Here is a 288,358-nt window from a genome sequence, read left to right on the forward strand (position 1 = left end):
TTGGGTGCTCAAAAATGCAGTTGTTTGAGACGATGTGTGAGAGCTCGCATTGTCCTGGTGAAGAGTGATCCGTCTTTGGCGATTGGTTTTCCTAATTTCTTGGAAGACAACTGGCGAACAAATGGTTGTGTACCACTCAGAATTTACTGTTCTGCGTTGTTCTAGTGGTACGGTTGCGATATGTCCAGTTTTTTCGACAAAACAGGCGACCATTTGCTTGGAAGTGCTTCGTGCGCGAACAAATTTTGTTGGATTTGGCTCATCTTGAAACATTCATACAGTCGACTGCTGTTTACTTTCGGGCTCATACGCGTAAGTCCATCCTGTCGCGGGGTTATAGACGTGTTTCGAAGCCCCGCGACCGTATTTTTTGAGCATTTCCTTCGACCAATCGTCACGAGCCTTTTTTTGAGGGATTGACAAATTGTGTGGGATCCAACGCGAACAAATTTTTTTGACAGTCAAATGTTTATGCAATATTGAATGTATGCTGGTCCCACTAATGCCTAAGATTGTCTCAATCTCACGATAGGTCACATGGCGATCTTGCAATATCAGTTCGCGCACAGCATCAATGGTTTTCGGAACAACAACTGATTTTGGACGACCTTCACGAAATTCATCTTGGAGTGAACTATGACCACTATTGAATTCACCATACCATCGATAAACACTGGTCCTTGATGGATCGCCAAAAAAGGAATTAAGTTCATCCTTGCAATGTCTTAAAAATTCACCTACTATTAGTCCTATATGCCAAGTTTCCTTCCTTTGGTTGAAGTACTAAAATGCCAAATCTAATTGCGCTTACCGTCGACCTAATAGAAATGTCGGCTGGGAAATGTGCTTGACGCAGCGAGCGTCTTCGTACTGTAATTTTGCCTTTCTGTTGCTTCAAGAGCTGCAACGAGTGAGCGAGCGCTCCTGAGTGGAGATGAAAGCAAAAACATTTGTGTGTATTTACAATAGCAATAATAATATCAGGAGTGCCAGCTACAACAATAAAAGTTTTAACTTTAATATCAACAAAAGAACAACAACAATGGCAAAAAGCAATTGTGTTATAACAGCTAACAATATTTCGCAGTTTATAAATTATTTTTTGTGCTGCAGTTTGATCCTCACCCTGACGCTATGTTGAACTCAAGTAGTTCTACAACAAAACAAATACATTTTTTGTTCGTTTTTTGCATTTTGTGTATTTCACCACCCCAATGTTAGCTAGTCACTTTATAAACCTGCTGCATAACATAGTTACTTGCGCATTGCACCTTAGAGGCACTTTTCAACTATCACAAAAAGGCAAGGAGCAGCCGTTAGCACAATATCTTTTAGTATATGTGTATGTGTGTATGTATGCGAAAGAGAAAATAAATATAATGTATGGCTAGAGGAAAGCTGAAAACATATTTGTATGTAAAGGTCGAAATATTCTTTTTTTCTCGTTCTCACCGGTTCAATTTTGCAAAATTAGACAGGAAATTATTTGTCTTCTTCGTAACACTCTGACTGTTGCCTATTTATATTGCTGTCGCATTGTTGTTGCAACCAGCCACTGCCATTCTGCACTACTTCCACTTCCACTTTTGCTTCTGCTTTTCCATCTTCTGCAACTAACTTGGGTTTTTCCTATAGTTGCAGTTTTCCTTTATTTTTATTTCAGTTCTGTTGTTGTTGTTGGCTTTTGGTGGTATATGTTGTGGTGTTGTTTGCCAAGTTGATTTATTGCATGTTGTGTACAACCAAATGAAGTGGAATGCCGCTGGCGATTCGTTTTAGTGTTGCTTAGATGCATTCCGTTTTGCCTCTGGATTTCAGTGCATATATTCTACTATACATACATACAAGTATATACTATATGTATGTATAACCTGTAAACATATGTACCAGTTCTAAACTAGTCACAACTGGTATGAGTCACATAACCAACTAGTCTAGCAACTGTCTTTTTTCCATACAATCACTTGGCATTTTTATATGGCAATATTCTACGAGATGTAATGTACCAGTTTCAGAAATGTACCAGTTTCAAATAACTTTAAAACTGACAGAAAAAATACTAGTCTAGTTACGTCAATTCTCAAATTTCGATCAAAATGTACTGGTCTCAAACTAGTGTAAAATAGACAGATAGAATACTAGTCCAAATCAATTACCAGATTTCGATCAGAAATCTACTAGTCTCGAACTAGTTGATAATAGTCGGAAAAATACTATTCCAATTACTATTGAAGCCAAATAAAATAGGCAAAAATAAGTCGTTTTGTAATGGGTAAAAAAAGAAAAAAGAAACCTCCTCATCTACGTTGGCAAGACCAAGTCGTCGACGACCTGACTGCCCTTTGTGTTTCTAACTGGCGTCAATGCGCGATTGGCGCAAGATTTTGGGGCGGCGAAGACCGATCAACGGTTGTAGGCGCCAGCTAAGGAAATAAGTACGTAATGGGTACAAATCTGGTATTTTTCGGCCCAGTTGAAATTTATTCAGGAAATTCTAGTTGTAAACTATTTGCCTAGTATTTTATTGCAGGGTATATATACCCATGCATACACACAAATATATTGCACATGTATACAAGTACATATAAGTTTGCACAAATGCCTCATAAACGAATTTAAAGAATTGCGTGCAGAATTGCCTCAAGAAACCTGTTAAACGTATTTAAAAAAAGTTGTGCAACTACGAGTAAATATTGAATGAAAATATTTTTACATGTTTGCTTAGTGGAGCCTATACGATGATTTTCCACTAAAGCTTGTTGGGAAATAAATTTTTAGTATATGTTAAAGATCATAAGAAATGACGAAAAATTCTTAGTACACATGAAACATGACTTAGATGTACCATAAGAGTGTACACGCATGTCCCATACATGTTAAGAAATAGAAAAAAGCCTATAAATTAAACGAAAATCCCTGTACCCATATATGAGTCTCACTTCCAACAGCTCAACTCAGCGATGTGGACCAAGAGAGCAATGAATGTCCAACTGTTTTCTACGACGCCACTAAAAATTATTGCAGAGTTTTGTGAGCAAAATAAAAAATAGGTTTGACAAAATATAGAGACAAAATATAATGAGATGTCGAAATGTGCAACAAGAAGCTTTGTGGCCGAAATTAAAGTTATATTTAATAAAATACTGGGAAAAATAAAGTACCAGAGGAATGGGGAGAAAGTACCACAATTCCCTTACATAAATATGGTGGTAAATAAGATCCTAATAACTATAGAGAAATCACTCTTTTGACACAAAGAAATATTGTTTTTTTAGTCACCATTTATTGTATACATCTGCCCATTGACATTAAGTATGTTGTTTAACAATTTCGTCAGGATTTATATATATTATATAGAAAATAAAAGAAATAAATAACACAGGATGCAGTGCCGAACAACAAGAATCTAGTCAAAATTGTTCAACAATGGGCGTCGTATGGATCGTTACATAATAAGCTGAAAACGCGATTGAATATAAGAAGCCATTGGTAAAATTATTTTGTCAGATGTGCTAAATCAACTTAGAAAACGGAATATTGACAGGCGCATAGTTTCAATAGTAGGTGATATTAATAAATATAGTAGTAAATATATATATGTATATCAGAATAACTAATGATACATCTTTAAAAATACCTATATCTATACGGGATTAAGACAAGGTGAAAGTCACGAACCACAAAACTTCTTGCACAACCTAGTATATGGAACTTTCGTTTCCATTTTCACAATTCTTAATTAATCACCTTTTGTTTTTGAAGTGAAACTTCTTAGGTGTCGATGGACGAGCGAGAATGGAGTGTAAAATTTCAAGGCCATGCAATGTTTTGAGCATTTTCGTTCCGCGAGAGAGAAAAAAGATATAACGTAGAGGAAAAGGAGAGAGAGCTATACCTTATATATATCTTAGAAACACTTTAGGCTATTCACGTTTCCCTTTTGAAATTTTTTGTAAATTTTGTCTATTTGTATTCTCTGCAAATGTTGTGAATTTATTTAGATATATATTCTTTCTCTCTCTCTCTCTCTCTCATTCTCTCTCAGGTCTCTCCCTCTTTCTTTGCCTGCCTTGAAAGTTTCACTTCTGTCATGTGCACTACGCTTAACGCACTTTTTTATGCAGCTCGGTTATTTCTGTCCTAACTTTAATTTCTTTTTCATGGCATACAATAATGATTTTCTTTCAACTGGCTATGTGAATCGCCTTGAACGTAATCTAACATAACCCAGTTGATAATAACTTCATCAAATTAAAAAAGGGAAAATTAAATAAATTTCATAATAAAGACTGTTCCATTTTAGTAGCGACATGCAAGTGGACTTTGCACCTGTCATCTTTACATCTCTCTAGTATTCTATTAGGAAGACATGAACCCGTTATAAAATTTCAGTAACAAACTAATATTTGAAGGAGCTGCAAGGCAAAAAAATGAGATAATCAGTGTTACATGGGTTAGGTTAGTTCATGGTGGTTGTTGGTCTGTGCGACCACCTCACTTAGACCTTACTGGTCTGTTGTGATGCCACTGTGCTACACGAGGACCTCATTTTTTTTTTTTTTCGTGGAACCATTTTGTGGCCCTTATGAAGCGCGGGATTGCTCTTATCTCCACGCCAGATAGTTCCGGAAGAGAATTGAAAAAAATATTTACCTGGAAAACTTGCTCTGATTTTTGCTAAGACTGGACAATTGCAAAGGAAGCGCTCAAATTTTTCTTCCTCTTCCCCATCTCTACAACTTCTACAATATTCATAGAAGAAAATTGCTAGTCTGAAGGCCAATGACCGGCTTTGAAAGCGACGACCTTCGAGATATCCTCCCTTGAAAGGCTAAACAGTTCCTTTGTGTTTTCCTTACTTATTTGCGGCCATAGCAGCTTAGCTGCTAGGTATTATATGTGTCTTCATCTTTCCGTGCCCTATTGGTCTCTTGTATAATGTTGGTTTTGATCATTCGTTTGCTCGTGGCCAAAGGTATCCCAGTGATACTTCTATCACTGATCAGTTGAAGAGTAGTACATTTCCTCGCTAGCTTATCGGTTTTACAATTTCCCACAATATCTCTGTGACCCGGAACTCAATTAAGGCTGACCTTGAATACGAAACTAATCTCCTTTAGGGCTGCCTGACATTCCTGTGCAACCTTAGCCGCATTCATTGATTTAATGGTCGCTGGCTAACCGAGAATAGTGAAGGAAAACTTTGCATCGACATTTTTCGAATAGACGAGTTTTTAGCCATTTCACTACAAAACTAGTGAATGTTATTTACACGCACATATATAGATATATTTTAATCCCCGATTTAAGGGCAGAAATGACCTCCAATTCATACGTTGCGTATCTGAGGCTCGGCAGATGTCACATATGTCAAATATGTTTTAACAGACTTCATCCAGATACTCAAAGTTCCCTACTCCGAGTTTTTCGTGCATAGCTTTGGAATGTGTCTATGTATGCATAAGTGCACATGTATGTATTAGGTATATGTCATGCTCGTGCACGTATGTAAATATATTGAACTGCGTTAAACAACACGATAAGTATTAAGTCCTTCAAAAGTGGTCGGTAGCTCAGTCGATGCTCACAGCAGTTGATTCACGCTGTAAATATGTATGAATGTATGCATGAATGTATGTATGCGCCAATATTGACCACATTGCAAATTAGAAAAGCGATTGAGTTGGCTTTGCGATTGGTACAGAGAGTAGATATTTTTGTTGTTTCTAAAACACATACTTGCATAGGTACATTGTATACATACATACAAACATATCTATAGATGCAACATCAGCTTAGTTGTGTGTGCGTTTGCATTGAGTAATCAGCGATGCCGCGCTTTGATGATTGCAACAGAAACGATTTCCACCTCTGTAGCTGCGTTTGGTTTTCCATTTTCACTATACCTTATTTTTGTTTCTATGTTATTTTTTGGAATGTACACTCGTACATTGAGCTGGATTGTCACCGATTTACGTGTAACAACAATAGTGGCAACAGTTGCGGCCAGAGCGTTACTAATTTCATCCAAACACCAAAGAAGCTAGACCAACTCATCAACAAGTGAATGAATACAGTGTGTGTGTGTGTGAGTATATATATGACTGTATATGTGGTTGTGTGTTTACTTACATTCGAACACCCCAACATGCGAGTATATGCACATACAAGTAATCCTAAATAACCAACGGGGCTGTGAATGTTCCGAGTTGCCAATGGCGAACGATAAGCGGTAAGGCGCCACAGGAAACATTTGGCATGCCGGTGTATGTGTGCGTATAGTTTTATGTTTTCGCGTGCTCGTTACGTTCACCACACACACATACCTACGTATTAACACATGTATAACCAAGAGAACGTACGAATGTTTGCATGTTTGTGGTTGCGATAGTTGGGATTGTAATGGCCAAAATGGTAGTCCGCTTTTTCGTGCACTCAGGCGCATTTTACAAGCGTAACGAATTGCAATCAAAGCCTTTGGTACACTTTGAAAATAGCAGTTGAAATGAAAAAGAAAAAAAATTGAAATTAGTTGCATGGGTCTAACAAGAATTTACGTTTTAGTATAAACATTTTTTTTTTATCAATATTTTTGACGAACTAGTTGGGTTAGGTTAGGTGATGTGGGGGTTATGGATGCCTGTGAGCGAGCCCACTAGGACGTGAAATCAAGTTCTTTGCCTGTGATGCCAGTGCAGTGGTAAAAGGTGAGAAGGAAGAGGTTGACTGGGAAGTGAAGAAGGCCTCAGTAGGAGAAGTCGCAACGTCCCAGTGTGTTTGCATGCGCAAGGAATATTTTAGCTTAGCGCTATTTTCTTATTTACTACGGATGTGATGTCGTGAAGCCTAAACCCTCGAAGAGATGTGAAAACTATGAATGCCAATCGCGAGATTTCGATATTTTTTTTTTTGTATTTTTTTTCGCGATCTTAAACGAAACGAGGAGATACGAGAGATGTGCAAAGTCACTGAGGCGGTACAATGGAGCCGCAAGAGAATAAAGCAATGGAACCAGCAAGTAAAGAGAATGGGAGCCAATCGGTTGGCAAAGCTTGTAATGAAAGGTTACCTTAAAATACCTCGACCTGTAGAAAGACCACCAAAGCGTTGGCACGAGTGTTTGACATCCGGAACTCGATCCGAATGATGGAAAAATTATTTTTTATTAAAAAATAAATAACATTGAAATTTTCGTTGAAAACTAGTCCTACAATAAGATGAAGAAGAGGAAGAGTAAAAAGAAGAAATGTTCGCGATTAATTGCCAACAATACCGGGACTTTCGGCATTTGTAATTTTTATGAAGCATGGAATAGAAATTGAAAAATCACTTTTAAAGTATGGCGGCCACCGCAGCCGAATTGTTGGTGCGTGACTACCACGCGAAATTCGGAGGACTTAGGTTCGAGTCTCTGTGAAACACCAAAATGATCAAAAAGATTTTTCTAATAGCGATCGCAAGCCTATGAATGTATATCTGCCATCAAAAGGCTCATTATAAAAAACAATCTGCCGTGCGGAGTCGGTTTGAAACTGTAGATCCCTCCATTTGTGGAACGACATCAATCTACAAATAGGAGGAGGAGCTCGGCCAATTATTTATCTATTTTATTGTTAAAAGAGTAACTTTGAACCTCAACATTTTAGCAAAAATGGAAATGTTTGAAAGTTTCTGGTTTTCTAATATTAAAAAATGGATATAAATCTATGTTAAATTCTACTGCTTTCCATTTCACAACAGGGCCAGTTAACGGGCATCAGGCAATATATATTAAACCGGCGTTCGTTCCACTTTGTTATATGAAGCCAAATGCGAGCCTATAGAAGTCACGCGAAGGAAAACTGCGAACGGACGTATTCGCTGCTATGGACATGTCCAGTGGAAGCCTGAAACAGAGATATGGCAAAAAACGTGTCCAACATCGCCACAGTGCCGAGGAAGCCAAGTCGATCACAGCATACGTGGGCGGAGCAAATAGAAAGTGATATGAAACGTGCGAACTTAAACACCGAGACGAGCAAGGATCGAAGAATATGGAGATTAAATACTAGGAGAGCTGACCCTAAGTGCAATGGGATAAAAGCAAGGAAGAAGAATATGGGAGTAGAGGTTCTCCAACTATATTAATGGAATTTTTTTCGAGTTGAGTTATTTCAAAATAATAAATATCTAAATTTCAGCTTCCCGAAACTGTAATATAGGGATCCTAAAATACCGATTCATAAAAATTGAAAATATTGGCATTGCTAGTACGAATGTTTCAGGATTTCGAGTTTTTAATATCGGCATCCCGAAAGTTTCGAATAGCAAAAATCGAAAATATTGACCTCCCTCGTTTGGACTGACCAGTAAAACTAGCTATGGATTTGTTAGCAAATTCAAATTCTAATCTCAGACAAGCACTCGTTCGTAGTTTCCCTCCGCTAACTTTTTAAGCTGGTAGGGCATCCAAATCCTCGCCTTTTAGTTCACTAAGCTCTATTAGGTTAGGTTAGGTTAAATGGCTGCCCCAGCTTAGGGCACACTTGGACAAATATTCAAATATTCGTCCATTGTGATGCCATACAGGGGAGAGGAGAAAGGAGAAGGGAAGGTAGAAGGAGCCTTGGGATTAGAGACGATGATGACGATGCATTTTACGACGACGCAGATGGTGACTGATTTACGTTCATAAGTAGCCGCAAAAAGCTACTGATGAACTTCACCAAATTTGTGATATTTAGACCCCCTATATCCGCAGGCGTAGCGAAAAAATGAGAGCCCAGATGTCTAAATCTTTGTCAGACGAGAGCAGGGCAGCTAAGAAGAAGGTGCTGGGATGATTTCACTTCGTCTTCAAGACAGCTTCTGCAGAACGGACTTAAGGCAATTCCAAGTCTCACCGCATGAACACCTAACGGACAATGTCCGGTACGGATACCCACGAAATTCGAGAGCTGGGGCTTTGTTAGACCTTAGCCAGAAGGATCTCGCGATCTTGCACGTTTGCGCACTAGCCCTCGCTGAGTTGACTCGAGGTCCATCTTTCCAGGAGTAGACCACAGGTTCTTAAGGAACACCCTCCTCTCTCTTCGCGACGAAACCGTCTCCAAAGTTCCCTGTCTAGCCAGCTCATCATCCCAGCAGTTTCCCGCTGTGACTGGGAACCCAAATGAGCTTGACGTCGAAGTATTCGGATGCAATCGAGAGAGAAGCCAGACATTCCCCGACCAATCTCGAACGCACAAACAACGAGCCCAAGGCCCTAATTGCCGCTTGGCTATCGGAGTAAATATTTATTTCCTTAACGGTAATTACCGAGGTAAGCAATCCACTGCTTCCTGAATTGCGGATAGCTCCGCTTGAAAAACACTACTGTGGTTTGGGCTTCCGGAATTTAAGTTTGATGGGAAGCTCCTTACAGAATATTTCCCCACCAACCCTTCCGTCCAACTTCGAGCCATCCGTGAACATGTTTGCCATTCCTTGTCGCCAAATGTTACACCCCGCCCACTCATCCCTTGAGGGGATATGAGTAGAAAAAGGTCATATCTGAGTTCGCTAGACGAGAGGCCCCATCTTTTGCCGATAACGCCCCTGCAACCATACAAGACGACTGTTGCCTTCTTAATTCTCTCCTCAATGTATGGCTTCCACGACCACACCTCTGTCAAGGATAAGTCTCCGGCACTTCAGAGATCACCAATGGAGCGCCCACTATTGAGGGAAAAACATTCTAGGTACTTTGTATTTCCTCGTACATAAGACGAGCTCCGTCTTCAGAAGATTTATCGAAAGGCCGCAATTTGCGATCCAATTCATAACTAGATTCAGACAACCCTGCGTCAATTCCATCAGAGTATCAAGAAGCTTGCCTCTGACAATAAGTGCCACGTCATCCGCGTAGGCAATCACCTTACAGCCCCTCCCCTCCAGCTGCTCCAGCAGACCGTTAAGTACGGAAATCCAGAGTAGTGGCGAGAGAACACCGCCTTGCGGAGTACCTCTGTTCACTTGCCGGCGAGGCCCCATTCCGCCACGACCGTTCTATCGCTAAGCATTATGTGGATAAGCCTTATAAGTTCGGTTCCGACTCCTAGTTTACCTAGATACCTGGTGATTGCCTCCGGGAGGACATTCCTAAGCTCTATTAAGTATCACATAATTTTATAATTCGCACCAAGCAAGAACCTTGATACGTCTTCAGATTGGTGTGCTACCAAATATCTCGATGCTCTCAATCTCGATTTAAAATTTTTTGTTCTTATTTTGTGCGCTGTAAAAAAATCTTACCGGTATCCATTTGGAAGTAAATCATGCACTTTGTGCTACTTTAATCAGCTGATATATTCAATTTAGCCCTTTAAGTAAATTCAAAAACTAATTAGATTGAATTATGTAATCGGTTAGATGCTTACACATATTTAGGGACGCTACGGAGCTTGAAGCGCTTAAATGGGAAGTTCTCACTCAATCGTTGTTGAGTTCAGACCTGACACCAAGTCAAGTGATTACCACCTTTTGAATCATTAGCGAAGCTGTCTTTATGGTACAAAATGGGTCCTTAGAGAGACTTGCGAAAATAGGTTGGTTAAGAGTTTCAATATTAGGGGCGAGCGTTTTTTTGCTGGTGGATATATGAAATTGCGCTCAAAATGTATAGAACTTTGAACAAAATGGAGGATAATTCATCATTTTATCTAAATGGTATAATCCTTATTGTGCTAATTTTTTCATCGAAATAAAGCGAAAATTTGCTTAGATCTTTTTATTTAATTTAATAAATTTTGTAGCGCAAAAATAAGATACCGAGTTTCTATCACTTGTTTGCGTGCGGAATGTCTCTAGTGTCAAAATTATATGTGACTTAGACCATCTGGCTTGCTTCGATTGCCTTAAGAACAACAGTTCTTAGGGAAAAAGGTTTGCCCGGATAATGAAAATTATCACCACCAACCGAACTAAACCTGACGTTTCCGTTCTGCATCAGCCCTAAAATTTGTGTTTCACCTGAGTGACCATCAAAGGTATACATCAAAAAATGAGATTTCAAAACGCAACCTAAACTGGTCACATTTGATTTGGTAGTTGGTGTTGATTTTAACGGTGCTGATTGAGTAGTAGTGCAGCACAAACTATGCAATCCACACCAGAGAGTTAAAAGAAAAAGAAAAACAAAAATAAAAAGACAAAAATCAAGTATTGACTTACTATCTAACTGCACACATTGACGTAAATAGCAACCCCCTTACTTGACAACATTTTGCCCGAGATTGTGTCGACTCTTGGAATGGGGTTGCCCATGCATTTAGTCGCCGAGAGCATACAGCTGCAGATGTTGCAAACGCATAAAAATGTACGTAAATTCACAGAAGCGCAGATACATATTCATATGCAGAAAACACCGTTGTACGCGCTTTCGTTTTGTCACAGTTTTATTGAGCTGCTGTACGATTTTTTAGTTGCCTCTAAAATTCTTGCTTCGTCGTTTTCATTTTTGTTGACCAGTGTCGATTGATGGCTTTTTGCAATTTTTTCTCCTTTACAAATTTGCTGCACTGCTGCAATTACTCAAATGTTTGATTTGGGCCAGCGTAGTGTGAGTAGATTATATGTTCAGGCAGCTGTTCGTGTTGATGTGTACACTTCTTGCGGCATTTTCTACTTCTTCTTCTTGTTTGGCACATTGCCTGCTGAACTGATTTAACGGAGTTCTACACGCTGTCGTTCATGTGATAACTAAATATTTCAAGCTAAATCAAGTCCTGCTGGAGCAGACCAACATTTTTCGCATGCTTCCGAAGTCTATTAGACTCAATCCGTTACATTCACTTGGCAATGAATTGCGCTCCAGTTGCTCATAGAAGATACTTTGTTGCACATGCGCTTATTTTCTTCTTTTGAGGTGGGAATAATTTTGTTTTTATGAAAACACGATTCATTACATCAAAAAAACCACAACAATACAAGTTTTAATTTTTGAGCAAACATACTGTTTGAGGAGGAGCTGGTTTGCACCACCTGTGTACGCAATAAGCTTCGAAATAAAAAAAGACAAGCGCTAACGAATTCTCCACAACTTTATTACTTGGCGATCGCGTTAGAAGTGACCTTCTAATTTGTCGCAATATAATTTTATGCTATGCTTAGGTATATTGGTACATACTCATGTATATGTACAATATATAAAAAGAAGTAAAAGGAAATACAAAGAATTTTGGTACATTACAGTTGCAGTTATGATCACGCCATTTAGTGATGCAAATAATTAAAAATACCAATTAGTGATGCAAATACCGAAGATGCCAACAAGTGCTGCTGCGAACATCCTTCCCCCGTTGGAAGGTGTAATTTTCCAACCGCTTCAGTTTCAATAGGGAGCACAGCAATTCTTCCCACAGCTCGCTTGACTAATCCATTGGCAGTGTAGATACGAGCCACACCATCGGTTCCGCGAATTAAACTCTCCACGCGTCCTAGTCGCCATTTTAGTGGTGGAAGGTTTTCTTCTTTCAAAATGACCATATTTCCAACTTGAACAATCCCAGTTGATTTTCGCCACTTAACTCGTTCTTGCAGCAGTGAGAGATAAGAACTGCTCCACCTTTTCCAAAATACCTGCTGGATATGACAAACACGCTGTCATCTTAAGCGACTGATATCGAGGCCGGTTACGTCTGGTTCAACGACGGATGTAAATGGCGCACCTATGAGAAAATGAGCAGGTGTGAGCACGTTGAGATCATCTGGATTCTCTGAAATTGGACAAAGTGGACGAGAGTTAACTATTGCTCCGATTTCACATACAAGAGTACGAAGCTCTTCGAATGTCAGGATTGAGAGGCCAACAGTGCGGAGAAAGTGAAATTTCGCTGACTTAACAGCCGCCTCCCATAATCCGCCAAAATGTGGTGAACGAGGCGGAATAAATTTCCAAGAGATGCCTTCCAAGTTGCATTGATTAGTGACTTCAGTGTTATGGGAATTGCTTGAGAACAATTGACTTAACTCTTGCAACTCGTTTTTAGCGCCAACGAAGTTCGTCGCATTGTCCGACCAAATGGTGTGCGGTTTGCCTCTTGTGCAAATAAATCTTTTCAAAGCTGCCAAAAACGATGATGTAGAAAGGTCCTGAGTAAGCTCCAGATGACAAGCCTTCGTGCTGAAGCAGACAAAAACGCATATGTAGCATTTGATGGGTGGCCTGGTGCGAACTTCCGACTTGTAGTAAAATGGTTCACAATAGTCGATGCCAGTGGTGAAAAATGTTCTGTTAGCCTGAACCCCATGATATGCTCATAGATGATTGGTTTCAAACGGAAGCAACGAATGCATTTACTTATAACGCTAGCAACAGTATTGCGTCCGCCAATTGGCCAATATTTCTGCCGAATTGAAGCGAGTACGCTCTGCGGTCCAGCGTGTAGATATTTGCGATGAAAGTGGTCAATTAGTGCGTTTGTGACCGGATGATGTTTTGGCAACAAAGGTGGATGTTTTGCTTCAAACTCCAATAAAGAATTTTGCAGACGTCCTCCAACACGAAGAAGCCCAAATGAGTCGATAAACGGATTTAATGAGTGTAGCTTACTTGACGAATTAAGTTTCTTGTCAAATCTTAGCGCCTTGAGCTCAGCTGCAAAATGAATTTGTTGAATGTTACGGATTAGCAAATGTGTACCCATTTTAATATTCAGCGGAGTCAACGGTTGGCCATCAACGCGAGTACGGTGCGGTTGGCAAAAATAGTAAATGTAGGCAAAGATGCGCTGCAACCTTTCAAAGGAGTTGTGGTACTTGCAATCGAGTGTTATGTCTCGTAGTTGAGAAGCAACTAAGACCTTACGTCGCCGTTCGGGTAAATCAGTTAACAAATCCAGGAGATTAGGCCAATCCGATTGCCTTCTTGATAAAAATTGTGGACCACTCCTCCAAAGTTCAGAGTTTAGTAATTCTTTGGGAGTGCACCCCCTCGAAAGAATGTCTGCCGGATTCAAAAAAGTAGGCACATGATGCCAAGTCATACCTTTGGTTAGTGTTTGTATCTGGCTAACTTGACACAAAAATGTTGAAATTTGATGGTTGTTCGCGAAGCCATGATAGAGTGACCATTGAGTCTGACCAGCAGTGAACGGTGTGAGAATGTGGAAAATCTAGTGAAATGGGTGCCACCAATTCCGCAAGCAGCAAGGCTGCCGACAGTTCTAATTTAGGAATAGTTAAACTCTTGAGAGGCGAGACTCTCGACTTTGCACAAAGTAAGCATGATTTTAAAATACCATCACACTCCGTGTATACATTCGACACATGCACCAAACGCCGCCAAGCTTGCGTCGCAGAATGCGTGAATCTCCCAACTAGAATTAGGCGTCAATACAAAGCGAGGAAATTTAAAGCTGCTTACTAGACCAAGGTGTACACAAATGTCGTTCCAGGTAGTTTGCAACAACTGAGGCAAGCTTTCGTCCCACTGCAGTTTTTCCTTCCAAAGGATTTGCATGAAAATTTTTGCTTTCGTAATGACTGGCGAAACCAAGCCAAGCGGATCATAAATTTTAGCAATATATGAAAGTATCGTGCGTTTTGTCGTGCGTGCGTTATTACCAATAGGCGAAAATGAGAATAAGAAGTTATCAGTTTTAGGGTCCCAGATGAGGCCAAGAGTCTTTGCAACATCACTTCCATCGTGGAATTTAAGAAGATTCTCGCAATCTGAGTCAAGAACACCTTGCAGCGCGCCATCCTCGTTTGAGCACCACTTACGAATGTTGAATCCTCCACGCTGAAGTAAACCTTTAACCTCACGTCTGATCTCAACCACTTCTTTTATAGTATCTCCGCCTGAAATGAGATCGTCAACATAAAAGTCTCTCCTCACGATTTTTGCACCTATTGGAAATGACCCTTCTTCATCGTACGAAAGTTGATGCATAGCTCGTATTGCAAGAAAGGCGGCAGATTTTGTTCCGTATGTTACAGTATCTAACTTGTATACCTTTACCTCATCGAGTGGGTTCTCGCGCCATAAAATGCATTGCAGATATTTGTCTGGAGATGTCATACGTACGCATCGGTACATCTTGCATATATCTCCGCATAGAGCGAATTTACGAAAACGAAATTGTAAGAGAGTTTTGAACAGCTTTGCTTGAATAGTTGGACCCGCTAGCAAAAGGTTTGCGGAGCCATCGAATACGACGCGAAGTTTTGTCGTTGTACTGTCAAACTTTTGCACGCAATGGTGCGGTAGAAAAAATGTTTTTGTTGTTGGCCCAGGTGTTGCCAGTGACATGTGGTTCAGCGATATGTACTCACTCATAAAATGAATCTATTGAGTTCTTAAGTTATGATTATTTTCCAATTTTCGCTCTAAGCTTTTAAATCTGCGAAGAGCACGATTGTATGAGTCGCCAAGATCGCTAAAACCTGTTTTTGTTGGCAAACGCACTGAATACTCTCCCGAAGTAAGTCGAGAGAAATATTTCTTGAAATGCTGCTCGCACCAGTCATCTTCTTTAGATGGAGGGGGAGTAGAGTCGAAGCAATTCTCTATTTCCCAGAATCGTTTTACGATATCGTTCAATGAGTTATTATGTTGATGTTCAAATACGTTTTTGCTGCAGGCAGCGAGTGAGGATGATTGTTTGTTGGTGTATGAAACGCCACCAGCGACAACCCAGCCCAGTCGAGTTTTTTGCAGTAATGGCAAGTTACTAGCAATGCGTATTTGGCCAACGCACATCAAATCAAAAAACAAACCCGCGCCGATGAGCAAGTCAATGCGCTGGGGTTTAAAGAATAATGGATCTGCTAGATTAATGTTTGACGGTATTATCCATTCCGAAGAAAGGCTGAAGTTAGGTCGATAATCTGTAATACTAGGTGTGACCACAGCAGTGAACGAAGTGTTGTAGCCTTTATCTTGCGACTGTGCGAAAACGTCAATCTCTTTGTCGGCAACAAAGTTTGATTCGCCGATACCGGAAATCAAAATTGCACATTGTTTGAATGGAAGTTGCAGCATATTTGCCAAGCGAGCGGTTACAAAATTTATTTGAGAGGCCGAGTCGAGAATAGCACGACATGGAACGAAGTCACCTGAACGATTTTTGACTGAAAGTATAGCTGTAGCAAGCAACACATTACTATTGGCGCCCGATTTTGGGGCTTGAGCGACTGTACTTGAAGTTAACGATGAAATGAGTGTTTGCTGTGAAGTGGCTGTAGCTTCAATTGTTGGTAGGTTTGAAGACGGGGATATAGACGAGGTATGCGGGTTCATATGGAGAAGCGAATTGTGTTTGCCTGGGCAATGACGACAATGCCCAGACTTACACCGTTGTAAACTATGACCCTTGCGTAGGCAATTTAAGCAGAGTTGCAATCGCTTAGCTTCTTTGTAGCGCAAATTCGGCGACAAATTTAAAAATTTTAAACAGCTATTTATGTAATGTTCTTTCGAATCGCAAAATATGTAAAAGCTAGAGCTACTTGAGGATGCTACCAAAGCGTTTCTCATACCTTTGTTTGCATTCGAATGTTTACCGATCTGGTTGCTAAGTGTTTGCGTAGCACCTTCCAAATTTTCCATAATTCGGCACCGCTTCTCCAGAAATGAGGTCATTGAATTCAAAGTTGGCAGTGTCTGCATGGGCAAGTCCTCCTCCCACTTCTCCTGCGTCTTCTGATCGAACTTTCTAGTAACAAGATGTATGAGCAAACCATCCGATATTTGTTCTGGTGTTGCCATGGTGTTAAGTGCACGAAGATGGAAATTAAAATTGTCGCACAATTCGCGCAAACGATTGGCTGAACCTTTATTAACACTCTTCAAGTCGATAATCGCCCTAATGTGAGCCTGAAAAATAAGTAATTTATTATCAAATCGATTTTTTAATAGGGCAATGGCTTTGTCATAATTCTCCTCAACCGGTTCTAGCGAGCAAATTGTTTCCAAAGCGGCTCCTTGTAGACTAGCGCGTAAATGTTGGAGTTTCTCCACTTTGCTTAACTCGAGGTCCTTGTCAATAACGCTACTGAACATGGCAAAAAAGTTAGGCCAGTCAGTGTACGCTCCACTAAATTTCGGTATTTTCAGCTCAGGAAGGCGAGACCTTCTTTGCGATGAGAATAACGTTGGCGGCGATTCTTCCAATGCGAAATGCCTAGCAGTCGATGAATGCCTTACGTTTGTCTTCCGATGCGAATTGAGCTGACGCGACAGCTTTGCTTTGACTTCTAGGTACACGTCGAAAAATTTTGCTCGGCCTACTCCATCTAGTTCGCGTGGATCAGCTTCTTCGAGAATAGAATGCACGTGGTCAAAGTTGTCGTGAATGCTTTCAACGTACTCCATGTGGACAGAAAGTTCAGCTTCATCAAGTTCATCAAGACGATGCGACGACAGTGTTTTGTTTAACGCAATTAATTGGTGCTTAATCGACGCACTTTTCCTTTTATTAAACGAAATTGAATCGGAGTTGTTGCTCGTTGCATCGGATGATGTGTTGTCGATACCCCTTTTCGATTTGCTGCCTTTGGGCATTTTGGCAATACGATTAAATGTGTGCAGCACGACAGATGCGAAAAAATAGGAGTAGCTGTATTATCAGCAAATACCTCCGTTATGCGGTTATGTACTGGCGAACGAATTAAATTGATTTACAGTTTCAATAACTGCACTCAAATTTTTGCTTGCACGCAAATGAGAAAAATTTTATTTAGTTAAAACTCGAATAGTTATAACGCGAAAAGACTTGCACGCAATGAGCAAAATTTTATTTAGTTAAAACTCGAATAGTTATAACGCGAAAAGACTTCTAACCCGATCACGTCGGGGTCACCAATGTTTGAGGAGGAGCTGGTTTGCACCACCTGTGTACGCAATAAGCTTCGAAATAAAAAAAGACAAGCGCTAACGAATTCTCCACAACTTTATTACTTGGCGATCGCGTTAGAAGTGACCTTCTAATTTGTCGCAATATAATTTTATGCTATGCTTAGGTATGTTGGTACATACTCATGTATATGTACAATATATAAAAAGAAGTAAAAGGAAATACAAAGAATTTTGGTACATTACAGTTGCAGTTATGATCACGCCATTTAGTGATGCAAATAATTAAAAATACCAATTAGTGATGCAAATACCGAAGATGCCAACAAGTGCTGCTGTGAATACCGAAGATGCCATTTAGTGCTGCTGCGAACACATACAAATAAAAAAATTCAACAAATTTTCATAAAAATTTCCTCACTTCTTAATCGGATTTTTTAGAAAAATTGGCCCGTTTAATGTTAATGTTGCGTTGTTTTACAACGTTGTTTTTTTTTTTGCGGGTTTTCGTTCAAAAATTCGCGCTTTTAGCAGGGATAACAACAGAAATTTACATAAAATAATTTTATATATTACAATATTTATTAGTACCCAAACCTTATAAGAAAACTTATTTTAGTTCTTCCTTAAAAAAATTAGTACATAAAAAATCAGGTGACCCAAAGTACAATGAAAAAAAGTAGCTCCACGGTCTCCTTGAAAAGTTGATGGATCTGTAAAAAGTAAGAAAATTCTTGTAAAATAAAGTTATAGTTATAGTCTGTCGAGCCGGATTTTTGAATTTCGAAGAATTTTGCAATTTATAGCTCTTTAAAAAAAAATTATGCGTTTCACATGCAATAATAAATGCCACACTTTAACTATGTTTATAAATTTTTTAATAAAAATACCAAAAAATCCTGCTCTACAGAGAAAACACTTTCTAATATTAAAAAAAAACGCATCAAAAAATATTAAAAACTGTATGCGCAGACCGTGCCCGAAAAAGTAGTTTCGAGAAAAACGATATGCTTCATAATGCTACATAAATGTCCCTATACATACTTTAGAGTAACAAAACAACCGACAGGCTGAAAGGCTCCGAAAATAACGGCCAGCTGCCTCAAACGAAGGACAGCTGCCTGTGCGCATCAAACTCTCGTCGGGTAGTTACATTTTCTACCATAACTTTGTATCTATGGGGTATTTTCACAAGCAACCTCTACAGAAATATGCCTAAAACTATGAAGAATAATAATCTGTAAAAAAAAACAAAAATCGATGTTTTTGAAATTCTGGACGTATGTAGTCCCTTAAACTTACACTTTAAACACTTAAACAGGTTCCAAGCTCAGCGCATAGCTTTTTTTCCTACAAAATATTATTCAATGAAGTCGGCAGTTGTGAGCTGCTGGAAACATTTTTGGCCACTCTCAAGGGAATGATTTTCAAAAAGCATGTCCTCTTGCGTATGCTTCTATACAATTAACCATCCACCTTGTGGCATATTTTGGTGAAAGGAAATTGTGTTCATATACCCCAGATAATTCGCACCCCAATGGCTTATTGATTAACACAAACAGTAAAAAAATTAGTATTTTCACCTGCTGGCCGAATAGTAAATACACAGAATAAAGTAGTTGTGCTCAATAAAGTACAAAGAGCGCATTTTGTCAACTGGGGCGTATACGCAACCTGCGAAAAGTAATGCGAACACTTCTTAGTTAACCGACCAAAAAAAATGTGTGTTTTTACTACCCCGAATATTTAAAGCATACTCACATCACGCACACACTTTCAGTAAATGCATATATCAACATACCAAGTAGCACTTTACGCATTAACACACACACACACACACCCATCAATGCTAGTACTTATTCATTTGCGAATGTACATACACTTTATCCAGTTCAAACAAAACTCACAACCCGAAGCATTCCAAATGGTATTTGCTGATATTTGGCTCCAGGGTGCCCATCGATATATTTTGGCTCTGTTTACATCCAGTTGCCGCACGTTGGCACCACCTTTAATAAATGGTACATATGGTGGTGTTCGAGTGCAAATATAAGCAGTAACGCATTTACGTGTTCTATATTAGTCGTAGTTACCCTATGTGAGTATGGGGCGCAAACGAGGGCTCTTAATGGCTAAGGCTGGTGGAACAAGTTGAGAAGTGATGGACTTTTTCATTGTAAGGTAAAATTTAGGAGAGTATGCTTTGTTAGTGGAAGGGTTTGATACCGAATATCGAAATTAAAAGCCGCTAATTAAAATAACTGCGCGATTTCCCATACCATCATCCACTTAGAATTGTAATAAAAATACGTAACTCTTGTTCGTAAATCATTATTCTCCAAGTTATAGGAGCTTGCGAGCATTTCTGAACAAATCGCTTTCAACTTTTGTTCCTTTGAATAGCTTTCTTGATAGCTATTAAGATCTAATTCTTCTTTGGCCGAGTTTAACAAAGCGCGCCAGTCGTTTCTTTCTCGTGCTAACCGGCGCCAATTGGACACACCAAGTGAAGCCAGGTCCTTCTCCACCTGATCTTTCCAACGCAGAGGAGGCCTTCCTCTTCCTCTGCTACCACCAACTGGTACCGCATCGAATACTTTCAAAGCCGGAGCGTTTATATCCATTCGGAGGACATGACCCAGCCAACGTAGCCATTGGATCTTTATTCGCTGCGCTATGTCTATGTCGTCGTAAAGCTCGTGCAGCTCATCGTTCCATCGTCTGCGATATTCGCGATTAAGTTCTGTGGCTCGTACGATGCTCTCCAACATCAGGTTAAAGAAGTCACACGACAGCGAGTCACCCTGTCTGAAACCTCCTTTGGTATCAAACGGCTCGGAGAGGTCCTTTCCAATTCTGACGGCGCTGCTGGTGTTGAGCAACGTCATCTTGCAAAACCGTATTAGTTTTATGGGGATACTAAATTCAGACATCGCGGCATACAGATAACTCCTCTTCGTACTGTTGAATGCAGCTTTGAAATCGACGAAAAGATGGCGTGTGTCGATTCTCCTTTCGTGGGTATTTTCCAAGATTTGGCGTATTGTAAATATTTGGTCGATGGTAGACTTTCCTGGTCTAAAGCCACACTGATAAGGTCCAATCAGTTGGTTGACGGTGGGCTTCAGCCTTTCACACAATACGCTCGCTAGAACCTTATAGGCGATATTTAGAAGACTAATCTCGCGGCAATTGGCACAGATTGGAGGATTGCCCTTTTTATGGATTGGGCAGAGCACACTTAAATTCCAATCGGCAGGCATGCTTTCATTCGACCATACCAGCTCCTCGCCGCCATGTTTGAATAGCTCAGCCGGCAATCCGTCGGCGCCTGCGGCTTTGTTCTTCTTTAGCCGCGTTATCGCTATTCTCACCTCGTCATGGTCGGGTATCGGAACGTCAATTCCGTCGGCGTCGATTGGGGTATCGGGATCTTCACATTCTCTGTGACATGCGCAGCTATCACTGTTTAAGATCTAATTACATTTCTTGTTTTTTAAGAAGACTTCAAGCTAGACTTCAAAGTGCGCTGAGATCTTTCTGAGACATCAAATGAAGGCCATTCATTTAAAAAATTTTAGTTTTCACTAGCATACGAATTTTACTTTAGGTTGATCAACTTCTTAGCTATAACTCAATCAGTTTTGCCCTGATCGGCCTGAAGTTTCGGCAAAAGCGTTGGGCTTCCAAATATGCAAAAAGCATGAAAATCGGTTGTGAAGCAGCACAGTTGCGAAATTTCAAATGAGGCGGAACACCCGCAAATTCCAAGCTGCCTTGGATATACTTGATTTCAGCTATAACTTTCAGTAAAATTGCTATAACTCGCTCAATTATGCACCGATCGGCCTAAGTTGCAGCAGGTTATTGCAAAAGCGTTGGGCTTCCTAATATGCAAAAATCATTTGTCATGTCGAGTTTAATTTTTTGATCAAAGTATTAAGTTTGGCGGAAAAGAAATCCATTATAAAAACCAGAAAGGATTTTTTTAGCGTGAACTTTAAATTGTTTGTTCGATACTTTATGAGGTATCGATACATTCATCTACCGAGAAAATAATGAATTTCTTATTCCTCAAAATAATATATAAATTATATAATATTACTATTACATTCCTATTACTCGTAAGTTAGATAAAGTATGCTTTATTATTGTTAATTCTAAGAGTGAGTAACGTAAAATTGAAAGCTTGACTTTTAATTTTTCAAACCCTCGTTCAACTTAGCTTGTAAACAGATATCCTTTAAATTCAGTACAGAAAGCTAGGGCAAAAAAAAAAGTGTTTCTTAGCCTATTCCTACACACATGTACATATATACACACATGTTTCTGTAGTTAAATTGTTGCCTGGGTTTCCCTCGTAAGGATGCATTTGCTTGCGGCTAATTGACTATGTTGTCACATTACTTTATCTCCACATGCCTTTACTTCATTCACAGCAAAGGAGTTGTATCACTTTCCAGTAGAAGCTAGGCAACAAATGGCGACATAACTAATTGCCAGTTTAGCCACAGGTTAAAATGCTATATAAATCACTTTTCGCCCATTCCTTTTCGTTTGGTCGTAAAGTAAATGAGGCGACAGGATAGAAATGATTTCTGTTTTTACATCTGCACATCCTCCTGTACACAAAAGTACACACATCCAATTTCTAGGTATGCACTCATGCTTACTCACTCACACAAACGCACACACATACCATCCGTAATTCATTAAGTGAGTGAAAACTCAAGCGAAACGCATTGACCTACCGGCTCTCCTACATACAATCGATCCCCGTAACTGTTTACTATTGGGCTGGAGGGGCAGATAAGATGGTTTGGCAAGAGGAAAATGAGTATTTGGACTAATGAATGTGACGTTCAGAAATACTTTTACTAATACATACAACTGATTGACAAATGAAATAATTTTGTGAACGAATGGTTTTTGAGGGTGCTTTGGTAGATTAACCGATATTTTTTCGGCTGGTTTATGTGTAAATATGTATACATTGCGCATTAGGTGTGCTCAGATTTTTTTTCAATTGTCGAAAATTTTTTACTAGAAACGCGGGCAGCAAAAGTTATACGATTTTTATTAAAATTAGCAGTGGCATCCATCACTATCGTAAAGTGATTTCCAAAATTTCTTTAACTAGTAAATCTTTAAACTGGAGGGTTAGATGGGAAAGTGATGCGAACAAATGGCAACCTCTACCCACTCTCCAAGACTTGTTGGCCTGGACTTGGTACTCCCTGTTGTAGCTAACGACACTCTGTCGACCGGTGACAAGGCGGTATAATTTTGTCACCACTTTAAGCTAAGGTGTCGAGGTACTTATGCCGAGAGCTGCATGGCTGGTAGTGCCTAAATAACAGTCTTTAACGCTCCGCCCCGATGCCCAGGCAAGGTCGGTTGTATTAAGTGCCTTAACACGGTATGCCGGACCACCCCCTTGGTCTACTTGTTGAACCAAATAGCTAATGGATTCTAATACAAAGAAAGGAAAAGAAAAAGTAAAGCATAAAACTGAGAGTGTGCTGGGCACGCTACTGGCCTCCAGCCAGGACACAATTGTCGAGCCATGTATGACGAGCGGTGCACGACACAGCACCCCGCTTCTCAGGCCAAGCCGACTTCAGTCAGCCTCCAAGACGACCTCTGGTGAGGTAAGGTTTCCATGGAGGGCTCTGGTATGACTGCCAAGGCAACCTCTGGCAATAATGCCCTGGTGACACCTGCGAAAGTCACTAACGGAAAAATAAAAAGTCATCCGGTGCCCTGCTCAAGGCGCGTTAGCTGAGGGTGAAATTCATTCCAGCAAAGACTGCCAAGAATGAACAAGCCGGTAAAATGCAAGGAAGAAGGAGCTTTGTTAAGGGTGATTTTTTAAGAGCTGTAGGCAAGTTTTTCAAAAAAACACACGTAAAATTCAGAAAAATGCATGAAATTTTTATTTAAATCGATAGTACAATCCATATAATTTAATGTTTGAAGATTATTTCATGCGAATGTTGACCGCGACTGCGCTTCAAATGGTCCATCCGCTTAGTCCAATTTTGGCATACTCTTTCCAATGTTTCGGCCGGTATCTCACATATAAATGCTTTAATGTTGTCTTCCAATGCGTTAATTGAAGCAGGCTTCTCTGAATAGACATGAGCTTAAACATAGCCCCACAAGAAATAATCTAAAGGCGTTATATCGTACGATCTGGGTGGCCAATTGACAGGTCCCGAACGTGGCTTCTCAACAAGTCCATTGTTACGCGTGCTGTGTGGCATGTGGCACCGTCTTGCTTAAACCACATGTCATGCAAATCAAGCTCTTGCATTTTGGGCAAAAAAAAGTTGGATATCATTTCACGGTAGCGCTCTCCATTCACAGTTACGTTACGATTCGCAGCATCTTTGAGAAGTACGGTCCAATGATACCTCCAGCCCATAAACCGCACCAAACTGTCACCTTTTCTGGATACATTGGTAGCTTTTGCAATTCTTCTGGCTGATCTTCACTCCAAAATCGACAATTCTGCTTCTTTACGTACCCATTGACCCACAAATGAGATTCGTCGCTGAACACAATTTTTCAACTTGAAACTTTCTAAACACACATTTTTATAATAAAATTCAATGATTTGCAAGCGTTGTTCGTTTGTAAGACGATTCATGGTTAAATTATAGACCAGACTAAAGATGTCTGACAGTGAAACAAAACACGAAACGTGCGTCAGCTGTTTAAGCCAACCGTTTAAAAAGATAATAGCTAACAAATCACCCGTTATTAGAGGATGACGACAAACAATGGCTATTTAAATTCCTATTAGCCGCTTCAAGCTACTGATGTATTGCACCAGATATGAAATATTTAAAGCCGCAATATTCGTAGGTGTAACGAAAAAATGAGAGCTTAAATGGCTAAATCTTTGCCCGACAAGAACATGGCAGCTGAGAAGAAGGTGCTGAGAGGATTCCACTTCGTACTCTAGACAGCTTCGGCAGAAATCACTTGAAGTAGTTCCATATCTCACCGTATGGAAACCTATTGGACAATATGTGGTAAGCATACCTATCAAATTCGAGAGCTGCGGCTTTGTTAGTTTTAGAAGTTCTCTCCCAGCAGGATCTCGTGACTTTGCACGGCTGCGCACTAGTCCAACGCTCGCTGATTTGGCGCGAGGACTTCTGTCCAGGAGCAGACCACAGGTTTTCAATGGATCCCCAATTCTCTCATTAGCGACGAAACCATCTACCTTTTCAGCCAGCTTATCAACCCGGCAGCTTCCCTCTATGCTGCTCTGACCGGCAAACTTATCAGGTTAGCGTGAGCAGATAAATTATTTTTATGAGAAGGAAAAATTTACAAATGCCTGATATAGGCACTCCTAAGCCACCCTTTGCTCTTGCAGGCGTTAAAATGTTTTATGCCACTTATAGATCGAAAAAGAAAAATTGTATTTCCTATATTTCCTTACATCTGTTTGTATGCACATGTGTGTATGCATGTATGTATCTTCTCCAAGCTTATTTCCTTCCATTTGCACTTCATTTATTTGATGTGTTGTTTATGTGTGTGTTTACATTAATATTCTTATAGATGAGCTGCTTTTTTTGGTTTTGTAGGCAAAAGAGTGAGTGATTTATCTCTCCGCTTCACATCCGCTGTGTACAGGCATTTAACAGTAATTAATTGCGTAAATTACTACGGAATTATGGTTGACATGGATTCCAGTTTGATTACATTGATTAACAAACCTGCAAACATATAAATAAGTACGCGGATAAAGGTGTGTGCTCGCGTGTGTACGTGGATATTAATGGCATATCAACATCCGCTGATTTTATAGGTCAAAGCTTCCGCTTGCTGATAAATAAAGTGGTATTTTAAATATGTGGAATTCACATATTTATTTTTATTCAATTTGAATGAAAAAAGAGATTTTATGTTTTCATTATCGCATAAAAGAAATCTTAAAATGCCACATTTTAAAAAAATTATAGGAGATTGACGTGGAATATTTTTTTTTCTGAATGCATTTCTCACTCTGCAATGTTACCAGTTAATTCAGCCTTAACCAAGCTTTGTACGCATACCTAGTTTTGACACCAATACATACACACCTATGCCTTTAATATGTATTCGGGTGCTATGAAAAAGTCTATTTTTATATAAAATCTATTTCTTATATTAATTAAAAAATTTTATGTTGAGTAATTGAAATAGTGTGAAAGCTTTCAGTTTTAAAAATCTTCCAAAGCCTGAGATATTTACCATAAGTTTCATGAAAAGTAGCAAAGCAAAAATTAGGTAATGCGAATTTTTTAGGTATTTTAGAGAGTTAATTTTTGGCAATAAATGTTGTGTTAGTTCACTCAGACTCCGTCCATATAATAACACAAAATTTGACCTAACAATTTTCCTAAACTCCATTCAAAATTTCATATCAAAATATGTAGAGAAAATTGTGCAATAGACCGTGAACCTTCGGCCCCTCGAAAAAACTGGTTTGCGGTGTACATCATAACTCGCCACTGAACCATTTGAAACAAAGGTATTCGAATGCATTTGTATGTATATTAATAATCGTTAATAAATTTTTGTCATTAATTCAAATTTTTTTCTTTGAAAAAATTCTATTCTCCAACTATTACAAAAATTTTCACTAAAATTATCTTAGAACGAATATCAGCTTCACTAGATAAGCTTAAACAATCCGATTTTAGACCTGGGCTGTCGTATATCGGCAATATCCATATTGTTACAATTTTAATAGAGCAGTCTGCTGAGTATAATGCACTACTTAATCCGGCATCCATCGACTTCGCAAAAGCATTTGATACCTTGATACCGTGTTCCCGATGAAATAATTAACCTTATAAAAAACATGCACGATGCATAGTTAAGCGAGTCCTTGTCGACAGTATCTGAGATGAAACAGGGTTGCGCACTCTCCCTCCTACTTTTCATAACAGCTTTGGGCATAATTTTTGGAAGCTCAAAAGGTAGGCCATATGCTGATCATGAAAGAAAGAATAATGAGATGGCGCCTATCGTGGTACCGTTACTTTGCTTTCAGCACCAATGTGGCCAAATTACCATTTTCGTAACTTGATTTAGCATTTTTTTGTTTGTTATTTAGTCTCGGAGTTTTAGTTCTTTCTTCATGACATTTTTCTAGCCTATTCTAATTAAAAGGTAATGTTTTTTAAATATTAGTTCAATAATTCACTTAGTTTCATTTTGCTTTACTTTTTATAACATCTGGTCGTATTGCCCGCGATTGCATTTGTTGTTGGTGTTCTTCTGCTTTCAGCAATCAAATCTCTCTCTTGCTACTGCAGTGTTGCCTAGCTTTGGATATAAAAACGTCCTAAAATGCCCATTTACAGAAAATAAAACACCAAATTTGAATTACTTAAAGAACTTTGTATGCGTGACAAATTGTCTTTAGAATGTGCGTTTTTTTTAACAAATGTGTTTGGCTTATGTACGATTTAATTTATGCGTTTTTTGTTAAGAGAATCTCTTTTGTTAAGGGAACGACATTTTTGCTATATTTGAGGTTATGTAACAAGATAAGGAGGTATTTATTTTGTAAAAATGTCATTATGGTTTCATTAGTATTTTCTGTTATTATTTTGCTTATTTTTACTATGAATACACCTTCTAATACCCTATGTCCCACTAGGGATTGATGACCGGAATAAACGAGTACACCTCTATGGTTTTAATTCGCATTCAGTAAATTGAAACGCCTTTTAAAATGTGTAAAAAGGTTTTCAATGTTAAGAAGAGCTGAAAAAAAATTTAATTTACACTTTCAAAATATCCAATTTATAAGAACCAACAAATTCTGATTAACGCTAAAATCTTCTCAGAGTGACCTTTTTTAACATTCATTTGTTTGATAATAAAGTATTTTTTTAACTTACAGTTTCTGTAGCTTTAAATTAAAAACAAAATGAAAAAAACACCAAACTTAACCAATTTCGCATTTTGGGTATAAAAAAGCACTAAATTTATTGTGAAGATCAAATGGTTGGCAACACTGCACAACTTGGGAATCGACATCATAAGCTTGGTTTAAAAGACTAAATCAAAACTAAGCGAATAAAAGTAGACAACAACATACAGTTTGAAATAGTTTGATAAATAGCGGACGGTGTAAGTGAATTTGGCTATCTCGACCCCCCACCGTGGTACAGCGTATGACATTCAGCGAAGGATATCCAAAGCGGCGAATACGTTTGCTGGGCTGCTTCGACGGTGGTCTAAAAAGCGGTTAAAAGAGTAAAAAAAAAGTATTTTTGATGCTTTGATCTATGGTAGCAAATCTTTTGCACTTAAAGCAAGAATCGGCAAGGAAACTGTAGTCATTTGGAAGTAGATGTTTGCGACGTATTATCGGCATTTCGTGGTCACCAAGTATTCCCAATCAGCGTCTGTAGCAACTGACCAAACGAGCACCAATTGAAAAGGAAATTATGCGCAGAATGTACAAATCGATCGGACACACGCTGCAAAAAAATCTAGACGAAATACTCACCCAGCTTTGCAGAGGCATCTAGAAGGCGTTGGAAATGATGAAAGATATCAGCAGATCATTCAATGAACTAAAATATGATTTGTGCAAATATTTTGTAGATAGACTAAGTTTTTAATAAGGAATGTAAAATTGGATGATGTCAATAATAATAGATAATAAAAAAGTTATGTTCGCTCATCTTTTAGTTTACAAAAAAAAGGAACAAAAAAAAAAAGACATAGGTGGCAACACCTGGAGCTTGTTTAAGCACGGATAAACATTCGATATCCATATTTTAGCATTCAAATGAATTATGTGATAAGTTAAATACTATTTTCCGACTTAAAATTATCTGGCAACGCCAGATCTAAATATTTTTTTATTCGAACTTGCTTAAAAACCCTTCATTTGATATCCTTACCTCAATATTGAAATTTGTGTTAAGCTGCTATTTTTGTCGTAAAATTCAGGTGGCAACACTGGAAAAAAAATTCTTCATGATGAAATACTTATGTATATTTTTTCAATAAAGTATAAATGTTTGTAAATATTTCAATAAATTACAATTTTTTTTGTAAATATATTACAAGCAGATGGCAGCACCCTACTAAAATGAGTGTTACAAACAAACACTTTCTAAAGGAGTGAAAAATTTTAAAATCATGATAATAGATTTCGAGTGCTGCTCTTTCGAAGATATTTTCTACGTTTCTATAAACTCGTTGTTGAAAAATTAAAGAAATAGGGTTGCAACTCGTTTCACATTTCTTCCTATTCTCCAGACTTGGCTCCCTCGAAACCCTCGGGTTACTATTCGTCTCACAATTTGAAGAAATGGCTGGGGTGAAAAAATATTTTATTCAAACCTCGAGAAGATTGCAGAAATGAATGGCGATTTTTCAGACTTGAACAAATCTTATTATTTGGAATGAAGTGCGCACACCCTAAAGGACACCGTGTAGAAAAACTAAAAAGGTTTATGCGCAAATACCTCAAGGAGTTATTACAAATTTACTTAGTCAACAAAATTACTTTAGTCAACAAATTCAAGCTTTTACCATTGAATGCATCATTGCTATTAAGGCAATATACCAGTCGAATAATTGAAAATGTCGTAGCAGACTTTGCATTACTTCAGAATGAGCCACGCCATTCGTACCGACGACAGTCAGTTCTATGTGACCAAACTGGTTTTATAATAGGTCACTGACGGCCACTTCAGCAATATTCTCCATTAAATTTTCTGGAATAGTAACATAGAAAGAAACCAAGTACTTGGGACTAAACATAGATAGGAAATTGACATGTAAGTCAAACATCTTAGAAAGAGTTAGGGAAGCGAACCCAGCTTTTTATGCCTGTAAGAGAGCTTTCTGTAAGACCTGGGGAATTAAACCTAAGGTTCCTCATTGGATTTATACTGCTGTCGTCAGACTCACTCTTCTATGTGGAAATGCTATCTGGTGGTGTGCTATGCAGGAAAACACCTATTCTAATTTATTGAATAAAGTGCGGAGATCAGCGGAACAAGCAATATGTGGCGATGTGAAAAACACGCAATCCATGGCTTTGGTTATCATACTACATTTGCCACCCCTAGATCCACCAAATACTCAGCGGCCTGTTCTGCTTGAAGGCTCAGAGCGAGCTCAGAATGGAAGACTGTCACATATGGACATTCAACCATCTTAGACTGCTATACAGATATAGCCAGTTATTGTGATTATCACCCTCCAATTCTCGGCTTCGAAAGCAATTTCTTAATGAAAATCCCTTCTAGACTGGAATGGCTTGAAGAAGATCCATCACCCAACATACCCGTTATGATCTACACGGGCGGATCTAAAATTGATACCGGTGTAGGATCAGGGTTATATTTCGAAGAACTTTTTATTAGTGAACCCTTCAAACTACCGAATCACTGTAGTGTTTTTCGAACGGAAATAAACGCTATTCATGCATGAAGCCTTAAGATGGTTAAAGATAAACTGAATACCATCAACAGATATCTGCATTCTATTAGACAGCCAAGCTGACAAGCCAAGCTACTTCTTAACGAATATAGATAATCTATACACTTTAGGGATCAACAACCTTTTACGTTTTGTCAAAAGCTCAGTTCAGCTGGTTCAATATGGAAAATACAAAATTAGATTTTGAAGGCAAAATGCGATCTTATGCACCTTAGAGGCCTCCACAATTTAAATTGCTCTCTTTGTAACTTAAACGGCTTAGAAAACATAGCATAATTCCACATGAATGAGTTCTATTTTGAAACAAATCAGATATCTTTACTTTGGCCAGTCGCACTTAGACCAAGTTGAGGTTAGTAATAGATTGAATAGAATTGGTTTGCGCATTTTATTTGGAACGAATTTGGTTTTCAATGTAAATTTCTGTTGTTCATGTTATCTTTCATAAATAGTTTTTCAGATATTTATGTACATTCTGTCAAAAAAATATCGGGAATTGTTGATTTAAATGTTTGATGTCTAAATTTTTTTTGCTAGAATGTTGGTTCAACTGTTCTCTATAGTGTCGCATAGTTTGAGCATGAGCTATCAATTATCTTATTTTTGGCATTTAATTATATCAGTCAAACTGTGCTCTGTGAATTTCACTACGGATAAAAATATCGAACAAAGAATTTTGTCTTAAATTTTGTGTTTTGAACGGAGTTTCGTGTGCCGAATCGTTGAAAATCTTGCAGAAAGCCTATAGCGAGTGTGCTTTATCACATACATGGGTCTACGAGTGGTATAAGGCTTTTGCAGAGGGCCGAGAAGTGGTGGAAGATTTGCCCTGATCTGGTAGCCCATCAACGTCTTCAACGAATGAAAGCGTCGACAAAGTCAAGGAAATGCTGCTGAAAAACATCATTTGAGTTTGAGGGAGGTAGCACGTGACCTTAGCGTGTCTCTCGAGTCAATTCGCAACGTTTTAGACCATCAATTGGGTATGAGACGTGTGGCTGCTCGACTCGTTCCACGAGAGTTGAATTTCTTTCAGAAAGTTCATCGGAAGAATGTGGCTGAAGGCATGCTTGAGCAAGTGAATTCGGACCCAACGTTGATCCAGGTGATGAGACGTGGGTATATGAGTTTGACATGCAAACCAGTCAATAGGCGGCTGAATGGTGCTATGCACATGAGCCGAAACCCGAAAAACCACGCCAAAGTCGGTCAAAAGTGAAAGTCATGTTACTCGTTTTCTTTGGTTATCATGGAGTTGTGCACTCGGAGCTCATTCCAAACGGTTCTACAGTAAATAGGGAATATTATTTGGAAATTATGTGACGTTTGATAGAGAATGTGCTCAGGAAATGGCCCAATTTGTGGAAAGAAAACTCATGGATCTTGCACCATGATAACGCACCGTCTCACAAAGCTTATATTTTTTTTGACCAAAAACTCGAAAAATATTGTCGAACAACCACCGTATTCACCGGATTTAGCCTCCTGTGAGTTTTTCCTTTTCTCAAAACTTTCTTTGTCACTCCGCGCACGCCGCTTTGAGTCAATAGAAGCCATTAAGGAGCTGAAGAAGATCTCTTCAAATGCATTTAACCCTCATCCGTTGTTGGTATGCGCGTGCATACCATTTCACTTTTTGAAACTCTGTTTAATATAGTAAATATTCATCGATTGATTTGAATTTTTGTCCAACTAAATATTTTAGCAAGTATTTCTACTACATTGAATGACAGATGGCGTTGCGGGCTGTAAGTGCCCCAACTAAAAAACTTACATATCTGTTGTTGGTATGCGTGCGCATACCAGTGTCAAAGATAATGGGATGACTTTTTGTACCGGTACATATTTGAGTGTTCATTAGCTTTTTTCGCATGTTTTCAGAAAATTTCTCTATCAGTACGTTCTGTTAAGAAAACCTTACTACTGTAGGGAAAAACTTAGTAATTTCCAAATCTTTATACGTCACAGTGCTTTTCCAGTCTTATCAGTAATAAAATTCCGTCCCTTACCTATTTGTTTTCCCAAAATATAGAAGCAAACAAGTATTGTCATGTTTTTCAGGTATATATAGATCTATTTCCTAAGTACAGATCAGTTACGAATCCTCTCTTCTCTTGAGAACACTAGACTTCGTATTGACATTATATATATATTCTATTGTCTTTTGGGTTTATTATAAAATAAACTTAGCCAGTGTTAAATATTGTGTTGAGTTATTAACGGAGAATCAATCATCACTAACAATATCTTTGATATTTTACGAGAATTTTACCATTTTTTGAAGAAAATGAATCGCCGCAGTCTACGAAATCGTATTTTTGATGAAAATAAGTTGGAAAGTGAAAGTTCAGAGCTTGAGACATCGAGTGAATATGAAGAAAATGACGATGAGCGATCTGAAAGATCGAGTGACGATAGCCTTGAAAGTGATTCATCGGATATCGAACCACTGTCACAAGAAATTTTAGAAGGTAGCGCAGTAAATCTCGATATTCGCATGAATTCGAAAAATGGATTGATCGAGTCCTATTACACTCATAATGCTCAAGTTTATCTTGGCCGTGTTGCAAACACTGCTGTGGAAAGAAATGTTGGGCAACGTGTTGTGCTCGATTTGTGCCATGGGCTGACAAGTAGAAACGTTACTTGTGACAATTTTTTTACAACATACGCGCTGGCTAAGGATTTGCACAAGCAAAAAATGACGATAGTGGGAACAATACGACAGAATCGAGCTGAATTACCACCAATACTGCTCGATATGAAGCGTAAGCCAGTTTTTCATACAGAATTTGTTTATGAGCCACAATTGCAAGCCATTTTGTTGTCATATGTTCCAAAAAAAAATCGATTTGTGACATTGTTGAGCACATATCATCGAGGCTTAGAAATTGAACAATCAGCGAAGACGAAGCCAAATTTGATTACTTTTTACAACAAAACTAAAGGTGGAGTAGATACGCTCGACCAAATGGTAGGAACGTTTCGATCAAAGAGAAAAGTTAATCGTTGGCCAATGGCTCTCTTTTGCAATATGCTAGATATAAGTGCATTGAACGCATATATTATTTTCACCCATATTTTCTCTGATTGGAATAGAAAAAAAACAAATATTAACATTCGTCGTAGATTGTTTCTTGAGGAATTGGGTGAAGCACTCACAGTTCCATTTGCTACAAACCGTAGTCATCCACCACGTATGTATGTCACAGCAATTCCATGCTGAATTGCATCCTCAAACATCAATGTCTCATCTTCAACCGAACAACAAAAGAGGCCGATGTTATATTTGTTCCAGTAAAAACAATCGTAATGTTTTCGCTTCCCGATGTGAAAAGTGTGCGAGATTTATCTGTGCTAGTCATAAATATTCAATTTGCCATAATTGTGCCTGTCGAATAGTTTCAAATTGAATTTTTACGTTTCCTAAATATTTATTCTTTTTTCGCATTTTTGTTTTCATTTAACATCGTTTTGAAATTAAAAATCATTGTGTTAATGAGGAATGAATAAACAATAAAAGTCGTGCAAAAAATGTATGGGTCTGCTTTTTCTTTAATTGGATTTTAATCCTGTATTCGTGCGCATACCAAACAACGTATATGTAATACGAATTCTAACAACCGATGAGGGTTAAAAGATGCTTTGATGACTGAACTAATCATTGGAATTTGTGTATTGGTTCGAATGAAGCCTAAAGGCGACAAAATAAGTTTTGATGAGTAAACAGTTATTTTGATTTTGCTTTAACAATTCTCGGTATTGTTTTGACAGAATGTATATTTCCATAATAAATAAAATAATTTCTGCATCTATATTCAAAAATGTTTTTGGATTAACGCTTTCTGGATGTCATAAACTTATACAATTCAATTACATGCTGGTCCTGTTTTATTTTGAAAGAATCTTAAAGAGGTGGTAGCCTTAAAGGTACGTATGGTATTAAACATAGTACCTATCTACTTACAGATAAACTACAAGAGTAAAAAAATAGGTAAGTGTTTCACAAAATTTCATTCAAAATATTGCAGCGCCTGTGTGTATACATATACAAATGCACATACATATTATTCATACAAGGTGAAGTCCAAAATAAACAGGACTGAGCTGAAATAGAAACGACAGGAGCATTGTTCTGATAACTTCGAGTTTATTTATTCAAAATGGTTCCCTCTGACCTCGAGTCACTGTTTTACGCGATCGAAAAGCTTTTCGAAAGAGTGCTTCATTGGCTGGAATGTCCTTCAGAATGTCGGTACAAGTCTTTTGGATGGTCTCTATGGACGCAAAACCTTTTCCTTTCATTACCAAATGCAGTTTTCCTAATAGGCAGAAGCCACAGGGAGCCATATCAGGCGAATCTGGTGACTCATTCATGGTTAAAATGCGGTATCTATTCAGAAAATCTGTCACAAGAGTGGATCGATGAGATAGTGCATTATCATGCAATAAGCGCGAGGTTCCTTCTGCGCGGTATTCAGGGCAAATTCGACGAATGCGATGCAACAAACGCTTGAAAACGCCATGAAATCTTAAAAACGAATGAGCATTCATTAGTTCTCCAAACGCGATATTTTGGGTGGCGGCTCGTCTGGGGCTTTCCATGCAGCACTTTGACGCTTAGTTTCAGGTTCATGTTGGAAACTCCACGTTTCCTCACCAGCTACAATGTTATAAAGGAAGTTCTCGTCTTTTCTCTTACGGCCCTCAGTTAACTTGTGCGGAATGAATCGTGCACGATCTTTCGTAAGCCCAAATGTTCAGTTAAAATACGATAAACCGATGTTTTCGATATAGTCAACTCCGACTTTGTGAATTCCAGCAATCATTTCGGTTAATTTTTGATAAATTTACGAACGAAATCGATGGAGTTTTCGGTTATTACTGATTTTGAGCGGCCCGTATGTTCATTATTATTTATGTCCTCACAACCATCTCTGAAACGTGTGAACCACTCATAATGAACTCTGGCATGAGATAGACAATCATCGCCATACACTTTTTTCATCAATTAAAATGCTTCGGTCAATTTTTTACCGATTTTAAAAGAAAATTTGATATTAGTCGTTAGTTCGAAACTCATTTTTGTATCGATGACACAAACATACTGACACTTTAGACGCAATAACTTCGCTTCCACTGAACCGAATGTCACCAAGCTTTCACTGGAGGTCAGATAGAGATGTAACTTCCAACTCACTAACTCATTAATGATGACACCATCAAAAACATTTTTATGACGCCAGTCCTGTTTATTTTGGACTTTGCCTTGTATATATAAAAATTAGTCGTGTAAAGTAATAAGATTTGTTTGAAACATCCTCAGATTTTATAACGAAAATCAGTGACATTATTTCGCGTTTTTTAGCACAAACAAATGCTATAAGTTTCTCTGCACAAACACGCATACATACATACATCTACGTACATACATTATTTAACCTCATAGTCACACATATCTTTGCACATAGCTCGCAATAGCACTTCCCAACTCAACTCAACGTCATACTCGCATAATAATTCATGCTTCTACATGATTTATGCGCTTATTAATTTCCGCTTTACTTTGTCTTCAACAAGTCGATATGTACAATTGCTTGTATTGCAGCCATACTCGTATGTGTGTATGTATGTACGTAGACACTCTATTTGAATAATGCAAATACATGGAGGAAAATAGGTAATGAGAGAGGAATAATGGCTGAAATAGGGATCTACATATTAACTACATACAAACAAATCTATCTCGTATGGCGGCAGGCGGAGCATTGAGCTTGTACCGGTATAATATCCGCTTACTAATACCATTGCCATGCTGCATTACTACAAATGTGATATTTCGCAGAGAAATGAAGTATGCTTCCCCACGAGAACAGCAATGTGGCGCTAAAATAACAACAAAATATAGAAAATCAACCCTTTTCATATACTCTTGGGGTGCTTCTGATCTGTTAGACATTTGGTTTGTGGCGTGAATTTTGCGATAAATTTATTGCTAAAGCAGCAAAGGAGAAGGAGGAGGGAAGTGCGCTCAGAGTTGGAGAGAAAATTGTTAAAGGAGTGTAAACAATTGCGCAAGTAATCAGTTCATAATTCATTTGAAAATAACGCAAGTAGGGGAGAATGAATGAATAAGCTTTTCTACGTATTAAAATACTTGTAGCATACAATTAGGCGATGTTTGTTCAAAGTTTGCCGCAGATCTAGTTATTTGGAACTTTTGTTTTTTTCTTTTTGGTTTTTGTGTGCTAATGCTTATTCTTTTGACGTACTAATTAGTATAGAAAAATTCCTAATAAATTGACTTTTGACGCACTTCTATGTAGTCATGCAATTCATTTACTACAGCAGCGCACTGCTTGGATTGATGTTCTATGTGCAAAGTGGCACAAAATTAATCATGAATTTTGTTTATGAAAAACTTTTTTACTAAATAAAAAAATAAAACAATATTTTGCGTTATGGAAATCTTTAGTTTGACCTTTAAGGCATCCATGGTTTGTCTGTTTGTAAGCTGGAATTGAATTTTTCATTTTTTTTGTTTATTTATTTAGTAAATCTAGAAATTCAAGGTTTTTTAACGGCTACATAGAACTAACGGTAACAATTATATATACATATTTCGCAACTATATAAGTAATTCATTGAGTGTTAGCTGGAAATTATATTTAGATAGCGATAAATCAAGAGCCAAAATTTTGAAACCTGCTTAAATTTCTTCAATGTTTCAGCCAAAGGTGCTGTCAAGGCATAAACGGTCCTAAGCCGCACTAGGAAATTGAAATTGAAATTTGAAAAGGGCGAGCCAAGGAACACCAGGAGATTTGGTGGCTCCTAAAACACTCAGGCTAAAAAGCTCATTGCATTTAGAGCTCTGGAAAGAGGGTAGATAGTCAATGAGGGAAGGAGAAAAGTATCGGAGAAAGAGATAGGAAAGAATAGAGACAGAGATAGAGATAGTTAGTGCTGTGAGAATTTTCCAGATTCTTTGGCAAATCTGTAAATATCCTCCAGTTTTAGAGAACAAATATTACTCATTCTCACAACATCGGAGCCCAAAACTCGTAGCCGAGCAAAGGCAGGACACTCACATAGAAAGTCTCGGCGCTATCCGCCTCCTCCAAGCACGGCAGGCACATTGGGTCTTCAATGATTCCAATGGCGGTCATATGCTGACCCCATGGGTTGTGCCCTCTAATAATACCGACCATCAACCGAACGTCTTTCCTTCCAAGTTTTAGTAGAAAGTTTGACAGTTTTCTGTTCGGACTTGTCACAAAACACTTTGCATTTCTGCAGCGTTCTAAACCAGATCATCGCTCTTTGTGTAAATTGCATAGCTAATCGCTAATCCAATTCATGATTCCTGCGATTATTGGCTTTGGCTCCACGGTTGGCCAGTTTATCGGCAATTTCGTTTCCTTGAACACCGGAGTATTCTGGAACCCTTATAAGTATAATACAAGCCTGTTTTGTCTTGCGACAGAATTAAGCTTCTTCCTACATTAGTGAACAATCTTTGAGGTTTGCTCCGCATCCTCAGCCTGACTGTCACTGTCCAATCTGTTTCCGCTCCATCTCCTCTCGATTATCTATTCGGCTACTTTCAGGATGGCAAAAACTTCCGTTTGGAAAACAGGTGCCATTTTTCTCATAGCGTAGTGATATTTATTACTGTCGTTTAGGCACCATCCGGTTCCAGATCCTATTTCATTCTTAGACCCATCGGTACAGAAAATATCCATCAAACCTCCCTGAATACATTCTGAGCCGCACTAGGAAGAATAAATCGTTACTCCGAAGATCTTTTTGAGGTATATGAAAATAGATGCAGTCTAAGAGTAAAGGCAAGTTCCATTTATAATGTCGAAAACAATGCAGAGTGAAATCATACTTCTTCAACTTTGTATTGATTTCAAATTCAGATTTCAAAACCTTGCATTGTGAAAAGGAATCGGATCAGTGCATTTCGCAAATCTGAGTGTAAAACGAATAAATTTCGTTTGAATGCGTGCAAGTCTATTAATGTGGCCTCCAAATAAAGCCGGTATACTCCATCTGAGACCATAATAGCAAAATAAATAGTATTTATACTATTACGATTGGCGATTGCAAAATTTAAATGACATAGAAACTGAAAGATGGAAGTAAATGTTACTCCCAAATCATATATTTCCAATAATTTCCTTAAGAGTATTTAGACGTGAGCCCCTTATAAAATATGAGTAAGAGAGTAGATGCTTAAATGCTTAGAAAATGACACATGAAAACATTTCTTAATATTTAGTTGGAGTTGTCAAGTTCTTCAACTAAATATGTTACCGTACTTATTGAGTTTTATTGCTTCGAAAACGATTAGTGATAGGTGAACGAGATTTTATATCCCTTTCGTCAAGATTTTCGGCATTAGATTGCAAGTTTATTGGAAAATGATGGGCATGAGGCCTCGGAGGATCTGAGGATTGCTTATGTAGACTAGATTCTATGCACCAGATTTAGTCCCACAGAAAGTAGTGTGGAGCCATCAGATGGGGCGATGTCGCTGGTTAACCAAAGAAATGGAATGGAAAAGTTTTCCGCAAAATCTACCAAGGCATGTAATGGTTGACGGTTGCCCGGTGGAATTTGTTGAAAGCTTCTGCTACCTTATTTGTGCTATCGTGACAGATGGCGAGCAGATGAAGATGTCAACTGTAGGCTGAATAAGGCAAGGGCGGCGTCCGTGCAGATGCATACAGGATGGACGAGTTCGCAAATCTCCAGGCGCTCTAAACTGCGAATATTGAGCTCGTGTGCGAAGTCAGTATTATTGTAGGAAAGTGAAGCAAGGCAACAAATGCCTCCGCATCATCTGTAGAATATTCTAGCCAAAAACCATCAGCAACGATGCGCTGTAGAGATCAACGAATGAGGAACCCATCCTATGGCAACTCAAGCTCGGAAAGTGGCGATGGATAGGTCACATGCTTAGAAAAACACTAGATAGCATCATGAGAATGGCACTGGACTGGAACCCGCAAGAGAGCAGAGAATAGTTGGAAGGTCGATGTTGCGTGAGCAAGCAGATGCCAACATCACATGGGACGGTTCAAAAACAACAGCCCAGAACCGTATACGATGAAAGAGTTTTGTCGAGGCGCTATGCTTCCGGGCGGGGGGAATAAGGATATAAAAAACCACGGGGTTACGTGCTGTATAGGTCATGAAGTAAAATGCCTCAGCTATTATTGGTGTTTGATTTTTTTTAATATAAAGCGTATTTGTTTTGATCTGAAATGTAGTGAGGAGCTGGTGATAGTCGGTGAATATAGTTTTAGTTGAGTTTCGTTCATGTATTTAAAACATTGAGTACCTTTAAATTTTTTCATGAGCTTGTGAGCGCAGGCGTTGTAGTTTCACACAAAGAGAATATGGAAAATAATGTACCAATGGACAGATTAAATACCTGCCCGTGAGCATTCTCAGTTTATCCGTGGGAAGAACCGTGAGTTTTTGAAACCTCTTTAGGTTGTATCACCCCAGTAAGAATTTCGCCTGGCGTAACCCCATAATTTGGTGCCAGCTAACCTCCCTCAACGAGCAGCAGTGAGGACTTAATCTCACAGGATGACAAAGTCTTGAGTGCCGACATATTGACACTCAGAATAGTAATTCGCTCGTTCCGGGAGTATCTGTCAAAGTTAATCTCTGCACATAGACAGATGGCGTACACCGCCGCTGGAAAGATGCTTGGAAAACTACCAATCGGCACAGAACGCTTCGTTAGGAGTTCATATATTACAGCGCCTATACATTCTGGTGTCATCGAGCTATCTGTGAACAAGTGCAGGGTACATTGCTGGAGCTTTCTTTCAAATTTTGGTGCACTCCAGTTTACCTTGTCATCCATTCAATTCTGAACTTTTTTCCTTTTCATTACGAAGTGGTTGATTCCTGGTGTCATTATGCCTGTGGCTTATGGCAAAGTAGCAAACATTTTAATGACTGACTCAGATTTCTGACCAGCTGTATTCTATTTATAGAATAAAAAAAAATAATTATATTAAATAACTAATTTTAATTTTAATTTAATATTTTTTATCTTAACTGGCCATTGTTAACACAAAAATCTCAAATTATTTTTCCTACATCCTCATAGAATACTTTATCGGTAAAATAACTACGTACATCCATGCCCATGTACAAATATGTGGCTGCAAGTGTGGAACTTTATTTAGATATTGAGAAATTATCGCCTCCTCAAATGCATTCCTACAAATGCGTGTATACACACACACACATAGTCAAATAATGCGGAGTTGGAAATATTAGTTGTGCATAAACCAAATTTTCAATTCAATTGTGTTGCCAGTTTATTTGCTGCAAAATCAGTAGTTGCGTGAACAGTGTTTATTGTTTTCCATTGTTCTCTACTTATATTGACTTATGCATGTGTGTGTATATATGCATGAGTATATGCGCAGGGATGTATGCTTCTTAGTTCATATGAATGGCATTGTTTGGCTGTTGAGCCATTCGTTGAAATGAGTTAATTAATTGGCCGCACTGTTGATGACCATTTGTTTTTGCTATTGCTTTTGTTTTGTTTTTGTTTTTGTTTTTACAATAGTTTATAATCTGTCGCAAAGTTTTTGCTATAATAAGCTAATACTAATGCCAGTTAAAAGCACGCTCATGACTTTTATTAATTAATACTTAGGTATTTGTATGAATTCTATTATGCCCTCCATTACCAGCTGCATTTGCATATATTATATTAAAATAACATTTCCAATTTACGTAGCCGAAACTATGCAGTTTATTTGAATTTATTTTGTTAAGTGCCAGTGGCGTTATGTAGGCACTCGCTTTTAATTAAACATGTTTTTGATAAAAAAAAAAAAATCAAAATCTAGGTATTGAGGTGAAAGCTTCGGAGTGATGAAAGGATATTTAATTAAAATGCGTTAAAAAGGCAAACAACATAGTAAAATTTTAGTATTGTTGAAACTGCCTTTCTTTGTTGGTTAAACCAAGGCATCGTAAAGTCAAGGCGTTGCTCGAATAGTTAACGCTGTTTCTCCTAGAGAAACGCTAACAGGCGCACGGTTTTGTATGGGAACATTTTTTTTTTTGGTATCTGGTATGCATTAGGGATATTAATGCCTTTTTTAAGACCCGTGACTTCCGGGATTACTTCCAAACAGTCCCAGAATTTTCGGGACTTAGAATTTTTTACGTTATCAAATGGCTTTTTGAAGCCCTGATTCCGCGATTATTTAGGCACAATCCCAGAATTTTCGGGATTTAGAATTACTTCGAATTCTATGTATTTTTTTAATCCCGAAAATTTCAGGATACAGTGCACTCGCGATAACTCGAACTAATTAAAACAGGCGCTGTTCGATTTATCGAATTTGTTCGACTTATCAATTGAGTGTGCTATGTTAAAAAAACAGTCATCGATATCGATTTTTCGATCGATTGTTGAAAATGGAAGCCAGTAGAAAATTTCTGTAGTATAGTTTCGTTATACGAATTACATTTTGGTCCATTGGCTGGATCAATGGTGTCGCATTCGGCGGCATAAACATAGTTAAAATTAAACCATCCTCGGACTTTAATTCGATTTCGTTGGGATGTGATTGGGCATTATCAATTAGAAGAAGAGCCTTCTCAGGTAGTCCCCCATCTTTCAAATATTTTCTTACCTAAATATTAAAGTCATTTAACTTGGTTAAAAAAATTGTTTTAATGAATCTGGATTTTACCTGCGGCACGAACGAATTATGAAACCAGTCTTTGAAAATCGCCGAAGTCATCCAGGCTGATTTGGAATTTTTGTACTCCACCGGACAGTTAAAATTTCTGAAAACACGAGGATTTCTTGCTTTGTCAATAACGAGAAGTTTAAGCTTATGGTTGCCGGTAGCGTTAGTGCAAGCCATAAATTGCCTTATCTTTCTTTTTTATAAGACTTATGGTGGACTTGGCTACCCCATATTCCTTCGCTAGAGAAGTAACACTACGTCCACGTTTAATTTTGTTAAGGACTTCAGCCCTCTCTTTTAATGTTAAACACTTCAACCTTTTACGATCCATTACTCACGTGCACTGATACACCACAAATGACAAATTTAAAGCAATTTGGTCAATGCAAGATGTTGTTCCCAGAAAACTAACGGGATATTAACGCCGAAATATTCATATGGACAATACACTAGTATACATATAATTTATATACATATACTATTACATATGTATCTATGTACAAAATGTACATGTTTGAAAAGAATGTGTGTACAAATAAATTTGTTTTTTTGTTCGAGTTATAGCGCTTTTTTATTGTTCGAGTTACAAAGAAGTCAATAGGGGAAAAAATGTGTTCGAGTTAGCACGTCGTTCGACTTAGCGGCTATTCGAGTTACCGCGAGTGCACTGTATTTATATACAATCCCGGAATTCTCGGGATTCATAATTTCTTACGAATCCTATGAATTTTTTAAGTCCCGAACAGCTTCGGATTGTGTATAAATAAATCCCGGAATTTTCGGAATTAGAATTTTTTACGCATCATAAGAAATGGAGACAGAAAAATCACTTTTTATAGCAAACAAAACAACATTGAGCTCAAACTTTTAGCAAATGTGGACATACTGAACGTTCCTTTATTTCTAAGCAAAATTTTTATATTTTTTATATTTGCATTTTAACATAAATGAAACTGAATGTTTTTTTCTTTGGTGAGTGAGGTAGGGTTCAAAATGCCTTTGCACTTATACCGACCGTCGTCGACTGTGGTGCGTCCACTCTTTCTGGGGAGACACCCTTTCCGGGACTACTTTCTGCATTACTTCGGGAGCGCCTAGAACGGCATCCATCCAGGACCAATTCAAACACCCACGTCTGTGTCTACCATATTTATTAGCAAGCTTTCATGCTATAGGCTCGTTTTCTTGTACCTCTGTCTGTGAGGCCTCGCGTCTCGGCACTGTGTAGAGCTCTATCATTTTTTCCGTAATACGTCATTGATGTATCTCTTTACCGCATTTCAGCCGTTCGAGCATTTTGCTGATTATGTTGCTTGGCGCGATGTCGCAATCTGCTTCCTCAGAGCATCTCTTTCCGCGAGCCATCTGCCATACCTAAACAATGTGTGTTTAGCGCTTTAGTTCAGCACTTCACAGTATATGCACATGGGATCGCTTACTTTGGCTAGCTTCCAGTTTAGCCATTAGACTTCTAAAGCGGAGACAAGCTATTTTAGCTTGTTCCGTATCTTCAACGACTGCTGGTGTGCACTGCTCGCAGTATGTGGTCACTTCGCGTCCAAAGCGGTAAAGGTAAGCTTTAAAAGCAGTCAATACCACTCAAGATTTTGGGTGAGTACTTCTAAGATTACTTCTTCGTACTTAATCTGGAGCCAAACTTCAACTTTTTTGTTGATGAGGCGGTAGGTCCGCCTGCCTTTCTTTGCACTGTGCCATCGTGTCAGCCACTGGTCTACGCAGCGCTGGTTTATGGCTTTTCGGTGTGCTCTGAAGCTTTATGCTTGATTGTGTTTTATTGTTCTCACTTCAAACATCTCCTGCGCTATCAGGCATTCTTCTGAAGACACAGCGGACTCTTTGCCCACACAAGCGGTACGTGGAGTTAACAAAAAAAAAAGAGGTTGTCTGTAAAGTCGGCTTACTGACGATAGTTTAACGTGACAACGTCATAAGAAAATACTGATGTAATGGTTGCAATTTTCAAAAAAAAATTTTAATTTTATTTGTTTGATAGATATTTTGTATGGATATAGAGAAGGAGGTAAATGGAATCGCAATGGAATAGGTCAAGTTACATATACACAAACGTGAAAAATACCGAAACATTTATCAAATTCATGAAAGATATGCTCAATTTCGATTGTGCATCAGACGTTAATAAGTCAACAACACGAAGAGGCACCATCATCGATTTTACTTTTTCAAGAAACATTACTCGCGAAACACTCCCTTTCATTTCCTACTTTTCCTCTCATCGTCCTATTCTCAACAGAGAAATGGTTCATTACCATGCACACAGGAAGAAGGCATTTGCAAATACAAGTATGTAAATTTATATACATATGCGAGTGACATATATACTTTATATATGTCGACTACATACATGACTTCACTCCCAAAAGTCTCTCACATTTCGTCTCTCATACTCAGAGATAGGAGCCCGAAGTGTGGGTGATGAAGTTAGAAAAATAGTAATAAGTTATTAATATATTATTGATTAAACAGTAAAAGTAAAATAAAGTCAATATTTAAACCAAAACTTTTGTTTAAATCTTTCTTGCGCATATATATACATATTTATGTATGCTCACTCAAGTAGGAGAGCGCCAGATGTCGAACGTTGCCAAACGCGGGCGCCGATTGTGCTCTTTGTCGTTCGTTCCGCGTTCTCGCTTGCAGTTCAAGCAAGGTAACGACGATTGAGCAAGATAACGACACATTTTTTCGTGCGTGCAGCCGGCTAAATCGAATTATAAGACGTTATCACGTCAAAAAGGGCTTTAGACTCACCATGTCCACTAAGTGCTTAGGTCAGGTAGAAGTCTATCTGTTCATTTTTCGATTTATCCATTAGAATGTATTTGGAATCGATCGATACGTCCATCGTCGGTTCATAGTGTTGTTCCATTCCTCTTGCCATGTATGGATGCTTCGCTCCTGTTCAGTCTGTCGGTTGGTCAGTTGTGCTGGATCCGCTCGGTGTTTTTTTTTTGTTTTTTTAACTCAGCGAATTCGAGAGGTCTAATGCAGCATTCTTCGATACTGTGCGTAATGCGCAGCATTCCCTGGGGGAACATAACCAGTATACCGATTTAATGCCTTTCATGTAGGAGCTGCAGTTTATTGTTTCGACCCAGGCCAGTACAGCATATACCAATAGAGATGCTCCTACACTGCTAAGTGGCTTCCTTAAAGCCTGCTTAGAACCTGTCGTATGCATTATAATCCGGGTTAATGCGTTTACAGCCTTTGCTGATTTATCGCTGGCGTGTGTTAGGTGCCGCTAAAGCTCAACCTGTGGTCAATAATTACTGCAATTGCGCTTCAGCCTAGTGTCTGTGGTTTATTGTGTGCCAAGATTGGACACTCGCAGCGATAGTGGAGCACTGTTTCCTTATTCTGCTCAAAGTTGCAGCTATGACACTTAGTGTTAGACGGTAGACCCACTTCATCCACATTCTCAGCAATCTTTATTTACTCCCCATCAATTTTGTCACAATGAATCAACCTTCTACTGCTTTGCTTTTGCTGATTTTTCTGTCTGATTAACTTTCAACATAACTTTAAAAACACTTAGCCCATATAACTTCCAGTTGAGATCACAAAACTGTTAAAACAACTTCATTCAAGTCACAACAACAACAAAAATAAAAATAAAAAATATAACTATCAGATAGTCACAACTTAAAACGAGAGAGTATGCGAATAATCTAAGTCAACAGCCGAACGGCAGACACTTACATGCGGATGTGGAGCAAAATGCAATACATAGAAGAAGACCACCACATTCGTATAACTTAAAGTAGCGTAATCATTATTTCTGGCTGGTTATGCTCCGTACATTAGTAAGCAACCAGCCTCAGCTCACTTTATGACTTCAAGAAAAGTCGGCACAACTGACAGCAAACTCGCTGGCGTAGAAAGAGGCAGACTTTCTAAAGACATCTCACATACTTGCGCACAAACACATACATATGAATGTATGTACAAGTGTGTATGCTGGTATATAGCACAGTTGGTCGCCTTGGTCGGCCTGATTGCGTGCCTTGACTTAATAATTTCGCATAAATCAAGTCAAAAACAGAACAAGCAACAACATACTCGTATATAAGCAAAAACAAAAAGTAAATCTGATCAAGAAGAGCTCTGCGCCTACCGAACAGCTTGCCAAGCGAACGCACATATGTAATATACATATACATATACATACATATAAATACTTATACATATGCAAGTATGTATGTATTGCCTGTTAAATGCAGCAAATTACTGGAGTGGAGTGAAGCGCAGTGTCGAGAAGCGTAGATGAGCAGGACAGCGCACGCAAAGGAGATACACGTAGCGAGCGCACTATCTATGCGGCAATACATACATAAATACCCGTACATATGTAATCGTGTTAGTGAGACGCGCGAAAAATCTTTCAGAAAGTTCATTAAACTTTATCGAGTTGTGATAACTTTCAGCCTTCTTGTGGAAACTTTCCGTTTTCGCTACTTTAAAATCCGCAGGCTTAAGAAATTTTTGCACGTTTCCCTTGCATATGACAAGATTGGATTAACAAAAGCGCCGTCGCATGACCCAATTCATGAAAATCAACCTACTACTTCTGAGTGCAAATCAACGAAGTTTTAATGGAAAAAAGGTTTATAATGGGGTTTTCATTAAGAGTGCACGAACTTTGAAATTAAATAAAACGAACAGTTTAAGTGATATTGCCACAATTACTATTTTTTTTTCATACGCATTTGATAAAATTTTTGAATATAATTTTGAGTCAATGGTTGGTAGATGACGCATTCAAGGAGACCAATTTTGAATTACATTTTCATACATAGTAAATGGTGGCCAATTTCATGAAAAATGTGACTTATGCTATGATCTTTTATTGGCCTTCCAGGCGGTAAGCGCCAGTGGTTTGCTTGTTTGCATAAACCAAAGATTTCATGCCATACGATCTCAGGACCAGTAAATGTATTCGCCACATCTAGAACTGACTAAAAGTAACACAAATATGGCGCATAATTCTTTCTCTTGATGTTGTCTTACAAATGGTCTTCATCATGCCCACCCGGTACTAGATGACCACCTAGCATTTACATTTCATTATCTGTAGATTTCCCATGAATAAATTTATAGTTTAATTAGGCGATAGTATAGCCTGCAATGTTCGGCCAGAACTCCTGTCAAAATTGGTATGCTTCCTTTTGCATAAACTGAAGAAATTCTTGTGGCGTATGTGGTTGTAAAATCCCAAATAAGCTGTTAGTTGCTCCAAACCTCATAGACTCCCTCAGTATTTGGACTTGTAAGAGGTCTGATGCTACCTTCGTCGACTGTAGAAGCAATCAGTTCCTTCATTACCAAATGGATTGGGCATCCAGAGATTCCAAATTCGATTCGCCTAGCCAAGCGCATTTAACTTACTAAGGCAATTTATCACCAGTCTAGCCGATACCTGGCTGAATTTGAAGGCTTCAATTGCTTGATTGTCTGATAAGATTGTAGTTTTCCTGCTCCGTTGATACTTATTCTTCTTCTTTTCTTCATATATTCTAGCCTGTAAGATGGGCAATGAGCAATTCCATATCAAATGATCCAGGTATTTGGTGATCATACATGTATTTATGTATGCCGAATGGGTTGGTGCGTGACTACCATTCGGAATTCAGGGAGAACGTAGGTTCGAATCTCGGTGAAAGATAAAAATGAAGAAAAAGTTTTTTCTAATAGCGGTCGCCCCTCGGCAGGCAATGGCAAGCCTCCAAGTGTATTTCTGCTATGAAAAAGCTCCTCATAAAAAATATCTATTGTTCGGAGTCAGCTTGAAACTGTAGGTCGCTCTATTTGTGGACTAACATGAAGACGCACGCCACGAATAGGAGGAGGAAATTTATTGAATTTATTGTGAAATTTATTCAAGGTTGATCATTTTGGTATAGGGGTTTTAAAGTTAAATTTAAGCATGAACGAATTTTTTTAATTTCTACAAGACAAAAAGACAAACAAAGTTTAGGAAAGATATTGTATTCTTTTCACAAGTTTTCACGCTTTATGTTGGAAAACCACCTATAACTCAAAAAGTTTTAATGAAGCGTAAATACCGAAATCGCTTGAAAAAACTCTGTAGGTATACCGAAGTTTTCAACAATGAATACATTTCAAAATTATTAGTAAGTAGTAAGTAATTATTTCATTGGTTCGCTGTCTATCTGTACATATATACATACATATATTTGAATATAACTCGAAAGGTTATAGGAATTCTATTATGAAACTTTCAGGTATTAAAATAATTAGATAAATAAAAATCTGAGAGGTGCTTTTCGGAAATTTTCTCAAAAAATAAGAGAAATTTTTCTCACAAAAAAGTTTGAACAAAAAAAATTTTTAACAAAAAGCTTTTTAACAAAAAATTTTTTAACAGTAAAAAGAAAAATTTTTAAAAATTAAAAAATTTAAATTTAAAAATTTCAAAATATTTTTCCGTATAACTTTTTACATTTTTTGAAAAAAAAAATTTTTTTATTATAATATATTTTATCCAAGAAAGATGAACAAAAAAATAAAGTTTTTGATTCGATGCTGACAATTTTGAAACATAGTTTTTTAAAGTAAAATATCTTCGGTTCATTTTAGCATGAACATTTTTTTTAATTTCTTTATGACAAAAACCAAATTTTTACCGAAAACTTTTTAGTAAAAACAGAAACAATTTTTCTAAATTTTTTTTTAAAGTATATTTTATACACACTCTTTGAATAAAAAAACTTTTTACCAAAAAAAAAAAAAGTTTGACAAAAGCTTTTTAACACTAAAAGGAAACATTTTTCAGAAAAAGTTTTTTAAAAAATATATTTTATTCAAAAACTTTGAAAAAACAAAATATATTGTTTTTTTTTGTAGTGAAATATTTTGGTTTATTTTAGCATGAACTTTTTTTTTTAATTTCGAAAGAATCGATTTTTCTAAATAAAGTTTTTTTTAAAAATATGTTATACAAACACTTTGAATAAAAATATTTTTTACCAAAAGAAACATTTTTCCAAAACAGTTTATTTTTTTTAATATATTTCATACAAAAAATTTGACAAAAAAAATATATTCCTTTTTATATTGAAATATTTTTGTTTATTTTAGCATTAGCATTTTTGTAATTTATTTATGACAAAAAAAGAAATTTTTTACCAAAAACTAAATAAATTTTTTTTATTTTTTATGACAAAAAAAGTTTTTGCAAAAACAGAGGTTTTACCGAAAACTTTGTAACAAAAAAAGAGAAAATTTATTTTATCGAAAAACTATGAACAAAAAGAAATAATTTTTCCCAAAGATTATTTCCACAAAACATTTTGTTTTAGAAAGTATATTTCATCCTAAAGAGTAAAAAAAATCTTTATATGCTGAAAAGAACCGAAAATACTTCACTTTAAGGGGTTAGGGGTAGTCAGAGGCCCGAAAAAATGATGATTTTCAATAATTATTTTTTGGTGGTCAATCGCTTTACTTTACAAAAATAAAAACATAGAAATAATACTTTATGTTTCGACTTGACTTTAGCAAAATTTCAAAAAAAAAAAAAAATAATTGTAAAAGTTATCACTGTTTGTGCGGAGCCCGTTTCTCCAGAAGTCCCTAGCGGTGATCATCGCAAGTCCTTGGAGATTCATTTAAAATCAATCGGACAAGAGAAATTAGTTTTCGAAGCCGATTGAAGCTTTTATTCAAAACTAGCAAATATATATAAATAAGAAATATAATTCAGATTTTCGAGAGTAAAACCGACTATTAATTGTTTAAAAAAATCGAAATTTTTGAAAAAAAATCCTTTGAGCAGGCACGAGTTTTTTATGATTTTCAAAAGGAATATAAATTTTATTGAAATCTATTAAACGGTTTTTAAGTTACAGTGTTTGCCAGTCAAAGTTTTGCTATCGATTTATGTAGAGTTATACGAATTATTTAATTACTTACATTACAGGGTTTGATTGAAAAGTAATGAGCCTTCCCGCGCGGAGCGTCTGCCAAGCGAAAATGATCGTTGGACCTTCCCCTTCCACTAGAAACCGGTCCCAGTTCGCTGGCAGTCAACATCGCTCCGCGCATGAAAGCTGCTTTAAAAGTGTGTTAGCATTTTGCAGTGGCGAAAATGCAGCGATCGTTGGAGCAACGTGCTGATCATCTTTTTCGACTCTCGAGGCATCGTCCACAAGGAGTTTGTCCGGGAAGCACTGTAAGCGCGGCATTTTACAAAGAAGTGCTCCTTCGGCTGAAAAACCGCGTCGCCCGGGTTCGGCCCGACCTCGTCAACAATTGGACCCTTCATCACGACAATGCGCCGACGCACACCGCCTTCCTCTGCACCTCTGCATTGGCCAAGATGGGGGTTCCGGTGCTTCTCCACCCTACAGCCCAGACCTGTCCCCTCCGGACTTCTTCTTGTTCCCGCGCCTGAAAAGAAAGCTGAAGGGAGGCGTTTCGACTCCATCGAGGCGATCCAAAAAACTGTGACACCCGAATTAAACGCGATTCCGGCGGATGAGTTTAAAAAATGTTTCCTGCAGTGGAAGGACCGCTACCAGAGGTGCATTGACGCTCAAGGGTCCTATTTTGAAGAATATTAGTTGTATAAGCTAAAAGATGTAATAAAACTGCTTAAAAAAATAAGGCTCATTACTTTTCATTACAGCTTCCAAAATATCGATTTGCTGTTGCCTACGTAGCATTCTATCTTCTTGAGTGTTATCGTTAGCGCGCTTATCTGTCACTTTCATACGTATGAACGCTCCGGAGAGCCCGAGTGCCCTTTGTTAATTCTTGAATAACTCTAAAAGTATTTCTCGGATCCTCTTAAAATTTTCAATACTTTTAAGGTATTATACTTTAAGAAAAAAAAATTGTTATTTTTTCAAAACTTTTGGATAAAATATAATTTTGAAAAACTCAAAATTATAAATTCTTTTCCACAGTTTTTCAGCTTACTTCTTATTTTATTCGAGCATACAAATACACAAATTTTTAGAGGAATTGACGACAACAGCCAAAACACTTAAATCACTTCATATGATTTCTTACAGTTCGGCGTGGCTCAACTTCGGTCTAAACGTTACGGTCTGCTCTTCGAATATGCTTTCCGGAAATGCTTTTCTTTCAAAATTTTTTTTGGCAACCTTCATTTTACGTTGCCGTAAGAGGTTTGATAACTTCATTGAATGCTGGTACGAGTTTTATAAAGAGCTTTTTTTCTATGCTAATTGATTTTCCATGTTATTTTGTAATAATATCGAAATAATTAAATCAAACTGTTAATTTGTAGGAGTTGCTCGAACAAGTGGCGTTTTTACTGCTTCCTAGCCCTTTCAAGTGTACCGACGTCTACATCGATACATTTTGCATTCACATCTGTTTAAGGAATTTCACTTAAATGCCATTAAATAGTGCTTCGCTTCTTAATTTTTACAAAGTTAAGTACGTTGCAAACTTATTTTGAAGTATTTGTAGAAACACTCACTTGCGCATACATAAATTCTGAGAGCCACTTAAGCTCAAATAAAGCGCATTAGTAGCCATTATTGTTTTGATTTCACAGTCTTATTTGAATTATGCATTACTTATCCTTTTTCGTTTTAAAATGGCTTGGCTTTTCGCACAATTGAGGATAACTTAATAGTGAATGCTTATAAATTAACGACGCAACAACAAAAACAAATTACAAGTTACAGAATAGTATAGAATACACTTTGATCAAAGAAGCCGTCATGAAGTAATAGTGCATCGTACATATATATGTACACAGCCAATTACACATTCTGAAAAGCGCTTTTGTGTTTGAGTGTTTGCATTTCGCCTATATTCGTGCATGAATACAAATTTCTTCATTGCGCTGCAAAGAAATGAAAGACCTCACCAAACAAGAAAATATTCAATGATATTTTGGCTAAAGTGAAATGATTCTTATATACATATGTATGCACATTAGGGTGGGTAAATTTTGGTTTCGACATCGTTCCTAGCATATACGGATTCTACGTGAAATTGTAGGAAAAATAGTCCCTTACAGCATAGCGCTGGAGTTATTTTTGAGCCCCCATAATGGTAAATGAAGATATTTTTAATTAATAAGAAATTACTATGGATTTTAATTTTTGCTTATGTACTAAGAAATTTATAATTTTTATTAAATATAATCTTAAATTTTTTTTGTTTATTTAAGAAAATGCAAAATGGCATTAAATGTTAAAAGCAATTTTTTTTGTGATTTTTTGGTAATGATTTTTTGAAGTTTTAGTTCGATTTAAAAAAAAAAAAAAAATAAAAATAAATAATTGTCATGTGCACTTCTGTCAGGTGTTTGGCCGAGCTCTTCTTCCTATTTGTGGTGTGCGTCTTGATGTCTTGCCACAAATGAAGGGATCTACAGTTTCAAACCGACTCTGAACGGCAAATGATTTTTTATGAGGACCTTTTTCATTTTAGCTGCCGAGGGGCGACCGCTTTAGAAAAAACTGTTTCTATTATTTTGCTCTTTTATGTATAGAGATTCAAAATAAGGCACTCCCGAATGGTAGTCATTTACCAACCCATTCGGCTACAACGGCCGACACAATTAGTTCGATTTCCATATACACAAACAAAAAAAAAATACTTGCAGCCACTTTTGCTATTACTGCATCCAAAAATTACACACTACTTGCGATTCTTTAAATAAAAAATAGAAATCAGAGATAATTTTTTTTTGCTTCCGAACATGTAAATACTTTATATGTGTGGAAGAAAATTCTGCGCATGATATGCAAAAAAAAAAAGAATGTCAAAAATCAACACAATTTTTAAGCATCTTTAAGCTGTCGCTTTGTTATAATAAAATTGAATGGCTATACATACAACTGCATACCCAGAAGTTTTAAAAAAATTCTAATAAAAAATTTCAAATTTTGATGAGAATTTTTTGAATTGGTTAATTGGTGAATTTTATGTGCACCTGGCGGACTAACGCAAAAGCTCCCAGTGATGGTCGATGTGCACCAAGGTTTAGCACTCAGCTCGTTGATTTTTAACATTGCTATGCATCATCTGACAGCTAAAATTCAGGACAACCCACCATGGAATATCCTTTACGCGGACGATATATACTTTATTTATGAGGACCTCGCTTGCCTGGAGAGGGAACTGAACACTTGGAATGAAATATTGACAAACAACGGAATGCGCATAAATGTGAAGAAAAGCGAATATCTGCACCTACCGTTTGACGGAGAAGAAATAGACTAACGAGAGGAATCTGGTATTAATGGGCAACCAATAACAGTAATTAAAAGTTTCAAGCACTAAGGACAGATCCTGAGCGAAAATGGAAACATGAACGAAGATGTGATACACAGAGTTAATGCAGCGCAGTTAAAGTGGCGTAGCCTTACGTCTGAGAGTCTTATGTGACAGGAAAATGTCATTAGTGACTAAGGGAAATGTGTACAAAACCTGCATGTGGCCAGTAATGCTGTACGCGTCGGAATGTTGGGCAACGCAAGCTAAACACAACCAGAAGATGCACGTGGCGGATATGAATTTGCTTCGCTGGGAAACAGAAATAACGCGCGAGGACAAAGTGAAAAACATCAAAGTACGAGAAGATATGGGAATTGCAATCCAATCTCGGAGAAAATGGGAGAAGGCAGGCTGAGATGGTACGGACACGTGGAGACGAAGACCATATCGTTAAGCCTCGCCATAAACATAGCTGAGCCAACGAGTGTTAGAGTAAGACCACAATCGACCTGACAAAATACGATACAAATGGACATAAGATAACAACATCGTGACGATGTGACAGCGCAGGACAGAGGAACCTGGCGTATTAAGACAAGGAGGGCAAACCTCAAATAGGGGCAAAGCAAAGAAAGAGAGGGAATGAGGTTAACTGGTTCCCATTTTGATTCATAAGGTTCTCATTGTACTATAAACAATATTTTTACAAAAAAGTAACGAAAAAAATTTGTCAATAAAAATATTGCAATTATTGAAAAAATATTAAAATACTTATCCATGTGTAGCTTCCAAGTGTGGGTGCGAGGGTCATTTGAAAAGTCCGTGCACAGTCAGAGATGTGGCACTATTATCGCCTATCGAGGTTATGCATCTCTTGGAAAAGCACAGCCCACATTTTTTTGTGTTTGGCATTCGTTTGAATTGAGGAAGTCGAGTGTTTTTCCTTTTGCATCGCGACAACGCATCCGCTCACGCCTCAGCAGTTGTGGTCGCAAAATGAATGGAAATAGGATTCTAACTCATTTCACATCCCCTTTATTCTCCAGACTTGGCTACCTCAAATTCCTTGGACTACTATTTTTTCCTCAATTTGAGAAAGAAGAAAGAGCTGACGGAAAAAATTTTTTTATTCAAACGAGAAGGTGATTGCAGAAATGAATAGCTATTTTTCAAGCTTCGACAGGAGGGATCAACAAACTAGCACAGTGTTGGAGGAAGCGCGTTCACCTAAAATGAGACTATGTCGTAGAAAACAAAAAGGTTTACCCCAAAAAATTAAGTAGTTTTTATTTCTGTGCGAACTTTTCAAACGATCCCCTGTAGCTAACTAATTGTAGCTTCTCTCAAAGTTTGATGTGCTGGAGACTTACTTTAGAGCTATAATTTAATATACTTTTTGAAGTGAAACTTATTAGGCGTCGATGGGCGAGCGAGAATGGAGAGTAAAATTCCAGGGCTATGCAACGTTTTGGGCATTTTCGTTCCGCGAGAGAGGAAAAATATATAACGTAGAGGAAAAGGAGAGAGAGAGCTACACCCTATACACCTTAGGCTATTTTTACTGAGATAACACTGCCTACTTTTTGGTGCTTGTTAGTTGGTGCAAACTTGTTGGAAAAAATATTTTTGGTGCCTATTTTTTTGCGCTTATTTCCGTTTCCTGGCTAGTGCTTGTGCGTACTATAAAGTGCTATTTGTGCCGTTGCTGCGGTCTTGGAATCGCTGCGCTTGTGCGGGTGATAAACGTTCGGAGTAATGCGCGTTTACCTACACTGGTCGACCCTTCTCCACATGCACATGCAGAATCCAAAATTTTTAGGAACGTTGCCAAAAAAAGTTCCATACAAAGTGGATCCCCCTAATGTACATATGTGTCTGAACATATGAACGTAGCTATATCAAAATAACATACTAAAGACTGAGTGTCAAATCTGAAGTAAAACTTTATTCACCACTGGTTTTATTGTCACTGCCTTGGATGAAAGTATTTGCAAACTTGGCAATACTTACATATGCACCAAAAAAATGTTTTTGCAAATGCTTTCTTATCAATAAATTTTGAAAAAAGTAAGACGATGAAGATAGTTCTAACACAGCCGCTGTATTATGCTACTACATCTATGACCACAAAAGAAGTCTTTATGGGCTTTATGGGCTTTCAGCTAAGCAGGCTGATGGGCAGCTGCCATATGTCGGCTTATTCTATGAATGCGCAACGATTGCCTTTCGATGTGGAATTTTAGTGAACGAATTAGCTTGACTGCTTCGACAACTTTTAGCGGTTTTTATAAAAATTTGTCGCTCAGTTACTGTTAGAGTATTATAATTCAAAAATACCAAAATGCTTCAAAGTTTCCAAGTTTGCCCACTATGCCTCCCTAAGTACAATAAAAGTAAATACACATTTCTATCTATTGGGGTACTGTTAATTGATATCGTCAAGCACTTTTTACGCAAAAGAAGAGCTGGTTGTAAGTTCTGCATATTTATTTAACATTTTTCTTTGTGGAATATAACAGCTACAATTCTATTCTGATAGGCAAATCGTGGAAATCATCGGACCGGACGGGCTCATGAACATTTATGCTATTGTCAGGGAACTAGAAATTAGCTAGAAAACTGTTTATAATTGTTTTCATAAAATTGCTCTTAAGAAGAAGTCTGATGTGAGGTCGCTATAGAAATTTACGCAAAATATTCCTCTTGGTCGAATAGACGCCAGTAATTCATTGCTGAAAAGTAACGAATATGGCGGAGTTTTGAAGCAAAACCACATATCAAACTTCTCTTTAATTTATCAAAATTTAATGCGTTATAAAACTGCACATCTGAAAATTTTCTAAAAATTCTGATTAAAATTTGTGAAATTTTAATGAAAAGTTCCAGATTTTTTTAATTTTCATAAAGTTTGCAGCTTGGATTTATACATAGAAGAGTGGACCATATTTTTATTTTTTACTAGCACACCCGGCCCGCTTCGCTGGGCACACTAAAATAGAATAGATCTGGTTTAGAACAGAAAAGATATGGTTTTCATATTATTTCTTTCTTTATTCTTTATTCAAGCGCTGTGGCATAAACAATATTTTTTGTTTTTCTATTTGTGTTTGAGTAAATATATAATGTTGTTGGCTTCCCAACACGTGAACAGCCAACGTATAGTTGACCACGGCTGAATACTGGTTCTTCTAAATTCATCCCGCATATTTCTAAAGTTTGCCCTTGTAATTTATTGATAGTTATTGCAAATGCTAAACGAATGGGCAGTTACAAACGCTAGAATTCAAATGGCAATTCAGGTGGAATCATTGGAATTCTTGGTATTAGAACGTCTTCATTCTTGAATTTGCCAGTTAAAATAGTTGCTTGGATAACATTATTCATCAATCGTTTGACTACTTCATTTTGTTCTTGACGTTCTTCTGATGTCGCGTTATTCCGAGCATTTCTCATGCGCCTATTATTATTTGTCGAACAACCAATATAATTACGTGATTGTCTTGGCATTTGTACTGTAATAAACATGATTGTAATTATGGTATTCTGAGATTTTAAAACATATTTTTTTTCAATTTTGTGGATTATATTTTCGATGCGTATGTGTTTAAAAGCCCAAGTCCACATGGTCAGGATTATTTTATTTTATTGTGATTTTTCTTAAATCATCTCTTTTCTTCTGAAAATTGTTGACAATTTGCATGATAAGACTATTAATTTTTTCATCAAAGTTAGGTATTTTTCGTGCTCTTCTTTTGCATCATTTAACAATTTCTTTTGTTTTTTCATTTTTTTTTTACCATTTTTTTCAGTCATGGTGTATCGCATATGAACCGAACAAATAAATCCACAAAACATAATTTCATTTGAACATTCGGATTTCACATTAAATTCTCAAATTGCGTAAGAAATTATTCACTGTTACAAAATCCACTCCACAAAAATTCACAAAAAATGTTTACACTTTGCACTTACGTCTTCTCCTTATGGCGTCCAAATCAGAAAGAAATATTGACACATTGTCAATTTGACAGTTCAGTTCCGCCCCAAGCGTTAAAAAAGTAAACGACGTTATGGCTGGTTCAAAAGAACGCTGTACGCGTTGCCGGTGTTCCGAATTACAACCAAACTTTACGAAACCCATTTTCAATACTTACTTAACAATGTGTGTAAGTTTGGTTTAATTCGGTGCAAAGACACGGCGGGTCCACGTTTTGGCATATATTTCGAGACCCTAGTCATAAATAGGTATGAAAATTACCCCGTATTAAAGCATTCACCAACAGCTTTCATTTGATATCCATATTGTACATACAATCAAAGGTTACCCGGGTCCACGTTTTGGCCTATTTCTCAAGACTCTGTTATCCCATTCTTAAAATTTCAAAACCCAAACCTTCTCCACATATGTCTCTTTAATGTAGCGAAGTTTGGTTAAAATCGGTTGAGCCATTCTCCGTATAGTTCATCACAACGCGAAAAACGGCTGAATTTTTATATATATAGATAAGGAAAATAACGGGTGATCAATTAAGAGGAGTTTTTTTCATTTGCGTTTTTTTACAGATCGCGCGCGAGTTGTGGCAAACTGTCATCGTGGATTTGTTGAACAGCGTTTGGCATTTCATCATGGAAAGACTCACACCGCAACAACGCCTACAAATTGTTCAACTGTATTATGAAAATCAGCGTTCTGTGACAAAGGTTTTTCGTGCGCTTAGACCGCATTATGGTCAACATAATCGGCCTGCCTTAAACACTATTCGACATACCATCAACAAATTTGAATCCGAATATTCATTGGTGGATAATTCTTGACCGAATAGACCACGTCCAGCAAGAAGCATTGAGAATATAGCGGCAGTAGCAAAGAGTGTACGTGAAAACCGCGATGAATCGATTCGGCACCGTTCTCAGCAACTTGGACTGTCGTATGGAACAACTTGGTCAATTTTACGGAAGGATCTTCATTTAAAAGCATACAAAATACAGCTCGTACAAGAACTAAAGCCAAATGACCTTCCTGCACGTCACCGTTTTGCTGATTGGGCTCTTGAAAAGATTGAAGAAGATCCGCTGTTTTCGAGCAAAATTTTGTTCAGCGATGAGGCGCATTTCTGGCTCAATGGTTACGTCAATAAGCAAAATTGCCATATTTGGGATGAAGAGCAACCAGAACAGGTTAAAGAGCTACCTTTACACCCAGAGAAAACAACGGTCTGGTGTGGTTTATGGGCTGGTGGAATCATCGGTCCATATTTTTTCAAAAATGGTGTTCGCTACCGTACCATGATATCGGACTTTTTGCTACCTGAAATTGAATCTAATGATCTCTACGACATTTGGTTTCAACAAGACGGAGCCACTTGCCATGCAGCTCGTGAAACAATGACTTTATTGAGAAGTCATTTCGGAGAGCAGCTGATTTCACGTTTAGGACCTGTGAGTTGGCCACCAAGATCTTGTGATATCACACCTTTGGACTTTTTTCTTTGGGGATTCGTGAAGTCCAAGGTCTATGCTGATAAACCAGCTACGATTGAAGCTCTGGAAGCCAACATTACGCGTGTTATTCACGACATACCAGTCGAAATGCTCGAACGAGTGATTGAAAATTGGACCTTCAGAATGGACCACCTTAAGCGTAGTTGCGGCCAACATTTGAATGAAGTCATATTCAAAAAGTAAATGCCAAAGAATGTCCTTTCAAATGATAAATAAAGGTTTTGAACATAATTTACATTTTTGTTTTTTTTTAACTATTGAAAAAAGCACCTCATGATTGATCACCCGTTATTAACAACAAACAAATAAATTTTCAAAATTGGTCAATAAATCCTAGTGCTGTAGTAACTTAAGGCAGTTGTTTAAGGGGTTAGGGGTAGTCAGAGGCCGAAAAAACTGCTGATTTTCAATATTTTTTTTTTGCTGGTCAATTGCTTTATTTTACAAAAATAAATGACTTTAGCAAAATTTCCAAAAAAAAAAAAAAACTAATAATTGTAAAAGTTATCGCTGTTTGTGTGGAGCCTGTTTCTCCAGAAGTCCCTTGCGTTAATCAGCACAAGTCCTTGGATATTCATCTAAAACCAATGGTAGAAGAGAAATTGGTTTTATTTATAGATAATCTTGCGCCTGATCGAAGCTTGTTTTTCAAAATTAAGGAAATATTTTCCAGATTTTCGAGAAAAAAACCGAGAATTAATTAAAAAAAACCGAAATTTTCAAAAAAAAAAATTCTTCGATCAGGTACGAGTTTTCTATATTTTTCAAAAGCAGTATACATTTCATTGCAATCTACTAAGCGGGTTTTAAATTAAACAAAAATTTGCCGTCTCGGAATTATTTACAACTGACATCTAGGCGTTACTTTTGAAAGACTCTTCATAAATATGGTGTTTTTGGTATTTATGAAATTGGCTTAACTTAAAGCTGCTAAAACTATAGTCACAGCAATGCCGCCTCTTATTCGACCTGTAATATAATAGTTAAGAGCTGAAAAATTATATTGCAACGTCAAATTTCAATTCTTCGCTTTTGAGTATAAACTGAGGTTATTATCCTCTTTTGGCCGCTGCCTTAGCCGAATAGGTTGGTGCGTGACTACCATTCGGAATTCAGAGAGAATGTAGGTTCGAATCTCGGTGAAAGACCAAAAATGAAGAAAAAGTTTTCTCTAATAGGGGTCGCCCCTCGGTAAGCAATGGCATACCTCCGAGTGTATTTCTGCTATGAAAAAGCTCCTCATAAAAAATATCTATCGTTCGGAGTCAGCTTGAAACTGTAGGCCCGTCCATTTGTGGAATAACATCAAGACGCATGCCACAAATAAGAGAAGGAGCTCGGCCCAATACTCAAAAAGGCTGTACGTGCCAATTATACTTGTATCCTTTCTTCAACCATCCCTCCTGCGGATTTTATTTCTTAGTGCTGAGCAACTTTTTTTTCGTATTTAACTTTTAAGTAAGTTTTTGTTTATTTCTTTAAAGGCGAGAAAGCAATTCTAAATTATAACACGATTATGTCGACTTAGGGCAAGCGAATCTAAAGTATCCCCACCGCCTTGACTCTGACTGCTTACCGCAGTACTGTTGTTGTTTTTTATACTGCTGCACTTCACAAGTAGTTTCGCTTGCTACCCTAGTGACTGGCGAACTATAACTAAACACTAGAGAAACGGGTTGTCTGTTAGGTTGGTGTTGGTGTTGGTGTCGACAAATGAAGGATTAAAAAGCCGTTATGATTAATTGTTGCTACTTTTGTGCTGCCATTGCAAACCACTTCTTATGGTTATTTTCTTGCCATTTTGTTGTTACTATCAAAACAACATGAATGGTTGTTGGTTTGTTGTTATTGCAGCGCTGTAATTAAAACTCTTCTTTGTGTGTATGTGTTTGTCATTGGCATCGTTAAAGTTGTTTTTCTTATTGGTAGCTGTCGTAAGTTTAATATGTAGACAAAGTTTTGTGCTTGTACGGTATTGCGTTGCTTTTGGTTTTGTTGTTTTGTTTTCGAAGCATTGCAACATGTCCGCATTGCGTTTGCCATGCCTTTCCATGAGAAGGGGGTTCCTTATACTTTCCCACAATTCAGCTCTGCTTCTTCGCTTTAATAAGTAGTGGCTGAAGATCTACTAAATAAGTCAAGGCTCCATTAAGTTTGCCCGCTGCTTGTCCTATTAGTAGCCAAAAGCTGCATCAAAGCCGAAATGGCGACAAGCTAACAGAGGGATGTAACGGCAACTGGCAACTTTCTCATGAGGAGATGCGACATTTATAAATCTTCTTGACGACGAGAATTACAGATGATTGCACACATTTTAAATTCCTAATATCTGTTGCTCTTGTCATTATTAGGATAATTCAAATTCAGCGCTACTTCAGCTCATAATTCGATGTTTAACGCTTTAGTTCTATTTATATTTTCCGCTAATATGTAAGATAATATTTCATATTTCGATGAAAGCGTAGAGGAAAGGGGTGTATGTGGGCCATGGTAAGAGGAAAGGGTTGTGCCACTAGGGGTTTTCCTTGGGCATATATAATGTATGAACCCACAAATAAAAGCACTAAGGGATGATTAAAATGCTTCTTATTGCATCGATATATTTTGGGAAAATATTTTTAATAACTCAAAGCAAGCTTTACCCAATGAAAAGAACTTTACCATGGAAATGAGCAAAGAGAGAAAAGAACACACTCCTCGGAAATGGTTTTTGCAAGATGCAATGCTGAATCCAAGAGCTTTCCTTTCTTCGAAAGAGGGGAAAGCTCAGCTGCTAAACTTTCACCAGATGTGGGAGCTTTCAGCTACATTCAGGGTTACCATGCAGTATATATTTACACTATGATAGGATTATTTGAAGTCTTCCGTGCATTTCGCATAGATCTGGTACCACTCGTGGCCAAAGGGTTGGGTGCTTTCGATTACGAAATACGCCAGAACTTCTGGGGTCACTTGTATATGCATCTTTAAGTACACAGTACAACAAATTAAAATGTATTGCTGTTATATTGTGTGATTATTGGAAGAAATAATTATTACGTGGCGCAAAATTAATCATTCACAAAGTGTCAAATATGGTTTAAATGCGGTGCCAGTTGCAAAAATTATAGCTCTTCCGATTAGGGGATTAATTTTGCGCCACCTTGCATAAGTCTTCCAAGCAAGAATTGTGTATTTATCTGACTAATTTGCAACATACTACAGTTCATTTCCTAAGCGAATACAATCGGTGCAATTTTTCCATTGGAATTACAAAACCTATTATACTTGGTTGGGGTATAAATTCCCAGCGTTTTTATCGAAGACTTAGGTTTTTGGTTGTGTCTCTTTCTAAATATTGCCGCCTGCCAGATAAAGAGAAGCTAAGGTGGAGGAGTTAAGACTCACGTCGAAGATTTGTGCGATACTCAAAATAAATCCTTCAAGGTTAAATTATCATTGTAAAGCTCTATTTTTTCACATTTATCATGAGTCTTCTCAGTAGTTCTCTAGTTGCAGCTTCAAGGTTAAATTATCATTGTAAAGCTCTATTTTTTCACATTTATCATGAGTCTTCTCAGTAGTTCTCTAGTTGCAGCTCAATGTGTCCACTTTCATGTCGGAAACTTAAAGTGCTGCAATAACTTTTAACAAAGTGCCACGATGTGCTCATACCACACACTTCTTTTCTATGTTGTGTACAGGGTGAACGATATAAAGTGTTACCTATTCAAAACACCATAACTTTTTGTGTGAAATTAGTTTTTATTCATTTATCACTTTAGCTCGATATGACCACCTTTTGCCTTGACTATAGCCTTCAAACGGTCAAAAAATGAGTTGCATGCTGCACGAATGTGATCTTGAGGTATTTTGGCCCATTCTCGAATAATAGCTTTTTTCAGCGCTTCCATACTGGCGTATTTTTTAGTCCTCACCTTGCTCTCCAAATTGGACCAGATGGAATAGTCCATCGGATTTGCGTCTGGCGTATTCGAAAGCCATTGTGTGGACGAAAAGAAGTGTGGAACATGATTTTTTAACCATTCTTGGTTCACACGAGCTTTATGAGACGGTGCCAAGTCCTTTTGGAACATCTATTGTCTATCACCGAAATGTTTGCGTGTCCACGGCTCTAAAGCAGCTTCTAAAACATTTTCCCGATAATAAATCGCATTCACTTTGACACCAGGCTCGATAAAATCGATTGGAGAGCGTCCATAAGCGGTCACTGCGGCCCAAACCCTTACTTGCATTGGGAAATTGCTTCGAGTGGTCTTACGTAGGCTCAAATTCTCGTATGAGCGTTCGGTCAAGTAAACGCGATCGTTTTGAGTGTTTATTAACTGCTCAATTGGGAACTTTTTTTCATCAGAAAATACAATGCTAGGAAATTCGCCACGTTCGTGCAAGCGCAACAACCCCTTTGCTCTTTTGCACCGACCTTTGTTTTGCTTGGGTGAAAGATCGTGTGCTTTTTGGAACTTGTAAGCCTTGACCTTGAGCTCATTTTTCAATATGCGTCGAATGCTGTCTTGCGATATTTTCAGTTTTTTAGCCATTTTTCTTCCACTTCCACGTGGATTTTGTTCAAGTCGAGCCTTCACTTTCCGAACCATTTCTGGCGTTGTTGCGGTTTTTTTTGGTCCAACTCCACAGCGTTTTGCAATGCTACAAGTATTAGTCACTTTGAGGTGACTGAGCTCACGAACAATGGCTGGTTGTGATTTCCAGCCAAATATAACGCAATCGCACTATTACGTTTGAATTCCATCACAGAAAAAAAAAATCAACAAAACTGAGACGCAAATGATTTTGCTAGCTTATAAACAATATATTGAACTGTCATTAGAACAATTTAGACGATGATGTCATGAGCTGTTTTACAGATACAAGCAGTGTGAGGTTAGTAACACTTCATATCGTTCACCCTGTATATGTATTGAACTAAACACATATATGTGTACGAGGGTAGGGTAAAAAGTTAACGATTTTAAAAGGAGATAAGCATTTTTCCGAAATTCTTCATTTTATTTTTCAATATAATTTTCACCAAGATTAATTAATGTCTCATGAAGGTGATCCAATGCAGTAATGCCATTTCTAATGGGTGATAAGTCAAAAATACTTATATGTAAAGCGAGTAAAAATTAATCATTTAATTGGGTTTTTGAATAATTTGTTCACTGAAATATATTATAAATAAAAAAGTTATTTTGAGTAGTGGAAATTTTTATTTTGGGCGTAAAGCTCCATTGTTTCTCTGTTTGTATACTGCAGCTGCCTAAGTTCCAAGTATGTTAGTACGAGTAGTACTTTTTGGTAAAAATTTTAAATTAGTTTGTCATAGATTTTCATGTAAGAGTCGTATAAATAAGAGAAGTAAACTTAGTGCTTTTAAATTCGGTTAAAAATTTAATTTGATGATAAACGTGGCGTACTGCAATTGAAACAGATAATACCAGGTGGTGCAAAATTAATCACGCATGTTTTGTTTTTAATAATTTTTTAATTATTTTGAGCAATGTAAATCTTCATCAATGTAATCATCCATTTTTTTTTAAATTTTTTTTATTATTTTGGGCAATGTAAATGTTTATTTCGAGGGATGTCGAGGGAAAGATAAGCTTGGCGCACTCCAAATGAAACAGATAATATAAGGTGGCACAAAATTAATCATCCATTTTTTTCCTTTTTTGAATAATTTTTTTATTATTTTTTGTAATTATTATTTTGAGCACTGTAAATGTTTATTTTGAGCTTCCCCCGCTTCATTACTTGTCTATTTGCATACTGCAGCTGCTTGGTTCACAAGTGTCAAATATGACTAACGTACAATACCATTTGCAAAAATTATAAATTTTCCGATGGGGTGATTATTTTTGCTCCACTTTTTACTTATAATGACTTCTCTGACTGACGACTGAAGACCTTTACTTATATATTTAATGACCGCTAATTTTTCGAATAGTTCCCACTTTCACTCAGGCATCCGACAGAGGCCTTTTCTTTCAAAGCATATCAAGCGTGATCTAACTGAGCAATCAACCTGCAAATTCACAAGCAATTTAGTCAACGAAAGTAGGTATTATATAATAAAATACCAGCAAAAAACTTAGACCTCCAGGTACCACTTCTTTATCTTATCACAAACATTTCACCACACCCTCGTACATGCTACCAAATTATTTAGTTTTGAGCAAATACGAGTACCATACAAAGTGATTCGAGTGCGACGTAGACTGTAAATAAGTTGTGGACATTTACGGACTATTGTAGTTGCAGCACACACACACATGCACATACGTACATATATTCGCATGTCTTATCGTAGTAATGGAAATGCACTTGCAATTGTTGAAAACTTATAACATTCAGTGAAATTGATTTGAAACTTTCTTGCCAAATGTTGACTGCTCGCTCACTCCCAAGTATTATTCATGAACTTCGTTCACTCTTAACCATTTTGAAGAGGTCGTTTCGTACATATATACATACTTCCATGCAATATTGTGTATGCACCAAAGTGACCGACCAGCATGTTTTGCTCTTATTTTCAGCTGAGATATTTTCCCTGCTTTGTTACTTGGGCTGCATTCAATTGATGTGTTTGAAAACTTTGTTTAGTAAGAAATTTATTTATAATTGCAGTGCATTTGCTGTTCGTTACTCGTTACTCGTTTCTCTTAACCTCAGACATGTACGTGTATGTGTGTTTGCCTCACATATGCCTTTGTCACGTCGACTGGTTTGTGTTTTATTTGTAATGATGATCTGAACGCGATTTATTTGAAAGTACAACTTTTGCGAACAAGCGAGGAAAATGAAAGCTTAATTGAGCATTGAGATATGAAACGTGTCTTTCTATGCGTACAAAGTACGAATGCATGCATGCAAAGGGGTGTAAGGTGCAAGGTGAAGTCTTCTTCTGGTTATCTCTGTCAAAGTTTGCTATGCCCACATTTATGCTGGCTTTGTCTCAGATCAAGACGCTTGTACGTCTGGACTTTGTTGGGCATCAAACGTAGATATATGAATATTTGTTCAAAAGAGTTGATTTGCGCTGCGGTAGAGAATATTTCGACTAGTAAATAGTTTATTAATTCAAAGATGATGAGCAAAAATTTGGTGTCGGGTTTATGGTAGGCTTAGGGATACACCTACAATGCACTGCTGCTGTGCATTTCAGGGCGAAGTTCTGCAATATCTCTCACATTGCTTTTTGCAGGTACGGAAGTAACTAACGTGTTTGAAAGCTCCCTATATGACTTCTAAACTTGTGAAACGCCGTGACTAACATTACTAGATAAGATGAAAATTGGGTTTCTGAGGAAAGCAAATCGATGAGGCGACTGAAACTTGCAAAAGGAAATGGCAATGGGTCGACAACACCCTGAGGAAGAGGGACGACAAAACCGCCAATTTCTTCCAACAGGACGAAATATAAGCAGACCACGAACTCCCTAGCGCCGTTGAATGTATTCTGCAATAAGGTCATTAAATACTACTTGAAATGAACTTAAAGCCCTTGCAAGAAAAACATGCCGAAGAGGAGTTGTTGACGCTTTATGGTCACTCTAAGCCTACCTTATTAAGTTTTAAACAACTAGCCCTGTCTCGCTTCCCTTCAGAGTATAGTGAACGCAAACTAACTACAAGGTCCTTGATTTCGCATCTTTAATATTACTTAATAAAACACTACATTGGCTATTGACCTCTTCATAAGCAAATACACGCCAAAAGATATTTTTAATAAAGATTAAAGCAACAAATCGCAGTGCCGTCAAAAGCAAGCAACACCTGAAATTATTCTTTAACGCTGCTTTTGCTTGTTGATGTTAAAAGTGATGGTAGAAATAATACATTTCTTTTAAATTCGACTGCACGGCAAATTAAAATGTCTGCTTAATGCTTACAAATTAAGTATACGCCATGGTGCACGGGAAATTGAAAGTGAAAGTGAATTGAAATTAATATAATGTACGTAATGAAAGGCAGCGAAGTATAGAACTGCTGACATGTATCGAGTGTGTTTTAGCCGTATGACAACTATCGATATCGATAACTAAGGTGTAATAGCTGAGAATGGCAAACTGTGTTGACATATCTGTTCAGTAAGGTGTGGCGAGTCATCATGAAGCGTTTAACGCCAGAACAACGCTGCTAAATTGTGAAAAAACCTTAGAAAAAAAGGAAAAAAACCCACTCGCGGAATTCATAGAGAAATGGCGGCAATATCGGTCCTCATGTCTTTCGAGGCGCGTGGTTGCGTTGAATGGCGAGCGCTTTCGAGACATGCTTACTGAATTTTTGTCTCTAAAAATTAATCAGCTAGATATCGACGACACTTGGTTCCAAAAATACGGTGCCACTTGCCATACCGCGCACTTAACAACCGATTTATTGTTAGTTTCAAGCCACCATAGACGCCAAAGGGCCAGATTTATTGGAAAATGTAAGCAAGAAGAATTAGACTGATCGCATAGACCATATAATTCTTAGCCACGGCAGACATAGGCTGGATATTATATTCAAAAATAAGTGCTATGAAAATATCTACCAGGTTGTGTTGTTGTTGTTGTTGAAGTGGTTGAACATTTCTATTGAAACAATCGTAATTAGCGACTAGCGACGTTTTACTATCACTGTTCTCGTGTGATAACTTCGTTTTTGTTTTTTTAAGGTCACATCCATTTCATGAGATCTATGTAGAGCATTAAACTTTATTTCTCTATGGCTGAAATTTCTTTCGTTTGCTATAAGAAATGCTTACCGGAAGAGCGAAGTCTTGATTATAATAAAAACAATGATTCCAACAAAATTTTTTGTATTATAATTTTAAGATGTCAAGCTTCAAAAAAAAAAACACCCGATACATACCAACTTGCCACTACCAAGCGGTACCAATGCTTTGAAAATATAACTCTAGTTTCGTATTATGGATTTGAATCTCGAGATTTCGGGACGCGAAGGGATTTTGCGCTTTTTTTAATTCCAAAAAATCCTAGGTCTAGTCATTCCAAATCTCGGGATAGTTCAGTATAATTTTTTTCATCAAATGCAATTTGTAATACTTTCATCACAAAAATACCTGTTTCTGAGAAAAAAGGCTTCATTTTAAACATTGGTTGGTGGAGAATCGTGTTTTTGGGACGTGAAAAGTAACAAATTTAACAGCAGTAAGCTTGAATGATAAAATCATTGGGATTGGTGATAATAGAGGATACAGGAAGCATTCTTACTTCAAAAGAGAAACGCGTTTATAATCATAATACTGTAAATAAAATCCCTCCAGCAACCAAGGATTAAATAAAACATGAAATTAAAAGATTAAAGTCCAACAAATCGCCAGGCTCTGACCTAATAACAGCAAAAATTTTATAGCAGGTGCCAAAGAAAACTATTGAGCACTTAACGTGTATAAGAAGTCATAATGTTCAACAAGCTAGGCAAATCAACGTACGAGGTATCGTCATACCGACATATCTCATTACTGCCCGCTCTATCAAAAATTTTGGAAAAATTATTAATCAATCGTATTTAAAAAGATTTATATAATTTCTGAGTACCAATTTGGATTCCACATTAAACTTTCGACTATTGATCAAGCCCATAGGATTATTCCAGACATCAAGAATTTTTGATTAACAAAAAATAAGACAACAAAACATTCACACGCTGTATTTCTCTACGTGTGAAAGGCGTTTGATAAAGTATGCCATACTGGACTACTAATAAAATAAATGCATTATTGCCAAATCAGCCCTGAATATCTCATTTTACGTTCTTATTTATCCGACCGTTGCTTCAGAGTCAAACAAGAAGATGCGTATTCAGACCTCAAATAAATAAAGGCTGGAGTTCTTCAAAGAAATGCTCTTGGCTCTCTCGCAATCAAAACTGCGTGACAGCAACATTCGCTGATGATATTGTACTTTCAGTAAGCAAGATTTCAAAGGAATGAACTTCGCAATTGCAAATCGCCATAAACTACATTTACGATTGGACAAAGAAATGGCATTTTCAATCTAACGAAATAAAGCCAGTTCATGTAAACTTTACACACAACATAATACAATATCTTCTTACCTACATAATTGGACCACAAATTCCGTACTCAAATACAGTAAAGTATTTATTTAGGCATGACTTGGATGATAAACTCAGGTGGAGTGAGCACATAAAGAAAAAAGGAGCTTTAAATATAGACGAAAGAGGAGGATTTAAATACAGAAATATGTATTGGCTTACAACCCACACGTACAAATTACGCATTAGTTTTAAATATTTTGTAACTAGTCACAATGAAAACTAAAAAACAAAAAACAGTTTTGAAGCAGAAAGGTGCTGCTCCACTGTTGGCTTTGTTGCACTGAATTTGGGTTACACTTTGACAAGAATAATATCTTACAAGATCCCTCCGAAGCAAAGTTGTGAGAGTAACTTTCACAAGTGACACGTATTCCTACGCTCTCCCAATCAGTCGTTGTTCAGATGACAACGAAGTATTAGGAATATTTTAAAATAAAATAAAATATTTTAAATAAAAAATACCTCATACTTGGTTTAGTTTCGCTACTATATCGGAATCCCGAGAGGAAAAACCAAAATTCCAAAAATCCCGGAATCGGAGGAACTCCGAAAATTTACATCCCTAGCATGTATGTATGTTGCACAAAAAATCTCTAAGAATTAAATCAATGAACAAGAACCAATTTAAAGGAACCTTCACCTATACAAAATATATTGCAAGCACAAATAAATAGAAAATCTCTTTCGCCAGTGAGACGGCCCCTACCATGAATGTGAAACGTTTACTTTAAAGAGCATTCATCTCAGGCATTAGAAATGGACCGCCTTGCACGATTAGTGACAAATGTGTGCATTAGGCGAGGACACACACACACATGCGACCACAGCAGCACTGAGCACTTCTAATGGCTAATGTTCAGCTGGGTTTTGTCAGCTCTTGTCTCTGATTATTTAAAGAGTTTCATTGCTTGTGTTTTCATTAAAACAAAACTTACATACATCTAACTGTAGATGATAAAGCTCGAATCAACAAAAAGTGGTTATGTGTGCACACAAACAGACTCAGAAGAGAACAGCTACAAATAGCTAAACGAAACCAGAAGAATGAAACCGAGAAAAGAAGTGAGCCACAGGCAATCGCACAAAAATGAAGTGCTGCGAAAGAAGAGAAAGAAACAAACGAACAATACCGCTAGCCACAACTACAAAAAACCAACAAGAACTACAAAAGCAAACAAACAATATCCGACATTTTTCCTACTCTTCTGTAGCGGCATCGACGCCATACAATCCCCGTCCCATTGGCCTTAACACAAGCAAGCAAATGACACGAGTTCAAATGAGCGGATCTGTTTTTAATTGTCCCGCCAAATGCAATTAATCTTATTCGTATTTAAGGTACTTGTATGTGTGTGGGCTGTCGCATGTTTGCTGCATATATATATGTGTACGTGTGTGCGTTTAATTATTCTTGTTGAGTTGTGCGGTGGGTCTCGTGTTGTGCCTGGAGCATTTTCCGGTAAGAAATAGAATATGGCACCGCAGATTCTTTGAATCGATGGCATCAGTGTGTGCGTGTGTGTGTGAATATTCTATATGGCCACAGAATTATATTATTAAATGGAATGAACGCGCTTGCGGTTGGGGATAAACGGCAACGACACAGCAGTTTTAATGCTTTTGGTAAATGCTGATGAATTACAATTAATTTAAGAATCTCTGGCAAAAGGACATGCAAATATTCAATTATCGAAATATGCGGAGGTTTCGTGCACTTTGATGTGCTAAATAACAATACGAGAGTCGAGTGAATTGGCATACTCCACCATCTACAATCCTGTTGGTCTAGCATTCGAAGGCTGCAAGAAGCATGAAACGTTCAGATTAAGAAATTTTTATTCTGATAGCAGATGAGCGCCTGCCTCTACGATAAGTGGTCGAAGAAATTTTGCATATTGTCGCCCATTCTTCTAAAAACACGGAGTTGCATTTCAACAATAAATTGGGACTTATTTATTGCTGATGGGGCCTAACCCCAAAAATAGTACACTGGCTGTATACAGCAGTGATCAGGCCTATCATGGCATATGGTGTCTTAGTTTGGTGCCAACACTTGAGAAAAGAACAATAGTAAAATGCTTAGAAAGTATTCAAAGGAGTGTTAGTCTCTGCATAAGAGGGGCACAAAAGACTACACCCACGGCAACACTGAATGTCATGCTGCACTTATTACCGATTGAGGCCTACAGCAAACAGCTGTCAGCGAAATCGGCACTTAGGGTAAGAGAATCTTCTAACCTAGCCCCTAACAGGGGGAGTCACGCAAGAATAGTAGATGAATACCCCTTCCTACATCAAACGACAGACTTTTGTAACTCAGTAGAACTGCATGTAAGCACATCCTTTAATACAACCTTCCCAACGCGAGAAGATTGGGCCAATGGAGTAATGAACAATAGAAGTGGAATCAGTATCTATACTGATGGTTCCAAGCTAAATGAAAAAGTAGGCGGAGGCTTTCACTCTGAGGAAATGAGCGCCAACATTTCATTCTGGCTCCCGGATCACTGTAGTGTATTTCAAGCTCAAATTTTGGGTACTAGGGAAGGTCTGTTAGCCCTAAAGAAAAGTGTTCTCACCACAAGAGAAATAAATAAATATTCAGATAGCCAATCGACCCTGAAAGCATTACAATCGCCTAATATTAACTCGAAGACAGTAAAAGAATGTATCGATGTTTTGATAGAACTATCACAGTACTTTACAATAAGCCTGCTCTGGGTGCCTGGTGACATCGACATAGCAGGCAGCTGCAAAGCAGATGAACTAGCCAGATTGAGTACCACATTAACGATCCAACCAGACAAAGTGAACATACCTATATCTTTAGTAACTTGTAAGCTATAGACAAACACACTATCAGAGCTGCCAACGGGAATGCACTTGACCTGCCCAACAAGTAGAATGACGTGGCCAGAATGGAACATGGGCCAACCGTTGAAACTGAACAGGAAGGACATGAGAAATCTTCTTGCGGTCCTAACAGGGCACTGTCGGATTGGCAGGCATGCCAGTAGATTGGAAGCACCTTATAGCGACTACTGCAGAAGCTGTAGCGACATTGAAGAAGAAGAGACAATAGAACACTTTCTATGCGGGCGTATGGCTCTGGATAGAATAAGGTTCAATATTTTAGGAAAAGTTCCTTGACTAACTTGACAGAAGTAGCCAATTAAGAATCACAAGATATATGTATATATAGATATATTAAAGCCACAGGTTGATTCAATGAGGACAATGTAGAGTGAGGAGAGTGCACAGCCCTGGTGGTATCACAATGGGCCTACAGCAGGCCTAGGTGTGTCAATTGACAACCACTATAGCTACCTATTTATTGCTGAAAATATTTGTATACAGTGAGTATACATAACCGAAGATTACAGTTTTCCAATAACAGTTGTTAGATGTTAAACAGGAGAAATGATTGACGATTTTTTATGGCCGGAATTGGATGGTATTGATCTGGACAACGTTTATTTTCAACAAGACGGCGCTACGTGCCACACAAGCAACGAAAACATTGATCGTTTACGGGAACAGTTTCCGGACCGTGATATCTCTCGAAGAGGTGATCGCAATGCGCCACCGAAATCTTATGATTTAACACTTTGTGACTTTTTTTTTGAGGCCACGTGAAAGAGAAAATCTACGCCAACAGCTCAGGGTCGATTCAAGACTTCAAAGATGGAATTCGCGAGGCTATCGAGGACATAGGGCAGCCACTTTGCAATTCGGTTATGGGAAATTTCATGAAAGGGATATTGGGCTGTAAGCGTGGTCGTGGTGGTCATTCGCCTGATGTTATTTTCCACTATTAACGGCATACCTTCCTCTTTATAATTAAATAAACATCCGATCATTTATATTAAAAAATAGCATTTTTCTTTGAATATCAAAATAACACCTCTTATTGGAAAACCCTTTATTTCAGTTCCAAAAACTTCACAACATAATTTTCAGCAGCGAATAAATCTCAATATTATTAATTTTTGTTTTTAATTATTGATGTTTTTTTTTCAAAATATTTTTAGTTTACGTCAAATAAGCCAAATTATAGAAAAACTTACGACAATGCCCAAAATACTTGGATCGCTTCACTTGGAATCGCCCAGACAGGAGATGTCGCCTACTGGCGGGTAATAGCAAAAGGGCTTCTCATTGAACCATTTACCACCGTTGAAAGGCGATATACAAACTTAACCCTTAGTTGGTCAATTTTTTTAAAACCTTCGGTTGGGCACTCGGGTGTGTTTTTACATGCATTTTTATGGAGTATGTGGCAAATACGCCACATTTATAATTCATTTTTAAGTATTGCAGGTATATAGTTTTACTTATTTACCTTTCTTATTGGTTTTGGCATGCATTGAGTTAGCTACAGAAGCAAAAATAATTACTGGAAATATTTTGGCTTGTGAAAAAAAAAAAAATGTTTTGTACTTTATTTTGAATCCAGAAGAAGGTTGAAACAACGTTGATTACAATGAAATTTATGGTAAAATATGAAATGATATTTATTCATGGATACGGTGGAAGGCAAGCAAAACATGTAATAAGTGGTTTTCAAGTGCTGTTGACATACTGGATTGTCGCATACAGTACAAAAGAAACGAATTTTTCGACGAAGGTTTTGGCCTCCTTGCAGACAAAGACAACAATCTCTCTTCGCTGTGAGTGCATCGGCTCCGTTTAGTTGCTTGACTATAATATTCCCAGGGATAGTAATTGGTTTGATGAAAAATGACTGCAAGGACCGATGTGTTCGATAAAATCGTCAAAAAAGTTCGTTCCGCATCACTTTTTCTGAACCCATCAATTTCCTTGCAAGTAGAAAACGTTGCCAATGCCAACACGTTGCAAAAGAAATCAAAGAACCATCGACTTGTTGACCATTTCAATGTGAAATGTGTGCCCATTTGATCGATGCAATCGAAGCCAGCTTTGTGTGCACTATAGTAAATTATGGGCAATGGCAACAACATAACTTAGATATTTGCTCATATTTAGGAAGCTCTATGAAGTAGTGATTGAAAAGTAGTCACTCTTTTGGTGCCATTGGAGCCAGACACTGCAGACACTTGGAGGCCTTTCAAATAATAAAACAAATAATTTCATTAAAACTTTTCACACACCTGGTTTTATTAGTAATAAAACTTCATTCTGTTCCCGTACAAAGGATGGATATTTGGTCGAGCCCCATCTCCAATTTGTGGTATGTGCTTTGATGATCCTTCACAAATGGAAGAACCTGAAGTCTTATGCCACCTCTGAATGGCAGATGGTTCTTATTTTTTTAAGGCAGAAATATATTCAGAGGCTTGCCATTGCTTGCCGAGGGGTGATTTCACAAAAGTTTTCGGCAAAAACCTTTTCGAATTTAAAACCGTAATGAAATTTAGTCAAGCATGAACTCATTCGTCTGCAGCAGCCGATGAAAGCTAAATATCTCTTGTAATTATGAGAAATAAATTTTCTCAGACTGCACTAAGAAGAGATTTGCCAGCTTCTTGGCTGCAGGAATAAAATATTTAATCGCGGCTGTTTCTTTAATTTTTAGACAATCGTAGAAAACTTTTTTTTTTTTAAGAATAGGGTCTACATATGCATCATACAATCTTTAAGGCTCTGGTGTACTTAACTATTTATCATTTTTAAATTCATTTCTAATTATATTAGTATTAAACAGCCTTCAAACATTTCGCAAATGAGTAAAATGGCTTCTAACTCGAAATTACTTAGAACCATTCACCAGGCACATTTGTGCACAAGTCCTCTTTCTCACATAACTTAGAATATTGTCCTCGATATCTTCAATCACAAACCTTTTGAATCTACACACATTTATGCTTCATCCATAATAATTTTTATCATTTTTTTTGGAAGCCCAGAAGTTAGACAAAAGCCAAATAATACAAAAGATGCTATCATTAACAGGCCCAGACAATTGTTCGATAAGCAGAGGATGTATGTGCGAAATTTGCGAATATTGTATTTTCAAAGGAATGCTTTATCTATGAGTATGTGCACACATTCATACATACAAACATACATATGTGTAAATGTGTACCAAATTGTGTCAGATGCAATCGATAAACTAATACAGGTTGGCTTGCAATGAATGACAATGAAAATGCGCCCAGTCTCCTAGGAACTTCCACCTTAAGGTAGTCTGGTATTTTGGATATTTCAGCTATTGAAAGTTGGTCATTGCAAATTGGCCACATATTTTTCTTGGCATGGAAAGATATTTATTTTTAGAGGAATAGATAAGCATTAAATACCGGTGTAAGAGAGGTTGAAGAAAGGAAAAGAAGAGGAGAATAAGCAGCTAAATTTTAAGTATTACACACTGAAAATATATTTATTATAAAGTTGCAGCTATATTTTTGGTTTTGTTTTCAAATAAAACGTGAAGATATTTCGTGTATTGAAGAAACTTGCAATTATATTTTTGATTTAGTTCTCAACTAACCCTGAAGAAGAAAATATCTTAACACTTAATCAATATTAGTTTTTTCGGGACAAAATAAATTTTTATTAGCTACGCCCAACAAATTTGCCCTTGAATTTAGAACGCAGAAAGTCTTGGAGACTCCACACCATTCGATTTCCAAACTCGTTGCTGTTTTTACCGGTAATTAGGCAATCAGCACATATGCAGAAAAAGCTGGGTTTATCATTTAATCTCCATTACAGAAACTGTAAGGACTTTCCAGAGAATGAGACTGTTGCGCACTTTCTCTGTAAAATATCCAGTTTTGTCTGCTGGACGATAAGGTCACTGGGTGCTCCTTTCTTCGACAGCCTGAGGCAGTACTCCAACCTGAATCCAATCAACCTTCTCCATTAGTCAACAATTCTGGCTGGCTGTAGATATCTGCATGTTGGAGGTCTCATAATGTCATCAAAACGGAGCTTTAGCGCTACTTGCGGAGTGCCAGTCTGGTACTTCAATAATTTCACCTACCTGCAGCAAATACTGGTTATTGCACCAGCCATCTGTGGTACTCTTAACAGTTCTGAATTTAGTGACAGTTTTTCATCAAGAACGATACTACAATACAATCACTATTTTTCCTACATGTAAGCAATTTTTTCAGAGGGTGAGGGTTGCCGTAGACGCGCTCTTTTCTTTCTATGGCAGAATAGATCTAATGAAGTCCTTTTGGAACAACTTAAAATCTTTAACTAAGTATATGGAATAAAGAATTTCTATAAATTTGCCTCTGAATTCTGTGTATGAAAATTGCCTTAGCAAAAGGAGCCACATATGCTTTTCATACTACACATTGCTTTAATACTCTCTTTCACGCAAAGTCAATACAAGGTGGCGCAAAATTAATCACCCTATCGGAAGATTTATCATTTTTGCAAGTGCCGTCGTGCTTTAATCGTATTTGACAATTTTGAATTAAAAAGCTGCAGTCTACGAACAGGCAAGCAATTGAGAGAAATTTCAAAATTAAGATTTTTATGACTCAAAATCATTTTGGGTGAACCATTACAATTGGCCTCCATGTTATTCGATAATCAGCTTTTCGTTTGATAACAGATATGCCCATAGCTCCAAAGTCGCCTCCAATGTCATCTCACCATCGTTTTCTCGGCCTTCCTCTTCTTCTGTCGCCTTGTGGATTTGTTTCGAATATCATTTTTAGAGTTCTTACGATACTCATTTGTAAAATGTGACAGTACCATCGAATCCTTTGCGCTTTGATGTACCTGATTTGAGTACAGTAGGCATATTTAGTAAAAAAGTTATTTAAATTTATTTTATTTTATTATTAAATTTACTCACCTACCATTTTCCTAATAAGAAACCTATTACTTTCGTTCAAACCGGTACATATATTGTACATGATTTTATTTTTCCAATTCGAACAGTTTTTTACAACTTTATTTGAAGTTAAAATAAAATTTTATTTCTTGTCACAAAAAAAAAAAATCATAATTTTTTGCCAAAAATTTTTTCGCAAAAATTTAATAATTGGCGCTTACTCTTACTTTGTTGAGTACTTAGCCGAGAACTTCCTCTTATTTCCGGTGTGCGTCTTTATGTTGCTCCATAAAATAATTGACTTACAAATGGACTTCAAACTCATTTTAACCTTCACACTTAAGTCCTTTTTGTTCTAATACCATTTTAAGAATATTTAGTCTAACAGGACGTAGGTGAGTGGATGAGACTTCAAGACGACTTAACAAGATTGGAAGCTTGGTGTGATGATAATTCCTTTTCTCTTAATGCTGGTAAATGCGAGCACTTGTCCTTCAGTAGACGCAAAGTTGCGATTGATTTCGATTATACAGAGTCCGGCATTCGAAGACAGACAGGCCGCGAGTAAATGCGAACAAAGAAAATTCTTAATGGATTTCAAACGTAATAGTCCGATTGCATTATATTTGGTTGGAAAATCACAACCAGTAAATCAATCACAACGTTCAAGTAAATCAAGTTTTAGTTTATCGCACCATTACTCGTTACAATGATACTGCTAGCATCGCGGAACGTCATGGAGGTGGTCATCAAAAGACTGCAATGTCACGTGAAATGGTTCAAAAAGTGAAGAAGCGACTTGAGCGAAATCCCTGACAAAGTACCAATCAAATGGCGAAAGAACTGAAAATGTCTGACCGTAGCTCCATAACATACCGAAAAATTATCTTAAAGTCAAGCTTTACAAGATCCGAAAGCCGCATGATTTCACACAAAAGCAGCAACAAGTCAGACTTGAGAGAGAAGGAGTTGCTTCGCTTGGCCGAAGCCGAAAGCCGAAATTGAGCAATTCGTAAGCTCACAAAACAATAGAGTTTATTTGACCGACCGTTCATACTACAATTTGAGTCATCGATTAGTCACCCGTAGGCAGCACCCGTCACAGGTAATGGTTTGGGCCGCTGTAACCACTGATGGGCGCTCTCCAATCGTTTTCGTCGAGCCAAGGTAAATGCGAAATATTATCGGAAGAGTATTCTGGAGGTTGCTTTGAAGCCGTGGGCAGACAAACATTTCGGTGGCAAGCAATGGATGTTTCAACAGGACTCGGCACCGTCTCATAAAGCTCGAGTGAACCAAGAATGGCTAAAAAAAACGTTCCGAGCTTCATAACGCCTACACAATGGCTCTCAAATTAACCAGTCGCGCATCCGGTGGATTATTTTCTTTGGACCATTTTGGAGAGCAGGGTCCGAACTAAAAGGTTCACCAGAGCCGAGGTACTGAAAAAAGCCATTGTCCGCGAGTGGACCAAAATACCTGCAATTCAAATTCGGGTAGCTTGTAATAAAAGTAATTTCTCCAACTAAATTTATGGCCTTTTATTGGTTACACTTCGAAGGCCGAACATTAGAAATGCGAAGAAAAAATTCATCGGTAATGTTTATAATGGTCATAGCCACGAATCATATCAAATGCCACTAATACTTATTAATTGTCCTACTAGACATATTTCCTAACTAACGAGAGACTTTTAAGTCAAAAAAGTCTTCTAAGCACTTAATGTTGTAACTGTAAACATTCCCAGTAAACGCTTGAAGAATCCAGTTGAAGTGATTAACCTTGGCCAGATATAAATTCGAGTCGCTCCTATAGCATAAAATCGACTACCGTGGAAACATCAAATTAAATGTCTTCGAATTCCGATTCTTCCTAGGGGCCGCTACTTTTTATCAAAATCGACATTATATTTTAATTGAAAATCAGTAGTAAGTATGAATAAACACAATCGACTCGTTTTTTTCGTGCCCATATCAGGTGAATACGGTGAGTGGTTTATGGTTCAAATGCGATTTCTAGTCAAAAAATCAGTCACAAGAGTGGATCGATGAAATGGCACATTACACAGGTCTGCAAAAAAATGAGTTCGGAATGTCCTATAAAAGTGTAGTGCCATTTCCGAAGTAATTTTTTGCGTAGAATCCGAATCCGGAGTTTTAATTGCTCTGTCACGTCAGGATTTTGAGATATCCTAACCTAAAAGTGCAAAAAACGCTGTTTTTGCCCATTTTTGAGGTTATGTAGCTACGCAGATTTTGCTCTTCATAAAAAAGTAAACATAGTATTTTAAAGTATACGCCTTCCTATTTTAAATGCCGTTGAGTTTGCTTAAATATCTTTATTTTTCACTGAGATATCGCATTTTGAATTTTCCATGTTTGTGAATTTTTCGATATTCGAAAATCCATTGAGATAACATGAGACGTGATACGGTCGATTACATAGTCGCACAAAAAAAATAAAAAAAAACTTCAAAATGCGATATCTCAGTGAAAAATAAACATATTTGAGCAAACTCAACGGCATTTAAAAGAGGAAGACGTATACTTTAAAATACTATGTTTACTTTTTTATGAAGAGCAAAATCTGCGTAGCTACATAACCTCAAAAATGGGCAAAAACAGCGTTCTTTGCACTTTTAGGTTAGGATATCTCAAAATCCTGACGTGATAGAGCAATTTAAACCCCGGATTCGGATTCTACGCAAAAAATTACTTCGGAAATAACCCTACACTTTTATAGGACAAAACATTGTCGACCTGTGTTATCATGCAATAAACGCCAACATGCAGCGGTATTCAGGGCGAATTCGACGAATGCGATGCAGCAAATGCTTCAAAATGCTCACATAGAAAATTGCATTGACGGTTTGTCCCGTTAGTACGAACTTCCTGTGGACAATTCCCTTGGAATCTTAAAAGCAATGAAAAGTTTGAAGTTCATCTTAGAAACACCACATTTGAATGAGGTCGTTCGAATGTTCAATTCTGAGAAATTTTTGGTCTTCAATTAACTTGAGCGGAATGAAACGTACACAGACCGTTTGTAAGCCCAAATGATCAGTTAAAATGTGATAAATCGATGTTTTGGAGATATCTAACACCGACTCCATGAATTTCAACTATGATTTCGATTCCTTTTTGATAAATTTACGAACGAAATCGATGGAGTTTTCGGTTATTACTGATTTTGGGCGGCCCGTATGTTCATTGTCATTTATGTCCTCACCACCATCTCTGAAACGTATAAACCACTCATGAACCATGGCACGAGATAGACAATCATCGCCATCAACTTTTTTCATCAATTCAAATGTTTCGGTAAACGTTTTACCGATTTTTAAACAAACTTTGAGATTAGCTCTTTGTTCGAAATCATTTTTGTACCGATGACACAAACATACTGACAGTTTAGACGCAAGAACTTCGCTTCCACTGAACCGAATGTCACCAAGCTTTCACTGGAGGTCAGCTAGGGATGTAACTTCCAACGCAAAAGATGGCGCCAGCAAACACATTTTTATGACTCTAGTCTTGTTTAGTTTGGTTTTAGCTCTATAGTATAGAAGTATAGAATTCGGTAATAAAATATTTGTAAAAAAATTAGTAGTAGAAGTGAGAGGGACAGAAAAATGATAACAGTTTAGTCACAGGCAGAATTCATTGTACATAATTAAACTCATCCTGTATTACCACTTTGTAGTTACTTCCACCCAGCATTAATATAAAATAGCCTTGAGGAAGGCAAGTGGGCATACTCGCGGACAACTAGACTTTGATGCCTATAGTATGTCTAAGAAATTTTTGTTTCATGGTCAGTCATTATGGTCAGCCTTAGTATACATATGTACACGTAAGGTATAAAAAAGTATAACAAAAAAATATAAAAAAGCGTCATTGTTCTGTAATATTCTTACCTACATACAAACGCCGCTTTGCCATATACATATGTATGAGCTTGTAAACACCCTTTTGCTTTATGTATGCGTGCGTGTATCTTTATATGAATGTGCGAGTATAAGTAAATATATGTAAATAATTGTTATTGGCCGCCTTCGCAAATATTTCAATTCGCACATAAATACGTACTTTGTGTTCTCACATTGTTTTTGTACTCGTCGCTGCTGTTATTTTGTGTGTGTGTGTGCAAGCGCTTGGAAAGTGTAAACAACCGGAAGTTTATGTTCGCAAATTACACCCTGCACTTCCGATGTGGCAATTCAATATGAATACAACAACAAGTGCAAAACGTTTACTGCTTGATTTATTGCTATATACGATTTATTGACCCAACCGATATGCACTAATACCTATGCGCTTGCACACACACACATTCGTACAAACATAAAATGACTTCCATTAGGCGCTGACCATCCATCAATGCGGCATTTATCTCGTTCATTTGGTCAATCATTTTATTTACTCAATCTGTTTATAGAGTGGATGAATTACTTTTTTTTTTGTTTTTGTATTTTACCTACGTCGCACTATTGTTTAGCGCAGACAGTCTAGCGCATTTAAATCGCATTAATTTGCCAGTATTTAAAATAATTTAGTGCGGTGGCCAGCAGCAATGGCGAATTGGTGATTTTAATTAAAACGAAGCCAGTGTTACTAAATCTAGCGAAAATCTGTGCTGCCACTCACTTTAATTTGACCGGCGCGCAGTCATTAAATGTGCGTGGAATGACAAAGTACCGATGGCTACTACTTAATAACATTGATGGTGGGAGAAGCTCACCAAAAACAACCACAGCTCCGCAATTGATTCCGAAAAAACAGAAAATACAAAAGAAAGAAGAAAAAATCTCGAAAGCCCAACACCCGAAAAGATTAAGGCCTACACATAAATTAATTTGTTTAAGCCAGAAAGGCGGAAAGCATCTTTGGGCGAATTCAGCAAAGTTGAGACGAAATGAGACGAAATGTTTTAAATTTAATGAATTAAGACCCACAGACGAGTGGGCGGCTATGAAAATAGCACGTGGCGAAGAAGTAAAGGCACAAGTGTCGCAAAAATCCAAAAAAAATAAATTCTGTGAGAAGTATTGCTGTAGATAAGTTAGCTGGCTGAAAGTAGTGCAAAGCTCCGTGAAACGCCAGAAAACTTAAGCTCCGGAGCAGTTGTAGTTGTATTTGTCCAGGTCAGCGGATGAGCGCGCAGGCCTGTTTGTGCTGTACAGGCGGATGAAGATAAAAGGGCATTGTGTCAGTTTATGCCGGAAGTGAATTATTACTTAATGGTCGCAGATTATTTGTGGCGCACGATTGCGTTCGACACTGTTGCTCTATAGCGATGTTATTATTGTATTGCGAGCAATAAATTGGAAATTGACAGTTTTGTTGCAATGTAATTGGAACGGGGTGCGAGGCGGTTAAGGGGAAAGCAATTACATTGGAACAAATACATACGCTCTATTCCAAAAAAAAAATAAATAAATAAACAACAAGCGAACTACATACATTAAGTTAAATATCTAAGCAGTCGGACTTATTGGAAAATTATACACATTTTTTTTCAAGCTTAATTTGATTTTTTTCTGTATGAAAATATTGTTTATTCTCCTAGGACAATCACATAAATCCAAATTTCAAATTTTGCAAAAAAAAAAAAACAAATCAAATTAAAAAAGATTAAAAAATGCCCACCAAACCCCCATTTTTGTTTATAGAACCTTCACAAAATTTTCGAAATTTCTAATTAGATTTTTTTGTGTGAAAACATAGTTTATTCTCCTACAAAAATTGAAAAAGATCCAATAATGCCCATCAGAGTTCCACTTTTCTTTTTATCAGAATTTTTAGAAAATTTTCGAGTATGCAGTTTATAGCAAATTGTAAGTAACAAAAAAGTCACCTTGATTTATAAATTTTTGTTTTTTGCTGGCGGTCTTATGCATTTTCTCCATAAACCGAATGCTCGATATTTTTTGTATATAGAAGAAACACCCAACATCGTAAATGGAATTAAAAAAAAAATTAATGCGATTTTTGAGACACTTGAAACTTGCGCTTTCTGCTTTTTTAGCATGACAGTGCTGGGTGGACCACCACTCCGTAACTATTATATCTTTCTCCAGATTTCTCGGCCCGCTGTCAATCGCCATCAGTTTTGTATATTCATCTCATACGAGGCATAGGAGAGTATGAAATATACGTAAGTTTTTGCATTATTATAATAAAATTTCTTAGCAAGTTCGAGATTTTGATGGAAATTCGATGTGAAACTTGGATTTGCATGGCTTCTCTAGAAGAATGGAATATATTTGAAGAAATATAATTAAAAAAATATAGATATATAAATTAGAAAAATTAAAGAAAGAAATAACAAATAAATTGTCAACACTTATCAATAAGGCCTAAGGTGCTACAGTTTTTCAACGTAGTTCATTTATTAATAAAAAAAATTTTTAAAGACTTTAAAAATTTGATTTGCTTGATATTTTAACACAAAATTACGGAATCGTGAAGATTTTTAATAAGTAAAAAACTAAAAACTCTGCTTAAAAAATGAAATGAGCTTTAACCTCACCAGTTCCAAGTAGCCCGGGCTAAATTCCTTCAGTTAAAGTTCTATAGCAAGCTCAGTTTTCATCTGCTTTGCTTGAAACTTTGACACGAAACTACAGAAGTGTTAAGCTTTTTAAATATATAGAAAACACAAAAATCGTAAAGAAAAACAACGGTCAAATGAGCCTAAAGCCTCACCAGTACCAAGTTGCCCTGGCTAAATTCTTTCCGTCAAAATTCTATAACTCCCTCAGCTTTCCTCTGATTTGCTTGACATTTTTAAACAAAACTACGGAAGTGTTGAACTTTTTAAATATGCTAAACCTACAAAAATCGTTAAAAAAATCGGTCAAGTGAGCCTAAAGTCTTGCCATGTAACTTTATTAAATAAAAAAAAATTATTTTGAGTGATTGAAGACTTTATTTTGAACTTCCCCGCTCCATTGCGTGTCTGAATTTAAACTGAGCTGTTTGGCTCTCAAATGTCGCCAATTGCAAGTATTAGAAATCTTCCAATAGGGTGACTAATTTTGCGCCCCATTTTATTCTGTATTCTCATTCCAGAAATTAAGCGAGTGACAGTGCATTTCTGGAGGCGCCTCGAAATAAATTTGTTTTGCGGTATATATCCCAGCTTGCAAATGAATTACCTGAAATAAAAAATAAAAACTCAAAACGCAATAATTAAATTTCATTTTTAATAAAATATTATATTTTAGTATTTCCTCATTAAAAGTAAGAAGATCCCTAATCAAATTTACTCTTTTTCATTAATAAAACTTCATTTCAAATAAGTTCATTGAATTCAATAGGTAAATAAAAATGCTTTTTGAGGTTTTTGAGACCACCTTTTTACCGATTTTGCAATTTTTCGCAGCTTTTGGAAGACAAAGAAGCGATTTTGATTAAAAAATGCGAAATTTTTTTGTGTTATGATTGACCCAAAATAACAATATAATAGAATAAATAAAAAAGCGTTATTTAATAATTGGTGAATTATGTGAAAAAGAACTGAGCAAAACATCAAAACTCTTGTTCAGTAAATTTATAATTCTACCGCATACTGACTTCAAAAATATCAATAAAAAAAAATAACACAGTCTGAGGCAAAGTAAGCTCAAAAACTCATAATTTCGTCTATTTTGCTCCGGTGTACTTGAAATTTTGACAAGATATTCTTGAGATATTCAGCATTAAGTGAAAAGATTAAATTAAAATTAAATTAAAATTAAATAAAAATAAAATACATACAAAAAATTTTAAATATTTTACCTGCCATTAAAAATATTCTCCTGCCATTAAAAAAATTCCACCATTACGCTTCATTTCCACCGCGCTCCTCGCACTTCTCCAAACTTACCTAATTTCCTAGTTTCTAAAAAAAAGCCCTTCCAATCCTTACTATCGCACAAAAGTAAGCGCATTACTTGCATTGTTTGTGGCTGCTAAAACAAAGAAAAAGACACAGTTACGCATTGCATCAGTGGCGCGAGCAAGAGCAAGCGGACAATCGCGATAATAGCACAGACTAACTAAATCTAGCGAAGTCCTTAACCATCTGTGTGATTCTGTGGCAGAAAAATGTGGCACACAGATGGTGCTTCAAGCAGTAAGCAGGCGTTGTTCCTAGGCAACGACAGGTGGGCATTCCCACTACTTAGAACTGGTAGCGGCAGGCTAATCACCTACCCTGTCAGAAAGGAAAAATAGATTAACGAAACCAACGCAAGACTGAGCCTTGTTGAGGCCGTACCAGTTCAGCACCATCCAGCATCAGATGCTTCAAAAGCACTTATATAACAATGGTTTTTTTATCCCACATGCAAAGTTCTAAGCAGCGCAAGCGGTTTCAATGGGATAGCGAAATGAAAAATTCGTATTTTCATTAAAAAAAGAATAAAAAATGATTTGCAAAATTTTGAGAAATGTAATAAGGGCTTCCTCAACCAATTGAGTATTACACTTCGACCGAGTCTGCATGCGCTCAATTCAAGATTTATGCCACACAACAATTTGGGGCTGATGTAGAACAAATCGAATGTTCAGTCGCGAGTTTGTGAGTGACAAAAAGAAAAATTTTTTGTTTACACAATTTACTATATTTACCTCGCTTGTTAGCCTTCGTCTTTTAACTATTCAGAAAGACGCATTTGATGAATACATTCAAGCCACTCAAACTAATGCGCTCTGAGCTTTGAACATAATTTTTCAAAAGAACAGAGTTAGCCCGTTAGATAACTTGAATAAAAAATAAATAAAAAAACCAAAACAAAAAACTTGCAAAATTGTGGAACATAGTAAGAAGCGACTTTATTATTAAATGCATAAATATTGCGCCAAAATATGCACTACTTATTTCTAATTGTAAAAAGCTGGTTTTTTTGGAATAGATAGTGCATATGTTCACACGTATGTGTGTATGGGTGTGACAGAGAGCTTTAGGCCACATATGGGCGATCATCTGTGCGCTGATTACATTGTTGCTGTATTTGCTTGTAATAACTGCAGAAAGAAAGGCAAAGTATAAAGTTATAAGTGGTGCTTTGTTAGTAGGTGAGGACTGACTACTACTCGTGCTATAGGAATAATTCAATAAAACTTAATTTATTGCACAGAAGTATGAAGGTGTTGGCCATAGACATAAGTAAAGGCCAAATAAAACACTATGCTTTCCGTTCAGGAATTGAAGAGTGAGCAAAAACTTTCACAAAACACAAAGAAGAAAAAAGAGAACGAGAAGCCATTAAGTTGAACTCCGACCAACTCGATTTTAAAGTACATAAAGCAAGTTGCAACTTTTGCTTCAACCAGTGTTTGCCTAAAATATCTGCGTTTTCAACATGACTCTTTGAATTTGTCCCCCCGCTCACTTAAAAGTGACAAAGTTTAGTTCTTTATCAAATGCCTTTATTTACTTCATTTCCGTTTTTCGCACGCATGGCACAGAGCCTGACACAGAGTTTTGCTTTATTTTATGGCTTCAGCTATTGCTGTTGTTGTTGTTGTTTATATATGTATTGTTGCATTCCACTGCAAGTGCCCGCATGCATCCTAAACACATAAATCAGTAGCAGTGGCGATGTCGCTTGGGCGTTCGCACAGCCGATAGCTGCCAAAATTACCATTGTTTCAAGTGATGAACGACTCATGCGGCAACCGCATCAACACATACCCACAGACGCACACACACGAACACACATTCACGCATATGTGCGTAACAACAGCAGAATGTGGTATAATTAAGTTGCCACACATGCACACACATACACATAGACAAACTCATAATGGAAGACTAGAGAAGGTGGCGTGTGTCCCAAGCGGATTCGCTTAGCAAGCCTGCAGTCACGCCCACTAGCAAGTGAATTGCTCACGCACAGGCTCACGCCCACAAAACGTACACCCCCTCCCTCCTTGCACGCGTGCACTTGGCCATGGGCGTGCACAGCAGCGTCGTTGCAATAATTTCCGTGAAGTGAAGTGTTGCGCTGCCGGCAATCTGCTGCGACGAGAAATAACATATCATTCCAACAGCAAAAACTAGCGGCATTAGACGCATTACGCTTTGTCCATCCTCATGCACACACACACACACATACATAAATTTGTATGTAAGAGTGTGTTGGGAGACTTCCAGCCTTGCAGCATTTCGGTTATTTCGCCATTGAACTTTTTCCGCATTCATCTCCTCTGCATGTCTCTCGAATAACCGCAATGATTTCTCAAATCCTAACGGTCACAACGGAGCGTACCGCAAACCACATGCCATATATTGACTTAGGCTGTGCACACCGACTACCTTCAAAGTCTCCTGCGTGCAATAACTCTATACCGACTTTCGCACATACACATATACATACGTACGTATGTAACTCACATGGCCTTGGAATTACACACATACCTACAGACATACAAACACGTACAATACAAACAAGACCACAGTGAGAACTATTAATCCTTGGACCAATAAATACTGCCATGGGAAAGAATAGGTGAGTGGCGTGGCTTGAGGGCCAACGTGTACGTCTACGTACATATTTATATGAACAGGTTTCTTACATATAATACACGCAAATTGATATGTGCATATTGGAGTGCCCCACTCTGCATACAAAATCAAACAAGCGGTGCTCTTTTTCCATTGGAATCATAAAATTTATTATATCTTATAACTTCCGCTAGAAAATTTGGGAAAAATATGTAAATTTATGTAAGCTGTAGTGAAATAATGAGATTTTTGTTGAAATATTCAAGCTTGATTTTGAAAGATAGGTTTAAGGAGAACTTAAATTGCTGATGCACATCTTGACCGATTTAGGCTCCTAGAGCAACATTGGAGAGATATTTTCCGCCCTTTTCATTTCTTGAAAATCCACTCACGTTTCTATTATTGTATTTTGAATACATCAACATACAGCCATTCCGTTGAATCTTTTAATACAAATTTAAAAAAAATTTATGCAGACTTTTCAAGCCTGTCTAATTATCTGAGTTGATTTTTTGTAAGAAATATTTTTCTTTTGTCGGGAAAACAAGCAAGTACAGCACTCAGACCTAGTTAAGTCCATTGCACTGCACTCGGATTCTCTTTTAATTTTCCTTAAATCTACCCCACCTCCGACGAAATCTAAGTAGATCTTGTGGTGCCAAGGAGCTAAGGTGGTCGCTTCTTAACATATCACTGCCAAAGACTTCAAGCCAGATTCCAGCGAAGGCTGGGAAAACGCACAGAATGTGGTCCGCCGTCACATCCTGATCTTCACAAGCTGGGCAGAGTACACTGTCTGAGGTGCCTACTTTTTCCAGCCCATAGAAAGTGGCCCGTCATCAGTCCAACCAGCTGTCTGCAGTCCCTTCTTAATGACAGGAGGACTTGCGACAGTCGCTCGGGCATGATAGGTAACATCAGTTTAGTCCATCTGCAGGCTCTCTCCGCCTGCCAAGCTCGCTTGTGTGTCAGAGTAACCCATTTGCTAACCGTGGCTTTATTGGCTGCAGAAGGGAGTGACAGACCGGCAGAGCTCATCCTAGCTAAGGCGACAGAGGCCTCGTTACCCAGGATACCCACGTATCCCGGGACCCATGTTAGCATCAGGCTATTATGTCTATCGACATAGTTCAGCCTGGATTTACAGGACTGGACTACACCTGATGTGGTTGGAGGCTGTCTAAGGTCATGAGCGCAGCTTGGCCATCGCTGCAGACACATATAGATCTGCCTCCCCATCTGTTTGTAAGAAATATACTTGAGAACTAATTTCATTTATTTCTTAAAATATAATACAATTTAGAGCCGCCTTAATATATAATGCATCGGGTGTTGTTTTTAGCTGCATGACAAGTATCGCTATCGATAAGTATGGTTCGACAGCTGAGAATTTCAAAGTGACATTTCTATTCAGCAAAGTTTGGCAAATCATCGTGAATCGTTTAACATCAGAACGACGCTTTCAATCTGTGGAAATTTACTTTGAAAAAAAAAGAAAATATATATATAAATATATCTGTTCGCGAAGTTCATAGAGTACTGGTGGCAACATCGGTCCTTATTTCGTTTGAAATGAAGACGGAACTGCCGACACCGTGAATGGCGAGCGGTATCAAGCCACGCTGACTGAATAGTTTTTTAAAAAATAATCAGCTAAACATGGATGGCATTTAATTCCAACAAGACTTGCCCTACAGCGCGTCTAACAATCGATTTACAATTGAACTTATCGAATGGAGCATATAACACGTAGCCCTGGCGGATGTACGCCGGATATGATATACAAAAAATAATTCCTATGAAATTATCTAATAGAATCTAATAAAAAAATTCGCTTCGACAATATTTATGTTTTGTATTAAGTTTTTAAAAAAACAGCCGATAATTTTATAAATTACATCGCCGTGCACTTCAAGTCATAGTACTAGCTGATTGGGGTGCCAAGTTTTAGGTTTGACGATGTAGTCCAGCTTCTCGGGGTCTCAATTTGGCGTTTGAATATTAAACTATCGTTTTTATTTTTTATTTTAAATACTAAGTTTTATCTATGATTATCATAGTAAGATATGACAGATATTTGTTTTACGTGAAAAGCAAGAAATGCCCTTAGGGAGCAGATTGGCGACATCGCGCCGACCATACAAAGACGAGCCTATAGCATGCAGATGACTACAAATATGGTGGATTGGTCCATTTTATGGACGTCCTTCTTAGGCATCAGGAAGTTTTAGTGGTTGCTGTAAGTGCGAAGGGATGTTGAACCCTACCCCTCAAAAAAAAAAATAAAAAGAAAAAAAATTGTGGGCCGGTATATCGATTTGAAAAGTTTTTCAGATAATGGCGCTATACCAAGCTTTATAAACAGCTCGGTTCTCCGACTCCGTCTCCGAATGGCAGATGGTTTTTATCAAGAGCTTTTTTTATGGTAGAAATACACTAGGAGGTTTGCCATTGCATTTTTTATTATTTAATGTTTATTTCGAATCTGTGCAACAATCCATTCGACTACGGGAGCCTCAATCGGCCGATCGATATTACTTCATTTCAAAAGGCTCTTCAATGTATAGGGTGATTCAATTAATCTGCAGATTTTAGTTTTACAAAAATAAAACACAACAAAATTATATAATGCGCTGTATATAACTCATAAAAGATGATCCTTTAACGCTGAAATGTACTTTTCACGCAGACTCAGAGAAAGAAGTGCAATTGGTAGCCATTTTATGTCGTAGTGAAATAATCCTCCCAGATTCTGAGACCGCATATTGTAGAACGATCATTCTATACGTTTCCATGGCAGTCGATTCTTCCTTATTGGAATGACCCGGGCTTATATCCGGTTTAGAACTGTCACTCCAGCAGCATTCCAGTAATTGTATGGGAAGTATTTATGTTGCTACAATAACAACAAAAACCATTCTCGGAAAACATTTGGATTACTTCTCAGCGGTGTTCAAAGGTCTCTCCATGACCCAAATTAAAAATTATAAAAACATTATTAAAAAAAAATTATACAAAAATTACTAAAAAGAATTATAAAAAAATTATTAAAAAAAATTAATAAAAAATTATAAAAAAAGTAATGAAAAAAATTATAAAAAAATTATTAAAAAAATTGTAAAAGAATTAATAAAAGAAATTATAAAAAAAAATTTATAAAAAAATTATAAAAAAATTACTAAAAGAATTAATAAAAATTTATAAAAAAAATAACTAAAAGAATGGATAAAAAAATTATAAAAAAAATGATTAAAAAAAATGATTAAAAAAAGTTATAAAAAAATTATAAAAAACTATACAAAAATTATTAAAAAAAAATAATAAGAAATTGTAAAAAATTATAAAGAATGAATAAAAGAAATTATTAAAAAAATGTTGAAAAAATAAAAAAACAAATTAGCATTCCATAAATAATTGCTGCGAAAGATCTGCATCAGCCTTGGATCAGCCTCTACATATATGCTTTTCCAACCGACAACCCTAATGTATAATCAAAGTAAGTTTCCACTTCGACTTTGCAGGTAGACGCTAAGCATACACAGGTTGCTAGTTAAGTATTGAAATATGTATTTACGGATGATATCCCGCTCAACACCCATGTGATATTTGCACACACTCGTCCTCGTATATGTACGCATGTGCGCTAGTTTCCAAAGAGCAATTAATTATAGTGATTTGTGAACGATATACCCTTCAAATATTGTAATATATCGAATAAGTGACAAATGCAGGTCGCAGTAAACCATATTTCTCTGTGCTTTTAACTCGGCCTCTAACAAGCAAACCGATTTAACTTTCGACGCCTCCTGTTCGTAGATCTTTGCCAAACCCCAAACCATTGCATTGTGAGGCTTCGCAGTAGTGCATATCAACACATCCTTTGTGCTCTACTGCTTCGTAACAATGACAAGGCTTCGTTGTGGCAATTAATTAGCTCAAGTGTCAGCCGCATACTCATCGCCAGCCTAACTCATTCATCACTCAATTGTTTGACCTTATTGCGTTTGTCAATCAAAAAATAGAAAGAAAGTAACTTTGTGCTCGTAGACTGTTGCCAGTAAAACTTAATTGTAGTTAAGGGCTCTATTGAGCTTCAGAAATATCAAGCGCTTCTCAAATAGTTGACTTTTATTTACATCTGAAATTTGTTGACTACATTTGGCTATCAGAATTATATGCGAAAATGTAATTAATGATTTCTCTTTTCTTTGTTTCTCGCTGTGCGTTAATTTTATGGCAACTCAAACCAGTATGAACTGTGCTAATATTCGTTTGGGGGAAAAAGAAATCCATTTTTTTCTCGGTAGATTGCTGTAGTGCTCGATATCTCGTAAAGTATCGATCAAACAATTTAAAGTTCAAGGTAACATTTCACACTAAATAATTCGTTTTGTGTTGTTTTTTGTTCCATTCTGTGGTTAGTTACAGGTTATTAACAATACAGGCCAATATAGAGAAAATTCGGCACATTTCACAGTTTTTCTTTGAAAAAGGCGAAAATGCCAGCCAGGACGCTGGGATCGTGAGTGGTGCTGATACTGTAACAGCCTTTTGGTACTCAGATCCCATGAACAACTGAACAGTGTTGCAAAACACAACAAAGTTAGTCTTGTTTGGGTGCTTGGAAAATTGTGGTATTACAGGGAACGAGTTAGCTGATAAATTGGCTAATGAATGCTCTGCAGGTATGCCAGTAGGCCCTGAAAAATTTCTAGGTGTGAATTCTGCATCGATTCAACTATGGATTCACGACTTCATGAGGTCTACCCATAGAGGTTGCTGGTCTGGGCTTAACTCGTGCAGAGTAGCCAAATGCTTTGTGAAAGAACCAAAGAGGAAAATAGTGACCTTTCTCCTAAAACTCAGCAGAGAGGACCTGATAGTACTGGTGAGTGTAATCACAGGGCACAATGCCTGTGGTCAGCATATGGCTGTCATGGGGGTCGTCGACAACCCGATATGTCTATTCTGTCTTTAGGATGACAGCACAGCAAAGCATTTTCTCTGTAGCTGTCCGGCGTTTTTCAGAATCAGACTTGGGATATTGGGTTGCGATATACTAAGTATGGATAAAATTCATGCTCGTGTCTTTATTGATTGGGGCGTTGAAATGCATGAAAAGGATGCGGAATTCCATCGAAAAATAATCTTGAGTGATGGGATCCATTTCCACCACGATGGCTTCGTCAACAAACAAAATTGTTGTATCTGGGGCTCAGAAAATCCAAGAATTATTGTTGAAAAGCCTCTCTTTGGTGCGGTTTATGATCTGGCGGAGTCATTGGACCTTACTTTTTCGAAAATAATTTTTTATAGCCGGAATTGGATGGTATTGATCTGGACAACGTTTATTTTCAACAAGATGGCGCTACGTGCCACACAAACAACGAAAACCCTTTAGAATCGTCTCCTGACTGAGTGCTTAGACTTGTCCAATCCCCCACAAATCTAATCTAATCTAGCCTAATCCCATGTTTTTCCAAAAAGTCTTCTACAGGCAATGAATGCTCTGTTGCTTTTGCAGTAACTTTCTCAAGATGAGAGTTCCAAGAGAGCGTTTCATCCAAGTTGATGCCAAGATAGTTTGCTTCTGTGGTTGAAGTTGAAGAGTTGATGCATTTAGGACAGGACATTTGAGGTCAACTTTCTTTTGCCTAGTGAACGTCAGGCATGTCAAGTTTGTGCCTCTTGGTCAGTCTAACCAGCAAGCATACCTCTTTTATACTCAACTTAATGAGCTATTCCGGAGAACAGGCCGAACAAATTTTGTATACATGGGGACTCACATGAGGTCTGGGATCCTCATAACCTAATGCAAAGCCATTGCTCAATTAACCCTGAACTCATTTGGTGAGTTGCAAAAAATGCTATAATGAGTGAATTCCCTAAAAATTATGAACCTCAGCGAAATTAGCAAGTTCTACACAAGCAATTTTATTTATTTTCGGTTTTTTTTTTATTTTCTCCTTTTTTATTATCAACAATTCTAACAGTAATGCGATATTTGCTTTTAACTTTTAGCACCATTCAGGTTCGAATTTCAATGTTTATTCAACTTTTTCGCGATATTTCCATTTCCGTCGTGAAATTAACCTATTTTGTGTCAATTAAAGTGGGCGCTGGGCTGAAAGAAATTAGGTTACAACCGAATTAGTGTAGTCAGTGCGCCAATGGTTCGGAAACAAAATACGAAATAAACTTTACTAAAATTGTTGATAAATTTCGCAATGCAAACCGAAATTGAAGTTGTGAGCCGGTATAAAATTTAGTGCCTACACCTCCCCTCTACGTACTCATATGTAGAAGGTAGCTGCTCTGCCACTCTTACTGGCAAATGCAATAAGCCCACTCGTTTGTTGCCGGTAGTTGCTGAGTCATTTCCGTTTTCAAGGTATGGAAATTCGAAAATTATTTCCGTTTTGTGCTTCCATTTCCCGCTAAAATCGACGCTCGTACTTACTTTCTTGGTCAAATTCATTTATACACTTGCAATGGCACATGCACACACACGCACACATATACATATATATTTATATATATATATGCAATAATGTGTTTTGTATTTGTAACTTTTTGTCGTAGCTGCATTTGGTGCCTCCAAATTCGATTGCTTCCGTTATGCACTTACTGTTGTATTTGTTGTTCATTTTATTTGGTCCATTGCTTTTCATGTTTTCGATGAGGCTTTTGCAGAGTTCCTAATTTGTGGGCATCGCCCAAAATTATGCCAACGATGCGAAATTGAAATCATGTAATTTCAAAATAAATAAAATTTTCAAAAAAACAGCTAAAATAAAATTCATGTAATGAAATTTTAGCCTCAGTTGCAACACTTTCTAACCGCAAATGCGGCATTTCGGTTTTAGTATTGCGATTTATGGAATTTTTATTAATTACATTCAAAGTGGGTATGCATGTGTGTGTGCAGGCATTGGGAAGAGGGCGTGAGAATATCTGTATTATTAGCACTTAGAATGAGAATGGATTTTAATGGATTTGGAAATTTTGAGCTTACATTCGCTACTTAGTGAGGGCGAAACTGAAGGTACGAGGGTCTTATAAAAAGTGCGTGCAACATCAGACGAATGACATTACTAGTGCGTATCGGGATTATTTTTAGTTAGTAGCAGCTCTTGGAAGAACAGACACTAAGTTTCAGCCAAATCGTTATATTTCTTTGTGCTTGGCATTCGTTTGCATGGAGGAAGTGGAGTAATTCTTATTTTCCATCATGACAGCGAACCAGCTTACGCCTCAGCAGTTGTGGGCGCAAAATGAATAGAAATAGTGTTCCAGCTCACTTTACATCCGCCCTTTTCTCTATAATTGGCTCCCTCTGATCTCTCGGACTGCTATTTGTTCCCCAAATCGAAGAAATGGCTGACCGGGAAATATTTTATTCAAACGAGGAGGTGATTGCAGAAATGAATGTATCAGACTTGGACAACTCCTGTTATTCGAAAGGGTTCAACAAACTAGAAAAGCATTGGACGAAGTGCGCATGCTTAGAAGGAGTCTATGCCGAAAATAAAAAAGGTTTACTCAGAGTAATCGCACGGAATTTTCAAACGGTGCTCGTATATACAGCATGCATTTTGGATATATCTGCCGTGCGTAATTGGCCTAAATTTAAGTATATAATTGATGGGTAACGTAGTCGAATGGATTTGTACGTGACCACCATTCGGAAGTGCACATATTCGAAGCCCCGAGCATGAAAGATCAAATTATAGAAAAAGTTTTCGGTTTCCTCTCGGCAGGTAACCTCTGAGTGTATTGCTGCCATGAAAAAAGTTTCACATACAAATCATCTGCTGTTCGGACTCGGCTGAAAGCTGTAGGCCCCTCCATTTGTAGAACAACATGAAGACGCCCGCCCCCCATACGAGGAGGAGCTCGGCCAAACACCCAAAAAGGGTCAATTAAGCAGTATTTTCTAAAAAATTGTATTGAATTTTTTATGCTGTTACAAACACAGGAATGGTGTCCAAGTTGTAACAAGTTGTCTGCTTCACAGATTTACGCTCGAATGGACTATTTTATCTTGACGTATTTTGCGTCTTCCGCTCAAACTCGCCGAGCATGGCTTGTTCTTGGCTCACTGTTTGGCGAAAAAAGCTAGTTCAATATTATGGCAGGTACCCCATAGCCCCGATAAAGTTCACTGCGTTTTTTTTTTTCTTATACCACAAGATGAATTTCTAACATCTGGAACTCTGAAAGAATACCATCTGAGTTAAAAGAGGGGCTTATCACCCTTGTCCCGAAGAAAGACAACCTATCTGAGTGCAACAATTGTGCGAGGAATTACGTTGCTAAGCATGGTGAATAAAGTGATGTCAAACTCCTTGAGAGTGGCCGTGAAGCAGTCGGTGGTGCTGATAAGTGGCACTTGCCTCTTTACTTCTGCTTCATCGACTTTGAGAAAGCGTTCGACACCCTCAACCATGAAGCAATCTGGAAATCTCCTGAATGCAAAGGAGTGCCTGAGAAAATTGTCACCATCATAAAATAATTGTACTCGGTCGCTACATGCCGCGTGAAATACGAAAATGCTCTAAGTGGTAGTATCAAAGTTCAAACCGGTGTTAGGCAAGGATGTGTATTATCTCCACACTTGTTCAACCTAGTCCTGAACCTAGCAATGCAACTAGCGTGTGCCGTCAGCAGGGTCATTTCCTGGGGCTTATGCGGCCGGCTTGAAGACCTAGACTATGCGGACGACCTTTCTTTACTATCGCACAAATACTCAGCTGCATTAGCTAAACTACAAGCAGTATGCCATGCAGTAGCACAAACAGGTCTAAGAATTAACATAGCAAAGACTATAGTAATGAGGGTTTATACCACCGAAACGCAAGCGCTTCAAATTGCCGACACGCCGCTTTCAGATGTAGATGAATTTTGCTACCTTGGGAGCATAATTTCGAAAAAATGACGGATCACCAACTGACATACGCAACCGAATATCTAAGGGGCGCGTTGCATTTGACATGCTAAACAAGGCATGGAGATCAACCCACATCTCAAGGCACACAAAACTGAAAATATTTGATACCAACGTGAGGTCCGTAGTTCTGTATGGATGTGAAATATGGAACTTGACAAAAAACATATCACGAAAGATAATGCAGATAATCTGGCCAGATATTATAAGCAACGATGATCTTTGGGCGGCAAGCCCGAGTTCATATAGAAATGATGCGTCGCAAGTGGAAATGGATCGGGAACACATTGCGCAAGCCATGGGATGACATCGCAAGGACAGCGGTAGACTGGAATCCGCAAGGAAGCCGTAGGCGCGGGAGACCACCCACATGGAGGCGACAAGTAGCAGCAGAGGCGGACAGAGCAGGCCGTTCCTGGAGTCAAATTGAACATCTAGCTCTAAGCAAACGAAATTATAACTTATTTATTGAGACCCTATGTTTCATTTAGGAACCATGTGAAAATATATATATACAAGATGAGCTTGCAGCGCAAGAGCAGTCATAGAAAGAGAACTCAGAGAAATAGAGTTCAAGAGAACTAATCAGAGCGCCGCAAAGGAGGCGTAGGAAACATTAGAGAATTACCAAGGGGGCTTCGTGCGTCCTATCGTGGAAGCAATGCTAGAATCGCTGTACTCCTATTGAGTTAAAAATTTGTCTATAGCTGAATTTGCTTGTGTTTCATTGGTACATTACGGGAATTTAAATGACTCATCATCATCAGCATCAGGCAGCGTTAAAGGGTGAGCTTTAGCTTCAGTCACAAATTTCTTACACGCGTCACGATTTTTGGCTGATTTCCTCCAGTTGTTTACGTGCATCTTTTGCAGGCCAACGATGACTTGGTCTAGCCAGTGCACTTTTGGGTGGTGCGGATTATAAGTGGCCAAGGTTTTCTGCGAGCGGTCATTGTTCATGTGTTCAATATTATCCAACCAACCTATTCTTTGTGATTTAATAACATTTTCTCCCTTACATAAGGATCGTCGTTGTACCGTATTCTTTAAGTGCCATCACTTTTCTGGAGTGGTCCAAAGATCTTCCGGCGTATTTTACGTTCGAAATTTTTTAGGCATTGCTTATCTGCGCGGGTAAGTGCCCATGATTCGTTTCCATAAATAGGAAATAAGCGTATTATCGCTTGGCGAATGCCTCATCATCATCTTCTTTTTCTTAATTGGCGCGATAACCGTTTACGCGATTTTGACAGAGTTTAACAAAGCGCGCCAGCCGCTTCTTTCTCATGCTAACCGGCGCCAGTTGGACACACTAAGTGAAACCAAGTCCTGCCCCTCATCTAATTTACGCTTTTCAACTTACCTCTTCTGCAACTGCAGTAAATGTAACCTTTCTTCAATAAAACAGTGCAATCGTTTTGTTTAAGTTTTTGATTTTCTTTTTATTTTCATCATTCATTTTTATATACTGAAGTCTAAATTTGTTATCAATATCGTCAGCCTAATATTTGCGTTCATTATCTTCACTTTAAATAACCATAAAACATAGACCGCAGAAAGAGTTGGCATTGCAATTGCCATTTTATGTAGTTCATTGTTTGCTTTAATGATGTGTATAAGTAAGTTTTTTTTAAATTAATTGTATTTATTATTATTTTTTATTTATTATTACTTTCTTTTATATATTACTAGTTTTTATTTGTTTAATAAATTATTATTATTTTTTTATTATTATTTTTCATATTTTTAATTTTTTATATTTATTTTATTATTACTATTTTTAATTTATTTATTACTATTTTTCATTTGGTTAATAAATTATTTCTTTTATATTTTGGTAGATTAGAAAATTATATTTATTTTCATTTCTTGCGGTATTTGCATTTCTTAAATGCTTAAATTCATAGCTTCCTTTGCAATTTTAACGCTCTTTCTTTTGCTTTTCAAATAAGTATGCATTTTTTTATTTCAAAATATTATTTTTTAATGCATTTTCAATCAATATTTGGTATTCATATTTTTTACAGTAGGTGGTCGTAAACTATTAATAAATAAAATAAAACGCTTTATCTAACTTATTTGTTAACAAAAAGTTGCTAAATATAATCAAATAAATGTTTGGGAAATAAACTTGGATGCTCAACATCGCTAAGAATGTTTAGTTAGCCATTGACTTCATTTGGTTCTTAGTTTTTTGTTTATTTTTGTTTGATCTCAAGCAATTGCAAATTTATTGCGTTTATGCATTTTGCTTGCACATTTTTTATTCTATATTATTAGATGCTGGTTTTTATATTTTTTTATATTGCATTTTACTTCATTGTTGCTATAATCCCAGCGTATTTGCCGTTATTCTATAGATACATACAATTGCAATGAGTGATTCCTATTTAATTGTTTCCTTGTTTGTTTGTGTATGTACAAAACTATGAGTGCTGTGGTATTTGGTTTTTCTTTATTTATTTATTTTTTAATTCTCCTATAATAGTTAGTAGCTATATTTGTATGTATATCAATTTCTGTTTGCAGGTTGCTTTCGAGTAGAAAAATTCCTTTCGTTTAATATACAATATATTTTTTGTTTTTTATTTATTTTTTTTAACGCATAAATTTACATACAGATTGAATTGTAATTTTACTGGTATTCATTTTAAGTTATCGACGTTTGAGCGCAGCGCCTAAAAATCCACCCAATTTTGTGTGCACGCGAGAGCCACTACTGCACGTGTGTGTGTGTAGTGTGCCTAACAACTTGGAGTATGAGTGTTGTTGTTTGTTGTTGTTTTTTTGTTAAGTATTTTCTAAACGTTTGCATGTATATGTGTATGTATGTAGTTATGTGTATGTACATATGTATGCAGTAAGTTGTAGTATAAATGGCGATTAGGGTGAGTGAGAGAGACGGACACTATGGAAATTACTAATAACTATTTTTATATATATTTGTTGTTGTTTATTATTTTTTGAGTCGCTGGATTTGGCAATATTTAATATTTTTACGTCAATTGTAAGAACATTTTTTACAAAAGGAAAATTAACAAATATTCATATGTGCGTAATGCCTTATGAAAACGGACACAATGAATGCTTATAGCCTAACTTTTTCAATTATTTTTTTATTTTTTTTTTACTAAATGTTCTGACTCAATTAGTGTTTACCCTCAAAATTACTTAATCTCATTTGATTTACACTGATAACAACAACATTATACTTTTCATTATATACTATACCTTTTAATTACAAATGAATGTGTGTATGTTAGCCTTATATATTTTAAGTACATTTTTTTTAAGTATGAAATTCGTTTACAATTTTTTTATTTTTTTTTAATAAATACACACCAACATGATTTGTTAGATATCTATTTTGTAACTCGCTATGCCTAAAAAATAGCACATAGTTGGACAAAATTTCAATGCACATTTTACAAAAAAAAAAAAAAATTGAAACAAAAAGTTAAGTACTCTTTTTATGCATAGATATACATTTTAACATATTTTTTTAATTGTTTTTAATTTTTTTTTCTCTTTGTCAAAAACAAATTTATTTTAACTTACTTAAATAACTCAGAGTTTATACAAAATTGAAATGCACTGTTTAGTTAAAATAAAAACAGAGTTTGGCGTACTTCGCACAGGCAAAGGTCAGCGCCCATATATCTATTCCTCCTGCTTGGATATACTGCATTATTACCAAAACTTTTTTTTTCTGTCTTCTTCATTTGCTGACAGCTCTTTTACGCGAAAAATTTAACAAAAATAACTTTTCTGCTTAGTTGGCTTTCAATTTTTTGCCTCATTCAAGGCACCGGATTTCTTATCTTTTTTGACGAGCGCATAAATCGAAGCCGCTTTATAGTTGATTGGTCCATAATGCTGACTCTCTAAATCGGCATAGATTAGCTCATCGTCGAATTCAGCAGCGCTCAAGGGCTGAAGAGAAGGTGTTGAGAAATTCATTTTTATCTTTTTGGGGTAATTGCCATATAAACAAAAGTTAAAAGCAAGTAAGCATGCCGCTGCCATAAGGCCGTAAACTTAAACAGCAAGCGTTTGCTTTGGTTAGCAAATATTGGCAAGTAAGGAAATTTGTAAACGGGTTAGTGAAGTCAGTAAGAAGAAAAATATTAATTTACATAGGTGATCGATTTTAAGGTGGATCGAGTTTTCGTCTAATTATTTGGGTAGTTTATGCTCAGTTAGAAGGCGCAGCGACTATCATGGAATTTTATACTAAAACGCATACGATAAAATTCAGTTTACTGAAGGGGACTCTTAAAATTCTGACAACATATTTTATGTGATAATGAATTTTTAAAATTCAGAAGCTAAAAATCACGTGATTTTATAGTGTTCACCCGTGTCATTAACAGTCAGCTTACATCTTCAGAAGCTTCTCATATTTTATGTTATTTTACTGATTACGCCAAGTCTTGTGTCTGTAGACTACGATTGTGAGAAGTTAAGAGATTTTCGTAAGCTTGGAGTATGGAAAGAATTTCTCAAATCAGGTAAAAGTATTTAAATTAAACTATTTTAAACTAACTATTTGCTCAAAAAGACACACAAAAAATACAGGGTAGCAATAGAGACAACCAAAAGTAATTTTACTCAATAGCAATGCGCTATTGTTTCTTACAAAGCGCGCTAAAAAATGATCTAGGCGCTTAGCGTGGCAGCACTGATTCTTATAACCTCTGCACCAGATTAAGCACAGTCTGATTGCGACTGGTTTTCATGCGTGTCGCTTTTGACAAAAATTAAAAAAAGGCTCCTTTGGTAAAAACTTGATCCCCGTATTGACCTATTCGACCTTCGTGTGACTTCTGGTTGGTACAGTTCCTACTTTTTTCCGAGTCGCGGCGCGTGTTTTGCTACAGTTCTGACTCTCGAAATGGAGTAACCTACAATTCGAAAGCAGCTAGTTTTTATGCGAATCTCTTTGTGATTTATATGCTGGGAGATGGGCCACTGCCTGCCTTGAGCCGACGGCTGTTAAAAATAAATTCGCTCCATCATTTCACATTTATTGCCTGCAGTGAGTTTCGAAGTCGGACCCACCGAATGTAAATCAGGTTTAACTACACTCGGCGACGGCGGCTGTCAAGTATTTTTAATGCAAGCAATGCAAAAAACTTAAAAGTACTTGAATAAATGAATAAAAAAGAAGACACAAAAAAAGGCTGATTTGTTTCTTTTGGATACTCGTAAGTAGATTTGAAATATTGGTAATAATTGTCTGAGCTTTTCGGAGTACGCTTCTGAGCTGGCTGCCTCCATAAATAAATATTTCTGCGATTGACAAGAGTCTATACAAGAACACACATTTTGTTTGGGAAGCTGCGTTTACGAGTATGAGTTTGCATGGATTAGTTTAAGACAACATTTTCAATTTCATTTAATGGTTTTGTTTTTTTTTTGAGAAAGGTTAAGCAAACAAATTATTTTTCTGTCGCAATTTGTAATTTTTTTTCTGTAAGTGCGTTAAGTTGCATTAAATTTCAAGCCTTTTTTAAACACAATTGTAGCGCTATTTTGATCAAAATATTTATACATAACATAGAAAACTTATTAATATACTAAACGGAAAAATGCCTGTATGAAGAGATAAAATGAGGGTTATAATATATAAAATGACGAAAGATGAAAAGTGATAAATGATAAATGACCGTACGAAATGAACAAAAAATATGATCAAGAATTTGATTTCTAATTTTTGGTTTTTTGATTTTTTTTTTATAAAAATATACTAATTTTATAGATGCTTAGCGAAAAATTGGACACATAAAAGTTTACACAAAAATAAGTAATTTGTAGTCTACAAAATTAGTAAACAAAAAACAAATTAGCACACATACACACATATGTACTTTCATGTACGCTTATGTCCGCATATGTAAGACTATGTGCGCTTATGTAAAGACATGTCTTCATATGTAGGCATATGTCAGCATATGTATGTATATGTCAGCTTATGCCACCATATGCTTGCATATGTAAACATAAGCGTGCATATGTATGCGCATGTAAAATTTAATCGCAACACAGTGAGCTCACGACAGAAGAATAAATAAGAAGATATGCAGAAACGAGTTGCCACAAGGTTTTTTAATGCAATGCAATGTAAATAACTTTTTAGGTGTCTGTTAAATTCATATCATGTATTTGAACTAATTTCAATGCTGCATTTTGTAAGCCAATAATAACATCGTAGTAAGCAATTCAGGTTTACCTTGTCAAAAACAGTAAGCACGAGTAAAGTAAGAAAACATTTACAAATATATATAATTATATTACATATGTATGTCGTATATTGTTGGCAAATATTATACAATATCAGTTTGGTTTTGAGTTGTGTGGTACGCAAATGTTTCGACTTAAGTGTTAGAAAATGTACGTATTACTGCCTTTATAGGGATCCTCAAAATCGGACACTTGCTACAATGAGACACGAAGATAAAATAAATATTCAGTATTTTCCAGATAACAATTGGCAAAGGATCTGAGTAGTTAATATGAAATTGGCGAGTATATGTATGCGTGAAATTGTTTTGAATAATGTTTGTTTTTGTTTTTATTTTTATTTTTTGTTGTTGTAAATGTGTTTTTAAAAATACACGAATTTAGTTGAAGGTGAGTAGAAGTGAGCACATTTGTGTTACTTTTGCGAAAATATATCTGTTTAATATTTTTGCCATTTTACATCGCTGCGTTAAATGGAATGAAAATGATGTGAGAAAGTATGTATGGATGTATGAATATGTGCTTGTTCTTATGTATCATACTTTTAAAAGAACTTTTCATTGCCTACAATTGGATTGAAAACATATTGCGCATTTCTCTTCTTCCTTTTTAATACTCTACTTGACTCAAAATAATGACTGCCTTTGCTTTCAAAGGCCACTTTATTCGTTTTTTGTTTTAAGCTTAAGTTTGCAGTTGAGCGCTCGTCCTATATACTCTGTTGATAAATGTCTCTGAAAACGGAACTCAAGCGATCAACACACTTACGGGCTACAACAAGCAAAGATCTTACTAGGAGAGCTTAGTAAGGTGAGGATAAATTGCTGCTCATGCAAGATCCCACCTGGACAAATAATCGAAAGCGTTCAATGTGACAGGAATAGGAGAATACAATCAGAGCAGATTCAAGTATTTCATTAGTCTTTATAAGAACAAACTAATGATGCTCACGGGCATTCTTATAGGACATTGCAGAATGTGAGTTAACTACTTCTGTCTATTCTGAGATTGCAGTGCCCCATCGAAAAAAAGAATTACGTTTCTCGTGGTGGTACGACCAGAATAAAGGCATATACGCTCAGCCTACCCTAGCAGCAGCTTAGCTTTATTGAAACTCAGTCTGCATCTGATTTTGAGAAGAGTAGAGGGCACAATGAACTTATTGGTCAAAGTGCTTACTATTATTTATCTATAGCAGAAAGTGGGAATTTGCCTAAAAAAATTCACATTCACTTAAATCTTTCAATGCAAATTTTTTTCTACTGTGCACTTGAAATTTTGTTCACTTTCAATTATATTCTACATATTTATTCCAAGAGTGCCTGGATAAAACTGCAATTGGATTTGTGACCAGCGTGGGTATAAGGGAAAGTTACTTGTGCGCAAATTTAGGGAAAGGTATTTGGCACGGGATTTATGAAAAGTTTAGCAAATTTAGCTATTGGTGATATAAAATTTGCTCCAAACAATAGGGAAACTCACAATTGAGTGCAAATGGTCTAGTTCGTCGCAGTTGCAAATGACCATAGAGGGGAGTTTTTGAAATTGCAAGTGCACTAAGATTTTCACTAAGAAGTACGAGATAAACACGCGTTCAAGTGAATTATGACCGTAGATAATTAATGTGAAATAATTTTAAAGTAGCGGCAGGCCAATCACCTACCCTGTCAGAAAGCAAAAGTGATTAACGAAACCAACGCAAGACTGAGTTTTGTCGATGCCCTATGCTCCCGAGTGGAGTGAAAAAACAAATTTTAAGTAATTGCTTTGCCTCTTTTGGGCATACACAAAAAAAAAAAAAAAAAAATGTAATATATAAAAATATAACAATTTTCTTATAGCGAAAAAAGAAATTAAGTAAATGTTTTAAATTTTGTTAAATGGTTTTAAATTTTAAAATTGGTAAATTCAAAATAAATATAATATTTTTTTTTTTAAATAACACGATTTTTAATAACATAAATGACTAAGTCTCATTTGGTATAAGCTTTAAATTATTTTTAAATAATTTTGGGTCATAAACTGAATTTTGTTTTCAATAAAAAAAAATTTATGGAAATCTATGTATGTATGTAAATATTAAGCATGAATTTGCACTTGCTTAGGGGGTTAAAAAAAAAAAAATTACTTGCCCTAATACCTTAAAACTAGCGAACTCAAATATGTAGGGTGGTAAAGATGTATAAATACTTTTGTTTTGAGTGGTGTTGCATTTCCTCCGTTGGACCTGTATCGAAAACTGTAAATGCGTTTTTGATTTAAACTTAATTTTTCAGGCTGGCCGGACTTACATAAGAGTATAACTCAAGCAAAACTTAAGGTTTTGACTTGATATTTTAACTGAGTATACAAAATCTTACTCAGCATGGAAGTATGGATTTTACTATATCGAGGAATTTTGTTTATGTAAAAAAAATCCTCCGATCATTTTAAAAACTTTTTAAAAATGAAAGAAGTGGCTTAATTTTGCATAAATTAACAGATAAAAAGTTTCTACATATTTCTCAACGGTTTAATGTATGTTTAATCGAAAATTTTCTGCTCACCTTAAAAGTAAAAAACAAAAATTGCTGGTGCAGTTGGACTGGCCGCACCTACTAAAAAAAGTTAAAATTTCATCGAAATTCCATTAGTATTGGTATTTCTCAATCAATAAAAAATTAATTTTTAATCGTATTCATTTAGAGAAAGCGCAATCCTCCCTGTGAGTTAAATGGTTAATAGCCTTCTACTAAGCCGCATACATAGTTTTCTGTTTTTTATTTATTATCGTTCCTCCATTTCAATTTATAGAAAATATTAATGATGAATGTAAATTTTCATATCGACTTAAGCTGCTGTGTCATACAACCACGGATATGTAAAGGGCGAATACATTTTGTGGTGTGCATCGTTAAAGAGGAACCTATAGGAACTTTTAGCTCGAGTTCAACGAACGAATGACCAAATAAAGTACCTAACTTAAACGTCAAAAACACACAAGGAAAGTCGCAAGCAAAAAGTCATCACATAAATGCACGAAGATTTTCGAAGATTTCGTTAAAAGAGAAATGTGCAAAAGCCAGGGTGAAAAGTCATCGTTTAAATTGGCTCTAGCTTTGTGTCGCCGGCAAAAGGCCGATAGTTTTTAGGAGAAGCTTTCAGAGGCAGAAACACTTTCAGAGGTTTGCCATAAACTTACTCGAGTACGGCGGCTTTTGGAAGAATTTTACGCAACTCATGGAATTTACAGTTAAGATCCTTTTTCAGAATTATCATTCATTTCATTTTGCCGCTGGAAAAAGAGTGTCAGAATAGGTTTGAATTTCTTGAAATTATTAATTAATTAAAAAAAAATATTTCAATAAATTTATTTTACTATATTAGTTTTTTGCCCCTACGATGACCTAACTGCTTAAATTGTTAATAAATAAGAAAGGTGTAGATTAAATTAATATTTGATTAATAATTTAATAAATAAAATAATTATAATAAAAAATAGCATAAATCATATATGCATTAAGCTGTTGGTTAAAAAAAACAAAAACAAAAAACTATTATTTAAAAAAAAAATTATAAAAAATTTATAAAAAAAATTTGTTTTCCTCCATCTATAAATTATGTATCTATGCGCCTAAATATAAATATTGCAATGCATAAAATCATATTTTTTCTACTTACACGCACATGACCTGCTATTATGCATGTTTGCGTTGGTTAAACAAAAAACAAAAAAAACAAATTATAAAAAAAAATTTATAAAAAAAACTTAGAAAAAAAATGTTTCCTGATAAATTATAATAAAAAATAGCATAAACCATCTATACACTAAGCTGTTGGTTAAACAAAAAAAAAATATAAAAGAAAATTTTATAAAAAAAATTGTATACCAAAAAAAATTTTTTTACGTCCAGTAGATATTACATATGTACCTATGCGCCTAAATATAAATATTTCAATACATAAAATCATATTTTTTCTACTTACACGCACATAATAGCAGGTATGCATGTTTGTGCATACATTCGCACATATGAACGCATAGTTAGACGTACTTACAGCATAATGAAATTAATTAAATGTATGCTACATAAAATGGATTAACATTCATATCATATTTCACACAATATATGCTATGTACTCGTATGTATGTATGACTATGTGTGTATGTATATAAATTTGGTTTGCATTTAATATTAAAATTCTATACATTCAAAAATCCAATATCTAAACAAATTATTTGGTTTTCTGTGTTTTTTTGTTTTTCATCTCTTTTTTCTTTTGTTTTTTAATTGAAAAATACCAACAAACTTAACACGTTGACAGTCATTTACCTACAAGTGTATATGTATATATGTCATTTATACCTTTATGCACTTATTTGTATGTAATTTATAAATACCTACAGCTAATTTCACGTACTTACTTACTGAACTTATATTCTGAGCGCTTGTCTGCGCCGTCATGGCAAGGCGCGGCTGACTTAAATTAGTTGGAATTATTTATTAGTGGGGTGGTTGTTTTTAGTTTTTTTGGTCTTTTATTTATTTACACTTGATTCAGGCCAGCTGGGGCTGTGAATTTTTTGTTGTTCTTGTTGCTGCTGCACACTCAAAAGGAAATAATGCTTACATGCGAGTATAAATTGGAGGCTACAATCAGTGGACGCTGTGCAATTGAAATTTCGTTTGAATTTTGTGTTGGCAATTTTAGGAAAAATGATGCGCAATAAAAATGCCGCTAAACCAAAGGCGACATCAGCGGTACACCCATATGTACATAGGAGTGGACCCACTTCTGGTGGCATTTAAATATGCACTTCGCGATAGCTTTGCCGCAGCATGTACTTCACATTACCGCCATTACGACCAGCTGAGAGCACCACACGCGGTGACTCTGCTGCCGCGGTCGTTCGTTGGTCACCAACACTGGCGTCAATGTTTGGGTTCGCATTTTGCGAGCTTTGCACTGCCACACTTTCCAACTCATCATCGTCTTCGTCGTAGTCCTCGCAAAAGGAGTAGCCCTGGTCTTCGTCATCTTCATCATCATCGCCACCATAATCATTCTCGTTCTCAATCGTTGCCTTTGTTTCGGTTTCTTTTACTTTCGTTGCACTCTCGCTCTTCTCTGTGGCATAGTCTTTCGACGGACTGCCTGTGGTTGGTTGATTTTCGTCGATTAACTGTTGTCCCCACTGGTCGGGCAGGGCAAGTTGTTTGTGTAAGTTATGTCGAGTGCCTGGTTTAGTGGCATAAATTAGCTCGGGATGATGTTTGGTGAGCGCCTCCAAGGCCTCCAGTGAGGCGGCGGGATTAAGGCTCACATGTGGTAATTGCGCACTTCTGGTAATTTGTTTGATTTCTTCCGCAAGTTCTTCGCTCATTTCAGATTTTTCTTCTTCCTCTGCCTCTGCCTCCGCTTGCGCTGCTGTGCGGTTTTGGGTCCTTTTCTCAGTTATTTTGGTTGGTATTTTTGCGGTTACAGACCGCCCCTCCACTTTTGCTGCGCCATCGTCCACTGGAGAGGAAATTGGTTTGAAAGTGCGCTGCTCATGCCATGAAAGCGGCCGAAAAACGAGCGGTCCTCCTTCGATGGCGTAGCGTTTGACTGGGAGCGCTGCACCTGACTCGGCTTGCGCGGAGCGTACTTGGCGGAGTGGCTCGTGCACTAAAATATCTGCTTGCAAACTGTATGGTTGTTGTTGTTGCTTGTGTTGCATTTGCATGCGTAATTGCTGTAATTTACAGTGACGCAAAGTGCCAGCTACGGTTTGCGATGGCTGAAAGTGGAAGCTGTGATATTTGCGGAGTGGCAGCTTGACTGGTCTGCGCGCGAGATAATCACCATTAGAAGTCAGTTGTGTTGTTGTTGCACTTTCATCAACTGCCACATGTGGCAACATTAAATTGGTGGTAGCTTCAACGCCACCTGCAACATTATCGTCCATATGCTCTGCTGTGGTAGAAATTTTCTTGGTGGCTGCAGCAACAATATCCGCTTCATCGGCATCACCACCTAACGGTACTAATCTGTGCTGCTGCATTGCCATGTCCTTGTTTTTGTGGTCGACATCAACATTCGCGTCGTTGTTATTGGTGCCGCACGTTCGCGAGATTAGCAACGATTGTTGATAGTGCTGTTGCTGTTGCTGATGTCCGCGACTATTGTTGTTGTTATGCTGTTGTTGTGATTTAACTTGCTGTTGGTATGCTGCTGTTGCCTTGGGCGCGCTACTCGTACATTGGGCGCGATAATCGTCGGCGTGTGTTTGGTCACTGGTAACACCGTTGTTGTTGGTGGTGTTGTTGTAGCGACCGATGCCATAGGTGATGTACCGGATATGTGCGCAGGGGTCGCTGATAGTTTTTCGTCGTAGTTTCTTGCTATTGGCATGGGCATTGAGGCTGCGGCTGGAGGTGGCGGCGGCGTTGGCAGCGCAGGTGGCCGCTGTTGTGACGCATTCACTTGCTAGAAATGGATTAGTGATGCCAATTGCAAAATGCTATTAGTTAGTTTACGGGGTTATTGTTGTTGTAAGCAGGATCATTATCGCCAGGTTAATTGTTGCATGCGACATGCGCGTGTACGTGTGTTTTAGAGGCGAATGAGGGAATTTAATAACCATGAAAGAGATGACGTTGGGAGTTTACGCAAGCAAATGAATGAAATATGAAATGAAAAACATAAAATAAATCAATTAAATAAACGCTACATGAAAAAATTAATTAAATCATAAAATTATATAGCATAAATATTCCCAACTAAGCACTTACACTTGTCCTCACACAATTAAGTCTCTTCATCTTTCCATAATATTCGCAATATTTTTGATGCAAAATTTTTTTCGTTAATTTTTTATAAAAACACAGTTTATAGTATAACAAAAATATTATAAGTCAAAGTTCTAAATTTTATACAAACTTCACAAAAATTTAATCGATTTTGAAAAATTTACCTCAAAATTTTTAATCAGCAGCTTTTTAGCCCATTCAATTTTAGTCTAATAAAGTTAAAATCACAAGTTAATTACAAGATGTTAATAATTTGTGCCAACAAAATTTTGCAGGAAAAATACTGTGAGCATTCTAAAAAGATGAAGTGACTTAATTATATGAGCACGAGTGTATAAGTGAGAAAAAATATTAAAATTGAGTTTATTGGAAAAATAATAAGATGAGGCTCAAAACATAAAATAATAGTATTACATACACCTTAGTGTATTTCCAGGTTATATTTAGTACAGTAAAACCTGCCACTTTGGATGCCCTGTAGGTTTCGACAGTTCACTTTTGGCACAAAAGCCATAAAGTTGCTGGAGAAATTTGGCCAATCTTATGGAACTACTTAGGCAATTTTACGCAAAGATCTTAGTTCGAAAGCATATAAAATACAGCTAGTCCAAGATTTAAAGCCGACTGATATTCCAAAGCGTCATAACTTCAGTCGTGGGGTCTTGAAGAACTCGCCGAAGGTGTGCATTTCGGTACCCGGATTTTGTTCAGTGATGAGACTAATTTTTGGCTTAATGGTTAAGTCAATAAGCAAAATTGCTGTATTTGGGCAGAAGAGGAAACCAAACCCATTCAAGAACAGCCATTACAACCATTGGAAACAACCGTTTAGTGCAGCTTATGAGTTGGAGGAGCCATCGGCCCATATTTATGCAAAGACGAGGCTGGTGCCAATGTAAGAGTGAATAGCGAACGCTATCGCGCCATTTTAACAACTTTTTGCTGCCGGAAATTGAAGCCCATGCTCTCCACAATATGGGTCCGTGATTCCAACAAGGCGGCCATTGCGGGTATTTGTCATACCGCCCGTGAAACAACGAATTTACTGTGTATTCGTTTCGGGGAGCAATTTATCTCTCGTCTCGGACTAGTGAATTGATTACCAAGTTCGTATTTTTGGGGTTATGTAAAGTCTAAATGCTTTGTGGATACACCAGCTTTGATTGAGGCACTGGAAGTTGACATTACTAAAATTATTCACGAGATACCGACCGAAGTCCCCCAGCGAGTCATTCAAAATTGGTGTTTACGGATGGTCGAATTACGGCACCGTTACGGCCTACTTTTCAAGGGATTATCTTTCAAAATGAATGTCTTGAATGGTTCTACACAAAAATAATAAGGACTGCCAAATCAATTTGAATTTTTATTGTTTTATTTGAATTTAAAACCGAATACTTCTAAATTTACCACCCTTAACATGAAACTGAGATGCATCCACAATAAATTATTTTCAAAAATTAAAAAGCCTAACCAGGTTCTGTTTAAGTGAAGCTGATTGCATTGAGAATAGAGATTTTGCTCCAGTAAAAAAAACTTCGTTTTAAGTCAAACTTTAATATATACATATTGAATATTATATATATAATATTATATCCAAATACGTGGAACGTATACGTCCCACTATCCATGAAATGACAATTTTATATGCTTTACACGTCCTACTATTACTGTCTATCCAGTCTTCACCTCATTTTTTATTACCACTCCGTGCTTATTTGGCCAAATCGCTAACTAAAAACAATAATAACTGAGTACATATAAATATTCTTATTAAAATATGAAATTTGTTACTATTGTATGTGTATTTATAGGGCAGTAAAAGCTTAAGCATTAGTACAAATTTGCTACAAACCTCAATTCCTGTCACGGATCCCGCTGACGCTAGTGCCGATTGCTGTTTTTTGCATCGCCGTGTTCCACTCGCACTCACCGTGCTGGCAACGCTCAGCGACGAGGCAGAATGTCGGTGGTGGCCCAGCTGATACTGTTCGTACTCCTCGGGTGTCGTGATTTCTGCAGGTTTCTGATGCAAACCGCAACGAGAGGCCGTCATGCCCATGCCCGTCTTCATGAGCGGATTCACGCCAATTAGCGTGCCGGTCCCACTACTGTATAGCGAGTTGCAGGAGGATAACGATGTGGGATCGGTCGAGCCGGGACCGCCATGACCGTCATTTTGTGAAGACGAAGCAGATTCATACGAAGAATTGACTAAAGTGGAGCTCGGCGAACAGGAGCGCTCATATTGCGCTGTGGGCTGACCATCAACATTCATATAAACGGGCAACGATGTGCCGTTGGCCGCAACATTTGCCATGTTGCTCTTAGTGCCGCTGGGCGGACGCGTGGACTTTTTGTAATTAATGACGTTGATGTGACCTGTGCTACTTGTGCCCCCACCACCGGACATGCTGTGTTTTGATAGCTTTGAGCTCTTGGGCGTTTTGGGTGGCGGCGTGCCGTTTAGTAGGGACGTTGTGCGAGTGCTGCCCGGCGGTGGTGGCACAGGCGTAACACATTCATATGAGCTATTCGAAATTCCCGAATCGCTGCGGTAGATGCTCAATCGCTCTGGCTCAATCAAATTGAAATCATCCTTCTGCTGGTGTTGGCGATGGTGATGTTTTTTCTTGTGGCCCGTTTGTCCAGCTTGCGTGCTAGTGCCGTTCGCGCCGCTGCCACTAGCTGTGGGCTGCGGATGTAGCAATATGGTGGCCGTGCCACTCATACCACCAGCAGCTGGCGATGGATGCGCCTCTACGGCACACTCGTGCACCTGTACAGCGGCTGCGCTATCGGCGGCCAAATTCTCATACGCAGGCGGATCGTAGAAGCGCATCAATGCCGATGATTTAATCTGATGTGCGGAATGTTGGGCGCCCGGGCCGGCGGAGTCAATATCGCCAATGCTACCACCAGCAAAAGAATGATGTCGCTTACACTTGTTGCTATTGCTGCCGGGGAATATCATCGACGCATTTAGCATTCCACTCGCCGGCGGCTTATGCGCTGAATGAGGCGCTTTGTTCTTACCACCAACGGCGTTAAATTTTAGCGAATAGAACTTCTTTTCCTCCATTTTGCCATCCAATATCGACTTGCGTTTACCGCTGCGTTGCATTGAGCCAGTGCCGCCGACGTCCAATATATGCGGTTGATAGGCATTATCGGCTGGACTGCTGTTAGTGTCATATTTTTTAAAATTACTTATGGCCAAAAAAGGGTTCGTGCTGGCTGCTGCAGTGGGCGGTGGGCAAGCACGTGCACCGGTGGCGTCTGCACCAGCCACATCAAAACCGGAAGTATTCGTTGTGTTGCGCTCCACCACTGCGTACGTTGGGTAGTCATGTTCAATGGCATTCAACAGCTGAGCATTGGAAGTGTTATTCGAGACTGAGTTTTGTTGCTTCTGTTGCTGCTGTTGATGGTAATATTCGGTGTAACTTTTCGGAAAGCAATTATTCAGATTGTATGTAATTTGATGGGGTGCAGTGCCAACGATGCCGCCGTTCATGTAACCGTTGCCACCAGAAGCGGCGTTGCCTGTGCCAACGATGCCGCCGCCGATACTCTCGCCGCCATCCGCCGCTACTGAAATCAACATATGCTGTTGGTGATGCTGCAGCATCGCTTTGTTGTGGGAATTCATTGTGTGCGATTGCTGGTGCTGTTGATTCGCTCGTCCCCCGCCCCCAACATATTGCATGGTGTTGTACTGATGCTGTTGCTGTTGCTGTTGATGTTGTTGTTGGTGTTGATGATACTGAAATTGTGGGTCGTACTGCTCCTGTTCGTATTGTTGCTGCTGGTGCTGTTGCTGGCCAATATTTCCATTGAGTCTCTTGGGTCGTGGAGCGACGCGCACCACATTGGTGTTGTTATTAAAATTTGTAAGAGTCGTAGAGAACTGCGAGCGCGACATCCAATAGACGCACGGTTCAGAGCACGAAGTACGAAGGGCGGTTAGTGGTAGATGGTTTAGTCGGTTGGTTACATAATTTTAGTTGTTTGCGTTATGCATTTCATTCGGGGAAGCGATGCGTGTTTGCATGCGAAAAAATAGCAAAATTGCTTTGGATTAGTATGAGATGTAGTTGTTGTATTTTTTTTGTTGTGCTTCGCATATAAATTGAAAATTAGTAGGAAAGCTAATATTTTTGAAAAATAACGCAACTTGTGACAAATTTTCAAAACAACTTATTGGTGTGTCTGTGTAAGTAAAATGTTAGAAGACCCAAATGATACACAACATCTAGACGTTAACTACATAGATGTTTGGTTAAAAACGGGAAACGTAAGAAATTGAATAGGGAAAATAAGTATACATTTTTTTTTAATTATATTATGCCATTATATACTTACAAATGATATATAAAAAAGATCGAATGAAATAATAAATATTGCAAAAGCAAATCAGTAATCTTAGAGTTGGGTTAGGTGCGAAATTCTTATAATGCATTGTTCCGTATTCATAATTCTGTAACGTAAAATTCTACTGTTAAAATCCTGTACCGTAAAATTCAACTGACAAATTTCTGCATTCATAAAGCTGGCTGTTGAAATACTGTAATATACAACTTTTGTGTCAAATTCTTTATCCATAATTCTGACTGTTAAAATTCTGTACTGTAAAACGCTGAGAATCATACGAATGATCAAAATAAGGGCGCAATATTATTAATAAAACTAGTCATAATTTCAGAAACGATTCAATTGAATATTTTAACATGGATATGTTATTGGGGAATTCCTAGTAGTTTTCCTTTTTTTCTGAGTTTTTAGTAAAAACTAATTTTTTCATTGGAAATATAAAATAATTTTTTTTCTTTACAGTACTTCAAAAAGTTTGGAATTGTGACCGAAATAAATTGGCATACAATATTTTAAATCCCAGAATATTAATTCTATATTAGTTTACCTTTTCAGAATTTTGAAAATAGAGACTTGTGACCCAAAGAAATTAGGCTGTTTAGAATTTGTTTCACATTTTCTTCCAGAATTTTTATCTAAAAGAATATTGTAAAAAACTATATAGCAACGTTCCTCTTACTTCTTTATGATTACCTGTAATTTTTGTTATAATACTTATGAAATCTAAGAATCAGGAAGTGTAAAAAATGCAAAAACTTTCGAAAATCAGTAGATCAGTAAATATTCTACTCCGATAGTCTAAACGCAAAAGAATATCAAAAATACCCCGATCAGCATGAGTCCCCAGTATTTTTTGTAATCTAAAAAAACTGCAGGGTTGAGTAAGAAACTTTTAGAGACCAAGAGTTTATAAAAAATGTTGAGCTATTTTTGAAATATTGAACTTTTTATTAAGAATTTTTTTTACACATTAATATGTTTCAACCCGCTCGTCTTCTTTCAATAAAATTGAATTATGGTAATTGCAAATAAAGATTTTTCGGATTATTAAATATTTTTGTTTAGATTTCAAAATTTTCATTAAAAAAAAGGTTAAGAAATTTTTAAATAAATTTTTTAGTACCCATACTTTGGGTTGTTCGTTGAATTTATCCTATACTTTGACCATATTCCTAGAAATTTAACATTTCTAAAGAAAATGTATATGTATCAGTATGTATACTTTATTGCTTGCTAAACAATTTGTGTAAAAATATGGCTTCTATTTAGAGCTTTAATAGCTCGATATTTCATTTTATATAATATTTAGCAAAGCGAGCTATGAGGTTAACATAGACAATTTTCAAATTTTTTTTAATACATGGGTTTCTATAATTCCTTCACTCAACCCTATAATTTTGACAAACTACAGAAAAACCTGAATATTCCAAACATGTCGTGATATTTTTCATGTAATCTTACCGCTAAAGGTTTAAAATAATATTATATATCGAATATTTGCTGTCATAGTCAAAAACAAAATCCTTTTTTTAAATAAAATAAAATAAAAAAAAAATAATTGGCGCGTACACTTCTGTTAGGTGTTTGGCCGAGCTCCTCGTCCTATTTGTAGTGTACGTTTTGATGTTGTTCCTCAAATGGAGGAATCTACAGTTTTAAATCGCCTCCGAAGGGCGATTATTTTAGATAAGCATGTAAAAATCACCATCAGCACGGCTTTTATGCTGTGTAAAAAAATCTTGCCGATAGCTATTATCATGAAAAATCGTCTTTACTTTGGTGATTGATATTTGACCATATTTGACTACAAATAAATTTTTATTCTAAATAAGCAATTCTTTTGCAGCTAGGTTAGGTTAGAAAAATGATATCTCGTAAACTAGAATTGGTCACTGGTGTAGCTAGGAAAGAGTACATGAAGTTGTGGCCTTCTGATCCTTCTTATTATATTTACACTATTTCGCAAGCTCTAGTAGATTTACTCAACCTCTGACTTTCGATTTGCCCTATGAGGGCAATTTAGTAATGAACGGTTCATTGATGAATACTGACACAGGAGGGGTTCCAGGATGTCCTTATTATTGCCCTCGCTGCAAGTTATGCGTGAGATGGTGCAAGACAGTGTCCCATGGGTACTACAACCGCCAGTCTATAAGTACCGTATGAAACTGCATACCAAAAATCTATCTAGCAATTATTTTAAAAACCAAACCGTGGAATTGGGATGAAAAAATAGTGAAGTTGCTCTAGTTTTTCTATAAAATTTTAAAAGTAGATTTACATGAGTTTTGTTAGATGATGAGCTCTACTTTAAGACAAAACTAATGAGCAGCAAAAAAAAAAAACAAGAGAAATAGTCGAAACTGGTCAAAATGTTTATGCGCTATCGTTTTGTCGCGTGGCGTCTGCAAAGGATCGAGAGGTTCAACCCAGACCGTCACGCCAACTTTGATGATGATGATGTTCATAATAATTTCGCGTAAATCTTCTAAAAATGCACGACGCTTAGGAAAATCCCTGTAATTTAATAACAGTTAGTTAGGGTAGGCCGCCGTAGCCGAATGGGTTGGTGAGTGACTATCATTCGCAATACGGAGAGAACGTAAAATCGAATCTCGGTGCATGAACTCCAAATATATAATATAACAAGTTTTTCTAATAGAGGTCGCCCCTCGGTCGGCAATGGCAAGCCTCGGACTGTATTTCTGCTATAAAAAAGCTCCTCATTAAAATAAAATGAATATATATCTGCCGTTCGTAGTCGGCCATTTGCCGAACAACATCAAGACGCAGACCACAAATAGGAGGAGGAGCTAGGCTAAAACCCAAAAATGGTGTAAGTGCCAATTATATATATGCATATATAGTTAGGATCTTTCAAAAGTGACACCTAGATATCAGTAGTGAATGATTCCTAGACAGTACCTTTATTGTATATCATCTCTGATGATATCAGACTGATATCAGACTGGTGTACAATTTCCCGAGTTAGAACAAAAAAGCATAAAAATTATTGAAATTTATTATGACAATGATCGATCTTCAAGAACAAAATATCGCCGAATTTGTGATTTTTTGGTGGAATAAATCATCCGAATGAGTTGACAATTCAGAGGTTGCTAAAATAATTTCAAGAAATTAGTTCTGTCACGAAGTTCTAGATTGGTCGCTCTATTGAGAATATTGTGGCGCAAAGAGTTGCTGAACAACCTTCAACATCGATATTTCAACGTTCTCAACAATTAGGCATTCATGAATCGAGTGTTCCACTGCTTGGCGGATTTTACATGTAGACACGCTCGTGGCGGCCATTTAATTGATGTAATTTTTCAAATAAAAATTGTTAAGAGCCGTATTTTGAATAAAAGGTACTTACACCTAAATTTTTGCATACTTTATTTTAATATAATAACATTTGGGTGCCTTTTGAAAGATCCTTTATTCGAATTAAATGTTAGGCGTACTCAAGATTTAATTTCCTTATAAATGTATGTGAGATGCAAAAACTTATTCTATTTTCATTTATTATTTAGCTAAAAAATCGTGCCAAGGCGAAGAAGAACTTCAAGGATGTTCGGTATTTACACTTTCGTTAACCCATACCTGATAATGCATTAAGAGTATGACTATCTACTCTAGTATACCTACCCTAGTCTAGTACGCAATCATACCATTTGGTTACTCTTAATCTACTTATTAACTTTGCTGCACTATAAAAGCTCAGTTTAATATTCTGATGTAAAAAAAAAATTGTTAAATAAATGAAAGTGAAATAGAAATAAGAAAAGCCTAAGATATCTAAAATTCTAGGATGTGAAAATAAAACAGATTACAAAAAAAATTTGATAGAATATATTTTTCATACTGGCATAAATTGCATTTCCTATGTAAAGTAAAAAAGTTCAGTTTATAGACTATTTACAATAAATATTTATGTCAATAATAGCAACAGCTAAAAAATGGAAATAATTTTAATTAACTATAACAGAAACAGAAAGAATATAAAAAGCATAGAGTAAATTAAAACAATTGGAATATGAAGACAAATAATATTTTAAATTGTGGAAATTAGGATAAGTACGCACATATTTATATATCTGGATAGAAAGTTAAAGCGCTTGAGCCCCTTACAGGTATATATTTCAAATAAAAAAGTGATAGTATTACAACTTACTTAGCCATAGCGACGTATTTACAACCAAGAGATAAAATAAATTAAATACGAAATAAATACGTATTTTCAACCACTAAGAAAACGTAAAGTATGCTAATGGAGTTCAAAAGATAATATAAATTAAATTCGAAAAAAGTTTACGTTTTGCAAAAAAAAAAAAATCGCAATCAAAATGGCAAAAATAACAAATTATTTTCTTGTTTTTTTAATAAAACCAAATTCTTGATTTTCTGCTCTTTAAATGTGGTAAGTGTAATATGATATGAAATATGGTGAAAATGTGAATTTAATAGCAAATAGTAATGAATTCTAACAGTGTACAAATACCAAATGTAAACAGATGCATTACAACAAACACATTTCTCTACAGAAAAGCTCAATTTAGAATAGAACAAATAATGATATTGAGGTAATTTTTTATTCATAGCTCCATAATCAAACACATATTCGTACTGAAATTTTGTATAAATTTTCTGCCTGATTGACAAACTATCTACAATTTTTAGCATACCAAATAAAGCAACAGTTTACATCGATAAAACTTAGTAATGAATTTTTAATTTCCATATTTGCAATCAAAAGAATTGATTTTTACTGCAGACAAATTTTCTAAAATGGCGATAATACAACAGAGTATCCTGCCAAATGCAAATTGAAACAAAATATATGGAAATATAAATGGAAAATCGCAAAATACGATATGCGTATATATGAATGCAAATGAGTAATGCAAATTTGGTGTATGGGTGCGTGTGTTTTATTCCTATTGTATGTATATGTGAGTGTGTGCTGATAGAGCTCAGAGAGTCTGTGATTCCATTCATGTGATGTGATGTGGTGATCATAGTTGACTAATTGTTAGTTGTTTGTACAGAATGATAATCAGATATAGCTTTGTATGTAAGTACCTTATTAGGAGCCGTTTGCAGACCATGAAATGGTAGATTCTCATACTCGCCAGGTTCCGTCAATGGATCCCCCAGTGAAGATGACTTGTCTTGTACTATATTTTGAGTTGTGAGTTAACATTTCGTTCGAATTTGTTTTGTTGACAGAGGGATGAATACATTTTCGTTATTTTCAAAGTTGCATTTGTGCGTGGTTTTCAATTTTTATTTTTTTAAATTGTGTGAATTTCATTTGCAACGGCGGAATAAGATTTGGCGCAGCAGCGTTTTTCATTTGCGCACAATTAAAGATGAACGCAGAAAGGTAAAAAAAATGTAAATCATTAAAAAAATAAATAAAATTATAAATTTCAAAAAAATGGGAAAAAGAAAATATGGAATTAGAGGGTAAACGTCTACTTAAAAATATTTCAGATTGTAATTAAGGTGGAAAAAACTTAATATTAACTTAAATTTTATGTTATCTGTGTAGATGGCCTAAAAATATGCAAACAAAAAAATGTAGTAATAACTTCAAAATAGAATAGTAATAAAAAACCAACAAACCAGGGTAGATAAAAAACAAATAAAATATAAGTGTAGCTTGGTTTTTAAAAATGTAAAAATTTGCACACAAAAAATTATGTGCTCAAAAAAAGTTGTTCATATATAAAGTACAATAATTACGAGTCACTCAGAAGTGGGTAAAATGATAAAGTGCCATGCATTACATTGAAAGCTAACGCAAACCGCAGGCAAATAATTTCATTGTCGATTATTAACTTTCAAAAACATCAAAAGGGCGAAATGGTTTAAAAACTTAAGCATAAGATTTGAGAACTAATACAATTTCACAACATTTAGAACAACAACGATAAAAAACTTAATATATTAAAAAGAAAAATTAGCACTCGTTAGTAAGTGGAAAAAAATTGATTGCTTACTTGAGAATAGTTGTTAAATAAGGACTTCACACGATGAAGCATTTAGAATTACTTACATATAAATACATATAATTGAAATTAGAAGATTTAAAGTTAGTTTGAAATTAATTTTTTTGTGAAATAATTTAATGACAGCATTCGGACGGCAGTGACCGGTCACTGTGCCACTGGTGACGTATGGATTAGTGGCTATTAGATATTGAAATGTTAGACAATGAATTATTTTTGCCAAAGGATTACATATTAAAGGATTAAATATTTTTAATTTAATTTAATTTTTATATTTTTGTACATAATTTTATTAGAAAAAAAGGTTTCTTAGAAGTAATTTTTTGGTAAAATAGGAATATTTTCTTATGTAAAATATATTTTATTAGAAACAGAACGACGCATTTTCAATTTGAATTTTTTTATTCAAGTATTCAGTTTTTTGATTAGAAAAAAAAAATTAAGTTCTTTAAAAGTATTTTCTTTGCTAAAATAGGAAAATTTTCTTGTAATCAAATATATTTTATTAGAAACAGAAGAAAATAAATATTTTCAAATTGGAAACTTTTTCTACTGAAATAAATATTCGTGAAAGGGATGAAGTATATCAATGTGGACTCTTTTTTTGAACTAAATTATTAAACATTTTTTGTTAAAATTTATTATATGATATTAAAAAAACGTTTTAACTAAAATAAGTAAATTCCTTTAGTGAAAACGAATCTATTATAAACTGGATTAATTATTTTCAATTCAAAATTTTTTTGTAATAAAAAATAAATTTTTTGTTGCATTTAGAAAAAATTTTATTATAAACAAATATTTTAACGAAATAAGTAAATCTTCTTATTAAAAATAAATTTTATAGCAAATTCAATTATTTTTCAATTGAAAATTAAAAATAAAATAAATTTTCTTTTCATTTAGAAAAAATTATATTATATACAAATATTTTAACGAAATAAGTAAATCTTCTTATTAAAAATAAATTTTATAGCAAATTCGATTATTTGTTCTGAATAAAATGTTTATTCAAATAAATTTTAAGTTTATTTTATTTATTTTATTTTATTTATTTAAAACAAAATCTTATGATTTTTATTTTTGTTATAAAATATTTATAAAATTTATTTAAAACAAAGTTATATATTTTATTAGAAATCTTACTTATTTGGTTATAAAATTTGTTAAAAAAAGTGTAATACTTTTATAATTTTTGGTATATTTTTGTAAAATTTACGTTAAACAAAAGTTTATAAATTCTTTTTCAAAACTAAGCTAATTTTCACAATAAAAATAAATTTTATTAGAAATATGACTAAATATTTGCAATTTGAATTTTGTTTTTGATAGTACAATTAAATATTTTTTTCTAGTAAAAAAAAACAAATGTTTTACAAACTTTTGCTTGTGGTTTTGAATTTTAAAACATTTTTATTCGATTGATTACTTTCAATTAAACTTTTTTTTTAATAAATTGTATTGAAAATAAATTGTTTAAAATTTAAATTATTTATATAAAATTTAGTTAAAAATTTAATTTAATGAAAGTTAGGTTAGGCTGGTATGGTTGCCCAAGGAATGAGCACACTTGGACGAGAAAAAATGGATTCGTCCTTTGTGATACTATTATGGAGGAGGTGAGGTGAGAGAGGAAGACCGATGGGATGGTTAGGAGGGTGGGTTAGAGTGTGTGGATTATGAACGATGACTGTGCTGCGTTTGCGTCAACCGCTTTGTGCTACTGATGAAATTCATCAGATTTTTAATGTCAACGCCTGCTATATCAGCAGGCGCAGCAAAGAAGTAAGAACCAAGATGCCTGGATCTTAGCCCCGCCAGAGCAGGGCAGCTAAGGAGTAGGTGCTGATGTGATTCCACCTCATCCTCCATACATCCATCGCAAAAGGGACTTGAGGTAATTCAAAGCCTCACAGCATGCATTCTTCGCGCATAGTGACCTATAGTATTTTGTCAACCTCAGAAGCTCGCCCGAGTTGAAAGTTAGAATTAAAAAATTTAATTTAATGAAAACTAAATTTATTTTTTAATGAGAAAATTCACTTATCGTAGTAATTAAATCTTAAAATATTTATATAAAATTTTTTTTAAATTTATTTAAAAAAAAACTTTTTAACTCTTTTTTTAACAAAAAAAGCAAATTTTCCTAATAAAAATATAAAGATTGTCAAAAAAGTCTTGCGGTATTTCCGCAAGCTTGTCTTTGCAAGCGAGTAGTTCTAGTTGTATTCGTCGCATCGGTTCACGCTAGAGCTTTTTGGAAAGCTCTTTTCACGTGCTAACACGTGTTTGATTAATTGTTGTTTGCTTTTAGTCGTTCGTGAGTTATAGCGTCGCAAACATGGAGCAAAATAAAGAGAAAATACGGCATATTTTACAGTAATACTACGATAAAGGCAAAAATGCATCTCATGCTGCTAATAAAATTTGTGCAGTTTATGGACCCGATACAGCTTCCATTTCCACCGCACAACGATGGTTTCAACGTTTTCGTTCTGGTGCAGAGGTGATCGAAGTTGCGCCACGGTCCGGAAGGCCTGTCGTCAAAAATTGCGATAAAATCGCTGAATTGATCGAAAGAGACCGGCATAGTAGCAGCCGTAGCATCGGCCAAGAGCTGGGCATGAGTCATCAAATCGTTATAAACCATTTGAAGAAGCTTGGATTCAAAAAGAAGCTCGATGTATGGGTGCCACACGACACGAAAAAAAAACATTTTTGCCCGTATGGATGCATGCGAATCGCTTCTGAATCGCAACAAAATCGACCCGTTTTTGCAGCGGATGGTGACTGGCGATGAAAAGTGGGTCACTTACGACAACGTGAAGCGCAGCGGTGAAGCTGCCCAGACGGTGGCCAAGCCTGGATTGACGGCCAGGAAGGTTCTTCTGTGTGTTTGGTGGGATTGGCAGGGAATCATCCACTATGAGCTGCACCCCTATGGCCAAACCCTCAATTCGGACCTGTACTGCCAACAACTGGACCGCTTGAATGCAGCACTCATGCAGAAGAGGCCATCTTTGATCAACAGAGGCCGAATTTTCTTCCATCAGGACAACGCCAGGCCACACACATCTTTGCTGACGCGCCAGAAGCTCCGGGAGCTCGGATGGGAGGTTCTTTTGCATCCACCGTATAGTCCGGGTCTCGCACCAAGTGATTACCACCTATTTCTGTCCATGGCGAACGAGCTTGGTAGTCGGAAGTTGTCCTCAAAAAAATAAATAAAAATAAATAATTGGCGCGTACACTTCTGTTAGGTGTTTGGCCGAGCTCCTCCTCCTATTTGTGGTGTGCGTGTTGATGTTGTTCCACAAATGGAGGGACCTACAGTTTCAACGGCAGATATTTTTATGAGGAGCTTTTTCATGGCAGAAATACACTCGGAGGTTTGCCATTGCCTGCCTGTCCTCAAGAGAGTCCTGTGAAAATTGGCTCTCCGAGTTTTTTGACAATAGGGAAGCGAGCTTCTATAAGAGGGGCATTATGAAGTTGGCATGTCGTTGGGAACAAAACGGCGCATATTTGACTTAAATCGCATTATTATAACCAATTTTATGAACAATTGAAAATTCAACAAAAATACCGCAAGACTTTTTTGACAACCTAGAACAGGTTCAAATAATTTCAGTTTGAAATTTTTTTTACGAAAAATTTCAATATTTTTTTCTATTAAGAACAAAATTTTATTGCAAACTTGATTCGCTATTTTCAATCTGAAAATATTTTTTAAAAGATTATAATATTTTTTATTTAAATAAATTTTACTAAAAACAAATCTTTTACAAAAATAAGTCAATATTTTTTTGAAAAAAAAATGGATTAATTATTAAAAATTTCTTTTTTAAATAAAATATTGAAGTGTTTCTGTTTATGTGAAATAAATTATATTTAAAATAAACTGTTTACTGAAATAAGTATATTTTCTTTTAAAAATAAATTTTATTAGAAACAGGTTCAAATACTTTCAATGTAAGTCAATTAAAAGCAAAATTGCATTTTAAACTGTATTCGTTGTTTTCAATTTGAAAATATTTTTGAATAAAATATAAAGTTTGTTTATTAAAAATATATCTTTTAGTAAAATAGTGAATTTTTTATTATTAGAAACACTTTTTATTAGAAACAAGAATACAAATTTGCAATTTAAAATTTTATTTTTATTAAATGCCAATTTATAATTTTTTTTATCAAAAGTAAATTTCATTTTAATTATTTTTTTTACAAACCAAGCAAATTTTCTTAGTAGGAATAGATTTGCTTTGAAAGCGGATTACATATTTTGAATATGAATTTTTTTTTAAATATATAAATATTTTTTTTGTTGTTGAAATTCTCTATAAGAAACATTTTTTATGAGTATATTAAAATTGTGCTGCTATTAAATTAATGACATTATAATTAAATATTTAGTACGGTTTTGCACGAGTATTGATGGCTTAAAAATGTTTAGTGGTTAGTAGTCATTAGTGCACAGTGATGAGAAGCTGCTGTCTGAACCCTCTTATTAGTTTGGTTAAGAAAATAGAAAACTCAGAGAAAGTGCTTTTATTTGTGATAAATATTGTATGTATGTATGACGTATACATGTAAGTCAAAGAAATTTTCATATTTTTTTATTACTTAAAATATTTTGAATATCGGCGAATTGTTTGTTAAAAATATTTTTTAGTTTTTTGTTTTATACTTTAAATATTCTTATTATTTTCTAATGTGATTTTTGTATAGTAGCTAACTTCTTGTAATGTTTTTAATTATTTAAAATATTTTGAATACTGACAGATTTTTTATTAAATATTTTTTTGTAATTTTTTCTAAACCTTAATTTTTAATATTTTCTAATAAAAAAAATTCTTTTGATTTTTCAATATTAGTTAATTTCAGCTACTTAAATTCTTTAAATATAAAAAATTTTGGAAAAAAATATATTTGTGATGAATTATGTATGGACGTTGTTCTTGATTATTGGCTAATGTACTAAAAATAATATTTTTTAGTTTTTCGTATTAGCTTAAATTTGTTTTTAATATTTTCTGATTTTTGAGAAGACTATTGAATGGTAATAAATGATGTCTGTATATGAAATTTTTTTATGATTCAAAATTTATTGAATATCTGCGTATGTGAAAAAAATATAAAAAAAAAACACATAAAAGTCAAAAATTTTATTTATTTTATTTACTTTAAATTTTTTGAATATCAGCTAAATCCAAAAAAATGTAGGTTTATATTTTTAGTTTGAAAAATAAGGTGTCTCAGGTTTTTTTGTTATTTAATTTTTTTTTTGAAAATCCGCTAATTTTTGTAATTTTTTCATTATCTGTGATAAATGGTGTATGTATAAGCGAGTAAAGTTGGGTATTGTGGGCTCCATTTTATCTAGATATTAATTTCTGCCAAAATAATCGTAATGGAAAAGCGATATTTGTTCTTTCTAACAGGCATTTAATTTTCTTTATATTTTATTGCAAAATATATCCTAATATAATCGTTTTCGTCTGATAATATAAAAAAAGTTGATGAAAAGAAAAATGGCGGGTAATGTGGCCCAGGGTATTCGGGTAAAGTGGGCCACTAGATAAAATCACCAAAAACAACTGTAAGAGTTAATAATGAGTCAATGAATTTATTCATATATTTTTTTAATTTTAATTAAGGACTATTTGAAAAAAATATTATAAACATAGGTAAATATAAATCCACATTCTGTATAGCAGTTGGTGGAAATTTGTGTGTTCTCATACTCTTGCTTAAGTAAATCTAAAATCATTTTTACATTTACTTTTATGAAACCCATTGCTATATTAAAAGACATTCCTATTGGAGAGAGAAAACTAAACTCATTTTTTGTGCCTGCGCAGGAATCTATACAGCCAATCTTTCCCTGCACGTTACTTAAGAACTGAAAATTTGTTTGGACCTTTATTTCTTTCCGCCAATTGAAACGCCAGGGAACGAATATCGTGTCTTGTGTGGCCGCAAAGTCTTGCCTCCATTTCTAATGTATATTTTACAAGGTATTTTTCTGTGACTTCGTTTAGTATTGGCTTACGCCCAAGTGGGGTTTTTAAAAGCAGGCTAGGGGATGCATTACTCCTTGCCATTCTTTGCAAATGAAAAAAGTCTTTGATGCAAAAAGTGTGCCCACCTCCTCATTCCTAACAGCTACAATGGCTTTTTCCTCAAATCGGGGTCCCATTTCCTCATTTCCCCATTTTTGGCATGTCTAAATATGTATAATTGGGAAATACAAAACAGGAAAATTAACGAGAATTAGGAAAAAGACACTGACTAGCCAACATAAGTCACTTTACCACTTACAAGAAAAAAGTATTATAATGCAGAATATCTGAATTTTCACACTCTAAAAATAATCACTTGCTTAAAAATACCATTAACATTACACGCCACTGGAAAACAAATGAACTCCACTTCACAAAATATTTTGATCCACTGCTCATCAGTTAAGGGTCCAATTCAAAAGGCGAGCAGCGTAAAACATCCGTTATATGAATTTTGAGGTCCATAAGCAATCTTTCTAGCACATGTTCGTTATTATGAAAAATACAGACGTTGACCACATTACCCGAATAGCCCACAAAATCCGATCTTACTTTATACATGCAAGTCAAAAAAATTTTGGAATATCTGGTAAATTTTGTAAATACCAAATTTAAATCACCTAATAAAGAGTTCGAATGACCTGGAAAATATTTTATTCACCTCCGTTGAGAGAAAGTCAAAGTTGCTCAAATCACGATACGCTACTTGGCTACTTGGCTCTGAGTGAATTTTACCGAATTAGCTGTTGAACAGGCCTTGCTTTCTGTTCAAATTTTTGTTTGCTTAGAAACCACTTTTTCTTTCTATTTTCTGGTTTGCCAGCGTCAACATAACTAATTGCGGTAGGCGGCTTAATACTCTTCTATCGACCTATGGATCAAACTATAGTTTTATGCCGCCTCCGAATAGTAGTTGGTATTTTATGTGCAACTTTTTCATGGCAGAAGAGCACTCGGAGGTTTGCTATTGCCTGCCGGGTAGCAACCGTCATTAGAAATGTTTTTTCTATTATTTCGCGTTATGTCCATATTGAAGTGCGAAGCTTGAACTGAAGGGCAGTCACATACATCGCTGCCCTGGCGCAGTGCATGATTGTAAGTCCACAGTGACTTTCATAATATAATCAAATACTTAACTTTCGAAATGTGAAGTCTGCTATTCTAAAAGTGTTTTTTTTTAACTGAATTGAGACCATGATACCCTTTTACTTGGGGGATAAAATGCCCAACTTTTCTTTTTATATTTCGTTTTAACTTGACTTACATGTGAAGAGTCCACACACATACAATATCAATAAATATACCAAGAAGTGTAATTGTACGAATAAATAAAATGTGAAAGTATTGAAAATGTAGGTATGTATGTATGCATGTATGTGACAGCAGCTATGTGCTAATGAGCATAAGTATGAGTATGAAATGAGTTTGAGTGTAAATGATAATTAGTTATTTCTTACTTTGGACCCGCTCGACTTTCGTCGGCGAAACTGTGGCCACCATGCGTTTCTGCAAGGGCGGCGGTGCCGCTTTGAAAGGCGGTGGTGGACGTGGCGGCGGCGTAGGATTCTTCAGTGTGCCACGGTCGAGCAGTTGTGATCGTCCACGTGTCGGCGTCGTAGTGCTGCTGCTGTTGCTGCTGTTTCCGCTGACGATCCCACTCGCGGCGCTGGTGGCCATCGCCGTGCTGCGGATGTTCGCTGGAGTTCTGCCGTATGAAGGCATTTGAAATGTCACAGAGGCATGTGATCGGGGACTGTTGGCTGGTAGCTGCATAGGCGGCTGCATAGCTGGAGGCGATTGTGGTGGCGGTGCTTTCGCTGCGACTATGACTGTTGGTGTGACTGTAGTGGTAATATTAGAAGCAGAGTGTTCGGAGTTTGTATTTAGCTCGGCAGCACTAGCTTTTGTGGTCGCGTTTGCGCTAAGCGACATACAAGCGTGATTGTTGGTGCTGTTGTTGTTGTTATTATTGCTATTGCTACAACCGTGGACGGCATTGTCGCTTTGCGACGTGCGTACTGGCGACTTTTTGTACGTGACTACAAGTGGTGAGTGCGTTTGATATTTTTCAGGTTTTTGTTGTTTTGGTGATGCGTGTGTGCATGTATGTATGTATTTTCAACCCATTACAAAAATGAAAAAAATAAAAAATGCGAAAACGAAAAAGTTTGTTTTAAGTAAAATGAAAGTAGAGGCAAAAAATAAGTGACATTTAATTAATTACCACTGCCACTGCAACGTATACCCTTTAGGCGATGCTCCGCGGCGAATGGCGATTTTTCCGTAGTTTCTACGCCGTCAACGCGACGCTGCCATAACACGCCGGCGCCCGCTTGCCACATGCCGCCAAGCAGTCCGACATGACTGCGTTGGCTGTCACGCGTGGTATCAACGCCCACACCGCGTCGTTTGAAAATACCTGCAAAGAACTTTTCCACACGTCCCAAACGTCGATCAGCAGCAGCGCGTTTGTCTGTATTACCGCTTACGTCCCTAACATCACACTTTGGCTCGGCGCTGACAACTGCCACCTGTTCCGAGCCATCCGTTTGAGCTGATGTTGCTGCTTCAGTTGTCAGTGGCATTGTAGCTGACACTCCTGTCGACTGCACGCTCGTCCCTGACAGGCGCTCAAGTTGCTCGTCTCCGATAACTGTCAACATTGTCAGTTGCTGTTCCCCTCTGTTGGAATTTTCGACTGTCAAATTTTGGTTATTTGGATTAACATTGATGGGTGGGTGTGGTGTCAATTGTGATGATTTAACAAATTTATGTGGCAGTGTTTGGCATGCGGTGCCTTGTGTATAGGCGACAGAGCTAGCGTGCTCGCTGCCCACTCCTTCGGCGCGCTTGCGCCTACAGTCAAAACGGTCGAGCGTTGACGTTTGCTTGGGAATATCGAAACCAGCGGTGCTGCCGCTATCGCCAATGGCATTTACAACTGCACCCATGCCACTGGAAGCGACGGAGCAGGCGGTCTGCGTAGATGCATTGAGCAGTGTTGTTTGCGCGGTGCAAGCTGAGAAGCCAGATGCATTTAGTGTGGCGCTTGATGCAGTGCTGCTGTCAGCCGCTGCCATCGATGTCAAATTCGACAGCTGGGCCGTCAATGTGTGCGGTCGAAGTGTCATACGATTGGTTGCCAGATTCTCTTTTGTATCGCTGCTGACATGCACCATGACGCCAGGGCGCAACGGCCAGCGCGGCGGTGATTTGGGTGCTTGTGCGGCATGTCTTATGCGCAAGCTGGGTGTGCGAGTGGGTGTCGTAATGATTGGAGGGTTTTCTGTGGAAGTGGTTGTGGGTGCGGGTGTGGGCTTGAATGAGATCTTGGATGGCGGTTTGGGAAGTGGTGATCTGGGTGGCAGTTTTGGACCGGGAAGTTGTGGCAATTCTTGCGCGGCTAAATTGGGCAAAAGACAGCCTATAGTCGGCGGTTGGGGAGTGACCGTTGCGAGCGCCGGTGCAACAACACCTACTTGTGTTGCATTGGACTGATAGGAAAGTACACTGTTTTGTTTATATGTAAATGCAAGTATTCGATGATGAGTTGATGTGTTGATGCAGTTGTGTGGAGCGATGAGTTTGATTTTTTTAATTTTAATTTATGAAAAGCATAAAATTTAAAAGAAAAATTTAGCAGCAACAACATTTATTTAAGACAAGCAAAAATTTATTGACGTTGTAAGACATGATACAGTTTTTAAGGAGTAAATAACGGTGCACGCATCAAAATATGCAACGAAAAAGAAAAAAATAAATAAATAAAATTAATAACATCAAGAAATTATGAAATTATGAAATATTAATAAAACGGATAAAGTGTTTTCAACGTGGTAATATTGATTATTAACGCTGTGAAATTTTAAAAACAAAGAATGAAAATTGAAAGGCGTATTAGGCAAACTGTAAAACGCTAGCAACAAAAGGTATTTATTTTAAGCCTTCCTCGTAGCTGGATCTTGACTGTGGTGGTTGGGCCTGCGTGCATCTGCGAAAAACTGGGCTGTGCCAACGGAGAGCTTAGGTACTCCAGGGTTACATATGTTAAAGAGGCCAGCCTGGAGATGTCAGACAAAGGCAAGTACAAGTCCGTCCGTGTTTTAAACCAGAAGCTTTGGCTCACTTGCTGAGCAATTTCCAGGTAGTGTCTGTCTCACCGTGAGCGGCTTCCTGGTCGGCGGCACCCAAGCTCGAGCAATGGTCATGTTACTGAAGCACTGTTTGCTTAGATGGCTGATCTAAAGACCAAATCAAGTGATACTCCATCACAGAGATCTGCAGTGGACAATACCCGGGAAGAAAGTAAGCATTCCTCTAAACGAACTGTACACTGCGATTGACTTGAGCGTAATCGCGTAAACTAATAGTAGGTGGTCTCTGACACCTAACTGTAGGGTCTCCAAAGCGCCCTGGCCAAAATTCAGTCTTAAAAGGACAAAATGTCAGTTTGGATTCAACCGATCACCTATCAGCGTTCTCACGTGTGTTATAACTGGTCACTACACAAATGCCACCCTAGCCAATAGAACAATGACTTCTCCAGGAGTTGTGGAGATGAATAAGAAATTGAGTCGGTACAACACCTCCTCTGTGAATACGCTGCACTTCAAAGGAGCTGTGTCAAATATCATGTCGATTATTTGATTGAAGACCTGGGAACATTTTTAAAATGTCTCACTGGAGGGACTAGTTAACTTCTTAAAAAGAGCTAAGTGGTTTAAGCAACTTAGTTAGGGGCTGGAAATCAAATGCAGGTATCACAATGGGCCTTAAGGCTAGCCAGTGTCTTGTCTCAGACAAGCAACCTGGCTAACTTAACCAACCCTCTCTGAAATCTCCTGAATAAAAAGTTTTAATATTCGTCGGTTTTTCGCCTCTAGCCAGGAAATGTTGTTATACACCTAAGAAAACAATGTGGTAGCAAAGGCTGCAGAAATAGCACTAGTAAGGGCACCGAGCAACTCCAACATAAATATATACGTTGACAGTCAAGCGGCAATAAAGACAGTAAACTTATATGAAATTTCATCTAAATTTCATCGTTCTTAGGACCAGGGAAGCCAGAGAGAGACACTAGCCGCAGACAAACGGTTACACATCTATTGGGTACCCTGACATAAGGGCATTGCAGCAAACGAAATTGTAGATTGCGATGTTTTCGTACAATTCGCACAAGACAACGACATATTGAAACCTTTAGATACGGTAAACAATGACATCGCTGCGGACATGAAAACGCGGATAGACAGGAGGTGGAATAATCTAGCCACTTGCAAAACCGCGAATATCATGTGTATGCAGAGTGCAGACAAATACGGCAGATTCGTACTAGTCCTGTCTAGAGAGGAAAGCAGAACTATCGTAGGTATACTGACAGGTCACAATTTGTAAGCGGCACACGCATACGACATGGGAATTGCAAACAATGATAGCTGCCGATTTCGCAATGAACTATTGTAGAAGAGAGGGAAACTTTTGAACACCTTCTCTGATCTTGCTCTAACCTAAGCAAACAAATGAATTTTTTTTTAAACTACTTTAGGCGCATTTTGATATTTTTGCAGAGGTAAATTTATGTGCGGGAAGGACCTCTCCGAGCCGTTTGATACCAAACGAGGTTTCAGACAGGGTGACTCGCTGTCGTGTGACTTCTTTAACCTGATGTTGGAGAGCATCGTACGAGCCGCAGAACTTAATCGCTCAGGCACAATCTTTTATAAGAGCGTAGAATTGTTGGCGTATGCCGATGATATTGATATCATCGGCCTTAACAACCGCGCTGTTAGTTCTGCCTTCTCCAAACTGGATAAAGAGGCAAAGCGAATGGGTTTGGTGGTGAACGAGGACAAAACGAAGTACCTCCTGTCTTCAAACAAACAGTCGGCGCACTCGCGTATCGGCACCCACGTCACTGTAGACAGTTATAATTTCGAGGTTGTAAAAGACTTCGTTTAGGAACCAGCATTAACACCGATAACAATGTCAGCCTTGAAATCCAACGTAGAATCTCTCTTGCCAACAAGTGCTACTTTGGACTAAGTAGGCAACTGAGCAGTAAAGTCCTCTCTCGACGAACAAAGCTAACACTCTACAAGACTCTCATCATGCCCGTCCTAACGTATGGCGCAGAAGCTTGGACGATGACAACATCCGATGAAGCGACGCTTTGAGTGTTCGAGAGAAAGATTCTGCGTAAGATTTTTGGACCTTTGCACGTTGGCAACGGCGAATATCGCAGGCGATGGAACGATGAGCTGTATGAGCTTTACGGCGACATAGACATAGCGCAGCGAATAAAGATCCAGCGGCTACGTTGGCTGGGTCATGTCGTCCGAATGGATACAAGCGCTACGGCTTTGAAAGTATTCGATGCGGTACCAGCTGGTGGTAGCAGAGGAAGAGGAAGGCCTCCTCTGCGTTGGAAAGATCAGGTGGAGAAGAACTTGTCTTCACTTGGTGTGTCCAACTGGCGCCGGTTAGCATGAGAAAGAAATGACTGGCGCGCTTTGTTAAGCTCGGCCAAAATCGCGTAAGCGGTTATCGCGCCAATTAAGAAGAAGAGAAATTTATGTGCTGGTTAAAAGCTTTAGTTTAGTAGCACAGATTGCGAATATAATCATCGGGATGGATGATAAAAAATGGATTCATTACAGCAATCCAAGGAAAAGAAAGTCATGGGAACTGCCCGGTAATGCTTCCACGTCGTCGCCGCGGCCGAATATTCACGCTACGAAGGTTACGCTATGTATTTGATGGGACCAAGTTGGTATTATTCATTATGAACTGTTAAAACCAAGCGAAACGATCACTGGGGATCGGTATCGACTTCAATTGATGCGATTGAGCCGAGCACTGTGCGAGAAGCGGCCGCAATACGCGGAGAGGCATGAAAAAGTGATTGTACAGCATGACAACGCTCGGCCTCACGTTGCCAAATCCGTTAAAACCTACCTGGAAACGCTGAAATGGGAAATCTCACCCCACCCGCCATATTCTCCAGATATTGCACCGTCCGATTATCACCTGTTCCGATCGATGGCACATGGTCTAGCTGACCAGCAGTTCCATTCATATGAAGGCATCAAAAAATGGCTTGATCCGTGGATAGCCTCAAAAGATGAATAGTTTTACAGCGACGGTATACGAGATCTACCAGAAAGATGGGAAAAAGTAGTAGCCAGCCATGGGCAATACTTTCAATGATTCACTAATAACTAGTTTTTCGGAATAAAGTTGTTTTTTCATCAAAAACCTAGTTGCGCCCTTAATACTTATTTGAAAAGACTAGAAGCTCCAAGTAGTGCTTTTATTACCACTTTAAGGCCACTTGAGGAGTGCCAAACTGGCACTTCAACCATTTCACCTACCTACCTAACTTAAAGTTACTTAATCTGTTTTACTAATATAGTTTGCCAAACACTTGCTAAGGGTTACAAAAAAAGAACTAAAAATTTATATAATTGATTTCTACAAATACAAAAATACAAATAATCGAAAAAAATCTTCGGAATGAAGAAAATTTTAGCAAAAATACTTGATATTTAGCGATTTCGCAAATTTTTGTTAATTTTCTTTCAGCTTACCTGTGAGTGGCGCTGATGGAGACATCGGTGCGATCTTAAAGGGTTTGCGAAAAAATCGATTTGTTTTTCAAGTGTTGTTGTTGTTTTTGTTGTTGATGATGTGAGCATAATGAGATTGGCGGACATTGGACATTTGTTGATGTGGGTGTTTGTGAAGCAGCAGCAGTGTTTGGGTTGACAGGCACATTTATATGTGGTTATGTGTATGTGTGTGTGTGATGTGTTTTATTGTCGACATAATTTGCCAATAGTTGCATTTAAGTGTTGATTGGGTGAATGATTGGTTCATTTTTGTAGCGATTAGTAGGTTTTGTATGCATGTATTGTAGGTATACATTTCATATGTATGTGTGAGTGTCAATAATCGATGAATTTGTTTTGATTTCATTGCCAAATTAGTTAATTGACAAAAGCAGCAGATGTTGTTTTTTGAGTTAATTTGTTTGGGTATTTTATAAAGTTTATTTTTGTTTTTGTAAGTTTTCGTAGTTTATTCATATTTAGTGAATTTTTTTTTTGTTTTTTTTTTTTGTTTTTGTATATGTCCATTCATATTGCCATTCAATTGAGTACATTTTGTGTTAATTATATTTCGGCAACGAAATAAACATCGAAAAGCGGCAACAACGGCAGCAGGCAGACGTAAGGGCAAGCAAAAAATATGTATGTATATGCACAAATACAAGTATATACGTAAGTACACATATGCAATTATTCCATTTGAAGCCAATTTAAGCCATTTCAAGTCAATGCGTTCATCATAAGTGTGCAGACGAGAGGCAACGAAAAATTTGCAAAGTATTTAAGCGCAGAAGAAAACAAATAATATTCAATTTAATTTCGTTAATAAATATTTGTTGAATTTCAAATATGTGTGTATATGTGTGTGTTTTTTGAATATGATTTTTATAATAGGTTAGCCCAATTCAGAGGTAATGGTGTGTGTGTGTTCATGTTGGGTTTTTGCAATAAATCATTTGCGTTTTAAGTTTACGTTTGATATAAATTTCGCATTGTTTACCAATTTTCCACACAATTTTGCATTCATTGCACGATTTGCCATATTTCATTGTGTATTTGTCGATTCAATTTTTTCGTTTTTTTTAATGTTTTTTGAGTTTTGTTTAAATGGTTTTTAAACCGATTTATTAAAGTATTTGTTATTCGGCAGATGGTACAGGAGCGCATATGAAATGATTTTAGTGTCAAGGTGTATGTGTTGTTGTTGTTACGTTTTATGTTGACCGTTAATTCAGTTTTCATCAGCAAAAGTTTTTTTTGGTTTTTGTTTTAAGTTTTTGGAGCACAAAAACACATAAAAGCGCAAAACATAATAAGAGGAGAGAAAACATAAATTTACTGTTAAGTCACATGTCAAATTAAATTAAGCAAATAATTAATGTAAAGTGTTTTAGAACTCGCAATTTAAATATAAATAGTATGCATATATAGATAAGTGTGTATGTATGTGTGTATGTTGCTGACACAGGATGTTACAGAATTTAGTTTAATTTTGTTGGTCAGGAATTTTTAGATCAAAAAGTGCGATGCTTAAAAATAATCTTTAATTTGTTGGTTTTTATTTTAAGGAAAAACTTGCTTATTCGATGGCGTGAGAAAACAGGAAGAGGAAGAGAATTGTCGAGCAATGCCACATCGGAGTTTTGCTTTGCTGCCGGATGATTTTAAATTTGCTGCCAGGTACTTTAATCGATGCGAAAATATAAGCCTTGCTAAGTCTTCGTACCTGGTGGTGCCTGGCATTTAATTTTATGGCTTTTTGCTTCCGAAACCACCATCAACTGTTTGAAGCAGGTTTTGAAATTGTCGACACTTGTGGGTAGGTAGGTGGGGTGGTTGTCGCAATGACACACTTAGGCCTTTCATAGGTCCATTGTGATACCACTGGAACTTATCCTTACCCTATGGGTTCCTTTTCAAACCATCTGGTGGCTTTAATAAATGAGCAAAGCTTCATTAGTTTCAGATGCGCTGGGTCCGCACACCACAACTATGAGAAGCAGGCCACGAAAAGTTCCTTTGTTGGCAAAAAAGCATGTTGCGGCCCGCTTAATTGTCCAAAGGAAAAGTGGAGGATTATTTTGTGGACGGATGAAACTAAGGTGGCTCTATTTGGAGGAACTGAGTCTTCTAGGCAGTATGCTCGTCGTACGCGAAGACGGTCAAGACAGTCAAACATGGCAGTACGAAAGTGATGGTATGGGAAGTTTTTGTTTTAATGGCGTTGTATCAATCCCTTTGATATACCTGTAAAAGCAAATGGATCAGCAGCTGTACGTGGGAATTTTAGAAAATGTAATGTTACCATACGTTGAATGGGATCTTGAAGTGGTTGTTCCAGCAAGATAACTACCCAAAACAGCCAAGTAAATTTACTAAGGAGTGGTTTCGGGTCAAGCGAGTTGAGGTGATATGGTGGCCTGCTCAGTTACTAGACCTCAACCATATAGGGAATCTATGGACAGTTATACAATCTAGAAGTCTTGCAAGCAAATTCTACTAAAAAAGTATTGTGATCTGATCGATTCCATGCCACGCAGACGCGCAGCCGTAATAAAAAAAAGTATGGTTATTCAACTAATTATTAGGGAAACTAACGCAAATAACTAATAACAATTAGTTGAATATAATTTTATTATTTGCTTACTGAGTCTTGGGTTCTTCTTCTTTATTGGCTCGATAACCACTTACGCGATTTTGGCCGAGTTTAACAAAGCGCGCCAGTCGTTTCTTTCTCGTGCTAACCGGCGCCAATTGGACACACCAAGTGAAGCCAAGTCCTTCTCCACCTGATCTTTCCAACGAAGAGGAGGCCTTCCTCTTCCTCTGCTACCATCAGCTGGTACCGCATCGAATACTTTCAGAGCCGAAGCGTTTGTATCCATTCGGACGACATGACCCAGCCAACGTAGCCGCTGGATCTTTATTCGATGCGCTATGCCTATGTCGTCGTAAATCTCATACAGCTCATCGATCCATCGCCTGCGTTACTTGCCTTCACCAAGGTGCAAGGGTCCAAACATTTTTCGCAGAACCTCTCTCTCAAACACTCCAAACACTCAACACTCCAGGCGTCCCTCATCGAATGTTGTCATCGTCCAGCAAATTACTACTCTCAATTATTACTATCTATAAATTCAAGCCTATAGAAAAATTCAAAACCGGTTTAAATCTTAACAAATACTTGTCATTAGCCTGCTTTCACTAGAAATTGCGAATCCTGTACTCAAACCTTACTAATTCAAAAAATTTTAACAGAGATTCACCGAATTTAGCACATCAACAAAATATAAAAAAAATAGTTTACATTTTGTGAAATTTTTTTAAAGCTTACGGAATCCTTAAAGAGTTAAGAAGGCCTGGAAAATTATTGAACTAAAAGAACTACATCTTCAAAAAATTACTTTCGCGACAAATGAAATAAATGGAACTCATCATTTTTCGTTTATCAATAATGATTCAATTTGTATCGTTAGTCGAAGCAAGAGTTTTTGTTCATTTTATAATTCGTGGCCACTTTACTTTGTTTAATGACCCAACTGTTTTCAAAGCAAATCAGTTTAAATTTTATTCATGCAGTCTCCCCTAGAAAAGTTGCTTCCCTTTTCAGGCTGGCGTCTTGCAATTTTGCTGTTTGAAAAACACTTAGGTTGGCTGGACTATTAAATTCCATGAGTCTGTTGTTTTGCATTTTTTGTTATTTAGTATTTTTTATATTTTTTTTTCTAAAATCTGTAACACACTGTATCACCAAAACAAGAGAATTAATTTCGAAACAAAAAAATGTGTACATAGGTATGTATGTTTGTTTTAATGATAAAAAATCTATGAACAAATAATTCACTATAACTGCATTGCAATATAATTTAATTAGTTTCTTTATTATGTACAATGAATCATTAGTGGGATGCGTATTGATTTTAAGTTTTATGTAGAAGCACTCAATTTTTGTTTGCTTTGCATACATCCATATAATTTAGTGGGCATGATTGAAAGCGGGTGAGCAAACAAATAATAATAATTTCAAACAAAATCATGGCATAGCTGCAGGCGCAATGTAATGAAATTGAACACAATTGAATTATTTGCCATGCATTAGATAACTAACTGCGGGGCCATGGTATGGAGAGCGTGTGTGTTTTTATTAAATTAATTACGATTAAATAAATAAACAAATGCTCGCTTATTGACATAAATGGAAGTTGGCTTATTTTTTATTTTTTTATTTTATTTTATTATTTGTAAATGGAATTTTTTTAGGTGTAAATGGATTTTTTGTTGGAGCGAAGAAAGTGGCATTTCTGAATTTATTTAAGAGTTTAATAGTTTGGGCGTTTCAAAATGGTTTTAACGGGAAGATATGGCAGGAATATTTGATTTTGTTTTTGTTGTAATTGTAGAAATTCACTTTAATTAATAAAAGGTCAGATGCGAAAATTTGACAAATGCTGAATTGGGTTTCTTCATGCATGAGTATATAGACGCAAATACAAAAATGTACATCAAATATTGTAATTAACAAACATTGATAATTATTTAAAAGACAAATAATTGAATGCAAATCAAAAAGTTACAATTATTATTGCGGAAACTCAAAAGTGGCGAGTAAATTTCGTGTCTGAAAACTCAAATAAAAATTTTTGAAAGAAGTAATAAAAAGTCTTTTACATAATAATTATTAAAAAAGTTTTTTAAATAGTAATTAAAAATATTTTTTTAAGTAAAGAAAATATTTAAAAAAAAAGTTTTTTATATAATAACTAAATTTTTTTTTAAATCTAATAAAAAAAAATTGAAAAAACTAATAAAAAGTAATAAAAAGAGTTTATTAAATAATAAATAAAAAACAAGATTTTTAAATAATAACTAACAAAGTTTTTTTTAAATGTTAAAATATTAAAAAAAAAAACTATAATAATATAAACAGGTTTGTCTTCAGTATATTTTTAATTAAATTTTTTTATCTTCAACAATTTATTTTTTTTTTAAATATTTTTTTCAACATTTTCAATATTTTTATTTGTTAAAGAAACATTTTTGTTATTTTTATTTTTATTTAAAACAATCATTTTTTTATTCCTCGGTTGAAAGTTAAAAAAAAAAAATTTTAAATAAAAAAGAGTTGTTTTAAAAGCAACTAAAATTATTTAAAAAAAGTAAACAAAAATTGAAAATCAAAAAAGAAACACAAAAATGTAAACAAATAAAAAAATTCAAAAAAAAGAATCATTCAAAACATAAACATTTTTAAAGGTTCCACACAAACCTTTTTTTAAAATAGAGAAAAAAGCGAATACAAATAAAAAAAAAATTGATAATAAACCAAAAAAATAAAGAAATAAAATCAAGTAAAAACTTTTTTAAAAATTCCAAAAAAAAAAATTGAAAATTCTTTTATTAAAAATATATTGTAGACCAACCTTTTGTGTAAAAAATTAAGTTAGAAACCTCTAACAAACGCAAAATTAAAAAAATTAAAAATCCAGTAATAAAATAAAATAAAAGTTCAAAATATTGTTTCTTAATATTCTAAAAAAATTAGTTTTTAAAATGTTTGTATCAAAAATATATTGGAGACAAACCTAATTTTGTGTGAGAAAGTGATTTTAAAAACCCCTAACAAATGCAAAATTAAAAATATAAACTTTTAAACTACTTAAGGATTTTTCGCTTTTTAACTTTCAAATATCTTAAATGGGGATTTACATGTACAAATACTTCTTATACATATACAAATACATATATGAAGTTATAATAATCTTTTTTCCATAATTTATAGCTGTACTTACATTTATCTTGACGTCTGCGACGGCGACATATGCAGATGATGATGCAACAAATTATAATCACGGCCAGAAGCAGCGCCAGTATTGAGGCTACCAAAATGATGAGTGTTGTCTTATCCCAGCGTTGCCACCAGGCCAGTTGTTCTGTGAGTGAATGATAATTTATTATTTTTCAGGTTTTTTGGAAATGCTTTGTGTGAACTAAAAAAGTAGACAATAACTGAAAACGAAGTAACACACAAAGAAATGCTTGCTGGTGTCAAGTGGTGGGGCGGAGTAGAAGTAGTAAATTTTTGGTACATAAAAATGTAGATAACAGAGTTTAAAGAAAATGTTTTGTGTATATACCTGTAGGTAAAAATGCATAAATTTATTGTTTTTAAATATTAACAATAATTTCTGCGTGAATTGAGAATATTGATTTGGTCTAAAATTGGAGGAGGAATATAATGGTTATATAGGACGATTCAAGGGTGGTGCAGATCTTTGGGGGCCATTATTTGTGTTATGTCAATTTTTCAATACCTTTTTTCAGACAATTGGCACTACAGGCTTTGGCAAACTTAGTCTTGGAGTTATAGTCAGTTGAACAACGCGTAAAAGAGATTACAAATTTTATTAAAAGGGCTTACGTAACTTTTTTAGTTAACATAAATGGGCATTTGAGTGAACAATCAGCCGTATGGTGTGCTGCAACTGCACATCCTATTAAAAAAATGTATATATATATATATATATATAAATTGTACATCTACCCACAACTAGTCATTTTTTGGTGTGATTTTAGGCTGGCGACGTCTTCACACCATACTTTTTCGAAAATGAGGACTATCAGGCTGCTACGGTGAACGGTGGACATTTTCGAGATATAATAACAAAGATTTTATGGCATGGTAAAGTAAGGGAGGAAATTTAATGAATATTGTGTATCGTACATAAATGCAACGGATTCAACGAATTAAAAAAAAATTATAGGTTTAATTTTATTTTACTTACAGAAGAAAACCCGTGATCTCATTCAATCACTCTGTACTAAAAATCGTACTAAAATATAGTTACAAAATCATATATCCATTTTGTAACGATATTTTATGTGTGAATTGCGATTGATGCTCAAAAAAGTTTGGCAGATGAGCGTGTAAGGTGAGAGGCACTTCCCGATAAAAATTTGTGTGAGATTTAATAAAAAAGAATAAAGAATTTGAAAAAAAAATATCCCGCTCATAGCATACGCCTACTGGCAGAGGCATTTATGAATATTTTTATGCTAATAGTCATCAGCGGCGAACAAAACTAACACTTTACAAGGCTCTCATCATGCCCGTCCTAACTTATGGCGCAGAAGCTTGGACGATGACAACATCCACGTTGGCAGCGGCGAATATCGCAGGCGATGGAACGATGAACTATATGAGCTTTACGACGACATAGACATAGCGCAGCGAATAAAGATCCAGCGGCTACGTTGGCTGGGTCATGTCGTCCGAATGGATACAAACGCTCCGGCTCTGAAAGTATTTGATGCGGTACCAGCTGGTGGTAGCAGAGGAAGAGAAAGGCCTCCTCTGCATTGGAAAGAAACGACTGGCGTGCTTTGCAAAATCGCTTAAGCGGTTATAGCGCCAATTAAGAAGAAGTCATCAGCGGCTTACAGGAATAAGCAGTTGTGCGCAAAAAAAATATTGCATAAATTTTAAAATATTATAGATATAAACAGTCTTAATTTCCTTGAAAAATAGTAAGCTTGTTTTTCTCAATTCATCTACGTTCTCTCCCGTTTCTCAGAACCGCTTTATACATATATAATATTACAATTGTTTTTTTTTTCTCGTGAAAAACCTTGTGCATAATGGAGGTATGTTTTTTATAATTCAAATTGTTTATTAGCCTATTCTAAGTGAAGTTATTTCATAAGAAAAAAATAAAACAAGATAAAAAAAATGAAGGGACATTTTGTAGGATGGCTGATGAAACAAAATTTATTTTCATACACAGGATTCCAGTTCCACGAAATATAATTGACAGAAACTGTCAGGAGCTAAAGCGACTGGACTTATAGAATACAACAACTTTATTTGTGAGCTTAAATTTAAGCGAAGCTATATAGTTCTTTTTATGGAAGGAACCAAATAAATGTTTTTTTTTTTTTGTTTTAAATTTACTTTTAGTGTAAGTTTGAACTAATTTCTGCATACTTGACCAAATACTGTACCTGAAAGAAGTTTTATTTAATTTTAAGAAAAAATATTTTGCATGCATTTTTATTATAAAGAAATGTCGTAAAACGTTGGAATTGAATGGCCTGAATGTTTTTTTGTAGTTGAACTGCTCCAAAACTGATTACGTTAGAAACATATTGGACTAGAATTTGTTTGGCTAGTATGAGCTGGCATTGTGCTGATGATTGGCCGTACAATTGACATTTCCTTGATAATGTATACGTTTAACTAACATTTTTAAGTAAAATTGAAGAACTACCATAAAAAACATCTCTCAGCACATTTGTGGAAGGAGGAGCTCGGCCAAACGCTAATAAAAGTGTATGTGACAATTATTTTTATAATTTTTTTTTATAAAAATCATCTCTCTGCACATATTATCGCACCTAGTCGTAACATAACTGGTATTTTTGCCTGGTGATGATTTACCCTACAGTTTAGCACTATTTCGATTAGACGTTTTTCAGGTAGCAGAAAATTGGCTCATGTAGATGTAATATTAGAAGTTGATGCTTGGCATAGATTTTATTATTTGGTTGTATGTGTTCGTGGCTATGGCATCAATTGTTTTAAGAAATAGAAATGCATCTCAAGTTTTCAAGTTACTTTTTAAAGCGTTGAATGGCTTACTCCTGCTGAATGTTGAGTTTCACGCTTTGACCATTAAATTCTGCTATTTCTTTCTTATATTGTAATTGTCCTAACCTGTACTTATTCATATCCATGCGATTTCTTCTCACATACAATTTGTTTCACGTCTATAAAAGTCAAAATTTTTCAAATTTTTTAATCAAGACTTTAAGCTTTTAACCAGAATTTTTAGAATTTGTGCAGATATGTAGTTTTAAAGTATAAAAAACGTCTAAGTTTCTGGAGAAACTGTATCAAGAAACTGCGTCTACTAGGCAATCAGTGGAATAATTGGGAACGAAGTAGCGGACGCATTGGCAAGAGAGGCTGGGGCTTCGCCTTTAATAGGACCCGAGCCCTTCCTTGCTATTGGGATAAAACACGGGCTCACGGGCATTCTCACAGGCCACCGCAGAGTGCGTAGTCATCTGCACATGATCGGGATATGGTGCATTGATTCTTGTGCTTTGTGCAACTAATCCCCGGAGACTCCAATGCACCTGCTTCTTGAATGTGACGCTATAGTTGAGACATCTCGGCTAACTGCAGCCAGAAGAAAGACAGATACGTTCAATTCAACCCAGCTCCATCCGTAGTTTAATAAGGGAACTGGGTGTAGATGAGGTACACTGATGAGTAGTGGGCGCAAAATGACAAGGGATCGAAGTGCGAACCTCGAGCTAATCTAAGCTAAATCTTAAGCTTTAATCTAAAGTTTCTGGTAACAATAAAATACCGCTGATTTTTGACAATTTTTTTTGCTGAGTTGTTACACTTTTTCTTTTATATTTTTTTATTTGAAGAAAATTGTTAAAGAAATTTTGCTTTATGGCAGAAAAAGCCAACATTTGTATAAGAAAACATCATTTGGGTATCAACTAATAGTGGTTGGCGCACGTACTAAACTATTTTCTCTCTTTGCAATATTTTTAATGGCAAAAAGTGTCAGTGAGATTTGTGCTCCACGCAGACATAAAGTGAAACACATTTCAGTTACTCCATTAGGGAACTCGTTGTTAGTTGGAAGGTACATATTTATGTTTGTGGCTTTAGTTCATCTTTTGTGAGTAAATCCCGGACCTTTGTAAGCATATAAAAAATCTAGCCTTAAGCTATAAAGCAATGGTGCGGCATGTATGTGTGTGTGTATGTGTGGAATTTCGAACAGCTATGTGACAGATCTAAAAGCCAGCTTTGACAACAAAGCAAGATTAGATACATACATACATATAAATAATTTGGTATTTGGAAGTGTCATAATAAATTTCAAACTAAAGCGCACGTTTTTTAGTGAAAATTACAAAAATATAATAAACAAAATATTCTAATGTAAACGGTGAACGTGCATATGGAGGTTGCATGGATTTATTGCGGATTATAGCACATTTGCTTCTACTTACTTTTTGGACGCACTGTTTGTTGTTAGTTGGCAATGTTACGTTGTTGTATTATTGCGAATTTTATGTTATTGAAGCATTATTTGGAAAATGTGTTAGATGATATATGGCGAAGAGATAGAAGAAGGAAAGAGATGGAAATGTTTGAAATTTTAATTAGTTATAGCTGCAAGTCGCACTAAACTACAAAATACACATAAATACAAATGCTAAGCAAATATACGGATTTCATGGTTTTTGAAATATCATAGTAGCAGGATGCATACATTTTTATTTTCATTAAAATATATACAAAGTATTAACTTTCGTTGCGAAAAATTAGAAATCTAAACTAGCAGCCTGCGGTACATATTTTGGGGTCATGTCCTGTTTATAATATTGTATAACGTCGTGTGTGAGTCAAACTTTTCCAAGAAAAATTTTATATGTGCGTGAGACTATAAATTTTATATGACAATGCTGCATACTCAGTTTTTCCTTTTCTCATCAATTTATTTTTTTACATAAAAGAATATAAAATATAAGAGGACTAAATTTCAAAATCTAAATTTTCAAAAAATAGTTTTAAGTACTTATGCACATCTTATATTATTAACATGGATATCAAACGAAAGAGAATATAACCAGATACTAAAAAATATGTTGTTTGTTCTGCGCAGGTCAAATATAATAGAATAATGTCCTTTGAAAATTGTATCCTCAATTATTTTTAAAAACATTTAAAATTTCGAATTAAAATAAATGAAATTCTCTAAAGAATTATTTTGGAAAAAATAATATATTAAAGATATATATCTATATATACATATTGTAGTAATACATACCTAGCTTCATTCTACCTAAAAAATAAAAAAAATAAATAATTGGCGCGTACACTTCTGTTAGGTGTTTGGCCGAGCTCCTCCTCCTATTTGTGGTGTGCGTCTTGATGTTGTTCCACAAATGGAGGGACCTACAGTTTCAAGCCGACTCCGAACGGTAGATATTTTTATGAGGAGCTTTTTCATGGCAGAAATACACTCGGAGGTTTGCCATTGACTACCGAGGGGCGACCGCTATTAGAAAAATGTTTTTCTTTATTTTGCTTTCACCGAGATTCGAACCAACGACCTCTCTGTGAATTCCGAATGGTAATCACGCACCAACCCATTCGGCTACAACGGCCGCCGTACTCATTCTACCTGCTGTTTTATAAAAACGTAAAACAAATAGTCTAACTTTCGGTCCATTAAGTAAAGTATACGCAGTGGACCACCCTGTTCACGTTTTCCTTCTTGAAACATTAAATTCTTTCAAAATATTTAATTGATGAATAAATTAAAACTTAGTATTCAAAGGGCATTATTGCTCTACATTTTTCATGCTGAAAAGTTAACAAAATTTTTTTTAAATATATGGACATATCCTCTTTCGCTTAGTATCCATATTCATATCATAAGGTGACTATAAGTATTTAAAACAATTTTTGAAGTGAAACTTCTTAAGCGTCGATGGACGAGCGAGAATAGAGAGTAAAATTTCAAGGCTATGCAACGTTTTGGGCATTTTCGTTCCGGAACAGAGAAAAAAATATAACATAGAGGAAAAGGAGGGAGAGAGCTATACCTTATATACATCTTAGATACCCTTTAGGCTATTTTCTCTGAGTTTTTTCTTGTGGTTGCTAATTTCTAGGGAGAAATAATACTGCCTACTTTTTGGCGCTTGTTTGTTGGTGCGAACTTGCGGGAAATATATTTTTGGTGCCTACTTTTTGGCGTTATATATCTTTGGTGCCTACTGTTTGGGGTGTTTTTTGGTCTCAAGTTTTTTGGCGCTTTTTTTGGTGCCTTCTTTTTGGCACTTATTTCCGTTTCGTGGCTAGTGCTTGTGCGTATTATAAAGAGCTATCCATTCCGGCGTCGGATTTATTGGAATTGCCTTGCCGTAATTTGTGCCGTTGCTGCGGTCCTGGAATAGCTGCGTTTTGTGCGGGTGATATGCGCCCGGAGTAGAGCGTGTTGTTGCCACGGTTTGTGTCCGGCGTTTACCTACACCAGTCAACCCCTCTTCGTATTATATAAATTTTGTCTATTTGTATTCTCTGCGAATGTTATGAATTTATTTAGATATATATTCTTTCCCCCTCTCTATCTCTCATTCTCTCTCGGGTCTATCCCTCTTTCTTTGTCTACCTTGACAGTTTCACTTCTATTATGTCTAATACGCTACACGCTCGTCGTGTAAAATTTGAAATTGACGAAAAAATAAAACTAAGAAACTGAGCACGCGAGAAGTTGTTAAAAGTACAGATTGTTTACCTCAGATGTAATTTTATTAATTTTTTAATAATTTTTTGGCCTAAAAAAAGTTGAATAAATGTCACTCTTTTGCTGAATCTTTCATTTGTTCCTTGTAAAATAATTTTAAATTTATTGGAAAATAAAAATTACACGCATTTCACGAAAAGGCGACACTACGCTAGAGTAGAGAATGCCTCGGGAGGTGTATTAAGCTTAAAGGAGAATATTTTGAATAGAAAAGAATAAAAATTTCATAATTCATTTTCTAACACTCCCTCTTTTTCCGCAATTTTTTTTATCCACTCGTACCTTCGACAAACCGTCTTTCAGTAGATTGCTAAGAATTCATAAATAGCTGGAAAATCACTTTTGCCTCACTAATTTTAAGCGTAAAAATGGAATTTTTCGCAAGGTAAATTACATTTACTTAAGTTTCGCTTAGCTGGTCTCCAGACTAACATAAAATGCGTTTTTAAGGAAATATTGTTTTTTAATTAACTTCTGAGTCATTACTCCTTGACCGCAATTGATAAGAAGTAGCTGTCTGCATGTATGCGATGCGTACTAAATAGATGCGATGATTTTTAGCGACATTTCAATTGCTTATAAATGTACGAATGTTTTTGTGTCACTATGTGGATGCTAGCGATATTGGTTTCAAAAGCGCATTCAAGTGATTTCGAATGTTTTGTATTTTTTTCAGATGTATAAGTAAATGAGCTTCTGGCAATCCACGGGATATGCAAAGGGTCAGACATAACTCAATTATGTGGGGCACAAGAAATTTGGAGAAAAGCAATTAACACCGTGGGGATAAAATTCAATGTTACAGGCTTTTTACCTTGCCACCAGACGTAAAATGCAGAACCCGCTGTTTCAAAGAAAGCAAATCGTAAATAAAGTGCTTTAAGATTATTTGAAATATGTATGCATATACAGGGTCCGCCATATAACTTTACGGAATTAAAAATGCTATAAAAAAGAAACTACTCAATATTTTTCCAAACTGTTTTTTTTAATTTTGAAGTACAATCCTTCCGGTTAATGACGGAACACAACTTCATTCATATGGCTGCCTCGGCTAGCCATGCACCATCCCATACGATCGGTCCAATTTTTCTTTACGCAAAATTCGTCTCAACGATGTCTCCGAAATGTCCAATTGTTGAGAACGACGGTGAACTGATGTTCCTGGTGATTCACGAACACTCTCGGCCACAGCAGCAATATTTTCGGGTGTACACACGGTTTTTGGTCGGCCACGCGCTGGTTTGTCAATAAGCAACCCAGTTTCTCTTACTTTTTTCGCAAGGTAACGCACATACGCTTCATTCGGTGCTTTTCTTCTTTCCATTGCCGTACGTAATTTTCGTACACATTCTGCAACATTACCATGATTTTCAAAGTAATGTCGCAATATTTCCCAGCGTTCTTTGAGCGTATACACAACCATTTTCGTTCAGCGGAAGAATAAAACTAATTTTCTGTCAAATCAGATGACAGCTAAGTGTTACCATTCTTCAAATAATACCTAGTTCAAATCCGTAACGATAGATGGCGGGCCCTTTAATATATATATTAGGGTCACCCACAAACAAAAAATAAAAAATAAAAAAGAAACAATAAAATAAAAATGAAACAGTTCTGTAGACAAAGAAACAAACAATGGAGCGCATAGAAGACATAACAAAGATTTTCATTTCCCAAAATAATTTTTTTTAGTTAGAAAAAGTTAAAAAAAATGGATGAATAATTTGCGCCACTTGTACTTTAACCTTCCGTTGCGCACCCGGGTTTTTTCGATCTTCGAAGTGAATTTAACATATTTCTATTATAGCTAACGACTTGAGCTTCCAGGTAGCTTTCTATAATTTAATTTTCTATCGATTTATGGGTGTAACCTTTTAAAACGGATCTTCGAACAGGACGAAAAAAGGCCAGACACGGGTGCCCAACCGAAGGTTTTAAAAAAGGAGTCCAGAGGAGGCTTAAATATTCTGTCAAAGTATTTCTGAAATATTGTGTATTTTTTCGTCTGAGAGCTTAAAAAGATAAATGAAAACAGAAATTTTTGAAATAAAATTTTTTTTTTTATTATAATCTGACAGATAATTTCATAGCATTTTTTTTTTTGAATATCATATCCGGTATATCTTCTTCGCGGCCATGAACTAAATAGTTCATTCTATCTGTCCAGTTTTTGACTATTTTTTCCAATAAATTTGGCGGTATGGCGTCAATAGTGGCCTAAGCTTTTCAATAAATTGATTGCAAAGCGCGCTGTATGGCAAGTTGCGCCGTCTTTTTTCAACCAAATGTCTTCGATGTTTAGCTGATTAATTTTTGGAGTCCAAAACTCAGTCAACATTGCTCGATAGCGCTCGCCATTCACCGAAACGGCAGCTCCTTCCTCATTTCAAATGAAATAAAGACCGATGATGCCGCCAGTGATCTATTAACTTTACGAGTGGATTTATTTTTTTCTTGTTTTCTTTTCAAAGTAAATTTTCACAATTTGGCAGCGCTGCTCTGGTGTTAAACAACTCATGATGACTTGCCAAACCTTACTGAACAGAAATGTCAGCACAGTTTGAAGTGCTCAGTTCTCAAGCCATAATTATCTTATGTTGCTAAAACTCACCCGATACATTAAGATGTACGTGAGCTGGACCGATTTGAAAATATTGCCAAAAATCGGATTTTTTTTTATAAAAAATAAATAAGTTTTTAAAAATATTTTTCCCCAGAAATCACTTCAGCTGGTTGCAGAATTTATGCCTATAAGGTCTGGATAGAACTTTTTCTAATTCTATCAAGGAAATCAAATTAATGGAATTTTTGGCAGTATTTTAAAATCTTTCAAACTCACGTTAATATTAGTATTTTTTCCGAAATATTTTAGCGCAAGTTTTAAAGTACAAGGTGGCACGCAAAATTAGTCATCGAGTTTGTTTTTGAATAACTTTTTTACTCATAACTATTTTGAGTCACTGCAAACTTTATGTTGTTTTTTACGTGCTTTATTGATTGTTGGTTTGTATACCGCAGCTGTTTAGTTCACAAATGTCAAATGTCAAATATGATTGACCTACGACGTCAATTGCAAAAATTATAAATCTTGGGATAGTCTAATTAAATTTGCGTATAATAAGTTTTATAGTCCCATTGAAAAAGCAGTACCGATTTAATTTTTGCATCGAGAGTGGCGCACCCTAATATATACATATAAGTATGTAAAGCGCATATGAGCAATAGCAAATGAAATCAAATTATTTTAGAATGGATTAAAAATCAGGAAAAAGAAAACAAGTTCGAGCCACTCTCAAAATCGGCTTAAAATACTTTCAACTGCTATGTATCTCTGCAAGTGCAACTCAAAATATTAGCAAAGAAACTTTTGGCGTTTACTAAGTATACAAGAACAATTCATAAATGTTATTGTTGTTGTCCCAAATCCCTCCACTGTACCAATTCTATTCTTTAGTTGCACAACTTTTCGCTTACAATCGTTCGCCTTCCCAAATGGATTGGTGTTAAACAGAAATCCGTTTACAACATCGCAACTTAAGCGGCTTAAAAAATGCTCTGTTCTAAGAACTTGATGCTCTATAGTAAAAGGCTGTACCACGAAATGCTAAAAAAGTGGTAGCTAAGTCAGTAGTACCAGAGGCAAAGAGCGATGGTGAGAGATTTGCTGCAAATCCAATTTCCGTTTCCGGTGCGGTGCAAATGAGAATTCAAAAACAAAAAGAAGCGCTGGTATCGCTGATGACCACCAATGGGTTGCGAAGGCCATGTCCAGCGCGAAATTAGAAAAAAAACTGTTTTGGCGGAGAGCATGCAAGAGCGCACACTAGCGTGCACGGTGGCAAGGGAGAGTTGCGCGGCTATGCGGGTAAGCCACGTTAGCTGCATAATAAAAATCCAAACAATTCCCTAATTGCTAATGTCGGCATACCAGAATGCGGATACGGCATTGAATATCCAGGCAGCAGCCCCACCCTGCGAGTGCTGCGAGTTGGCGAATTGTCGAGTGAGAGCGCCGCTGGCTGCCAGCTTTGGTTGGGGTAAGTAAAGCTTGGTTATTATTGTTTTTTTTGTTTTGTGAGTTAGTATGCTGCTCAATTTGTTGTTGCTGTAGGAATTGTAGCCACTACACGAATTCCTAACCGGTTGCTTCAATTTTGCACCCATTCATTATGTGCGCTGGCTGTTTCGCTCGTCTGATTTTATTTAAAAATGTTCGGAGCGAAATATTTAGAGTTTTTGCTATGGCTGTTTTTGTTGGCAGTGATGCGGAAGCGTTGGCTTATGCCATGATCGTTGACCGCGAGTGGGCATGTGTAGCGTGGTAACAGCTCCAGCTGAAACAAATATTGACAGTAATCAGCGCCAACCATTGCAGCTGACTGCAGACGTCCTTCCGATTCTTGATTTCAGGAACTGCTGCGTATTTTTTTGTTTTATGTTTTTTCAATGCATCTTTCTTCTCTCTTTTTTGATTAGTTGCTGTGGTTCATGTTACTATGTTGCCGCAATGGCAGCATAGTAAACTAACTTGAATTGTGGAAATACGGACTGACGACTCCGTAGTGCAACACAACAACTGTTTAATAGTAATAACTGCAAATAAGTTGAACGTTGGAGGAAGAGCGCTTTGCTGCTTTTCAAGGAGTGCACAGCGCACGTTCGCTCGACCAGTCGCTTGAGTAACTTCACCAATCGAAGCTTGGCATGAATTTCTATTTATATTGGCATGCAGCTGGTTATATACATTGACTCTTATTGCTTCAGCTTTGCCTTCGGTTATGACAGGTGAAAAATAAATGATTCAAAACGCAAAATTATTACTCACTTTACAATGTCCATTTCAGGCATAAGAAGTGAATCAAGTAAACCAGATATCAATTTCTAAAATTCCATGAAAGTAAAGAGGTTTTGCTGCCAGTATAAGAATAAAAGCCTAGGTTGTGTTGAACGAGAATGTTGGGTATTGGGAGCCGCCTCATTGCAATGAAACATAAAACAAACTCTCTAATGAATGGGAGCACCATTCCAAATGTAGAGCAGGCAAATATTTCCAGGAATCAGATTTGTGTCCAAGCACCAAAAATAACCCGAAAAGATGATCCTCATAATCCTCTTACGAGCAAAGTAAGAAAAAGCTAGCATCACAGCCTCCCAGTAATGCTGTGGTCAGAGCAGTGTACAAAGCTGCTGGGCCTTGCGACGCAAAGCATTTCCAATTTAAATCTGTCGCATTACTATCAGAAATCAGGAAGCAGAAAAGTATATTAAACTGAATCCAATAAAGATATTTATTTGCCCGAAAGATTTGAATGTCTTTCCTTGCTCAATTTTATAAAGCAAAAACAAAATAATTAATAATAATTAAAATTCGAGTAATTTCAACAAAAAAACATAATTTTGCCCCTTTTTAGATAGAAATAATTAAAAAAATATTCTGAAAATTTTAAAGCGAAATATTTAATTCACATTACAATGTTAAAACAAAAAAATTTTCGAAACTAAAAAGAGGGAAAAATTTTTAATTTTTTTTTGTTTTCAAATCTTTTTCAATTTACTTCTAATTACACTCAAGACTATAAATAAACGCGTTTTTAATTACTAAATTTTTTCCAAATGAAATGCTAAAACGAAGAAAGTTATTTCACATTAAAAAGTTCAAAAGTTTATTTTCTTGAAAAATTATAATTAATTTTTTTCGTTAATTAATTTTAATAAAGCCAATAATTTTCAAAATTTCGAATTTGAAAAAATTTTAAACTATTAATTTTTATTAATTTTAAATTATTAGCTTTAAAATTTTTTAAATTTATTTCGTAATTAAAGAAATGTTAAAACTAAAAATTGATTTCATATTAAAAAGTTGAAAAAAAATTCAAAACTTCGAAATTGAAAAAAATTCCAAAAATATAAATTTGGAAATGGCGAGAATGTCTAATATAATTGGGTCAGTTATAATAGAAAGAAAAGTTAAAACGAAGAAAATTATTTCACATTAAAGAGTTTAAACAAACATTTTCGAAATTGAAAAAATCTCAAGGTTATAACATTTTTTCAAAATTTCTCTGTTCACTTCGTATTGTACTTAAGCTTGCAAATAAACGCATTTTTAGGGAAAATCGTGACAAAGTCCAAAATGCTTGTCTTTGGAGTAACTTAGCTATTGGGTTGTTTGGAAAATAATTTCGTTTTTTCGTGGATATATCGAGCTCCGTGGTTAAACCCAGGCCTTTCAGGTGATCATAAACAGTTGAAATCGATAAGTTTAACCTTCACCGATCTCAAGTGTTATTATTCGCCGGGTTGCATCAACTAATGCCTTTATCGCGTCTTTATCAGCTTCAACCGGCCTTCCAGAACGCGGTGCATCTTCGATATCAAAATTGCCCGATCGAAATTTTGCAAGCCAGTTTTGGCACCAGCTTATTGTCAACAAATTCTTTCTGGCTTGAACAGCTTTTTTAACTGTTCTATAGTAAAAAAAAGTAGAATATGACGAAAATGCTGCTTATTCTCTCCATATTTAAAAGAGCACCGACCAAAAACTACTGCGTAAAATCAATTGAACTTATTCACGCACAATCCATAGCAAGGATCAGCTGTCAAAATATACAATGACAATGGGACTTAAGTGTGAAGATAGCTGTGAAAAAATATAATTAAATCCTCCGTCGAGAAAAAACGAAATTACTTTCCGAACAACCCAATAAATCAAAATTGCATATGCAATTTGGTGGCACCTTTTTGAAATGGAATATTTCATGTTAAAGATGTACGCGTAAGGTGCTTTCACAAGAGGCTGAATTGTAATTTATGGCCAAAATTAAGAAATTTAAAAAGTAGGTACCAGCAGGCGACAAACCCTTTAAAGTTCGTGTTCGAATCTGACGATTGTTGGCAAAAATAAGTCAAAAACAAAAAAAATCGATTATTAAATTTTGATCACAGACTTAAATTCACTGCAGCAACACAGCTTAATAATTATTTTTTTATATTTCCTAAGAGTTTGTTTTTCTGTATTTTCGAAGGAGAAGAGAGACTTTAACATTTGAAATGCTTGGAAAAAAATTCTCAGTGTGAGAAAATACCCGGACAACTCCTTTAATTTAAGTCAAAGTGTAGTTTTATAATATAGTATTACTGATTATTGATTATAGTTAAATACAAATAAACATGGAATAAAATTGAAGGATTCTTTGCTGAAATTTCAAAATATGTGATAGCACTCGAGGTAGTATTTACACAGACATATAATACATACTACTTATTTCTCGCTTTGATGAGCTTCTGCGTATGAACTCATCCAAAATAATTTTCTATGTGTTTATAATATTATATTATAATGATAAAAAATGAATTTGTATCACTTGGCGCCTTTACCGCATTCTTTACTAACAACCCCTCATTGGAAAAAGTCGTTTCCAACATATCCAAATTACAAAACCAATTGCCGAAAGCAATAGACAACCCATTAACCCTTGCATATGTAAAATCTTGCAGCCTTTTATTTTTTCTGAATCCGCTACTTACCAGCCACTTCGATTTCACAAAACGTCCCCGGGCCGACGGTGTTGTTGGCGATGCACCGATAAGTGCGTGCAATCGCATAACCATCGTCCAGCACATAAAAACTCTTGTCCTTATAACCCTGGCGCTCGCCAGTGCCCAGCCATTCGGCGCTGTCATTTTCCGCTTTAATTGACCATGAAAAATCAGCCTGAAATAAAAAAAAAGAAAAATGAAAAATAATGACAAATACAAATAAGCAAATAAACCAATAAATGAATAAAATTCATGACTGCAAGGCTGTAGGTGTGCACAAATATAGCTGTGTTTGTGTTGAAGTGAGTTTGGGTGTGCGTGTGCAATACAGTGTTTGCATTAAAACGTTTTTGTCACTGTTATCGAAGCGGTTTTTATTACCATTGGCATTGGTGGTGGTGGTTTGTGTTCGTCTTTTTTCGGTGGGTTGGTTATAAATACTCGATTGTTTGATTAAGAGTAAGCCGGGCAAAAAGTGTAAATATTTTAATGCGTTTATGTACGTATGTATGTGTGTGTATGTATATCAGTATGTGGGTAAACTTTCATATCCACTCAATTTCTTGCATTCAGTGAAGTAAATTTAAATGCCATTGCGTATGTATATAAATACATGTACACAAATAAGTACATTTGTGTGTGTATGATTGCGCGTATGTGCCGGAATGTAAACGTTTTTTGATAACTCACTGCAATAGTCCTTGGTGTACCATATGGGAAATTGGCTTACACTCTTGTTGACAAACAAAATTGCTGTCGATTATTAAGTAAAATTTAAAAGGATTGTAAAATATTTAGTCTTCACAACTGTGATCCCTGCCGGAAATGGCGTAGTTGACTACTGTGCATAACGACGGCGCAAGTTTCAACAAACGAAATTTAGTCAGTAAAATAGCTGAAATTGTATATTTAAGTTCGTCAACAGTTCAGCTCATTATTGAACGCCTTATGCATGAAAATCGTGTGGTAAATAAGGGACGAAAAGCCCCAAATAAAATCTTGACAGGTAAAGACTGTCAGTGGTTAGCTCGTCAAGTGAAGAAAAATCCAGTAACAAGCGCTCCAAAGTTAACTGAAATTGCCAAAAAGGATTTAGGTGAGATTGTTATCCAGAAACTGTTCGAAAAATACTGAGGGTGGAAAATTTGGTAGAATAGCACTTAATAAATTTTACGTAAGTGCCAGGAATGGATGTAAGAGATTGCAGTTTGCGCGTGACCATTTAATTAAAGCCCCAGCATTTTGGAGGACCAAACTTTTTGCAGGCAAGGGAAAAGTAAACTTATTTTGCCCAGATGGCAGACTTTTTATATGGCGTGAAGCGAATAACCCCGAAATGTGTGACCTAATATAAAACATGACGGTGACAACGTTATGGTTTGGATATGCTTTGGAAATTTGATCTTTATCGAAGGAACAATAAAAAAATATGTTTATTTAAAACGTCTGCAAGATAATTTGGTTCGAAGCGCTAGAAATTACAATACAATGAATTATAATAGAAGATGACTTTCACTCTTATCAAGTGAACGACTCTAAGCACAGTTCACAAATACCTACTATAAACAGGGTTAATATTTACATGTCGGCACATTGTTGAAACTCCTGCACAATTGCCGACTTTGTACGTCATCCAAAATTTGTGGCCGGTTTTGAAGAGAAATTTAAGAAAATATGACATACATAATAAATCTGACCGTAAAAAAGCGATTCTTGAAGGGCACTTATTTGGTCCAAAATACATGAAAAAATTCGTCGGTAGTCTTCAAGCGGAAGTTTTAAAAATTAGAAATTAATTGTTGCGCCTTTTTAAGTGTATCATTCAAGCTGCATCGTGAATTCTCTGCTTTTAGTTTTTGTTTTGCATTACAATGAAATGAGTGGACCCTTTTTTTGAATTTTGCGTTGTGAAATGAAACAAAACAAATGAAATATAGAATACCTTACAGAAAAATCAAAACCAGAATGCGGTTTGCCGCAACTAACCAATGATACAACCATAACACTGGGTTAGGGTGCAACTAATCCTGTTGACTATTGTGTGGAGGAACTATGAATTTCAATAGGTTATTTAGTACTAGAATTACAGCTCGTCGTGAGTGCGTTGACAATACATCAGATGGGAATAACCGCTGACGATTTTTTATTGATGGCTCATAGCTTGACGATAAAGTTGGCTTTGGCGTCTACTCTAAATAGCCAAAAGTAAGCATTTCGGTTCGTCTTCCTAATCACTCTAGCATATTTCGGGTAAAACTGTAGCCTTTAATGAGGTAGCTGTCTGGTTAGGCCGAAAATGTGGCTACCTTCTGAGAAATCAATATTTATTCTGCTAGACAAGCATTACTCGCAAATGCTCTCTTAACGAGATGACAGAATATTTCCGCATCAAAATGATATGGGTGCCAGGGCATAGTGACATACCAGAAAATTGTAAGGGAGACAAATTAACGAGGGAGGGCACTACCACTCGCCTCCCTCTTGATAAGGAGATTGAAAATATACCCCTCTCAACCTACAAACTGCACGGCTACTTCAGCAAACACGGGAAGGCTTGATAGTATGGCATGTAGCGCTACAGAAAAATTTGGAAAAATGGGACGTCAGACGTTCAAGGGCGCTACTTAATTCAATTTTTTCAGGTCATAACACATGAGCGCAAAAGTCCCTATATACTTTTAACGTTCGTTCATAAATTTTCATTGCTTCCAAAAATTAAAATTTCTGAACCGACTTGAGCGAAATCCCCGCCGAAGTGCCAATCAAATGGCGAAAGAACTGAAAATATCTGACCGCATCATCCGCCACATACGGAAGATCCAAAAGGCGCACGAACTCACACAAAAGCACCAATAAGTCAGCCTTGAGAGGGCGAACGAGTTACTGCACTTGGCCAAAAGCGGTCAATTTCCGAACTTTGTGTTTTCTGACGGGAAAATTTTTCAAATTGCGCAATTCGAAAACTCCCAAAACGATAGGGTTTATTTGACCGACCATTTATATGAGAGTTTGAGTCATCGATTGACCACCAGGAGGCAGCACACGCTACAGGTAATGGGTTAGGACACTGTAACCACAGATTCGCGCTCTCCAAGCATTTTCATCGAGCCTGGCGTCAAAGTAAATGTGAAATATTATCAGGAAAGTATTCTGGAGGTTGCTTTGAAGCCGTGGGCAGACAAACATTTCGGTGGCAGACCATGGACGTTTCAACAGGACTCACAAAGCTCGAGTGACCAAGAATGGCAAAAAAACAACATTCCGAACTTCATAACGTCCACACAATAGCTCTCAAATTCACCAGACGCGAATCCGATGGATTATTATCTTTGGGTCAGTTTAGAGAGAAAGGTCCGAACTAAAACATCGAGGAGTCTTGAGTCTCTTAAGGTCTCGAGGAGCTAAAAAATGCCATTGTCCGTGAGTGGGTCAAAATACCTACAAGTCACACTCGGACGGTTTGCGATTCGTTTCTGGACCATTTCAAGGCAAAAGGTGGTCATATCGAGCAAAAGTTAATTGATTCTTGATTTTGTATTATTATCACACATTTTTTACTTGGAATTGAATAAAATCTCAAAGTGCGGAATGGAATAAGTAATTAATGCAATAAGCAGATAGCTAAAATACTGAAAAACTGAAGGTTTAGTGATAATGAAAACCTTATTTTAATCACCACTAAAAAATTTGTGGTAGTACAAAATGCCCAACCCTAAAATCTTAGTACTGGCCTATACGAGCACATTCTACAACTTCCTACTTATAATCGATACACTCATAAGAATTTAAGAACTCTGTAGGCTTATGTTATTCAATTTCTTCTGAAAGCGAAAGGTTAAGAAAAAAATACTCTAGAAGGGACTTATAAAAATTGAATGCCGCTTAAATACGCAAATATGCAGGTACGTTGGTTTAAGTGTATTTGCATACATATCTACATACGTTCCGCTGCGCAGCATTTGTATGGGTGTGGGTGTGGCAGGTTTGCAACCTTTATGATTTTCGATTTTTGTTCCCCACCTACAAAGTAATATATGTACACATGTATGTATGTGTGTTGGTATGTTTGTAAAGATTGTTGTTTGCGTACTTGCATAAGCGCATAGGTATACATAAGCATTACACTCATACCAATACAATTGCACTTGCAGATGTGTGTATTTTGAGCACTCCTGAAATTGCTGTGGCGCGTTAGTGCGTTGGTGCTTGCAATTGAAAAGCTATCGTTTTATGGCTCTTGCAATAACAACAGCAATAAATCGAGACAATAACAATACCAACAACAACAAAGCAACGACAGCAACAACAACTAGCACACCAGCTCACGCAACAGTTGCAATACTCGTGTCAGCTGAAGCATACGCCAGCCCAAGCAACGAGTCCGGCAGTTTCACTCGTTCAGGAATACAGCCATTCAACCAGTAAGCCACACACACACACTAGCACGCATCCAAATGTAGGTAAAATAAAACAACTGGTGTGAAGCTCGTCCCTTACTGGCACTTTCCACGCATCAGTGCACTCTTGCTTGCACATATCCGATTTCTCTGTATTGAACTCAAACTATTCGCAGCTCAGCTGTACGTCACTGCGCAGTCTGTGATGCCGCTCACATGCAACAATCAGTAGCGTTAACGAAAAATAACGCATGCATTGCATACTTTACAGCATTCGTGTTATGGCAGAAGTCGTTCTCTGTTGGCAACGTTGAAAGCTACGAAAAACTGGGCTAGCAACCTGCTACTCACACCACTCACTTACTGTCATTGCCTGCATTGTGGATTTGTGAAAGGGGAGCTAGAGTTAGCTCCAATGTGTGGTTATGTAATGCAAATGTGTGCACATGAGAATATTTTGCGGTAGTGCTGGTAGAGTGTGTGTGTGTGCGTGTGTGCGGTTATGTTTTTGTATGCTTGTGCGCTTACCTCTACAGGATTTCCGAATGCTGTGCAAATTAGTGTATCCTGGTCATCGATCTCGTGCCTTTCAATTTCGCAACGTGGCTTAACTGCATGCAGACATGCAATCAGCAATGCCAAAATATAAAAGAAAAAATCGGCAACGGGAATATCAACATCAGCGGCAACGGCAACAGTAACAGCAAAAACCAAAGTATCGTTGACGTTTGCAGCAGCAGCGAATTTGTAGTCAGCGATGAGTCCCAAATGCATCGAAAAATTGATGAAAATAAAAGAAAAAAAGAAAGTCAGTTGTGAATAATTTAGATTTTTTTGTGTTTTACAGTTATTGTGCAATTAATATAATGAAAATGTATAGACCCTCTTTCTAAGGTATGTAGCTCCTATGAATTAAAAAAAAACAAGACTAGCTGTGTTACTAGAGAACATGGGCTTATTGAGAAGCTTAGAAGATCTACGTTGCCATTTTGTGTAAGCTTAAAAAAAACTTAAAAAATTTTCACCAAATCCTTTAACTTTTCTAACGCAATCTTTAGAAAAATTTTGAGTATACAGTTTTACAAAACATTGAATTTTCATGACAAAAGTACGAAATTTCGCTCAAAAACCACTTTGATTTTTAATAACTTTTTCCTGGCGGGCTTGAGTGCTTTCTTCTATATAAAAAAAATACAAAATTGATTGACAAATTTTGACAACTTATTAGTTACTCATTTAATTTTAGTAATTTTTATATGAAACTATATTTTGTTCTCCAACAAAAATACACAAATTCAAGCTTCAGCGCCAAATGATAGGACGGGCATGATGAAAGTATTATAGAGCCTTAGTTTTGTTCTTCGAGAGAGGACTTTACTACTCAGTTGCCTACTTAGCCCAAAGCAGCAGTTGTTGGCAAGAAAGTTTCTAAGTTGGATTTCAAGGCTAACAATGTTATCGGTGTTAATACTGATTTCTGGATAAACAAAGTCTTTTACAACCTCGAAAACATAACTGTCAACAGTGTTGTGGGTACAGAAGCGTGGACGATGACAACATCCTATGAGGCGTACCTTGCAGTGTTTGGGAGCAAGATTCTGCGAAAGAGTTTTGGAACTTTCTAGAGCAAGGCCTCCTTTGTGTTGGAAAAATCAGGTGGCGAAGGAGGCTTCACTTGGTGCTTGTTGCTTCACTTGGTGCTTGATGCTTGTTGGAATAAGAAAGAAACGACTAGTGCGCTTAGTTAAATTCGGTCAGAATCGCGTAAGCGGTTATCGCACCAAACAAGAAGAAGAAAAGCAAAGCATCTAATTTTTCAAACACAATTTTTAAAAAACTTTCGGTTATGCAGTTTTATAGAACATTAAATTTTGATACAAAAAAAGTGCAAATTTGAAGTCTCCCAAAAACAGCGTTGATTTTTATTAATTTTTTTTCTGGTGGGCTTCGGTGTTTTCTTCTATATCCAAAACTGTCTAGCAAAAAAATAATCAAAAGCCAATGCCACTTTTCAACCTCTTGAAAATTCTTCCCTATTATGTCAGAATCCAGTGCTCTAATAAGCGAAATTAGCTAAAAATTCTGATTGAAAACCGAGAAATTTTGACGAAAATGTTTTAAATTTCGCTTTTTTATTTGCACAAAGCTTGAAACTTAGATTTGTGTGATTTTTGTAGTAGAATGAAAAATGATTAAAATTAAATAATGTATATAGATAGGATTCTCTAATTCATAGTTGGATCGTAGGGTGTCGATAACTCCTCTTTGCCATTGAACCAGGTTTTGTTTAAGAGCTCTAAGTTCATTCCTAGTCTTTTTCGAAGACCTCATTTCAGTCTCCGTTGAACGGCGCCGGGTAGTTCGTGGTATGTCTACATTTCGTCCTATCTGTTGGAAGAGATTCCATCGCAGCGCCTTTATGGCATCGCAGCTGTCGTCACTTTTTCTCAGAGTGTGTCAAATTGATTGCCATTTCCTACTGCGGATTTCAGTCGCCACATCGGATTGATTAGCTTTTCTCAGTAGTTTGAAGTTAAATATAGTCCGATTCAAGCACCGATTAATGAAAGTTTGGAGACGCCTTGCAATTATTGCGTTGACCTTCCACTTCATACCGCCGTATAGCAGGACGGACTTGATGTATGCGTTGAAAATTCGCAATTTGATGTGCGTAGTTATGTTATGATTTTTCCAGAGCGGTGCAAGAGTGCCGAACGGTGCTTTGGTTTTGATAGTTCTGCTTTCAATGCCAGTCTCCTTTGCTCCATCAGCGGCGGTCATACATCTCAAGTAGCAAAAATTATCCATGTTTTTAAAAATCTGGGCTCCCATTACCAAGATTCTCATGAGGAGCAGTTCAGATTAAATTTTTTAATTAAATAAGAAAAAAAAAAATGAACCTTTAAAACGCTCAATAAATCTCTGTGCTATAGTTTTTTAAAGCAGTTAAGACATCTGAGCATTTTGCTATATATTCCTATAGCATAAATCTCCATCTCTAGCTGTTTAATTGTATCGAGCCGAACTTTACGGATATTTAAAGTTGACATAAGACTTCAAAAAAAGCCCCTTCATAGTTTTGTATTTGATGAAATCGGTTGTGTGAGAAAGAGAAAAATTAATAAATTTGCCAGTACCACAAAGACTAAGGGGAAACGTCGTCACTGGAGGCCCAAAAATGTGTGCTGTTAATGAAATGGTGAGTCGTGAATTGACCGATTCCCTTCTGGTAATAAGGATATCGAAAGTGAAACACGCTCTGGTAGGTCTGTCGTCAAAAAAATCGTACACTAAATATCATAAAAATCGTGCCGTCAAACCGGCAAACGAACACTTATTTTATTACCCAGAGTTGTGGATTAGCCCAAATACCGTTAAGAATCCGTTTCATAAGTCTAACTCAAGAAGAAGCTCCTTGTTTGGGTGACACATGAAAAACATAAAATAATCTTTTGGGCCGAATTTATAGCTCCAATTCTTATTGCAATAAATGTATTAAGCAAAATGTTTAAGCGGGCGATTAAAAGAGGTTTTCTTACGAGAGCGACAGCCGGAAAAGGTCGTGGTGAGCTTTGGATTAATGGTCAATAAGTTTTTGTTGTGCGTTCGATGGGATTTGAAGGGAATCGTTTAAAAGGCGACCAGATAACAAAAATAGTTTGTGTAATTCTTACATTTCCGCAAAGTTCAAAGTTACTAATGACATACAGCTGTTAAAATATTCAGTAAGGCTCGTCATTTTATTGTGCATCGTCTCCTACTGGCCAATCGTGTGGGAATCATTAAAAAGTATTATCAAAATTTAGGCTCAGTTAAAAATATGAAGATTCGGATTTTGAAGAAGAATTATATTTTTGAACAAGCCCTCTTTTTGGCTCAGCAGTATAAATTCGAATCGGATCTCTATTGTAAGTCACCTACCGGAAACCCATACCAGAGTAATTTGAAGCCAGTGACCAGGGAATTCTAGTTCGACTCTACATTGTTGTTATTCATGTGGTTGAGTATTTATACTTAAATGATCTTAATTAGTGACTAACGCCGTTTTATTACCACTGTTTTTTTTAAGACAGATCCATTTCATGGGATCCAGGTATAACAGAAACTTGTTTATCCCTATATCTGAGATTTCATTAATCTGCTGTAGGAATGGTTTACCAAAAGAGCGAAGTCTTGTTGTGGCTAAGCCTGGACATTCTCATAAATAGTGGAAAAAACGTTCCTTCATCCCAGCCAAACAGCTTCTGCAGATAGGATTGAAAGGAAGGTAGAGTCTGGCTGCATGGTCCCCTAACTTCCAGTGTCCTGTGAGTGTTGCAATGATGCGTCAAATGTTTGGGATAGAGCATCCTAACAGATAATTTGACCTCTGCATGTTGTTCTTGCTTTAGTATATCCACCTTTTTTGGGTTAAAGCATAGTAGAGTGAAGCAGTGTATGTTTTTATTGTGTTGAATGGTGTAGCAACCGCCACCGCTTTTGTTATGTCTAGAGCCGGATATTTTCTTGCTAGCTCATCTGCTATCTCGTTACCTTCTATATTTCTATGACTGGGCATCCATCAGATTAATTTGAAGCCAGTGGCCAAGCCATTCTAGTTCCTTTTTACACAGTAAAACTAGTTGTATGAAATGGAATTGGAGTCTAAGGCCTTGATAGCTGCTTGACTGTCTGAAAGTTTGCTGCTCTTGCACCAATTCCTTTGTGGAGTTTTTTAGTGATTTGCATGTTTCTCTGATTGCTAAAAATTCTGCCTGGAACACGCAGGCATAGTCAATAAGTCGAATTGATTTGGACTTGAAATTGAGCGGCTCCCGCACCACGGTTCATCTTAGAACTGCCAGTATGGATTACAATATCGAATTTACTAATCACCTTCGCTTCCCTCCATTCTGCTCTCTCTGGAAAGCACACCGTAAAATCTTGCTAATACTTGTGTCAATAATATTTTAAATTCTCCTCATTGCAGTCCTCAGTTAATGCCAATATAGATATAACAGGCTTCTGTTTTACCGGCAATTACGGCCTAAAATGATCCTATTAAGGTAGTTTGTAATAAAAAGTAATCTTCTGCGTAACCGCAAGGCAAAGTGTGCAGTCTCGTATTTTCTATAACAGCATTGCACAGCCATTTTTCCACATGAAAACCGTTTATTCTACAGGGTAGGCCATTTAAAGCGGGCCCATCTGGCAACCCTATAACTTTTGACAGGAACGTCAGATCGACTAATGACATAGCGCGTTGGAAGCGTCAGTCCAAGACAATTTTTACCATGGAGCAGTACACTCCAAAAGAACGCGCTGAAATAATTAAGCTTTACATCCAAAATAACTTCTCAATTGTGAAAACTCAACGTGCGTTTAAAAAAAAAAATAAAGTTAAAAGTGCGCCATCCAAAAGCACTTTACAGCGTTTATACGCAAAATTTATTAACCACGGTAGTCTCAGCAATACCAGCCACGCATCCAGACAACGTACACGACGTTCTGCTGAAAATATCGAGGCTGTACGAGCCAGTGTTGAGGAGGCTCCGCGAACATCGAGTTATCGTCGTTCGTGCCATGATACGCGATTTTGTTATGCCAATCATCGAAGAAAATGACATGGAAGGCTACTGGTTCCAACAGGACGGGGCTACATGCCACACTTCACGCGCTACAATCGATTTTTTGAAGCCATTGTTCCCTGGAAGGTTGATTTCGAAAAATGGTGATTTTCCGTGGCCACCGAGATCACCAGATTTGACGCCACCGGACTTTTATTTGTGGGGTTATCTGAAATCCAAGGTATACATCAACAAGCCAAGGACTCTAACTCAACTTAAAAACAATATCCGACGCGAAATCGCCGCCATACCGGCCGAAATATTGGCCAAAACGATGGAAAACGCCGAAAAAAGGACACATTTGGCCATCAAGGCCAGAGGCAAACATTTGAAGGATATCATTTTCAAAAACTAGCTGGAACAAATCTCCTTGAATCAAAATAAATGATTTTTCATATCAACACAAAAAAAAAATGTTTTTTTCAATGTTTTTTTTTCAGAAACAAATGGGCCCGCTTTAAATGGCCTACCCTGTATTACGCACATATGGAGCTGAGAAAGGACGCCGGCTACAACTTAGCGCCATTTGAGGACACTTCCGGTCAATTTGAATTGTATGGATATGATTTAATTTAACAAAATACCCAAACTAAGCATAAAAACTTTTAACTATACTTGAATGGCGTTACAACTTTTCAATAATAAATATTAAATGGGCTTATCAAAGCGTGACCAGTTTCACACCTCGATAATCGCACATCGCCACTAAACGCAAACCTTACGTCTATTTGTGGCTGTGGTTGTGTATTTGTGTGCATATCCCATAGCATTGTTAAACCGCAAAACTGTTTGTGAAATGTTTATCGGATACCTTTTTTTTCTTTGCTCAAATATGTAATATTAACCAACCAAATAATATTACAGAATGGAGATATTAGGAAAAAGTGGCAGGCAATCATTATGCAACATGCAGCGGCATTCACTTCGTTTGTATGCTGAAAATTTTGATGGCGCGGTCGGGGGTGTAGTACACAAAGGAAATAACAATTTTGTGGCTATGACTTGGCAACAATTGCTGAAAAAGGTTCAAACAAAATCTTTGAAATTACTCTGAAAAGGAAAGTATCAAAATGGAAATAATCATAAAATTCGTGGAATTGTTCGGACATTTTCAAACACTTGCCACCATTGCCATGGCATACGCTTGATAAGCCACCAAATAAAGCAAATCAAGGGACATTTTTAATTTCCATATATGTGTATGGATATGTGCATATATGTGTGGATTGACACAAATAATTCTATAAGCAAGCATACACATACATATGCCTGTTGTGCGCTGTGTTGGAGCACATAAATCCAGCTGTGTTGGGGTTATGAGCAGCCATCGCACAATGCGACATCAAATATTTTTGTATTTTTTCTTTTTTAACATTTTCAAAGCGGGTAGATTAAAATTGACATGTGACAATTTCATATTGGTTGTAATTTCAAAAGCGTCCCTTTTTCTATGGAATCTGCTGCTATAATAAGTTCGATTGAAAAGCTAAAAATGAAATTTACTAAACGTTTGAGAAGTGTCCACTTACATTGTACGTCGATGAATGTTTCAGCTGTGTTCTTGCCATGCTTATTCGAGGCGACACATGTGTAGACGCCCGAATCATTGCGTGTCATTGGTGTGTTGATGATTAGAGCTTGATCTTGTCCGAGTTTTGTATTGTTGAATATCCAATTGTAGTGCGCGCCTGAAAATTGGAAAATAAATTCATTATATTACAAAATTGATTTTGGGGTTACCATTTGTATTAGATGAAATAAGAGGGCATAAGTGTTTCTGGTTGCGAGTTGTTCCCCAAATGCCAGTACTCAAGTGTGTATGTGTAGCTTAATTTAAAAAAATTTTCTCCAACGCAATAATTTGTTGGTAAGAGGAAGCGACAAAAATCACGTCTTTTTGTAAGTCAGAAAAAATTGCATACGCACGAAAAATCACAATTTAAGTTTTTAAAGCTTTGTATCTTGGCCTTGTCCTAGATGACAAGCATAGCAGGAAAACTTGTCCAAAGCAACAACGACTCTGAGGATCTGCAAACGTCTAGCAGGAAAAGCCTAGAGTTGTAGCTCAAGAGTTCTTAGATGGGTGTACATCAAGATAATAAGACCAGTGATGGCATATGGAGCGGTCGCTTGGGCATCGAGAGCCACTCTCGCGCCAGTGCAGACAGCGCTAAATAAGCTCCTGCGCTTAGCATGTGTGCTTGGCGGACCTGCTCTACACCTGCGATGGAGGTGATGCTTGAGTTGGCACCACTTCATATAGTTATCAAGCAAACAGCCAAGCGTACTCTGTTGAATATTACCAGGGAAGGCTTCGGTAGAGAAAAAGTGATGTCACCTAAAACTATGCAATTGCTGAGGCTGCAGCTTCCATTTACTCAGCTACCCAGAGATAATATCAATAAAGTCATCAAATTCGCAAAGAAGTGTAGCATTGAACCGGATTATAAGTTAAACTGGAGTAAACCTGCATTTGAAAAGATGCTCCAGGATTAAACCCTGGTCTGTTACACAGATGGCTCGAAGACAACAGAAGGCATAGGGGCGCTTTATGGCCCCAGAACCAAGCGAGAACTGTGCCGATGGGTAATTTGCCAATTATCTTCTAAGCGGAGATGTGTGCCAGCTGTCGATGTGCAGAGATAAATTTAGACAGAAGTCTTCGGAATGAGCGAATTGCCATTCTGAGCGACTGTCAGGCGGCACTCAAGGTGGCACTCAAGTCACTATCATTCTGTGAGATTAGGTCCTCACTGGTCCTTGAGTGTATCAAGAAACTGAAAATCGCAACCGGATACTTTGGGTCCCAATACACAAGCGTATGACTGGAAACGAAGAAGCGGATGCATTGACCAGAGAGACTGCGGCATCGTTAGTAATAGGACCCGAGCCCTTCCTTGCTATGGGACAACACGCCCGCACGAAGAAGCTTAGGATTGTAGAGTTAAGGCTACGAGATGTTAGCAGGTGGATTACTTATGGGGGGAGAGTATAATCAGAAGCGGTTCAGACAACTCATAACTCCTCCTAGGGGTAAACTGTGAAAACTCACGGGCATTCTGCTAAGTCACTGCATATACGCAGTCATCTGCGCATGATTAGAGCACCCACTGACTATTGTCGTTTTGCGATCAGTCCCCCCCGAAGACCCCAAAACACCTTATACCTAAATAAGTTCCTCATAAAATCAAGGACCATGTGCCGTTCGGAGGCGGCGTAAAACTTTAGGACACTCAGTTTGTGGAAAGACATCAAGGCACACACCACAAGCGTGATGCAGCTCCTCGATTGGAGAAAGATCTCCAGTAATATTAAAGAAAAAAGTATTTTGCTTTAAAGCTTTTGAAGCTCTAACTACCCAACAAACTTTAAAAAAATTAACTGTTTTCATACCTCAAGTCACCTGACACCTTTGATTTACATTTATCCACTCTAGAGTTGGCTATTAGTACCGTCTTATCACACACACATACAAATGCACTCGTACCCTGAATATTTACATGCTGATACAAGTGTTTGTAAAATTTTGTTGATGCGTGCTTAAGACTCCCAACAACACACATGGGCATCCTTCAAAAATGTCACTTTCAACATGTCTCAACCTCGACATTTTACTCGCATCTTGGTGCGCTGCTGACACAAGCGTATTACGTAACGGCGATGTTGTGTCACTTGAGACCGAATGTCACTCAACACGCACCACAGCAGAGGCGCTCGCAATCCACTGGCTAAGGTTACGGTAGTCGGGCAGCTGAGTCTGATGCGTGTTGTCATGTCACTCTTGCCATTTGTGTCAGCGCTGACAGAAATTGCTGACAATTTCAACTTGGCGTTTGCTAGAAACGTCAATACAATAACAATCGACCCGGTTACTAAATATATGAAGTGTTGAATGTGTGTGGGTATTTGTGTATTTTATTTACATATCTGATGTATGAAAAATATATGTAATCTGCAATGGATACTTACTGGGATTAGCTTTGGCGTTGCAAATGACACGTCCGGGTATAGTGCCCTCCTGCACGTAAACCACCTCCTCCGAAACGGTTGAGTTCTCAGGCGCATCTACGCGTACGTCGAAAATTAAAGAGGAACGAAAAAAGTTTATGTATTGATATCAAAAAAGAGAAATAAATTTATGAGTGCATGTCATACGAATCGTCATTGTTGTTGCTGTCAGTTAAAGAAGCTTCATGATAATCAGTGAGTAATTGTGTGCAGTTCGTAATTTGTCACATTTCATTTTCTATTCATTCATTTTTCAATTTATTTATTATTAAATTTTTTTCGCAACTTACATTCGATGGAGAAATAAGTGGCGCTTTTGATGCCAGGCCCAACGGAGTTGCCTGTCGAAACACAAGTGTAGTTGGCGCTATCCGATTCGATGTCGAATTTTTGATTTGGCCAGTTGGTCATATTGAAGTGCTGCAATTTGGGAAGTTGAGGAACATTTGTTTATTTTAGTTTATAATGATAAGTAATGTGAGGACACACTGAAGGTCTCCTGAACGAAAAAAAATATTCACGCAACCTGTTTTTTAATTTTCATGCCAGGTACTAAACAGGTAGTGTTTGGAATCAATGTTTTTTTGTGTTATTATTTATTTATTTATACCTATATTTACTTTTTTATAACAATATTATACTCGAACTGAATGGGTTATAAGAAAGCATGCCTAGAATTTGACTAAAAAGTTTGAAATATTGATGGAAATTTTGTGATTTTTGTTTAAGTTCATACAACGGGTAAAGGCTAGAGTTATGTACATGGTTTTTATTGTATTATAACCTATAATTCAAGGAAAACCCAAAAGAAAAATTAAAATAAATAAATGGAAAATAGTACAATAAAAATCTGGTAAAATTTCGCAGTGCTCTTTTTGTGACCACTGTTACTGTTTTTTTCGAACATAAAGGCTGTATAAACATAGAATTTTTCAAAGTATCTACAAGTAGAAGTAGACCAGGATACTTTATACAGCCTTTATGTTTGCGTTGTTCACTCCTCTCGGGAGCATAGGGCCTCGACAAGACTTAGTCTTGCGTTGGTTTCGATAATCTGTTTTTGATTTCTGTTAGGGTAGGTATATATCCTGCCGCTACCAATTCTAGGAGTGCCCACCTGTCGTTGCGTAGGAACAACGCCTTCTTACTGCTTGGAGCGCCATCTGTGTTTCACATTTTTCTGGCAGAAGGCTCGCACAGAGGACTTCGCTAAATTTCATGCGTCTGCGCTATTACCGCTTCCTCGTTCTGGCGCCACTGATGCAATGTGTAACCGTGTTTTTCTTTGTTTTGTGCTTGTCTTTTAACAGCCAAATTGCAAATAATGCGCAGACTATTGTGCGGGAATAAGGATAAGTTTTTGGGGTTGAGGAATGGAATTGGAAGAATTTTTTTTTGGACATAGGGAAGTAGGTAGGGAGTAGGTAAATTTGGAAAAGTGCGTGGACCGTGCTTTACATGGGATTGGAAACCATAACCTCTGGGATGGCAGACTAGTGCACTTACGCTAGACTACCATGGCAGCTCTATAGGGATCTGCGTATAATAAATCTGCTTTTTAGTGACAAATATCGAAACGGCACTCGTTGGCACCATATTATCAGTTTGGGGGAAAACGAAATCCATTATTTTCTCCGTAGATGGTTGCAGCGATCGATATCTCGTAAAGTATCGATCAAACAATTCAAAGTTTATGCTCGTTGTCAAGTAACATTTCACACTAAAAAAATTATCAAAAACACAGGCAGGTCCCTCGTCGAAAATGTCGAGAAAATTACAGAAAAAATCGAACTTGATCGGCATGCTAATAGTCGTAGCATCGCCCAGGAGCTAAGAATCGACCATAAAACAGTTCTAAACCATTTGCACTAAATATAAATTAAAAGTGATGGATTTATGTTTCTCTAAACTATTATGACTTTGGTTGCGCGCAATTTGCGACCAAAGTTTCGTCGCTTTTGGTACATTCTAAGCCTTCTACTTTATACTAAAAGTTAAATCAAAATTCTCAAATTGCGACACACAATTTCAGTCAACTCACACCAAATCAGTCTACCCTCCTTCAATTTAACATATAATAATATTAAACAAATTACGTCTAGCGCCTCGTTTACTTACCAATACAGAGAGCATACTCTCGAAGTCACCGGTCGCAGGAGAGGCGTCGACGTACTTCTCCTTGATGAAGTAGCGCGTATCGTTCTTATCAATGGGATCCGTACCCTTCAGCCAAGTGATTTCGCAACGTGGCACACACTCGATGCGGCATGTTAAATTCGCTGTACGCGATGTGTGCAACATGCCTGTATATGGCACCAAATTCTTGATGAAGAATGGTGGGGCATGTACTTCCAGATTGACGGTAGCCATCACACCCTTGCCACCCTCATTGAATGCATAGCAGGAGTAATTGGTGCGGCTATCCAAACCCACTGGCTCCACAGTCCAATCCTTGGTGACGATGTCTTGTAGCGGACCACGACCGCCGCGCAACCAACGGAATCTATGTGGATGCATTAACATTTGAGCGCGATGAGTAAAGGCACCCATTTTGCGGTATAATGAAAGTTGGTGGTGGTGGTGGTGTTGTTGTAATGATGAATTGATGTCAAGAGATGTTGATGATGAATCGTATGATGATTGTGATGAAGTGTCAGCCATGTTGGTTTTTGCCACATTGTAGAGTGTTAGAATTTGTGATTTTGGTGAGAATGTGGTGAGTGTGAGCAATGTACAGAGAGGAGTATGATTGTTCAAGCCAATTAGTGTGTGGGTTTCTTTTTGTATCGTTTGATTGCTATGTTGTTGTTGGTGTTGTTGAAGCAGTGGTGAATTTTGTCGTATCAACGCCTCATAAGCTGCCTCAGCCTCAGAGGGTTGCAACGCTTGTACGGTATGAAAACGAATTAGGAAATTACCACCCGCATTGGGTGTGGATGTAGCGGTGGTGATGGGATATGATGTTGTATATGATTTGGTTGTTGTCTCAGATAATTTGGTTAGAGGATTAATATAATTGAATGATGAAGCATATGCGATACTTTTGTACGACTTTACAGACCTATTCGATTCGGGATATCCGGGATCGTCCACCGAGCATGAAAATGTTACACTCTTCTTCTTCACCGCAATCAAGGGGAAGTGGGTGAGCGTAGCGGGACCGGGCTCATAATGGACCTAGATGTGAAAAATAAGCAAATAAAAATAAGAATATTAATTGATAAGTATTTTGGTTTTTGCAAAAAATTCAATGGAAATATTTTTTCGCGCAAATATTTCAATATACATTTAGCAGATTTTGTTATTTATAGGGTTGAACCTCTACCCTTTTTCTTGAAAATTAAAACTAAATTTTGGTGAATTTTGCTAATATAGATATGTAAAGCGTTTTCCAATAAGAGGTGTTATTTTGATAATCAAAGAAAAATACTATTTTTTAATATACATAAATGATCGGATGTTTTTTCTTTATAAAGAGGAGGGTATGCCTTTACTAGTGAAAAATAACATCAGGCAAATGACCACCATGACCACGCTTACAAGACAATATACTCTTCATGAAATTTTCCATAACCGAATTGCAAAGTGGCTGCCCTATGTCCTCTATAACCTCACGAATTCCATCTTTGAGCTCTTGAATCGACCCTGGGCTGTTAGCATAGACCTTCCCTTTTACGTGGCTCCAAAAAAAAAAGTCACAAGGTGTTAAATCAGGAGATCTTGGTGGCCAATTGTGATCACTTCTTCGAGAGATAACACAATCCGGAAACTTTTCCCATAAAGGATCAATGGTTTCGTTGCGTGTGTGGCACGTAGCGCCGACTTGTTGAAAATGAACGTTGTCCATATCAATACCATCCAATTCTGGCCATAAAAAATCGTTAATCATCTCTCCTGTTTAACACCTAACACCTCTTATTAGAAAACCCTTTATATAGGCATTAGTGCAGAAAATATGATTTTTTTTTAGATTTTTAGTGGAGTATTTTAAAAAGTGAATTGAAAAATCTAACAAAAAGTCTCAAATTGTTTGCTCTACTAAATGCGATACAAGCAAAAAAACGTTCTTTAGAACGTATGAATACTCGTATACGAGATGTTTGTAAGGGCTAAATAACAGCGAACGTCAGCTGTTGAACGTGAGACATTCTCTTTCGAATGCAGTGCCTCTCACTTCTATAAAAAAATCTTTCGCGCGAGAGTTGTTCGTTTTGGCAAAAAGATGTTAAGTGAGATGTTAAATGTGCGCGTCGTCTTTCAAAGGTTTGTAGCCAAAAACAGCATTTCATTAAACTCATACACCTGGCAAAAGATGGGCATACAGTTTTGAAGGACGAATTCCATACAGACAGGGATATAGTTTTGAGCAACGGAAGATTTAATGATGCGCAGTAGTGGAAGAGCAGATATGTCTATCGAGACAGATAGCAACTACTAAATATGCATGAAATAAAAATAAATTTACTATAATATTTACGCGTCAGTCTCCTTGCGTAATAGCTTCACATTTGCATATGAAGGCCATTTCGAATATCTCAGAACAAATTTCTGCTACTTGCATATAAGACTTGCAAACAAAAAAATCACTTTTAATTTTCTCGAAAAAAATTTATGGTTTTTCCTTTTAAGTAATCCAGCTCAGATACAAAACACTTTTAGTGGCCTCTGAATCACTTTTAGTATGAACTTTTTGGCCGGTTCTTGAACTTATCAGCACTTCGACTCCTCAAACCTGGCGAATTTACGTTTTTCCCACGGGTCTTTTGGGAACAAGGAAAGTTATCAGAGAACCAAATCTAATAAATACGGTGGCTGAGGTGTGATTATGATGTTGGTTTTGGCCAAGATACTCGTATGATAAAAAGTCTAACGTTTTTCTTACGAGCTTTTTAAGTGTTTGTTCTGTTTTCATTGAGTTGAAAAATTCATCTCGTTTAAAAAATGGAATTCATTCGTGAAAATTTCAATAATGTATAACGATTTTCCACTTCAATTCAGTTCAACTGTTAGCGTTGAGTCGCCACATTTAGGCACTATGAAACGCTGATACAACGAGTCTGAAGTGGCCGTCGAACCTTGCAGGATGAGTTTTGTGAAGATTGTAGTTTTGTGAAGTGGTAGTTGTGTCAGAAACAATCGATGCTGTGCGTCGATCGATGACACAAGATCGTAATGTGACATATCACGAGTTGGAGACATCCTTGGGAATTAGTTGAACCAGCGTACATTCAATACATTTGATAATTGCCCAAAAAGTCTACAGGAGATTGGTAAAAAGAAATGGTAAAGAGATTCATACATTCAACGAACGTCTATGATAACAGGTGCCTAATCTTGGTTCTATGCAAATGAGCCAGAAGCAAAACAGCAATCCACTGTATGGGTGTTCCAAGATAAGCTTAATCAATAAAAGTTATTCACGAAAGAAGTACCTTAAAAAAGAGGACTGCCGGTTTTTCCGAAAAATCTGGTCACATCGCAACTGGCATTTAAAGTAGCCCATTCTGATTGGTGCACTAATATTTATTTGAAATAAGTTTTCGGAGAATTAAGGGAAAATAACCGCCGAAGACGAATCACCCTTTAGCAATACAATGCGAATTCTCACGTATCGGCTCACGTAAGAGACTTTTTGAATACTCCAAAGATCGAATTAATGGGTTATCCGCCTCACACACGTAATTTAGTATCGAACACCTAAAATAAAATGCGAGGTAAAAGTTTTTAACGCCTATATTAGCTGCTGAAACCTTTACACAGCTCGTTTTGAGGGTATCCACTTCTGAGTGGCAAAAGTGCTTTGAAAATTGGTTTCAGCAAATGCGGGAGTGTACGAAAGTCGTTTGAAAATTTCGTGCAAGGTCAGAGAGATGGCACTACTGGCGCATGCCGAGGTTATGTTTAGTTAGTAGCAGCTCTTAGAAGAACAGACACCAAGTTTCAGCCAGTTCAGTCTCTTTTTTTGTTTGGCATTCGTTTGAATCGGAGAAACCGAGTGATTTTCCTTAGGAAAATTAATGGAAATAGGCTTCCAACTCGTTTCACGTCCCCCTATTCTCCCAACTTGACTCGCTTGGATCCCGCGTACTACTATTTGTTCCCCAATTCGAAGAAATGGCTGGCGGGGAGAAGTTTTTATTCAAACGAGGAAATGATTACAGATACGAATGGCTTTTTTAGAGTTGGACAAATCCTATTATTCGGAATGGATCAACAAACTAAAACAGCGTTCGACGAAGTGTATAAGCCTAAAGGAAGGCTATGTCAAAAAATAAAAAAAAGTTAACCCCATACGATTAGGTAGTTTTTATTTTTGCATAAACTTTTCAAATGATCTTCATAATGACTTCGAATGAGAATATTTTGAAAAAAAAATAAAGCCATTTTCGTGTTTATTTTACTACGTTTCCATTACAGAGCACAAGATATAAAAGGCAACCCTCGTATAGGGAGAAATTGCTTGCAGTATATGAAAGGACCAAAAATGAGTAATTTCATGTTTGCCAATTTTCTCACTATACAAAACAGACAAAAAATCTCTTTCACATCAAAAAAGCAAAATCCATACGTTGATCGGAATACATTCCTTTTTATAATAAAGAAATGCCAAATTGCAAAAAGTAATGATATACGAAATGCACACAAAACGTTTCAACATAAGCGCAAACACAAAAAAACAAAATTCCACTTACCATTAATTCTTTATCCTCGCTGCGCGGCCCCCAACCGGCGGCATTGTAACCCTCGCAAGAGTAATTGTAGAAGAAGCCGCGCCCAATACTCTCCAAAAGCAATTTACTGGGATCAATGTGACATAAATCCTCCTGTAAAATTAATTCAAGTATTGAGATTTTAGTGCACAAAAAAAACCAAAAACATAACAGAGAAGGAGAAGCACATTTATTAAATATTAAAGGTGGAAAATTTGAAAGCCAACAATTCCCTTTGCAATAGTCAGCACAAAATTTATGCAGCATCTTACTCTTTCGCACACATACAAGTACAGTTGTAGTTTACTCGTAGCTTACCTTTGTCTCTTCACAATCGGGCAGCTCCTTCAGTAACGTCGAATTGGCATACCAACGCACTTTTGTCAGCACCGCAGGATTAGCCTCTAAGATGTTGCAGTACAGTGTCACATTCGATTCGTCACTCTCCTTTACGGGACCCTCGGGTATCATCAGCACTTCGACAATTGGCACAACTGAAAGGATATGAACACAAATTCGTACATACATACATACATAAATACGGCAAAACTAGAAGACAACCGAAAAGCACATCAGTAACGACTACTTGAATGGTGAAGACAACATGGGTAAATGACAATGACAATGCCATTTATACAATAATAACAATAACAATAGAACACTTATAATAATAACAACAAAATGAGCCACAAATGTTTTCGGAGGGAGAGAAGAAGAGAGAAGAATCGTGAATATAAGTTCCGAATGTTGGTAAAATGATAATGCTTGTGTAGGAGTAAGGGCGGATTATTGCCGGAGTGGCACAGGTACTTTGTGCATACCTACAAATCTACATATTTACTTATATATAGAAATATAAACGTCGTATTTCGGCACTTACACTGCACATCCAGGTCAATTTGCTGCTCAGAGATGCCCTTGCCAATGGCATTTGATAGCTGACAGGTGTAGTTACCGACATCCTCCTTGTCGGTGGAGCGTATAACCAGTGCAACGTTCTCGGAATTGCCACCCTCATAACTTTCAGTGTCGTTGACATTGACTAAATCACCGTTGCGATACCTGTAATTGGATGAGAAACAAGCAAAATTTATATTTATTTTAGTTTAAATAATAATAATACACATCTGCATATATGTACATATGAACATGTATTTAAATTTATGTAATGGCAAGTGAAAACCTTTAGATGAAATATGTTAAAAACATTTACGGGTTTACATGAGCAATGGGTTGTGAAAATTTATTTTCGATAATTTCAAACTTGCAGCGTCGTAGCTAGTTAAGTGCGCTTGTGGATGAGACAAAATGTAAAGGCCGTAGACTATAATTTTGATGCTAACTTCTTCGAAAAGGAAAGGAAAAAGGAAAATTATAGCAAAGAAACTGTCGTGTTTAGTAGATATTAAAAAATCCAGCAATCACCTTCAAACGTATCGAATGGAAAACCGGGCTATTATCAAGGTTAAGTCAAGTTTATGTGGTTGATCTGAATAGATTTCACATAGACCAAAAGGGACCAAGGGGCAATAGTCCACAGCCTTGGAAGCTCTTGCCAACAAGTCCTACTTTGAACTAAGTAGGCAACTGAGTAGTAAAGTCCTCCCTCGCGCTAAAATCAACACTTTATAAGACATTCATTATGTCCGTCCTATCGTATAGTGTATTGGTGGCAACATCCAATGAGGCGTCGCATGGAGCGTTTGAGAGAAAGATTCCGCGGAAGATTTTTGGATCTTTGCTCATTGGTGCCGGCGAGTATCGTCAGCGATGGAACAATGAGGTGTATGAGCTCTACCACGACATAAACGTAGCGCAGCGGAAAGAGATTCAGCACCTACGTTGGCTGAATAATGTCGTCCGAATGGAAACAAACGTTCCAGCTCTGAAAGTATTCCATGCGATACCAAGTTTTGGTAGCAGAGGAAGGCGAAAGATCAGGTGGTGAAGGATTTGGCTTCACTTCGTGTGCCCCATTGGGCCCAGTTAGCACATGAAAGAAACGACTGGCGCGCTTTGTTAAACTCGACCAAAATCACGTAAGCGGTTATCGCGTCAATCAAGTAGAAGAAGAACAAGAAGAGGACCCCAAAAGTGCGTAGTGTTACTAGTGTTGTTGGAGTCGTATTAAATATAGTTCGTGATACATGTAGTCGTGATACGAGTTTTAATAAACAGCTTAAACTTTCGTCAGCAATATCTTTCAGAGATGAAAGGTACACCGATCACTGGCAGTTGTAGCGATCTACTTAGAGTAGGACAGTGGCATAGGAGGTGTTCTAATGTATCTCTTTCTTCTAAGTTACATGTGTTGTTCTTTACCAATTCCATTTTAGCTGCGTCATATGAACTGAGACAATGTCCCGTCAGTAGTTTAATCAATACTTTACATTTCTTCCGTGGGAGTGATAAAATTAAGTTGGTTGTTTTCGTGTTGCGAGCTCGTAGCATTATTTTTGCAAGCCTGTGAGAGCTTGAAGCTTGCCTTATAGAGTGAGACGAGTCTTCCCAGAGTTAGTTCCCCGTCTTCAAAACTGAGAGTGATATCTCTCACTCTTCGTTCGACGTACTCAACCTAGACAAGTGAGTGCCTGGTTTAGCAAACTAGTTAACTCTATTATTATCACATGCGTCATGAGTTCTGTGAGAATTCATTGTTCCTCATTCAAAGCGGTGACAGGGAATTGTGTAGTGACTGGGAGACCTGTCACTTGAGACCTGGTTATTTGCCACCTGATTTAGTCGAAAGTTGTAAAAAGAAGTCAGCAGTGGATAGAAAAGGCCTTGGAATTGCTGATGAAAGTGAAAATCCAAGTCGCGTCAAAATGATCACAATTTTTTTATATTTTTTCTATACTTACACTTAGACAGTGAGTGCAGTTTTGAATGAATAGCGGCGTAGGCTTGAACAGGGCTGCCGACTATCTAAACAAAATTAATTTTAAGTGTGGGCTTACGTATGCCCATATGTTAAAAAAGTATTACAATTTCCCCATCAGCCGGAAGCTACGTAAAGACGCTCAAAGCAGAAATATTTTTTGGCAGGGTTGCCAACATTTGAAAAATTTAATTAATTAGATTTAATAATTGAACATTTATTGTAATATAAAATTGGTGTCGTACGCGAACTGCGCGAAAATCAGTACACTTTTGAGCAGGGTTGCCAACTTTTCAAGCAGATTTAAATTCATTCGTGATACAAGTTTATTTAAATATTACAAAATTGGTTTCAGCCGTAAGATATTTTTAAAGACTCTAGACGTAAATATTTTTTAGTAGGGTTGCCAAACGTTTGAAAACATAAAACTAAAATATATGATAATTAATTAATATAATTTATCAGAATGCTGTCAACAAACGAAAGCTGAGTGAGAAAGCTTTCAGCTAAACATATTTTCACCTATCCAAGAAATCTATGTAAACAAATCTATGGACTAGTACGGACTAGTGGGCAGAAAAAACGAAATATATGCATTTCGCAAGGAGCACGAGTGATAATGGACACATTTAAAACCAATGATGATGGCATTCAGGGTGTTGACAAATTTAAGTACTTAGGTGTCTTCACCATCAGTAATTCTGAAACTTCGGTGGCAATAAATGACCGAGTAAGAGCGGCAAATAAAGCATTCTTTGCACACATAAAATTATGCGAGTGTCATTGGCCATAAAAAGCTCAAAAGCTGGTAATGTATAAAGCGCTTGTACGATTCATACTAACGTGCAGCTGCGAGGTATGGATACTTAACCCTTAACTGGTATCGTGGGGACCGCGCAGACCCCACGCGTTTTATTTTTTTGAATTTCTTAAAAACTACGCATAGTACGCGGCTGCCATTTCGAGTAATCTCATTACGTCGCGACACGCGGCGGGTGTCGGACGTTCGGCGCTGAAGCTTTTACCAGAGCGGAGCTACGTACGTTGCGGGAGCCGTGCGGACCCCACTATTCCCCCACTATACGTTGAAATACTTATGTTTTAGTTTATTTCTTTAAAGTTGATTTTATAAGAAATAAGAAAACATACATATGTTAGCTAAAGACTTTCGAAATAATAGTTTTTTTTTATTTTTATAGTGGTAAGAAAAAAATACCAAAAAATTGTCCAAATTTTGTGATCTCTTGTAGTAAATAAGTTAAAAGAAGTATATGAATAAAAACTTATTAATTTCATAAAACAAGCTTGTTATTTGTCCTGTCAAAATAATTCTTGAAAAAAATTGTAGACATTTGTATCCTAGAATCTAATTTTAATAGGGGGCCGCGCGGCCCCCACGATACTAGTTTCGTTAGTCAAATTTACGATACCAGTTAAGGGTTAAAACAACAGGCATCGGTCAAATACTCCGCCGAGATGACGGAACATACTGGATAAGATACCATCACGAACTCGATACATTGATTCAAAATGGAAAGGCTATACGCCTTATAAAAAGTCATCGTCAACAGATGGCTGGGGCACATGTACAGAATGCCCAAATGTAGAGCTGCCAGTATAGCGTTCCATAGGCAAGTGTTTGGATGGAGAGATCGAAGGAGATCAAGAAAGGCGGGATTGATGAGATCGCAGCCGACTTGTGGAAAATGGAGTTCGCAAACTGGAAAGGCGTAGTAAAGGATCGATTGGAATGGAGCACCGTAGTTGTGGAAGCAATGGGCTGCACAAGGCTGTAGTGCTATTGATGATGATGAGTGGGGTTTAAATAGTGCGCAAGATTGTATAGACTCGTACTTCTTTATTGTGGACAGATACCTGTAAAATTTCAAAAAAAAATTTGTTTAATAAAATGTTAATCCTTTAGGAATATGGCAAAAAAATTTTAGAATGTAAATTTAAGTATTTCTTATATTATAGATCGTCAACCGTGACGACTCTATTCTTTGCGTTCGAGCGCTGGGAGAGGTATACTATAGTTACGTTGTATTCAAATTTTAGACGCGTTTTTCTCAAAACTATGTTTTTCGAATAAGCGTACCCATAACTAAAAAGTTATTGACCGATCTCCCTGAAATTTTGCACACATCTTTTATATGATATTTCTTTCTAGGTGTTTCAATTCGCCCCAAAACTAATTTTTTTTAAGCATTTTATTCCCCGAATGTTTTTTCAATTTTTATTTAATTCATACAGAAATTATGACATTAATAAACAAAAAAATGTTTGGTTTTTTGTATTCAGGTCACTGATGCCGATGCTACAATGCCCGCCGATTGAGAAGCCCCGCTGCGACCTTCCCAGAAAAATTGAGTCTACATCCGCCATTTTAAATGATTAAAAAAAAAAAATTATAATATTTTAATGTATAAATAAACTGTATGCCAATTTTCAAAAGAATATATTTACTTCTTTATTTTAAATAATTTTAATGAATATCAGGGAAAATATGGCCGTTTAAAGGTATCTGTCCCGTTAAATAAATTATCATTTAATATTTATCTAAATAGTTGCAGCTTTGCTTTACCTAATGGAGTTACTCAAATATGCTTTCCCATAAAAATATATACATTTGATTGGTTCGTATTTTTGAGAACCTAAAAACGTTGCAAGTCTGCATTTTACCTGCAAATTTTGTATCTGTTTGTGTATGTGTGCTTACTTATCAAATGCCGTTAGTGTTACATTTTAGGGTTCATTGTCTCTTGACACGTAACTCTTTGCCTCGTTTGCGAAATGTCTGTTGTGCAATGTCTCCTGCTCTTGCATAGGCAAGCAAGAGTCATGACAAGCTAAAATAAATTTAAATTCACATTCTATGCTGGAAAACTGCAGCAAACTTAAATGCCACTTAAAAATTGTCAAGTGTCGAGTAGACAATGGTGGGCGGGGTAAATCAATTGTCAAAGTATTTAGAAGTCTTGCAGGGAATAAGGAAACATTGATGAGCAATTCTCGATGGTTTCGGTGGTGGGGTACGAAAGTCATTTACATGGAAGCGATTTAAAATGCATTAAGCGCTGCATTAACTATTCAAGCGTAACTTGAACGATAATCGATGGCTGATATTCAATTTGAGCAGCGGCATTGAAGAAAATAGAACAAAAGATATTCAAAATATTCGCCTTGTATGCTATGCTGTGTAATTTATGTATAAGAAGGCTTTCGCAAGGTTTGCTGAAATTTACCTTTGGCAGGCACGGGGTGCTACTCGGTCTTACGTAACTGGCATTGCGGCAACATTTTAGGCGTATCGAAGTTTTGCGTAATTTTCAATATTTATGGGCGAAAATAACTGAATATTATGTTGCATGAATTGCAATTATACCCAAGAATCATTACCGGTTGCCGAGCGCATGGGTTGCGCTACACGCAATGCTGTTGCATACTTTTGTGCGAAAAAGAAAGAGTGCAATAAAAGTGACGGAGTCGAGTGTGGCAATTTGCCAAGAGCTCGCCAAATGAATGAATTTCCTGCAAATAAGAGAAATGCAACTGTGTGTGTGCATATTTATGAGCGTCTGTGTGGCTACTGCCCGGCGCTTTTTGGATGCTGAAATTTAATATAAAATCCTGGCGCTTTCAGTTGCGGTTGTTTTGCCGTTTTGTGGCCGTAAATATATGACCATAATGCGCGCGAATAACAGAAGGTGTGCCATAAAATTTAATTGATTTACCAGTAACAAAGGTGTGCGCATATAAAAGAGCACACTGCTGCGTTAACGTTCTACAAATAAATTGTGAAAAGTATTGTAGATAGTTGTGTGTGTGTGTGCGTGTATGCACCAAAAATGGCAATAAATGCACCGTCTGCGCATCGCAGCGACTCAGAGACAGTTCAGGCGTCCGACTGCTGGATATGCTTTGCACGCTTTGTATGATCCTTATATTACCTGCGTGCAACATACATACATACATATGAACATATGTATGGGCGCATTATCTTCATATGTGTGTATATACAGCTGTGCTCTCAGTAAAAGCAGCGCAAAATTTTGGCTATTAATTCAATTTTTATTTCTTTATAAAAATATATTTCGCACTTCAACAAAAATCATATAACTCAAAGTTTGAAACTTTGTACGAAATTCAAAAAAAATAAAAGTAAAAATTCACAAAATGTTCATCAAGATTCCAAACATTTTTTCACAAATTTTTAGAAAAATCCTGTGTACGCAGATATTTAGACCATTAAATTTCGATATAATCCAATGCCAGTTCGAAATGGCTCAAAAATCGCCTTGATTTATAACAATTTTTCCCCTAAATTTGTTGCGCGTTTTTTCCACACAAAAAATGCATGGCATTCGTAATATATTTTTATAAAAAAATAAACAGCACTAAACAAAGCATTTAACGCTTTGCAACATTTCACGCTGCTATTATTGTGCACATCGATGTATGTGTGCATAGCAGATGCGAAACGACCAATGCTGCGCATACAATAAATCTACGTGTCATTTTCGTTAGCAACGGCATTCGGCCAACTGTGGGGCGTAATTAATTTTATTGTAATTATCGGTCGTGGCAACAATGGCAAATGGCGCAGTAAGCCAACATGTCGGAAAAGTTAAGGACGCTTGAGCGCCATTGGACTCAAATCTGCGAGAATGCAGACGCAAAGGAAATGTCTCACTGTGACCGGCCGTACGAATGGCTTGAAAGTTGTAATTGTGTCTTGCACTTTGTATGAGGTCCAGTATTTGACCGAAGGCAAGCAGTGGCGTGCAGCTCAGCGCTTTAAAATATATGTATGTGGCGGTGAATAGTGAAGACTCAAGAAATTTAAAGTTATAGAGAAAATATTGCCCACTTGTAGGCGTTGGATGGGAAATCATTTGGCTAAAAAATTGCTTAATTGCAAGTAAGAAATATAAACGACCAAGGACGCCGGATGAACAATTAATGAGTATTTTTGATTGCTTGGCAGCTACCGAAAGGGTTAAGATAACTGACAAATAATTTTAAGAGAGCACTCCAATTGGCCACAAAAATGAAAACAGCGCGAGAATATACGAATTTTGCTCCAAGCGGTCATTTGCTTGTAAAAAGTTTTAAGAATTTATAAATGGAGGCGGAATTTAAAGTAAAAGTCAATTTGACGGTATATGCGGCCTCCGATGAGTTCTTGAATGAACGCCTTCCATCACAAACTGGTGGCCGAAACACCCATACATCTTTTCTGGGTATGTGGCCGATCTCTTCCTACTATTTGTGGTGTGCGTCCTGATGCTTTTCCACAAATGGAGGGATCTACAGTTTTAAGCCAACTCCGAACGACAAATACTTTTTATGAAGAGGTTTTCCATTGCCTGGCTAGGGTCGACCGCTTTTAGAAACATCTTTTCTATCATTTTTGGTATTTCATGCACGGAGAGTCCAACCTACGCTGAAACACTATGTTTATCATATTTGATATTTCCCCATTTTCTCACTGAAAAATTTTAATTTTTATGCTCTTTAACCAGAATTTTTAGAGCGTTTCTTGGTATGCAGTTTTATAGTCCATTGAATTTTAGTTAAAAAAAATGCATACTTCAAGCGACTACGAAGTATCTTTGATTTTTGTTTTTTTTTCTGCTGAGGTATCACATCCTTTTCCAAAATATGAAGTACATGCTCGATATTTTCTAAAGGAAGAAAATGTTAAAATAAAATGAGCTATAAAACTGTATACCGAGGAAATTTTTAAAATTATAGCTAAACAGTTCAAAGCTTTGAAGAAATTTTGAAAAAAAATTTGTACAAAATTTCAAACTTTTCGTTTAGTGGTTTTTGTTGTGGTATGAACTATATTTGTTTAAAAAAACATGCGCATATCAACAAAACTTATTACGGGCTTTTTTCTGACATTCGTTTCTACGTTGCGGCAGCAATCCGGATTTTTTTCCGGCCAAGGATTGTCATTTCAGCAGCATTCCCCAATTGAGTATGGAAATGATTTTATTTCGTGTATTTGTTTAGGTGCATGAGAACTATCGATATCGATAATTATGGTTTGACAGCTGAGAAATTGTGTTGACATTTCTGTTCAGTAAGATTTGGCAAGTCGTCGTGACTTGTTTAACGCCAGAACAACGCTGCGAAATTGTGAAAATTTTATTTTGAAAAAATAAATAAATAAATAAAATAAAAACAAATCTCTACGTGAAGTTCATAGAACGAAGTGTTGAAGAAGACACGGAAATGTCAAATCGTCGACGTTATCAACTTATTGCCATTTATTCTTCTACTACGTGGAAAATTTTAAGTAAGAATTATTGATCATAGACTGAAAAAAAAACAAAATTATTATATATTATTATTTGGTGTTTTCATGGTGTTTCCATTTCTTAAAGCTAACCCAGAAATAAAGTCCGCGTACACCATAATTCAATGATAAAAGGTTTGCTCATTAAGCAGCTTTCTCCTTCTCTCTCGCACATCGGCTCCCTTAGCAAGATACTGGGTTGCTAGCTCTAAAAAATTTTGAGTAAAAGTGGAGGAAATGTAAAATTTGTAAAAAAAACCTTTCATTTTCAAAATGGTCTGCTTACGAGCAACAACTCGCTCAAGAGGTTTCATCGGTATGTTCAGGACTATGGTAGTATGACATGGATGATCGATTAAGTCAGGACATGATAGAATATTTGACGTAATCCAAGATCGATGAATGGAGAATTTACAAAGCTTTATTTCTTGTGATGTATTGATTTAGGAGGAATTCATGTTTTGCAAAGAGCTCATTTCCCAAAGAGGTACGACAGGGAGAATAATTGGATAGCCCTGTCGCGATCGATAACATTTCAGACCTCATTATAAAAATGTTGGGATTGACGGAACCTATTTCCAGTGAGTCCACCTTCGCATGGATGGATGATTTGTCCAGAGGAAGCTTATCAAAGCATAGTAGCAGCATGAAAAAGCTTCTCATGAAAAACCATCTGCCGGAATTGGCTTAAAACTGTAGGTCCTTCCATTTGTTTATCGCGCCCTACAATAGGAGGCGAATCTCGGTCAAACACCTAACATAATTGTACGTGCCAATTATTTATTTATTTTTAACAAAATAGTTTCATATTGGCGAAGCTTCACAAAATAAAATCTTGGATTAAGTGAAATAATTTCCTAAACTTCTATTTGTACCATTCTTTACTTTCAAATATTTATTTTCAAACCGTTCGCCGTTTCTTTCCATTTAAGTAAGAAAATACGTTTTTGCTACTATTTTAATTAAAAAGGATTTAATATTTTCCACTTTATTCACCTTCCTAAATGCAACCTTTTGCAAGGGAGTGTCAAAAATCGATTGTCACTAGTGAGCAAACCTTTGATAATTTAATCATGAGCGTTTACCACATATTGACAAGTTTTTGGACTATTTATTTATCTATTTTTTAATTGCAATTACTTTTTTACAAAACTATAGCTTATAGTACAAAAAAAACCATGTAATGCAAAGTTTTAAGCTTCGTACAAAATTTATAAACATTCGGCAAATTTTCAGCAAAATTGCAAACTTTTTAATCAGAATTCCTAGAAAAATCTCACGTAAGTACTTTTGTAGTCCATTGAATTTTGCTCCAGTGCAAGTTTCATGTAGCTTAAAAATTACGTTGAATTTTGACAATTTTTCCTGCTGACGCTGTTGGGTGTTTTCCTCGATATGAAAAAGAAAAAAAAAATCTACCATTCATTGTATGGAGGAGAAAAAAAGTTTCCTTTCGAAATCGGACTGAGAAATAATATTCCCGTTTATCGTTGTAAGCCTCCTGTAACATTTATACAAATTAGGTTTGGGCATTTTGTACTATCACTAATTTTTTTGTGGTAGTTGAAATAAGAGTTTCATTATCACTAAATCTTCAATTTCTCAGTGTTTAAACTATCCGCTTATTGCATTAATTACACAGTCCTGCGAGGGTGAGTTTCTAGAATGGCTGTACTTGTTTCTTGTAGCTGAAAACGAATCTGACCTTCAAAATGCTCCATCACGTCAGAATTTTTGGTAAATGAAGCCTAAAAGGTCAAAAAATGGCCATTTTAGCCATTTTTGATAATTTTTTTTGGGATAGAAAATTTTTTTTTTCAATTTTCGACGAAAAGGTCGCATAGTACAACTCTTTAGCTTTAAAACCCATTTTTTTAAATTATTGTATATTACGATTTTTTTAAAAATTGAAATTAACAGTTTCAGTTACGTATACGTTGGGTGTAACGTTGGGTATAACGTTGGGTATAACGTCTATGACGTCTATATAACGTCATCCCAATCAACTTTGTTATGCCTGGCATGCCTACGCTTATTACATTCGTTCGAACGATAATTGCCCGCTGGCGGTAATTACAAATGAATCTTTACTACAAATACTTACTTGCCATTTATGCACGGACCACTTCTTATTGCATTCCTCACGAAAATATAAATTCGTACAGTCTGTGGAAGAATACCATTTGCCTACCACAGATAACTATTATCAACGCATGGCAAGACACTTTCTTTGGCATTAACTTTATCGTGCACTTTAGTGTCTGCACACATCCATACTCGTATGACACACCCATACATACTTGCATATGTACCACGGAGCTGAAGCCGCATTGCATTGGCGTTCGAGATCAAGGATTATTTGTGCTACACAGATTTTCAGTGCGGTGCTTTGTGGCTTCGTTACAATTTTTTGGTTTGTTTAAATTTTTATTTTTCATCTTCTACCTTCATTCGTGTGCTTTATGCTTGCGAATTAAAAATGGGAGCAAATTGCGTGCACATAAATTTTGCTTGATTACAACAATAAAGCGATAATTACATACTTATTGAGGTTGTGCGTTGCGAATTTATACGAAGACATGCGTGTCTTGCGTATTTTCATTTACGAGTACTTTTAGTTGAAAATTTACGCGATTTAATCAAAGCAGCAGCAGTGTGGCAAGAGTACTTGCAACTCGAGCGCATACGAGTCAGTAGGCGAAAGGAAAATTTTTGAAATTGTGTCATTTCATGCACAAAAAGTTCCAACGAAAGCGTGTGACACTCGTGGAATGTGTCAGGCGCATTCATGAATATGAAGGTGGACGCAGGCAAACATGCATGCACATGCACGAAAGAGGCAGCAACACAAGTGTCGCTTCCGCGCACTTAACTCACTCACTCACTGAATGGTGGCACACAAACACGCAGACACACAAAAATACACAAATACAGTACGCGCCTTGCATATGCCACAGTGCACGCGCGCACTTGCTTCGGGGTCAGCGATTGCATGTTCAGATAACTAAAAGTGCGTTAGTGTATGTGTGTGCGTGTGGCTGTCAGAGTTGTAGATGTCGCTGGCGTTTAATTTTCTCACAGATCTGAGTTCAGACATTTCGCCTCCAACCCAACACTAAAGGCTTAAAACGTATAGTGGCAACTTTTCGTGTGGTGTGACCATAGGAAAATGAAATTTGCTTTGAGTAAATAGTTGGCGAAGGCGATACTTCAAAACAAAAGTGTAGCGATGTTGCTGACAACTCGCAGAAGAAAATAGTTGAATTGAGAATCAAAAGAGACGACGGTTTGTATGGAAAGGCTAAGTTGACTGCTCGAGAATACTTGCAGTCCTTACAAATGGCTTGCTGACAGCTCGGCAAATAGTGGTGCTTAAAGGGTGTGTCTGGCCGGTAGAATGGTGGTAGAATAATGCATATTGAGGAAATTTTTCGTACTACTACGAATTGTTTAATACAGTAGCTATAGATTTATTGTGCGAGAGCTGTGACTTATGTATGTGCAATAATGTGGGATAGCCTGAGTAAAACTTGCACAGATATTTCATAGGTGTTTAGGCCAGTGTATGAGTTTCTAAATATTGCGTTTTTTGCTTAAAAGCTGTTTTTGCTTAAGCCTCTCTGATGTTAAGTATTTCGAGATACTCTCTCTCTCTCAATAGATATGTCTTGAAATTTGTAGGTCGGTAGTCCCATTGATTTTTGCTACCATAGATGGGTTTTGTTTAATCGTTTGAACTCTGTTAATTCGTTTTATGATTTACTTTTAAATGTTTTTGGTTTCAATTATTTATTAAATTAAATACTCAAGGTATTAAGTTGGGAAAATTGTTTAAACACTTCTATTTTGAGTTTAAGCACAGCATCTTTCATCCTATCGAACCCTTCATATCTTACCGCAAACGGCAAACGCATTTTTTTTTTCGAAAGTATATTTTCCCAGTCCACCAGATACGTAATTTGAATAAATAGTAGCCGATTAATTTAAAACTTTACAAAACAAAAACAAAAAAAAAACAATTTGAAAATGTTCAAAACATTTCAAATTTTCTTAAAAATTACAAATTACTTTATCAGAATCTTTGGGAAGATTTCGATTATCCAGTTTTATAGTCGAATGAATTTTAATGCAATGAAGTGCAAGCTTGGAGTACGCGAAAAACGCGTTGATTTTTGATAATTTTTTTTGCTGGCTGTCTTATGTACTTTTTCCGTATAACGAACGTCCGACTATTTTTGAGGCAAACACAAAAAAAAAAACAAATTATAGCAATTTCAAAAAAGTCAAGAGAAGAGCATTTTCCAAAAAGTTGGCAGCCTTAAAAAATAAAGGACTCAATAGATTTATTTACTATAGTATATTATTTGTTTGCCTATCGATTCCATGTCAAGTGACCTAAGTATTTTGGACATTGTCGTTAATTTTTCGAAATACTGCTCCAACGAAGTGGTAGCGTATCGTTTACAAATCGATCGCCCGTACGCGCGTTGGCAAGCGGTGTTTTTTACATTCCCATGGCAGCCGGTTCTACGTTACCGGAATGACTCGGGTTTTCCCCCGACCAAGGGCTACCGGCCCAGTAAACCTGCCGGCCCTGTTCAGTGTACCGTACGGTGTTTCTTACGGGTTCGTTGTACGTATTTTTACATAACCCACAAAGTTATGGGAACAGCACTATGAAACTTTCTGGAATTACTGAGCATAGTCTCAGTCATTAATGAAAAAAAAAAATAATAATAAAAAAATACTATATAAAAAAGTTTGAAAAAAAACATAAATAAAACCAAAAACACCGTGCAAAATGGCAAAAAATTGCTTTTCTTCAAAAATAATGGGCAAAACATATATACAACTTTTTTTTTTAATTTTTCTTAAATAAATTTTTATTTTCTATATATTGGATCCCAAAAATTTTGAGCAAAAAAAAACAATCAAACTTTTTTCAAAAACATTTTTTTTATAAATTAATAATAAAAATAAAAAACAGAAAAAAAGTTCGTGTAGACATAACAGAAGTGAAACTTTCAAGGCAGACAAAGAAAGAGGGAGAGACCCGAGAGAGAATAAGAGAGAGAGAGAAAGAATATATGTCTAAATAAATTCACAACATTTGTAGAGAATAAATAGACAAAATTTACAAAAAACGGAGAAGGGTCGACCGGTGTAGGTAAACGCCCGACACAAACCGGGGCAACAACAAGCACTACTCCGAGTGATTATCATCCGCACAAACGCAGCGATTCCACGACCGCAGCAACGACACAATTACCGCAAGGCAATACCAATAAATCCGACGCCGGAATGGATAGCACTTTATAGTACGCACAAGCACTAGCCAGGAAACGCCAACTAGTAGGCACCGAAAAAAAACAACGCCAAAAAAATTATGACCAAAAAGCGCCGCAAACAGTAGCCACCAAGGAAATATAACGCCAATAAGAAGGCACTCAAAATATATTTCTTACAAGTTTGCAGCAACAAAGAAGCGCCAAAAAGTAGGCAGAGTTATTTCTCACTAGAAATTAGTAACCACAAGGAAAAACTCAGGAAAAATAGCCTAAAGTGTATCTAAGATATATATAAAGTATAGCTCTCTCTCTCCGTTTCCTCCCAGTTATATCTGTTTTCCCTCTCGCGGAACGAAAATGCCCAAAACGTTGCATGGCCTTGAAATTTTACTCGCCGTTCTCGCTCGTCCATCGGCGCTTAAGAAGTTTCACTTCAGAAATAAAGGTAATTAAATTTGTTTCCAATTTTTTTCTTTTTAGCCCTTGACGGTCGAGAGCTTTTTTTGTAATACTCGCCCACAAGACGACGGAAAATTAGGTGAAACTCTTTATAAGGACGAAAGTTAAAATAAACATTTAAACAGATTTATTTAGATATGAATTCAATATAATTACTTAATTTATAATTTTATATGACCAACAAACCAGGGATGTACAAAGTTGCAGTATATGTTATAGAAAACTACAGCGATGACAAATAAATGAAATGAAAACTGAATTCCTTTCATGTCCCCGTAGTGGTGCCTTTCGGCTGTTAAGGTTTATTATATTCTATCCTAAAAATTAAGCAAAAAGTTTATAAAAATATTAAGAAGAACCGCAAATAGTTATCTTCAAAAATTCTATACTCAAATTTTCAACATTGAATGAGTCTCATAAATATTAAACTTTTTTGAACATTTTTGCAATTTCCTCCTTATTTTACTCAGGCCTAGAAATAACTTAATTTTTAGAAACATTTATGATATTATCCAAAATATTTGGATCACTTGACAGGGCATCCCACCATTGAGGAAAATGTGCCATTCGATTACAGAATAGTGCATTTAAGTGCCCGCTGGAAGTTGCCGTTTTGTTCGTTAATTTGTAGGTACTCGTATAGAGGATTTTTAAATTATAGGCATGTATGTTTATTTAAATAAATTTATAAAATTTACCGCTTTAAAAAATTCTGGAATAAGATATTTATTTAACTTTAATATTTAATAATTTAAAAAAAATAAATGAGTAAAATGTATTTTTTTTACTCAATTATTACTAACAACATTTTTTAATCTATTTTATAAAATTTATTACCTTTTTTCATTTATTTCTTATTTTATAAGTTTTTTTAATCAATTTATTATTATTTTTATTTATTTATTATTTTATACACGTTTTTTAATCAATTTATTAAATTTATTATTTTTTTATTTATTTTTTAATCTAAAGTCAATTTATAAAATTTATTACTTTTTTTATTTATTTATTATTTTATAAATTTTTTTAATAAAGTTATACAATTTATTATTTTTCTATTTTTTATTCTTTTAAATATTTTTTTAGATGATTTATAAAATTTATTATTTAATACAATTTTTTTACTCTTCCTACTTATTTTAGTTTATTCAATATTTTTTAATTTTTATTTAATTGCTTAGCGGTTTGTGAGACATTGTGAGCTTGAAATTTTTGACCTTAATAGGACTCGGCTTTTGGAACTTTCGTACTAAAATTGATAACAACAAAATGCCTGCGACTTGATTAACAGCTGCTGGAAAGCGTCTTCATGATCTACTTGTTGTATTTTTTATAAAATACGATCCTACATCCCACGTCAGAGCCGGAGCATTGAGGAGCAACAAACTGATGGATGTACAAAAAATGGGTATTCAGGAGGAGGCGCCTCGAGTACTGTTGATAGAATGCATGTGACATATGCGTGCCACATTTTGTGTAAGCATACAAGTTGCACACTGTAGCGTCAACATAAAAAGTGCATGCGTGCAACACACACTCGACTGGTGAATGCGTTGTATATTTTTAAGGAGCGGTGGCAACATGTCACACCACAACCGCCACTTCCACTCACACGCACGGATCCATTCACATACACACGTACATGTCCGTACATGTACGTGTAATTATACGTACAACGAATATTGTAGTAATCCGAGTGGCAAGATTTGTGCAACAATGCCACAAATGCTGCTGCTAGCAGCTGGGAAGTAATGGAATAGTAAATGCAACACTGCCTGGATATTCACAAAATTGTTGTATGCCAGTTTTGTTGTTGCTTGATTTTATGCTTTTTGAATACAGAATTTGCGCTTTTGTGGCAATTTCAATTTATGCAACACACCAACCAGCGTCGTATGCCACCCATACACGCCATTCACTCACATATACACACAGAGGTATGGATTCATGCATATGCATGTGTGTATGTGCGTGTGTGTCGAGCAATGCTTCACAAGAAATTTAGAATCGTACAGTTGCACTCAACAAACTCTTGCAAAAGTGGCTTGTTGCAAGCTGCAGTTGTATGCCACACTTTCTCGTTAGCCGAACTGTCAACTAAACAAGCAACACATCATCGAGGCAACGACGTATAGCACACTCACAACTGCAACCACGTTTGTGTACGTAGGAGCACCGCAAAACTAGTGAAAAAACAAAAACAAAAACAACATGCATCTGTATGTATAGGCAGTCGCACCAGGCAACTAGATAAACAACCACACAGGCAGACAATCGGTGCAAGAAGTTGAAGTGCTACTGATTCAAAATGCATATTTCCCTTTGTTGTGCTTGTTGCTATTGTTGTTGTACTTCAACAATGCTACACTGTGCGGCCCTCAGTGCAGCTGTGACAGGCCAACAGCAGGAAGGATACGCCGAACGACTTGACTTATGAATTGGCGCTTGAAATAGGGAATATACCGAAATGAAGAAATGTTCTCAAGTTGACAGCTGGAACTGCGGAAGCAAGTTAGCAGGGCGTGCATATGACCCATCCAACGCAGGAAGCATACGAATGACTGCACTGCATTCGCATTTGTTTTCCAGTTTTCAAGCGAATCGCAAAACACTCCTCTTCCCACTTTTCCCTATTTTCTTTCTTTTGCCTCTGTGTCAGTGTCGCTTATTTTCTGGAACTATTCTCTCAACTATTTGAATATCTTACTCTTTGCCTGTTTGCATGCTTATGTGTGCGTATGTATATGTATGCTCTACACTTCGCAATCTACTCGCCGACACATGCGAGTGTGTGCCTTTGCATGCTTACCTACATACACACGCCGAAATCCAGCTTAAATGAGTTGTCGCATGTGTGCTGTTTGTTGGTCACGAACGGACTTATGTGGGACAGTCACATACGAAGTACCAGATATATTCTCATGCGGCACGTTTCTAAGACTCTAATCTACCTTTCATTTAATTTGCAAATGAAAATGAACTAGTTAAACCATAAATTGCAGAGATTTGGTGGACTTACACACGGCACACAAGCTTTTCATGAATTTATGGCAATTAGAAGCATTGGTCAGAAACTTGTCGAGATCTAAGGTTTCTCAGAAACTTGATATATCGTACGAAAAATTACGGCTACCGTCACTTTTTACGAGTCTAGTCACATGACTGGAGTTGGATCGGGGAATAAGTTAAATGGTCTTAATTTGATGAAGAACGTCGCAAATCACTTTTGAAGGAGTGTCGTGTCGTCAAACCAGTCATGAGTTGGCGAACAAAGTAAACTGCGATCATAAAACGATTCTCAATTACCTTCCTTCAATGGGATTTACCTAAACATTGGGAGCCTAGATGCCTCACGAGCTCATCGAAAAAAAATAAAGAAAGTGGCCTTCAAATTGCTTCTCAGCATCTCGCCCGCCATCGAGGAGAACGCGGTGATAAATGGAATCGTCATGCGAGATGAAAAATGGTGAGACATCAATATGAAGGAAAGAACGGAGTGCGTGGCTCCAGGAGATACGCCAAAACCGAGAGTCAAGTCGGACCTTTATTCAAAGAGAATCTTGATATGTGTTTGGTGGGACTGGAAGGGCATGGTGTACTGGAAAATGTTCGAAAAGAATGTCACGGGTAACAAGGAGCACCACATTGCCTAGGTACACCGCGTGAGTGAGGCTATTCGACTGAAAAGACCTGATCGATATGGTCAAACTATACCTCTTCAGGACAACGCCAGGTCCAATGATGCACAAGTCGTTAAAGCCGCACTCCAAGAGCTCGAGTGGGAGGTCTTTTAGCAATCGCCGTATTCACCGGATCTTGCACCGACCGATTACCAACTTTTCCGCTCCCTGCCGAACCATATGAAGGGCGTTTCCTTCGATAACAAAGAGGGCCTTAAAAAATGGCTTAACAACTTCTTTGACACCCGACCAGGCGATTTTTGACGGAATAGCATCCACAAATGGGTCGAGATGTGGGAAGAGGTTGTACACAGCAACAGCGAATATATAATTGATTAACTTATGATATAATTATTGTTTTTTGTTTAAATAAAAGTCTTCGGTAAAAACGCTATGAACTTATTCCCCGACCTAATACATAACATATACAGGGTGCTTTAAATTCGAGTTTATTTTTCAAATACACCTTTTGACTGGGCATCTATTAGCTGTTCATGGACATACCTGTGGTCACAGTGACTACATATCTAAGCCATTACAAACTTTTGCAATATTTGCAATCTTTTCGCTCAACATTTTTTTCTGTAATTTTTTATAAAATTATTTATGTTTATTATGCCACAAAAACCTTATACATCTATTTTGTATAGTTCTCGAGTGGAATCGCACCTTTTTATTTAGAGTTCTCAAGTTGTTTGAAAAAAAAAAAAACACCCTTCACCTATGAAGTAGACATGCAGCGCTATCACTGCCTTCCAGCGTTACGTATACGCACCGTCGCCCCATTCAAATGAAAAATAAAAAGATTTGTGTTGCTATTAGCGGCGCAACATCATGAGATAAATTGATTTCGCCATATTGTGTGTCGTCTGCAGTTAGCACCGCCGAATGTAACACAAACAAAAAGCAGCGTCTAATGCAATTTGAGTGTATATGGAAGTGAGTAAGAGGAAATTAATTGCGTGTAGTATGCGGAGGTGTGTGGTTACAGTTGGTTTGGTTTAATTGTGAGCTTGCATTTATTACGTAAGCGCGAGTTCGCGACGCCAATGCATGTTTATTATCACAAAAGCAAGCACATGCATGCCGATATACGAATATGTACCCAGTACCCAGTAACCAGTACGTATACGGCATGCTTGGGTGTGTTAGTGCGAGCGTGCGTGGGTATACATTAAAAATGTAACTGTTTTCATTGAACTGCCATTGTAGTGCTGATTTATGCAGTACGATGTCGCTAAGCTCTACTTATATTTCCCTCCTCCTGTACGCCTACCCCCTCATTCTTGCTGTTAACAGCATTTGCGTGCGTGTGCCTGTGTGCGCTTGTGTGCCTTTCATTAGACGTTGCCTGATTTGGCCATGTAATGCAAACAGTTTTGAACTATTTGCCTTTACTATTGGCGGCTGCATTAGTGCATTTACACATTTTCGATTGCCACAGCAGTACACTCAACCTGCCAATGTGTACATATTTCATTCATTTCTACTTCGATTTTGCTATTTGGTTTATTTGCGCCACTATCTCTGCGATATTCACAATGCTTTCTATGGTTTGCTTTCGATGCTTTTGTATTTGTTTTTAATTAGATTTTTGTTTACATTTGGAAATTTAGTTAAATTGGGTTGCACTTTGCAGCATTTGCCGAGTGTCATTGTCTCTCCATCTGAATGGCATTCTCTCAATGCTCAATGCTGACTGGCTTTTACTTTGATTGCGTTTGAATGTGCGTGTATGTGTGTATATGTGTGCACGCGTGATTTTACATATATGCATGTGCGTATATTCTACTCCACTCGCATTTGTTGCATTGTCCTTTTTTAGCGCAGCAGTGGGAAATTACTATCAATGAGCCCCTCTTCCATGGGGTTAGATTCGAAGGCAATTAAATATAGTCGTTGCAGGCTTTTATCGACTTGCATACTTGCACATAGCAGCAATCAAATGAAGAGTCAAGTTAAACGTAAATACGATGCTAGAGTGAGCGAGCGGCCTTACATTCAATACTCAACGTTTGCACTTATTTGCTTTTTTCTTTGATTTTTTTTGTAATTTAAAATACGAGTCTCTTATAAAAAGTTTGATGACTTACCACACGACTTGCGTGAGCGAAGCGGGATTTGCGACATATTCGCAGTTGAGCAGCACTGTGTCGCTGGTATTTACTGTAATCTCGGGCGGGCTAACCTTAACTACTGGTGGATCTGCAATAGAAGAGAAATTCGTTATATTAATATTACGTAGCTTGAAGTCAGGGATTGTGTTTTTGTTGGTGTTGTTGCTGTTGATGAAACTTACATAAAACTTCCAGTGTCAACGACGACGTGAATGGTTTTTCGCGGTTTATCTGCAGCACCACATTGTCCGCGTCGCACCGAAAATTCATGTCATTCTCGAAACGTGTCGCATTGAAGATAAGCTCCGACTGCGTGTGATACGTGCCATCGTCTTTTTCGAACTGTCAATATGCGGAACAAAAGCGAAAAGTGAGTTCAGTTCAAGCGAGGAAAATTAATTCATTTTTAGTTTATTTTTTTTCATTAGATTTTTTCGCTGTAGTAGCTTTGGGTTGGCTACGAAAAGAAGTTGAATTCAAACAGGACTTACTGGGATACACCTATACATATACAGATAAAGTGTACAGATTTAAGTACGAACAACGTTTTAAAAAAACTAAAAAAAGTCCGTTAATTTTTAAACTTTGGTCTGTATATTTCAAAATCGTCAAGTGTTCGGCGCTCTCACTGCTGATAAGGCAGATTTTAATTTCTCATTAATTTCTATTTTTTACTCACGCTTCACCCTTTTAACCCTTTGGCTTAACAGAGTTCTTGCGTGACTTCCCAAGGAGTAATGTTTTGAGTATTCTTCCAAATATCTTGCGTGACTTACCGCTTTTGTTCTTATTTCTGTCAAGTCATTCTCTTCCGGACTAATAATTGTGGAGGAATTGAACCACGTCAAATTAACGGCAGGTCGAGCGCCATGAATCTGAAAGTAAAAGGGTATAAATATTAAATGAAATATTCAGTAAGCATTTTCGTGCGCTTGAATAAATGATTAAATCGATAAATAAATATAAAGGCATGAAAAAAGTTAATTAAATATATTTGATAAAAATTAAGAACGCATTCGCATTTGTCTTTCTGTCATTTGAGCGTATGACGAAAATGCTGCTACTTGAAACTTTTTCACGTTCTGAATGATTTTAATTCGTCAAATTACATAATTTTTTTAACTTATTAAATAATCAATTTTCATAAATTTAATTTTATTATGCCTTTCACTGAAATTTATTAAAAAATGGGTCTTTAGATATAAATTCATATTATATGTAGTTAGGAATATCAAGCAAGCACTTCATATCTTGGGTTTCAAGTTTCCAAAAATTATGAAATATCCACTAAGGATTAAAGTTTTGATCAACATAGACAGAAATCGAAACTGCAGTGAAGAAGGAAAATGATGGATCTATTGGAAGGATGTAACAAAACTAGTGAACCAATTTTGCTTTTGAATAGTTTTTTACTTAATCAAAAAGAAACAAATGATTTTGAGTGATGGCAGTCTTTATTTTCCTTGTTCACTCTTCTCGGGCGCATAGGGCCTCGACAAGATTCAGTCTTGCGTTGGTTTCGTTAATATATTTTCATTTCTGACAGGGTAGGGGATTAGCCTGCCGCTACCAGTCCTAAGTAGTGGGAATGCCCACTACTCGTTGCTTAGGAACAACGCCTTCCTACTGCTTGAAGCACCATCTGTGTACCACATTTTTCTAGCTGAAGAATCACCCAGATGGTTGAGGACTTCGCTAAATTTGGTGTGTCTGCACTATTACCGCGATTGCGCGCTTTTTCTTGCTGGCGCCACTGCTGCAATGTGTAACTGTAGCTTTTTCTTTTGTTTTTTGCTTGTTTTAGCAGCCACAATGAAAGTAATGCGCTGACTTTTGTGCGGGAGTAAGAATTGGAAGGATAAGGTTGTTGTGGTTCAGGAATGAAATTATTATTACACGGTGCAACACTGAAAATACTCCTGATAAATTACACACTGTAGGTTGTTTATATGGTCGAATAATGCATAAAAATATTTTTGTTATATTTTTTGTACCCTCCAATTTTTATTTATTTATAAAAAACCGTTTTTTCAGACTTTGCGCGGTAATCTACGGATATCTCAGTCATTTTTTTACCGATTTTCAATATTTTATATGTTTTGAAAATGATATTGTCAGACCTTTCAAATGATGTACAACAAGTAATTATTCAAACTAGTTAGTTGTGATTTTTATTTGATTAAACCTGGAGAAAGTGCTTTTTTTTATCATTTTTTTAACTTTAACAATTTTTTATTGCATAATTTTACAACAAAATTAAAGATGTTTGTTAATATTCTTTGAGTGCATTTATTAGCGAAGAAATTAATGTATTACTTTCAATAATCGGACAAAAATTGCGTAAACTACGCTAGTTTTTCGTTAATAGAAAATATGGGCCATCATGTGTATTGCAGAGTCTACAATGTATTGGTCATACATTTTTTGTCAACTTCGAAAATTGGGATGAAGTTGTTCTGACTTGGAGTAAAAAGAACAATCTTTACTCCAAAAATATGTAGGTACTCTGTAAAAATAAATGAATATATGGAATAATACCGTTATTCTTCTTAGTATCAATAAACAACAATTTTTCATCGCGGTGGTTTTGTGTTTGTTTGTACCGTTAATTTGAGCACGAGTCAGAGCAATTCGTTACTACTTTTGCCGTTTCATTAGAACGCATTAGGAATTGAAGCTTTAACCCTGCAGTAGTCGCGCGGTCTACATATGTAATCCACCATTGTTAAATTTTAAATTTCTTGAAAATCGTGCATCGATTTCATCGGAGATTTTTGCTACTTGTAACTAACAAATTGAGAGTCACTCTCAGTTCTCCGCTGTTAATTGTCGCATGCAGTTGTGTCGCTGGAGGTTCGTGAAATTCATGGTCTACGTATGTATGCCGCGCGACCGATTACGTAAGTATTTTAAATTAGGTTTTATGCTAATAGCTAGTTATACTTTGTAAATAAAAGTGGACTTTAGGCATAATTTTTCATTTTACAATTTTGTGAAACTTTTCTTATAATATTTACATATGTATGCTACTCTGCTGAAATGACTTTGGACGAACAACTCTTGTCCTTCAGAGGGCGTTGTTCTTTTTGGCAGTATATTCCAAATAAACCTGCTAAGTATGGACTGAAAGTTTTTGCACTTGTAGATGTTCATTACCCATACACCTATAACATAGAAATTTACGCCGGCCAACAACCCGAAGGTCCATTTCGGTTAAGCGACGAGAGATTTGATATAGTGATGAGAATGGTGCAACCAATTTTGAATAGACATATCAATATTACTATGGACAATTGGTTTTCCTCTCTGAAAATAGCAAAGCAATGATTTGATAATGGAATTACAATGGTTGCTACCGTTCGAAAAGATAAAAGAGAAGTTCCCCGGGAATTTAGAATTGCCTCTAACAATATGCTCCTCAAAATCACTCACTCTCCATATACTCTGGTTTCTTATGTACCAAAAGCCAACAAAGTAGTAATAGCCATGTCTACAATGCACAACGATACAGGGATTGATTCTGACACCGGAGATCAACGAAAGCCGGAAATAATATATTAACATACTATAATCGCACTAAAAATGGCGTTGATCTGGTTGACAAGATGTGTTCTCTTTATGACGTATCTAGGAATTCGAGAAGGTGGCCGCTGACTAAGTTCTATAATCTTGTAAACCTCAATGCTCTCAACGCATTATGCATTTACACAGCAAACAGTAACTATGAATCTGTCAAAAGGCGTGATTTTCTCATAGACTTAGCCTTGTCTTGGATGAAACCACTGGCTCACCAAAGATTAACACTTACCACGCTACCTAGAACACTGACATTTAAAATAAAAGACTTCTTGGATCTTCCACAAGTTGTAAGTCATCAAGGTCCAACGCACAATAACTACGTCGGTCGTTGCTACGATTGTGGAAAGGCCCGTAATAAAAGCACCCGTAAAGTGTGTAACGTTTGCAATAAATTCATTTGTCCTGATCATTCCAAGACTGTATGTTCGTCATGTTTCGAAAACAATTAAAACATCTCAATTATCTTCTGGTTATTTTATATATATTTTATACTTTTGTGAAGTATCTTAATTTTTTGTTAAAAAATGAAGTTTTGGTTTTTATTTATTTTATGTAAGAACAGAAAGTTTATTTATGTTATTTTTGATTAATATTAATCAATTAAACAATAACAAGAATACTTAAAACAAAAGCAATGGAAGAATTAAATATTTATCTTTTGTATTTTTAATTTTAAAATGGATTACATATGTAGACCGCGCGACCAATTACGTCAGTTTCAGGGGCGCGACTACTGTAGGGTTAAAGTGCATTTATGTGTTCCCTGAGTACAACTTTTAATTTAAATCGTTTTTTAAGTAAATAAATATCAATATGCCACGCGATTCAAAACTTACCGAATTAGAGAGAGGTAAAATTACTGCGTGGGAGGAGGAGGGTCTCTGCGCCTCAGAAATCGCAAAATTATGTAGAAACACGTAAACCTTTCATTTGTAATTTATGATAAATTGTCATTGTCAAACATTTATTGTCAATACATAAAGAATGCAGTGATTTTTCCAAGTAAATAATCATTAAAGACAAAAACTATGGTTCCACAAACGGATAGATATTCAAGGCATTTTTTTCTATTTAGGGAAAACTAGCGTAGTTATCGCAATTTTTATCCGATTATTGAAAGTGATACATTAATTTCTTCATTAATAAATGCACTCAAAGAATATTAACAAACATCTTTAATTTTGTTGTAAAATTATGCAATAAAAAATTGTTAAAGTTAAAAAAATTATAAAAAAAATCACTTTCTCCAGGTTTAATCAAATAAAAATCACAACTAACTAGTTTGAATAATTACTTGTTGTACATCATTTGAAAGGTCTGACAATATCATTTTCAAAACATATTTTTTATTTTTTTATGAGAAATTAGGAAAGTATGGTAGGTAAGTTTGAAAAAGTGCGAGGAGGGTGCTTTACGTGGGATTCGAACCCACAACCTCTGGAGTGGCAGGCTAGTGCACTGACTTTAGACTTAGAGGCCGTCTTGCATATGTACATTTTCTTAATTATTTTCCTCAGCAGAGCATATCAATTTTGTTTGTCTTTCACATATTGGGCATCATTTAAAACTTTTTAGAAGTTTTTTCCTTAAAAGGTGTGAAAAATGTGCTCACCCACTTTTTGGCATATATTCATAGGATTCCAAGTAGCAAATCGAACAAGTTGAGAACTAGCGCAGAGCTATCTCTTTAGAGCATGGTACTGACTCTCATGCTATCGCACAAATGCTTTAATCTCTACTTTTACACGGTGATATTCCACAAATTGTAATTATCAAGATTTGCAAGGCCTTGGAAGGCATTGGAAGGCATTGGCTTGAATATTTAATGGCGTCCTCCGCTTTTTACCGCTTTTTGTTTCTAATTTTCGAGGTAACGGCGTTTGAGAATTGACCCTGGGTTCATTGAGAGCTCCTTTAGTAGCATTTGTACATTAAAAATTATGAAATCGAAAACCATTTAAGTCATAGTCTATAGAAAATCAGTGAGGCAGAAAAATAATCCAATATATCTCATTTTATTTTAATTTTTTTAATTCTTTTTTTTTCGTTTCAAAGAAATTTGCTTAAATTTTAATATTTTTGTAGTTAACTCTGGGAGGTTTAAAGCTACACTACTGAAATTTCTTAGGGCTACTTTCTAATACAGCCGGAGTTATTTCTGCAAATCATCGAAGACGAGTTTTTCTAGCATATTTAGTAGGTTGTTTCTAAATGAGCTCCCAGTGGCCCAAGACCCATTTTCCAATACCGTTATCTCGATAGCTAAAACCAAACGGAAAAAACGAAGGACGCTACTGCATTTAGAAGGCCCTATATAAGTCAAATAAACTATGAAAGCTGTTGTCCGAAAAAAAGTTGAAAATTCGGGCGCAGTATTACTGGGGTTTTCATTGAATTAGAAAGAAAAGGAAAGCTCTAACTTAGCTCACGTTTGTGTCTCCAATCGTAACTGAGTAGAATATTGGCGCAACGTGAATCAAATTATCCAGATTATAACTTTAACTAAGGATTATTAAAGCCGCAATGCCTTTTAAGGTAGCATTAAATAGGATCTGTGGTATGCCGGGTTCTTCGTGAGCCGTTTATGACTTTTTATGGTGATACTATTTTTTTAATTTGTTATTCCTTTTCTCTCACATGGCTACATGATAACTTGCAAAAATGGTATACATATGGATCCAAAATGTTCCTGAAGACGTTCCAGAGGGTAAGAGCAGGAATAGTGAGGCCTAGACCACATACATCCTTAATTTACCACATTTAACATATGGAGCTTTTCACCATAATGGAAATAGTGGAAATCATATCCAAAAGAGAGTTTGAAAAAGTAAAAATTAAAGTACTTTCGGACAGCCAATCACTCCTCAAAGCCTTAAATAGCTTTACGTTTAATTCAAAATTCCTTATAGAGTGCAAAAATGCACGCAAACAACTGGCGCCTCTCAACTAGGTCTCACTGATTTGGGTACCAGGACATGAGAAGCTCGAAGGAAACGAGTAAGGAGACTTTTATGTCCAAAGTGAGACGGAAGAGCCATTTATTTGACGAATCCCATTTTTCGTTTTTAGTCAAAACAACCTAAAGCAAGAAACCAAAAAATGGGTCCAAACTTGAGAACGGCACAAATGGCTTTAATCACTTCAAAAAGTTCCTGAACTTTAATACCAACACAGCAAAATCTGTTCTAACGCCCGACAAAAAGGGCCTCAGGTTACTGTGTGGAGCACTTACAGGCCACTTTCCCTGCAAAAAACATTTCAATACAATAGCATTATCTAGCACTAATTTATGCAGGTTCTGTTGTGATGAAGAGTACTTCATTGAACACTAAATCACACATTGTTTGGCATTAAGTCACAGAATCCTGGGCTCTTACCTAGTAGAGAACTCAGACTTACAAATGTCTCTCCAAAAGAACAGGTTCGAATCCTCGCTTTACTAAATAAGTAAAATTAAGAGTTTAGGGGCGCACAATAGATCAATCAGGTCGCACTGCATAAAGGCCTTAGCCTAACCCGTACAACCATTACCATTACCATATACGAAAAGGAGCTACTATTTTAATGTACAAGAAAATACTATTTAGACTGAAAACTGACTAATTTTATTTCAGTCTGCATTAGTTTTACACTTAGTCGGGGAGTTTTAGGAAATGTATATTATATCATACAATTTGCTTTTCAAAGGCATAGAGTTCGTTTTGAGTAGATTGACCTTTCTGTAGGAAGAAAAAATATAAAGTTTCCAAAATGGTGCATTTTTAGTGAAATTGAAACCATAATAAGCAACTGATGGTTTTGACACACTGACGTTCTAAAAAGTATGGCGCCAGAAATTTGTCTTAATAATTCATATTTCCCCCCACAGGCTTTTCATAGCAATGAACTAACAAAAACGCTGCCTGCTCCTATTATAATTAAGTTCGTAATTATATGCCTAACACACACACACATGCAAATTTCACAAAAGTTAATTGCATATTAGTTTCTGTTATTGCCCCTAAATACCCATTCCGAAAAAAAAATAATGCCAGTGATTGAATGCAAAACCAATTAGCATCATTTCCAGCTGAAATATATTGACTTGGGGTTATGCTGCAAGTTTATATTACAGAAACCATAAATTGTCATTTAAAGTGTATGCCTACGTATATCTACACATACATAAACGTTAGCTGAGAAATCAAGGTAAAAAAAAGCTGTGACGATACAATTGATTTACCCAGGTTTACAAAACGCGATTAAAGTTGCAGTGAAAATGAATTTGCCGCAGATAACTTGACACGAATACAACGAGCGTAGTACATAACTTTGTAGAACAATGACCGAGTGATGTGACAATATTTCATATTAGTATTATTCACATGTATGCGCATTCTGTCAAAAAAGTGCCGCGAATTGGACAGTAAAAATCAGAATAATTGGGCTATGCAGCAGCCATAAAAATGACAAAATAGTGAGTACAATAGGGTTAATACTGGAAACTAATTAATGCTGTACTTTGCTCCGTTATCGCAGCGTATTTTCGTCTGAGAGGACTGCTACTGAAATTTTTGGGCAAATATTTTTGTGCAATGTTTTAACCCTCCATCGACTCTGTAAACTTCTTATTTTTCAAATTTTCTAAAATAAGTGTCAAAATGAACCACAGGGGTAGGAAATATGGACTTAAAATGTTACACAAAAATGTGCGCCATTAAATTTTATTATAGACTCTTGAAGACAATACTAATGGCAAATGTAGTTTTATACGACTTTTTTTCAAATAATTCAGATCAACCGGAGCCTACTTAAATTAGACAAATTTCAAGAAACAGTAAACAAATTGTGACGCTAGTCCAACAGTGTTATTATCATGCAAAAGGAAGAATATTTGTTATAAAAGCTAATACAATTAACCCTCTAAAAATATCCATTTCAATTATATTTTTCATTATTTCTAAAAAAAATATAATTTCAACTTCCATAATTTAACATTCAAGCAGTAGCTAATAAAAAACTAACATCACCAATTCGATTTGCCTTCAAGGTAGGACGCTTCTGAATTAATATTCTATAAATACCAGTGAGTGGGAGTAGTACAACCTATCATTTGAATAGTCTTCAAATGCATTTTCCATAATTGATTTCAGTTTAAGCCTTTAATTCCTTTCAAGTTTTCTATCGCTCGAAAAACGCTTGCTTCAGAGTAGTGGTTTGTGTTTTGGAAAGAGAAAAACGGCAGCCGGACCTATACGAAAAACCATATGTTGGCCAAACGATGATATTTATTTAGTTCTTGGACAGGAATTCATTCACTCTGATGGCCTGGTGAGATAGTTATTTAGGTAGATAAGTCGGGTGGCTGCAAATATGGCACACTTAGACCTGTCGTAGGTCCGTTGTGATGCCACTGGAACTTCTGCTTACACTAAGGGATCCCTTTAAACTATCCTATGGCTTTTATGAACGAGCTTAACTTCGTTAGTTTGCGCTATGTCCGCTACATCTGTTAGAAATGCACTATCAAGCGTGTAAAGTCTTCTTATAGCTAACCATTCGCACTCACAAAAGAGATGTTTAATACTTTCCTCCTCTTCTATATTATAACAGCTCCTACAATAGTCGTAGTATGTCGTGGTTACCTATTAGATATTGACCGGTTAAGACACCTATCAAAGTTCTTGTCTTCTCTGTGTTGAGTTTTAGCTGACATTATGAACCACCACTGTTGAGCTATGACCAGGTCAATTTGCTTAATTCACATTTTGTTAGGTATTGCCATTTTGAATTTACTAATAATAGTCAGTCTGTCTATCAGTAATTTACAAGTGGCTATGGGTATGGGTGTCAACGCTTTATCCAATTGAATAGTGTGGGTTGTACCTTTTCTGCCAAGTTCATCTGCTGCAGAGTTTCCTGCAATATTTCTATGACCTGGCACCCAAATGAGGCTTACATCGAACTACTGGGATAAGTCGCTTAGGAGTTTGTTAAATCCCATGACTGTTTTTGACGAGTGCATTTTGGACTATTGCGCTGTTATTGCTACCTGGCTGTCTGAGTAAATGACGACATTTATGGTGGATAAGAATGTATGGTGACTCATTGTAAAGAAAAATTGAAGTGTTTTTTTCCACACACCTGCCTTTTTTCAATAATGGGTTACTCTGAAGCGCTTCATACCACCCAAATAATATTTTGGTTTTACTGCTAACCGTTTCTATATTAATTTTTTTAAACTTTATTTATTTTTTGTTTTTTTTTTTTATTTTTTTTTTCGTTTTCGTTTTCATTTTTATTTTTTTATTTATCTTATTTTTATTTCTTTCCTGTTTTTTGAATTTCGAAACACATATCCAAAGCTATTTTTAACGATCGATTCCTGGTACTTATTTGGCAGAACGTACGTTTGTATGTTTGTATACACGCACAGGAATTTTGGAGCAACAAAAACTTAGCAGGCATTATGACATAATAAATTCATAAATTCTATTCATATATTTCTGCGTATACTATTTATGTATACGTACCGTTAGCGTCAAAATAAAGTGCAAACCACATATTTATAAATTTTAACTGTTTATTTATTAATTTTGAAATTTCAATTATTTTTTAATAAAACTATAGTTCATACTGCAAAAAAGAAAAACGTATAACGTAAAATTTCGAGCTTTGAATAAAATTTGGAAAAATTCTGCAAATTTCCATCAAAATATCAAATTTTTTTCGTAGAATGTTTAGAAAAATTTCAGGTATGCAGTTTTATAGATGAATAATTTTTGGTATAAGAAACTTGAACAGGCGGTTAAAAAATTGTGTTGATTTTTTTTTAATTAAATGGATAAAATTCACAAGAAACCGTTTAATAGCTCATTAAATTTTAATATAATAAAGTGAAAGTTTGACTTAAATTTTAGTAATATATAAGAAAGTGAAAGTTTCATGTCGCTGGAAAATCCTGCTTTCTTCATATCACAAAGCTACGAAATCGGTTTTTTTATTGCGAAGTTTAATCCATTTATGTTTTGGCATACCTTTTTACTCAATAAAAAAAGTGATTTTGTGCAGTGGAAATCTTTATTTCGACCATTAGGTGTTCCACTGCTTGTCTGATTGTCTTCTGATAGGGTGATTCATTTTGTGCCACCTTAAAGTAATACAATTAGAGAGTAGGTCGTTTTTCACTTAAAGTTAGGAAATATTAAAAACATTCGTATACCTATCTTCGAAAATCACAAAATTTGGCTGATTCGTTCAGGACATACGTTATGTAGAGAAAATGCGCGACTACGTCAATGAAAAAAATTATTAAAAATAAACGAGCACTTTGAACCAATTAAACTTGTTTTCCTTGTTCACTACTCTCGTTTGGTTTCGTTAATCTATTTTTGCTTTCTGGCAGGGTAAGTGATTAGTCTGCCGCTACAACGCCATTTTATTGCTTTCTGGAAGAAGGATCGCACAGATGGTTGAGGACTTCGGTAAATTTGGTATGTTTGCGCTATTATCGCGATTGCCCGCTTCCTCTTGCTGGCGCCACTGATGCAATGTGTAACTGTGTGTGTTTTTTTTTTGTTTTAGCAGTCACAATGCAAATAATGCGATGACTATTGTGCGATGACTAAGGATGGAAAGAATAAGTTTTTTCTGGGCTTGAGGAATGAAATATGGTTTTTTTTTTCTTTTTATGAGATATTTTTTTTTTTTAAGAAACAGGGAAGGTAGGTAAATTTGGAAAAGTGCGAGGACTGTGCTTTGAGTGAGATTCGAACCCATAATCTCTTACTTACGCTAGCCTACCGAGGCCGAGGCCAATTCAATATTACACTTTATTGCACTTAAATTCAATAGGCTATAAAACGGCGTAGCCAATTTTCTTTTTTCAAATTCAGATGAAATAAATTTTTTTAATTTTGATGAAAATTTGTGCTAGGTTTGAAACTTGCATTAGTACGCGCTTTAATAGATTAAACAGTATTTTTCTAAAAAAAAATATTTTTAATTAAAAAATAAACAAATAAATAATCAAAACTTGTCAAAATGTTGAGGTGCTATATGTTTTCCCACAGCTGTATATATCCACATATATATATGCTTGCTTATCGCAAATATTGATGCATATAAGTATGTAGTTATACAAAACTACTTTTCAAAAATCACCACGTTCTCAGGAAGCTTGTAGCCGATAATTAGTGCTTGCCAATACTTTATTGTAACAAGTTCAAACGTTGATAATTCTATTAAAGTGCCAATCTATCGGGCAACAGTTGCACTGACACATTTTCACAAAAACATACCTATATGTATGTACATATATGTTAGTGCGACCGTTCACTTCCACCTTCACAGTTCATTTAAGCTTGTTAAAATTTTCATGAAGAAAAATCAAAGTAATAATTGGTAGTTAATTATTGGCAATTATCTCACGGCATTTAGAGGCATTCAACAGCATGTGCTGGTGCACCTAACAGTCTTAGTATGTATTCTCATACACAAATGCACAATTTTCATATACGTATATAGTTAAGAGGTATGTGGAGTGGAAGGGAAGGTATCTAGGTAGTGATTAGGTTGCGTACAAGACAGCAAACTGAACAGCAAAACAGTTGATTGAAAATGCTTTGAATCGATTTTTGACGAAAATGCAGACAATTATAAACTATTTGTATGTACGCATAACTATACACAGGCCATAAAGTATCTAATACTTTCAATGGATATACAGGTTAATTAAAAAGTGAAAAAAGTAAAAAAAAAAACACAAGAATAACAAAAAACAAAAAATTTAAATATTGTAAAATAAAAACAAAAAATAAATAAATAAGAAAATATCAAATAAAAATATAAACGTCATAAAGCAAAAACAAAGCAAAAAAAATTGCAAAAACTAAAAATATGTAAAATAAAAATAAAAGAATTTAAATTTTAACGTGAAATTACTTTCTTTTTTAATTAATATAATCTCTCCTCAACGCACTTGTACGAGGGTTGCTACTTATATTTATGGCCTAGGATACTTCTAGTGTGTCAGGCGCAAGTTCTGCTAAATATTGTAAGCAAAAAAGCTTCTTCAAACGACGAGGTCGGAACTCTAAAGAAGTCGTAGTCACAAAGAAGTGGCTGATTCAGCATATGGTGGCTGTTCAAGCAATTCGTACTTTAATTCATTCAATTAAGCCGACTTGTTAAAGATCTGCTTGGACATCTGCATTTTTGTGACAGAAAATTATTTTTTATTCTTCTGAAAACCAGACCTTTTCTAGCCACTTTTTTCATTAATCTAATTCGAAAACATGCAGTAATATTCAGAGTTGATGTTTTACCAGGTTGGCGCATGACTACTATTTGGTAAGGTCTGGTGTCGAAACTTACTGTGTGCATGACGAACAAATAGCAAATAAAGCAAATAAAATATTCTCGGCCTAGCATCCAACAAAGGTTATACGAGCCAATTATATACATGCATAGTTTCATATAATTGTCCCCTGTTGCCCCTTCTCTACGCCATCGTCCTTGATGACGTCATGAGCCAACTGACCCTGCACAAAAAAGGCATCGTATGGAGTTTCACCAGACATCTTGAGGACCTCATGAGACGGTGCAGAAACAACAGCACAGAACTGTTCATGATGGAAGAGTCTTGTCGAGGCCCTATGCTCCCGAGAGGATTGAACAAGGAAAAAAAAAATAGTTGCATATAACTATTTTACCTTTTTGAAGCAAATCTACCGCTTTTGCACCTGTTCTAAAACCTTTTTTACTGATACTTTAATTTCACTTCTTTTAAAATATCATAATTAGCCTCAATGAACTGTAAACGTTTCAGTTTAAGATCATGGTGGTGGATTTAAACCTCTTCATCGGCTCTTCAAATTACGTTGAGACTTTTTTTTTTAATCATTTTTTCTGGAATTGTTAACTGACGAATGCGGCATGAGCTTCCTGAAGCGCTATCTCATAAGTAATTCCTCCTTTGAGATCCCTCCGATATTAGAAATTTTATGCCTCGTGAAACTCCGCCGAAAAATTGTACGAGCTTCAAGCTTTTTTATACGCATTGAAAATTTTTCAACTCTCAATATTTTCATTTAGAAACCATTTAAGTTAATAACAATATTTGTTAAAAATTAAAAAAATAATAATTTTTCGCTTGCAGATAATTTGAATTCCAGTCATGAATTTTGTTTGCGCATAAATTACGTTAAACTATGAAAAACATAAAAATAAAATATTAAAAAAATTTGAATTTTCGCTGTAATCATTGATTAATTAATACCAATGTTGCATTTCATTTAAGAAAGTTTTTACTTAATAATTTTTTACTTAAAAAATAATTTTCTACTTAAAAAAAATCACTAAAATTCTCTAAAAACTGCTAAAAACTTCATTGCAGAGATTAAAGAACTTCATGTTTTAACTCTTGAATCGCGTCAGACTGGTTGCCGTAATAGTTTTTCTCAACAGCGTCTCACAAAAAAATTATAAGATTTAATCACATCGCAGCCTCTAGGCGGCCAATTGACATCACACTTACGGCTGTTTTTCAGCTCTCGAAGCCCTTTAGGGGCTTTCAATAAACAAGAACCATTTCCGGGCTTTCATTCCGGGCGCGCCTTTTGCGGGCTTTCAATAAAGCAGAACCCTTCCCAAACCAAAGGCCACTCAATTTACAAATACCCAACCATAAACTTAATTTGTTCACACTATGCCATTTTAGCTGGCAAAGCCAAACTGATCGAAAATTAAACTTCAAATTCCAAACGTTAGATGCGCCACCCTGTATAAGTAGTACTTGTATGCGTACTAGTTAATAGTCGAATGTAAATTAACTGCAATTGCAAAATACTTACATCACATGTCAGCACGACTTTGCTGCCCTGCACCGTATGATGCTCCACGCCATTGATGGATATGCTCGTTGGACGCACTGCAAATGACATGAAATAGAACAAGAGAATGCAAAATAAAGTAAATCAGCATAATAGAATGGCATAAAGAATGCTAAAAATGCACAACAATGCTTCAGGTGAAAAACGGCGGCCAATTGCTTTCATTACAATGAAAAATTGAAAAATAAATGCTCGGCAATGTTGGCAATTATATTGTGTCACCGAAGGTATCTTCCTCCCACCCTGGCTAGCGGCAAAGTTTTCATCGCTTTGCTCCTTTTACTTTGCTCTACGTTTTTCTTTTTTTTGTGCCTACATAATTAATAACATCAATTTAGATGGCATCTAACTTTTTTGCGACCCTTTTCAAACAGCTCCAACGTGTTCGAATAGTGAACGAAGGCAAGAAAAAAAACGAAAAAATGGGTAGAGCAGAGTGAAATAAAATGGCTTTTAGCGTGCATACATTTACACACACACACATAGCTACATGCGGGTGTATTGCTATTGCTCCTGTTATATTACACACACACATGCACGAGTATACGTTAATGCCACCCTGCTCTACATCAGTCGATTACAATGCAAAAAGGCATCAATCAATTTTCCTGGCAGCTTAGCTCCTTTTTTCCTTTGCCTTCGTCCAATTACTCTTAAGTATTTAATGCTATTGTTCTAATTCCTGGTTTTTTTACTCTTCTGCTTCTATGCGTGTATGTGTGAATGTATGTATGCAATACTTTTTATATTATAATGAAGTGGTTTTTGGATTTTGTAGCAAGGGCAAGTTTTACTTTGCTTGAGGTTCAAGCGCTTAATTAGCCAATACTTCAGTTTTCTGTATAAAAACAAACAAAAAACTTGGTTTAGTTGGTGCTTTATTTTTTAACCAGTGCCGCTATTTCATCAAATTTAAGTTGACTGACTGCGAAAATCGGTGTGACATTTTTGTGCCTCCATTTAATTAATTACAGTAATTGGTGTCGTGACCTCTTCAATTTGCGCATTGATGTAAGCAAATACGTCGAAAAAGAGAAAAACAAAAAAGTCGTAAATGACATTTACAACATTAAACACCAGTCGTTTTAAGGTATGAGTGCTACTACTGGGAGGTAAAAAACACAAAAAAACGAAAAACAAAAAAAAAACAACAAAAAAAAAAAACGAAAAAAAAAGATGAAAAAGTTCAAGAATTTTTTTTTAGGAGGTTAAAAATATCAAAAAAAAAAATGTTTCAATAGCTAAAAAATGGGAATTTATCGTGTCATATTCGGGCGTAAATGAAATTCTTTTATTTTAATGCCGATTGCTTTAGTAGCTTTAAAGAGGTCGTGAAAGTTGAGCCAATGCAGAAAATCTCATGTTTAGCTAAGTCTGAGGCATGAAATACCATAAATAGTAGGGTGTGGAAATTGTGAAGCAACCATCTTTAGTCAATAATTCACTAGCAAAATGGCGAATATTAAAAAAAAAAATTAAAAAACAAATGGTTCTTTTTTCGCAGCCGCATTTCTGCTTCCAAAAAAAATTTTTTAAATAAATTTTTAATATATAATTTTCACTTAATTTTTGAAAATATTACCTTCGTTCTGTTGATAAAATATTTATAAATTGTTCATGTAGTTTAAATTTTGTTATCATTTGTGTTGATTTTTTTAAGAAAAAAATTGCTTTTAGAAGTACTTTTATTTATAGAGTTCGAGTTTTTGAGGATTTTCTGTGTTAAAAACTAAATTTATTTAAAAAATTTGATTTCTTGAGGATTTTTTTTTTAACTAATTTTATTTATAAAAAACTCGATTTATTGTTTTAAAAATTAATTTTATTTATAAAAGAAAGATTTCTTGAATATGTTCTGTTTTAAAAACTAATTTATTTATATAAAACTTTTTAAAAAAAAAATTTGTTTTAAAAACTAATTTTATTGATAAAAACTTCGATTTCTTCAGGTTTTTTTTGTTTAAAAACAATTTTATTTATACAGAATTCGACTTCTTGACTTTTTTTTTATTTTAAAAACAAATTTTATTTATAAAAATCTCCATTGTTTTAGGATTTTTTGTTTCTAAAACTAGTTTTGTTTATGCAAACTCGATTTTTTCGTTTTAAAAACTAATTTTATTTATAAAAAGTTAAATTTTTTTAGAATTTTTTATTTTAATAAACTAATTTTATTTAAAAAAACTTGACTTTTTAAAGATTTTTTGTTTTAAAAACTAATTTTATTTCTAAAAAATTCGATTTGTTGAGAATTTTTTGTTTAAAAAACTAATTTTATTTATAAAAAACTCGATTTGTTGAAAATTTCTTGTTTTAAAAACAAATTTATTTATGAGGACTTCGGTTTCGTGGGGATTTTTTGTTTTAAAAACAAATTATTATTATTATTATTATTTACAAAAAATACGATTTTTTTTAGGATTTTTAGTTTTAACAAGTAGTTTTAATGTATGGGTCTATCTACTTGTATATGCCTATCTCGAAAGCTTACCTTGCAAATCGACGCGAAATTTGTTGATTATTTTATTCGGTAAAGCCGCTGACTCAACGTGGCATTCAATGTCGCGCGCCAGATCGTCCCTTGACAATTCGAGTGTTAATCCCAGTGTGGCAGTAAAGAGGCCATCTGTCTCGACATACGAGGCGGAATCTGTTAAAAGGGTAAAATGAAGAAAAGCGTTAATAAAATTATGTAATCGTATACTCTAGAAAAGTATAATTGATACCAAAATTATTTGTATTGTAATAAATTTACGAAGCCATAAATTCACGTTAAGTTAGTTTGAAACGCATTGATTACACAGGCATATTTAGAATGGGATGCCGCAAATTCTAGCATAGCCATATTCTTAATTTATTCAAGTCTCTCAGAAACTCAAAAAAATGTATGCTGATAAAACGCCGTCTTCTCCTCCAGAGCTTGAAACATTCGCTAAGCAGCCCCTTAAGTATTTCAGCTTTTCTTCGCTCCTGTAGCTGTAGAGAAGTTTTTAAAATGACAATGAATGCATTCTCATTTTTGCGGAATTGTTACGTTTTCATGGGAATTGAGGACTTCATTAAAAGGCTTCATTGGAGGAAAAGCGAAAATTCTAAAAATCAAATCAAGCAGAGAACCACTCGTGCAAACAGCACCTTCCTTAGGCTCAATAGGCAAAGTGGAGTGCAAAGGCCTTTTTGAATGAAATAAAATAGAAAAACTGCATTCTCTAACCTCTGAACCAAGTATTTATAGTCTACTAAACATCAGCAAGCCGAACGCCAGTGCTCCTTATTTCGTGTAAAAATAATTTGGATTTTCCTCGTCTTATAAATAAATAAATAAAAAAATAAATAAAGAAAATATTCTATTAAATCATAGGAAATTTGGCCTTTGCCTACATGGGATAATTTGGTTTTTGAGGTTTTGCAGCGAAGATTCTTTGGACAAATGATGAAACTTTTGGTCTTGATTATGGTGGTTATGACTACAAAGTCCAACAATTTTAGAAAAATGACACTCAACACTATTAGAATTTCAATGAATTTAGGTAGATCTCGTGTTCACTGATTCACAGAGGAGTGTTAGTATTTACTCTATATGTTCTGGGATAATTATGAATATTTGTTCCAGACCATTTCCTCACAGACATGAGTATTCGAATCATTGAGTAAGCAATATGAAACCGTGTGGAGCTCATCAAATTACCTTCCCATCGATCAACTCCAACCACTGGATAAGTGCGTTTTTGGCCCAAGGACGACAGAGCAGGACAAACATTTGATTATCCTTGGTAAAACAAAAAATGGGATTGAAGGCTTCTCCTTTGCAGCCTTCCGTGATGAAACGAATTTTCAGTATTTGGTATAAAATAAAAGTGGACAACCTTGATAAAGGCTTCAAGTCAACTGGGCTCTTCCCAGTTGATGAAAGTAAGATGCTCGCACATCTCTTTGATCCATATGATCTGGCTCAGCACAAACAACGGAAAGTCACCATGTAGCAAAATATTCAATTACAAATGCACAATCAGAACGATGAAAAAGAAAATAGAAATCATGACCATGCGCCATCCTCCAGTAAACAGCGGAATGATAACTACCTAATATACCAGGAGAAATAATTCCCTCAGAATATTCTATTGAGGCTACATGGCTACATTGGGTTTGAGTATTGAACGACCGAACGCAGACTAAAGTATATCTGGGAACGCCGTGCGTGGGATTAGGAGTGTGGATCAGAACAAAACTGATTTTATTTTTGTGCAGTGAATGGAGAAACTGGAAGCGGCCAAACATAGCAGGAATTTACCAGCCACAACTGAAGGCAATGCAGATCTTTGTTTAAGGCCTATATGCACGCCATTATTCATTGTGAATATTTTTCTGCCATACAGATTATGACTCGCTATTTCTTTGTAGGCTCTTTTGAAGCGCCTTCGGGCACGCATTTTAAAACAAAATTGTAATTAAATAGATTTTTCTACAGCCACATGAAAGTACTTATCGCTACATGCCTTTGTAGATGTGTGTGCTTGTATTAATTTTTAATAAAAAAACAGTCTCACTTATTTCAACATTCTTTCAAAATCCCCAAATCCATAAAAAACATTCTTAATGAATTTTGCATGACCTCTAGGCGTTACTGCATACCTTTTTAATCATTCCTTTTTGTGCCCTTTGGCTGCTTTTATTTTATGGTACTTTTTACAAGTTTTTCATCGCATTCAGATGCCCGTTATTAACGCGCAACTTAAAGTGACGTATGAAAGATACCTTTATTAGAGAGAGAACAAAAGAAAACCAACCGAAAAGGAAGTGGATAAAAATCTAATTGAAGAAATCACTTTGAAAGGTCGTCCATAGAAAAAGGGCTGCGAAGGGGAAAACACAAAGAAAAGCAAAAGAGAGTATACTAATAAAAGCATAAAGCAAGCATTTATAAGCGAAAAAAACAACAACAACTAAAAACCTAAACGCATTTCTCCTTATTCGCCATAAATTGAGTAAATAGCCAACAAAAAAACAATTGTTAAGATTTATGTTGGTGAAAGTACACCAGAGTTGGAGAAAATTATTAGCGAAATCAGAAACTCTTCAAAAGTGGACAAAGAGTGAAAGGGCAGCCGCACTAAATCCGCCGCCAAGGTATGCGCTCGCATAGCCTCTACTGTGAATGTTTTTCCCGAGTTCAGTATTTGTTCGGAATTCCAGTTAAATAATGGCTTGACGCTTGTGGCCCATTAATTTTTGCCCTAAACATGCAAACTTATATTTCCGAAGGCAGCTTCCTGAGTAGGGTGGGTGAGATCTAAGATGCGGCGTAAAGTGCTTTTGCATTGCACTTCTTTTCTGGTTTTTTTAATTTTTTCACCTTTTCTTAAATTATTTTTTATTTTTATTTTAGTTTTTATATTTCTTGCTCACTCCTTAAAACAAACCAATTAATTTGGTTGCACAATCATCGTTAAAGCAGATACATGCACAGGCAAAAAGGATACCATACGGCTACCGAGCGTAAGTTTTTTATCCTGTTCTTGCATCCATTCTGAGAAATTTAATGCAATTGCTTTTTTATGCGTGGCAATAAAAAAATTTTATTAGCTACGCTTTCAGCGATTTTCCTATAAAGCTTGGCCGTGTGAGCGCATGAACTTGTGTTGAGTGAGTATTTGATGCTTTTTAACGGTTCGTTTTCTTGTGCTTTCTTTTTTTTGTTTTTGAGCGCACTGTTCATCCTTAAAAGCGGACTTAGTGTGATCCTTTCATTCCAGAAACGCTTTTATTTTATACTTCTTCTGCGCTCTACCGCTGAGCGTTGTCTGATAAGACGCTACTTATATCACTACGTTTTTTACGCGCTCATTGCGTTTTGTTTTTTTTTGCTCTGACACCAATAAATTTCGCAGCAGACACGCATTCGTCTTATTCCAATGTGAACCGAGTGGGCAGCAGTAGCGGAAAAAAGTGTGAAACAAACGGAATTCTCAAAGTGTTAAGTCTACCACCCAAGTTTTCAGGGCTTACGTTGGGCGTGTAAGGTCGTAAATTTCTGTCGTTCGTAATGTTTCAGCAGGACTTTTGACTGAGATTAGCCTTAAGTGGCAGCTCAAGTTGTTGACCTGCGCCACTACACTTTTGAGAGGAAAAGAAAATAAAATGCAAACTGAGTCCTTGCGCACTTTTCGCATATAATTATGTAATTTTCCTTTGGACTCGGCCATTTAATGAGCTTAGTATGCATTTAATATTAATTTTTTTATGTGTAGATATAAAAATGGAAGATAATCAGTTGATTGGATTGCGAATTGTGTGGTGCCGATTGATTGAAAACTATAAAATGTAGTTGATGCGCGCAAATTTGGTAACCGAAATTCGACCAAATGCGCTGATGAGATAAAAACTCCTGATTGAAATTTTTCGAAAGTAAGCATGGACGAAAAGTATGCGGACCTGCAAGACTGCAAGATGGCATATTTGAATTAGATATAATAAGGAGCTGGAACTATTTGCAAAACACGAAACAGTGATAAGATTTATAAAATATCAGAGGATAAAATGGCTTGGACACATTTTGAGAATGCCCAAGTAGAGAATAACTCGAAAGGCAGTTGAATTACAAGCTTTTGAAGGCCGAAGAAGAGGACGCCCTAAAAAGAGATGACGTGGAAATTGGCCTGCAAAGGTTAAACGTGCGGCGGTGGGAGGAGTGCACTGTCTGAGATGCCCACCTTTTCCATGTGCTTTGCACATAAAAAGTGGCCCGCGATCAGTCCAACCAGCTGTCTGTAGTCCCTTCTTAATGGCAGGAGGATTTGCGACAGTCGGTCGGACATGATAGGTAACATCAGTTCAGTCCATTTGTAGCCTCACTAAGCCTGCCAAGCTCGCTTGTGGATCCTAGTAACCCATTTGCTAACCGTGGTTTTGATGGCTGCAGAAAGGTGTGGCAGAACGGGCTCCGAGCCAAAGAAGTTGGCCTCAGAGTCCATTTTAGGTAAAGAGTTAGAGGTCTCGTTACTTACGGTACGCACGTGTCCCGGGACCCATGTTAGCATCAGGCTGTTATGTCTACCGACATAATTCAGGCTGGGTTTACAGGACTCGGCTACGCCTGATGGGGTTGGGGGGCTGTCTAAGGCTATGAGCGCAACCTTACTAATTACCATCACCAAGAACTGTGATGCTAAGAAGGGGAAGAAGAAGATCGTGGACGACGCAGTCTTCCGCTGCGCTATTAAAAGCTGTATCATTTGTGGTTGAAGTAAATTGAAAAACGCATTGTGCCACATAATTTATGTATTTAGTTCCACAGACAATGTTTCTAAGGCTTCAGTGTACTGAAATTTTAGTAATTTTCACAGAAAGGAAATTCGTTATACTCGGTTCGGTTGGCATGTCCTGCCCCATAAACTCGTATAGCCTAATAACTGAATAAAGAAAACTTGAGGTCGAAGATGAAGCATAGCAGTGGCAGCATCTGGATCTACGTGTCGGTTGATATTTGTTCAAGAAATAGTGGGCAAATTTAAGTACCTGCAGATGCTAAAGGATAGTTTGTTGCAGAGCATCGCGAATCTGGCCATAAAATTGGGTTTCTGATTTTATCAGAATAAGGAGCTAAAGCTCAAATCGGCTATTATTGCCCACATTTGTTGAAGCCGCCAGCGCAATGGCCAGACTTTAATGTGTACTTCGGAAAATAATATCCCTCAATACCAGATTTCTTGTTTAAATGACCTAAAAGAGGCGCTGAAAATGGAGTGAATGAATATTTCGCCTCAATAAACTTAAAATCCCGAGGAACAACTCCAAAACGATTTACACGTTAGTCTGCCGTGGATAACAAGCAAAAAGATCAAAAAATTATATTTTATTTATTATCTTATTCATTTAGTAAACCTAGAAATACAAAATTTCTTCTAATTTATTGGGTGATAATTTTAAATTATGTTTATAATTATATTTTTAATAATACTAAATCTCGTCAAACTCATTCAATGTTCTAACCAAAGGCATTTTCGATATATATACAGATCAAGCCCGCTCTAGACGGATGCGAAGATTTTTTTGAGCCATTTAGTATCGACGTGTCTCAGTATTTTCTAAAATAGAAAAAAATCAAGTATCGTACAGAAATTGAATTCCTAATTGTGGAAGGTTTAAAAGTAAAAGAAATTTATGACCGAATGTTGAAAAAATATAAGGACTTTTCGCCATCAATTAGTACAGTAGAAAAATGTGATCGTACTGGAAAATCGTCGGGTGACTGAAGGAGATGTAGTAGAAGCCCTACGCATCTCATTGGGCAGTGTAAGCAACATTTTGGGTTTTAGAAAGCTGTGTGCTGAATGGGTGGCGCATTCGCTAACAATGGAAGAAAATCGCGACTTTCTCAGCCTCATCAAGAGCGTTTCGAGAGAATAAACTGGATTTTGGGCTTCAATGATATCTATATCATCGGCATACGCCAACAATTGTACGCTCTTATAAAATATTGTGCCTGAGCGATTAAGTTCTGCGGCTCGTACGATGCTCTCCAACATCAGGTTAAAGAAGTCACACGACAGCGAGTCACCCTGTCTGTAACCTCGTTTGGTATCAAACGGCTCGGAGAGGTCCTTCCCAATTCTGACGGCGCTGCTGGTGTTGAGCAACGTCATCTTACATAGCCGTATTAGTTTTGCGGGGATACCAAATTCAGACATCGCGGCATACAGGTAACTCCTTTCCGTACTGTCGAATGCAGCTTTGAAGTCGACGAAAAGGTGGTGTGTGTCGATTCTCCTTTCATGGGTCTTTTCCAAGATTTGGCGTATTGAGAATATTTGGTCGATGGTAGACTTTCCAGGTCTGAAGCCACACTGATAAGGTCCAATCAGTTGGTTGACGGTGGGCTTCAGCCTTTCACACAATACGCTCGCTAGAACCTTATAGGCGATATTTAGAAGACTAATCCCGCGGTAATTGGCACAAATTGCAGGGTCGCTCTTCTTATGGATTGGGCAGAGCACACTTAAATTCCAATCGGCAGGCATGCTTTCATCCGTATTTTCACCATATTTTGCATAGGAGCTGATGCATGCACCTTACCAGCTCCTCGCCGCCATGTTTGAATAGCTCAGCCGGGAGTCCGTCGGCGCCCGCGGCTTTGTTGTTCTGTAGCCGTGATATTGCTATTCTCACCTCGTCATGGTCGGGTAACGGAACTACAATTCCGTCGTCATCGATTGGGGTATCGGGATCTTCACATTCTCTACGACATGCGCAGCTGTCACTGTTTAACAGGTTCGAGAAGTGTTCCCTCCATAATTTAAGATTGCTCTGTACGTCAGTCACCAGATCGCCGTCTTTGTTCTTACAGGAAAACGCCCCGGTCTTAAAACCTTCTGTAAGCCGCCGAACTTTCTGGTAGAATTTTCGGGCGTTGTTCCTGTTGGCCAGCATCTCAAGCTCCTCGCACTCACGTATTTCGGCCTCTCGTTTCTTCTGTCGGATAATACGTCTCTCTTCCTTTTTCAGCTCTCTGTAGCGATCCCACATGGCTCGCGTTGCGCCCGATCGCAGCGTAGCTCTATAGGCGGCATCCTTTCTTTCGGCGGCAGCATGACATTCCTCGTCGTACCAATTGTTTTTTCGGGCTCGCCGGAATCCGATTTCTTCTTCGGCGGCGGTACGTAGGGAACGAGAAATGTTGCTCCATTGCTCGTGCATGCCGGTTTGTTGGGAAGTGCTCTCTGAGAGCAGGAGTGAGAGTCGAGTGGCGAATCTTCTGGCTGTGTGTTGTGATTGCAGCTTTTCGATGTCGAACATTCTTTGCGTAGGTAGATGTACGTTTTTTGCTGCACAGAGACGTGTGCGCAGTTTGGCTGCAACAAGGTAATGATCCGAGTCAATGTTGGGTCCTCGGATCGTACGTACATCTAATACACTAGAAGCGTGTCTTCCATCTATCACAACATGATCGATCTGGTTTCGCGTTTTTCGATCAGGGGACAGCCAGGTAGCTTGGTGGATTTTATTATGCTGGAATCTGGTGCTGCAGACTACCATGTTTCGGGCCCCGGCGAAGTCGATCAGCCTCTGTCCGTTACCGGATGTTTCGTTGTGCAGGCTGAATTTTCCGACTGTGGGACCAAAAATTCCTTCCTTGCCCACCCTGGCGTTCAAGTCGCCAATCACGATTTTTATGTCGTGGCGGGGGCAGTGCTCAATCTTTTAGACCAGCTGAAGGAAAAAGACGTGCAAAAGAGACCCAGTTTGAAAAGAAAAATAATAATTTTTCATCAGTACAATGCACCGTCTCACAAGAGCATTTTCCCAGTGGCTAAAATCGATGAAATAAAGCTCGAACTGTTAGAGCACCCAGATTTGGCCCCTAGCAACGTACATCTGTTTGTGGACCTAAAAAAATGCATGCGTGGAAAGCGTTTTTCATCAAATGATGAGTTCGTAACAGCAGTGGAAGCGTATTTTGCAGCCTTTCCAGATTCCCACTTCAGAGATGAAATTTATAAATTGGAATCCCGTTGGAACTAATGGTTTGATGCTCAGGGAGACTATACTGATATAAAGCGTATTTCAAATCATAAAATTGTGTTTTTCTGATCGAGCTGCGAAACTTATTGAACAACCTAGTATACTTGTAACATGAGCTTGGTCTTTTATTCTTGCGGAAATGGCAAGAAGCTCATTATAGTACAAAGCGAGTCGAAAAGTTAGTATTATTCAATTAGGATATTCAAAACAAATACAAACAAAATTCTTAAAGCTTAATTTTTTTTATGGCCAAACATTTCTATTTTTAATTTTTTTTAATAAAAATTTTGTGGTGGGAAATTTAAAGATGTCACTCCAATATCATCATTTGGATCATCCAAGGGCGAATCTATTAAAGGTGGTGTTGGTAAATCAGCTGAGTTGTTCTCAGTGTTCTCCCGTGTTCTCAAAGCTGCCAGCTCAAAATGAAAAAAGGCGTATTCATTATCTGTTTTTTAGTTTCTCAATACTTTGCTTTGACAATAAAACGTTGTTGTTAGTCTACTGCCACCACCTTTAATAAATGCGCCTCGGATCATCCTAGTAACACAGAACCAAATTTGGGGGTAGCATCAACAAAAGAATTATTTCTTGGGTCATCCTAGTCCACTGAGTAGCTCCACTTGCTTACTTTTTAATGATTCTTTTATTTTGTTTTATTATGTATCTAACCATTTTTCTTTTTTATCAAGTGAACAACTCTCCATAATCAATTAATATTTCAGTGTTTTTTTGTTTAATATTTTATAAGAGAAATGTTTATAATAAGTACTTACGCGTCATTAGTCGTTTATCCCTCCGCCACCAGCCGACCTGCGGTAGTGGTCGTGTGTTCCGTACTACACACTCGGCTTTCAGTGTCTGACGTTCCTGCATGGGCCCAATGATCGAACCATTTTCAATATGATCGCCTTTCTCATCCAGAATCACAACCTCCGTTGGTGGCACTGCTCAGTCAACAACAACAACCAAACAGTCGTATGCAAATTACGCCAATCATCATAGTGTTGGATGTGCGTGTGCGTGTATGTTTTAATCGTGGTTTTAGCATTCGTGTTTCGAAGGCAAGTTGTGTTATTCGGAAGTAGTGTGTGTGTGTGTGGATTCAGTTGGAACAGGATAATTATTGGATTTGTATTTCAATTTGTTGTTGCGTTGTTGGCAGTGGATAAAATGTTTGAAGGGTTGGTTTTTGCAGTAGTTGTTGTTATAGTTGATATTTAAGTGTCGATTCATTAAAGAAAAATTCGTGAATTTGTACAGCCAAAATTAATAATTAAGTTTATCGTAAATCTTACTGATTTTTATGTATTTAATATAAAACTAAAATAATTGAGGAAAATAAGAAATAATTTTATGGTTTTAAGTTTGTAAAATAATATTTGTGGAGTAAGTTTCGAAAATCAAAAGCCACTAAATTCTTGAAAATCAATTAACAACTGAAGCATTGAACAAAATTGCATGTGCGAAATGAAATTAAAATCGAACAAAAACTAAAACTAGTTTATTCCATTTGAACTATATAAAAAATGGTGTTTTTTATTAAAATTGTTTTTGTTTAGTAATTTACCAATATTTTCTACGTTTTTGTTTTTGAAAAACGTTTGATTTGCATTTTGTTTTTGTTTTAATTTTTTTGTTTTTTTGTGGTTTTTTGTTGTTGTGAGTTTTAGCAGTTACAAATAAATTTAAATTTGTCAAAGCAAATGAATTCGGGGTTATGTTGTATGCACAAATTTCATTTTGACATTCATTGATTTGATTCGATTCGATTTAATTTGGTTTGGCGGGTGTTAAAGGCGGGTATTTTTTATTATTTAGTATTCATATAGCCATATACGTATATATATATGCATGTATGTATATTCATTTATTTAATTTCCATATAAAAACATTGCATTTGCATTTTGCATTTACAAATCCATGGTGATGATGTTGACGAGCGTTTTTTATTTGGTTTTTGTAGTAGTAGTAGTAGTAGTGGTACGAGTAGTAGTAGTAGTAGTAGAAGAGAGCGGTGGGAATGGGGTTTATCAAAAGTACAATCAGTTAAAAAAATCGCATGAGATCTTATTTTTGTTGTATGAATAATGGTAAAAAAGAGGCACAATTTGTATGTAAAAAAATGACATCAAAAACTGAGAATAATAGTAAGCGAATTTAAAGGGATAGTAAAAGATGAATAGCAACATAAAATTGGCAATCAAAAAGCATTCACTTTTTATTGAGCAATGGCAACTGAAGTACATTTTTTTGTATGCATGTAGATATTAAAATTGGATGCAAAGCAGAGATGATTGACATTTGTGATTAGTATTTGCCAACAGAAAATTATGCGATACTGTAAAAAGCGTAAAATGGATTTAATTGAGTTAGTAAGTAATAAAAGCGTAATAAAAGCAGGACGAAAGAGAGAAGTTATAACATATGTATGTGTGTATGTGCATGAAAAGATGAGTGGATGAAACTATTTTCCGTAGGAACACCCTGAAGAGTTCGCTGATATTATGGAGGAGTGCAAAACCACAAACGTTGTTGAGTGATAAAGGAATAGTATTTATTTGGCATAGTTTTTCGTTTAGTGCGAGATTTTTACAGATGTATGTATGTAGATAGGTACTCAAAATAACTCACTCCGGCCAACTGCTATTTTATTTAAATTTTGAGTTTAGTAGAGGAATTTTTTTGTAACCGACCGTAGTTTTATTTACAGTGTATAAGTATCGCCAAGTCATATCACAAATCGCACGCCCATACAATAATTACACACGATCAAGCTGGTTTTCAGTGATTTACTTTGAAATTTTTGACTCGGATTGCTGATTGACTGGAATCGTCACCAATACTCTCGGATGACTAATGCAGTGGTGTAGAGAAAAGCGGACACCTACAATTGCGCCAACATAGGCATAATGAATGTTTAGATTGTAGGCGGATTTATCAGATCACAAATTGGCATTAGAGGACTAATAATATAGGGGGACCAGTTAGGAGTGATGGGAAAAGAAATGCAAATTAATAATCGGCAGATGGATGGCATAGGCAACTTTGACGGCTGCTAAAGCGTGACAATTGAATAAATGCTGCGAATAAGTGCCCTAATTATTATTTTTCGAAAATAGAAAATAAAGTTTTTAGCCCTTTGGGGACAAGTGTCGGCATATAGCCGCCCAAGCCGTTTTACCGTTGCGGACGCATGTCGGCATTTAGCCGCCCAAATTAGTTCGTAGCTGTAAGGCTCGCGACTTCTGTCGTTCTGAGCGATAAGATAGGCATAGGTATAGTAAAAGAGTCACGTTTCATTCAAAAACATTAGGGGCCATTAGCGATGAAGTCTTATCTTGCTTACAATGTAAACTTACGATGTGAGACGACGGTAGAGTCAGACCGAATTTCAGTTCTTCGATTTAGTCTCACAGGGTCACTGCCAGAGGAACCAGCAGGATTTGTATGAATTTTTTCCTACGCACGATGGCTAAGCGAACTAGAAATGATACTTTAGATAGTTTCATTACTTGCCGTCATTGCAATGCCGGAATATAAAATGTATACATAAATACAACCAAGCTTCTTTTTGGTGTTTTCAATTTGTTTGTTTATAATTATTTTTTGATTTTATGAAACATTTTTCTTGTGGTAAATAAAGCCTTAGTTTTTACTCCAATACCTCTCGTCCTCAGCGACACTCGGCCGTCAGGTGGCTCTGTCCCCAAAGGGTTAATAATGGACATAGACTAATATCTAGAAATCAATGGATGGTGATAGCACGTTTTTTCACTAAGCGTAAAGCTTCGCTCATTTGCGCCGATGACAGTTGGAAAGACTGTGATTGCTATCCGGCCACGCTCCCTATTGCTTGGGCAAGGAGCGGATTTTGATTTTCGTAAACATCTAGGATTAATTAATTAAATAAATATATATATTTTGGAAGTATTTTGTCAACGGGACAAAGATGTATATATACTAAAAGTCCTGTTTTTTACGTGTGTAAATTATTATTTTCACTTTTACAAGAATTATAAAGAAATTGATGGTCGGTTCAACTACACCGGTAATTTCTAATTATCGTTGGACTCAATTTATTGAGTGGAAATTTACTTTGAACAAAATAAAAATAAATCTGTTCACGAAGTTCATAAATCGAAGTGTTGAAGAAGACGTCGAAATGACGACTCGTCGTAGTTCGCCACTTGTTGCCCTTTGCCTTTCAACTACGCGGGAAATTTCGCGTAAAGTTCTTTGCTTACATGCCTATAAAATACAGCTCGTACAGGAATTAAAGCCAAATGACCTTTGTTTCCGTCATATTTTAGTTGATTGTGCTCATTTAGATTTATAAGGTGCGCAACTAAGTTCTCGCTGTTTGTCAACAGATGCCGCCAGCAGTGTGTGGTAGTCGATTCTAACATCACCTAAACATCATAAACCAAGCTTAGACATATGGTAAGCAAACTACTTCGACATATTAGTGATTTTGTTTTGGTATCATATACTTTTGGTTTTGTGAAAATGTCTAATTTTGTGCCGAATAATCGTCATTTGCGGGAAGTGTTGATTTTCCTCTTTCATTCGAAAAAACCGAAAAACGGCGGCTAAAGCTCATGGGTTCCTTATGAATTCAAACCAAGGGAAGTTGAACAACGTTTTTCGCCTGTGAACAACTGCTCCAGCTGCAAAACGGAAGGGTTTTCTTCATTGCATCGTGACGGTTGATGAAAAATGGATTCATTTCAGCAATCCAAAGAAAAGAAAGTCATGAGGACTGCCTGGTCATGCTTCTACGTCGATGCTGCGAAGGTTATGCTATGCATTTGGTGGGACCACGTTGGTGTTATTTATTATGAACTGTTAAAACTAAGCGAAACCATCACTGCGGATCGGTATCGACTTCGATTGATGCGATTGAGCCGAGAACTGCGCGAGAAGCGGCAATTAACACACAATTTTTTCTCGCTGTTTTTGAAAGGTGAGCTTTCAAAATATTAAAAAAAAACTCAAAACTTTTTATTTTTCAAACAAAAAAATTGTGAGCGGTCACCAGAGCTGAGTATTTTCATTTGATCAATTAATTTATTATGCTTTTTTTTGTATGACTCACTTTGAGTAAAATAAGCCCAAAGTGACTTTTATCTATCTACATTCGCAACTACTTTTCCGTGCTGACGTACCAAAGACTTCAACGCAACAGCGCGTCGATTTGCTTAGCCAACAGGCAATATGAGGCTATAGATGTTCGAGTGCCAGGAAATTGCAAAAATGCAGGTGTTAAAATGATAAACACATTAAAGTATGCAAAAATCAAGAATTCGTGTCAGACAAAATGCAATAGGTGACGTGCAAAGCCGAAAATACAGCCAAAAACTCGAGCAAAAAAGTTGATTTGTCACATAAAATTTGTAAGCAGACACGATGACATGCAGTTTCTGTAGTCAAATTATTTGCTTTTCAAGAATCAAAAAGTAATTTAATCAAAGAAGACAAAGCAAAATAAACAGTAAGTAATACAATTTAATAAGTTCTCAAATTTTTTGTTACAATTCATATAACAATAATCATATTTTAATTCATATACTAGGTGGCGCAAAATTAATCACACATTCTTTAATAACTTTTTTATGAAATAAATAAATAAAATATTTTAACCGATTTTTTTTTCTTACATTAACGCGCTCTTCCAGTGGGGTGAATATTAATCACCTATTCTTTAATAACTTTTTTAAGAAATAAATAAATAAAATATTTTAACTGACTTTTTTTGACATTAACGCGCTCTCCAGTGGGGTGAATAATTTGCGCCACCTTATTTTTTCAATAAATTTTCAACTTAGCAACTTAGTAGAAAAATCAATTGTCAACCATGCGAAATGCAAATAATTTAGTTTTGAAAGCAAAAAGTAAATATCTAAAAGTTATATTTTTAAAGAATAGAGAAAATTCAAATTTAAAAATAAAATTTGAAATATATCCGGCCAAAATGTAAAGGAAATTATTTAGCTTACCTAAGACATTCAACTCGACACGATAGCCGTTGAAATTATCACACGTTTCGATTGGTATAAGAAATGTTGTATCACAAAGATAGGTATCCTCATCAGATATTTTTAAGTCATTAATAACTAATCTAAATGGATTTTGCTCCACTTTGACTCTGTAAGAAGAGAAAAATAAGCAAATGAAGAATTAAAAATAGGAGGTTCACTAAAATTTATGGATAGTTAGGTACGTTTAGATATTGGACGAAAAAATATGTATGGAAATAACCGTGCAGGTCAATAAAATCCGAAGCACCAACAGGAAAAATGTAATAGAAATCTAGGAAAAAAGCAAAAAAAAGCTTTTTAAAATTAAATAAAAATATATGAAAAAATACCAAAAATGAAATAAAAATATGCAAAAAACTACAATAAATAAAAATATATGAAAAAACAAAAAAAAAAAAATATAAAAAAATTAAATAAAAATATACCAAAAAACTAAATAAAAACATATGAAAAAAAAATATATATAAAGGAATTGAAAAAAATATATTAAGTAAAAAAATACAAAATTTAAAAAAAAAAATATACAAAAATTAAATATTGTAAAAATATAAATATAAAAATAAAAATGTAAATGAATTTAACTAAAATATCCAAAACAAAAAACAACCCAAAAACCAAAAAGTATGCAGAACATTAAATTATAATATACAAAACAACGTAAAAAATATACAAAAAGTTAAACAGAGACATAAAAAATTAAAAAAATGTACAAACAAAAACACTTAAATTTAAATATAGATATACAAAAAATTAAATAATAATATACCAAAAAAGCGAAAAAATACCAAATATTAAAAAAAAAAATGCAAAACTATATAAAAAAATGAAAAATATACAAAACCATAAATAAAAATATGCAAAAGAAAACTAAAAAAAATTTACAAAAACTTGAATAAAACTATAAAAAATATACAAGCAAATGAAAAAAAGTATACAAAAAATTAAATAGAAATATACCAAAAAAGCGAAAAAATACGAAATATTAAATAAAAATATGCACAAAAAAAACGAAAAAAATTAAATAAAAATATGGAGAAAACTAAATAAAAATATACGTAAAAAACGCCCAAAATGAATACCAAATATTTAATAAAAATATACAAAAATATGCAAAGAAAAACGAAAAAAATTAAATAAAAATATGCAGAAGATTAAATGAAAATATACGAAACAAAAAAATATATAAAAAATTAAATAAAAATATACGAAAAAACGACCAAAATAAATACCAAATATTAAATAAAAATGTGCAAAAGCATGCAGAAAAAACAAAAAAATATCCAAAAATTTAAAACAAAATATGCAAAAAATTAAATAAAAATATACGGAAAAACGACCAAAATAAGTAGGAAATATTAAATAAAAAAATCTTCATATCTAAATAATCGGTACTGTTTTACCAATTAAACTATTAAATTAATTATACTTTAAGACTTCTAGCAAAATATTTCCGAAAAATATTAAAGGTAAAATTAAAACAATATATGAAATATGAAGTATAAAATATTAAATATAAATTAAATTAGATATTAAATTATAATAAGTAATAATAAAAAAAATATTAAGCTGGTTTGACATGAAATTCTTTCAAGAAATCCCATTATTTTTATAGCTTTGCTACAATTTTTTATACAGACCCTATGTAAACTTAAGCTTTTCGATCAACTGGCGTCATGTTTTGGAAAAAAATATTTTTTAAAGAGGAATTTTATTTTAAGAAACTCGATATCTGTAAGTATTTTCAAATCGACCCAGCTCACGTAAATTTTAGAATTTTTCCGAAAATATTTCGACAGAAGTCTTAGAAGTTTTATTATGATTTTTTTTTTTTGCATGTATGTATTTAAGTTCAACTTGCATATTTGTCGGCCATTCTCGGTATTGTGCGATGAGTACTTTGCCAAAAATGCCATGCATATTTAATTTTCATTTAAAGCAATGTTTTTCCATTTCAAAATCTTTCTTCCTCATATTGTCCTTTAGTTAAATACCAATCGTATGCCTGATTTCTACTCACCTTTTCGCAAACTCGTCTGACACGCTCGTCACATTGCTTTCGCCCAAAAGCATTGCTGCAATGCGATCGTCGCCCTTGAACCAATTTATCGAATGCAAATTGCCACATTTATCGTTGTTGACCGGACAAGGTATCACCACTGATTTGCCTTCGTGTTCGCTGATTGCTTCATCTGAAATAAAGTGGAAAACCGAATGATTAATAAATTTAAAATTAAAATGATGAATATTACAGGCTATAGGTTTAAAATATTTTCTAAACAATTTTTTAGTATAAAATATGCTGCAAAATGTTGGATTTCATAAGTCAAAAATGCCCAACTGCCTTTAATGTTGTTCTGCTCTTCCACTGTTTTTTTTATTTCTAAAAATGATAAAAAATTCTCTTTTTAATCTCAAAAATAAATGGTAGGCAGAGATTTATTCACCTTCCCAAATATATGTTACTGCGCATCTTTATTAAACAAATCTTCAACGAAATCGCTCCCTTGTGAATGAGCCGATTTTTATATCTCTATTTACCTTTTCTGTAAGTATGTAAATATGCACAAGTATTGAAAAAACTGATAAAATATTCCGCTGGGTCTTTACAAATTTGCTCAATGAGTTGATAGAGTTATTCTCAAATTCAAATTTAAAAATAAATAAATACATACACACCCACACACGCATACACACATGCACGTTGTGAAACTTCAGATTGTGTACAAAAGCAATTCCTCTTACTAAAATGAAGAAGTAAAAAGTCAGTGATAGAGTTGACACATACCCACGTTATCAAATAGATAATAACAAAAAAGGAAATATGTGGCAAATCAAACTTGTACTGTCATGCTTTACTGACTAGGGTCATATAGGAAATAAAGTTTTTTTAGACACAAAAAGGAAGTTTTGCATATTTTCCTGTTTTTTTCTTTTTCGTGTGACTTGTGGTTATTCTTAGCTTCCCCACGGCACAGATAAGCTGCGTATAATTTACTTTGAATACTCGTAGAATATAAAATTCATCCAATTCAAACTGCCAGATAAAGCGAGGAAAATGAACAGAAAGTGAAAAGAAATACAGCGGATAAAAGAAACAAGTTGTGGGCAAAGTGAGGCAAATGCTTAAAAATTCAATTTCTTGGGATTGTTCCCAGCAACAGCTGTCGTTTTGTTATTTTACTTGAGCTTTCCGGGCCGGTTGAATATTTTACCGTTTGCAGGTTTGTATTTTTGTTGTTTTTTAGGTTTTGTAGGTTTTTTACCAATGTATGGAGGCGACCGGAGGATATGTTTGAAATGTTGTTAGTCATAAATTCAAAAGGCCAACTTACGCATACAATGGCAGAATGTACAGTTACACTTTTACATATGTGTGAATATTCTCGCAGTCATTCCTGCCACTACTTCTAAGCTACCTTTCATGCACTCAAACCTGCTACTAGTTGTGAACTACTTTTCTTATAGTAAAGCCTACCATTTGTGCTGAATAAGCCGCCCTGTAGGCCGCATATAGGCCTGAATAGTTCTTCCATCTATCTTACTCTCTAGGTCTTCTATCTTTAGTCAATGCTAATATATTTAAAATGGTATAGTTAACATTTAAGGAATTAGTCAGCCACTTCATAGCATCCTTCCACTTAATTAGTTGCTAAGTCTCTGCATCGGCATCATATCAGTTAATGACCTCGTCCCATTTGTGGCCGAAATCACTGGTTTTGAAAAAACACCTTAATCCTTAGCCAGCTAATGAACTGGTCCATAATTGAGCCAAAAAGCGCTAGTCACATTGGTAGTGAAAATCACCAGTTTTGGGCTAGCTGACAAAGTAAATTACAAAATAACTCAATCTTATGCCAGTTAATGAACTGGTCCGTATTAAATAAAAAAACTTTATTCCAATTTGTGGCGAAAATCACCAATTTTGGGGAAAAATTACCAGTTTTGGTCGTGTTGAGAAAGTAAATTAAAAAATCGCTCAATCTTCAACCAGTTAATGAACTGGTCCATACAAGGCACCAAATATACTAGTCCCATTTGTGGCGAAAATTATCAGTTTTGGACGAGTCTAAAAAGTAAATTAAAAAATAGTTCAATCTTATGCCAGTTAATGAACTGGTCCATAATAGACACAAAAAAATAGTCTCATTTGTGGCGAAAATCACCAGTTTTGGGTAAGTTTAGAAAAATACTTTTTTATGATTTAAAACATAAAGAAATTTTTGTTTTTTGTTGTCTTTAAGTTTGCTGTTCGACTTCAAATGACTTTATTGTTAAAAATTAGACATTTCATAGGATTTAAATTTAAATTCTATTCTTCAACTCCTGTTTAGGTCTTTTATTTAAAAACTCTATTACTTATAAACATCATAAAGTTTGTTTTGCCATTGATTACATGGATAATCTTTGAAGCAAGGCAAAGTTGAATTTTTATGACCCGCTATTCAGGTGAATGATTCCATTACAATTCTTATTAAATGGAAGAATTTTTTTTTTTTGCAAATACCTCTAACTGGTACTTTTGCAAGAATTCTTATTTTGCAAATTCCTCTAGCTGGTACTTTTGAAACTAGTCCACTTCTGGTCCCAGACATACTAGTAAGACTTCTACCATCAAACAGCAATACCAATCAACTAGAATGTTTGCTGTGTAGTTTCGTTTTTCACCGCAGTGATATAACTTCATGCAAATAAAAGCAAAATCCTACGCGGCACACTTAACCAAATACGCGTATACATTCTCGCATAAATTCATATATGTATGGGTATGTATAATATGAATAAGTTGTTGTTGCTAATATGTATTGTGCAGGTTATCGTTTCTTGCTCAAAGTTTGACACCGGAATAATTGCCGGGAATACAATACACAAATGGGCTAGAGAAAATTCTATGTCGCACATATATATAAATACATACACACGTTTATGCTTGTGTGCAAATCTTACATTCATAAGTATATATGTGTGTGTGTCTGTGGCCGGCTGGGGCGCATGAAATGAACAACTCGCATCGATTTGCTTATTTCAACCAAATCTACTCAAGTCAACAGAATTATTGTGAATTTACTATTTGTAGTTTTTGCGCTTCCATTTTGTAGCAGGCAAATGAGTTGGTTTGTAGGTTGGTTGGTAACTCCTGCTGGCATAAACTAAGCTGAGAAAATCTGTTACTTTGGCAGCTGATTAGATATTACTGAGAGATTTCTTAGCCACTTTCAAATTTTACTTGATTTAATTCGAGTGCGCGATGGTGAATTCATTAGTTTATTTTGCGTGATGCTAATTTTGTTTTTATTCGTCACCACAGATCGAATTTAGTACTAAGTGCGCGGAGGATAAGTTGGTTTGAAAGCTTAAGTAGCAGAGAGATTTTTTATTCCATAGATTTGGTTTGAATAATTTGAATATTTCTTGTATGAAAAATACACACAAAACACCAATTGGAGAGAAAGTTTAGTCTAAATATCTATTATCGACTCGGGTTTTCTGATTCTTGAGTTGCTTTTCTTTTCTTTGTTATCTTTGCAGTTGCCTAAAACCTCCGTTGATTCTTACACCATAAGATTTGCATACTTAAATGTCTACTATGGCTTATTGTGCTAATGCACTGGTAGTGTATAAGCTTTCTGGGATACAGACGCTACCAATTATGGCTCTAAGAGTATAAGTCAAGTCATGTTATGACAATTTTGAGTACAGTTTGTGTGTTTGTTTTGTTTCATTAATTCTTAAGCCTTTGTCTTTTGCACTAATTCGGCTGATTATTCAGTTTTTAATTTTAATATTTTTTGGTTAAAATAAAAATATAAAATGTAATACATATTTAACTTTTTCCAATCGAAAAATGCGAAGGGATCATAAATCTCTATTTCAAATATAAATTTTTAACACTTCACAGCTGTTATTTCGGCAGTCAGAGTCAAGCGGTCGATAGTTCAAATACCAAAAGCTAGACTAGTCACCCTGTATTTCATAGAATCATTCCAAGAAATTCGTGCGATGAAGAAATACGAACTACAAATAGTGTGTGCCGAGTTGCTAGGCATATTTTCCATCGAAACTTAGGAGCTTGTTTTAGTGTTTTTGCTAAAAATCAGAATTATTTGAAACTATATTTTTTTAAGTCATTTAGGCCATTACATATTTTACAACTGCGCTAATTCTATGGATTAGGATGCACTGCACCCACGAAATTCTTAAGAAATTGTACCAGCGTGTGTGTCATACTATTTATTATTATTATTGTTGTATTTACTATCCATAATATCTCCTATTCGAGCACACCCAAAAAAAAAATAATTCTTAAATTTTCTATTGATTGCCTTATTGCCCGGCAAGGGTTAACTGGAACGGGAGGGAGATTTCATATTCCAGATGCACTTTAACATAATTTTCATTTTTCTGCTGCTCGCAGAACAGCAAAGTTACTTGTAAAGCCACAAAAATGAGAACACACAAACACATGCATACAAATATACCCAATATAGACGCAACGACTCACTTACATAACTACTCGTATATCCATCAAATGTCGAGTCACAACAGCAAAAACTTAATAGAGATAAAAATCTAAAATAAAATAATAGCAATCATGTCTGAGTTGAATGGTCGGTTATAAAAATTGAAAAATATTGTGTGTAAGGACTAACAACGCTGTATATTTGTGAAATAAGATGATGCTGGCCGCAAGGAGTTTGGGAGATTTTAAGGAAGCTACAACGCCCAGAAGGAGTTGGCCGCAAGATAATGTAATCAGCAGTTAAGAGTCAACGTCGTGGTAACCACTACAAAATCTGATGGTCAAGCAAACAAGCTGGCAGACGAAACCGATGAAACACACACATACATATGGCCGTATGTGTATGCTCTCGTATCCAACAGCACACGTCAGTGAATATATAGGTTTGTACTTGTCAAATATAGACTTGAGGATACAAAGATTGCAGAAACATCTGCGCGTGCTGCTAAGAGTTCGTGTTGTGTGTTGTCCTGTGAGATGCCAGCTTACTCAAGTTGAATGGTTTCGGTTAAGTGAATGGACAGTTTTATGGCGCACAACTCCCTTATGTGGTGAGCGTATCTTCAACCGAATATGTGCATGATTTCAAGATTGCACTGTCGCTACTGTGGACGTCTGTATGTATTTACATGCATATGTGCTTGTGTACAATTTCTTGAAGCAGTCTTTTTTATCTTAAATGGTTTTCATAAGTTTTATTACAGCATTTTATTAAATAAATAAATGGACCTTTCATAGATTTTGCTCGTTAAGGATTATCCATTCTAAGTACATATGTGTGTATCTATAAGTATAAGTGTATGGGTATATGTACATATGTATGTGTGAAAAATTTAATATTTATGTGCGATATATTTCACTGACGTTTGGAGATTGCAGAAAGGGAGTTAGTATAAAAGGAATAAACATAAAGATAGAGATGGAGATAGAGATAGGGATATAGGTAGAGATAAAGATAGAGGTAGAGATAGAGATAGGGATAGAGATAGAGTTAGAGATGGAGATAGAGATAGAGACAGAGACAGAGATAGAGATAGAGATAGAGATAGAGATAGAGATAGAGATAGAGATAGAGATAGAGATAGAGATAGAGATAGAGATAGAGATAGAGATAGAGATAGAGATAGAAGTAGAGATGGAGAAAAAGATAGAGGTAGAGATAGAGGTAGAGATGGAGAAAAAGATATAGATGGAGAAAAAGATAGAGATAGAGGAAAATATAGAGATAGAGATAGAGTTAAAGAAAAGGGTCTTAACCAATATTTAAAACTTCTTTCCGTACTACTTTTTATTAATAAATATTTTTATTTTAGGTGTGGTTATTTCGTATTGTTTATCTGACGCCAGTTAAACAAGCTGAAATCTTTATATTATTATTTTGTAATTATTTATTTTTTTGTAAAGCTTTTTTGACTATTTAAGAAATAATACAAATATTCTTACTTACTAAAATAAAAATAAATAATCGCCGCTAACACTTCTATTATGTTTTCCACATGTTTTGTGGCACACGTCTTGATTTTGTTCCGCAAAAGGACGCACCAACGGTTTTATGCCACCTCCAAAAATGGCAAATGCCTTTTTATGAGGACCTTTTTTCAATGCAGAAATACACGCGTAATTTTGTGATTGCCTGCCGAGGGGCGACCGCTATTAGAAAAAAACGTTTCCTACTATTTCATGTTCATGCATGGAGTTTCGTACCTACACACTTCCGAATGGTAGTCACACACGAATCCGTTAGGCTATGGCGGCCGGTATTAAAAAGTTAAATTACAGTAAATGGTATAATTGAGCAGAAAACCTTAGTTTAGATAAAGTAAAAGCAAATTATAAATAGACACCGACTCTAAAATATTTCAGTCAATTTCCACCTGATAATAGGCCTCTTCCATTTGACAACACTGTGCTCGCTATCTCTCTGACGAAAACTTTGCATGTGGAAACAACAACAAAGTTAACGAGTGAGATTCGCCGCTAGCGAGTACCATTATAACTCATAAAACTGGTATAACTCATTATTTTACAAACAAATGAAACCTTAAGGCAGCTCTATGCCAGTGTTGTCAAGATGTGTGCATTTATACCAGTTGCTTCATCTCAAAGCCTTCATCTTCAGGGCTAATATTAAACAAAAAAGAGTGACCAAATCGATGGTCTATTTACTTTGTGGCGGTTTAAGATTAATTAGAAGCCAGCGGGATTTATACCAGGTGGCACTGGAACAGAGAAATTCAGAGAAGAGAGAGGGCGTACTTAAGAAAAACTTGTTGAACTCCTTCAACTCTGTCGAAAGGTCTCCAAAGAAACGTGGCATATTCTAAATTAGATCAAACAAATGTTGCAAGTTGTAACATAAGAGTAGTAAAATTGAAGCTATTCCCTCTTATAAAACCATGTATTGAGTGCGTTTTAGTTAGAATAAAATCCGTACGATTATGAAATGTGAAACGTGAATCAAAAACTACCCTTAGATATTTGGTTTCTTCAACAGATTGAAGTGTATCAGGTATTATGTTAAATAAAAATAAATTTAATTATATTAAAATAAAATAAAATATTTTGATACTCAGTTTATTCACGTGCAACTCTTTCTAAGCATAATTTGTGTTTAAGCTAAGCCCAGCACTACCCGTCTGCTTTCACCATCAAGTAGTGATTCTGTTTTTAATTCCTGATCGCCTCAGTTTGATTGATATTTATATGGAATTATAGAACTAGAATTCACAGAGCAGCATTTTTCCATCACACTTTTTATGCTTACATTGGCTTCTTATTTGCTGAATAGGGGCACCAATATTCGGGATATTCACATACACACACGTACCAAAATAGGCGTTGTAAGGCCACATAACTTAGTGTTACTCAGAATCAGTTAAAAGTAGTAAAATAAATCATACAATTTTTCTAGATTAATGTTTTTCTGGAGCTCTATTTTATCCAGTATTTGCATACCACAAATATAAAATGAACGAATGTAATAAAACAAAACCCAATACTTTCAAAGTTCCAGTACACTTAAGTGCAAAATTCTAACATTGCTGCACACAATTTATGCCGCGTTGTTCCAAATTTAGACATAAAAGTCCACTCGAATAAGGAACAACGCCTTCATTTATCTAAACGAAATTGTACGTATAAACCAAATATTGGAGCAGCTGTGTCTGTGTGCGTGTGCAAAGTCCCAGACGGTGTTGATTTGCAGGAAAAGTGGCGATGAATGCGTTTCAAATGGATGAGAGCAAACAGTGCAGAAAAGCGGAGTGGTGGTGTAACTGCTAAGGGACGAAGGAGACATTTGCAAGAAAAAAAAAAAAAAAAAAACAAATATGTGAATACTTTGGCTACCGGAAACGGAAATGGAATTATAAAAGCAAAAGCCCGCCAACAAACCAACTGACCAAAGATCGGCAAATACACACTCATCAAAAGCACGAACGTATAAAAGTTGTGCTACACAAACACGCATACACCCATACATATACATGTACACATGCACACAAGTAGAGAATGGTAAACCGCAAACGAAATAGGAGGAAGTGACAGAGATAAGAAAATGTTTGTAAACGGCTTAAATGCTATAGAAAGAAGCTTCCTCTTAGATAGCTGTGACTGTAGCTGCTGCTGTGCTTGTAGCTGTAGCCACTAAGCGGGGAAGGCATACGGGCGGCGGGGCATAAAGTGGTTGAGCGAGTTTTGTTGAGAAATAGGGAGCAGAGTTACTTGAATTTTGATTTGGTGGGCCAAAAGTGGGCGAAAATATTTACCAAAGAACTTGACTCGGCGAGACTTCGGCGAGAGTTTGTTTCATAAGGAAAAATTGGAAATTTATGAAGAGGAAACCACACCTGCACCCGACTCTTTGCCGTATGCCACAGCCGCATGCAGTTAGCCCTTCTGCTATGTTGCCACACCAAAGTACGAGCGCACTGGGGCAACCAACTTTTGGTGGGAGCAGTTGTGCGAAATGAAAAGGAATCAGAAATGAAGTGCGATTTACGGCCATTGAAATCAAAGTTTAGTGTTGCTTGAGTTGATTGCTTTCGACGGGACGCACGAGCAGCAGCAAGTGTGTGCCCAAAGTGCTGGGGCGTGGCTGGTTGCCCAGAGAAATTTTGGAATTTTATACGAATGTGGCAATGAGTACATACACGCATACATACATACGAGTGTAACCGTATGTAATATATCAATGGGAGTGTGAAGAAATCAAGCAGAGCGATATCCAATGCAGTCAAGAGGTTTCCAACATTTTTGCCATGAGTTGGTGAACATTTTCTTAATATGCCGAAAAAGAAACTGCAATGTATTCGGCATTGGTAAATGCGTTCTTGCTTCTTTTTTTTGCGGTTTTCATATAAGAGATTTGAAATTAGTGGCATACAAAGTTGGTTTGTGAATTTGATGTAATGGAGCTGTGATCTTCAAGTGGACGAGTTGCCTCCTAGCGGATGTGCTGGTTAAACACAAGCTGTCGCACAAATTAGTTAAAATGTGCTAAAATGAAAAATGAGGTGATAAATTTTCGCAACAACAAAAATATGCCAACAAAGCAACCTACGTGTGTATCTATACTCGGCATTATAATGCCGACAATTCCCAAAGATGAGTGGATAAGCAGCTGAAGTAGACTGTCTAGCAGGAATGGCTGGAGGACGAACCTGATTGAGCGAAGAAATAAATGAATGAACGACTAAGAGGAAGTGGTTTTGTGGATGGCTAGGCATGTAATATGTGCGGATGTGTGAGTGTACGCGAGTAAATGGGTTGGTTATACGTCGGCATAGCGCCTTAAGTATTACGTTGGCAGACGCACGCACACTCATGCATAACAACATACACGCACACGTCCATACTTTGCCAAAATTAGTTATTTTCATTCGTTTATTCTTGTTGTCAAGGATAAAAGGATAATCGTTCTTGAGCTTAATTTAGTAAAGTAATATTTGCTGATTTGCGCAAGAGTTGCGTGTGGCTACATAAATACTTATGTAAATACAGAAAATATAAGTCGCATAATTTGTGTGGCCATTGGTGATAAATACAAAAATTTTGCGTGACTCAATGTCGAGTTGAATTTTCGTAGAAATATGTGCGCGTGTGTGTGTGTGGTAAGTCAACGTGGTTGTTGGCAAAGGTAAAGTGCGTACGTGACAATTTTAATTTAGGCCATAAATTTTGACATTGATAGACTGCTGAAAGTTGAGCTGCTTTGATTGTGCAACGGCGGCTGGGATTGCGTGCTGAGTGAGATGATTTTATGCAATAATTAGTAAAAAAGCAATCTGGAGCTGTAAATATTATTTACGGAGCTCAGTTTTTATGATAACTTTGTACTCAAATAGCGCAGACAGACGGCGTCGTTAACCGGGTTTACCGGCACAGTTAATTCTGATAAAATTTGTATTGTGGCGTTTATTACGCGCATTAGTGAACAGCTGGGTTGCTTATTAGATAGTCGTAAGTCAGTAAAGGGTCGACCGCAAGCAACAAATACGGGTATTAGGGGCCCTGGTACTAACAAATAAATATTTATTAAAAAAAATTAGATTACAATTTCTCAAACTGCTCCGAAATATCAAAACAATTAATGAAATATTGAACCTGTTAATGCAAACTAGCATTGAATCCAGTCTTGTTTGTTCTTCTCTTTAAAAGTTTGCTAATTTTTCATTCACCTTCAGAAGGGACTGTAGGCAGCTCATTGGACTGATGACGGGCCACTTTTTATGGGCGAAGCAAATGCAAAGGTAGGAACTCAGTCAGTGCACTCTGCTCAGCATATGGAAAGGAGAATGAGACGGTGGACCACTTTCTGTGCGTCTGCCCGGCCTTCGCCCGAATCAGGCTTGAGGTCTCTGGCACTGATATGTTAAGAAGTGAAGCAATTTGAAATGACTTGCTGGCGGACTTCGGTCGGAATAACTTTAGTAATATTAGGTTCCAGTGCCTCAATCGAAGCTGGTTTATCCACAAAGCATATCGACTTTACGTACCCCTGAAATAAAAATCCAAAGGTGGGACATCACATGATCTTGGTGACCAATCCACTGGTCCGCGACGAGAGATAATTGCTCACCGAAACGACGCCGCAGTAGATCCATTGCTTGACGGGCTGTATGGCAAGTAGCGCCGGCCGCCGTCTTGTTGGAATCGAATGTTGTTGAGATCACGGGCTTTAATTTCAGGAGAATGACATCAAAACGTCGTTTATCATGGCACGAAAGCGTTCGCCATTCACCGTTGCATTGGCACCAGCCTCGTCTTCGAAGAAATATGGGACGATGATTCCTCCAGCTCATAGCCCACCCCAAACGGTTGTTTTTAAATAGCTTTGCTCTTCAGCCATAATATGGCAATTTTGCTTATTGACGTACCCTTTAAACCAAAAATGGGCCTCATAGCTGATCGAAATTCGGGTTCCAAAATGCGGATATTCGGCGAGTTTTTCAAGAGCCCAACGACTGAATTGGTGACGTTTTGGAAGATCGGTCGGCTTCAAATCTTGGACTAGTTATATATTATATGCTTTCGAACCAAGATCTTTATGTAAAACCGCCCAAGTAGTGCCATAAGATTGCCTAAATTGTTGAGATCGGCGCCGAATCGATTCTTCCGGGTCTTCGACAAAACTCCCATTTACAGTTGTAATACTCTCTTCATTTCGGGCGGTGTATGATTTAATCGGGCAAGTATCATCCGACAATGCAAAATTATTCACAATTTTGCCGATGGTTTGCCGAAAAGTGCGTTCGGTAGAATGGTCCTGTGCACCATAAGTTGGCCTGAGCGCGCGATCAACACTTTTTGCAGAGCGTCGATTTTCGTAATACAATTTTACGATTTGGAAATGTGGCTGAGGCGTAAGTCTTTCCATGATGAAATGTCAATGAAGACTGAAGAAAATTATGTATTTAATTTGACAGTAGTCACGCGTGATCTGTCAAAAAAAAAACCCTATAGGAAAAGTACCTCCAATCTGATCACCCTTTATAACTGGCACTTTCATACTACACGAAGTGTTTGACTAAGCTTCTTCTTCCTATATTTGAAGCACGTCTCCTAAAAATGGGAGCAGCTACAGTTTAAAGCCGCCTCCAAATGGCAAGAGGCTTTGATAAAAAGAGCACTTGGCGGTTTTCCGTTACCTGCTGATATTGGAAGAAACGCTTTTTTAGAATTTCATGTTTAACCCGGCGTTAACCAAACTATAGTCACGTACAAGGCACTGCGACTACAGCGGCCCCCGCTAATCCATTGATACAGCAATTTTATGGCAATCGCTCGTTACATTATTTATGTATTTACTTGGCATGCCAGCGATGAGGTGCATTTCGCTTACATTGAGCGACTTGGCAAATTCGGGGGTATCTTCTTTTTATTAACCAATTTTAATATCGATTAATTGATTGATGAAGCAAATCATGAATACGAGATGAATCTGAAACTGTTCTACAATTTATAGTCTGCCACGCCGGCTTCTTATTTATTTATACTCGCATTTTTTGCGTGTCCCTTTTTTGTGCTTTCTTTGCCGCCAACACTTCCTGTCGGCAGAGAGCGAAATTCACTACGACTGACTGACTGGCTGTTGGTTGGCTGCTTTTCGAATATTGGTTGTTTTCACAACCGCAACAAGAAAGAAATGTGAAACGTTCAAAAAATGAAAGCGTTCGAAGAAGTGAGCTCTGGCAAATTAAACAGCCACACACAATTACGCATACATAAATGTAAATGTATCAGTGTGTGTTGGTATGCATGTGCGTGTATGTATGTATGTATGTATAGGTAAGTGTATGTTTATTGTTGCGCGAATTGATTGAACGTGCATTGTAGGCGAGTGAAAAGTTTAAGATGGCAAAAGGATAGGTGAAAGAAAATGGAATATGCGCCAATGGAAAAACCAGCGAAATTACTTGCGAAGCAGTCATTTACATAGTAGCTGACACACACATACATACATACATACATGCATATAAAATGAAGTAGGTACATGAATAAAAATATCCATATATTCGTAAAGGGAATCGCAAAGCACTAAAGCAACAGCTTCACTTCACTTCGAACATTGTTGGGGATAACAAATTGATTGTATTGCATACTTTTTGCTACTTGACTGGGTAAAGTGCGCGCCAGCATGTCAGCAGTGCTCAGTCCAAGCAACAAAGGCACATATACACCCGCATGCTCACACACAACACATACTCGTTAAAGCGATGGAGCACACATGCATAAATCGTTGAGGTGTAAAACATGCCATCAGCAGTTTTAATAGAATTTCGTATGTGCGCACGGAAGTGTGATTACAAACACACATACACACTTCAATACTCACACTTATGCACACATGTACATGTATATGTATAATTTATATGCTCTGGGGAATATAAGAAAGTAAAACATTCGAATATACTATAAAATGTGTTGCATACTTCAGGGATGCATAAAATGCTGCTTTAGCGCAACGGGGCAGCAGCTACCGAATTGGTTGTGTGCACAAAAATATTAAAGCATAATTTTAGACGCTTAAAGTGATAAGCTTCATTGCAGAGTGTGTTAGTGACATTGGATGTGTATGCAGATGTGTGTATGTATGTATGTATGTATGCATGTATGTGTGTACACTGTGCTACACGCATTTTTACCTGCCATTTTTTGAGATATGAAAATAATAAAATTTGTATCCGTATATGCGCGCAAGTGTAGTAAATATTTCGGTGCATGCCAGCAGTGGAAGATATGCTGACATTTACAGTGAGATAAATATTTCATAAGCACAAAAATAAAGAAAAAGAAGAAAACAAGAACAGCACGTCAAAATAAGAAATATTTGAATTCCGGTGATAAATGAAAAATTTTACGAATCCAAAGCTAGAACGCAATCGCATTATTAAAAAGTACCTCACTTCCTAGTAGCACTCATGTAAGTGTTTAAGTACGTAAGTGTGTAAGTGTGTAAGTATATAAGCATGTAAGCATTAAAAATAACAAATAATAGGGTCATTACTATGTGCTCGTGGGTGTGCGTGTGTGAGTCAAGCGTTAATGATGTGTGTATGATATTATCTTTGGTTTGGAAAGATGTACACATAGAGGGAAGCACTTAAGTCTACATATGTGTACAGCTGCAGGTTTTCTCATTTCCCAGCAGGTATACAATAAATGAAAAAATTGTCGATGTAGCTTTTTTCCCAGAATTCATATTTATTCATAATAATTTATTTTAATAATTTTCATAATTTATACATAATATAAAAATATAAATATTTCTTCGTTTAAAAAAATTAAATTGCTTATCTTGCTTTACACAAAACAACAAAAACAGCGGCATGCCAAACGGCTACATGCAGTTCAATTAGCTTAAAAAAAGGAAATTCATGCATTTTAAAACTAGCTTTTTTGAATACTTTTATTATTTATTAGGTCCAGCACCCTTAACAGCACCCTGTTTGAAGACGTCGCAGCATTGTTTCCCGCGTTATTTGGTGCCATGCCTCCAGCAACTATTTCTATAGTGATTTTGCGTCAGTTATTTTACTTCGTCGAATTTTTAACTCTACTCACTCTACACCCACTCATGGCTTAGTGTGATGCCGCGTTGGGAACTAGTTCTTATCCCTCCTAAAACCAATGTGTACTTTTCAAAAGTTGTGTAAGATCCTTAATTACGACAGAGCCGAAATCTTTTAATTCATTAAAGGATTCTCTGTCCACAATGGCGAGTCTACGTCTGGATAGAGCAGGACATTGACACAGAAGGTGCGGGATTGCCTCTTCCTCTTCCTCGTGTATGCAACTTCCTTATTGCGCACCCATTCTCTGTGAGTGCCTATCGATTAGGCAGTGCCCTGTAGTAACTGAAATCAGTGTGTTAAGACTCAAGACTTATCTCTTCTTAGTAGAAATTCCGTGCGTTTAGCACTGAGAGTCGGCCACAGCTGTCGGGCGATTTTGCAAGTGCCTTCATTATGCCATCTTTCATTCCCTACTCTTACAATTTCACGGTTACCTAGTTTACATGTTTGTAAGGGTATACCTATATAATTGGCTATGTACTCATCAGTCAATTTGGAACCGATTTTTGCTAGTCCATCGGCTCTGCAGATCCGGGCCATGTTATCATTAGGTGAAACTACTCAGCCAAACAGGTTGCCAACTGTTTTGTGAGGGATTTTATAGCCACTTGGGCATCAGTGAAAATGTAGATATCATCCCCCGGTCTCGCATCATACTATATAAGTGTCACGACTTTCATTATTCCCATCAGTTCAGCCTGAAAGACACTGCAGTAGTCGGGAAACCGAAAATTGAAGGAGATCCCCAGATGCTCGGAATATACACCTCCGCCCACCCTGCCCTCGAGCTTTGAGCCATCTGTGTATACATAGATGAACTCGCCCTGTTTTACCACGTTCCGTTCCCACTCTTGCCTCGAGAGTATGGCAAGTATAGTCCACCTGTCCGGGAAGCCCCAAAGTGACATCCAGGATTTTTGCCTTGCCTAAGACTCAAGCATTCTACTGATGGCTTCAAATGTTGTTCCAATATGTTTTTATATATATACCGGTCCATAGTATTATTAATAAGGGTCACCTATCCAACGCCAGATGCAGATATAGGTGCGTAAACTATTACGATACCACCGCCGTGCTAGAATTTTTCATTTCCAAATGCGCATTTCTTCTTCTCCATATTTTAGTCCGGCCATCACTTCCAAATAAATTGATCTTGGATTCATCAGTAAATAAAACTTTATACTTAATAGAAATCCATTGATTTGTCAATATGTGCGCGTGCAAACTTAAGCCGAAGGCAATGGCTTTTTCTGAAATCAAAGCCTTCTTACGTGGTGTCCTGCTGAAATATCCGCTATTATTCAAATATCTTTTTAAAAATTCTTGAATACTTGTTCGGATATTTCGGCGCTATATTGAATAAATTACGGCGCATTAGTTCTATGCTTTTTGTCGAGTTTTCTTAAAATGGACCTTACATCTGTTCTGGAATGTTTCTTTCGGCATAGACCCGTGCGATTTCAGTAAACGCCAAAAGAAATAAGCGAATCAAATTATGCATTTTTTTTTTTTTTTTTTTTTTTTTTTGTCGGGACAACTAGCAAGTGCAGCACTCAGACATTAATTGAGTCCATTGTACTACACTTGGATTCCCTTTTAATTTTCTTTAAATCTACCCGATCTCCGAAGAAATCTGAGTAGATCTTGTGGTGCCAAGGAGCCAAGATGGTCGCTTCTTAACACATCAGTGCCAAAGACCTCAAACCTGATTAGGGCGAAGGCGGGGCAGACACACAGGAAGTGGTCCGCCGTCTCATCCTCCTCTTCACAAGCTGGGCAGAGTACACTGTCTGAGATGCCCAACCTTTCCATGTGCTTTGCCCACAGAAAGTGGCCCGTCATTAGTCCAACCAGCCGTCTGCACTCCCCTCTGCTTAATGACAGAAGGGTTTGCGACAGTTGATCGGACATGACAGGTAACATCAGTTTTGTCCATCTGCAGCCTCTCTCAGCCTGCCAAGCTCGCTTGTGGGTAGTAGTTACCCATTTGCTAACCGTGGCCGTGATGGCCGCAGAGGGGAGTGGCAAAGCGGGCTCTGGGCCAAAGAAGTTGGCTTCAGAGCCCATCTTAGCTAAGGAGTCAGAGGTCTCGTTACCCGCGATACCCACGTGTCCCGGGACCCATGTTAGCATCAGGCTGTTATGTCTGCCGACATAGTTCAGCCTGGATTTACAGGACTTCACTACCCCTGATGTGGTTTGAGGGCTGTCTAAGGCCATAAGCGCTGCTTGGCTGTCGCTGCAGACACAAATAGATCTGCCTCTCCATCGTTTTTCCACAACAAAGTTCATCGCTTCTTGAACTGCATACACCTCCGCTTGAAACACAGATGCATGCATTCCAAGAGCAAAGTGCAGTTTTGTCCCGCTGGATTCCACGTAGACCCCAGAGCCGGAGCCATGCTCGGTCCTGGAGCCATCCGTAAAAATGCGAAAACAGTGTTTGCCGGGCTCATTTTCTGAGTCTCCCCACAACTGAGCCTCTGGTAACACTACACTGTATCTCTTTTCAAGTACGACTCTTGATGGCATTGAGTCAAGGGGCATGGAGAGAATCGTTGGATCGATGTCCATGCCTTCTCTGTGTTCCAATGCTGGACAAGGGCCGTACCAGTTCCCACTGTGTTTCAGTCTGCAGATGGCCTTCAGGGCCTCTCCTCGGATGAAAGCATCAAGTGGTGGTAAACCAATCAGAGCATCTAGTGCCGGGCCTGAAGTAGTCGGAAAAGCTCCGGTGCAACAGATGGCCACAGTGCGTTGTAGTCTCGATAAGGTCCTCCTGACTCCCACTAGGGATAGTCTACTCATCCAGACCACTGATGCATAGGTGATAATGGGTCTTATCATAGCTGTGTAGATCCATAGGACCTTGCTAGGAGAGAGACCCCACGTTTTCCCAAAGACACCTTTGCACTGCCAGAAGGCTGTCAGCGCTTTGGATGCCTTTGTCTCAACGTGTGATTTCCATAGGAGCTTACTATCGAGGATTACTCCTAGATATTTAATTTCCTTGGATAGCTGGATTGTGACTCCTTTTAGCTTTGGCAGAACTATTCCGTCAAGCTTCCTCCTTCTGGTAAAGAGGACAATACCAGTCTTGGCGGGATTTGCCGACAGCCCGTTCGCACAGCACCAAGTGTCAATCCGATCCAGAGTTTTCTGCACTTTCCTGCAGATGTTCATAAGCGAAGAGCCTGTTACTAAACAAGCAACGTCGTCCGCATATGCTTGTGCGTAGACTCCCGAATCGTTTAAGGTGGTGAGCAGAGGATCGATTACCATGCACCAGAGTAACGGAGACAGCACGCCGCCTTGGGGGCAGCCTCTGTTAACCCCAGATGACACCAGCAGATCTTCCTCTGCTCGCACCGAAACGATTCTTTGGGCCAGCATCGAACGAATCCAATTTACTAGCACCCGGTCTACGCCGTGCCTACTAGCAGAGTTACACATACTATCAAAAGTGGCATTATCAAACGCCCCCTCTATGTCTAAAAAGATACCCATAGCGTAGTCCCTCCTGTCGATGTCCAGCTCTATCCTAGCAACAAGGTTTTGCAGTGCCGACTCGCAGGATTTTCCACTCTGATAGGCATGCTGAAATAGAGACAGAGGGTGAGCCTTCAGCGACTTCTGACGTATGCGCAGTTCCACCAGTCGTTCGAGACTTTTCAGCATGAAAGAGGTCATGCTGATTGGTCTAAAGCTTTTGGGGCTGGTGTAGTCGTCTTTTCCAACCTTTGGGATGAAAGCGACCCTCACCATCCTCCAAGAGCGTGGTATGTAAGCCAGTGCCAGGCATGCCGAGAAGATTTTCTTCAGGGCTGCTGTCACGAACTCTGCACCCTCCTTCAGCATGGCAGGAAATATGCCATCTGGTCCGGGCGACTTGTAGTCGTCAAAAGATTTGATGGCAAATCGAATGGCGGCCTCATTCACCACAGATCTGGCAACGAACCAGTCATGCCGAGAAGGTGTAGCAGCTCTGACAACTGCCTCTATCAATAAGGGCTGTTGCCGGCTGATGCTTATCTGATTACCAGGAAAGTGAGACTCCATCAGCAAGCTGAGTGTCTCACTTTTCCGCTCCGTGAAGGAGCCATCAGATTTCCTAAGTGACCCCAGCTTTGCCGTTGGGTCCCTTTTCAGGATCCTAACCAACTTCGCCGTGTCACTCAGAGATTCAATACCGCTGCAGAATTCCCTATATGAGGCTTTTTTCGATTCCCGAATAAGTCTCTTGTAGTTCTTCTGAACATCACGGTATCGCTCCCAGTCCTCTGCAAGGTTAGTCTTGAGGGCCCGGTTTAGAAGTTTTCTCGACTCACGCCTCAACATCTGGAGCTCTTGGTTCCACCACGGAACGGGAGTCCGGCTCGGGAGAGGTCGAGTTGGACAGGCTGACTCAAAACAGTCGGTTAGGGCAGCGTTAAGTTTCTCAACAGCCGCCTCAATGGCCTGTTCTTTTCGAAGTCTTGGTGGCGCAACGTCAAGGTCCCGCAACGCCTCCCTAAACTTCTGCCAGTCTGTTTTTCTTGGGTTTCTAGAGGGCAATGGCATATGTGCCTCCTCGCCACACTGAAACTCAATGTACCTGTGGTCCGAGCACGAATCTTCGGCAAGGACTCTCCAGTTCTTGATTGACCACCCAAGTTTTGAGTTTGATAGGGTTAGATCAATCACCTCCTGTCTTCTAGACGTTACAAACGTTGGCTGTGAGCCCTTGTTTTGTATGTCTAGGCAGGAGGACGCGATAAATTCGAATAGTCGAGAGCCCCGTCCATTGCACTTGCTGCTGCCCCAGATTGTATGCTGGGCATTAGCATCGCAACATAGGATGAGGCCCAGACTGCGCCGCTCACAGAACCTCACGAGACTAGTGGCCTTCCCGGGTGGTGGCCCTTCCAGAGCATCGTAAGGAAAGTAAGCAGATGCAATCACAAACTTCGACCATCCGCGTCTACCTCTATAACACACCTCAGCCGCTACCAGGTCTTGGCAACAGAATTGCTCAAGACCCGTCACAGTGAGATGGGATGATACTATAAGACCGGTCCTAGGTCTGCTAGAACTCCTGTCATATAGTAACGTGGCCCCTTTCAGCGCACTTAAGCCACAGAGACGGCCCCTAAAGACCCAGGGCTCTTGCACTGCTGTTATGTGGGGTAATGTGTGCAGCTGGGAAAGCCTTCTACTTAGTAGTGCAGTAGCGGCTTTGGAATGCTGCAAGTTAATTTGCGTCACCGTCAAGGGACGATAGCTACAGGAATCGTCCGAGTCAATCATTTGGGAAAGACATGGAAGCTGGCCGTCCCAAAGAAGAGACTCAGACGGTTCCCGTACCGTGAGCCCATGACATCAACACTGGCCTCGTCCATTCGCACCACAAGAGTAGCACCTTCCTTCCCGTCCCGGTTTTTACTCTTGGTGAACGAGACGACTCGCCAAAATTATGCATAATAAAATTTTGCCATTTACACGTGTCGCTCAATAAGATAACTTGGCATCTGTGACTGAATAATAAACAACAGAATTAGCAGATGATTCCAAAAACAAAACAAAAACAAAAAAAAAACATCCCCCACATCTACGAGAAAACTCCACACAGGCATACTTTGCAAAAAACCTGCACAACAAATGACAATTGAAAATGTATTAAATATGCAGTAGGTGGAAAACATACTCGTGGCATAAATTATGAGCAAATTTGGTGTAAGTCCACGCCTATACGCGTGTGTGTGTATAAGTAATTCATGATTGGTTATGATGCAATAACGTCATTTCTCTGACACTCCTCATTCTGCTTTTTGCAAAGCTACTGCCGTCGCTGGCGCGCTTTGTCTTCCATTGACATGTTTTTGGCAAGTCTTTTGCCTTATAATTTATATGCTTTGAAGCATATATCCTTTTACTTGAAGTAAGCATTTCTCAGAACGATTTTGATGAAATTATGCTTTTAGAAAATGCCTGTTGCCTCGTAAGGCGTTGACTCAGAGACTTTGCATATAAAATTGTCAATTTTACTTGAGTGTTTAAGGCAGTTAATAAAGCATTAAAATACAGAAATTAAGCGAAAGACATATTGCCAGCTTTAGTACAGTAACAACTTGAGTAGTGCTGCCAACTAATTTTCAAAATAAAATATTTTTTTAGTGCCTTAGCCAACAAACGAAATATTTTAACGCTTTAGCGGTCACTGGCTTTGCGGATGATGTAGCTGTGATAATCATAGCTACAACTAACAAACTGGTGAGCGATATTGAGTTCAAGGAAAATACTGCTATTGCAACAGTAACAAACCGGCTGGATAGTGTTGGTTTATCCATTGCAGCGAAGAAAACCGAAGCGGTTCTCATAAGTAGTCGTAGGAAACCTGAGATAGCCTCTTTCAGCATAGGCACACATACATTTAAATCGTCTCGTCAGCTTAAATATTTGGGTGTCCTAGTTGACGATCGGCTCAGTTTTGGGTCACATGCAAAGTATATAACCCGCAAAACATCAAGGCGACTCGGTGCACTCTCTAGAGTGCTCCCGAACGTAGGGGGGCCAAGCAGAAAACGCAGGCTACTAACTAGCGTCATCACATGCAGTACCAGTAAGGGAAAAATCCTTAGAAGTAAAGGCCTATAGAAGGCCATACGCATTGTACAGACTTTTCGCACTGAGGGTGACAAGCGCATACCAAACCAGCTTGGACGAAGATGGAATGGAGTCCAGAGGCGTGACGTCCATCGATATATTGGCAAAAGAGCGAAAAAGAGCATCAATCATGAAAATAGAGAAGGCTATGTCCTTACTCAAGTGGCAAGAGCGTTGGGAGAACCCCAAAAAGGGAAGGTGGACCTATACGCTAATGCCAAACATCAAAAAATGGCTAAATTTAAGCTGTGGGGAGCTTAACTTCTACCTAACGCAACTCGTTACAGGTCATGGTTGCTACCAGAAGTATCTACATCCCATTAGGATACGTGACTCACCTTTAAGTCCAGTATGCCGCGAAGAGGAAGATGCAAGGCATGTGTTTTTCGTGTACCCACGATTTGGGACTATCAGAACCAATTCAGCTGTACAATCAGAAGATCCGATCCGAAGACATCATGATGCCTTCAAAGTATGCGTGGGATAAAATTTCGGCGGCAATCAGTGATATGCAACATGCATAAATCACGCAGACATACACGAGGTAAGCGGCAGCAGACGATACTTGACAAAGAAATGGACTCTAAAGTCGAAGTGTTACAAGTATGGTGGAAGGGGTGGACAGGCCCACCTGAGGTGGTTTCCTTCGGGAATAAACAAAACTGGGGGAGGATTTCAGTACATGCAACTTTTGACGGCCTACACGTGAAGAGTAACAGACGTAGAGCCTAGTACTCAACCGCCTTCCCGACGATTTACTTAGTTGTTGCACACGGAGGGATCGGTACATTGACGGTAGGAGGTTTTTAAAGTCCTACACTGGCGGGGTACAGGCTTTCGATTCTTCTTCCTTGAAAAAAAAAAACAAAAAAAAAACTTTAGTGGTTATGAGACATTCCTGACAGACCTACAAAAATTATCATAACCAAATCAAATAAAAATGTATTACTTTCTAGCAGAGTTACATTTTTTAGTGGGTGCTGGAAACTCTAACTCCATGTAAATGGAAGCAATTCATTCATAAGTCGGAATAAAATGAAGCGATTCGACTCAATTATAGATTTAACTTGACTTTTCTACGGATCTTGTCTTCAGAATTTCTCAATCTGATATACATTAGCAAAACTGAATCAACGTCCCAAAAAAACAAACAAACCTAGATGCATGAACAGAAAAATGCCAAAAAACAATAGAAAACAATAAAAAAACAACCGACAATGAGTAATTCGTTTTGAGTTTGACAACTTGGTTACTTATTTGCTTTCAGCTACAAAGGTTGACAAATATTTTAACACATCCGTTAATAAGTCCGGGGCCTGGATAAGAAAACAATTTTTTTTTTCAAAAATTCTTCTTTATTCATCAATGTGGTCCCCTTTGGCGCTGACTCAATCATTCCAACGAGCAAGTAGCTTTTCTATGCCTATTTTGTAGAACGATTTATCTTTGGCCTCAAAATACGCTTCAGTTTTAGCGATTGCGCATGATGACTGCCTCATTTGGACGACCAGGACGTTCAGCATCATCGGTGTCTGTACGGCCACGTTTAAAGTCAGCATACCATCGTTTGATGGTTGTTTCCGATGGAGCAGAGTCCGGATAACGTTTATCGAGCCATTACTTTGCTTCAACGGCATTTTTTTCATAAGAAAACAATGATAAATCAACACACGAAATTTCTTTCTACTCATTGTTTTTAAAAATAGCAAAAGTGGCGTCACTTAAAGCACTGTAACTTGATAAATAATAAACCGAATGTCTGAAAATTTTGACAGTATACCATTAGAAGTTAGCACTATTAAATAACAAAATCGATATGCTATGCTAAAAAAAAATTAAAAGAAAATAGTCGAAAAATCGGCTATGATTCTGATGTGTATTGGAAAATTATTGATCTACAAACTAAGAGAAACTAAAATTGGTCAGCCATTTCGAATTTGACGTCTGTTGGCAAAAATTCATGAGCAGAAAACAAAAAAAAGCAAAAAAAGGGCGTCATATTATCAAAAAATCGATTCCGATTTAGACGAGAGTTGGCCAAAATTGATCAGCAGACCAAAAGACCCCAAAAAAAAAGAAAAAAAACAAATTGGTCAGCCTTTTTAGTATTGACAATTTCGCCACGGATTTCAATTCAACACATCAACAAAGATTGATACATATTTTATAAGCTGGCAAATTATCGGTAACTGACCCAGAGACGTTTGTTGGCAAAAATTGATGAGCAGCAAAAAAAACAGAAAAAAGAATTTTCTATAAGATAACAAATTTTCGAAAAATCGATTCCAATTAAGACGTCTGTAGACAAAAATTAAAAAAACAAATATAATAAAAAAAAATTTAAAAAGAAACTAACAAAAAAAAATAAAAAATTTAGTCAGCCATTTCAAATCCGATAACGTGGCCACAGCTCTGAATTCAGCACATCAACAAAGTTTGATGTTTGTTGACAAAAATTCACTAAAAAATTACCAAAAAAAATAGTTTCGAATTTTTGAATTTTACAACTTGCCGCAGCACATCAAAAAGTTAAAAAATATTTATGCTATATTTAAAAATTAATATATTTTATATTACAGTTGAAAAATATTCCATATTTAAAAAATCTTGAATTTTCGGTGCCATTAAAAGGTTAAGAAAGCTTGAGCTGGTATTACACCTTTGAATATTTAAATGAAATAGAATAAAAAATGATATGCAGCTTTTCTAACGTTGCCACATACTTCTTTTCAGGGTTATCACATATTTCCTAAAATAAAATATATGCCTATGTTTGCATAATTATTTAAAAAAAAAATTGCTGAAAAATTGTCCTACTTAAATTCCTGAATGCACTGACGTGCAACAGGCACCAGCACTTTGCTATCAGCCAAAAATCAAATATGACGACTTATGCGGATTTCAGCGCGCAAAAATATGTAACTTAATGGCATTTGTTTATATTTTTTTAAATATTTTTTTGATACTTGAAATGTGAAATATACCGAATAATATTGTATGATTGATAATATTTAATATGATTAAATTTGAATGAATTAAATTTGTCTGAAAAGGTAAATTATCGTAAAAAGTAAATTTCCAAACTTCCAGGTCATTTTTTCACATTAAAAATCGAATAACCTAATATTAATAAAGAACTGAAAATTATCAATTTTATAAATTTGGGGCATGTTTAAATAGATTCCCATTCTGTTGTCTAAATAGAGAAACACCTAACCAGTCGGATACACCCAAACACTCAAACATGCACACATTTTTTAATAAAAATAAATTGAAAAAAAAACAGAGAAGTAGCAACTCGTCGTGCATTAATATACTTTAATAGCATTAAAACCCGCACTCTTGTCTGAAAGTAGCGACATGACGAATTTTGGTAAGCGACAACCGCTCATATTTGATGGTTTCATCAAGCTGTTGCCTGCTTTTGGGGGCAAAAATTAATTGGGGTATTAAAAAGTTAAAGGTAGAGCCTTGCATGGAAATTAATTAAAGCTATGCCAGTTACGTTGCAGGTGGTTAAAAACATTTCAGTTATTTAGGCAAATACCGAGGCAGCTGCAAATTTAATTACTAAAATAAATCCAAGGAGGTTTGTTTTGAGGGACAAAAAGCAAAAAAATATCTTTAATGAAATTTAATGCTTCAATAAAGGGTTTATGTATGATACAATATTTGGTAATCATTTAGCAAAAACAACACTTTTGGCAGGCCGATACTTAAAAATTTAACAATTTAATGGGAGCATTTAATAGAAGTACCGAAAGTTGTAGCATGTCCCTTCTTTGAAAATTATATGAATGTATAATTTAGGCAATATTTAAACCCTGCGTGTCGGAAGTAAGCTAAATAATCGGTAAGTTAAATAATCTTCTTTTGGCTCATATTGCAGTGACACGTTCGTCGAACAATATGGGCGATAAGTTGGTAACCAAATCTATTTCATTTCGAGTCGCCCAAATCGATTTTCTTGCTACAATCCATGAACACGAGACTAATTGTTTCTCCTGCCTATCGATTGTTAATATTTTTTCCAAGCAAATGGAATCAGTGATTCCCTTTTTCCACAAAGAATAGTAATTTTGTATTAAGTGTAGATGCCGTTTACCACAGAGCTGCAAGTCCTCGAGATATTTTATGAATGTAAGAGTGACATATTTCTTCTGGGTGTGGGTACTGGCGTTTTCTTTGTCAATGCTGGTCTTTTAAAAAGATATTTTTTTTCTTTTAAATGTTCCCTTATGTTCTTAAAAATGGTATCTCAAAAGATTTCTCCGAAACATTTCTGTCGTTCAACTGCCGTACAGATATTTTCTGGATGCTACATGAAACCTTAAGCGCATAAATGAAGCCCAAAAGCGAATTTTTCGAGTTGGCGGAAAAAATTGCTCTAAGAATTTTTATTTTTAGGTTTTTTCATATTTTATATTTTTTATTTTATATTTTATGTATTGTATAATATTTTTTTTTATATATTTTATACAATATTTTATACTTTTTATTTTATATTTAACATTTTACATTTTCTATTTTCTGTTAATATATTTTATATTATAGAGAAATTACGTAAAAAAAATATATATTTTTTTCAAATATAAGAAATTTCAAAATCGATTTTTTGCTATTGCCAAATTTTTGGAAGGATATTCCCAGTATTTTCGATCCTACAGCCGTTTTAGCAGATAGAGTCAGATTCGTCACGTGGCCACTCTCAAAACTTTAATCTCAATTATCTCAAAACTTATTCGGCCTGGTATTGTCAAGCAACAAAAAAAACTATTCAACTGAATCGTCTGAAATTTTCATATGTTCTTCACAACATCAATGGGTATCGCTTGTACTAGAATGATATTATTATTTGAATTATTTCGTATTTTTTCTATTAAAAAACTGAAAAATACCCCGATTTTAAAGGGTCGAATTCAAAACCACGCCATTTTGTCAAATTTTTGTTTTTTTATTCTAGTACGGGAAATAGAAGAGCCAAAATGGACAACACCGTCCAGGTCGAATTTTCCGGAAGGGTCAACAACAGCGCCATTTTTTAAATTATTAAAATTAATTTTTTTTTCATGTTTGCATGTTAAAGAAGTTAAATAAAAAGCATAAAAAAATTTAAATATCGTTTTTGAATTTTTTTATTGTAAAAAAAATCCTGAAAATACACAAAATTTTCGAGCTCCAGACCACCGGGACCCCTTATAAATTAAATAATTAATTTTTCTAGAATTACTTTTACTGTCGCAAGGTGTAATCCATGTGCTTTGACGTCATTTTAATTTCACGGAAACCCAACTAGTTCTATCACAACATTACATTTCTTTTACATAAAACAACAACAAAACTCGCTTTTCGCCTTAGCAATGCGTTAGTTTCCAAATGAAATTTTCTGTAGCAGTCAAAATAGCCACAATAATAAATCATAAATATAATATAATAGAAGCGTTTGTTGGCTTCCAAAACCTGTAACTATGCCATAAAAATTACACATCTTACTAATTATTCCCAAATAACAAAAAATCATTTATCATTTCAGCTTTCCCACCGTTACGGTCACCAACAAATTAATTTAAATGCTTTAGTTGTTAAATTCGGTCACTAAAAATTAATAAACATCCGTTTTTTGGACGATTCAAATCAATTTCCCCACCTTGGGTGCACTGGTAGTTATCTTGCCAACAATTACTACCACATTAACGCCCAAAAAAAAATCGCACATACCGTAAGCGACTAATGGGCGTGCAGGCAAATCGACAAAAGCGTACACATTTGCCAAGAGCGGCATTAAAAGGCGAACAACGAACGTACATCAGGAACTCGAGGCTGAACCAAAAAAACATCAAAGTCACTGATTTCAATCGACAACTTCATCAGACATGATAAGCGCGTTAGAAGGGACAATGGCAAGAGTTTGTTGTTTGCGATACCGTGGGTGGCGCTCTGTTGGCATGAGGTTTGCCAGTGTAATTTAAAGCCTCACATGTGCATTAGGGTGGGTCAATTTGTATGGAGCAATTTTTTTCGGCAACGTTCCTTGCTGGTTTGGATTCTACATAAAATTATATTAAAATGTGGATTAGTGCGAGGCCCTAAACTCAGTTTCACACCTCGGTGAATTTTAAAATCAGCTATTTTTAATTAGTACGGAAATGCAGATGCAGTTGTGGATGTGAAGATAGAGAGCAGAAAAAAATACTTCGTGCTGGGAGTAAAAGGATCTAAAACCAAATAATACGTTCTTAATTGTAAAAACAGTTAAGGTGCGAAAAAATTGTTAAAAATAATCCCTATTTTGTGTTTTTTTCTTCCTTGATTTTCATGTGAAAAATTTAAACTAACTAATTTTAAAACAAAAATTTTAACAATCATTTCTTTTTTTTACTTTTGTTATGGGGCGAAAAATTAAAAAAAAATCTTTTTTTTCTTTTCTTTATTTTTACAAGTTTTAGTTTGATTTGCATATGAAAAAAAAAATTTTGTGCAATTTTTACAAATTTTAGCTCGATAAATAAAGTTATAGTGCGAACAAAAATAATAAACGTAAAAATAGTTTTTTTTTTTACTTTTGTTATGGTGCAAAAAAAAATTTTTAATTTATTTTAAAATTTTTTTTTTTTTTCATTTTTACAAGTTTAAGTGGGGTTTGCGTATGAACAAAATTACGTCCAGTGTCTCATTTCATATTACAATACAAAAAAATTACATATAATTTGCTTTGTGGCGCCATTTTTCAATTATTCGAATAAAAAATAGATAACAAAAATAATTTCTTTTTGTCAGAAATTCCCTACTACAAAGTTTGCATTGAATTCTCTTATCGATTATTTGCCATATAATTCCATGTATGTATAATAGAAATCCGCTAGGAACAATGTCGAAAAAAAATTGGCCCGCCCTAATGCACCTACATCTATGTAGCATCAGCAGACGCTGTGGACGAGTAGATCTGTGCGTGACTATCATTCGATTGACGTCGGGTTCGATGCCTAGTACGGACCGTTAAACTTTTTTTCTAATAGCGGCGAACATCTATCAAGTAACGGCAAACCTTCTAGATCATTCATAAGAATCAACTCATATCAGGTGATATAGAATCATGTAGACCTACTTTTTGCTCACATTAGCAAGAGTACAAAATTTGGAGGATAAGCTCGGCCAAACACCAATGCATAGGTAGTACGCTCCAGTTACATGGTATTCGTGTGTGTGTGTGTGTTCATACGTTAGTCCGGTGCACCTTTCATCGCTTCATCAATGGTCAATGCTGACAAAAACTTATTAATGGACGCCCACAAGCCCCGAAGTGGCAGCAGAAGAAAAGGAGCCGTTCGCCTTTAACGCTTTAAATCAGTGCCGAAAGGAATGTAAACCTTGCAAAGCGTTTGTCTAATGGCTGCTCACACACGTTATTGTACGAGTAAACATTTGTTGAAAAGTTGGACTTTGAAGAGTTTATTAACGGTGTGTGGGCTGAGCTTCCCTGCCAGCGCCAGCCAGCCATTTGGATGGTTGTGCTTGTGTGCGGGAGCGTAATTTAGATAAGCGACCATAATGGCTAAAAAGGGTCCATGGTGGCTTTATATATGTATGTGTAGTAGTGCTATTATTATTATTGTTGTTGTTGTTGTTGGTGTTGTTGCTGTCATTTGTGATTGTGCGATTTATTGCTATTTTTGCTGCTTTTACTGCTGCTGCTAACAACTTCCTTATAGATGTATGTATGTAGTGGGTTGTTGTTGCTGTTGTTTGCTGCGGCGTATTTTAATTGTGCACAGGGGAGTCATTGCCAACTTGTGAAATTATCGACAAACATGTAAACATTTGTCTCCCGCCTTAGCTTTTGTGAACAAGCAAACTTATACACATACACACACACACATAGACTGAGTAAGTACGTATTTGTGTTTGTAAGATTTGTAATAATTTGTACTCATGTCTCTGCTGGCCGCAAGTGTCAAAGCTTAAGCATGTTTTGTAGGAAAGTTAAAAATATGAAGAACAAAAAATAATGGCCAAGTACAGCAGATGCTTGCGCAGGGTTGTGTGTTTCTTTTTAGACTTAAACACTATTTTTATCCTTTGCGGGAATAAACGAATTGCTATTGAATGCTTATTTCTGAAGTGAAGCATAGAAAATAAACAGCAATGGAAAGATGCTTAAATTCATGGATTTAATGGAAAAGGAATTTGAGAATAATTTCACTGGTTTACAATTTTCAATTTTTTTGTTTGCGTATCGGATGTCACTATTCACTGCCTATGTAGAATTGCTTGCGGACTCCGAAAACCGAGTTAATTTTTTTTTGTTTTTCAAGCTTTCGAGATATTTGCAATTTGCTTAAACCAACGCAAAAAGTGGGTCCACTTAATCACGCACATCTTACAAAGTAGTGCGACAGTCTTAATAGTATGTAAAGCAAATGAAAGATAATAAAACTCCCTATAAACATTGTATACATCACTTTTCGATAGACTAAATCATTTCTGAGAAATTTATTACTCATTTCAGATCCACAAACTTTGTATGAAAATTCAAGGGCTTGAATAAGAAATCTCTAACCTAACTAAATTAAAATCTCTAAAAAGAATTTGGTAGGCAATTTTATGGCTGATTGAATTTTCATATACTCAAGGTTGCTAAGTTGCTCAAAAATTTGGTTGGTTTCTAAAATTTTTCCCCTGCCCGTGTAACGTATTTTCTCCACATATCCCATTGAAAAATTATCTACATATTGACACGTATTGACTACTGAGTTTATAATTTTTTAATTTCAGTTAATTGTTTTTTATAAAATTCTTTAATAAATACTTCACTAACCCAACTTTCAAGCTACGCACCAGATATAGGTATAAAAATTCAACAAATTTTCATCAAAAATATTTCATTTAAAATATTTTTATCGGAATTTAGAAAGAAAAATGGGGAACGCAGTTTTATATCCCATTAAAATTTAGTTAGAATTTTTTGTGATTATGTTTTGCATTTTCTTCGCATAAAAAAATAACGTGCATTTCTTGTAGGGGAAAAACATTAAATACCGCCCAAAAAAAGAATAAAGTTAGTATCAAAAATCAACGCGGCCACTTAAGACTTACACTTCATGACACCAAAATGCGATGGACTATAAAGCTGCATACTTGATTTGTTTTTTTTTTTTTGTTTTGTGGTTCAAGAAGTTTGAAATTTTGATATATGATGAGATTTTTATCACCCTCCGTTGGGCACCCGGTTCTGGCTAGACTTTCTCGACTTTGGACGTTAATTTATCATATTTCTATTATGACTAATGACTTGGGCCTCCAGGTAGCTGTCTAAAATTTAATTTTTTACCGATTTATGGATATAACTTTTTAAAAAGGATACTCGAACAAGACGCAAAAACACTAAATCTGGGTGCTCAACCGAAAGTTTTAAATAAGGTATCCAAAGGAGGGGTAATTTTTCTTCAATTTCCATAATGTTTGACTCTTGCATTTATATGATTTTTATAGCAGAAAAAACTGTGCTTTCATAAAAAAATATAAAAATTAAACAAGAAGGAAGTAAATTGTCAAAACTTGTTCGAAAGTCCCTGTGCTATAGTTATTTAGCGCAATCCATATAAATGCAAACTTTAATTTAATGAAATGCGCATGTGTGTGTGTGTGTGTACCCGCAATTAAATGATATTTTATGATTTTATGGTTCGTTTTTCTCCAAATTTTCCTTGCCTCTCTCGCTTCCACTGTCTCAACCCTTGCTGCCTTCGCGTGTCTCATAATTTAATTTAATTACACATTGTGCCATAGACACACCCACCGAGGCAAACTAGTCAACCAGAGGCCAATACATCTAAAGCCTTTGTGAGACAGTGCGTGTATGTGTGCAGTTACTCAGCCAGTCTGGTTATATAGTCGGTAGCGCAATCAAACAGCTGGTTGTTTGGTCTGTGACAGCAGTTGGTGTGTGTCGGCCTCAAAGTATGCTATAAATAGTTGAAATACAAGGAAATTTGAAGCGAGACAGCGCCAGCATAGTTACGTTTGACAAAGTCTAAATTACACTTGTGGCTTTTCGCTTTTAGTTATACGTGCGCACGCTTGCCTAACTACACACACACATACACACAGATAAATACATACAAACATGTACATGAACATTTATATATTTTTATATGTATTTTTGCATGTAGAAGCTTTTCGTGCAGACTGCCTGACTTTGGCTGCGGTGATAAATGTTCGCTTGTGTACTTGTGTGTATATGTGTGTGTGTTTGTGCATGGCAAATGAAAAGAATTAAACAGTAAATGACAGCGTTACTTAACCGCAAAGTGTTTCAATGGGACTCTTTGAACGCACACACACTCACACACACATACACAGAATACTTCCATACGTAGCGCCATTGAAAGTTTGTTTGCTTATATTTGGCAGTTTTGCAATTAATGTGCTTTCGCATGGAAAAAGTAATTTGGCGTTGAAACCGCAAGCAATACGTTCGCTCGCACATGCAATGTCTCCAAGTGTGTGTGCGTGGGTGTAAGTATGTCCAAGTACTAAGTAGGTAAGTAAATAAAAATCGCAGCCGCTGAAATTGACACGATGACTTAAATATACGTATCTGTAATTATATTTGAGAGCTTGTGTGGACATTGAGTTTCGGGTTCGGTAATCTTGGCTTTAAAGACGTTCAAATTTCTTCTTTCACTTTAAGACGAATGAATAGAATGTTTTTTGCAATATTGACTGCACTATGGCGCTAAAGAGGACAGATGAAAAAATGTTTAAAAATAAGCTAAGCTATTTTCTTTTTTTGAGGAGGCATCTGCAGTCTGTTCAGTCAGGGTGAGCGGTAAAACTCAAGGTTACATAGGCACAGAATTTTCAAAAATCGATTTTATGTTTTAACAGATTATTATTCTTTATAGTTTAAAGCATATTTCTGTGCAAGTCGATTGTAAAAATTTCCCATAGATACAAGGTTAAGTAGTAATGGTTGCCCAGAGAGTGGGCCCACTTGGACGAAATAAGTTTGGTTCAGCCGTTGTGATACCATTGCAAGAAGGGGAAAAGAGGTGAAGGAAAAAAACGATGGGACGAAAAGGAAAGGGATCGGGAGGGTTGAGTGTTTGTAGATTATGAACGGTGACTAGTCTGCGGTTGTGTTAACCTCTTTATGCTGCTGATGAAGTTCATCAGATTTTTGATATCAAGACCTGCTATATCAGCAGACGCAGAAAAGAAGTGAGAACCAAGATGCTTGTTTCTTAGTCCCGCGAGAGCTGGGCAGCTGAGAAGCAGGTGCTGAGACGATTCCACCTCATCCTCCATACAGCTGACGCAAACAGGACTCGAAGTAATTCCGAGTCTCACGGCATGTACACCTCGCGGATAGTGTCCTGTGAGATCACCCACGAAATTTGGGAGATGAGATTTTGTCATCCTTAGAATATCCCTCGAACGCCTACTATCCAAACGTGGCCAGAAGGACTTCGCGACCTTACACGTTCGTGTACTTGCCCAGCGCTCGCTACGTTGGTGCAAAGCTCATCCTTCCAGGAGTAGAGTGCAGGTTGTCAAGGGGATCCTGATCCTCTCTTTTCGCGGGCACACTTCCTCACAGGTCCCTTGTCTGGCCACCTCGTCGGCTTCGCAGTTTCCAGCAATGTCACTGTGACCAGGTACCCAAATTATCTTTATATCGAAGAATTCTGATGCAATCGGGAGAGAGCCCAGGCATTCCCTGACCAGTTTCGAATAGACCATAATAGAGCCTAGGACCCAAATTGCCGCTTGGCTATCGGAGTAAATATTTACCTTCTTAACAGTTATTACGCAAGTAAATAGCCAGTCAGCTGCTTCTTTGATTACGGCCACCTCTGCTTGGAAATCATTGCAGTGATCTGGTAGCCTGAATTTGAGCTTGATGGTGAGCTCTTTGCAGAATACTCCTCCTCCAACCCTACCGTCCAACTTCGAGCCATCCATGAACAGGTTACCCAGGCCCAGTCCCCAAGTGTTGCCCCCGGTCCACTCCTCCCTTGATGGAATATGGGTGGAGAAAGCTTCGCTTGGACTAAACGAGGGCACACACTGATCCTTCCCATAAACACAAAGTTATGGTAGAAAATGTTATTGCCCGACGACAGTTTGATGCGCACAGGTACTGTCCTTCGTTTGAGGCAGTTTTCCTTTACTTTCGGCTTTTCTCGACTACTTGTTCCGGCACGGTCCGTATGTTATCTCATACAGTATTTAATATTTTTTGATGCGGTTTTTTTAATATTCTCTATATATCTCTGTCCAGCCAGATTTTTGATATTTTTATTAAACAATTTTATAAACATTATTAAGTTGTGAGATTTATGACGTAAAACGCATACTTTTTTTAAAATACCGAAGTTCAAAATCCAGCTCGACAGATTTTACAGATTTTTTACTTTTTACAGATCCATCATTCTGCTAGGCTCAGCCGTGTTCTTTACAAAGACCATTCAATGGCTTCTTAGGTCAAGAAGCCAGATGGTACTTGGACTGCTACGGCAGAAGAATCGCTAGAATTTCTGCTCAACACGCATTTTCCGGGATGCAGTGCTCACGAAAGTGGGAGGGGAAATATTAGGCGAAGCCAATATAATCCACAGTACCTTGCAAATGAAATAATGAGGAAGTTGCATGGGCAATCAAATCTTTTTCACCTTTGAAATCTCCGGGGCCAGATGGGATTATTCCAAAGATGTTACAGGAAACCCTGGACTGTATCCTACCATGCCTAGAGGGAATTTTTAAAGCGTGTTTAAACTTAGGCCATATTCCAAATAGTTGGAAACTAGTCAAGGTCGTCTTCATACCAAAGGACTTCAGGCCAATAAGTCTTTCGTCTTTCCTGTTAAAAACTTTTGAAAGACTTTTGGATATACACCTCAGAAGCTCTTTGGAGGGCTCGGGTATATCAACTGCACAACACGCATACCTCAAAGGAAAATCTACGGAGACAGCACTTCACGAGGTAATCCGAACTATAGAGGGCTCTGTAGAGAGCAAACATTATACCATGACGGCATTCTTGGGTATAGAAGGCGCCTTCAATAATGTTAGTACAGATGCTATCCAACTGGCGTTGATAGACCTAGAGGTGGACAGTAGAAACCAGGATCATCAAAGCTAATATGGGTAATATCAACATAACTAAGAAGGTCCACAGGGGCACTCCACAGGGGGAGTATTACCTCCACTTCTTTGGCTATGTGTGATCAGCAAAATCTTGATAAAACTTAATAGAGGTGGGGCAAAAGTGGTGGCGTACGCTGATGATGTGGTGCTAATGGGGTCAGGACTGTGTCCCAACACGATCAGTGGGGTCATCCAAAAGGCGTTAGACGAGCTTCACTCTTTGGCCACAGGATGTGGCTTAAGTTTAAATCCGCATAAGACAGAACTTATGCTTTTTACCATCAGATACAAGGTACCAACTTTTACCCTACCAAATATCAACGGGCAAACTCTTTTACTTTCATCCAGTGCAAAGTACTTAGGGGTAATTCTGGACTCCAAACTTAGCTGGAAACTAAATGTCGAAGAACGTGTAAGGAAAGCAGAAACTGCTTTATATGCCAGTAAACGTATGCTTGGAAGAAGATGGGGTCTTCAACCTAAGCATACATTATGGCTGTATAAGGTAGTTTGGTGGAAAGCTCTAGGGAGACAGTACAATACCAAATTACACGGCAGAATACAAAGATCAGCCTGTGCAATAACGGTCGGTGCAATAAGATCTTGTCCTAGAGAGCCTATCAATGCACTGACACATGTTATTCCAATAGACCCACATATAAAGAAGACGGCAACCATGAGCGCATTTAGGTTAAATGAAGCGGCTCGCTGGAAAGAAAAAAACTTATGGTCACGCTACTCTATTGCTGCGACAAGCTCAGTTAATCTCGGTGAGGACTGACAACATCGTCCCGACGGTAACTTTCAATAGGAATTTTGCCACTCTCTTTCCATCTAAGGAAGAATGGAATAAGGGACTCTCTCTAAACAACTTCGACACTACAGTTGGAGCTGGTATATATTCTCATAGACTTGGAATTGAAAAATCTGTGCGTCTCCCTAATCCAAGCGGAAGTACTGGCAATTGGGGAAGCTTGTAGGCTACTAAACACGGATTTCTCTTTTAAGGGCAATATCGCTATTCTTTCGGATAGCCAAGCTGCAATCCAGGCACTGGAATCGGCTACAACAACCTGTAAATTGGTGGAGCAAAGTAGGAATAGTCTCATCACCTTGAGTGAAAACCATAAAGTAACCTTAATTTGGGTCCCGGGACACCGGAACATAGAAGGTAACGAAAAAGCCGATGAACTGGCAAGAAGGGGATATGACATTAATAACGTTCTTGCAGAATCGGTACTCACACCATTAGGTGCAGTCAAGAATGCAATTTCCCTAAAATACCTTCGAATCGCAGATTGTAGATGGAGAGACTAGACGAAATGCAAAACAGCAGGACGTTATGGCCCATCTACAACCTCAAGCAATCGTCGACATTGATAAACATGAAACGACGGGACGCCTGTAGACTAACGGCAGTCATAACTGGCTTCTGGTCTGTCGGAGAACAAGCCGCCAAAATGGGCATTTCTCATAACACATACTGTCATAGTTGTAAACAACCGCAGAAAAAGGAAACAATCTTCCATTTCCTCTGTGAATGCCCTGCCCTATGGAAGGACAGAATGTTAACCCTGGGCAAACCACTGTTCGAAAGTCTCAAGCAACTGTCTGGCATAGACATCAACAGCCTAATAAGGTTCCTAAGCCGCACATATTGGATATAGTCTTGCTGTAAATAACTGTTAAACAAGTTGGTAACGAGGATGTGGCAACAAAATGGTGCGGAAGTGCTGGATGAATCATCACTCTAACCAACCAACAAATCCATCAACATTTTAAGGAGAAATGATGCAGACCAATTTTTTTTTTATAAAGTTTCAGTACTAATAAATTATCTGTATTTCTATTGTTATCCCTTCTAAAAACAAATTTTCTTTTAGCGCATTTTTTGCGCTGCTGGATGTATGTAACCCCTTTAACTTAGAGTTCTGTTCTAAACAAATTTAAATGCTGCTAAATTGGCGTATTCTTCAGGCGGTACGCTTTGCGTAATTTGCTAATTTCGTTGGAGACTTAGAAAGCCCACTAAGGGGTCCAGAGAAGAAAACATCTGCAATGAAAGATGAAGGGTATTGATTTGTTTGTGACAAAGCCGAACTTATCGTTGCGTGATCAGTTTTAAGCAAACGTGATGTTAGTGCATTAAAAAACACGATTTGAGGACGTTCACGAGCAGAATACTTCAAATTCAAGAGCAAATTGAAGAAACCGTTGCTCTTATTGGTCTAGCGCTGATAATCCACAACTTCAACGAACTGTTAGACATCCAGTTTAGGCTTGTATTTGAGGCTGCTTCTCTAAAAAATCATTTGTGCTTACCGCCACTTTGAATGCTGTTTTGATGGATAAAATTTACGAAAACACTTTTGGTAGAACCAGCCAATATTGGATTTTACAAGAAGTCCACAATGCCAAGTAGTGAAGATAAAGGTGTGTACAGTGGAAAACGCAAAATGGAATTGAAATCTTGCATTGGCCTTCATAGTAAACAGTCGCTTGATGCAAACCCTATTGTAAAATGTTTGGACAAGAGTTAAGCCAAAACCCTAAGGAAAACAAATCACTGATCAATCATCAACGCTTGGTACTTAAACGATAGGAATAAATATCACTATGCTATGGGAGAAACGGCAACTGTTTCCCAAACGGATAATCGAGAGGAGATGGAGCGGGAAAGAGATTGGATTTTCCAGCGATAGTCAGACTACACTGAAAGCCCTGGAGAACGCTAAGTGAACCTCAAAAATTGTTCAAGAATGTAAGAAGAAGCTTAATACTGTCACAAGACAGAACAGGCTTGTACTTTTATGGGTTCCAGGACACTCCGGTGTTTAAGGAAACGAAATTGCCGATGAATTGGCCAACCGTGGATCAGCGGTTCCTCCACAAGGGCCAGAGCCAATAATTGGAATCAGTTCCGCAGGAATTTTGAATTGGATCAGCGGTTATGTATCCAATCTACATAAGGAGCGATGGTCCGGTCTAGAACGCTGCCGAATTGCAAAGTATTTTGCGACAAGTCCGACAGAAAACTGTTAAACTTTCTACCAAAACTTGGAAAGGAAAACGTTCGGTTGACGGTCGGTATTATTACAGTACACAACCCATATGGTCAGCATATGAGCACCATTGAAATCATTGAGAACCCGATTGGCCTGTCTTGCTTAGAGGAGGTGGATAGCACTGAGCACTTTCTCTGTGAGTGTCCTCCCTTTGATAGATCAAGGCTACGAGTTTTGGGTTCCGATGTCATGAGAATAAGTAATATTCTTTCTCTAAAACTGGAGGATATTTATAGATTTGCCAAAGAAGCTGGACAATTCTGACAGGACTAACTACCTTTGTCTCTGTTTCAATTCTTTCCTAACTCTTTCTCTGATACTTTTCTCCTCTCTTCCGTGACTATCTACCCTTTTTCCAGAGCTCTAAATATAATGTATTTTAGGAGTCACCAAATCTGTTGGAGCTCCTTGGCTCGACCTATTCAAATTTCAGCATTTCAAGCTAAGAAATATCGGTGATTAACCCCTCTGATTCTATTACCTAGCATGGATTTCTCATTCAAATGCCCAAATGTAAGACAATATTAACTCGACTGTTAGCAGAGGTAAGGTTGAGGTTACAACCACTAGATCCAGTTAGGACAATGTACGCCATTTAGTATACTACCTTTGACTAAACTACTCTCCTGGGAAACACTCAAAGCTTCTGATTAATCCCACCAGTCGTCTTAAGTCGATATTCGTCTGATTCAGAATGACTAAAAACATAGACTTGAAATGCCAGGGACTGTTTTCCGACCATCAAAGGCAGCAACAGAAGCAATGAGAAGCTATTTCTTCCATTGCTTAAAATTAACTTTTTTAAGGAAGCAGTAGAAATATTTCAGCCTCTTCGAAAAATAATAACAATAAATTCTTACTAAAGCAGTTTTTGTGCAAAATTTTAAAGGTAACGCATAGGAGCTTCAAACTTGAAAACCATAGAACTTCATTGCTTCATTAAACAAAAAACAAATCTGTGCTCTTTTATAACCTTCATTAGACATCTGCAAAGGTATTTAATTTATTCATTAGACAAATCTTTTAAACATGAAAGTTACATTCCTAGGTACATACAAATTAATTAATGCTAATGATCAGCATTATGAACTTCCAAATAAAGACTAAAAGGTAAGCGAAAGTAAGAGAAATTGTGCCGCTGAAGCGAAATGCGCATATCAAGTGAACAATCCCAAAAGTATGCCACACTTAATTAATGCAGATGTTAAAGGAACGAAAAAATAAAGGCAAATAAAATACAGTGCGAGTGGCACATACACAAATACGCACGTGTCAATGCGCGCGCACAAAACACTAATTGTAACTGTAATTAAATTCTTGAAGACAACAAAAAAAATTAACCTTTAATTTTTATGCAAATTCTACGAAACAGCTGAGAGAGCACCACGAATAGAAGCTTAAATAAACACACAATGCTAAAGCGCCTAAAAGTATGTAAAGCGTGAATACTTAGCTAACGAAGCAAAGAAACTAACTAAAAATAAAAAATAAAAATGAGAAGCATACGCCTGCAGACCACTGCCTATTCGTGAGCTTGTTGCGCAAATGAAGTGGGCAAACACAACATTAAAATGAATATTTTCTAAACGGCGCAGAGGTCACATTAGTATTTAATAAAGGCAAAAAATAATACAAATAACTGAGTACTTGGTCCGCTAGCTTATAAGGAGAGGGTGTGTTTTACATTCTGTTAAAAATTTGCCGAGAAGTGATCGTTAAAAATGCTCGCCCAAAGGAATTGAAAGAGAATTCAAAAAAAGCTCAAATGATAAATAAGAAGTATTTTAAAAAAGGACTATATACTATAATATATAATACAGAAATTTCAAATTTCTGAAAAAAGACTCATGAACTTTGTAGCTCGGTTACGCACCATCGCAGAAGGCTATAAGTGGGCGCGAGTTTCGGGCCATGAACTGAACAAATATTAATGAACAACTACCTGGTACGGCTACGGCTGACTTTTTTTTCCTTTCCAGAGCTCGAATAATAAATAAATTGCAGAAATAAAGAAACTGGTAATAAGGCAAAAGGCTTGAAAGAAAAATGGGCCGAGGAAGTGTGCGATTTCTAGATCAATGCGTCTTAAGCTGCTATTTGCTCCTGTGATCGGTGCACTGGGAAAAATTAAAATGAGGGGATTTAGCACCTTTAAAGCAACAACTCTTCAATCCATAGAAGACATGAAAGAGAATTCGCAATTCCGATTTCGATAAATGCCTTTGGGTGTCACGAAGCCACTAAATAAAAAATCTGATCTGCAACATTTGACAGCCATTTCTCAAGTAAAATTTTATTTGATAGAAAATATTTGTTCATTTGAGCTGTCAAATTTTAATAAAAAATAGTATCTACTTATGAGTAAGATTTTTGCGCAATAACAACAATTTTATAACGGAATTTTCCTAAAAAAATTAGTTAGAAACTTTTTTTTTTTACATTTACTTAGATAGTTTTTTCATTTGCGTAAAATTGTATCGCAATAAATACAATTTAAAAAAAAATAAATCTATAAAAATTAACTTTAAGTTTTGCTTTTTGTATTTATGTACGTTTTTCGTTTAAGAAGCATTTTCTCGCTTAAGGGATGTTTAAGTGGCGGGTCCTAAATTTAGCGTATGATCAGATATCCGGGGTTGCTTCGCCTTCTCACATTTGAAGCTACCTCCCCTTCTCGGAAGCTATCCAGCGGATCCTTGGGCGCAGCTCGAAAGTTGTGAGCTGCTGGGAGAGTATTTGTTATCGCATCAGTATGGGCTATCGCGCCAATCAAGAAGAAGAAGAAGATTTTTTTGCAATTAAGACAATTTTACAACTAAATTTCCTTACACAATTAAGTTAATTTTTAGCTGTTATTTCTATATTATTGCAATTGAGTAAATTTGTTTCACAATAAAAATTATTTGTAACTCAATTTTCTTAAACAAATTAAATTTCAATTTCATTTGATAACAAAAATTTCTTTAAAAAAAGTTTAAATTTTATTTCATTTCTTCTTTTATATATCAAAATTAAAAATAAACTCAAATAAGTAACAAACTTTTTCTTAAACAATTAAGTATAAATTTTTTATACATCTTATTTATATGCCTTTATCTCTAAATAAGATTTCCATGCAATAAAAACTATTTGATAATAACATTTTTTTGTAAAGATTAAGTTTTTGTTGGAAATTCTGTTGACATTTTTCTTAACTTTTATTTAGATAGTTTTTGAATTTGAGTAAGTTTTTCGCGGAATAAAAATTTTAATAAAAAAATTTTCTTATAAAAATTAGCTGAAATTTTTCATTTTGCAATTATTAAGAATGCGTAAGATTTTTTCCACAATAAAAAGGAAATTTTAACTATTTTTCTTAAAAAAAATAAGCTTAGAATTTTTTTTTTCAATTTTCTTTCATAACAAAATTATTTAAAAAAAAGCTAAAATTTTTTTTTTTATTTATCAAAATTTTAGTCAATTTAAATTTAATAATTCGAATTTAAATTTAAATAATTTTCGAAAATTAAGTTAACAAAATTTTTATTTCATTTCTGATTAATACAGCCTTTACCTGTAAATAAGATTTTTGCGCAATAAAAACTACTTTATATTAAAATTTTTTAGACGTATTAAGTTTTGGTTTAAGAATTTCTTGCATATTTTTATGTAGTTTTTTATTTATAAGATTTAATCGAAATAAACGTTAATTTATAACTTTTTTCTTCAAAAAATTGGGTTTGAAATCTTTTTTAATTTCATTTCATATTTCGTTTTTTTAAATTAAAAATAAACTAAATTAAATAACAAACTTTTCCTAAACAAATTAAGTTTAAACACATATTTTTAGTTCTTATTTATAAAGCCTTTACTTTCAAATGATGTAGTTTAAAGTTTTTTAGATTTCTCATTTACTTTTTGCCATCTTAGTGTGTAAGCAAAAAATCAAGTTCTTTTATAAGATCAAAAACATAGTTTTTTATAAATTAAAAAACAAAATTAAATATTTCAAAAGTTTTATATTTCTTGTTTATTTACGTTTCGCCATCCAATTTGCATATAGAAAGCATTTAACTAGAAAAACGGGTTTTCTAACTTAGTTTAGCTTGGAAATCGGAGCTTAAATGCTTATAACTTATATAAATTCAGGTCAATTTTTTTGGAATAACGACTCATTTTCTGGCCAAAAAGTCTTGCTCTCATGGCAGGAAACTATGATAAGTCCACAGATAACAGGTTTTTACTATGTAATTTTTAAGGCAGCTAAATTTTTTATGAATAGTTTTTTTCGTTTTTTTAATTAAGAAAATTTCTTGACAGTTTTATGATTGGGTTTTAAACCGATAGATCAACTGAAAAGTGTTAAGAGTTACCTAGACTTGATAGCACATCTAATTGTTTTCAAATTCATTAGGAAAAAAATTTCAACCCTTTCCAAACGAGGAGGAGATTTTTAGTCTGCGGACGTACCACAACAAAAAAAAATTCCAATCCGTTAAATACATCCGGAGATAATGACATTAGCGGGACCTCACTTTTTTTGAGAACCCAAAAGTGTTAAACTTAAGTATATCACTTTATGTTTGGATTCAAGGAAAAAGACTTTTAATTATTATTTTATTTATAACTTTTTATTCTTTCATATATTGGGTTATTCGGAAAGTAATTTCACACACAAGCCTTGCTATATCAGCTGTCAAAACATATAATGACAATGGGAGTGTGAAGTTAGCTGTGAAAAAATACAATTAAATCCTCTGTCGGGAAAAACTGAAATTACTTTCCGAACAACCCTATATATAAACTTATAAGTAATATTTCTGAAGCAGCCTACCCGGAAAGCGTTATAATAAGTTTGCTTGAACAATATATATTTTTGATTTCATTGAACGATTTGCGATACTTTTTTAACAGAATATGCACTGCCTTAAGGTATCAGAGGAGGTTTGACTTTACCATTTCATTTCCAGTGAAAGCAAAGAAGGTCGCTCAGAAAGGAGGCAGTCGTATAACCATTCAAGGGACAAATTTGCGTACAGTGCTGACAGCTGATAGCTGGCTGTGGCGATTTGAATGATTCCGCAACCTTATCGACTAACTACCTTTATTTTCACTTTTTCACATTTTCACCTTTCGGTGCTAACGAGCTCGTATTGATGTTTTTTGTGTTGTTGTGCTTTTGGCAATAATTTCATTTTTCTCATTTCACCGCCCCCAAACCACACAACTGTCAACTTGATTCCCACCGAACGGTTAGTTTGCTCGACGAAAAGTCATTTGAAAATTTGAGCGGAATCCAAACTTTAATGCGTTAATGTTTTTATGAGTTGAAGTAAACACGAGTTCATATTATTACTAATTCGGTAGGGAAATGGAAATAAACTTGCATGTATATGTGAACGTGAATGTGTATACATATATGCAGATATGCGTATGTATGGTATAAGCACTTGACAGAGTGAGTAGCAGGCAAACATATAAAATTGTTTATGATTTGTTTTTGGACGAGTGCCTCGAGGACATTTGAGGGTCGCGCAAAGCTATTCTCTTTGCTGCTGCTTCTAAGTAAACTTTCATTCCGAACTTGTGACGGCATGTGGTAATATTTACTACCACGTCCCCAGCTATTCACTTCGCATGACTTTTATGTCTTTTGCTAGCCAGCTTTTTCATATTTCAACAATATGGCGTTGTTAATTCATGAATACGTTTTGCTCAAATATTTAATGGAAAAAGTGGACTATGCCACAGAAAAGAAAGAAACCAAATATTCATTCAAGTAGGGAAATTGTAGGAGGCAGACAAAATTGATGCCGCCCGCCAAGATTTTTTTGCGGCAACGTAAATGACCACCGCATCACTTGATGATGCCGCTGTAAAAATCCATAAAAACTGTAGTTGTTGTTCAAAGGCGCAGCTGAATTTTTTTATAGAAGAATAATTTGGTATTATTGTGCTTGAAAGAAATGCTTTCTTTAAATCAAAATGATATTGAAGGCGTTAATATCAGTGAGAAAGCTAGGGCCTATGAATAAGGCAACGAATTCAACGATCTACGAAATGGTGTTTCTCAGACTGGATGGAACCAAAAAAAAAGAAGCAAAATAATATCGATTCAAAATCAAAGTACTGAGGAAAGTAAACTTTGATTACTGTGTAGTACCTTCGTTTAGTAAATAAGGCGTATGACAACGTGCGACAAAAATCATCTCTTTCTTGATATCAAGAAAACATTTCATTCGCACCTCAAGCAACATATTTTCTTTAGTAACGCTGCATACTCGTCACTTTGATTTTTTATTTTATATAACAGGTGAAGAAACATAGGTATTTGGTATACTAAATGCAAAATCTACAGACGCACTTAACTACGAATATTCGGCTCATACGTAAAGGCAGTATTCTGCAGAATATTCTGGCCAAACCCCATCAGTAACGATGCACTATGGAGATTAACGAACGAGGAATCTATCCTTATGCAAATCAAACGCAGAAACTGGCGATGGATAGGTCACACATTAAGAAAACTAGCAGATAGCATCACGAGAATGGCACTGGACTGGAACCCGCAAGTGAGCAGAGCTCGCGATCGCCCAAAAAACACTTGGAAAAGGTCAATGCTGCGCGAGCTAGCAGATGCACTCTGAAGCAAATGGTCGCCAGTTATTTCGGCGTAACTGAACATATCGCCAAGATGTCAGTAGAGTAAAGCGAGATTAGACAATTCTGAATTATGCAAGATTGCTCTGAACAGTAAGCCAAACCTTTCGCAAAAGCGACCATGAAGAGTTTTCTACCACGGCAATGTGAACTACCACACAACGACGCAAATAAATGAATGTTTGAGTGTTCAAAAAACAATTAATGGATCAGCCATCTGTCGGATAGTCTGATTTCGATATCCGGTGCATTCTTCATATTTCAGCAGAGTAAAAGCAAAATAAGCTGTTTATGTGTTTAAAAAATTGTTATTGGCTTTGTTTTACAGTCTCATCATTTTCATTACCCCATAACCTAAAATTATTCCAGATGCCTGCTTGTCAACTTGAAATCCTTTCAGTCTCGGCTGCCTCTCTGTCTTTATCTTATCTATCTTAGTTCAATAAATAAATAAATTACCTCACTCTGAGCGAAAAAAAGTAATACCCTTACAAGGTTTGCGGATCATTCTTTCCATTTCACGGAACCAATTCCTGCTTATAGTGCCAGGTGCGGGTTAATCAACCTAATGTCTTTAGCTAATATAGGAAATATCTTATCGCTGGCACTTTTGCCTATAAAATATGAAGTGGAATTTCACTTGAGCGCCTTCGCTTTAATATCTCTTCGAAAGGGTTATGGAATCATGAAACTCTTGGATTGGAACGAGTTACAACCGCACATGCCTCTCATTTTACTTACAATTCTTCGGAAATATATTTTACTTTCTCGAAAACTAAGTTCAGGTCGTTATTTTTTGAGAATTTTTAATTAATTTTATTATGAATTAATAATTACAAGTAATGCAAGTAATATATGGTGGCGCAAAATTAATCATCCAATTCCGTTTTTGAATAAGTTTTTGAGAATATTTAATTAATTTTAATATGAATTAATAACTACAAGTAATACAAAGTGGCGCAAAATTTGATGATAAATTGCAGGTGGCCAGCCTCTAAGTGTATTTCTGCGATTAAAACTCTCCTGCTCCGCCAAACACCCAAAACAAGGTGTAAGCGTCAATTATTATTATTAGAAGGCCATTACGCACTACGACCAGAGCTGATCTATTGTGAAATGGTTATATTGTCAATTAAATATATACAAAGTCATTTTCCATCCAAAATGCTTTTTTTATTGCTTAGCTCAGAATTTAATTAGCAACCCTTCTGCATTAAGAACATTTCAATTAATTTCAGCTTGGTTTCGACCACTGTAAGTCTTCTCGCATTCCACTGTAAATGGATTCAAGTGTCTGACAAAATTTTAATTCCTACCCTGACCTTTACGAAATGTTGCACACTCGCATTATGATAATTGTTGCATAATTTGATATGGCAAGCACATGCATTTTTTCCCCATTTCCGATGTGGGACCAACCAAATTGCAGTCACGCACAAATATCTACACGCAGTTGCGATGACCGCTCCGAGCACGAGTATGCATTGAAACTTATGCAACAAAATGGGAAAACCGCAAAATGCCAGTTGTTACACTAAATTTGAGTAAAATGCCAATTTTCACATTTTGAAATTTAAGTGCGAGCGTTTTGCTGTCGGGCGAAATGCTGGCTATTTGAACAAAAATAAAGTAAAGTTGCTTATTGCACACATGCACAGACGACGACTACAGTTGCATTCCATTACTCCCACCAGCAAGTGCACATAAACGTGCAATGAAATTCTTTTGCTTACATTCGTTTGCAATTTTATGCTCCGCAACTGACCCGCTTGGCCTGAACCGCAACACATCTTAATTTTCCACACCCCAACGTTTTTCAACAGTGGCACTGCAACTAGCGGCTACCTGCCGAACAAATTAAATAGCGTAGTGACCGGGTGTGGTGAAAAGAGAGAATTTCGGTAGAAAAGTGTAATAATAAAATTGTAATTTACTAACCAAAGTCAAAAAGTGCATTCTTGCTGGCAGAAGAATGAAAGAGCAGTGCGGTGCATTCGTGCATAATTTAAATTATTCTCTATATGTCCAAATAAGTGAAATGTGTGTGCACAAGTCAACATACTTGCATGCGAGTAGGTCTCTCGCAGTGCATGGACTATTTAAATTTATACAACAATATTGCGATGTGAGCGAGAGAGTATTCAAGAGTGTACTTGTACAAGTGTATTTGTAATCTTGTTGGTACATGCCCGTCACATTGCCCTTTCGTGTACTTGTTCGCTAGTCTATTGTTCCACTGCCCGTTGGATGGCTACTGCGAGTGCTGGCTGTTGGGTAACTTGTGTGAAAATTCAAATATTTCGTTTGGAATTTTTATTTCTCTGTGGTGCATTTTGCCGGGTGAAATGTAGATTTCATTGCATTCAATTTTAATTGAGAATTGGTGTGTTGCTTAAAAGTGTGGTGCCCACTGCTCCATCAACCACTCCCCCGCCACTTCTCTATCTTTTTACAGGTGTCAAATGTTTTCGCGGTGTTGGTTAGAGAAGCAGCGAGGGTGAATTTTTCATGAATATTGCCACATATTGCCAGTTTCTCATGGCCTTAGAAGCGGCACTAGCAGCAGTGGCTGTGAGCGAAGCTGCAGTGGTGCATGTTAAATGAATTTTGCTATAAAATTAATGGAAAAAATGTATATCTTGCAAGAAAATATACACAACAAATATATATGTATGAATAATTTCGTACTTTAGTTGGAAAATACATATTTTCAAAGCAGTGCTTAGTTGTTGCATGGCATGAATTTGCAATTCAAGTTGCAATATTGCGAGTGCTCGAGTGCAAATTGAGTGCAATAGCGAAGTGCTGCTCGAGTCTAGGAACTTTATAATGAAGAGAGTTGCAGGAAAAAAGAAAAATATCATAAAAAAAATTCATTGAAGGAGTGTAAAAATATTGGCTTGGAAAGTTTTTATTTTCAGAATGAAAAAAAAAGAAAAACAAAAATGCATACACCGCAATGCACCAAAAATTTTATTAAATAACAATTGAGATTTAAATTAAAAAAAAAATAACTTACCTTAAATTAAATTAAAGTAAAGCTAGTTCTCTCAGATGATATAAGTTTTTTGTTGGTGCAAAGGGCGACCGCCGTAACCGAATGGGCTGGTGGGTGACTATCATTCGGAAGTGCCTAAGTTCGAATCTCCGTGCATGAAACAGCAAAATGAAAGGAAAGCGTATTATTCAATTGCGGTCGCTCCTCGGCAGGCAATGGCAAACCTCCGAGTGTATTTCTGCCATGAAAACTCTCCTCATCAAAAAAATAAAAAACAAAAAAAATAAAATATCTGCCATTCGGAATCGGCTTAAAACTGTAGATCCACAAACACGAGGCGGAGTTCGGCTAAACACCTAACAGAAGTGTACGCGTCAATTACTTATTTATTAAATAGCTGTTCGCTATAAACGGTAACAACTCGATTTTCTTCAGGTTATGAAGAAAGCTGGGCGCGATTATGGCTCCAGTCTAGAAACACACTATTTTAACCATTAAACTGTTTTTTTAGGTTTGATTGGTTATGGTAATTTATTTATTTATTCGTTTTATAGACAAATTCTAGCTGGGGCTTCTCTTCGTGAAATTGTGAAGCAAATTTTTCGCAATTTTTCTAATTTTTGTACAAGCTTTAAAGCTTGCATTTATTTATTTTTTTTTTTTTGTGAGACAATTCGCTATACTTTCATAAACAAACAAACCAGATGAAAATTAAAAAAAAATATTGTTAAAATTCGTCTAAATATTTACGTGCTCTCGTTTATCGGGCATTTTAAATTTTTTATGAGAAGTCAATAAAATTTAATGTAAAAAAATATGTTATCGAGAGGGTATAGAAAAATATGTGGAAAGAATTACTATTTATCCTAGAAGAGCTCTTATTCAGTTAAGGGACAAATTAGAATACTTCAGTTAGGTTGAAAAACTGAGAAATTTCTTATTATTTGAATTTTAAAGGTTGACTAGAAGATTTTTTGATAGTCATATTTTTAGATTCTCGGATTTTTTATTGGAGATTGAGGGATTACAAAATGGTAATTTATTATTCGAAACAAAATAAATGTATGTAATGTATGCGTACATACGTACATTTTTTGTAGTATAGGGGACTTTTTTTCTCCTTGTTCACTTCACTCGGGCGCATAGGACCTCGACAAGACTCAGTCCGGCGTTGGTTTCGTTAATTTATTTGATTTCTGGCAGGGTCTACCGCTTCCAGTCCTAAGTAGTAGGAATGCCCACCTGTCGTTGCTTAGGAACAACGCCTTCTTACTGCTTGAAGCGCCATTTTTGTGTCACATTTTTCTGGCAGAAGGATCACACAGATGGTTAAGGACTTCGCTAATTTTGGTGTGTCTGGGCTATTACCGCGGTTGCACTTATGATACTTTAAACGCTCTCTATAAAAATTTGCGTAATATCCATCTTCTAATATTTCATGAATTTATTAATATATTTAACATTAGGTGGCAACATCATGCGCTAACAATTTTAATCAAAGTTTTATTCATTTTCTTGAACACATTTTGTTGCAAAGACATATCCGTACATCTAATTAAATTTGGTTTTTAATCAAAATTTTCCCTCAAACTAGATGGCAACGCTTTTAAAAATATTAATGTATCAAAGCTATTTCTGGTATCTGCGTTTACATTGCTATAAGTATATTTTTTTGTACAAATACAATTTACAGTTTTAGACTAAATGTTTGCAATCAATTTTTTATTTCCCACAAAAACAAAAACGAATAGGTGGCAATACCTGATAAACATATTGTTTTTATTCAAGCCTTTGATGCTTGTATCTTAATATTTAAGCAAAATTCGTGTCAAATAGCTGGGTTTGCAATAAAATTCGGGAGGCAATACTATTAAAAAAGTCGTTTTTGGAATATGTCTTTCTAAATATACACCTTAAAACCCATGCTGCAGTACATGTCTCCTTTTTAAAATAAATTTTTTTTTAAATAAAAAACAGGTGGCATCACCCAGATAAAATTAGTGCCAGACAAAAACCATTTACGATCCGAAAACTCATATAAATAGCTTTCATGTGATACCTAAATATATCTTTGTAACAAATTATTTTTGCAACAAAATTCAGGTGGCAACGCTATTAGAAAAACTATTTTTAAAATATGTATGTAGTTTTTTAGCATTTAAATAATTTTAATACAATAAACATGCCTACTTTTTAATATAACAATTAAAAAAAAAGCAGGTGGCAACACCCAGCTAAAATTAATGCCACACAAAAGCCATGAACGACTCGAAAACTTGTTTAAATATCTACCTTTCATGTGACACCTATATCTTTGTGACAAATTATTTTTGCAACGAAATTCGGGTGGCAACGCTTTTAGAAAAATTATTTTTAAAATATGTTTTCTCTTTACTTAAATAATTTTGATACAATAAACTTGCATATAATAAACTTGCCTTTTAATAAAAACAGATGGCAACACACAGCTAAAATTAGTGCCACACAAAAGCGATGAACGATTCGAAAACTTGTTTAAACACCTTTTATATGATACCTAAATCTTTGTGAAAAATTATTCTTTCAATAAAGATTGGGTGGCAGCACTGTTAGAAAAACTATTTTTAAAATACGTTTTTTTTAATATTTAAATAATTTTAATATAATAGATATGCCTACTTTTTAATATAACAAGTTTTTTTAAATAAAAACAGGTGGCAACACCCACATAAAATTAGTGCCACACAAAAACCAGCTACTAGATAGTCCTTAGATAGATAGATTTTCTTTCCAACTGTGTAAAAAAATGTAAAAACCGCTCAGTAGTTTTCGCGCTCTTTTGAAGAAATTAAATCAAAACTAGATATTATCAGAGAATCTAGAATCACTTCTTAATAATCTTGTTTAAGTGAAGTTTGCTAGCTTCATACCTCTGTGCGATTTTCTAGGCGGAGTCCGCAGGCCGCAGTGATTTTGCTTTACTGTTCGAAGCGCCCATAATAATAATTAATTCAAATAATTTCAGATAAATTTGTATATCCTCAAAGGCACTCATACACAAGTATTCAAAGGCACTGAGCCAGGTGTTACAATCCGTTCATTAAAGAGTTCTTTGGAAATATATTTATAATATACTTTAAATAAACAAATAAAATATTGCTTCTTAAATAAGTAGTCATAAAATCAGAATTTTTTGTATTTAAAAAAAAAAATTACTAGAATCACTCCAATACGCATTTGAATGCACTTATCACTCTATCCAGGTATCACTCCAACAGCTTTGAAAAATACGCATGGCACTGTGTGATATTAAATGGCCCTTGTGAGGCATAACTGTAAGCGAGTATGCTGCTCCAAGCACAGATAATTCCAGGCGACATTTTTTAAAACCCTTTTCGTATACCAACACATACATATACTATGGTATTTATAAGCATGCGTGTGCATGTAAAAGTGTGCGCACAGAAGAATTGCATGTCAGCCGAAAGTGGGTGCCCATGAGTATTGTATCAGTGTACGTTATAAATAAATAAATAAATTTACCCTTTCCATCAACTTTCCTTATGATTTTATTTAACTATCCCAAAGGAAACGTAGAAGAATATTTAAAAAGCTTTGTGTGAATATTTGTATGCATGTTTGCGCATATCTGCGCATATCTCTGAAACGCAGAAAAACGCAGTTGTCAGGATTTATTTCAATTTTTCTCCTGCACACACTAAAGAAGATGATTTAAGTAAGTGACAAAAGGAAGCAGGACGTCAAAAATTGGCGCTACACGTAGTTGTGGCAGTAGTGACACAGAGCATGTCTGCATGTCTACATATGTATTTATTACATACTTATACAATATATATACGACGTATGTCTGCTTTGGTGTACTTATCAGCCGCTTGCGACTTGTGCGGCCCAACGCCCTGCGGCGCTCGCTGCCAAACACATTCTCCTGAGCGCACACAAGCATTTGACGGCAACAAGTTCGGAAAGAAATCAGACATCAACGCAAGCAGTTACTGCCTTTTATAGCAGCACACATACATAGGTACGTGCAGTAATGTATTTGTATGTGTGAATGCATTACGAAGCCTGAAAAAGTCATGCCACTTCCGTGAAGGATTGAAGCAAATAGTGAAACAAGAGTAACGAAACGACATGTAAGGAAGCATGAAATCTTACAGCCAACAATACGTACGTGTAATTTTCTTTCAATTTGTGCGATTTTCACTCCCCTTTTGCAGACGTCCTCTTGGCCAAAGCCTGTTGTGGTGCTTTTTCTGTCCACACAAAAATTCTTTGTTGGCAAAGTTTTTCTTTCATTTATTCGCAGCGTAACAAAGTCTGGTTTATGATTGCAGTGGTAGGCCACAACGCAATAGCCGAATATGCGAAAAAATGTAACGAGATTTTGGGTGAAGAGGAGCGTCGCAGCGCACAGAAAATGAGAATTGGAAATGCAGGATTGGAAGTTTTGCACAGAAAGGATGATACGGGAGGAATGAGTGCAGTATAATACAATGAAAGAGTGTCAGTATATAACACAATATGTGAGATATTGGCCGTAAATAGGTATGTACAATACAATTTAGGCATACTGTCAATTTACTGTTTTGAGTGGAAACTGCGGCCAATTTGAGAACTTACAGATTTTTGGAATCTTCATCTTCCCCATGAGAGTAGATCTATTGGATAGTTGCAGTTTTATTTGTTTTTTATTTCCTTGATAATAAATTACAGAACTCCTGACCAAAAATCCATTTCCAGAAAGCATCAAATACATTCCATAACAGGCAGTTAAATTTCAGAAAGCAGCAAAAGTAACTCAGACTGGTCAATTAGACTTTACAAAGTTTAAAATATAACTCAATATAGTCAATTAGATTTCAGAAAGCGTTAAGTGAATTTCAGAAATGCCAGTTCTATTTCAGAAAGCATCAAATACATCTCAGGGCAGGCAATTGAATTTCAGAAAGCAACAGAAGTAACTCAGACTGGTCAATTAGACCTCAAAATAGGCAACTATATTTCGAAAAGCGTTAAGTGAGTTTGAGACATGTCAGTTGTATTTCAGAAAGCAATATAATTATTCTAAAGAATGATCAAATAAGTTTCAGAAAGTGTCAAGCGAACTTCAGACTGGTCAATTGTACTAAAAAAACATCAGATGTACTTCAGAATGAACTCCCGATACTATCAAACGCACTTCAGAATAGTCAGTTGAATTCTCGATCGCATCCTAATCGTCAATTGGATTTCGGAAAATTTAAAATATACTTCAGATTAGTCAGTAGGACTCCAAGAGCTATCAAATGCACTTCGAAGAATGCCAAATAAACTTCGTAATGGTCAATGGTACTACAGAATGTATTTCAGAAAGCGTGAAATGTACTTCAGAATGGTCACCTGAACTTCTTCCATCCATATAAGGAAACGCGTCAATACAGAGCATCCCAAATAAAAATATTTGCCACATTTATTACACTTCTACGTTTGCATTGATATTTTGACACTAACAGCTTTTCGTCTGATCTGGCTTGACCTCTCGAAGTATGTGAACTGCAGTGATCCTCAAATTTACTAGACAACAAATTTGGACGAGGTACGTTTTCATTACAGGAGTTTATAAATAAAAAAAAATTGCTGCCTCTGGAATAGAAAAATCCACATGTGATTGCCGTGGAGCCGAAGTATCTGCAGAGAGTGATAGTTTGGTGGGATGAAGATGCCACACAACCCATTAAGAGCTATTTTTCGTTCCAATTTTGGGTCATCTTTAGTTATTAGTCGTCTTCGTAATGTCAGTTAGGCGAACTGACGCTGAATATTGGTGTCCTTAGTTTTCTTTCGATGAAAGCTTTTAAAAATCGATGGTTTCAAGTTAAGCCAGAAACGATACAAATGCTTAAGAGGAATATTTCATACGAGCCCTTATTGATAGAGAGCCAGAGTCAAAAACCAGCAGCAATGTTTTGAAAAAATTGGTTTAGCAGGAGGGGCTCCCGCGAAGCCCTCAAAGGGCTAACTGATACTTCATTTATTTCAAGTAAAAATTATGACAGTTAACCGAAACCAAATATCTTCCAGAAAAAAATGATGTATAATAAAAATGTAATTAAATAAATCTTAATATGTTTTCAATTAATTATTCTTAGGCTAATAAATAAAGGCTCTGTAAATGTCCGGGCTTAGCAGCTAGACGATTAAGGTCACTGGGCGCTACTTTCTTCGACAGCCTGGGGCAGTGCGCCAACCTATGGTAAATCCAATCAATCTCCTCCATTATACCAACAGCTCTGGCTGGCTGTAGATATTTGACTGTTGGAGGTCTCATAATGGTATCAAAACGGCGCTTCAGTGATACTTGAGGAGTGCCAGAGCGGCACTTCAACCATTTCACCTACTTACCTAAATAAAGTGAATTCTGTTTGTTAGCTTTATTGAATTTTTATATACCCAAGTAGAAGGTGAAGTAAAGGTTCTGAACAGTTTTCTCTTTAGATATCTATAGTGAGCCATATTTCACTATTTCGGTGGAGTCAAAATACCCTGTTACCTTAAGAAACAACGAATGTATGTAAATATGTTTATATGCAAATAATTTGCATCTCCATTTATGTATATTACATCCGTTCCACCTGCTTGGAACTATACTCTGATGAAAGTTTACGTGCAAATATAAACTTCATTAGTACTTAATTATTTTTGTGCTTTATGCCCTCTCTCTCCTTCACTCCCTCACTTTTATCCCATTGCACTTTTGCTCACCCACAAAGTCCAAAGTAAAAAGGAAAACCAAAGTTCTGGTATAACAAATTTGAGCGCCGACCTTTATATCATATTTACCCTCATTTCCCCTTTGTACAGCTTATGCATATACATATTTATTCACATTGCTACATACATATGGATGTAAATATAAATAATACGCAGTAAGTACATTTTTCTCTTGTGCGGCACGTAAGACTTCTCCCTTATCTGCCACATATGCGGGACACACTCGCCATAGGCGTGGCAAAGCCCAGGTGCGAATTGCCGAGAAAATGGCTGATTGCTTTTGGTTTAATAGAGACACAAGTAAAACAACAAAAATATGGAGAATGTCAAAAGAAGAGTAAAGGGAAGTTGGTTGCAATAAATGGCAATGAGAAAGATGAAATGACAATGAAATGCGAGTAAGCTGCCGGAGAGAACAGACCAATGATGTGAGCATGAAGATATGGACAACTGGTGATGGTGGGCCGATGGGGGTTTCTAGACACATTTGGAGTTCCACTGTCGGGCCCAATTTGAGAAAGTAGAATGAAGTGCGGCTGTAAGTAAGGAGCGGAGTAGAGAAAAATTGGAACATAAGGAAGTCACGGAAATTTTTAATGTTAAGATGTTTTAATGTTGACTGTTTTGCATTTTATCAAAAAGTTCTCAAAATAAATTGGTTTCTTGAAGAGGTGCAGCCATTGCAGAAATTCCAAGAAATATGTAAGATTTTAAAACGGTCTACTAATTCCAAGATTTAAGGTGGGAAAATTGTCTAAATAAACGAAAATATTGAACGCGCTTTTGTCGACTCTACTTCTCAATGTCGACCGGACGCAGTATATGCCCAAATCTTTACCGGTCGGCTTGAAGTTTTAACCACAGACAAATTCACAATTACCTTCTGCATGGAAGTATAGAATTTTTTCGTTTCATATTTCACATATTCGACGCACTACATACTTTATTTTTACAAAAAAATTTCCGACAATGTTTATTTTAAGTCTCAATTTTTTCTACTCATGTTTTGCAAAAATCGTTTACATTGTGTCTATCGTTCTTATAAACCAATTTCGGCTAACTTGTTTGAACATTTTTATATTTTTAACGTACAATTTTTACAAAAATTTATTTTTAAATTTCGTTTCGTAAAAAACTTTCAGCCAATTTTTTTTTCTTGTAATTTTGATTTTTAACCGTTTCTTTTTTGCAACAATTGATTTATGTTTCGCTTTACGAAAAAATTTCTGAAATTTTCTGAAAAAAATGCTAAATTTTTGTAAAAATTGATTATTAATTTCGTTTTCATTGAAAAATTTCGGCTGGTTTTTCTTTCTAAAACATTTTTAGTATTTTCTTTAAAATGCGTCTATTTCGGTTATCGTCTTTATAAAAAAATTCTCACGATTTTTCTTTTTGTTAACTTTTAAACTAAAAGAGAAATGTAAAGCACAATTGCACGACTTATATCTTCTTTTTATAAAAAATTCAGATCAAATTTTTGAATTAATAATAAGGGCCGTTAATGCAAAAACTGCTTTTATTAGAAAATTTCCATAGTTTCTTTTATTAAAAAATAATGACTTTTTGAACGCGCATTTTTTGCAAAAATTTATTTCATATTTCATTTTACCGAGAAATTTCAGGCGAGCTTTTTCTTAATTTTGAATTTTTTTCTTAAAGTAAGTCTATTTCGCAAAAACCGAGTGCGTAACTTGGTTTAAAAAAAATTCTGACGGTTTTTTTTTTGTCAACTTTAAAATGAAAAATGAAATGAAATTTAAAATGCCTTTTTTCACGATTTACATATGTCACGTTTTAATGAAAAAAAAAACTTCTGATAACATTTTTGAAATAAAAAAATGTGTCTTTTTTGCACAAATCGATTGCAAATTTCACTCTTATTAAAAAATTTCCAGATTTTTTTTTTTAATTTTGATTTTTTTATTTAATCGCTATTTTTGCAAAATATTTTAATATTTCATTTTTATAAAAATATGTAGGTAGGACGATTTTTTTGCCAGCTGTGAAATTAAAAAACAATGTGCATTTTTTACGATTTATATCTCCTTGTTATGAACAAAAAGTGGATGAAATCTTTCAATTAAATAAATTACCCATTTGTGCAAAAATCGATTACATATTTAATTTTACAAAAAAGTATCGGACGATTTTTTTTTTGAGGATTTAAGTCTTGTTCTTAAAATGCGTTTACTTATGAAAAAAATTCTAATGTTTTTTTTTTAAATTTTTAATTTTTCTTAATGCGCATATTTCGCAAAAATCGATTATATATTGTATTTCGCTTTCTTTTCTTCATTTCGGACAATTTTCATTTTAGTTTGAAATTAAGAAAATTTGCCTTATTTGGCTAAAGTTGATTTGTCAAAAAATTTATTTCTGCAGCTGTTCGCACTTATGATTGAAAAAAAAATTACAAAAAATTGAAAATTTACTTAAATTTAAAAAATATACAAATTCTCCTAATGAATCCCTTTTCATCGCCAGTTGCACTATAAGGCAAACAATTTTTTCTATTTTATCGGGTTCAAGGCGCACATAAATTGTTTGCTTATGGATCTTTGCCAGAGTTTTTAAACTAAAATACATGCAATGGATAGCTGATTAATGCCTAAGAAATATGCAGGCTCCTCCTGTTTCCTCTGCCGCTGAAATTCATTCATTCAGTAATGTCACGAACTCTTAAAAATTGTCTACCTGATCGGAGAAATTCTCAAAACACAAGTGAGTTGCATATTTGAAGCTATATTTTGATGACATAAACTAGCAAATGTGAAGCAGTAGGTGGTTGTGAGTCACTGGCAAAATACCACCTGCAACTTGAGTAAATATTCGAATGCCCAAAAATTTCACTGATATTGAAGAGCAGCTAAAAACATAATTGAGGAAGGCAATAATTTTGTTATGATAGAAACCGCACCTAAACAGGAAATTTAAAAAATTACACTATTAACAAAAAGCAATTATGGGACATACAGCAAAAGGGAATACATAAATGCAAGGAAATGCTAACTGTAGGCACAGGCACAAATATAAATTTTATTATATTTTAATAGTGCGATATGTTTTACGTTTCTCAACTCATGGAGATGCGTGCATACAACGAAATATACAACTTTTTTTCAGTTCCTGTTAGAGCTGGAAAAAATTCAACACCTAAAGTTCAATGTCGACTGCCTGTCCGAAAAGTATACCACAAGGGAGTATCACTTAATAAAACAAATGCAGATCACAGATGTATTGCGTATGTGTGTGTGAAAACTTACGGGCATACGCTCTTATTTTAATTATAAACACAGTAGGGCAAATAATTGGACACTTTCTATTGAGGAGTAGCTCTATTCAACTGCCTTTATCTATATATGTGTAGCTGGACGAACAGAAAAGGCACAACATTTTTAGGCATGACGTGGTTGTTGTAAAATAATAAATATGAATTTTTAGTTCTCTGTATTGGATAACAAAAGCGATCATATAATCCTGAAAACACATGATGAGTAGAAAACTTTTGTGGCTCCCAAATTTTATTCCAGCACACCACAGTTTTATCTTTTGAAATGAAACAAAATTTTCAGCTTTTAGTCATTACTTTAGTGTAAAAAACATAAATCGATTTCTGATAGAAATATTATTATCAAAGTTCTGAAGTAGAATTTTATGATGATAATTCTTGTGGACCATTTAACCCTCTAGCTTCTCTATTTGCGGCTCAATTTGACCCCTTTTTAAGAGAAGTACAAAAAGTGCTTTTAAAAGGAACATATAAAAATTAAAATGTGCTACGATAATTGCAGTAGTAGCTAATGAATACACGAAAAGCGTCAGTGAGTGCGTGTTCATGTAATTGACAGAAATATTCGTCGCGAAACTTGCAAAGTTCTCTTCTCCACAAACTTTTATTCTGTAGAATTCCAATTGACTTTGAACTGTAATACCAATCAGCGCCACTTTTTAACCAGAATTTTGAGAACTTTTTAGAGTACGCGGTTTTATAGTTCATTAAATTTTAGTATAAAAAGTATAAGTTTGAGGTAGCTTCAAAATACCGTTGATTTTTGGCAATTTTTTTCGTTGACGGTGATAACCTCTTTCTTGCATATTCGATCAACTACTTTGTATTGAAGAAAAAGCGTGGCACGTCAGCGAAAAAGGGTGTAAAAAATCAATGGTATTTTTTAGCTGCCTCAAACTTATACTTTTTATACTAAAATTCCATGAGCAATAAAACTACATGTACAGAAAAATTCTAAAAATTCGTACTAAAAGTGGCGCAGACTGCTATTGCGCCATAAGGAACTACTCCTGCACTACTCTGCTAAACAGTCTGCATCATTCTAGGTCAGCTGCATAAATGCATTTCCTCACTGCACTTACATAAGAACATGTTTATTTAGGCATTATTGTATGTAAAATTTGACCCTCATCTTATCGACCTGCTGCTGCGAGTGTTGCATACATTTTCGTTTCGGTTTTAGAATGCATGTTGCATACAACACGCGTTGTAACTATAGTACATAAATAGTGGTCATGGCACAGCAGTCGGCATCACCCCAACTAACGATGCGTAAAGCGTTAATACCACAATCATTCGCCGAAATATAGCAATGCCAGCAATAGCAACAGCAACAGCAACGGCAACAAGAACAAAGCGTGTTTCTATGTACTGAGCTGAAGTAACAACTGTGGCAAATATTATATTATGTTCCTGTACACATAAACACAAAAACAACCACGACTACCATTATTCTATGTAATATTTAGAAAGCGGCTTTGTGTCACAGGTGGCCAGCAAAACGATAATGGTATTGATGTTGCCATATTATTTGGCGTTCTTAAATTAATCAACAACAACAAAGGTAAGATGTGTTTGAGGTAACAATTGTTGCTGTTGCTGTAGTTGTAAAATATTGATATTATATGCGGTGCTTGCGTGCAATTACTTAAATGGGATTTGGTAACGGTTTTAAGCTGATTAAATATTTCCAGGCTCGCTAAGCGCTCAAAATACATCAAATCATGAGTTCGCAAAAACACTTTGAATATAGGACAGGCTGCAGACGGTAGTGTTGATTTGTCATATTAACTTTCTAGAATTACAATAGAAAACAGAAAACTATTATATATGAAATTTCATACTAAAACTTTTCGGTAGGCTATGGCAAACCTTCGAGTGCATTTCTGCTGTCAAGCAGCTTCTCGTTGCCTTTTTAATATGGCTTAAAACTGTAGGTAGCTCTGAAAAATAATAGGTGAAATGGTTGCTGTGCCAGTCTGGCACCCCTCGAGTAGAACTAAAGCGCCATTTTCATGTAGGTACCTCTACTTGTAGTATAATCTCAAAGCGCAGAATTTAAAGCTTCAGGCCTATGTGAACGCTTTAAGAACAGTTGAGTTAGGGCACTGCAGCAATTTCAAAATGTTAATTTTTCTTTGCACAGTGGTAGAAAAAATTTCTAAGTACGTCTATTTTTAATTTTTGGCGCAGCCAAAGTTGGCTTTTTATTGCAGAAATAGGACTGCAAAATAACATTTGATTCAGTGTATGCCAAGAGGTGCTTCAGCTGCTATTAATATTTGAAGATTTTATTTTAAATTTCTGTGTAGAGCGTTGGTTAAATCAAAACTGGAGTGTGCAGCGTTTTTATTTGGAGGCCTAACACAAAAATTCAATCTAACCGTTTAAAAATCTCAAAAACGTTTTTTAAAATTTGCTCTCCTTCTTACCATTTTCATTGCCAGTTCATTAACCTTCCGTTACTTTGGGACAGAAGTTCCATATTAACTTGCTAGTTTGGCGTTAACATCATAACTGGATCTATTGACTGCCGTTCTCGTTTTTGGAAAATATCACTTTTTATATTCCCTTCAGAACGCTTCGCCATTCGGAATTCTTTAAAATTACCTTTCTAAAAGTAGTTATTATGTCAACTCTCCCATATCATGATGCCCTTCAAGCCCATCCTTCGTACAATCTACAGTGAATCAATGCTGGTAGTCAGGACCGCAGAGGCCATATCCGGGCCCCGGGGGAAAATTGCAATGCGGGCCCTTTCCAATTATGTCTAATTCATATAAATACGTATAATCTCAAGTCCGGGCCCCTCTGAAAACTCCGGGCCCGGGGGAAAAAGTACCCGATCCTCCCCGTCTCGTCGGGCCTGCTGGTAGTTCTTTCAAGGTTTTCGGTTGTATTACCACAAACAGAGTCGGACCTGTTATTAGAGTAAATTCTGAATTATTTGATTAGTTTGTTGATAACCTTTCCATTGCAATGGAAGTTTCAAAATATGGGCGCGTGTCTTCGTGGGCTAATATTCCAACATCAAACGACAACAAGAGCACGGCGAACACCGTAACGCAGTGGATCAGCAACCAACAATTTGAAGTCATGAAGTGGCCCGCACAAAGTCTGCATTTAAATACAATTGGAAATTAAAACCAGCCTGCTAATTATGCTGAATATCTTCACGAAATAAGTTCACTTTGCTGGAGAGCACAAGATGAATGGTAAAATATTTCGTCAGCATTTATATATATATATTTTTTTTTCATTTCTTCGGCCGTCGTAATCGAATGAGTTGTTGCGTGACTGCCATTCAGTAGTGCGTAGATGGCAAACCTTCGAGTGTATTTTTGATATGAAAAAGCTCCTCATAAAAATCTATTTGCCCTTCGGAGTCGGGCTGAAGGTCCCTTCGTTTGTGGAAAAATACCAAGACGCACGCCAGAAATAAGAGGAGGAGCTCGGCCAAACTCCTAACAGAAGTGTACGCGCCAATTATTTATTTATTATTTTAATGTATACTTTCAGATGAAAATTTTAAGGAAAACTCGGAGTATTGCACGAATAATAATATTAAAAAAATATTGTTTATACATATGTATGGCCGTATGTAAGTGCAGCATATTTTGTGATGTTTGGATTTTGAAAAATAAAATAAAATAAAATAAAATAAAATAAAATAAAATAAAATAAAATAAAATAAAATAAAATAAAATAAAATAAAATAAAATAAAATAAAATAAAATAAAATAAAATAAAATACATACATATATCTAAATTTTTTATTTATTTATTTATTGAAAAGAGTAATAATTTTATATAATTATTCCACTTTAAGGATTGGCTGTACAATAGCATAAAGCTGATAAAAAAAGAGGTTGTCTGCAAAGTCGGTTTACTGACGATAGTTTAACGTGATAACGTCATAAGAAAATACTGATTGAATGGTTGCATTTTTCAAAAGAAAATTTTAATTTTATTTGTTTGATACATATTTTGTATGGATATAGAGAATGAGTTAACATTAACATAACATATACTTTAACATAACACAACATAACATAACATAACATAACATAACATAACATAACATAACATAACATAACATAACATAACATAACATAACATAACATAACATAACATAACATAACATAACATAACATAACATAACATAACATAACATAACATAACATAACATAACATAACATAACATAACATAACATA

General features: G+C 36.4%; 2 protein-coding genes across 4 annotated transcripts; both read right to left on the reverse strand.

The window, feature by feature from the left end:
- Positions 1–15,307: 15,307 nt before the first annotated feature.
- LOC129242264 (uncharacterized) lies at positions 15,308–17,524 on the reverse strand. Its single transcript, XM_054878823.1, has one exon. The coding sequence runs from the start codon at positions 17,522–17,524 to the stop codon at positions 15,308–15,310; it is 2,217 nt and encodes a 738-aa protein (XP_054734798.1).
- Positions 17,525–97,927: 80,403 nt separating this feature from the next.
- LOC129242947 (hemicentin-1) lies at positions 97,928–227,701 on the reverse strand. Of its 3 annotated transcripts, none has more exons than XM_054879908.1 (22): positions 227,534–227,701; positions 225,475–225,623; positions 220,252–220,422; positions 211,449–211,607; positions 208,919–208,995; positions 195,284–195,382; positions 194,690–194,849; positions 194,484–194,595; positions 174,659–174,840; positions 174,097–174,272; positions 173,761–173,892; positions 170,130–170,245; positions 169,187–169,571; positions 167,359–167,488; positions 167,030–167,125; positions 164,590–164,748; positions 157,983–158,065; positions 153,046–153,232; positions 138,964–139,104; positions 118,574–118,668; positions 110,973–113,027; positions 106,709–108,828 (listed from the first exon to the last, which is right to left on the reverse strand). In XM_054879908.1, exons 1-22 carry the CDS (start codon positions 227,584–227,586, stop codon positions 107,131–107,133), a joined length of 6,615 nt encoding a protein of 2,204 aa, XP_054735883.1. In that variant the 5' UTR covers positions 227,587–227,701; the 3' UTR covers positions 106,709–107,130. The 3 variants fall into 3 exon arrangements, with proteins under 3 accessions (XP_054735885.1, XP_054735883.1, XP_054735884.1); XM_054879909.1 differs by having other exon boundaries at positions 108,342–108,794; XM_054879910.1 differs by lacking the exons at positions 106,709–108,828; positions 110,973–113,027 and adding an exon at positions 97,928–100,034.
- Between the last annotated feature and the right edge of the window lie 60,657 nt (positions 227,702–288,358).

This window comes from Anastrepha obliqua, chromosome 3, assembly GCF_027943255.1.
Source record: "Anastrepha obliqua isolate idAnaObli1 chromosome 3, idAnaObli1_1.0, whole genome shotgun sequence".
Classification (NCBI taxonomy): Eukaryota; Metazoa; Arthropoda; class Insecta; order Diptera; family Tephritidae; genus Anastrepha; species Anastrepha obliqua.

Coding starts and splice junctions, on each gene's coding strand:
- LOC129242947 (XM_054879908.1), bottom strand. CDS start 227,586: ATGCTTTTGGGCGAAAGCAATGTGACGAGCGTGTCAGACGAGTTTGCG. Junction 195,383..208,918: donor AAGTCGTGCTGACATGTGAT/GTAAGTATTTTG, acceptor TTTTACTTTCAG/ATTCATGGCGCTCGACCTGC. Junction 164,749..167,029: donor CAACGCCAAAGCTAATCCCA/GTAAGTATCCAT, acceptor TCCAATTTTCAG/GCGCGCACTACAATTGGATA.
- LOC129242264 (XM_054878823.1), bottom strand. CDS start 17,524: ATGCCCAAAGGCAGCAAATCGAAAAGGGGTATCGACAACACATCATCC.